Genomic DNA, 288,358 nt, shown 5'->3' on the forward strand with positions numbered 1-288,358 from the left:
CATAAAAAAAAGCTGTTCCTTTGTCATAATATATTAGTGTTACATGGAAATGTCACCTTTTTGTACCTTTGTGTTCCATGTGTTACCCCCTCTACTGTAAGTAACAGTTCCTCTAGATCCCAGTGTTGCCTTTAATGTCCAGTTTTCTTCAACCATCATCAGTCAGTGTTGAAATTAAAGGGCAATCCACACAGAGAGCATTTTTGAAGCCTTGCTGATGTCAGGCTTTCATCCATCTCAGATATGGTTCGATTTAAAAAAGAAAAAAAAAGAATTAATGTTGTAACTTTAAATAGCAGCCCTGAAGTCCTCAGCAAAGCAGCAGCTCCAGCCTCTGTGTTTAGTATGCAAAGCCAACGGAGCCTATTGACAGCTTTTTTTTCTCCTTGGCAAATTACATGTTTCCCCCTTAATTGTTATTGGAGATGTTATCATGAAGCGGATGCAGCCCTCGCTTCTGAACCTGCTAAAGCCTGACAGTGGTGTGAAGGGGCAGAGGAGGAGAGTTATGCAAAATATGGCCTATGTATAATTAATGACCCCCCCCCTCTTCCCCTGCCGCCACCCCCCCAACACACACACAACCTCTCTATCCTCTTTAGGATGGACAGCTGGCGCCGGGGTGTCTTTTTGACCTCTAAGGGCTGCCGTGTTAAATTGAGATACTGAGGGCGAGGAGGGAATGGGAATTGGTAAAGGGCGGATGCTGAAGAGAAGACACACACACACACACACACATACACTGAAATAAAGGGGTAGTACTATAACTACATTTGCAAATTTGGAAATTTAACAACTTAAAATAAGTTGGAGAACAAGATGCATGCATTGCACACTTGTATTAATGAGGACCTTCCATTTAGTACCATTCTTTTATTCCCTAATCTCCAAAGGGGTGCTGGGTAGCAGCAATGATGTGTGATGTGAATCATGTTATAGTAGTTATATAATAGTTACCTTTTACAAAATCAGCTAATTTTACCTTTCTTTGGCCCAGTGACAGTGGTGTTTTTAGTACGAAGCAAAGCAAAGTTCACTTGTTTTCTATGTAAAATGTCACACACTGGCAGCATCTTGACACATGTCAACTCTGCAGAAGAGCAGCAGTTGTACTACTTTCCTTCCTCTGATCAACACAAATGTACCTCGACTACTGCTTCTGTCTGTATGGTGTGTTTGGTGTGTGATATGGGCGTCGTTACATGACATGACGCTGTGATGTGTTTGACTGCCAGTCTCAAGAGTATCAGAGAGGAGGGAATGGGTTGAGGAAGAAAAATTGCAAAAAAGACAAACACTTATTGTAGTCCAGCAGACAGAAAAAATGATAAGGGCTGAACCAAGAGCACTGTGGTCATTATGAAATCTTACCAATTGTACTCATTTGACATATTTTCCCCTCTGACTGTCACCAATAAACCAAACTCTTGACCTGAAACTAGCCATATGTACAAGTAAAGACTGACAAGGTGACATCACTGTCGCAGAATTTGCACATCTCTCCATCTTTGTGAGGACATTTATTGCTATAGAAGTACTACAACACACACCACATACCCACATGCGCACAGCTGACTTTTGCACGCCCTCGTCAGTTTACTTACTGTACTCCCTATCTCTCCATTAATTGATCTAAACAGGCTCAGATTATCTCGGCTCTTATGCAAAAAAGCCAGAGTCACTGCCAACTCTTTCAAGATAGCAGAAGGCGAGACAGACAGAACTTTGGCTGAAACTCCTCCTGTGCCTTAATTCCTGACGGGGAACACGTTAATATCCCACCAACACCCCCCCTCCGCCACTCACACCCCCCCTTATCTCCACCCTGAGCCTCTTTTGATGTCCCAGCTCTAATCAACTCGTCCGGGCCGACGGAAGGCGGCTGACATGGGACAATCGTCGGAATCTAAATCGTTACATCTCCCCTGACATTACCGTGGCATTTTTGTCGTGGCAGAGGTAAGGAGAGTGAGGATCGGTTCATGGGGACCATAATTCTTTCCATTGGGAGGTGGGAGTGAGGGGGGTGGAGCGGGTGGCATATTCATATTAGTGTGGAATTAGGCCCTTTTTAGATGTGCAGGAAATCCAGTGTTGGCGAGGAGAGCGCTGGAGTCCACACGCGTCCTTATCAGGGACGGCGTAGGCCCTATTCATACCGACTGCTATCGGCATAATTCTTTTTGACATTTCAGATAAGCATCTTAACGGAAGGCTCCCAACTAGGCAGATGGGGGAGTTGTCAAATAATGAAGGAATCCTACATGTTTACTACTAAAATATCAGCTTTTTAAATAGGTGTCTGGATTTGACTGTTATCGGGTGATCTGTGAACCCTCGTCCTACTGCTTCCTGTATCTCTGTGAGGGACAGTGTGTGTGTGTGTGTGTGTGTGTGTGTGTGTGTGTGTTTCTGCTGATGATTTGCATCAACACATGCAGACAGTGTCTGTGTGTCTCCACTGTATCAGAACATGCCATAGCACCGTACATTAATCCTATCCGCTCCTAATCTGCTAATATTTCCTGGAGAATTATCTGAGGACACTGTTTCATATGCAAATATGTTTGGAAACGGGGTAAACACAGCGCTGACTGTCCAGTACGGTAACAACATCCAGTGTGCCCAGTGCTGGTTGGACAGATTAGGCATCTGCCGCATTGCATTGATGTTTATGTTAGGTTGAGACAGGGAGTAAACACAAACAAATTATCCTTGGATTATGGATCAAACTCTAATCATCGGTCAGCAAGGACAAAGGCCTCATACTTTGGATTAGTTGGTTCTTTTTGGTTATTTAGTCAAAGAAGTTTATTTATGGTAGAAGTCAATGTAGAAGAGCAATTAAATGGAACAAATTAGCATCTTTCAAAGTGTATTATATAATATGGACAGCTGCTCAGTCAGGGGGAAATGAACACATAGTTTTTATTTAACCAAGCTGATAACAATACTTTCAAACATGGACACCTTTGCAATTTTGCTGGAAGATTTACCTGAGGGTCAACTCGTGGTTCAAGACTGCTTTGTATTCTCAAAATATTCCATGTTGTTTATATTTTTTTTATTATATACAGATTTGCAGCGACACATACACACACTCCGTTCAGTGTCACATCAGCACAAGCAGGTAGAGCACAAATGCCCACCGAGCTCACATGAGGAAAACTATTTAAAGAAATAGTTAGTTAAAGCTATCTGACATGTTTTTTTAAAAAATACAAATAATTTTAAAATATTTGTAAGAAATAAATATTCATACAAACCCACTATTTGTGCTTTGCCGAATAACGTAATCAGATTGGACTCCACCCCTTGTCTCAAGGTAAAATGTATTTATTCTCTCTGAGCACAGAAAGAAAGAAAGAAAGAAAAGAAGACTGACTGAAGGAGAATGCCACTAATAGGACAGAAATAATCAACAGCAGCGCCTGAAGAAAGCCGCCGTACATGCATGTTCATATGTTAGAGGGCTGTGGCCAGTCAGCCACATAATAGAACAATCACTCTGTCACTCATCCTCTGCTATTCCTGTGGCTGCTACTCTGTTTAAAAATTACAAAAAAAAATCCTGTGTTTTATCCTCTTTTGTCCTTTGTCTCCTCCTGTCATTTTCCTCTTCCTCTTCTGTCCTGCTCTTTGTTTCCTCTGTTCCTCTTTCAGATCTGTCCTTGGTCACCGTCTCCCATTATTCCTTCATCATGATGCATTGTATGTCTTTGGCAACCAACTATTTTAACGCGTCTTCGTCACTCCCAAGCACATTTTGTCCTGTGAACACCTAGATGAAAAGAAACTGCTTTGATATGTCAAAATAAATCGCATTGGCAGGGATGAAACAGATCAACTATTGTGTCTTTGTGAAATTATTTCAGTAGATATGAGCAGGTTTGGAGGCTATGGGGGCATGAAACTTTTCATGCATGTAAAGAACCGTGTCAAATTTCAGTTCAGGATTTGAGAAAAGGAAAAAAAAAATCTGCAATTAGACAGCAGTGATGAGTGAGCTGGGAGGCCGCTGCAGCCGGCTGGTGCTCTGTGGACAGAAACAAAGCAGTGGTTTCACTATTATTCACACATGCACAGAGACATCCAACCTTTCCATCTGATTATGCTGGAAAAAAACAGGAAGATACTAAACAATGTGAACAGCTACAATTTTCAACTCTTTTTAGATTTACTCCTCAATTTTTTTTTAAAATCATATTTAGTCAACTTCTTTCTTAATTTAGTCAAATTTTTGATCTAGATTTTGATCTAGTTTTTTAAAAAAAATATTAGTCATCAATAAATTAGTTGGAAAAAAACCTGAAAAAATGATGAGGTGTAATGTGAAAGGCATCACTGGTAATGACATTAACTCTGCTGTCGAGCCTTTTAGCATCTTTCAGCTCATTGTTTTGGTGTTGATGGTTTTGCTTCACTCGCTGCTCTCATCAGTGTCTCCGGACGCAGTGGATATTTTTCTCCGGAGTAGATGGAGACTAACACAGTGCTAAAGTGACTTGCACATTATGCAGTATTGGACCTGCACATTCATTGGGCTGTCAGAAACATGACACTAAATGAATGCTAATGTTGTTCCTTGTCTGCACGTGTAAATAGTGCCACATCATCTTTATATATCACTGATGTGTTTTGAAATGATTGCCAACAGAGGCCATACTGCTTTAGTCTTAAAGAGCTGTGTTAAAAATTGTTCACAAAATGTAAGTGCATCTAGACATGCAGAATGTTCTGATTAGTACATTTATATCAGGTAATACCAACATACAGTATGAATAGGAAAGGCTACTAAGATCTAAGAAAGCATTACAAATAAGTAGAAATAGTCTCACACCTGAAACTACACTATTCAAACAAGTGCAGCCATCAGATGAAGTGAACAGTACAAGTGCAACAAGATCTAAAGACTTTAACAATCAGCAGTTTTCTGGAGGTGATTTTTTTTAAAGCACTAACAACTTAATAGTTTTTTTTCTCCCTGCAAACTGCATTTAGTGTTACTGAATAAAATGATGATGTAACTGAGAGGATGACCCAGGCATGCTGGGAGAGAAGTCACACATTAATATGTTTATGATTGTGTCTCCTCTTCGATCTTCAACAAAAATATACAGAGATTCTGTTAAAGTCTGTGTTTTGAAATTCCTTTTTTTCAACTCTGTATTTGTCAGTAATGTTATTAAGTGTATTTAAAGTGTGCTTTGTCTTGTCAATGTTTCATTTTTGTCATTAACAGTCATTAACAAATATATTCAGTCACACTTGTGATTATATTACACCCAGTATCACCTGCATAACAGGAACATACTGTACAAAAAAAACACCTTATTTCCCTTCATGTTGTGATCTCAGTGAATGCAAAGTGGCCTGCACAGAGCATCCAACCGGGTAGTTGAAAAAAAAAAAAAAAAAAGCTCCCTTTTGTTTTATGCATTCCTGTATTTTTTCCATAAGTATACCTCCTTACTCTGGTGGCATATTTTCAATCATTATTAGAATGCCGGCAGCTCAAGGCTCACAGGCTTTAACCTCTGGTATGTTTGGTGTGTGATAAAAGGTGAAAGCACATCAATCTTTATTGTCTGGCCCGCACACTGTAATTGCATTCAATAGTCCACTGATTCTCTTGTCTGTGCTAATGTTGGGGAGCAGAGAGGAGCCAGATGCTCTGACTGCATCACACATACACATGCAGATAGACACACAGGTGTGTAAACATACAGTTCGAGCTTTTATACTAAAAAAAAAAAACCCCACACAAGAGTGCTCATACTGGAAAATTCACCAGGAATATGCACAGAAACACACACACACACACACATATGACACACACATAGCCAGCGCCACTTGGCCTCTCGTTGATAAATTGTTGACAGTATAGATTGTGAGCAGCTGTGCGTCCGGAGTGTATATAAAAGAAGATTCATCCTCCAGTCAGATTGTTTATGTGTAGGTGAATGTACAGTGTATATGTGTGAATGTGTGTATGTGTGTGCCGGTGATGTCACCGCTAGGCCAGGTCATGTATTATTCAAATTTAAGCAAGCCAAAGGAGGGAAGAGAGGAGGGGCGGAAGGGCTGGAGGAGTGCCAAACACTCGATTGGATCTCAATGAATAGTAAAGAGGCTGACGGAGGAAAGAAGAGAGAGAGACAGAGAGAGAGAGAGAGAGAGAGAGCAGGGGGTGGAGGAACCAGGAGAGTGTGGGGAGAGAGACAATCAGCATGAGTGAGGAGGCAAGAAAGCGAGAGAGAGAGAGAGAGAGAGAGAGTGGAGGAAAGAGAGAAAAAAAAAGACGTATATAACAGAGAAGAAGGACTTATTTGGATAGCCTCTTGTAATACTTCATCCGCACTCTTAATGAAATCCAACTGCTGCCTTTCCTTTTGTTATTGTACATAAGCTGGCGGAGTTTACCAGAGTCTGAAGTGTGTTTGTGAGCTTTTGTTTGTGCATATGCCTGCGTGTGACGTGCGTGCGCGAGTGGTTTGATTCCATATTACCCATCCTCGCAGAGCACCTTTAAGTCAGGTGGCGGTGAATATTGCAGCGCCTCACACTGTGGGCAGCCTCGATAAGATACCTGTAGACACGCCGAGCTCCAGGTAATAGACTTAGGCTTCTTGTCATATCCACACAGAGCGCACAAAGCCTCCAACCCCGAGGATCAAGCCAGATGAAAAGCTGGCCTTTGATATTGGTTATGCCAAGACCACTCTTACATTATTTTGTTGAATTGGAATGGCACATATATATATATATTTATATACACATGATTGTTGTCCTGTCTCTCCTGGCGATCTGGCAGGATTTGTGGAAGGAAATTCACAACTGTGGGTTACATGTTTGAGGTTGTTTTGTTTTTTTTGCAGTTACAATGCACTCGTGGGTTATATATGCTGTTAATTAATGCTTTCAGTGGTGCTGTTTTTGTTGCACTTTTAAGTGGGCCAAGGCTAACAGGCTAACTAGCATCAAATCCCTGTTGGATTGGATGTAACTGAGGCTCGGGTTCGTCCTCCAACCTGCTGCAGTCATACATTAGAGGTTGATTATCTTTTAGCCGGCGAGGCGAACAGTCTTGGCACAGATCTTCTGGATTTATCATAAGATCATGATCACGCAGCGCTACGTCCACTCTTTATAATGTTGTTTACAGCCATGACTTCTTTGTTTGACTGTTTGTGTGTGCATACATTTGCATGTTGCATATATACACACACATGCATACACTTTCACACATACACTCAGAGCCAGTGGGGCATGCAGCTTGCACACTACATACAGTAATACATTGCTGAATATCAAAGGAAATTACCCTTCACCTCGGTGCATGGATCTTAGCGAGTTCCTTAACCAGAGGAATGGGCTTTGAACCAGGCAGATTCCCCCAGGGCCCTTATCCCGGCCCCTCCCCAGAACGCCGCGCCGGATAAGGGCCGTAATTCCCACTTTTAGGTTTCCATTAATCTGATCCTGACACAGGGGAGACGGGCTGCTTTGCATATCGCCTTCCCAAGATGGAGGGCTATTTACATGATCGCCTCCAGATTGAATATGATCAGTAGCCCACCTCCTCCGCCGTCCTCTGCTGCTGAGACGGAAAAATGCAGATTTTTCAGCGAGTATTTGCTGCATTATCATGGATGAAATATTATTCACTCAGGTATATTCACTATAGCGTTTCAATACGTCTCAAGTTAGACTTGATGGATACGTGTTGCGGATATTACAGCTGGGCGCTTGATTCCCTTGACGAAGGCCAAATTTCTTTTATGAATGTGACAGCAGAGATGGATAGATCGACCCATTTATCATCGCTCACTGATAGTGCTAATGTGAAGAGAACTACCTCCCCCCCCCCCCGCCCCCCTTTAACAAATGTGAGGAACACCAGTGAACAGTGCTCCATTTGAAACCATGAAGGCAAACCCCCATGTAAATGTATCTGTAATGAACGGCGCGTACAGGAGGTGCATTATTCTCTTTCTGCTACATTTATTTCTGAATATCAAATGAATATGATAAATGTGGAGCGAGGGGGCGGCGGCGGGGGAAGCAAAGTAAGCCGAGGATATGAGATGAGTGATATTGTTATTACACCACCGACGATGAGCAGCAGAAGTTGAGACAGTGTGAGACTGTAGCGTAGGGGGCAAACACATACACACACACACACTCCACCCCGATCTCTTTCCCCCCTTCTCTTACACACACTCTTTCTCGCTCTTTCCCATGCAAACACGCCGTCTCCTTGTCTGTCCGTCATTACCCATCCCTTGAACTACCTTCATTGTGTTTTTTTTTTTTTTTTTTCTATTTCCAGCACATCAAGCCGAGACACAATTCCACACTCATGTGAGTCCCAGTTGTGAGCTGATACGCAGCGAGACGACAACAATGAGATGTGAAAAAATAGAGTATGACCGTACAAACACCACCGCTGTTTAGTGTGATGAAAGAGCAAATCCTCACTCGCGTGGCGTAGGTGAAATATTGTGCATGTTCCTGTCTGTTACTTCAAAGTATTTCCACTCGGCCATCTGGGCAGGAAACTAGTAGGTGGCTGTAATCAAACCAAAGGTGCTGCAGTTATTTGTCTGATTAGGTTGTTTTTTTTTTTTTCTCTTTTCCAGTGATATTATTGCAACCTCACTTCTGTTGTGGATAACATGCGACTTGTGAACCGCCGTCCAACTCCATAATCACCCACCCAGAATTTGCACGTGGTGCTAATTGTCAGTTCGACACACACTTCATGTAAACAGTGTGATAGAAACCCATCATACGTCCTCCGTCACTTTGTCTCAGGCTGTTCGGGCGCAGGGAAAACATTCGAGCCTCCCCTAAGTGCATTTCATGCTTTTAATTGACACCATTGCATGTTAATTCGAAGCATGTCACGGATGTGTCACACCAGTAAGCCGCCAGTGTCCAACCTCATGTAATGTCGAATTACATTCCTGCTGCTCATCGCCGTGACAATAGATAAGCTTCTCCTAGGCAACGCCAAGCGGTTCAAACAGTCATGTGTAGCCGAGGTGTTTTTTTTTTTTTTGTTCTTGCTCGCTGTCCTCCTCACTTAGGAGATGGCCAACGAACCGGCTGCATATTGTTGTTGTTTTTAAATCAATTTTCCTGCCTGTGATCACTTTCTATGTCTGTGTGTGAGTCAGATTTTTTCCTCTCTAGTGCTACGTCATGTATATGGTTGACTTAGACCTTGGAATAAAAGACCTTAAAATTACATCTGCCAAGGCAAACTTCTGTGCCTACACTCTTAAAAAAAAGGTTCTTTATAGTACCAGAAAGTTGTACTCTTAAAAGTTGCACTCTTAAAGGTGCCCCGTGAAGTTTTTGACCATTCATAGCATTATGGAGCTATGTTTTTACTTGTGGGCCCCAGTTTTGTTTGTATGTGCCATCTATCACGTTATTCCTTTCAGCTAAAGGTGGTGGTAATGTGCCAAAAAAACACAGCAATACACCAGCAAAGGCAGAGAAGAAGACTTCTATCAAGTAAGAAATGCTTTCAACATGTGTGTTAGGACTCAAGGATGCACACAATGAGTTTGAATTGAGTAACACTTCATATAAATATAACTTGTCTTTGTTTATAAGACAACTCCACTGGGCATCTTTAACCCCTTTTGGGGCTTTGCAACACAATTCAGACGTGTTACCTACGGCATCGAGATTCTTAAATGCGTTTACATGACCTTTACCTCAGCAGAACCATTCAAGATAATTGAAGTCATGGGCATGCATAGATACTTTCAGAAAAATGGGTGAAAAAAATTGGCTCTGAAAAAGCATGGAAGGCATGAAAATGTGTGAAAAATATTCTGGAATTCCTTATTATTTTCTGTTAGGGCTCTCGGAGCAGAGCAAGCCAATGCAAGGTCCATGGCAGACTGGGCACTCGGGGGGAGAGTACAGCAGCATACATCTGTCACAACGGTGTTTCTTGTCCGCACACAGACACAGGCAGTGTGAGGACAAGAAAAAAAAAAAATTTGATGTGCCATTTAAAAAGGGCACCCAAGACAAAGCTGAGCATGCCACTGGTTCAAATGCTGCAACCAGCAGAATTAAAATAGCCTTTAAGAACAAACTGAGTTAATTATTAGGGCTTACCTATTTAGTTTTATTTAAAGAAATATAAAGTTTTATTAAGCCACTTCTTTATGAACTACTAATGCTACCCTGACAACAGCTGAGTCAGTCTGTGTGGTGGAGCAGAGCTTTTGCACACAGAGTGTACGCTGACGTGTTAGCATACAGTGATGACAGGACCTTGCATACAGTATGAGGAGACACAAAGATGCATTTGCTACATTCCAGACATGAAGGTGCAGCTCTAAAACAGTCTAAGTTAAGCTCAAATGACACTCTCTGTGTCCATGATGTAAAATTTGTCATTTACATGTACTATACACACTGACACACGTGTGAAGATGTCCACCTATACAGACACCTGTGTAGTATAAACAGAAACCACATGCATGTCCGCCACACTGTCCATGTCCATGCAGTGAGTCTGTCCCTTCAAGAGTCATTTCAGCTTGGTATTACACAGAACCATCACACAACATTACCATCTACATATTTACATGTTTAAAAGGCCACTCCAGTAATTAAGTCTTGCTCTTTTATAGAGTTGAATGAGGCCAAGATATTCTGACCTCCAGTCCCTAGTAAGGGTCAAACTCCAAAAACACTGGATCCTACACTTCCCATGATGCAGCTCACTTGATTGTTTTTTTTAGAACCAATATATGTAAACTCCCAGGTTTTTAAACTCCACAACCCCAGGTAGTAACACAACCTTTACAAACTGTTACAAATTTGAAGTCTACATGCCCAATCCAAGATAACTCTGATGACATCATCAGGGTCATTTTCTCAGACTTGACTAAGCTCCTGCTGAGCTACAGAAACATTATATAACTCTTTTAGTAAATCGACTTTGACATGTAAAATCAGTGGAGTGACCCTTCATGTTTGAGGTTCAGCTTTGTATGAACTCACATTTATCAGAACACGTGTGGCAAAGGGTTAAACATTTGAAATGTAAAGTCAAACTTTATGTTGATATTACTCAGTTCTAGCTAACTAGCTAACATCGCTAGATATGGTAGGCTATGTATATACTGTATGTTTCTCACTGGTTTTACTGGATCATTAATAAATGAAGAGAGAAGATGACATTGCATGCTGTGAATCCTCATTTTAAACAATGTATGATAGATTTCACTCTGTACATTTACATTCACTATGGATTTATGACAAATTAAGGAATATTTGAAGAGATGTGTGGACAAAGAAATAATTGTATAAATGATAATCTACACGTTGAAAAAAGATGATTACAGAGTTATGATTTGAAGATGATACAAACAGACGAGGAGGAGGATAAACATTAGCTACACATTCCCAACATGAAAACATCTGATGGATGCATAATAATAAACTACAAGATTGCTTGTTCGTGAAGGCGCTACTACCTGTTGATCAGTAAGCTCTTTCAAATCTGCTGAAAATTAGCAGTGGATATACTTTTTAGAAAAACACTTCCATCTGACTGTTTGATACTGCCACTTGTTATCAAGGTCACACAATATGCTGTCTTGATCTCATTTGCACCATTTTACAGTCCCAAGTGGATCAAGACACATTAAATATGGCCGCTGCAAAATGGCTGCAAGATGGGAGCTGTGAAAGCGGATGATTGGCTTCGACGCCTCGTGGCCTGTGTGTCTCACACTGCTGTATCCAGTCGAAGAGCAATAGCACTGGCCCCAAGAATAGCTCCAAATTATTCATAGCGAGGTATGACAAGCTCTGGTGAAAAATATGACTGTGTCTGAGTCCATTGCTGCAGGCCTGGGGAAGAGATTAAATATAAAGCTGTTAGCCAGTAATACACTATTAAAGGATGGAAACCTCTTGCTGGTCAGCAACTCTGTGACACAGGGACAACATCTTAGGAATTTTAAATGTATGGCCATTGCACACCTTTATTATAATATAACATTAGAATAAGATGGAGAGAGATACTAAAGAAATGCCTGTAAGCCACACTGTGTAACTCCAAACAAGAAGTAATCAAAGAGACACTTTAAAACTCAAAATTAAGACATGTACTTAAAAGAAAGCTCAAATGGCATTATGAGCAAAGAAATACAAAACTCCTTAACATTCTGTGTCATACACTATCTGATTTTTGTGCTTTTTATTTGTAATTTCTTGATAAGTGAGAATATTTTAGAAATAAGTAGAACCTAACTGATAGTGGAATTTTAAAGCTATTAACAGTTTAAAAAGTCTTAAAATGATATACAAGCTAACATTTGGTTTTTTTTTTCTAAAGCTGCACTTCATTATTTTTTGTATTAACAGTGAATCAAATCACTATGTATAATATGAAAGGTATTGCTCATAGTAATGAACACACAGAAAATTATTACCAACTCTGCAGTTCCCTTTTAACCACTTTTAGCTAATTGTTTTGGTTTTCCGTACACTACCTGCCCAGCACCAAACAGCAGACAAAGTTAGCAACTAGCTGTTAACTTAGTGGAGCATTTAGCATTTAAAGAGACAGATATTTTTCTCAGGAATTTGTGGAAACCAAAAGGTCATCAGATGGCCAGACTCCAAAAGAATAATGTTGCATCATGTCTGCTGGATGTGTAAATAGGGAGCTGTTTGCTAACACGTTAGCCATAACAACTGAATAATGTTCAGTCTTCAGCTTGTTCTGCTTCCCTCAGGTGGCAAAAAATTATAATGCAGCTTTAACATAAACACATAACACACTATACAGAAAAACATGTAATAAGGATCCCTGAAATTCCGTTTTAAAGACTTGTTACCAAGTTATGTATTGAGCAATTGAGCAACATATATTTATATATACAATACATGGTAAATGGTAAATGGACTGTACTTGTATAGCGCCTTTCTAGTCTTCCAACCACTCAAAGCGCTTTTTACACTACGAATCACATTCACCCATTCACACACATTCATATGCTGAATGGGTACAGGGGCTACCATGCAAGGTCCCAACCTGCCCATCAGAGGAGGCTAAGCATTCACACACATTCATACACTGATGGCACAGCCATCAGGAGCAATTTTGGGGTTAAGTATCTTGCCCAAGGACACATCGGCATGTGGACTGGAGGAGCCGGGAATCGAACCGCCGATCTTCCAATTAGTGGACGACCCGCTCTACCTCCTGAGCCACAGCCGCCCATACAATATACATACAATATATACAATGAAAAGCTTTGAAAAGCTAAGTAAATAAAAATTTTAAAATACACTATTAATTTTAGTTGGGCTCTAGAAATAAGTTAAGTTTAACTAATTTCCAGACAGCTACAACTAGTTGGAGCCTAGTGTCTGGCTCAAGGCAGATATAAACCTACCAGGTACCCACTACTGTGTTTCCCATCATTCTGCACCCTGCTCCATACGGTACGTGGTATTATACAGTGTTGTGGTGATGAACTTGCTTCATTGGCCATGATGACTGAGCGATGTGATTGATAAATGTGCCTTTTTGTGCTACACATACTGTACACATTTTAGTGTCTGATCTTTTTGAGTTATGGAAGCTGCATGTCTACACTGAGAAAAAAGTCACTATTTAGCAGTGGTGGAAAAGGTATACAGAGCCTTTACTTATGCAAAAGTAATAATATACCAATGTCAAAATAAATTCTTATGTACAGTACCAGTCAAAGGTTCTCACACACCTTTCCATTCTCTTGAATGAGAAAGTGTGTCCAAACTTTTGACTGCTAGTATTAGTAAAAGTACAGGAGTATTATAAGAACAATTAAAGTACTATAGAGCAGACCATAGTCTTATAGTCATAGTCTTATATATAAATTACATTTGGATCATTGTTACTGATGTACTAATGTGTTAGTAGCATTTTACCATTGCAACCAGTCAAGCTGGAGCTAATCATAACTACTTGATGTACTGTTGGGCAGTTCAATCCCTAACAGTGCCAAACTCATAATCTTATAATTTATGATTGAAGCTATAACCGTAGTTTCTTAAAACAAATGAATATATGTGTGTGATAAAACTATTTCAGTTTAATTTAAATAAACCTGTCTTGTTTGTATTGTTTGCATCTTGAAGCAAGATGCACTAGCATTGTGAAAAATGAAGCTTGATTTTAGAAAATATTGAACCAAACTGATTTGCACTGAAAACAGTTTGGATTCTTACTGCACTGTTAGACTTTTTCTCGTTTAATTACAGGCAACAAGGACTTAATAAGATGGAATTTTGCAATGAACAAATGCATCCCATTTCAGAAGGTAATCTTATGTTTTGTATGAAAAATATTATAACAACTAAAGCTCCAAATGTAGTGGAATATTTCTATTTGAAATGCATTGGAGTAAAAGTATAAAGTAGTAAAAATTATAAATATTCAAGTAAAGAACCTCAAAATTGAAGTTAAATACAACACTTGAGTAAATGTACTTAGTTACATTCCAACACTGGTATATAGGACCCTGGCTTCCTGGTGGAAAAGCAACACTGCAAGTATTATATTATTGCAAGAAAGAACATAAGCAGGTAAGGAGACAGACTTAATAAATGTCACCACAAATGACTAGAAACTGCAAACGAGAAGGTCAAAGGTCAGAGCCAAAGTAACCAGGGAGAGAACTACAACGACAGACAGAAGCAAGCTTTTTTTAAAATCACCCTGCATCCTTTTTTTCTGGCACCTTGTTGTTGTTGTTGACACTGCTACGATCTATCAACTATCGAGTAGATTTGTGAGCAAAGTGGCAGCTTGTTATAAAGGCTGGACGGGGGGGAAAGAGCTACGATTCATCAGGCATTATGATTCTAAAGGAATTATGGTTGTGCACAAATCACCCACTTTATTTAAGCAGGGTATTTAGGAGCTTGTTTACTTCTTACTCATAAGCTTTTACCACTGTGCTACTTAAACACTGGCAGCGTGAAACTTGGGAGCATACACACACGCGGTGAGGAAGGTGCAACACAACGGCCTCGGACTCACACACACACACGCACACATACACACAGTCTTACTCTCTCATACTTGCCCACACACACGGCTCACTTTTAGCCCTCAGGCGTCGCATTTGAGAGTTTAATTTACTTGATTAAATCATATTTGCATATGGAAATTGTTTGAAAATGATATTAATTTGTTATATTCAAAGGAGAATTACTTCCTCATATTAAAGCTAAATCAGACAAAGGCTGCGAGAGTGACAGGTGATGATATTGAACTTTTGCTCAGTGGGGGCCCGTCGGTGTAACCACGCCGCTCTCTCTCTCTCTCACACACACACACACACACACATGCAGGAACTGTACAAATTGCATGTGATCTTTCTAGGACCACGCATGTAAATCCTCCTCTTCTTCCTCCATTTCAATAAAGACGAAGGTCATTTTTACTCAGCAGCGAGCGACAGGATTTTCCTCCACCTCGTGTGTTGTGTCCAGGTGTGTGTGACTGATGTAGCTCGGTGAGGCGCCACCGTGGGACAGATCTCCTCCTGAGCCAACTTAACTTATCAGGAACACGGACCAAAAAAATCAGGCTAATTAATTAAGAACAGTATTAGAAGTAATGGGATATTATAATATAAATTGCTACATTCTGGAACCAATTTAATCCAATTACTGGAACCCCTCATGAATATAATACCTCCAAAATCACTCCGTCAGAGTCCAAAGGGAGATGTGTCTGACTACTAAGACTGAAAGAAAAGAAAAAGGAAAAAAATCTGCTCTCTTTTAACAGCGAACAGCAGTGAAGATTTAAATGGTTGAGAGGAACTGTTAATTTGAGTAATAAAACCTAATGATGATTTTTTTTCTAATTGACATTTCGACCATTTACAACCTGAGTAGGTTTTTGTTTGAGCTCCCTTGTGTTTGATAAAGAAGAATGACTGTAAAGGCTGATTGGTGCTTTTTCTCTTAATGGCCTCTACCCAGCTTTTTTTTTTTTTTTTTTTTTTTTTTTTAAGAATGTCTTAAAAGAGACAAAAGAATACAATTCACCACTAGTTAAGCGGAGTGCATTTTGGAGGAGTGGATGGGATGAATTGACATTAATAATCACAGCAACTTTAGAGGCTCAGAAATCATTTGATGAGGGACAAATCCACATTACAGCATATAAAATGATACGTGAGTGCTTTAGAGAAGATTTAGAGTTAGGTGGAAAGACTGCACCTTATGAATGGGAACAAATTGCAAAGCAGTTTAAAAGTAGAATTCCTTGTCCTCTCCCAGAACATCAAAATTTCCTTCAGTGTTTGTGATTGCCTAGAAGTGGTGAAAGAAAAGAGTAGCAATGCCACAATGTAAAAATACTACAAATACTAAAATATTACAAGAAAGAATTTTATGAAACTAGTGTATATGTTATATAAAATTTACTTAAATTATTAAGTAAAAGTACTCATATTACAAGTACATTTACATAAGGAATGTACTTAAGTAAAGTTCTGAGGTACTTGCACTTTACTTGTATGGTATTTTAGACTTTTACTCCACAACATTGAAGGAAAAGAGGAGAAAAGGGAAATGTTGTACTTTTTACTTCACAAATGTATTTGTTTAGCTATAATTACTAGTTATGTAGCAAATTAAGATTGGATGATCCTCCTATGGGCGCTCTGGTTTTCTCCCACAGTCCAAAGATATTCAGGGCATGTGAAGAGGAGAGTGTATGTGCCAGCTGGTGTAAATGTAAGTGAGACTTGAGGACTGCAGACAAGCGGAGTGACCGCCTACATGGTAGTCTGCCTACATGTGTTAGCCCTGTGATAGACCTGTCAGTGTATTATAGACTCAGTATCAACTAGATACTAACTGACTTTCAACAGCAGGTATGAAGTAGCTCAAAATTAAAATAGTCAAATTGTACTATATTCTCCTTATTGTCAATAAATCCCATGTTAAGAACAAAACCATCAATGTGTTAATCTCTAAATACTTTGACTTCTCTACTCTGTCTGGAGCACTCAGCCACAAGCCCATTCATTCCCTCTGAAGATGTAAATCTTTAAAAATAACTCATTTATATAAAGTACATTGTGCAATTAAATAAAAGCTTAAATAATTTCAACAGCAGGGCACTGTAGTTTTTAGCAAATACTCAGAGATAAAAAGTGCATTTGTTGGGGACTATTTCCAGCTTCACATCAATGCACATTTGGTGCTCCAGTGAGTGTTTCCAGCAGCAGGATGGTGTTTGTGGGATTAAATCCAAATTAACTACTGCCCAGTTGTCCAGCGCAACAGTTTGGGTCACTTTATTGTTATTGTTTGTGCTCTATGGTACACATGAATATAATATATCTACCTTTGGACACACAGTTCACTAACAAAGACCATGCCATTTGAACGGTATAAAAAGTAGTTTTATTTGGATTGTAGAGAGGGTTCAGGATTGGATGAGGAGTGTATGGTGGGCTGGATGGGGATCGTGGAGAGGGATGAAGGGGGTCGATTGCTGAGGATGAATGGGAGCTGAAGGTTGGTCAGGGTCGTGTACGGTTGGATGATGGGGCCGAGGAGAGGGATGAAGGGGGTCGATGGCGTGGGGATGACAGGGACCAAATGGAATCACAAAGAGGCTGGAGCGTCTAGGAACCCGGGGATTGAGACTCAGGGTGGGGGACATGTCTCGATGAGCTTTCTGCTTTGTCATCCCCCTGATCTAGAATAGGACAAGAAGAATTACTTATGCAGAAGTATTTACCCTAACGAGCATGTCTTTGATGGTGGGAGGAAACCGGAGTACCTGGCGGAAACCCACACGAACACGGGGAGAACATGCAAACTCCACACAGAAAGGACCTGGGACGGCCAGTGTTCGAACTCAGGACCTTCTTGCTGTGAGGCATAAGTGCTAACCACTGTGAACCACCGTGACGCCCATTGAGAGGGGAGAGAGGAGAAAAATGGGGTTGGGGGGGGGGAGGGCCGTGAGAACTGAGACAAACGGGAGAGAAGGGGGTTAGACACACTTCTGTAGGTATGCACGGATGATTGAATTAGTGAGGCACAGGTGATTGAATTTAATGAGAGAGGGGCGTGGTCTGAGAGAAAAGACGAAAAACACGACAGATCAGACAGGGAGGGGGCCGGCACAGCGGAAGATACGACCTGGCCCTGCTAGAGGGCTGAAGCAGTTGGCTGCGACGTGACGTCATCAACGTGCGACGTACAGGTGTCGCTGGCGGGGAAGCCGGAAGTAAACGGTGTGACGGCCCGGCGGCGGAAAGTAAATCGGGAGAGCGGGAGGATCTGACCTGCTGGAGAGAGGGTCGATGGAAGTAGAGTCTGCATAGAGTTGGAAAGTTTGTCTTTATCATCGTTTCGTAGGAGTGAGACGACCGTGTCCTTGAGAGCTCGCCGGAGGTTAGCAAACATCCGGTTGAAGATGCTAATCGCTTGGAAAAGAGCCACGTCCGAGTGGCCATGGCGTGGATACCTGTGGAGCGTCTGGATCCCATCTGATCAGAAGCACGGCGTCTGGAGGAGAAGGGTTCCATGTGGATGTGGTGGTGAAGGAGATATCTCGTTGGTACTGCTGGATCTAGTCGTGGGCGATATGTTGCCGAGGAACGTGGATCACGGAGCACGGGCGGGAGGTAAGCGTTTACGATGCAAGCATGTCGTAGGTCGCGTGAGAACTGAGACGAACGGGAGAGAAAGGGGTTAGACACACTTATATAGGTATGCACGGATGATTTAATTAGTAAGGCGCAGGTGATTTAATTTAGTGAGAGAGAGGGGCGTATATTAAATATTGAGTATCATCAACCTTATCCTCTAAGTACAGTTCTTGAATACACATAAGAATTGACTTAACTAGTTCCTCTCCAAAACTGTTGCTTATGTTCCTACATGTATTATCCCACTCACACCAACACTGTGACGGTGGCCTAACTCAATGCACATCAGGTGACTCACCATCGTGACCCTCTTCCTCACCTGGGTTGAAGGTGCGGTGGACGCTGCCCGGCTTTTGGTAACCAGGCACCTTTTTTGGAATGGAAACTTAATGATGATACTGACATAAACATACAATATAGGACGTCTAGGGGGGGCTTTGTGTGAGCTGAGCTGCTGCTAACGTTTGCTTAGCTTGTTTCTCTGATAACTTGAGATCCATCCGATGACTAAAATCCTTCATCCGGTTAAAACATATACTTGAAAAACACCAAGATCTAAAAAGTTTATCATAAAAATGTGACTTAAACTGAATAAAATTCAATTTATGACAGTTTCTGGTGGACAACCAGAATGCCGACGCGTGCACTCTTTGGTAGAGGGGGTATGACGCCACTGACAGGCAACCAAAAGAAACGGACCGTTACCTTGATTAAAATTACAGATTTCTCTGGGTTTGAAAATTTGGTTGTTCAATGTACCCATGTTCAGTAAATCTAAGGGATATTACTGACTTTTTTGTAAAGTATCTTGTTATTTATGTTCTTAAATGCGTGTGTATGTGTATGCTGATGCACGTGTGTAGCCCAAAAACCATTAGAAGCACTGATGCTGTCACTTATACTTTAATTTGACCCTATTGTGTCAGGAGACAATTAAACAATTTTTAGAAATCCAGATATTAACTTCTACATGCTGGGAACAAAGTGAATTCAAAACTTTTCAAAGAAGAAATGAATTTATTTCACAAAGAAAAAATAAAAACTCAGTTGCTGTTTTAATCAGCGACAAATTCAACCATGCCTTATTGCACATTCAGTTACATCATCTTTCCCCTCTTTTGTGATCAAAACGTGAGGGAAGATCTTAAACTGACACGTATGGATGTTAGTGTCAAATATTGAAAAGTATATGAAAGAGGAGCCTTGTATTCTCCGGTGGATCCTGCAGACCATGGGTGTAGATTTGGGTATGGACGGTGAGGACATGTCCCTCCCAATAGAAATGTAATGCTGGATTGTCCCTAACAATGTATGCCAATCTCAAACAATAACTTTAACTCCATGTAATGTTAACAGTAAGATCTCTGCAGAGTTTCCAGGTTTGTTTTTTCTGCAAAACCTCGACCTGATGATCTGGCAACCCTCAACTTCAAGCTGTACACATTGTTGACCAGCAGCAGCAGCAGCAGCAGCAGTAGTGGAGTCAGTGAGGTGGAGAATCTGAAGCGGTTAATATTTATAGTTTAAACCTTCCAAATGTAGCAGAATTGAAAACAACTTCACTGAACAAAACTAAGATTATTTGATATTATATTTAATTTCAGGTGTTAGACCTGCTGTTAATTAAACAACTTACTGTTGTACATATTACTGTTGGTGAAAATTCCTCCCAAAATCAAATTAACACATCTGGTCCTTTTTAAAGAAGAAGCAAAATGTCAGTAACAGTTGAGCTTAATTAATGAGAACGTTCTGTAATCAATCCAAACATTCATCTTTGACATTAGTGGCAGAAATATTCTCTCCTTTTTTCCATGAATGGCTCAGCAGCAGAGTTATTATTGCATATGTGTCATTAAGACATGAACATTATTTATAAGTTAAATTAGCCAAAGCTTGTCCGACTGATCTGTTTGTGACTGTCAGGCATCATTTTATTATGAAAATCCTGTCACACAGACAGGTGAGCTCTGATGTCATAATGAAAGATCTCACTCAAGTTTTTGAGATGATGTAAAGAGGTTTGAGCATCACTGTGTTGTGTCGCCCAAATCCACAAACTGCAAGAACAAGAATCTCAGGTGAGGTTTGAAAAACCTTCCAGCAGTGAGTTACAGGGCAGCACATTACCTACAGGCTTCCATACATTTATTTTATAGACATTTATTGTGACAGTCAGTGATATGTTATTTTTAAATAGTAAGTAGTCTGTCAATAAAATAAAATGTAAAAATCAGAGAAAAATCATGATAAAAGTCCAGTTTCAGGCAAGTCAGCAAATGCATATTCAGTAAAGTAAACATTTTGCAGTCAGGCTCTTTATGTGCGTATGTGTGCACATGTGCCTATGAAAGAGAAAGGAGTGATAGAGAGCAAATACACATACACAGTTATTTTGGCCATCCAACAAAAAAATGTCCTACCAAAGTTAAAACCAAACCTACAGCCTTGCTGTAGACGATCACACCAAAGACTGGAGCAGAATGAATTAGGTGCTTGTTGTTGTTGTTGTTGTTGTTGTTGTTGCTGCTGTTGAGCAAGAAAATCCTCAGCTCACCAGTAAAGCTATTATCTCATACTACTGAATACAATAAAATTTGAGTCAATTCAGTTTTATTGATACTCTCGCGAGCAATTTGGCAGCGTTGGTAGTCAGAGCAACGTCTCATCCCACCTTATTCACATCAACAAACAACAGATAATGCAATAACACACAATGTAATTGTAATGGTAGATGCAATGTAGAAACACTATACAGCAGTGCTGCTTTAGACATGGTTAATGTCTATATAATTGCATCTGAAATGCCTTGTCTGTCCAGTAGATTGAGTCACGTCTGCCAAAAAAAGGGTGATACACACACACTTTAGTTAGGCTTGTGGTTCTAACTGAATGACTTCATGATCTGGATGTCTGATTTAAGTTCAGACAAAAAACTAAACGTCTGACACTGTGACACTTAAAATAAATAGATAAATTCCTAAATATTTAAGGGGTTCTGGTTCCAGACCTCTGAATCGCTTCGCACATTATTTTGTAGGCAATTCAAATAGGTCTGGCGCTGCGCTCATCACCAAATCTGCATCATATTCCATATGCATATAAATGAGAATAGCTTTATTAAATAGCTTTATTTTAATTTAAGGAATTTAGCTGCATTGTTATCATCATCATCGTCATCTTCAAAACTTTCGCTTCCTAGATTTTACAGAAGCAACAAGTCATCATGACTGATACTGATTATGGCAAAAACCTCTGCAGCACCTAATGACCACAGGGTAGTGACATGAATATTGGACCAGCGTCTAAGTTTGTAGGGAGGGGATGAAGATAAATAAAGGACTCAGTCAGTATAAAAACTGTAAATAAAATGATACAACCTGAGCTGGCATTTTTAACAGAAAAAAGCCAACCGTCTGCAGGTGTAATGAAGCAGTTTCACAGCAGGCCTATACAACCCAGCAGATAAACATACTGTTAAAACCAATAACAGACATAACTTAAACCAAAGTGAAGTGCTTTCACTTCTATATTATCTCCTTATATACAAATAAAATTGTTTATCACACTATCAGTACGTAACTAGAGCTGTTATGCTGTTATGCACATTAACACCATTATGACACAGTGCAAAAGTACTCAATTAGCAAAATAAAATAAATGAGCTGCATTTTACATCTCATTATTTTCATTCAGAGTAAACACCACAGAAATTTCCCTTAAACGTAGGTTCAACACTGTAATATCTCACAGCAGTAAAATGTAATAGATGTAGCTCAGACATTTCTGCACAGAACGTACTCCCTCTCCCTGCAGTACCACATGTCCACTGTCTTATGCTGACTACAGGAGTTAGCTACGTTAGCTTAGCTGAACGTTACGAAAGACTAGTTAACCCACAGCACACAGGTCCCTGGATTGGTCACTCGGTCACTCTGTTTGTCTGCTGTCCTCAAGTCTCAGTTTTACACATTTATTAACTTTTTACACTAATATACACACAGAGTTTCTCACTCAGTCTCATCGATTTTTTCGTCACCGCGTAGCGTGGGGAGGGGCGGTACTTAATTTATTTCCTCCAACTTTTGCTACGCTATCTAACCAATGATAAACTGACAGGCAGATGAGTTAACCTAAAATATAGGATAAAAGTGCTATATAAAATATAGCTATTTAGCCATTTAAGGGGGCCCCCTGTCTGTGAAAAACAACAACAACAACAAATTAAAAAAGAACACAGACGCCCCCTGGTGGTTAGGGGGGCCATTGCAGTCGCTTATAATGCGAATAAGCAAAAACGTCCATAAACCAACCATGAAGACTGAAGTGAAACAAATCTCCGTCCCTTTCTGTCTCTGTTTCATGTTGTACATAGAAGCATGCAGGTACACACATAAACACACACACATGCAAAATCACAGTCAGCCTGCTCACACACACCCAGTAATGGTTCAGTGATAAACAGGTCAGTGTTATTTAGATTTTGTTGAAAATAATCACGATAAAGAGTATTGTCGGGGAGGTCAGGGGACTTTTTCCATGGAAATTATGTAAACGAGACAGGTCTCCATCAGAGTTATTAATAATTCCTGTTAGCTTAAACCTTGGCTTATCTCTGACCTGTCTGTCACCCCCACCCCTCCCACCCCTCCCACCCCCTTCATCATCCTGTGTTTTAGTTACATAGTCACACACTCCTGTCATACTCTTGGAAATAACTAATTGTGGGACCACTGAAGTATTTCTCTACTGTTTTTTTTTGGGGGGGGGGGGGGCTTGCCATCATTCTATCATCTTCCACCATTTAACAGATGAGTCTGCCCATCTCTGTGGTTATTTCCTAACTTCTGTAACATAAGCTGCTGAAAAAAGTTAAAATGGAGTTACTGGAACCTGACTAATCTGGGCAAACTGACTCCAGCAGACACGCTACAGTATTTGTCAAATCTTAGAAAATTACTCAAGTGGGCTCGGAGACGATACATGTTTGACAAAAAGCCTGTGTTACTAATAAGACAAGTGGAATTTGAAAGACATGAGTGTTGAACAGTTGCAGAGGGTCTCATGAAAGAAGCTTTTAAATTGCATTATGGGACGTGTAGGATCCAGTGTTTTTTGAAGCTTTACTTCTACAAGAGACTGAAAGTCAGGATACCTCGGCCTGTGCCGCTTCATTTTTCACCATTCTTTTTTTAATCTGTCTCTCGCAAGTCCCCTAACTTTATGGAAGTGGGGATACTTAATCGCTGGAGTGCCACTTTAAGGCTTCAAACAACCCATAATGTAACACTCTTAGGCGCTCTCTGCAACACAAGAACCTGTATTCGCTCAAGTCAAACTGAACATCTGCTGATGTAAGTATGTAAATGTCTAGTCCTTGAATATTGTACACATATATAAATGTAATATTCATTGAAAAATATCTCATGGTTTAAAAACGCTACATAAATTCAGAATGGTGGAGTTGAAGAACTGTGTTTAGTTGAAACTGAGATCCAGTGAAACCAGTTTGCACTCCTTTTATCATCAGTAATCCTACTCCTAACTGACCTAAATGTTCAAACTAGCCATATAAATCTGTTGTAATCAGGAGGGTAGTTATCTAATATTCAAAAATAATTAATTTCATAGTTGTGAACAAGTACATTCTTTGATTCTATGTTAACTGATGTTACTTTTGTTTCCAGTGAAGTTTGCCCAAACTTACACTTTGAGAGACGGCGGTTCATTTGGCTCCATGTGAGAAACTCTTGACTTAAACTCTCCTGTTTGTGATTAAAGTCATTTTTAGTGCAGGGCTTTGGCAGGAGGCAGAGAGGTGAATCTCTCTTTCAGCCGCACGCCTTTTTAATCACATCAATGCAAGCCTTTTGTTAGCGCGTACTCGTGTGAAAGGTGTACGGGTCTGTTTGTGTGTCGAATGATTACTCATGTTCACGCATAAGCTGACTCTATATATGTAGCTTCACTGACAATAGCATGGGTGACTGTATGTGTACATGTGTAGCTGTGTGTTTTTTAATGATGTTTTATATACGTGTGTGTGTGGGAGTGGATTTGGCCCTCTCTCTTTTGTGCTTGTGACTTTATTAAAGGTGTTTGTTCTGTCGCATGGCAGAGACACAGAGGAAGCTAAAATGGAAAGCACATAATCTGCATATTATACACATCATGTGTCAAAATATAGAAGAGTGATTTATGTGACAATCCCAATCCATGACATTTTGCTGCTTTATGGTATCAGAATGTAATGATAAATATCATTTATTATAAGCACAGCATAAAATTACCATGAGCTAGTAGCCAAATGCTGCTGAATGGTGGATTTGGTTTGTTTATCTATCAGTTCTTTCATCCCAAGGAACATTGTAAAAATATCCAATGAGACATTTAAGCTAATATTAAGTCTTAAAAATATTTATTTCCTTTATTAAAAGAAGTGTTAAAACCTGTTAATGATGGAGGTAGCCGCTTCAAATGGAAGTATTTCAAAGGTTTTTAGTAAAATATTCAGTAAAAGTCTAAAATTAGTGAAACCACAGTTAGCAGCAAGATATTTCACAAACTATTAAACTGTTGTAACGTCTCTAAACTGGCAGGTTAATGATGCACTTTCCTATTGCAGCTCTACAGTATGTGTCTCTCCTGATTATAATGTTCGTCACAAGTATGAACATCCTATTTTTGATGAGGACTTTAGTGCACAAACTGTAAATCAACTCATATCAATCAACTCACTTGTTGAAAAAAAAGAAAAGAGAGAGATACTCATTTTCAAAATACAGGAATTCTTTGCAGGAATTTGCAAGACAGAAAAAAATGCAATTACAATGAGTCATTTTGTAGTTTTATACATACATGGAGTATAATTATGTCTATGTTGAGCTTTACTTGTACACTAGTGGGGCATTGGTTAGTGTTACAGGGAATTAGTCCTCCAAAATGAACAACAAAGTACAGTACAGTTTGTAACAACACAACGCAGCAGGACAACACTGTGGTGAAGGTCTGGTTAGGTTTAGGCACAAACAGGACTTGGTTAGGGTTGTGGAAGGAGCATGGCCTGACCTGTCCATCCACCCGACCTCCCTTTGCGGACTTTGTGGCTCCATAATACTGTCACCTGACTGTCTTTTTCTCCCTATATAAAGAATCACTACGCCTGCAAGAAAGTTTTGTCTTGAACATTAACATGTGTTGTTTTCGGATATTTGCTGAAATGACTGATCGTGTCTGCTTTTTTCTTTGGAGGACAGAATCAGCCGAGAGTCGTCAGCAGTCATCTGTCTTCAGAACCAGCTGTCCTGTCAAGCAGCACAGCTCCTCTTCACCGGACTGAGTAACGTCAGAAAATCAACGGACAAAAATCATTTTCAGGTGAGCTCCATGAGACGTATATATGTTTTTTATTATTGATTCATTTATTTTATTATCCCTGCCCACCATAACTCCACGTGGCAACCTTGAAGCCAGAAAGCTCATATTAAACCGGGGGCCTTGATCAATCAATAAACATATAGCTAACAAGTTAACAACATATTCAGCAGACAGTGGGATCTTTGAACAGCTTCCTATGGAGATCATGCTACTACAATAAGCATGCTAGAGAAAAAAAAAAAACACCCAAACACTCAAGTCTTGATGTGCAACTATTGGAGTCAGTGAGGATGGATACATTAGTTAAAATGGAAGCAGATCTGTTATGTCAAAAATACTTGCTGCTGGTGTGGACTGCCCTCTGAGGCGGATGTATTTCATAGAGTCTGCAAAATTCTCACAACTTCACAGTCCTACACTGTGTTCCTGTGTCGACTGTAATCTGCAAACAGCAGCTTGTAGACAAATGGTCAACTCTTCCTTAGACAGCGAAAACATCACTTTCCTCCAAAGATGCTGAACCAGTTTGAAGATTGAACTTGAAGGTTAAGCAGGAAGTTTAGATAGATGTACATTTTCATCTATCAACTCTCTGAGTTGTTATAAGTGAACTGAAACAAGTATTTGTTTATTTCTTTCCCAGCTTGTTTTTTTTTCTCATTTTTAGAACTATTATCTTACAGTATCTTAAACTAATCACACACCTGAGTGAAATTATGCCCACCCCAGCATTTACCCTGCTTTTTTTTTTTTTTTACACCCTCTTGTCTGCGGTTATCTCAGGGCCTCATGCCATACACCTCACATGCTGGACGCCCAGAAATGATGGCATGTAATTGAGCCGCTGTAATTTGTAGTGATTGACCCAGAGGGCTGGCTATTAGCAATTGTCAGCTGTAATGATAGATCCCTTTAACATTACAGAGTCACGGCCGTCCCCGGTGTCCGCACCCGCTTAACTTGTTATTTATAGATCATGTCAGGCCTGTAATAAACATAAAGCATAAAACTGCAGCTAATGTGCTGCTAATGAAATCTGGACATGAGCAACTTTATGAATTGAAATAATTCACAGGACTGTTTCAGTAGCTCTGGGTGCCTCTAACTCAGAGAAGGGTTAGTGTGTGTGTGTGTGTGTGTGTGTGTGTGTGTGTGTGTGTGTGTGTGTGAAGAGTGTAGAGCTACCTTGCTCATTTGCAAGGTGTAAATGTATAGCAGAACAACCACAATGCAGTCAAAGGGAATGGAGTGTGCTGTGCTGAACTGTTACACTGCCTTTAAGTGTTTGAATAAACTATATTCAGTCCTGTTTTTTTTTTTTTTTTTCAAGCAAAAGTATGACCTCCATACACTTCACTTGTGTGAGGAGTGTATTATCAGGAGCTATGTTGGATCCTTGAAACCTTCTTTTCAGATTGCCATGGCTTTTCCGCTGTAAAGAGCTTTTTCACAGTGATAATGCTTAGAACTTGATGGCTGTACAGTATAGGCGCTATGTGTTCTAGAAAACGTATTAAGCAAATAACGGGTGAAAATAAAATATTCATCTCTCACCTTCAAAAACATAAAATACACAAAAAAAAAAAAACTTGTTGCAGCCCTGCTTACTTGTTTATTTAAATATAATCCTCCATTCTAGTGTGCATTTCCATGTGTTAACCTTAGCGCGTTTGACTGTGTGGAAGGACATTCAGTATCAGTGTTAATAGATTCAAAAGAGCAGAAACACAACACAAGAGATTTCTGCCAGCATCTCTTGGAGTGGTGTTCAAAATAACGACTGTTTAAAATGAAGGAATCTATGACATGCCTCTGTTATTTGAACAACTTGTTTTGTCACTTAAAGTTAACTTTAACACGAGAGGAAAGCGGGAAGAGTCCATATTTGAGCTCTTTAAAGACCTCGCTAAGGTTTTTTTTTTTGGCTGATTCTATCAATAATATATCTAATGATTGTTTTTAGCACCTGTAGCCACAAAAAGCAGGGACACTTACATTACATCTGCAGTTTTTTTGATGCTCAGTATATGCGCAATATAATGCAGAACTTGCACAGCATTCATCCATCCATCCATTCTCTATACTGCTTATCCTCCAGACGGTCGTGGGGGAGCTGGAGCCCATCTCAGCTGACATCGGGCGAGAGGCGGAGTACACCCTGGACAGGTCATTTCCATAGAAATCCTTAAAATACATCCACTCATTCTGCCTCACTGAAAAATCCACAATCTGTGAATATGTAAATATTTTGCTTGTCACAGTGTCTCCTACTTCACTGTAAAGTCTATTCTCAGTGTTTGTGCACTGGAGGCTTCAAGCTTCAATATCACACTTGTGTAAGTCGCACACTGGACCACGATTGGCTCCAAACTAGTTGTGATGTCAGGAATCATGCTTGTAAGTACAACGTGTTACGCTCAGATTTAAAGTGAGAGAAAATTTCCCTCATCAACATATTTGAAAACAGCCTTCTAGTGTCAAACTGCACATTCATCATTCTGCACAGTGTGTTTCTTTACTCGAGCAGTAAAGAAACACATTTTTGAGTGGAGGAGGACTTTAAATCTTCCAACTGTAACTGACTCTCTGTACTACTATACACACTTATCAGCTGTTCCACATCAAAATAAGCATGTGGTTTGTTATGATAAAATACTATGCTTCTCTCATTGTATTTACAGTAGTGCTATAAAATTTTTTTTAAAAATGTGTAGTTTTATCAAATAAGTTTGTGTCTACACTGACTAGCTATATACTCACAGGAGTTTCAGTTTCTCCTGAAATGTAAATTCAACATAATTTGCCCTTTGGGATGCTGGGTAATAAAAGTGGGATGCTATATATCAATATTTGAAGTTCAGAGTGATATTTAGATATTAATATACTGCTAATGTACTGCTGTATATTAATCTGGAGAGAAAAAAAAAAGTTTTTTTTCTAGAAAGCCAGCTTGGACTCTTCTCTCATTAAACTGTCTGCTGCTTTTCAAAAGTTAAAAATGAGAGAAGTTGATGTGATGTTGAGTCAATTATTGGAGGTCACCCCAACTCCAGCTGCAACATTTTGAGCAGTATTTTTCTTTTTATCATTTTAGATACTTCCTACATATTTCTGCTTGATGCCAAAACAGGAAAATGCCTTTTTTTTTTTACCAATAGTTATGTTGTTTTGGTTACACAATTACACAATTTAGTAATAAACTAGTTAAGATATGTTTTGTCATATCAGTCTAAACACACAAAATAATGCCACAGAGTAAAACCAATGCTTTCTAATAATTTTGAGGTTGATAAAAAAATAATACAAAACAGTATTCCATGAACTTCCCTCAAGGTAAGCGTGGTGTTGAGTGGCTTGTGTATTTGTGTGTGTATTTTTCAGCGTGTGTTGTAAAAGCTGCTTGTTTGAGCTGCTGTCCGTGCTGTCTTGTATTTACTCTGTGTGTACGTGCGGCCATGTTTTCTGCACACATGCATACAATTGTGTGTCCATGCAGTGTGTGTGTGTGAATGTGAGTGTAAATCTCCCGCTGCCTTCCCCCCCCCCGTCTTATTACTTTCTTGAGCTTCTCGGGGAGAAATCCTCTTGATTCGCCCAGTCCCCGAGGCTAGAGCCCCATACACAGCAGATGTTCCACTGAAAAGGCCATGAATGTTTAATCATTTGTGTTATTGATGCTGCCTTTTTGTTTGTTAGCAAGTGTGAGCGACGGCTAGGGTCTTATGTGTCTATTTTTGCATGTTATGCATCCATCTGTGCGTGCGTGTGTGTGTGTGTGTGTGTGGCAAAGAGGGATCTTAGTAAATTCTCAAACATCAGTCTTTTTCATTTCTGTTTGATTTTACCTCACATGCCCTGCAATGCATGAATAATGAAGCCTATTAAAAATGTTATTCAGGATCATGATTGAGTGTGCTGTGTCAAATATCACGTCAATGCACTCTCACAAAACAAGACAATCTGTTGTGGTTTTTTTTTTGTCAAACATAAAGTTAAACCCTACTTTCCGTGATCATGGATGAACAAACTGGCTCTGTATCTAAACTGTGATTTGTTGGACTTAAAGCTGCTGTTTTAGTATTTGAGCTGACAGCCAGATTTGATCATAATTAGACAGCATGCCGTGGGCTTTGATTGGCACGGTAATTGGATTGTCATTGGGGCTGAAAAGCTATTATCTTTGGATCATGCCCCATGAAATTTGTTGGAAAAACTTCTGTGGCCGTCATTAAGTCGGCCATCTTGGGGGCCTTTGCAAATGAGCTTTTTTTTTTTTTTTGGTGAAGGAAGAGAGAGCGAAAAGAAGGGAGGGGGGGAAAAAAGAGAAAAGGTACCTGTGCACCGCTGGGACCCTTAGATCCGCCGAATCGCGGCGAAGACAATCTGGGCTGGGTTATTGCCCATCGCTCTCGCCCACTCACCAGTAACGGGGGTGGCAGTGGGGCTGGGGGGGGTATGTGTGTGTGTAGGGGGGGGTGGGGGGGGGGGGCTGCGAGTGAAGGAATGGGATAATGAGTGAGAGGTGAGCATGGAAGGAAAGCGAGGGAGGGGGGCGATAGGAGGAAAAGGGGAAACTGCAGGGTAGCTTTTCATTTGCAATTGTTTATGTAAAGCATCAGGTGCGATGCCCATTTTAGGGGAATAAGCAGCGATACAGAGTAATGAAAATGAGAATTGAGATATGAGATGTGAAATAGGTGGCATTCCTCAAAGCCATTGGACAATTCAGTCAACTTGCAGACCTTTGAAAAGTGAAAACATCCACAAAGATATTCTACTTTCAGCCTTTCTCTTTCTCCGTTAGTTTCCCTGCACTTTATTACACTGACAGGGCTGTAGACAGGATTTTAGAAATACTGAGGTTATGAGTTTAAGTCCCCCTCACCCCCTCACCCTATCCCATAGAACCTTCAGGCCTTCACGTCTGAAACAACAATCATAAATCAGTGACAAAATGTACTATATATTGCTGGAGAAATTAGAAAACAAATGAAATAATCCACCTTGCTTTCCTTTACTGGCTGCTCCGTGGCCAAGTTAGCACACTTAAACAACTTAAACAGCTGAACAACCTTTATAACCTTTATATACTGTGCAACGAAAGACGTTTGGCTTCTAGATAAGTGAGGTGTAACATATGAGTTATGATCTGACAAAATATCAAACCACTTGAGGTTGCCCAAACAAAAGGAAGTTGACATAGCTGTGGATCAAGCTAACGTTAGCTAAGAGCTACTGTTAAATAGTTAACTTTGCATAAAATCTAATTGGATGGAAAAAAAAAAACATGATGTCAATGAGCTCTAGGCACAGTGTGGTAGAGTTCTTTCTATCCAGATTTGTTAGCCTAAATGTTGTCCATCTGCTGGGTCAGCGTTAGTTATCTGTCATTGTTGCGTGGTCAGTTGTATAACACTGCCATTGTCCCTAATAGGGATGTGCAGAGGGCCCAGTATTTGTATTTGTATCTGTATTTGTTGAGGCAGCAAAATTATTCGTATTTGTGTTTGAATAAAAGTGGAGAGAGGTTTAAAAATCCTGTGTTTGTTTTTATTACGCTTTTAGTTTTAGAAAATTAAAGTGTTACAATAAGTATTCATGAAATGATCCCTTGGGAGCACTTCATTTATGTCTTTAGTTCAGCTTTATCTCTGGGGAACACCCCCAACTCCAGGAGTGATGTCAAAATTAGGAAATGTGCGTCATGTAGCAGGTGGATGTGACTCCCCTCGTTGAGACCTGCTGATAGACATAACAGTGGAACAGAGGAGAAAGACTGAGATAGCGATATAACAGACCTGTGCGCTGGTATTTAACATGTTTTTTTCTTCCCGAAAACAAATAATTTTTAAAATATTTGTATGAAACAAATATTCGTAAAAAAACCCACTATTTGTGCTTTGCCGAATAACGCATTTGTATTCGGGCACACCTATAGTCCCTAATGTTATAATGACTTGTTTAGTAATCAAACACTTCAAGACTTGGGCTTGACTGGGGACTTGCTGGTCTTATCTTTGAACTCTCCTGTCTTCATTTAGGACTAGATTCAGAACTAGTGTCAGTAAAGCCTTGAGACTTTCGGGACTTGCAAAGCAATAGCTATGACCCACATCTGTTTGTAGCTGTCAAAGAAAATCCCATTGTTGCTGGCTGGATCTGATCTAAATTGAATAATACCACCTTTATATTTCAGTGTTTATGAGTGTGTGTACGTGTGTGTGTACACCTCTGTCTCCATGCCTCAGGCAAATGGCTCCCAAATTGACATTCGCACCCTTCAAGGCCAATTCCACTGCTGTAAACCCTCCTGGGGCCAAGAGGTGACAACACGGCAGCACCACACACTGTTCGCACACAGAAAAATGATGACATTAATATACTTGAATACAACACTGTGTCATGCATTAGGGAGCATTATGTTATGCCCTTTCTTACATAAAACTCAGGGTGTGTGTGTGTGTGTGTGTGTGTTGCAAATGTAGTACCTCTGGCTTATGATACAGGATTTCTGCACACATACCAGCATATTTTGCATATATGGATGCATGGCGTATGCAAGATAATGAATGTGGCTTTACATCATATCTGAAAGGTGTAATATAGCTGTGTAGCCGGGAAATGTTTTGTCCTGCTGATAGCAGCTCCCTCTGTGTTTCTCTCTCTCTTTCATTGTGTCTGTGGGTGAAAGTTTCCATGCAGGCACTGTTGATCATGGCCTATCAAGTGTCATCTGATTTGCATTCAGTGGACGCGTCATTATTCACAACATTTGATGTCCACAAAAACACATTAGACCTCTCTGTTTCGGTGCCGAGTGGCGTTGGCCACGACCGCCCAGACATCATTTGCGCGCCCAAATAGTCCAAATGTAAATTGATATGTAAGAAAATGCCCCATTAACTTTTTCATTAATGGTTATAATGCATTCTGAGTGTCATCCGCGGGGCGGTGCGCTTCCCTGAGCATGGCCACGCACACATGTGCAACACGCGCACACACACGCACACACACACACACACACACACACACACATACACAACACAGAGCCACAAAGACGCACACACACACGCGCAAATACGCAAATGCACCCTGATAAATCATACAGGAAATACTGAAACAGTGAAAGAAAGTAATCCACACACACATTTATCTGTACATATTGAGTACAATTTCAAATGAAAAAACATTTCTATCTGTTTCCTTTTAATGCCGTTTTACTTTAATTGGACCATTATTGAACCTTTACCAATTCATACCGCCAGATGTGTTCACAGCTGTTTGAATAGACATCATGGGGCTCATGTTGGCTTTATTTTCCACCACTTTTCACTGATGTTGAAAACATGCGGCTCTGAGTGTGAAGTGACTCAACCTTAATGCACACTGTACGTACTGTCAGGTGTTCACAGGGCCGGCGTACATGTCAATGTGGAGATGATTCACTTGTGTTCCGGGCTGTGTGCAGTGTCTGTCCTAATGCACTTCACACAAGCTGTAAGTATCTGCTGCTCAGGTCAGCAGCAGCTCTGCGGACCGCCTTGTATCAATATTTGCTCTCTTGATCGCTCTCATTTTCTCTCTCCATCTCTGTTAGGACGTCTTTCTCTTTTGTCTTGTTCTTCATGTCTTACTGACTCCCAGAACCCTGTCAGTGTGGTGCAGAGTGCTGCAATAGAAACAGGGCTGTACCATTCAGACACAAAGGTCATGCCCTCTGTATTGTCGAGGGTTTTACACAACCTGAAGAGGGGTTTACTTTATACAGTTACGCGCAAATTACACATTTGTTTTATATTTATTATTTCCACTTCTATACAATATCTTTAAAGCTGCATTTATTGAATTTTTGGCAACTTTTGGGAGTAGAGCAAGCTGAAAACACAACATCTGACATATTATCACCTCGTAAATGGCAAATTATAATAAATATGGCAAACTAGTTAGCAAACAGTTGCCTATTTACATATCTACTGCAACTAATATGGAGCAACATAAACTTTCATTTGGAGTCATGTTTGTGTCCACCTGACATATTTAAGTCCAACATTCACTCTCCTTTAAGCTCAGTTTTTGGTCTCCACCAACTCCTGAGAAAAATCTATTTCTCTTCAGCTGCCAAATGCTCCACTATGTTCACTAGCAAGTCACTAACTTTTGTCGAAGTATGTACAGCGGGTTTATCAGAACTTTTTAGTTGAAGCAGATGGCTGTTGCTGCTGGAACCAAGATTGATGACAGTGGAGTTTGGAGTTGCTACTTTGTTGTATTTTCCCTTTGGTTCAGTTTGGTTTCACATGGCAAAATTTCAAGCAAACCAAAATGTATCAACAAAAGCCATGTGGGATCTGTCACTCATTGGTCATTTTTTCTGTTGGGTTAGCTACCCAAAATGGACCATCATCAGCAGAACTGGCATTTCTTCATAATTGCGGTCATTGTTTGGGCCATATACCAAGCCAAAATATGCAAGCAGAATGGCACATTTGAATGCACTCCAAGGCAACATCTAGAGAACAATGTGTTGCTTCACTTTTCGCAAAGAAGACGTGCTGCCTTCAGTCGGCTGAAGAGGAGAAGGGAGCACATATTGAGCAAATACTTGTCCATAATAATGTGACAATAATAACATAATGCACAGCACAGCTGGCTACGGGAGTTGGTTTAATCCAAAAAATGTGCAATGCTTCCTGCAGTTGGGTTGGATAGAGGTCATGTTCATATCATAAATGAACCAGGAACAAGGTCTCGGTCCACACCCGAGTGAGATTGCTGTGTTCACACCTGCCCAAACAAACCGCATAAAGGTGGTAAACGTTCCAGGGTTCGATTCAACTGAACTAAACAAGGCAGGTGTGAAAACGCCCTCAGACCCCAGAACTCAGTATTTCCAAAATCCTGGGCATGACCCTCAATAGAATAATTTATATTTCCAGATCACTAAAAATGACATTGAAGTCAAAGGAATTTGGTGAGTTAGCAATATGTTTCCCTCTTTCATCTCCTTCAACCTCAAATACCTACCACCTGTGCTTCCCTTGTTTTATTCATCCCCTCCCCCCCAAACACACACACACACACAAACACACCCACACCCCCACCAGCAGTCACTGCAAGAGTTAATACGTCTATTGTTCAGCCAGCACGTCAAGCACTTATCCCTGAGTGTTTGCAGGCTGCTGAAGGGAAAGAATTAAAGGTGAGTGTGTAAAGCACACATACACACACACACACATACACATACACACACACGCAGATTGCTAGGCTGCAAAACCATGGCAACATTTACGGGATCAAGCCTGAGTGGCAACTGTGAGAGCTGAGTTTACTCTGGTGTTTGTGTATGAACATGTTGAAGCATGGAGACTGTAGATAACTTAGCACAATAACTAAGTTGGCCACGGAGCAGAGGAAAACAATAGTGCAGATAATACAGAGGAGCCCGCCACACACTTAGATCCATGAATGCTTCACGTGTTGCACCAAGTCACAATCCACTCAGACTGTTATGCTGAGCATCATGGGAAAATGCTGTGGTGAATAAGAAAACAAAACAAAAAGATTTAATAAGTTTTGTCTTTCAGTTGCCTCAGAACTGTCAAAGTTTGACAATGATTTTCCTCCTGTTTTGTTCTTGTTAAATGATGATACCAGTGTTGTAGTCGAGTCAGGACGAAAATCAGGACTTGACTCGGACTTGAGACTGAGTCCTGGACTACTAGAGTACTACAACACTGGATGATTCAGCTGTTGCTCTGCATTGTGTCATATGATGGAGTCTTACTGAGACTTTTGGAAAATAATGTCAAACTATTTTAAGTTGTAAGAAAAAAACAGTATAAAAATCTTGTATTATTCGCTTTCTCGAAACATTACAACTTAAATCTCAAAATACTTCAACTTTATTTTCACAAATTTTTTTTTTGCACAGTGTGAAATGAATACACTCCCTCAATATGTTACAATGACGTTATACCCTACTGGACATCCTAAGTTTTGAGAGCTCCATCGTTAGAATAAATTATGCAAAAAAAAATCATATTAACCTCCTTAGACAACGCCAAAGACATCCTACAAGGTATTGTAATATTAATTATGCTGACATATTTTTAAAGGTGGTTTTTAAGATGTGTATATTTATGTGTAAGCGTGTGTGTCTGCTTTGTATGTATTAATAAAAGTTGATCACGACACGTTTTGTGGGAAGGAGAGACAGTGATTTTCTCTTGATTCAGCCTTGAAAATATGAAAATCAAGAGGATTCAACAACAATAACAACACGCTAATGAGTGATGATTGTCTGTCAGCTATCAGTCAGTGTATGTGAACCTCAGCAGGTGTGGCACTCATTACAGAAACAAACAGCTGTTTTCAGTTGTTTTTTCCTGTTTCCTGTTTTTTTTTTCCTCATGACATCTAGGACTGATGAATGAAAAATGACAAGCCTTCCATGTTTTCTTGCTTTTTTGTCCGCCCACTCCCCCTTTACCCTGCCTATTAGATTTACTGTTGAAGAGTGAAGACATTAGCAGAAAAATGCAACAGATAATGTGGACGTTTCATGCATAAGCTGCGATATGAGCGATGTATTAATGGGGGGAAATTATTGTGCATTCAATTACGGCACAATGCCTTCCAGAGATGTTTGTGTGATTTGGCCGCGGCCTGCCACGGCGGGGGTCCCCCTCCCTGACTGATGAGCGCCCTAATCTGCTAATCTCACCAACTGGGGTGGATGGGTAGGAGAGCCGTTCCGAGCCAAACGCCTCGACTCGCCGCCCGCTAACGGTGGCCAATAAAATTAAAGAGCTGGTGCGTGTCTGGGCGCAGAGGAAGACGAGAGAGGAAATCAGAGATAGATAAACAAATAGAATCATAAAAAAGCAGGGCGCTGGCGAAGTGGTAATTCAGTGGGAGTTCATTAGGGGAGAGATGGAAGAATGAGGAGTGGAGGGCTAAACTGTGGATGACATTACCTCTAATGTGGCTCCCCTGCCGAGTTTGTGATAGGGTGGCCGTTCCCGGCGAAAATAGGGTTTTTAGCATGACGCCACGCTCACAAAGACAAACTCCTCGCTAAATAGGATTTTTTTAAAGCATTGTACTATTTTAGTGCGGAAAACATCTCCAAATGGGGTTTTCAAATGTGTTCAGGCATACAGCCAAGTTGAGACAACACGGACAAATGAGTTTTGTGGTGTGGCAAATTTGCAAACCGCTTCAATGTCTTGAGCAGTAAGCCTAAAGCAACCCTTTTCTCTGAAAAAGACCAGACCACCCATCAGTTACATTCCATCAATTATAGTGTCTAATATGAAACAGAAATAGTTTCACTCATGTGGACAGAGTGAAATTGTTGTCTATAATACAAAGCTGCTTTCATTCAGTGACTATTTAACCTGTCAACACTTTCTGATGGTGTTGAAACGTTCTTTTTTAAGTTGGAGAACATAATTTAATCCTTTACAAGGTCACTTCACCCAAATTGTAAAAATACATTTTCCAACTTCTAATAGTATCTAGTCATACAAATAGTTTTGGTTTTATTTGTCCAGGTGTTGAGATATCTGTCTCTGAGATTTTTGCCTAGACCTCAATACAATGGAGGTGAATGGGGTTTTGTGAATTTTCTTCCATTAGCAGAGGATACCATCTCTGTCTCCCTGTCTCTCCCTTCAGTTTCACAATCCCTGTGTTCCTCTATAGGTCCTGCATTTTCATTCTCTCAAGAGCCCTGCCATTCTCCATCTCTCCACCAGATGCCCTCAGACTTTCCCGTCTTTTACAGGTGACCTGATCTCCACACCTACCTGCACACCTGCTACTTATTTCCTCATCAGCTCCCCTTCCATTAATACTGAACTATGAGCCTGTTACAGCCTGTCAGTTAAGTCACTTAATTGAACCTGCTCTGCTTCAATTTCTTTATTAGGTCCTCATCCCTGTTGCTGATACCTGAACTGTAGCATTCACAGTCAGTATTTCTTCACTAGAAAGTAGTTTTAATGAAAAGTGTTCACAGTGGGTTTAACCATGACATTGTTTCTGGAACACAACTTTGCTTTATATATTTTTATTGTGATCTTTAAAAAAGTTTTAAGCACCACAAACTAAATTCCATTTGGGGCCATTGTATTGGAGTGGAGCCAGATATCCAGGACAAGCCAAAATATATCTGCATGACTAAATTCCACTAGAGCACTAAAAATGTTTTTCTTTGCAAATAACCCCATAATTTTCCACCTGGCTTATATGTTTGTACATTAAATCATTCATTTTAATGCATATACTACAATCATTTTTTGTATATTAACAATGGATCAAATGATGTGTAACATGAAAGGAGTCACTCATGGTGATGAAGCCATACAGAATCATATGACTCAAAGTTCTACAGAGCTTTTTAGCATTTTTTCAGTTCATTGTTTTGGTTTTCAGTCCTGAACTTTAGGACGGCTGAAAAAGCGACGTGTTTTACATGGATGTGTAAAGAGAACTGGATACAGTGTCTGAGGCGGGACCCCATTCATTAATATGAAAGTTGCTCAGTGGCACCTGAAGCCAAAAAAGCAACTTCCTGAACTTTGAAATGTGATTGGACTGAATGGATCTAAGTCATTTTGCAGGGGTCTCTTTCACAATGTATAACATGTCTATGGGAAAAAGTATTTTCTGGGCCAAATAGCATCACATGACGTTGTAATTCCACAGTTTGGCCACTAACTCAAATTGGCTTCACAGCCTGGTGCTGTTCCTGGGGGCTCAGGTATTTCCGTCAGGAGTTGTTGGAAACCAAAACAGAGCTAAAAGGAGAGTGAATACTAATGTTGCTCTGTGTCTGTTGGATATTTAAACAAGCAACTATTTGCTAAGACGTTTGCCATATCATAGTCATAAGGTGTTATATTTACAGCTTGTTGCACAAGTGGCCAAAAAAAAGAGAAAAGAAACAATTAATAGGTCTCTTACACAGCAAACATGTTGACAAGTAGGAAAAGCACAGGTGTTAATAACATTAAGAATGTCTCAGCTAAACAGCTAAATGGAATTCAGCCAGCATTCATTTTATAATTTATACCTGTGTTTTTCCTACTGTGAGATGTAAAAATGTCCTCTATGAGAAAAGCATATGCAGATGTAAGGCCTACAGAAGCATAGATGCAGTGGAGGGTAGATCCACTAAAATACAGTTTGTCCATGTTTTTAACAAATTGTAGCATAAACCTTTTGACATGCATATACAGGATACATGTATGTATGTATTATATGTAAAATGTATGTATGTATTATATTATTCATAATAATGATTGTTGGCCTTGTAATGATCATGAAATGGAAACTGCAGTATGTTAGCTGTTTTATTTAACCCTGCATTACTTATTACACATGATCTAAAGCTATAAAAAAAACAAGTGAGTACACATGTAAGTCAAGATGCAGGATGAATTTGTATTTTGATATCTTCTTCAAAATCTTATCTGCTGATAGAGAAGAAAGTATAGTGCCCAGTCCCTCTCATTCCTTATAGCCATTGGCCCAAACCTGGGTGTAGAAGTACGTAAATCTGAGCAGTCACTATAAGATTTAAGGGACAAGACTGAAAAAAATGTCTATTACATAACATTTTAAGTTAAGCTGTTTCAAACTTTTGCTTTTTTCTTGGCCTTGGTTGAGCAACTCACAACTCATGTTCACACTAAGGCCATAACCTGTGATGAGACAGGCAGACATTGCTTCATTTTTAGGGTCACAAGCCCAGGAATAACATGATTATATAAAGGAGCAGCAACTTCAAAGGTTACATAAAAGATAAAGCACACTGTGTCAGATTAGGGATATCAGTTAAAACGCAGTGCCTCCCAGTGCAGTAAAAAGATCTTTGCATCCTGTTTCTTAGTGTATAAATAGTCATCAAAGGGATTACAAGTGAAAAGAGTGTTCCTAACAGTACCAGTATTATCTGCCGCCGTTGTCTGCTGTCTACCTTCGGACGTCTTTTGTGAGACGTCAGTTCGTCTGTAAACAAATTTGTGTTGCTCTTAGCGTTCTGGCGGATTTGTTGTCTGGTTGAGCGTATTTAGCAGATGAAACGTGTTGTTGTGACAAGCATGATAGAACACATATGTCGCCGAGGGCTATCCTCCCTGCCTCCCCTGTTGTGGCTACATAAGCAACTGATTGTGTTTCACTTTTCAGAGTGAATGTGCGGCGACGAATGTGGCGGCTGTTGTTTTTTTGCGTGTGAGCTTCTGGTATCTCATGACGCTTTAATGTTGCCTGGAGCTGTAAGTGTGTGTGTGTGTGTGTGAGAGAGAGTGTGTGTGTGAAAGAGTGAATTACAAGAGTTGCTTATTCCTCTCTTTCTCTCCATTACTGTATTCTTATTCTTCACGCTGGCTTTCTCTGCTCTCCCTTTTCTCCTCTCCTCTCCTCTCCTCTCCTCTCCTCTCCCTGACTGTTATCCAGCACTTTAGAGTAGATGTAATTGCTCAGACAGAGCAGGCGTTCAGAGCACTGTCGATGTAAATGCTGCTCCATGGCGGTGGCTGACTTAATGAACAGCAGGGCTCGCAGCCCTCTGGCAGCACTTAAACTTTAAAACATCTATTATTGAGGCGTGAGAAAAAAACAGAGTGGCCAGCGCTGACCCCTCTCTCATCCCTCTCTTTTTATATCTCTAGTCATGGGGGTGGAAGGGTTGGTGTTGTTGGAAGGTAAAGGTGCTGCATGTACAGTAGTGTTTTTTTAAACTTTAGTGTATCATTGTCAAATTAAGTTGTGATAACTTGGTTTGAATTGCAACAAATCCATCTACATCGAATCTACTTTTTGCCTCTATGTCGTCCTAATTTGGCTCTAACATTGAGCTTTCTGTTTTCCTTCCAGCCATCTTTGCTTTAACTTTAGTAAAGTCATTTTGAAAATAACTCTACTTCCACCACCCTCGAACCTGAACAACAAAACTGATGGCTTGCCATTGCTTTCTGAAATTACACATTAGTTTCTCATGATCTGCCACCTTAATGGTTGTGGTTTGATTAAGTTTTGGCACTGGTTGGTAAGGTAAGGTTAGTAAGGTTGAGGAACATTGTACTCATGATTAAAAGAAATCAGCGCTGACTGTTGGTAGAAGACAGACAACAAATCGTAGCATCTGGATGCTCTGAATGTCTAACTATATCCACATCAACCTCCTCCCTAAGAGGTTTATGACAATGTCATGCTACTTTCACCATTGCTTCGCCATTATTCGTACTGCAACAAAATGTTACTTGTCAGGAAAATGTAAAGAGTCGTTTGCATTGTTTGAACAAACTAGCAATGCTTCCATTTTTCTGGCAAAGACATTGTCAAAATGCAGTGTGGACGATCTGAACACCACCTATTGGTTTCTGATGCCAACACTGTATGAATGGCTGCTGTCACATTATTATGTATTTAAACTTAATGAGAAACACAAAGAGCAGAAGCAAGGTTTAGTTGGCTAAACCCAAATATAGCCTGATCTTTATGTAACCTGTTCTTTAGGAAACCCAATAAACCCAATAAATGACTGCATGTCATACTCAAAATGACTGTAACTTTAGGTGCACTTAAAGAAGCAGGTCCATGTGATGTTCTTGGTGAAAAGTTTATTGACTTGATACTATGAGGTTGAATCTGGATGGAGGTTAGAACGTGACACATGAATACATTTTTCTTCTTCTCTTGTCAGCTGCCACAACATTTGCCATCGCCACTTGATTCCCATCCATTCCCCAAGACTAGGTTTCTCTTTCCATCCCTGATGGCACTATGTCATGGTCCTCATGACCCACAGGAATCCCACAGGACCCATGAGACCAGCTGGATTCAGGATATGGGACATCAGCCACTAGTCAAGGTCTCCTGAATTGTAAATTTGATTTACAATTAATTTTTCTGAAGCTAGCACTAGAGAACTTTACACTTTCTGCCTCATGTACCATCAGAACCATCCTGGCTTCTAAATGTCGCCACAGTTTATCTTATTTGTTCATGCTCATTCTTCCAAAGTCTCAAAATGAATGAGTTAATGATGTTAAAATGCTACACATAGCACCCGCAAAAGGAAATATATTAATATAATAAGTGCAGTACCCACTTCAAACCATTGCCATTCTTTGGTTAGCTTGGATGTAAATACAATATCTAAGTGCAGATGAAGTCAGAGTTAGCTTAATGCTAACCTCTCTCTTTTCCTCTATCTCTTTTTCTCTGGGAATACAAATTTAAAAGGCCATTATACTCCATCACCTCCACCATGCACAGTGTCACTGCAATCACTGCAGTGTCAAGTGTCTTATTTCTGTATTAGAGGGGGAGAGATAAGTGTGAGTGTGTATGTGTGTGAGCAAACTTATGCTTAATGCGCTACTCGCTGTGTGTGTGTGTGTGTGTGTGAGTGAAAATATACTGTACGAGAGGTTAGCTGTGAGTGTGAGTGGGCCTTGCTCCGCTCTGGACGCACTTATCTCTCCTGCTGTGTAATGGATCCTACTGGATATTTGCATAAGGTATGGAGGTGATGTCATTTGGTCCTCAGAGATGCATTTCAATGATGGTTCACTGTTAGCAAAGTGGACATACTCACAACGAACTGCACCACTTCAGTTCCTTCTGTTCAAACTTTGATCAAACTTTTACCTGGAACTACAACTCTGATTGAAATTGTAACTGTAAATTTTTCAGTTTTATTACAATTTCAGTCTTATATTTGTGGAAATCATTCCTGCTTTGTTCCTAAGCAACATTGTCAGCAAGTCAATTGGTGATCTGGGAATTTAGTGTTATGACCTGGCTCCAGAGGCCTCAACAAAGATGAGACACACCGAGCTAAAGAGTTAACAAAAGATAATTTATTAAATCAAATTGAACAAATTAAAGACTTAACAGAGTACATAAGGCATGGGGTGTGAATATCAGTAGCATCAGTGTTGTGTGGTGTGCTGTAAGGTGCAAGAAAATAAAGCATAACAAAACTAAAGCAACATAACTAAATCAAAAAAGGTGTCTGTGGGGAAGAGGGGAGAGCTGGAGCAGCAGCCAAGTGCCAGAGAGTCAGCCAGAGACTGAGCTGTGCTGTAGCCCGGAGTTAAATAACCTGGGAACACCTGAGGGTGTTGTGCTGACGATCACCTGCAAAGAACAACCAAATGAACTGCACAGCAAACACGACAAACAAAAGATAACATCGCAGGGTCATCTTTTCAAACTAGCCTGTGTACCTTCCAAATTTTCCCATGCCAATTCACAATTGAACACCTGGCTAACGACTGGACTGGGACAAAGTGGAGCAGGCTCAACAACCTGACTCAGTTTCCCAGTGAGCTGGTACATACAGCACATCTTGACATATTTGGGCACATCATGCTTTAACCGAGGCCAAGAGAAATAGCACAGGACACGGTCATAAGTTTTCTTTATCCTCAAATGTCCACAACCATCATGCACAGTTTGCAACACCACATCACGCAAGTTGCTCGGCAACAACCTGAAAAATTACTTCACCAACAAAGTCGCCATCACAGGGCTCCCACTTCCTCACCAGCAAATCCTCCTGGACAGAGTAACCATGAGCAACGTCTCTTATTTTTTCAACCGGCAAAGCCTCATCCCACAAATCAGACAGAGATGAATCAAACCTCTGGCCCTTCACCCAATCCTCCCTTGAAACAGCTGGAGGAAGATCAGGCAGTGAAACCACATGTTCTGCAGACACCATACCTTTACTACACCCCGAAACAGGCGGGTCTGGATAAGACACATCGCAGCTGTGCGCGCACGTCACAGCACAGGCCGAGCAAACACCTGGATCAGGCGGGTCTGGAGCAGACATGTTAGGGCTCTTTGCATGCGTCACAGCGCAGGCTGGAAAAACCCCTGGATCACTCAAACCACTCTCATCTGGCTCCAAAGATGCTAGTGGCTAGGAGTATACTCTTCATACAGCAGTCATTCGATCAATTGTTTGGATAAAACTACTGATAAGTGCAGCTTTAAGTAAAGGTGAAAAAAAAATAAATCTTTGTATCTTTTGTGATATCATCTGGCATAGAAAAACATCCCTGCTTTTGATTGACCAAAATGCATTCTTCAGTTTTTTCAGTTTCATGACCAAAAGAAAATAACTTACAGAGGAACCCTACAAACCTAAAATGACCAACAATGAAAAGAGTTTAAAAAATAGCAGCAATTTAGAAAATATAAATCATGTAAGATACATAGAGGTCCACATTCCCCCTCTTTTCCTTTATGTGCAAGAGAAGGCTGGGTCAGATACCCCCCTCATGTTTCCTAAGACTTTGCGGTTTGCAGTGTCAGTGCTGAGGCTGTTCAAATGTCAAGCATGGTGTGGAGAGAAACTTTCATGAACATGTTAAATAGTTCAGTCCACACAAAGGTCACATCATATCAATTTAATTGCACTTATAGTATTTGGAGCTTACAAGATCTTCCCTGGCGGATGCTGAGCTTCCTCTCTGTGCCTCGACAACCCCCCCCCCCCCCTCTCTAATAGCCGTTGTCTTAATGCCAAAGTTGGGTATTTTTCAGGTTAAATTTGGGGTGTCAACGCTGGGCGGCAATATTAATCTCGCTTGCGACGTCGCTGCGGTGGTAATGAAGGATGCCCGGCGTTATTTGTATCCTTGTGTGTCGAGTGTTTTGTCAAAAGTAGGCGAGTTTTGCTTGCCTGGTAGATTTGTGTTCTCCCCTGGGAGCCGTGGCCCAGTAAGAGACAGCAGTTGCTCGACATAATTAGACCGGGAAGGTCCTTGTAAACTCATTAATATCTCGCCCAGGCTGAAATGGCTTGTGGTTCCTTGGCGAAGAACATGGACAGATTTTTGTGGAGAAAGGACGATATGGAGTAAAACTAAAAAAGATAAACAGTGGGTTTGAAGAAAACAAGTTGAGGTATTGGTCATGAAGGGCTAAAGGGTGTCTCAGTTCAATAATGAGCTGCAGAGATGGTTTGCAAGGTAATTTAACAGATGGCATTACACAGCCTTTAAAGAGGAACACTGCTCATTTGTAGTATTGGTTTCTTGTATTTATCTAACCTGATATAGTCCAGTCAGCAGTTGTGACCAAGAATACTGTTCCAAAAGTAAGTATTCAGTGAACACAGCACTTTGACAGACTGCCCACATTTGATTTTTGTTTGTTGTAGTATTAGTATGAATCTAAAGTATGGTATTTACAGTTAATCGAGAATGATTAATGCTTTGAAATCAATCTTTGTAGTTGGTCAAAATGGAGCTACCTGCATGTTTATGTTGTTGGGCTACAGTAAAATGTTTTCCATCCATACCTGTTGGCAGTGATGATCTGTAAATGTAACAAGTTCTTTGTGTGTGTGTGTGTGTGTGTGTGTGTGTGTGTGTGTGTGTGTGTGTGTGTGTCTTTGAGATATTCAGCATGATTTATTCTGGATTGCAGTTGTTAGGGCCCTTTTTAGGCATGGGTGGTTGCCTAGGGCACCGGGGATGACAAAGAAGAAGAAGTCTTTTGTAATTAATTCCAGGTGCAAATTGTACTTGCCATTCAATGAATGCATTACATTGTAAATAAAAAACACTGCTCACTCTGCACTGCGCCTGATGCAGGCAGACTGTGGAGGGTTTCTACTGGCCCATACTGTTAAATGAAACTTTTGGCTGTTGATTATTTTGTGACCCCACGGTTCATTTGCTTACAGCGCTGTGTAGGAATCACGTATGAAAAATACTTATGTTCCATGCAAACATCATGATATGATCCACACCGGCTAAGACTTTTAACTGGGATACTGTGTACAAGTGCATCCTCATCTAGTAGTCAGTAAGTCAGTAGGTTTAACAAAAGGATTACAATCTGTTATTAGAATGAATATGGATGATACAAGCATTTTGATAAATAGGCTATATATCCAGGAATGACAAAACACCCATTATGGTCTGTTAAAACACTGAATACACAGCACTGTAAAAGAGTGACCAGTAGAGCACAGTATACAGTAATTTGAGTTAATGATATGACAGCAGCAGCAGTGAGCGATACGGTCATTTTGCATCTATTTCACTGACATACTGTAGAAAATACTATGGACACTATACAAAATATCCTGAGAAACTAGCAGGTTGTATTGTCTTAATGCAGAGCTATGAAACATATCTAAACTGCTCCTCTATTTTTGATAAAATGTGTACTGTAAGTTCTATAATGAAAGAGAAATCAAAAATAGTAATACACTAAACACTGGATCATAAATCTTGGTCAGGACAACCTTACATGAAAGTCTCACACTGACAATATTTGCATTCCAGTATATACATGACAGAAACTGTGATGTGCAAGCATCAGATAGTCCTCCACAAATGATCAGTATCCTGATAATGTTAGAATCATACTGGGATATAAATAACCAGGTTTCTAATGTTCCATATCATATCCTGAACAAGACTCATGATGGGGACTAGTGTGCATGTAAAGGTACTAACTGAGTTGAATAGGTGAAACTGAATAAAGTTCAATTAACAGTAAAATAGTAAAATATTCTAAAACGATTCTGCCATTCAATATGAAAAATGAAAAGATCAATCCAGAAACTGGTGTCAGTGATGTAGAGGATGATGTTTTAGAGTCAGAGGACCACAGTGTTGATGAAGAGTTCCATATCCTGTTCTACATTTGATAAAAACTGAATGTGGTTCCCATTCACAACCCACAAGGGAAATCTGAAGATGGAGGTATTGAATGGTCACCATCACCACAACAAAGCTACAGCAGGCTGTCAGCTTCCAATGTAATATGTAGTCAAGGCCTTCAGGGTTTACCAGGGCACGAGCCCTTGATATGACATGACAAGCTCTCCATATCACAACCTTAGACAACATTACAGTTTGCACTAACATGTGTCAACCTGCCAATGTCCCAACCAGTGTTGGCAGATTGGTAGTCAGGTAAGCAAACGCTTGGCAAACTATTCACTGAACCGTAGGATCACTGAAACCAGAATCCAATCTGCTGGGCAAACTGGGAGACTTCAGCTAAGATGTAAAGCAGGAAATGAAAAGCAACACCACCACCATGTAAAATACGGAAAATACATCTTCAGAGAGCACATAGTTATTGTACAGTCTGTCCATCAACAGAGGAGTTGTTTAGTTTTAAAGAGCAGTTGGTACTGTCTTAGACACAGGTCAAATTCCTGAATAAGAGTGAACACAGTCATTAAAAAAACAATTGAATGTGAAGTGTTATGTTTGGAATTCAAGAGATTTTAAGTTGAAGTGTTGAAGGTCTAGACAAGAAAATTATTCATTGTTTTTTCGAAATCTGACTTTTTAAAGTGAATATACTGTTCTGGCTCAATTTGACTTCCATATAATGAACATATTTTTTTCTCTTAACACAATACAAGGTTTAGTAAAAAGCTTCTCACTTCAGTAGGATTTTCTGTTATAAGAGCAACTAAATAAATGCAGTCCATTTAGTAACTACTGCTACTCTCTCTGTAAGAAAGGTATATATTTACAACTTCACTAAACATTGTCATCTCAGTAGATACACACAACACTCCAGACTCCAATGTTTTTGTTGTATAATATGTTATATGAACACTGGCATTGTGTTAGAGCAACACATTCTCACTCCCAATTCGTCACATATGGAAGCTTGGTCAGGACCCTTTGGCGTCACTTTTTAATGCACGGGGTACCACTTTAGTGTCGTTTTTCAATGCGCGGTATCACGGTAGTTAAAAAATAATTATATTTTATGGTGTTACAATGCCGTGGTTAAGGTCTGGTTAGGTTTAGGCACAAAACCACTTGGTTAGAGTTAGGGAATGATCATGGTTTGAGTTAAAATAAAAAAAAAAATAAAAACAGTGGTTAAGGTGGTCTCGAACCGTGCTCTGTGCTGATTTCCAACTTTCTGCAACAACATTACAAGCCATCCACCAACCCCTCCACCTCCTAATAAGAAAGTCATCTTATATAGATATCATGTGAAGTATGTCACTTCAGAAATGTCGATATGATATGTATTGTTGAAATGTTAATATGCTCTGTATTACAGTTGTTGAAATGTACATATTCAACGTATCTGTGGTTTGCAGAAACATACAATGCCAACGTTTTATTCTGGCGACCAGGCTGATATTTGTCACCTTATTTAGACGTCATCGGTCTCATAGCGTCTATTTCAGACGTTGTGGGAGCTCAGCAGAAGTCTATCGGACTACCCTGCACATTAAAAAATGACGTTAAAAGGGTGCCCAGTACGTTAAAAAGGGGCACCCTGACCAAGCGTCGATATGTGACGAGTTGGGAGTCATAACGGGCTGGTTAGAGATAGTTACAACATTTACCTTAAACAATCAGTACATTATTCACTGTTAATGACTTGATTTTTCAGTGATGTTTTGTTGTTGTGTTCAAAACTGTTGATTGATCATGGAGCTGATATGATTTTGGGCATCAAAATCAGCAGTGTTAAATTAGTTTGGCTGTGATATATTCTGCTAGGAATACTTCATCTTAACAAATCATTTATTTTCATTTTCTTTGAAACAGCTGAAAACTTTGGCCACTGGGGAGAAAAAAAGTTCCCTTTTGCAGATGCAGGTTAATTTCAAGCCAGACACAGAAAAATCAAAAGATCCAGAATCTAAATTCTGAATAGAAGAAATTCCTCAAACAACCATGTTTGCTTTAGACAGTGATTCCCAAATTAACCATCGAGACCTACCACAGGCTCCCAGGATACATCTGAGGGCTTGCCAGATGATTAAAGGAATGAGCAAGAAAAACATACTTTTGTTACATAAAATGTTTGTTTTTTCTGACTTTTCTCATTATTCTTGCTTTTTTCTTGGGGACTACTGGATGCCTTTACCTACTCAGGCCTCTAAAAATGCTTCAAATGAAACTATCGGAAGGTTGAACGGCTTGCTTTAAAAACAGGCAATAGGTGTAAATATCTTTGTATTTATATTGTATTTAAAAGCAGAGATTTTAACAGAAGACCATCAAACCACCATAGCCAGCTAAATTTAATGTTAGAGCTCTGTATGATAGCTTGTGTCTGATATAGTTTCTCCACAAACAAATTACCTCTTTTAAACCCTTAAAATGACACCCGCTCCTTCTCCTGGAGTAGGTGGAATCTATCTAACATTAAAATATTTTTAATTTCAAAAGTTTAACCTGCTGGACACAAGATATCTCCTACTTCACTGTAAAGTCTATTCTCAGTGTTTGTGCACTGGAGGCTTCAAGTTTCCACATCACACTTGTACAAGCTGCATACTGGACCAAGATCGGCTCCAAACTAGTTGTAATGTCTCAAATCATGCTCGTATGTCATTCCTTAAACTCTGATTTAAGGAGAACTCGGTGAAACTTTCCACTTTCAGCAGATGAATGTGAAAACAGCCTTCTAGTGTCAAACTCTGCACATACATCATTCTGCACGGTGAAGCTCAAACATTCAACCGAAAGTAACAAGAAGAAAACCACATGTTTGTGTAGAGGGGGACTTAAAGTTAATAACTATGGAGTTATTTCAGCTGATACAATCAGTTCGGTGCATTCAATCAACGATCTTAGCTGTGCTTTCATTCACTCCTGTAACTCTAAAGAGCATTTATCAGTCCACAGATGGTAAACAGAGCTAGTTGCGAAATGCAGATGAACACATCATCACAAAAGAAGATAGTTCAGACAGTGAGCAAACAGAAAAAGCCTCATTTTAAATGAATAAATGAATATAAGCGGTGAGTGCACAGCAGCTTATCATTATCTGACCAATCAGAAACCAGTACAGATTAAAAGCCATTCCTCAATACCCAATCCTAGTAGACATTGCTTCATTTTTGTTGGATAACAAGCCAAAACGGTTGTGACCCATTGGCTTGGGAAATGCATACAGGTAATGTACTACACTGCCATTCCACAATGACTCAGTATTAGATTAAATGACATGTTATACTAGCGTTTGCTTGCATTGCATGGCTTCAGTCACTGGGATAGTAAACACTGTAATAGTCATAGAATAGTTTCAATATAAAGTGCATTGTGCAACCTTTCAGTGAAGGAAATAGTTATGATATCAAAGCACTGCGTGACACTTCTCATATGACCTAGATGCACGCAGGTTGCACAATTAACACATCTCACTATCACACTTTTACTATCTCTCCTGCACACACGCACATAGCGATCTGTGACATGACATACCCCTGCCACATGGCTTTGAAAGAATATTTCGGGGGTTTAAAATCAAACTACTGGTGCAGGCTGTCCGGGCAAGAGAGGGCAGCAGAGGAAAAGGCCAGTCCATAGATCGTCCCGGAATGCCCCGCCGTTCCTCTCCACACACAGTTAAGTCCCACGGGTACACCTACACACTTTGTGACCTCTCTGCTCAGTGGACATCATCAGGCAGATTAAAATCAGTTAATGCACTTGGGGCTAGTTGACTCTCACAGGCACACACACACACACACACACACACACACATATAACCATCAACCATTTCTCACTCCGCTTTTTAAAATTAATACCCATTGTTTTTGCTAAGCAGAGGATGTCCTGGAGGCTGCCTCACGGGTTTGCGTGTGTGTGTGTGTGGGGGGGGCATGCGAGTGTGTGTGTGTGTGTGTGTGTGTGTGCATGGGCTGCACATTAGAGTCAGTGAGGAGCAGGTTTCAGTGGATTACAACGGCCCCAAAGTGCTGTGCCCTTTCATTAACCTTGCCTCTTAGTCGTCTCATTTAATACAAAACAAATTTCTAATCTGCAGCCTGCTAAACAGTTCTGCAGCTTGCTCTGCGGCTGTGTGTGAGTGTGTGTGAGTGTGTGTGTGTGTGTTACTGTTACTCTTATTGCCTTGGGTTCCCTCTGCCTAGCCCCCTAATTACTCCCCGAAACAGGCGACCAGGCTCCTCCTATGTGTTATCATCATTTTAAATTTATTTTGATTGATTTGTGTCAGCTTTAACTATGCTTTGGGCCGAGGTCGATAAATAAAGATCAATACTTTAATGTTTTCCTCTGAACCTTTATTAAAAAATAGATTGGCTATAAAGAGGGCTGAATTATGAGGAGGAGTGCCTACTTCCAATGCATGTCAACTGGAATCTAATTGAACAACATTGAACTGGCGGAGATTAGTCCAGGGAATGTGAGCTGCAGGAGGCCCGCAGTGTTAGAGAGGCAGGAGAGAAGAGGAATGAGGAATTGATGCTGGGAGGCTGAATGAGAGAGAAAATAAAAGTTGGAGAGTTGTTTGGACCAGCTGAAAATAGTTGGTGATGTCGTTCTGCTTAGGTAAAGGTATATATATTTTAATTAAAAGACAGTGCGGTGTGAGCAGTGGTCATTAATCCACTGATTCATAATAAGAGACTTACTTCTGTGCTTGAAAACGGCAAGATCGCTCACATTTTCTATATATTTTTCTGCTGCACTTTGTAGGTCTGTAGTCGAGTTGTGTGTGTGTCTCTCTCTCTGTGTGCGTTCTCCAGCTGTGGCCTCTTTATGTCCAGCACTCAAGCACATAGGAATCAGAGTGTTGCCCACCCCCCCCCCCCCCCCCACCCCCGCCTACAGGCCTTGTCCTCAGCACCTTTTAAAAGGGACAGTTTGACCCAGGCCAGAGCTACGCTTTTGATGTGTGGCCATGTGTGCTATGTGTGGTCATGTCACCCACTCAATAAAAGAGAGCAGGCACAATTTCATTGTTGTTGACATGCAGTTTGAGGGGGGGTCACGACGGTTGATTAATTGGCTGAATGATCATGGATCTCACTCTTGGACAGTCGGTTGGATTTCTGGCAGGTCAGAAATTTTTTGGTCAGTTGTCCAACATGGCAGGTGTTAAAAGATGTTTATTAGTGCAGTATAGTGTGCTTGCTGAAATATTATTGGTGTAACCGCAAGCACATATTGTGGCTAAAACTGTAGTCTTGACTGAGACTTCTGTGAATTTTGCAGCAGAATAGATAAAGCATATTGTCTATGTCTGTCTGGCAGCGCTGGCTCCATATTTTTGGTTCATAGTAGAACTGCACAAAGCAATGCTGCCTCCATGTTTTTGTCATCATTAAGGATGCCGTTGTCTTGTTTGAGTAAACTTTATTGGAATTGTCACTGGACAAAACTGAGTGAGGGTTCTGTGTTTTTGTTCAGTGTGATGTCATGACTGGTCAATTGATCCATACAGTGTGAACATAAAAGTTGCCAATTGTGGCCGTGCAGAAAGGCTGAGCATAAAAGCAGGAAGTGTTTAGTGCCACCCACCAACCTTTAACTCCTGAAAATCATGGCAAGTATGGTAAGTAAGAACCAAGAAAGCCAATGATTAACTTGAGAAACTAAGGACTCAATCAGTAAACAGGAACTGAACTTAAAAAGTTCTTGTCTGTATTTATATTTTACCAGAAAACAGCCTTCATGGGGCTCTCACTGCCTAAGACCAGTGAAAAGAGTCCGAAATGAACTCCAGCTCCCAGTAGGCTTAGCAAGCTCGCACCTACGTGTGACGTCCAGCTGGCTCAAACTCTTGTCTCCCATTGGACAAGACCCACCGATAGCCCACAAAGGATCCTGTGACGTCACTGAGGATATAAAATTGAGAACCGAGCAGAAATCAATGCTTTTCCATGCCCGACAGGTAACCCGTAAAAATGGTGTGTAACAGGGAAAAAATACAATTTTTTATGAATTCACAGGTGCATAAAAATGAACAAAAATGAACTAAATGCAGGTGAGAAGCAGGTGAGAACAATGAAAAATGAAATGAAAATGATTTGCAGCATTTTTAACATCTAAATCAGCTCATATTATCAAGTCTAATCAGCTGCCAGGTTTTTTTTATTGTAAGTGAAGTGGAGCCTGTCAGTGAATAACTATGAAACTTCAGATTATGTTGCACTGTTATAAGGCATACAAGTGAGTAGTCATCATAACATTAGTATGCAATCATTGTTAAGTGTGTGTGTGTGAGAGAGAAAGCGCTGCGATATCTGCGACGGCGTATCTGTGTGTGTGTGCACCGGCATGTGTGAATGTCAGTGAATGTGCAGTCCTGCCCTTCTTGCAGAGAGAAAGATTATGATTGTGCAACAAGTGAAAATAAAGCACTTTAAAGTGAGTGACTGTGTAGCTTGTGTGTTTTAATCAGGGGTCGGGTCACCGGTCTTATGTTTACAGGTCCCTGCAGGTCTGGACTTGATATGGAGGTAACTGGAGGGTAAAGGTACTGAGCTTTGCAGGTGCAGGTTTGCAAAACTGGACCCCTGCTTGCTCAGTGACACCAAAGCAGGGAAAATTCTTTTAAGGGTAGTCCCAGTAGTCACTAGTTATCCATATTGCGCAATAAATGCATGAATATATTATGTAGTATCCAAAATGGAAAGAGTTAATTATTTGTGAAGGCCTGACTGACAAACCAGCATCTCTGAATCAAAAAAAAAACAAAAAACCTCAAATATTTAATAATATGCAGGAAAAGGCCCAACAGGGTAAAGTGTGAGGGCAGGGCAGGAGGCATGGTGAGGTTGGATTAAAATGCTCTTGCTGTTATTTGTGTCACTGCCATTGTCAGAGAAACAGAACACACTGTCCTCTGGAGCACCAACTCTTTCCAATCCACACTGTGATTAACCTTTTGTACAGGGCACAGATTATGGCCTAAATGTGGTGTGCTAACACACATACTGTGCACACACTTATGGACGCTACAGTTGTGCACAATGTGGTTTGGCTGGAGTGTTGTCTAGTCAGTGTTGTCAGGGAACACTTAAAGTGCATTGCATTAGGAGGGGAAAATAAAGCTATCATTAGCCTAGCTTTTTATTGTAATATCACATTATCAACATCCAATTCATTATCAACCTGCTGCTATGTATTCAACTCTACATTTTTGCCTTTTTGCAATTATCAGAGTTATTAGAATATGCTTGATATCATTGTGTACCATTTTATTTACAGTGTGTTTCCTTTATGCTGTTGTGTGTATATCTCAAAGAAGTTTTAAATTACTAATGGATTACATGACTATGCGTAATATGAAAAGGCTTATTCTTGGTGATGAACCTTCAGACAGTTATATCCAACTCTGCACTTCCCCTCAGCTCTACAAAATTCATTGTTTTGGTTTTACAGCCACAACTTCACTGTTTTGGTTCAGTCTTACAGCTCTCATCTACTTTCTTTTCAGTAGCAGCAGACTACTGTTTTCTACAAAAAAAAAGCTTTGATTAACCCATTGTACACTACCTTGCCAGCACCTACTAACAAAATTGACGACTAGGTGGTGAACATAGCGGAGCATTTAGCCGCTATTCCGGATATTTTCTCAGGAGCTGAAGACAAAAGCAGAGCTAAAAGAGTGAATATTGGACTTAAATTCATCACGTGGTCAGAAACACAAATCCATGAATGCTAATGTTGCTCCGTAACTGCTGGATGTGTAAATATGCAACTATTTGCTAACATGTTTGCCAGATAACCTTTATAAAGTTATAATCTGTCAATGTCATGTTGTACACAGCTTCCCTCAATTGGCCAAAAAAAATCACTTAAAGTAGCTTATATCAATATTTGTATTACATCTGTTCCAATCTGTTCCAACTGCTGAGATCTTGACATTTGGCAGCTTGTTATTAGTTATTATTGTCTTTTCATCTAATGCCTTATTTATTTCTTCATTGGTTCGTATTGTCTGTGCCGAATAAGATACTGGATGCCCCATATTTCTGTATGTGTGTGTGTGTAAGTATCTATCAAAAATGAGCCATCAGACAGGTTGTGAGGAAGAAATGTACCATGAATGTGTACTGAAATGCTGAGTCATTGTAAGGTCAAGATGACTTATATGTTAACAGTCATGTAACCTCTGTCACACATAGTTGGGGCCAGACAGAAGGATAAGATGTGGCCTTGTAGGGGCTCATCTCTTATTAGTGTGTGTAGCAATGGCTGGCTCCAGCTAGAGATAACTTGTTTTTGTCATTTTATGACCTTGTTGTTCTCTGTGCTGGGGTATAAGACATTGTTTTCTGCTGTTGATCTTGAAGCTTTTGTATCTGCAGCATTGTGTGTGCTGCATTCTGTGGCTGTACAATTGCTTCTTGGGCTCAGCAAGTACTTTCATAAAGACCACGGAGACTTACCAGAGAACTTTGTTTCATTTATTATCCATCAGGTTGTAAACACATCGCCAGGTTATCCAGACTTATTCGGAATAAAAAAACAATGGTTGATCAGTAAAATAATTCAGCCAAATGACTCAGTAGATTGAGGACCAGTGGATCTTTAAGTTGGACCTTGTTTGTTCAGATGTACACAGTATGAGTTTGCAAGAAACAATAATACATTTACAGTCATTTTGAACCTTTCAACAAGGAAACCCTGCTGAGAAGAAATTATCTTTCACTCAGGACTGCTCTCCAGTGTTTGGCACATAGCGAAAAACCGCACTCAAACCTGGAGGAACGGAAGGTTTAAAAAACGCTGAAATGACGGCCTGACATTTTAATGTTCATCCTGTTTATTCCACATTTCCTAACCAGCTCGCAAAGCTTCTTTTTTTTTTTATTAACTAATGTTCATGTTTCCGCAAGGACGGAAACATTTTCATCACATCGACCCAAACTTTTTCCTGATTTCATTTTGACAAGCGAAGATAAAGAGGGAAAAAAAAAAATCCAAAATATCAAAGAGACGGAATTATAGAGCGATAAAGAAAAGTGTTTAACAGAAGGTGGAATCACTGCAGCACTCAAGATCCTATATTTCACGATTCTGTCACTTTTATTTGAATACCTGATGTATTAAAGCCTAGTTAAATGCAAGGGATTAAACACAATATAAACTTGATCCCTTTCAGTAACTGGCTCTTAATCTGTCTTTGTCTCTGTCTCAGGTCGAAGAATACTGATGTGTTGCCTCCCAGCTCTACGCTGCTGCCTGTCTCTGATCTGCCTCCATTCGGGTATGTGATTGGAGCTCACACATAAAATGGTGTGTGTGTGTAAGTGTGTGTGTGTGTGTGTGTGTGTGTGTGCTTGGGGATAGACTAAATAGCTGCATCATGCCAGCGCTTCTAAGTTTCGCTGGTCAACAGTCCAGAGAGAGGTGAAATCCTGCCTGGGAAAAGATGTTGAAGTAAGACCTTGAGTTGTGTCCATCTCACACCACACACACACACACACACACAGGCACAGTGGCCAGTGAAGATTGGTAGGAAGGGAGGGGGGGGGGGGGGTGTTAAGCTGGTGAGAGTGTCAGAGGGTACGTGCGGCTGGCTATAGTGCATTTTGTTGTAATGGCGTCCCAGTTGTCTTGTCAGAAATCAATGGGAACCAGGAGTCTCTGCAAGCACAGGGAGGTCAAGGCTTCGTCTGCCTAAATATTTAATTCTGGGAACACGTCTGGAGCTTTTAAAGATGAGCGCACTGCTCTCTTTACTCCTGCCACGAGTGCATGAGGACACAAATACACACACTGCATTTTTTTTTTTTTTTTTTGGAGGGGGGGCGGGCGTTACTGTAAATGCACCGCTCACACGCATGTGGAAACACAAACCACGCGGGCACAAATGCAAGTTAAAACACACACACACACACACACACAAACACAAACGCATGCTTTGACGGCACCGCCTGTCCATCCCGGCTCAGGTCAGAGCTGGGTTAAAATCAATTCTAATCAATTATTAAGAGCTTGGGTATCTCTGCAATGCTAAAAAGGGAGCTAGCTGGTTGAGCTGATGGATAGAGTCCACTCCTTCCTTTCCTGCCTTCCCTTGGACAGCTCTAAATCCCCCCTGAAAAATCTGGAGGAAAAAAAGTCTGAGAGGGCAAAAGTAGAAGGAACATGGAGATATCTGATTTGGCCGCGTGAGGTGAGCTTGTATTGTTATGACTTTTTCTCCTGGATGACAGGCCTTTGACATGATTTAGTCGGAGTTGGGGAGAAAGGACGAAAGGAACGAGTGAAGGCAGTGAGAGACCTTGTGAAAAAGGATGGAGAGAAAGTAGAGGACTGACAATTAAAAGTGGGATTACACAGAAAATGAATGGTTTGCTTTGCTTTTACTTCTGTTGGAGCAATACTGTCTTTTTCGATTCTACCAGTCAGTTAAAGGTTTTTCCTCAACTTAGCAAGGTGTTCAAATATTACTATGCATGATTGGTTCTGTTCTTTTATTTATGTAAAATTAGCATGATGTAAAATAGTTTGTTGCAAGTTAAAGTTTGCAAGTTTGCCTTACATTTGAATTTTTTATAAAGCTGCTCTGGATGGAAATACTAACATTAAAGCTGCACTCACTGCATCAGTATCTTTACATTAACATCAAATGACTACAGTATATATAAGGCGTAAGGGATGGCTCACAACGACAGAGAATTATCACCTGACTCTGCACTTCCCTTCAGCTCATTTCACCTCAGCTTTCATCAAACCCGTTTCCAGCAGCCACCTGTCTAATGCTAAACTGCATATAGACAAAGTTAGTGACTAGCTGGTGGGAGCACTCAGTGGCTATGACACATACATTTTCCTTCGAGGTTGGTGGAGACCAAAACAGAGTTACATCATCAGGTGGACAGAAACATGACTCTAGATGATATTATTCACTGTTGCTCCATGTTTGCTGGATGTGTCAAATAGCCAAATGTATGCTAACACATTAGCCATAACAATTTCATAAGGCGATAATGTGTTAACAGATTGTCGTGCTGCACACAAGTGGCCCAAAATCAATGAATTGTTCACGCAAAATTGTCATGCAAAAAAAAGTATTTTAGCACACCTACACATACTGGGACTGGACAGCATCCTCGCTAATCTATGTTCCATTACTATATACTTCTACATTCCAAAGAGTGAATCAATATTTCACCCAACATGATGAAAGCATCAATCTATTTTCATCATGATTGCCTATTTTCTCTGCTATGATGTACAGAATGTGTCCCAGCACTTTCTTAATTTAACCCCTCTACACCAAACAGAGCTGCACTTCCAAACATGATACAGTAGTCATCCTGGCTTATATCCAATGTTACTCAATAGTTGTAAACTCACAACTAGCTAGGGAAAAATAGCGACTGTATAGCGCACACACACTCTTCCTTTACTCCGAATGAAAGCTCCTGTTAGCTTTGTCAATTGCATTTTAACATTTTGTCTGATGTGTGCCGTGGCTGGAGCATGAAGTTCACTGCCCACCACTAGCCACGTCCTTTCCCCCAACAGAGGACATGTCAGGGTGGGGCCAGGGTGACCCATATGGGCCTAACTCCAATCAATGCCGGCTCGTCTTAAGTGTGATCACTAAAGACAGACAAACACATAAACACACACACACACACACACACATAAACACACACAGGACGGCCATGGTCGATGGGCCCCTGGGCTGGTCTGAAAAGGCGTCACATCTGAGAAGCATGTCGTTCCAGCCTGATGAGCAATCTGCCTCATCAAAAGACCTTTATCCCAATCAATAAGGCTTTCGGCAAGGGAACCCTGCACCGCCTGGCCACAGTCCCCACCGCACAGCGCTCTGTCTGTGACTGCGTCTCCGTGTGTGCGCTCAACAGGGGATGTGTTGGTGTGTGTGTACGTTGTGCATGTCAGATGCAAGGCTGTACACTAATAAGAGGAGTAGATGGGTTTATTTTAGGTGCGGTGTTGATCTGTGTGTATATGCATCTGGCATATGTCACTCCAAGTTCAAGTGTGCATGGGTTTTGACGTCAAAAGTGTGTTTTTGGTTTGTTTCACTAGAGGCCTTTGACCAGATTAAAAGTGCTACAGTCACTTATGGATGTAAAGAGGAAAAATAAAATGCACTTTATATACCAGAGGCCAGATGCATAAAACTCTTTGTTTTGTGTATGCATAGTTCTATGCATGTGTACATAAATGGATGTACCTGATTCACCGCTAAATGAATAGAACCACAAAGAAGTGTGTTTTTACTGATTGTGTCACATCAGCAAGGATCCATAATAATACAAGAGCAACAGTCATCACACACTGCTGTGGCTGTGTACCTATAAACCATCATCAGGGCTGAGCAACATTATTAAAGTCTCCCTCCGCTCAAAAATATGTTTTTCTTCTTGTTCCTACAGTTGAATGTTTGAGCTTCACTGTGCAGAATGATGTGTGTGCTGTTTACACATTGAGTTGAGTTTAAGGCGTGTATCTACAAGCGTGATTTGTGACATCATGATATTGGAGCCAATGTGGTCCAGTATGCAACTTACACAAGTTACAAGTGTGATGTGGAAACTTGAAGCCTCCAGTGCACCAACACTGATAATGGACTTATTCATGGACAGTGAAGATATCTAGATAAACTTTTTAAATGAAAAATATTTGTGCATTCATAGATATTTTTTTAATGAGGGATAAGGAGATGTAATTTTAAGGAATTTAAAGAAAGTAATTGAATTTTTTATTTTTTTTTTTAGTGGAAAAACAACCCCGACACAAATTATTTACTAAAGTAGATTATTTTTGTCTTAAAACTGTCTGGAGGGAATCTTTAAACATCAGAGGTGATTAGTGATTTAATTTATAGTGAGTTTACAAGGTGCATCACAATAAAGCATGATATGAAAATGTCATAAATACATAAATGACATAAAATGATCAATGTGTAAATAAAATGATTGGCAACTTAAATAATGTTTTATTAGTAGATTTCATCTTATTTTTCATGTAAACTCTGTCATATCACCCTTAGATCGCTTTAGAAAACAAAGTATGTGCACATTCTGTTTTATATGCTTACATTTATACACCTGGTCACTCTAACTCTCCTCTTCAATTTCACAAGAATTCCATTTATTTAAATGGGATATTCCAGAGATTTGGTATAAATAAATAAAATAAATGGGAATTTACCCAATTTACCCCTGTTTGTAACAGGCTGTCTGTCATGAAACTGTAGTCTCCCAGCCCAAACTTGGATAGCCCTGATGACATCACCATGACATCATCAGGGTTATTTTCTCAGACTTTTCTCAGATGATACACAACTATTTTCACAGTAAACTGATCTTTATATGTAAAGTTAGTGGAATACTTTTAATTTTCTCTCTTACATAAAAAAAATACAGTTGTCAGTACGTGTGGTTGTGTCTGTATAATGTGTCAGCGTATGATATGATACTTTATGATTACAAATCACCATTCTCTGAGTGTCTTTAGCCTGTTGGCCATTACAGGAGAACTCAGAATTCATCTCTTATCTCTCTCATCCTGCAACTCCCACAGGGGGCCGGCTAATTAACCTAATAAAAACCCTAACCATTTTCCTAAGGTAAATTGAATTGACTTGTCAATGGTGTACGTCAATACACATAAGGAGCATTAGTACTTAGCGGGAAGAACGTTAAAGGTGGCTGGGTGGGTGTACAAAGAGAGCCTTGTAGGGAAATTGGTTTACTAGCGATCTTTCCTGGTGATCTGACCGCTCTATTTCCTGTGTGAATGTGGTGTAAAATGATTTCAAATTCAAAGTACATGCAGTGTGTAGACAAGTTCAGGGCATGAGGTTTATTATGCTCATGCTGAGTAACTTAAAGTCTAAAGTAAAGAACGAATGCTGTGCTGTGTATTGTGGTCAAATGTTTATGGCAATAGGAGTTAATGTATTTGGTTATTTTTGGTGTTTTGGTGGACTGCTTCCTTTCTGATTGTTCTGTTTGAGTAACAGAGTGATCTCTGGGAAATGAAGTACAAAAACATAGCAGCGGTGAACCTGTAGCTTCGAAGGTAAAGATAAAAAAGAAACAAAACAAAACCAGAGCTAGAACTGAGTGCCACTTAAAGTTTTTACATTCAGATTTGATTTTCTCTTTCATCCTTCTTTGTCTGGCTATTTTCTTCCTTCCGTCTTTGTTTCTCCATCTCTTCCCCTATTACAGCCTCCCACTGTCTGCCTTCCTGCCTCATCCTGTTAATGTTAATAGTGCCGGCTGATGTTTTAATAAATTAAGCTTGATTAAGAAGATTGTCGCCCTTTTGATTCTAATGGGGTCTTAAACAAACTCTGCCGTGATAGAATAATCATAAAAAAAAAAAACACGTGAGGGGAGAGGAGGGGGGGTGTTTCTCGGTAATGTGTGTGTGTGTGTGTATCTTACTGCCTCTGCTCGTGTGCTGAGAAGTGAGATCTAGGTTGGAAAGTGTGTGTGTGTGTGTGTGTGCGGAAGCTCCCATTCATACTGTGTCTTCACTGGGTGTGTGTCAGCCTCACAGCGAGTGTGTGTGTGTGCAAGGGTTTACGAGTGCGCTTCTCCCTCGACCATTAAGCTCCTTCCTCTGGTCTCTCCCTGTGGTGGTGTAATGACCTGCAATCAGCTCTGAGTGTATCTCCATTAAAAGGCCTTTTTCCTTCCCACCCTGCACCGAGGCAAACGGCTCCAAACACACAGGAGGCCTGACTGCCTCTCTAGTTATTACAGATCTATAGTTCCTCTTACCACCGCTGCCCGCCATGATTGTTATTGTTTGGTTGTTTCGTGAACTGTAATTGTTCTTTTTTATTTTCAGAAAAGATTCTATTTCATGGATAGGAATTTTTTTTTTTTTTCCACAGTGGAATTTTACACTTGTCTTTGAGAGTTGATTATCCTTTGTGATACAGTATTTTCTCTGTTTTACACCATTTGGCAGCCAAGAGATAAACATACTTTTGTACTGTAGCTGGGAACATCATCACAGTTTACACTTAACAGACTCCATTTGTTTTATTGTGAAAATATGACTTCAATTTTGGTACATGTGAGAAAAATGTCATAGAAAATGTCTTGTTAAATTCTACAAAAGTATTCCTCATATTCAGTCAGAAACAGGGATGTGATTCAAATAAGAATCTCAATTCTTGTCTTCTGTGATTCTGAATTGATTCAAACTTCAAAATAAGGCAAGTGTTTGGGCGCATTCTGAATTTAATGACTTTAACCTTTTGAGACAAGGTGAAGTATCATGTGAATACTGAACAGATGCACATATTCTGTTTGTCACAAAAAAAAAATATTGAACTGGTGAATGTTGATGATTAAATGACACTTGGTGACACATGATTTCATTATTCTCATACAGGGAGAAGATGCTTCAGAATGAACGCAGTGAACTTTTTTTTAAATCGTAAGGCTGCGTACTCACACATACGCTTTCCTCTGCTGTTTTCTGTTTGTCAGACGGTGACCTTCGTTAATGCCGTTTAGCTTAACAGCCTGTTATGTTTCATATCGCAGTTCAGTGAACAAAGGAGACGAGTCAATGGTTTGGCACACAGTCAACTGGAGTAAAGAACCTAAATATAGCAGCTCCCTCTTCTATTAAATCAAGAATCTATTCTGAATCCAGGATTGATTATGAATCAAATGGTTTATTTGGATCCCTATTAGTTGTTACCAAGGCAACAGCTATTCTTCCTAGGGTCCACATTGAGAAGATAAATGTACACATATGCTTTCACATACATCCATATATTAATACAATTACAAAAACCAAATACTGTACAACAAAACCATGTAAAACTCTCTCTATACATCTCTGTCTATATGTATACACACACACACATACACACTTATCTACACATACACACATATACGCGCATCTATGACCATGCTTACCAAATGCTTTCAACTACAAATTTCACAAAACCAAAGAGAGCAAAAGTTACTGATTAGATGTTTGCAGGCCTTTATACCCGAGAATAACCTCTTTAGTTGCTTTTCAAAACTTTCTTTACTTGTTGCTGGAGTAATTAAGTATTCCAATGAGAAACGGCTCTATAAATAACAGCTTTTTTCATTGCATCGGTTCTAGGTTGAAGTTGGAATCGTAGCATGACCCCTCCTCACCTGTCTTGTTTAATTAAAGACAGGAGGCAGGAGAAAATAGTGAACACATTGGTTGTATCTCTACCTCTGTCTTTATTTAACAAACTGAAATGTAAAAGTACATGATTTTAGGTGGAGTTATGCTGGACTTATTTCCTGATGAACAGTTTATCCGTCTGCCCTCCGCGTCTCTGCAGTGTCTCCGGCTATAGCACTTGTTGCCAGATACAGTCAGTGAGCACAGGTTTTGGTTGTGGAACAGTGGTACCAAACCTGGCAACCTCACTGTGACCAGCTACGTCAGCTGTTGCCAAGAAGTAGTTCCAGCACGTAACTCCCCCTAAAACATTTTTTTTGTTTGTTTTTACATTTCTGTTTGTGCACTGATTAAACAAACCAGTTATGTGATTATTAATCACCTTCCAGTCTTTTTTTTGTAAACTGAACCAGCTATGTCCTGTCTCCTGGTATCGAGAGAGTATTCCCCAAAATGTTGATGAATCTCATCCCTTTTTATAGGCCTCCTTTATTCACTCACATTCTTGTAACTTGTATTTTTGTTCAAGCAAAATACTACAAAACAGGACTGTAGTTTACTGCACTGTGATAAATTTACAACAGACTACCGTGATTTTGGCAACAGCCTTGGGCTCAAGGTGATTGGCAGTGCTTTGCTCTCTCTCTGTTAACCTCCTAACCTCCTCTTCAGTGTGGTTTCATACAGTACTGGAGGAGTTTCAAGCAATTTGTCAACAATACATTAAATAATAATTCCAAGGGCAACGACACACATACCAGTATATCCCCACTACTCCTCAGAAAGAACAGTGCCTATTTGAAGTGAAGTGTTGTCCTTTTAAAAATGAGAACGCCCAAATACAGGCTAATATATTTCAGCCGCTGCGTGTTACACTAATCCTGTTGTTCAAACGCAGGATCCCCCACCACTGCTTATTAGCAATGTACACGGACATCTCCCAGAAATTAATGACATCTATTTATGAGAAATGTTAGCTAATAATTAAATGCCATGTGGGCAGCAGCCAGCCTGATTAAATTATAATTATAACTTTATTCCTATGGAGCTTAGGCTTCGGAGACTGAAAGAGAATGAAAGTGTGGAGTTTTACTTTTATGCTATTTTTTCTGCTTCTGTTTCCTCACACTATGTATACTGTAATATGTACAGTTCTTACTCCATAGCTAATGTGCAGAGACTGAAATACTACAGGACACCAAGTCAAAGGGGTCTGGAACCTATCCCAGCATGTACTGGGTGAGATGCAAGGTACACCAGTCTACCTCTCACACAAACATGTTTACATCTATTGATAATTTAGAATTTGCCTGACTGGACTATGGAAGAAAACCAGAAATCCCAAAGGAAACCCATGCAGGCACTGGTAATGGCAATGACGGTCTGTCAGCCGGTCCACTGCTTTTGTCCAGACTGAAATATCTCAACAACTACTTGATGCATTGCTATGAATAGCACACATTCATGGTCCCCAGAGGATGAATCCTACTGACTTAACCTCATGGTGGCACTAGTGGAAAATGTCATGTCCCCCTCAGGAAAAAATTACAACAACGTCTGTGATCCCTTGACTACATCTAATGCCATCATCAGTTCAAAATTTCAATTCATCCAATTTGGAAGCAAAGCTAGTTCAGGCAGCCCAACTTGAGTCACCACTCCACCCACATGGCATACTCCCCTCACTGTAACATACTATAGCTCAAAGCACCGCTAGTCTTAAGTGCAGCCTTACAGAGCTGCTAGCATGACTGTAGACTTGTAGTCTTGTTGGTGTTTTAATTATCAAATTCAAGTGATTCCCATTAAAAGAGCTTAGCTTACACACATTTTACCTTCAATCGTAAATGACACATTTACAAAGGCAGATTCAAACCCAGGACCTCTGAGGTAAAAGTGGAGATCATATTTAAACATGCAGCCCACCAACATCCACAAACAAACCAAAAAAAGAAAAAAAAAACTGAACATGATCCACCTAATTGCTTAAGGCTTTCAACCACATCTCAGTTTTTCTCAGCGACTAGAATGTTCTCAGTTTTCATGGAGATAGCTCTTATACAACATACCTATACAACCACCTGTTGTCACATGACCAAAGCCATCAAATCCATCTCTTCATTCAGAATCTAAGTTTGAATTTTATGTTGAAATTCAGTTTAAATTTCCACCAGTTACAATTCTAGTCAAAATATGGTTTAGTCCAGGACTGGCCTGGGTCAGAGCCAAAGCACCAAGTGTGTAAACCAAGTAGGGAATTCTAAAGTGTTTTTCTTAAATTCTAAAGATAGGCTCCAAGGTCAATAAGATAGGATATGACAATATGAAAACTCACAACATACAAAAGCTTCAATACACTGCTTCTTTTGCAAGGCCCCTACTTTTATTATTACCATAGCAACCTCCCCAACTTCAATCTTACTGTCCAGGGCCGCGGTTGGACACTGACGCTGAGCCACCGCTGACCACATGCACGAGAAGAAACGAACACTCATGAGCATGTCACACACACAGTACACACAATCAGGGGATTATGCACATTGTGTGAATGATATGAAATCAGAGTATACAAACATGTTTAAACATACAACGCACATGCTCACGGCACACAAAAAATACTGACCTGAATAAAAAAGACATAAAAAGACAGTGAAGCATATTGCAGCATTTCTGATTCATTTCTGTTACATATACTGCACGGTAGCACAATCCATGCGCAAATATACCATTATGACATTCATGTAGCTGTAATGGAATCTTAATTTATGCTAAAAATGATGAATCAATAATTAAAAAAAGCTTCTTCCAAGACAATGATACTAATTTTGTAATTTAAATGTAGATGCTGAGATGTGTATCAAGTGTTTTGGATGAATTAGTGCATTTTTGGATGCCAGATTAACTGTTGTTCTGAGCTGCGTGATGGCTAAGAGAACTGAAGAGTTTTGAAGATGTGAACTGAAATCCATGTAACTAATTGGAAAGAAAATGTAATAAATTATTAATTTGGTTTATAAAATGTTAGATAATACTGAAGAACATGCACCACAGTGTCCTAAAACTGCTTGTCTTCAAATTACTGCTTTTGTCCAACTAACAGTTCAAAACCCAAAGACATTGAAGGTAAAGGTTTATTTTTGAACTTGTTTGACTGAAACTAAAGGTCCACTTACCAGTATTTTTTTGAGCTTTCAATTAAATTTAACAGTCTTCATCAGCAGATGGTGTTTGCTCACTTACTGAGGAAACTTACTTCATCGGCAAATATTGTGCTCCACAACTGAGCAAACTCCATCAGCTGATGAAGACCATGAGATGTGCTTGAAAGCGGAGTTGACACGGACTAAGCAAACATTTCCTCATGTTTCAGAAATTGAAAAACCAGTGAATGTTTGACCTTTTTTGGCAGATGAATGATTGAAACAATTCAAGGATAGTTGTCTATTAATTTTAGCACTACTCACTACACCCCTACACATCATTCATACTGTAATAATCATGTTTAAAATGGCTGCACAAAGGATGCACACCTTTGTATCAGTGTTTGTACATTCAAGAACGCACATGCTCGCAGTCTCGTCCAGACTAATCTATTGCCTTCAAATAAAATGTTTGTGCATCCGTGTGTGTGTAAATGTCTGCTTACTGGGCGTATTTGCCAACTCATCCATACTAATTTTTCCACTATAATACCACCGGTCAAAACATGGTAAGTCATACACTTCTCTCTGCTGCTGTCACCAAACAGAACGTCCTCATGTGATCGATTTTATTTTTGAGAGCAGCGACACAGAGAAAGGGAGTAAGAAAAGTTCAGGATGTATACACAAAACACTACGTTGTAACACTGGAGCTTTGGGAAAGAAGAATGGGAGAAGGAGGCTTGTGAAGTTGTGAAATTAATGTTGAATTCTTTTTATTGACCAGCAAATACAGCCTTTACTTTAGTATTAAAAATTCCAACAATAAGATTTGTAACTGGACACTCCACCTAAAATCTTTCATTTGAGTATGAATAGGACACATTATTCTTTGTTTAGATTTTTTCTTGAAATATTAATTTAGCAGTATTCTGTTTCAGTGGAAGTTGGATTTAAAAATAATCAGATGCACAATCAGCGGTTCATTTGCATTTTCTCACTTTTTTTTTTCTTCATTTATTATTCTAGAAGAATTTTCTAAGCGGTGCTTGTTGCAACTGAAGCAAAACAGCCAGCAGTAAAGTAAGCGTTCCTTCTATCACTGCCCTTGTAGGAAAAAGGTGTCAACTTTTTTTAGTGGTCAACTTTTGGGTGCATGGGGACCAGTGGCAGCTGGTCAATAAAGGGCGTATCAGCAGCGCCTCAGCAGCTATAAAGCTTACTTCAGAGTCAAGAGTAAGATGAGCAAACAAATTAGCTTTTGCTTTCTAAGCATTTTAAGTTACACAGCATGAAATTAACTGCAAAAATGAATCGTTTTCAGTGTATTTTCTTTCCCCAGCCACGCAATACACACTAATTCAACACTAGCTTCTTCTTGATCCCGCCACCTTCTATTACAAGTAGTACGGTAGCCTCATAGGACACAAACCTACATAAAGCCAGCCCAGCAGATGGTGACACTGCAACAAAAAAGGAGAATTATTACATACATATTGCATATTTGCATTGCTATAGCATCACAGCAGCAGTAAGTTTCCCATTTTTTTAAATGAAAAAGTGGAATTAATGTTCATTCAGCATTAATGTTAAATTTAAATGTTTTGGCCTAAGTCCAAGAACTTTCTGATTGTTGAGAAAAGACCGTTGAGTAGCCAAGCTGTGTGTTTACTTTTCTGATTCAAAATGTAACAACAATCAATAGTCAATAACAATATTAGTGTGAAAGTGGAAGCCCTTAGAACCTGTGTTCCCATCAGGGTAAATAATCTCCAGCTGCCACTGATGGACACATACATTTTTTGTATGACAGTCTTACATTCCTGCAAAAACCAAAGTCAGTGAACCTTCAGTATGAATGGAGACTAAAGACAGTCAGATTAAATTCATAACATCCATGGAGGCCTCTCAGACCTCTTCTGTGGCACAATCCACTCCTTCGCTATCTTTATACTGTTCAGAGCACATATAACAGCCACATTCTTAAGTGTGTACACTATCAGCTCCTTTTAGCCAATTTCTCCCACGTATTCTAGACGAGAGTTTTTCTCTGTATAGATTCTTCACTGACCTGCATATACTCCTGAATTCCAACTCTAACTCTACAAATCTTACACAAATAGAACAAAAGCCAGAGCGCTTACCAAATCAGATTTTCGTGTTTTTAAAGTAAATACAGGTACCTCACATTTTCTACTCCGCAATCGCTTTTTGTATGTTTCTGTGAATTGCTGAGTGAAGGCTGGAATGTGGCACTGAAATGCTTTTGTGAATTTTCTTTGTCACTTTTGAGTCAACTCCTCGGTTCTCAGGTCTCTCTGAGGAGAATGAATGTTGATCTCAGTGAGAGTACCTGATTAAATAAAGGATAAAAAATGACTCGGACTCGCCTTGATCGCCCACGCAGTCTGTCTTGTTTGTTTTTCCTCTCTGCTGTCATTCTTTCTACTTTGTCACCCTGTCAGTTTCTTTGTGTTGCTGTTTGGATTGCCCCCATTGTGAGTGTGTCTGTGCATAACTTTTAAACATGCACATTTGTCTACATCCATAACCTCTATGCGTCTGTGTGCATGTGTCTAAATCTGTGTGTGTGTGTGTGTGTTTGGCATTTTTCCTGCTCTCCTCATTGTCTCATTAGAGAAACAGACTCCAACCATCACGCTCAGCACTGCAGCAGGGACCCATTTACATCAAAATTGCACGCACTCACATTTTATGATCATGTGTATACACACACACACACAAACACACTTTCATACAAGCACACATCACAACAAACACAAAGACACATTCATGCTGTATATTGAGGTGAACACACAAACAGCATGTTGACTGATTACATATTTCCTCAGTTTTCTGTTTGGTGTTCAATAGAAATAAACTATTGAAAAGAATAATAATCAAACTGCACACTTGGAGAAGAAGAAGAAACAAAAAAGCAGCTGTTTTAAAGTAAATTTTCTGTAACTTTTGCATGTATATAATAAAAAGCATCTTTTATTTTTTAGAACAGTATTTTCAATGACCGAGCCGATCGTTACACACTATGACGGTTTAGCTGTGAACATGCTTGCAAACCTGTTTTTAAGTTGTGAGTTAAATTTTACATACAGTAAACATGAGTTTCAGCTTCACTGTCCATATAAACCCACTTCCTTTCTCTCAGGCCCGTTGCGTGCTTCTCGCTTCCCGTAAACACCTGCCGCATGCCTCTCGAAACTTTAGATATGGCAGTCTGCGGCTGCGGCTGCTCCTTGATGTGTGGTACCTCCCATCCAATCCTTCCAAAACATACAACCGCTGTAAAAGTTTAAACAAAGAACCATTATGTTCGGCCTTCCCTGCTTTCTTCCTCTACAGCAGCCTTCCCATGTGTTTGCTGCTGATTAGAGAGAAAGTGGCTTGTGAGAGAATGTACACATTAGTTGTTATGGACTGTGCTTGACTCCCCAACCCTTCTTTGAGCTTGACAGTCCCAACATCCCACAAAGTTTGAGACCCCTTGCCTCTGAAAACCATCTAAAGCCCTTTCCTTCTGCCCTTATTAACTGGTATAATAACTACAGTTAGATATAACTACTGTTATATGAACATTAAATGAACAAATATACAGTATGTTATCTTTCATAGTGGCTTATTTTGTGGGGCGAGTAGACACGAGAGATCAAACTCACTGTTAAACTTCAACCTGTTATGAAAGTCCAATAACAGAAATGCATGTGTGTGTCTTATTATTAACTGTTTTACAGCTAACAGCAACAGAAGTAATGCATCATTTTCTGTGGTGAACTTCTGAAACATGTCTTAAGTTCAAAGTCATGGTTATGAGACAAAGAGGAAAAGCTGCAAGCAGGCAGACCAATGTTAAATGTGTTTGTTTGAGGCCCTGACAGAGCATTCAATCATTCATTCACTAGTATCAACAATTTACAATCAGATCTCATCCAGTAATTCCACATTTTATATATATATATTTGGGGTGTGCCTGAATACAAATACATTATTCGGCAAAGCACAAATAGTGGGTTTTATATGAGTATTTGTTTCATACAAATATTTTAAAATTATTCATTGGGGGTGTTCCCTACAGATAAAGCTGAGCTACTGACACAAGCAAAGTATTCCCAAGGGATTCTCCATAACCTGTTGTTCCCCTTCTCTTTTCCACAAAGTTAGTTTGTAAAAACATAAAAACAAAAACAGGATTTTTAAGCCTCTTTCCACTTTTATTCGAATACAAATACAGATACAAATAATTTTGCTGCCTCAACCAATACAGATACAAATACAAATACTGAGATCTCTCTCTTTTTTTTTCTTTTCATTTATGCCTTTATTGGATAGCACCAGTTGAGAGATGACAGAGAACAAAGGGAGAGAGAGAGAGAGACACGGTAACTAAACATTTAAATCATCTGAGATGAGCAACAAAACGGGAAATGAAATATGTAGGATCATGGTTGGATTAAGAGATCTTACAAAAACGCAAGTTTTTGGCTTAAATTCATAATAAGGGATGTTATGTTGAACATAATGTCATAATACCAGCAGTTAAAAGAAATGTGACTAACAAAGGCTGTGGTGGATTTCTTCAATTGTTTCCCTTTTTCTTTACATTAAAAACATAGTTATACATTCAGACACTTTCTTGTTTCTGCTTTCATCTGCATCCTGTCTGTATTTTCGGGGTGTTTTTCCACCACTCTCCATCAGTCAGTGCATGTATGCCAATGAGTATCTTTATGGAAGTGTTTGTGTGCCTAGATGTGTATTTTTTGCAACTGCCACCTCCCTCCTCCCTCTCACTACCATAAACGCTAGCCCTTCTCCCTCTCCATCTCTCTCTCTCTCTCTCTCTCTCTGATATACATAGCAATGACCCCTGTCTCAGTCATGCTGGCACCATGCTGTGAATTCCATCTAAGCAGAAAAACAAGTGGAGATTGTTATGCAAATGGCTATGTGGTGGGCCTAGTGCAGGAGGAAGAAAAAAAAAAAAATGGCGATGTTTGTATCCGTATGTGTGTGCTGGGAGGCGGCGAGAGAAGGAAGAAAAAAGAGGTAAGAAGATACAGAAACAGAAAAAGCAAGAAGAAAAAAAAAATCAAAAGGGAAAAGGAAGGAAAATGGAGGGGGTAGGAAGCATAATAAAGATGCAGCAAACGCAGACAGGATGGCATGATAAGATGCTGTTTTGAATGTATGTTTACAGGAATAAAATTCACCATAGGCAGGCGGTCCATACCTGCTGGATGTGTTTACCATGTAAGGTATCCTCACTGATCAGCTTGGAAGAATTTCAGTAACTGTGTGTGTGTGGTTTGTGAGTGTGTGTGTGTGTGTGTGTGTGTGTGTGTGTGTGTGTGTGTGCATCATGCAAATAAGCCTTTTTCAGTCATGTGTGTATATTTTTGCATCCTCTATCATATGTATGTCTGTATATGATTCTGGAAATGCTGATTCTTTGTCTTTCTCTTCCTGTCACTGCTTTGCCAACATATTGTACACACACACACACACACACACACACACACACACACACACACACACACACACACACACACATACACATACATACACAGCATGAAGAGCTGGGAGGAAATGAAGGGAAATAGCAGGTCAGTTACTGTTTAATTGCCATTGCACTTCATTGGAAAGACATCAATCCAGTGCTGCTTCACTGAGCAGAAAACAATGGCTTCACACACACACACACACACACACACACATAGACGTGTTAAAATTGGTGAAAAGCTTTACAGCAGAAGATAAAATACATGATCATGTGTAAATACTGTATGTCACCCATGTCGCCTATAAATACGTTTATAATTGGCTTTTCCAAATAGATGTTGTAGGAAGTTGTGTGGATGGTTGGGTGTACTAAACACAGGACTGTGACACTGCGGTTTGCATTTATGTTTGGGTTCAAATACTTGGTCAGGGTTAGGTTTATGCCCTGTCTATGGCTGGCCAAGATGAAATAAAATACATCCATCTTCCCCCCTCGTCCCAAGCAGCCACGGAGACAGATGTGATTATTTACAAGGAATTTTAAAAAAAAAACAAAGATGGAGAGCAAAATCAAAGAAAACTAATTACAACAACTTCACCTCAGGATAAACAGGAGAAATCAAGAAGAACAAACTGGGCTGCCCACCCTTACAAACTTCAAAAAGGATGAAGCCAGCAGAATGACAAGAATCTCACAAATCATACTGAGACAAGAACTGTGGCTGGTTGGAAGGAGAGGATGATGAATTTTGGCCCATGCAGAACCAGTGACATCTTAGCTTACTATGTAGTAGGGATATGCAGAGAGTCCAGTATTTGTATTTGTATCTGTATTTGTTGAGGCAGCAAAATTATTTGTATTTGCATTCGAATAAAAGTGGAAAGAGGCTTGCAAATCCTTTTTTTGCTTTTATTCCGCTTTTAATTTTAGAAAATTTAAGTGTTACAATCAGTGTTTATGAATAAACTACCTTATGAAGGAGGTCCCCAAACTGGGTCTCGAACTGGAGTCTCCCAGATCATAGACGACTGCGCTGACTACTGAGCTAAAACTTTACTCTTCACCTCTTTGCAGACAGACCTCTAACTAACAAATATTTTAAAAAATATTTGTATGAAACAAATATTAGTAAAAAAAAAACACACAAAAAAACACTATTTGTGCTTTGCCGAATAATGTATTTGTATTCGGGCACACCCCTGCTATGTAGTGCACCAATCAGATCAGGATAGAACACACAAGAAAATACAACCAGTCTTAACAGTCAGGCAAAGATGATAGTTTTGGTCAAACATCAGTGTCGACTTTGTCCGTATTCCTCAAGAGGACAGTCATAGGATAGTTAAAGTCCCCCTCCACTCAACAATATATTTTGTTGAACTAACCTATAGATTTTATAGTGAGATAAGAAGATCAATGCCATTGTATCAATCTTCTCATCTCACTCTTGGAAAGAAAGTCAATTACATTTTTCCCAAAATGTTGAAATATCTCTTTAACCATGTGCTTTTAAATTCTTTAAAAAATTGACCCGAAGAATCTTAATCACACTTTATTTAGAATGAATGTTTTAGGGAAAACAAATGAAATGCATTGACAATGAATGTCTCGCAGATACTTTCAGTTTGAACGTATCTGGTTATGTTGATAAAAAAAAAATGTATTCGGTGCAGCATTATGTTTCTTACAAAATGTATTTACTCCTACAAATGAGTTGTATATGAACATAATCTTTAGGACACAGGGTTGAAATATGTGTGTGTGTGTGTGTGTGTGTGTGTGTGTGTGTGTGTGAGACTGTGTGCATCTTTCTGTCTCTGACTCACTATTTTTTTTTTGTCACAGTAAGAAAACTCTGTCAGACACACACACTCATACAGGCTCGCCCTGTCTTCTCCACTTTCACCGTGTTTATCTCTCACACACACAAACACACTCTCATTGTCACTGCCTCTTTCTCAGCCTCTCTCTCTTTCCATCTCTCCTTTGCTTTCCGATGCGCTCACAAAAAAAAAAAAAACACGCGTGCTTGATCGTTATCCAACGGTATCATCAATTATTAGGTCTGCTTTATGAAACCCCGGTGCAACTCGCCACAAAACACTCCATGTGTATTGCTATTCATAGTGGACACTGATCCCACACTTTTTTTTTTTTTTTCTGTTGCTTTGTCTTGAATGAAGGTTGCATCAGTTTACATCAGCAGCAGACACAGTGGCAAGCTGGACACCCCCCCACCCCCTGCTGGGAGGGCAACACCGACGTACAGAGAGCCACGCAAACAGACCACACATCACATCACCCGGAATTTAGTGTCTCTGTACTCTCCATCTCTAAATGGTGGAAGTGATTTGGATAAAAACGGCCTTTTAACCTCATGTGAACCTGACTGCAGCCTGGTCCCCCGACGGCTTCCTGTGAAGACTGGGCTGAGATAAGAGCCAAAATGACATGAATAGAGTTAAGTTAATTTATTATAATAATAATAATAATATCAAAATAACAAATGATATAATTATATGCTTCATACATTCACTGCATTACTTCAGTTTCAGAATAATGTCGATGCAACATCTAAGATGAAGTAATATGGAACAAACAGTCATGAGTCTGATCTGATCTTGATACACAGCAACGTGTTTCACTGATAAAAGGCCAAACTGCCAGAGTTCAGAACAACAAGCATTCAAATATCTCCAAGCACTCTTCTTTCAGTCTGGGTAAATGTTTAAAGGGGAATAAAAATACCTAAATGTGTAGTACACTGAATAAATCCCATGTTTTTATGTATATATATATATCATAGAAATAGCAATGGTGTTTGTAAATTGACAGCATATTCAAAAAAAAGTATTGCCATACCAGCTAAACCAAGATTTTATTCCCCCAGCATAATGTTCTACCAAAAGTGAAAAATTTAGATTTTTGTTCCTTACATTTTAGTTGAATAAAACTAATTTATATAATTTTATCTCGCTACATGATAATCTAAATGCTACTTCAAAGCTTCCTCCACACACTCCCCTTTATTGATGTTTTATCAGCCTTTAAAAAACTGATGTGTAATATGTGTCACAGTGGACATCTACTTTGTCTTCAATGCCCTGTGTAATACTCATACACGTGATTCTTTAACAGCTTAAAGATTTAACATTTGACAGCTAATGTTCATGCCAACAGTACGGACTATACAGTAATAATACAACTACTGATAATGACATCAATTGTTGTTAATTGTTGAAGCGATAAAATATCAAGAAATATAAATTCACAACCGCATGGCACCAGAGTCAAAATAAGAGCATCATGCACAGAGCAGCATAAAAATCCTGAAATTCATGAATGGGATCTGACCATGAAGTCTCTGTCTGTACTGTTCAATAGAACAATAAATATATAATCAGTCAAACCATATTCAACCTATTAGAGGTTGATGGCTCTGACTGGAACGGATTTGATTTACAATGAAAAGCAATTCTGACAAAATACATCATGGCAAAAAGCTCACATGGTCAGACCGGCCTGACCCCAATCACTGCTTGCTCTGTGACTTTTACTGACTCACCTTAATATATGATCTCGTACCCTCCTCTTGACTTTCTTTTTTTTGTTGTTCTTTTGAGAGGTTCTATAAAAATAAATGTTATAATATGAGTGGATAGCATGAGACTGGGTGGATGCCATGCACAACTGATTCAAAGTTGATGTAAGTGTGTAATGTATGGAAATCACAATGCAACACAGTTGAAGAGCATAAGGTCACTGATAGTGTAGCTGCTGTATGTCTGCAAGTGTAGTTGTAGCTATAAAACAGTTTTTCTGGAACATTTATATTAGAACATGAATATATGCTTACTTCTATTGGAAACATTTTTATTTTATAGACTCTCCTTAGGAAACAATGAAAATAATAAATACTAATCACAACACTTACAGCAATGCTACGTCTAGTTCTGCTTATACGACTTAATAAGAAGAAATTAAGAGAATCAGATACATATGTTAGTTATGTTAGCAGACAAAGACAGCTAGCGACAAAGCCAAATAAAATATTTCTGACAATGTCATGAACACAGTAGCTTGTGGGTGACTGCAGGGAGAAAAAAAAAAAAAGTTCTATTTTCATTTTCAACCTCCACCAAATTCTCATCATAATTATGTCAATATCCCTCCAAATGCAAACACTTCCAATCCTGACAGAAAGTAATATGGTGAAAGGCCATTAAAAATGAGCCCCCCCGGCCCCCCATCCACAGACACACACATACACACACACACACACACACACACTCGCACACACATATGCACACCAATCACCTTCCAACTTGCCCCCGCCCTCTATCCAATAAAACTTTTGGCAGGCCTGCGCTGTTGTAATTGGCAGCCGGCTTGCCATGCCGATAGACTCTCCTCAGTCCTACGGGTCAAGAGTAATTTACTGAGCTGCTAAACACCACTAGTTTTCTCTCTTTCTCTCTTTCTATCCAGTCCAATCCCGTCAACCGCTACCCCCCCCCCCTCCTTCTCCCTCTTGCTCTTTTTTTTCCCCCCCATCATCCATATTGGAATTCCCATCCAGGCTGTATTACAAGCCGAGATGATGGCTTAATCCCTTGTTAATTAGGGACAACATCTCCAGCAGCTGAGGCTAAAGCGGAGAGCGGTGGAGGCTCCAGAGACATGAGGGCTCTGGCCAAGCTTGCGGCCCAGTCAGGAGAGCCTGGCTCAGGCTCAGAGAGCTGGCGAGAGATGGGAGTATGGAGGAGGAGGTGGTGGTGGTGGTGGTGGTGGTGGTGGGGCAGGAAGAGGGGGGGGGGGGCCTTGGATGTTGCGCTGGATGAGGATTGAAAGGGGCTGCTGCCTAATCCCCCACTGATGGCTCTTCTAGGCTAATGGAGCCTGGACAACTGGGCAACCGGATGCTCCTGTTGGCTCGGCGCTGGTTCACTCTACTGCACTTCAGCTGGGTCAGGAACAGTGTGGTTTCACTGGGGTTTTTTTTATTTTTTTTATAGGGGACAGCATCATTCCTTTGGCTGGCTATCACCAAACAAAATACCTTTTTACTGGGATTTGTTTGACTATACTCAGATTGCCAGCTTTTCCAAGGTGGCTGTCTGTTTGTATTTATATGAATATTTGCGCATCACCTCATCTGCTTTTCTTGACAGCTATGGATCATATTTCCCATGGTGTACACAAACCAGAGCCTTAGTCGCACGCAGACAGACAAACAAACAAACTTAATCCCAGTCATAACCGTCTCTACATTGTGTTTTCTTGTGTAAAATTGTCTTGTGTAAAACAGTCTGAGGGAGAATTTGCAGGTAAATGGAGGGGGAGGCAGAGGGGGGTGGGGGGGGGGGAGAAGGAAGGGAGGATACGGTTGAGACTCAGCGGCATGAAAAATGAGGGGTAAAAAGGCGGATGAAAAGTGCATCTTCTTACGTTTCCTTTTCAGGTGGCAACAAAAGCCCATTTATTTTGGCTCGCATTTCCACTGGCTAAGTGTTGGAGTGTAGTGTTAGAGTGCATTATAAATACAGCCAGGCTTGTCGCTGTCCCCCCTCCCCCCCCATCACCGCCCCCCCTGAAGGCCCAGACTCCTGGGGAGCTCCAAACACTAGGTAATTATCCAGCACCATACTGCCTGCTGCTTCACTACCTGTGTTTCCAGCACCACTAGAGGGAAGGATGGATGGAAGGGGTGGGGAGAGAGATGAGGAGAGATGGATAGAAATGGAGAGGGATCAAGGTAGGACGGCGTGAATGTGTGTGTGTGTGTGTGTGTGCGTGCATGGGGAGTAAAGCTGAGGAGAAAAGCAAAACATGGAAATGGTGTAAGAGATGACTGAGATGGATAAAAAGGAAATGTTTGATGTCCTATTTAAAGGAGCGGTACGCCTAGTTTTTTGAAAAGATGTGATCTATCAAATCTGTGATATCTGAGTGAGTCAACATATGTACTGTGGGGAAACATACATGCAAAGACACCAGCCTTTCTGGAATATTTAAAATCATATTTTGAACATCAAACTTAAGAAGTAAAATAGGGAAAGAAAAATTCACACATAAATACACTGATGCTCACACTTACCTCATTACAACAAACATTTCATCAATCAGTCGGCAAATTGTTTTAGTACAAAGAACTTATGTGGACATTTTAGTATTTTGTTACTACATTAGTTGCTGTATACAGAACAGGGCCCAAAGTTCATTAAGCCAATACTAGTTTTGTGCTGAAGTTGCCTGTGGCCATTCTAAAATATTCAGTATCTTAGAATTTGACTGTTTTTGTGTACCAAAAAGATAAGTTATTTAGTGTCTTCAGAGAACTTTTAGCCATGCTAGCAGTGTGTCTATATGGCAATGTTGCTATGCTAGTCTGCACTAAAATATCTCAACAAATGGATGATAGTAATGACATTTTCATGGTTACCATATGATGCACTAATAATTTTTTGTAATCCCCTGATATATCATCCAGTATCACCAGCAGGTTGATATTATTGGCCGGGAATCTCTCGACACCTACTGAATGGATTGCCATGAAATTCGGTCCAAACGTTCATGTTCCCCACAGGATGAATCATGATAACTTTTGTGATCCTCTGATGTTTCATGTGGCACCATCATCAGGTCACAGTTCCTATTTGTCCATTACTTTATCATACAAACACAATGAAATAAGATGACAGTCATGGTAAACATTACCTGCTAAACGTCAGTATATTAAAATTGTCATTGTGAATATGTTAGCATGTTATTGAAAAAAAGCACCATTGTACTTAAATGCAGCCCCGGAGCTGCTAGCATGGCTGTAGGCTCATCTTTCTCTTGTTGTTCTTGTGGAAGTGAATAGGTCAGCAGCCAGTCTACCACGGGACACTAAAACACTGCACTGCAAAGATATTTAACAGCACAGGGACATGTATATAACTCCATACTTTTCCTTTTACATCTTGTTTTCAGTCCACACATTGGTTCTCTACGGCACCATACTACTAGTCTCTAAATGGAGGAGTGGGTTTAAATCCTTCCAATGAAAAGCTCTTTTGACACATTATGGACAAAGCATTATAGTGATACACACTGGGGCTTTTTGCGTATGTATTTTTTTCTTTGAATGAAACGGTACCTTTTTTACAAGCTGTGCTGCTCAAACTAAAAACTTACCATGAAAATGAATAGAAAGTGAATGAGGGAGAGAGGCAGGAATAAAGCTTTCTGCCCTTGTGGCTCACCCTGTTAAAGTGTCTTTATTAGGAGTCAGGGACTGATCACACTGCTAAGTGACCTGCCAAGGTCACAGAGAAGGGCAGCCATGGTAATTAGTATGCTCTTTGGTGCAGCAGGGCCGCATTCGGCTTTGGCTACATTAGTATGCTTCACTGTGGGATTAAGGGGTTACGCTAAGCTACACTAGCCATTAGTATGCTCACTTTTCAGTAGAAGATGCTGTGCTACACTGTGTTCATCATTAGTCTGCCCCATCCAGGGATGTAGTGGACAGTGCACACAGCTAAGCCCACTTTACCATGTTTATAGTTGCTGTGTTGAATTTCTTTTCCTTTTAAAGGTTTAGTCTGATTCAAAAAGCAAGTGTGATTAATTAATGCCAGTCAAACCCTATGTAGGGCAGCAACATATCACACAAGTAGTGTAAAGGATCACAATTTGAAATTTAGTACAGTTACTAATACCAGTTAACGCTTCACCACTTATACATTTTGGGGGTAGGCTTGTATGTGGTCTAACCAGGAGTTTGATGTGAGGGTTGACATCAACTCTGTCTGTTCACTGGACAGCTTGTCCGGTATTAAATGCGTTCGCTTGGCGCAGGGTCTTGAGGTGCGGGGACAGACCACTGGTCTCCACCAAAAGAGAACTACAACTTCTGGTAACTAAAGCAGTTGTCTTATATGCATGCTGCATCGTCTTTGCTCCAAGAGTCACCTGGGTTTTGTTCAGAATTGGAAGCTGTGTGAACTTTGCATCTTCACTGTGGGGTCAAGACTTCTGGAGGGCTGCATGCCATCACCCAGGCTAAGGTAGCTGTTGATGGTTGCTAAATACTTCCAAACTTCAAGCTGGTTGCTTATTAAAGCTGCACTTATTAAGTATTTAGCTGCTGAAGAACTAGACAGTTTTCTCAGGAGATGGTGGATACCAAAACAGAGATAATACCAGAATGAATATTAGACTTATACTGGCCACCAAAAACATGTCTCTAAAAGAAAGCTGATGTTGCTCTGTGTCTGCTGGATGAGTATAGGGAAGTTTGCTATAACACATCAACTTAACAAGGCCATAAAATATCAATTAGGTGGTTTTTAGATTGATGTTGAGCTCTGACCCCAGTTGCAGATACAAGATAAATGCAGCTTTAAAGTAAATGTACAGGAATGTAATGTAAAAAGAGTAATCTAACAAGTGACTTTTGCTGCTTAGTAATCAGTAATGTAATTATTTTAAGTATTTGCCCAATACTGATTAAATGACAATAATGTCACCAGGAAAACAAAGCAGAAAGTGCTTTCCTGTTTATAATTTCATACCCGCTGCAGCTGTTTTGGCTGGTGTATGTAAGGTGCAGTGCAGAGCCCTCAGCACCCTCAGTATGCCCTTCCTCTGCAGGGCAAAGCTGGCCTAGTCTCCACTATCCATTAATATGCACCTCGTCAGCAGGCCAGCGCCAGGCTCGGCTACGCTAACCATTGTTCCGCCACAATCAAATTAGCCCTGCTGATGAGGCCTGAGCTCTGTGACCTCCACGGGCTCAGTGGCTTCCCAGCCCCAGAAATGACAAAGAAGATCTGAGAGCTTGGGTCTTCAGGGACAGCGGGGGCTCACATACTGATTTCTGATTATGTCGGCTCTGCTTTTATTTATATATTTAGCCGCTGGAAGTAATTGAGACGAGGTGTTGACTGCGGCATGTGAAACAGATGCCCGCAGCAAGTGACAAGTGAAGTTGGCGTTGATGTCTAGCGAAGACAAAGGACTTGTATGATGTGTGTGTGTGTATATATTTTGGAAGTGTGAGTTACTTTTGTTTAGTCCCTGCAACTAGCGTACAAGTCACGCCTAGACATTGGCAGTCAGCTCATCCCTCCCAGATCCCTCCAGACCATCCCACCCCTCCTCCCCCTCCTCTCCCTTCACCTCTCGTCCACATTTGTCTGATTTAGTGTGATCAGATGTGAGAGCCGACGCCTGCTGCTGTTGTTAATGCACCGTGGGCTCCACATAATAGCAGCTCACACTGCTTATACTCCTACTCTCCTGTGCGGGGACCATGAATCAGGTGGCAACTGGAGGAAAAAAAGAGGTGGGAAATTAGATATGCAGCATACCAATATTTACAGTCCCAGTATACGCTGATGGAAGTAGCCCCTCGCTTAATGTTTCGTATCCTCTAGTCCATTCTTCTAACCAACCTCATCCTGTGTTCCACCAAATCAACTGAAACATATATCAAGCAGATTTGCGAAACAAGACTTTATCACCAGGGAGTTCTCCAAAATCCCGGCTGACCTGCAGATTTGATACGGATCAGCGATGGTTCACTGGGACAGCGGAGCACGGAGGAACATGGTAAAGAAATCACAATCACATCGCACAATTACACTGCGGATGACTGCAGATCGCGTGGCAGCTGAATGGTCCTGGTGAAGAGGGAAGATGAGAGAAAGGGGTGAAGCAGGAAGTTCATGTCCAGTAATTTTCAAACATGTTAAAAGCGATACCTTGACAGTTTGAATGTTTTTTTTTCTTCCTTCACCAGGCAGATATCACATTGTGGAAGGAAAATTGTCGGCACTCATACTTATTGGTACTTAACTGAAAATCAGCTTGTTAGAGTCATTAGGATTCTGACCTTTGTCTCTATAATTTGACAAGTGCCAAATGTAGCAGGGAAAAAAACAGACTAAATTTCATTGTGTCAAGGTATCACCTGAAGACACTGATGATTATCCTAACTGCTCTGTTTGCTCTGCAAAGTTCTGGACAGTTCTGTTGAGCCATTGAAAAACTTCATAAAGTATCCAGGAGTCTCATTACAAAAACAACAAAACATTTTGTATTTTTTTTATAATTACCAGAATGAGCTTCCTAATGCCGAACCATCATCACAATGACATATTATGAAAAAACATTGAGATATGCTTAACTGATGTGGATGCATTTCATACTGGTCACTGAGTTAATAAATATATTACTTCTTTCCTATTAAAGGGATTTCAGGATAGCAGGTTTGGTGATAAACCAGTTCAGATTACAGGGATTCTGGGAAAAAAGACAATTGTTTATCCATTTCACTTTGCCAGCAAAGTAACACAAACATGGCTTAAAGTGATTAAATTGCTTTTGAAAATAATCCACATACAATTTGAGGCCATTGGAAAAATGATTATTTGTTCTTCCTGTAAGAAATCACATCAGCAATTAAAGGCAGAAGACTTCTTGGACACACTGCAGGCCTAGTAGTTGGTGAGTGACTTCCTGTCTGACTTTTATTTAAAGCGGCCACTATAATAGTGTCACCAAGCATTTTGATTTAGTGATTTGCAGTCTTGTTCATGCATAGGTTATATCCAGATTAAATTTGGTTGAAAGGTTTTTAGATGTGTAGGTTACCAGTCAAAAGTTTGGATATATTTTCTCATTCAAGGGAATGGGAAGGTGTGTCCAAACTGGTACTGTCAGTGTTGTTTCATGAGAATTTCAGTGACTTCACTGTGTAATGAGGACCTACTCCACACTATTTCAATTGTCATTGAAATGGTGATAAAATGGTGATAAATATATAAAATCTAGATCTCTAAAACACTTTCACTTTTCACTTAGACAAAAATGCCTTCATGTCTTTGGGCCTGAAAATGAATGCTTTCTGGAGATTGTCTGGTGATAAACCCAACTTTATGGCCCAAACAATTAAATTGTGGAGCAAAATAAGTTCATTTAGACAGAACTGCTGTGATTGGTCAATCAGTGGCAAAATAAATCTACACAAATCTTTTGCATTAAGAGAAACTCTGATGAACACTGACAGATAAATTTATGCCATAAACAGTCTTTACAGTGCTGATCTATGAGGGAATAGAGGGTCCAAAAGAAGGGAAGCCATCAAAGCTTGTTAGCTTTTTTATAAAACATCCACTTTTCCTGCTTTGCTGGAAACAGGGGGGGCTAAGCAAGACTTTCTTTGGGGGCCCTCCTTAAACTGAAATCATACTTTGTGCATCTGCAATTGTTGCAGTTGCTGCAATGGTAACCATATTTTGAGACAGTAGCCATGTTTCCACCTATTTTTACGCACATTTTGAAGTATTGCATTAAAGAAGCTTAATGGAAAATTCGCAAATTTTGCAAAAAAAGTTTTTATGCTTACTTGAGGTGGATTTTTGGAAATGTTGAAGAAGAGTTTATGCACAAAATGGGTAAACGCATTTGTCGAATAAATAATGACGTAGCGAACGTTTAACTCACATGACATGGCTATTTCCACTCTTGCCATCTTCCGGCCCCTCCAGATAGCATGAAGCATAGCCAATACTGGCCGACATGAAACAACAGTGACAACTTGCCCAATTGAAACAAATTCCTGAAGACCTCTCTAAATTTTTCTCTTGTCGAGGCAGTACAACTAGGTATTTGTTTTGTTTCCGGTTGGCAACCTCTACTTCTTCTGCTCTGTTTACTGGCGGATTATTTAAGCCTATAGCGCCATCTGCTGATGAAACTATGTGATGCGTAGCCTAGTTAATTCGCTTCAAACCAGTTGATGGAAGCACACCTAATCTGCATTGTCCTTTTTGCAAAAGTTCACTTAAAATTATCTTGCAAATCTAATGGAAACACGGTGTGTGAGCCACCTCATGCTGGGAGCCCTAAGCAGGCGCTTCGTTGGCTTATGCATTGGAGTTTTTTTTTTTTGACACGTCGGTGTGGTACTGAAAGCTCAATATAAACATTTCTTCAGATATGTATTGTTCTGTTTGTTACATATTTGTTTCAACTTGAGGACAGTGAAACTTTACACTTATTATCTTTAGCAAGTCAATCAATCTTTTAATTTACGATCTAAGATTAGCAAATCTGGGTCGTTCACTTCTCTAATCAGTACAGGACAGCAGTTGTTTCTTTTAGCTTGTACTGTGTTACAGGTTTAGCGAAAATATACCAGCTCCGGTTAGCTGTTAAAATAACATTAGCCTGGAAAAAAAACAAAAACCAACATTTAAGTGTGCTTACCTTCGCATGAATTTCGGGATGACTCATCTGCAAATTTTGCTTCAAGTTCATTGTGTTTTCACCAGTGATCGTCGCTCCACATGGTTTACAAAAGGGTCGTTTTCCTTGACATCAAATGTGAAATTTATCCATATGTCTGATCTCTTCCCAACTCATCTCTCTAACATTTTTGTCTTGTTTTTATTAGTTGACAAAAGCAATAGATTTCGTCATATTTTTTATCATCATAAGTTAGTTTTATCAAGTTATCGTCTCGTTTTCATTCGACGTTGACAAAAACTATGACGAAAATGATTTGTTAACGAAATTAACACTGGTGAGTCTTCTTCAGTTTCAGAATCTGTTTGGAGATACATGGCATGTCATCCATCAGCATTGTTCCAACATATTCTGCTACAGCCTGATGGTGTGCCTCTACCCTCTACCTCTTTTGTCGCTCAGTCTTGCTCTATTCTCCTCCTCTCTGTCTTAGCTCACTTTATCTCTCTTTTCTTCTCAGCAGCTGGCTTGAATACTGATGGAGCTCACTCTGGATCTGATTAAGCCCCCGCTCGGCAGAATCAGACAGTAGACATAAATATCTGGGGGCATCTGAGAGAAAGACGAGTCGGTTAAAGAGGACCGAGTGTAGATCGGGTTTCTACCCCTGATGAAAATCGATGCGACTTGACCGGTCGCAGAGTGACTCAACATGTCAGCCCTAAAGAGACCGGCCATTATATCATTAGAGCTAATTTCATCTTCCTCTACTCGTGTCTCCATTGTTAGTCATTTAGTGGGGATGCGCATGTAAATGATTCACGACTGTCCATTGTCATCATTTTCAACCAGTTTCAAACACCAACGTTGGAGGCTTTGAATTGCCAAAGTGAGTTATTTTCTTTCTGTGTGGAAATTATGATGGTTATAATTTCCATTTATAGATAAAGAAAGCTAGAATTCAAAAGCTGTTGATAGCTTACTGTCCATACAACAGTTAGGATCAATGGAAGATGACTAAAAATGCCACAGGCAAAAAGGGAACCACATTTGCTTTCAGTCAAGCCAAATTACAATGTGGCATCTAGTGATACAGATAGTTTTGGTTCAATTTTCCCAGTGGCTGTATTAACAAAGATTCCTACTTTACCACTTGGAATCCTCCTAAATCGCCAAAAGTTCCTAGCTAAGGGGCTTCCTCTGAAGACCTCTTCACAAAGCTTACAACAACTTCTACTTCGAAGGAGTGAGGTCCTGAGCTAAGAAGGTAGTGGGGTTGACTCCATTAGCCAGGTTTCCATCCAAATGTAGAACAATCTCAAATGGTGGAAAATGTGATGGAAATATGACCTTTATGTTGGTTTTATGTATTAATTTGAGGATCATTAGAGTCTCTTCATTGGCCCATGGAGATCTTATGTTGTATCTGATACTATTTTTTTGTCCCTTCATCTCTCATCTTTATCGATACATCAACCTTTCCACCTTATCCAAGTGTCAAAACGTTTTTTCTGCATCTTGTTTTATGCACAAATTGAAAATGCGCATAAAACAGGTGCATAGATGCACTTCTTGCTTCGGACAATATCGTGTTTCAAAACTCAATCACCATATTTATGTATTTCTTAATATCATTTTAATTTGGGGTATGAAGAATGCATTTTGCTTCCATGAATAATTCTGACAGACGGCTGAGATATTCATCAGTGCTTCAAAGTGCATTTTTCTAGTGTCTTAAGTGGTGGAGAGTTGTGCAAACCATCATCTCAAGTGTTATTGGCTCATTGTGAGCTTACTGAATTGTTAATAACTAATGGAACCAAGTTTTCAGGGGCTTTAATGACTTAAAGACTGTGTCTTCATCTACACAGACTCAGGAGCTGGTTTTACACTAAAATGCCTTGTTAATTCACCCAGGGCAGAGCAAATTGAAGCATTTTATGAATCTGCTTTTAGAGTTAGGACTGGCACTCTCTTTCTTTTAGGAGTTTCATTTGGCGGTGCTCACAGTGTTGAAAAAATGGTATTATTTAAAAAAAAATCAACCAACCTCATTGTGATAACTATTTCTTTGTTTCTTTGGCAGAAGGTAGTTCCAATAAAAACTGTTCAGTGTTTACCTCAGTACATAAAATACAACTATAAAATACATAAAATACAGCCACCCAGATGACTAGATGGCACTAGAAGTAAGTGAGAATTATATTGGCTGAGCCTTTAAGACACGGCAAAGAATAGTAACTATAATGTTTACTGTCTAATTACTGTAACAATAGACGCTTCAGCTGTCTGATGCAGAGCCATAATCACAATGATACACTAACAATACACCTACTGCTGGCTGTAGGAAGCCAGCTAAAAATAGAACATTTCAGAAATGTTTGGCCATTTCTATTACAGTATCATATCTGTATGATTTCTTTACTGAGATATATATAAATCTCACCCTCCACTGATAAAAAAAAGTCCCTGAAGTCATCAATATTCTATAACAACATGTTTCATTAAAACAAGTGGAGTCTTCAGCCGGTTGGGGAGATCATCCCACTGTTTCATGTTGTTGAGTAATTTTAAGATCTGTGGCCAGCTCTCTTCTCTCTGGCACCATGACATGCAAAAGCTCTCTCTCTCTGTTCTAGCAATGCTCAAATATCTCCACTAGAGGCTCCCTGTTGAGTGTGACACACACACACACACACACACACACACACACACTCACTATTCCTGTGGCCACACACACACTTTTCATTCACACCCTCATGCTGTTCCCCTCAAACACACTCCTACAGAGCAGGGACCAGGGTGGATTGCTATTTGGTGTTGCAGGGCATTAGCCGCTGATGTCTTAACACTTGTAAATGAACCCTCGCCCCTCCTAATCTGTCACTTTAATGCACTATAGATTTTATTTCAGCCTCTGTAGTATCACATTCTCAATAATAATCATCAAGCCGACGCTGTTGTCCCCTCCTGCAGAAATTAAATCTCGCCGCTGAGTGCACAACTAATAAAAGATGTTGCCGGAGGAAATAAAAAAATAAATATGATGAATCATAAGCAGCAGGGATTTGTATTCAGATGCAAAAGACAATTACACAAAGAGTTTGAATTTATCAGCCGCTTCGCCTCTCAAAGGCTCAATAACGGGCCACCACCGCCGGGCGCTGGGAGCTGCATGCTCACACACACACACACACACACACACACACACACACACACACTCTATCTCTCTCCCTCTCCACTCTCATGGACATCTGTGCACACAGTGTACAAACAAGCACACTCATGCATATTATGCATTCGGCATTCAGACACATACAGATTCGCTCTTCTGCCCTGTGAAACACAAACACACACACACACACACTCACACATGCAAAAGAGTCCTTTAGTTAAAACTAAAACACTTGATCTTGAATAATATGACATAAAAAATATTCATTTATTTCTTCAGTGCTGCTGATTGGTGATCTTTCCAGAAAACTAAAGCATGAATATCATCAATATTGGATTAATGACATGATGTCAAATGCAAGATATTTCTTACTATACATGTGCTTGTAGGTGGTGTGTTTGCATATGTATCATATTTGTGTCTCTGTAGGTGTGTGTGTGTGTTATAATGTCTATTGTATTAAAGGTTTACCACACATTTTAATTATGCCCATATACAATACATGTATAAATTCATCATCCTGACATACAGGACTGTACAAACAATTTTATTTTTTTATGACCGTTAAGAACTGTACATCAAGTTCCCCTTTTTGACCAAAGGAATCACAGGAAATAACCTTTTCCTTAACTTCAACACTGCAAAATCCACTCTGATAGTTCTTGTGCCATCCTGGGCCAAAGAGCTAACCCTAGAGCAGACTTTTTTGGGAAACAAAATATAACTGTGGAACTAAATTTAGTCTGTGGTTCCCTTTTGTCCAAATACAGTTTCTGGGTTCCTAAAATGGTCCCTGGGCTGCTGGAAAAGTTCCTGTGGTGGAAATGGGCTGAGAGCAAGGTATAAAAACGACAACTTGGTGCTGATCCATTGACATCAAGAGGCTGACTTTTATAAACATACATGATATTTTGAGTCACATGAGTCATTTTCTGGTCCGATTCAGAAACCTGTGCACTGTCAGTAACATTTTGACTCATGCACGACAAGGATTCCCAACCTTTTATCTGCAGACTGATTTTTATTGTGACAGTAACGCCTCACTTAAACGTATTATTCTGCCTTTTTTGCCAAATCATGTAATTTAATCAAAGCCCAGTGGCAACACTGTTTCTCACTTATCTCTGCTAGTATCTAGTCATGCTGATAGTTTTGGTTTTGGTTGGCAAGATTTTTAATTTTTTGCCTCCACCCTAATACGATGGAGGTGAATAAACATGTCCAACAATGTCTCATAATCCACAGAACCATATGGACTGTTTTTTTCAGTAGGAAGTAAATCAGAAAGATGGATGTCTAAAACCCTGGGCTGCCTGGCCAGCAAAAATAACCCAACAACAACCAAAAAAGCCTAACTTAACCTTTAATTAGCTGTTCCAATTGTGTATAAAAAGGCTTAAATCCTGTGTCATTCCAATTTCTAACTAAAATTTCAATCTGATTTGTCACTTGACTTACTTTATTAACATTCTAAGACTTTTAGTTTAGGCGTGTCACATGATGACTGCTGAGGAATCAGCTAGCCACCACGTTCAATTCAAGAATATTGGGCTCAGCACTGTGTTGCAACTGAGGAACATGTGAGCACAGACAATAATTGTGTGTGTATGTTATACCAGACCTCCTCAAAATGAAAGAAGTATATGGAAAATTAATTTAAGTGAACACATTTGGCTGGTTGTCTATGAGGGAGTTTGGTTTCAGGCTGGAGTACTTTCCTGTTAAATGTGTTGATTTGTTTCTTGGAAATTGATGTTAAGACTTTGTTCTTACTCCAACTAGGCAGGGAAAATGGTCAAATTTCCCAGAAAGAGAATTATCTCTTTAAATTAGATGGGGATTCTCACAAAAACTTAGGTTTCAAGTCCTTTGTGTGCTCATTTTACCTTCTGTATCTTTTTCTTTGCCTAGTTCTTTTTGAACATCAGGCAAGTACAGGCAGTGCTGATCACTGTGATGTGAGAACAACCGACTTCCACTCAGCAGAGATGCTTCACACCATAAAGCTGCCGGACAAACATCTCCCCGGATAGCTCACACCTAACCTCTTGTCATCTTCCTCCTCTCCTCACTGGTTCTTCCTCCTCTCTCCTCTTGGCCTCTGTCACCCCTTCTTTCCTCTCCTCCGGCTGGCTAGTTGACAGTTAGAGCCGGTCGGGGTCACCTCCCCCACTTCCCAGGGGTTGGAAGGGTGCAGCTCTGGAGCTGGAAGCCCCACGCCCCAGCGGCTCCCTGACTTGCCCCCAGTGAGGAGGCAGTGAAGTGCGGGGAAGTCCGGGTCGCTCTGCTGGGAGAACGGGCTGCAGGCCTGGAGGTTTGGCCCCGGACCAGCGCTCCTCCTGCAGTGAGACCAGGCCAGACACAGCCTGCCAGGCGCTGACTTGACCTCCTCAAACTGATGTGGCACAAGCTGGCAGAGCGGTCACTGCTGCCACTGAGTTTGGGTGGAAAAACGATCTCTGCCCCCTTTCTCACTTGCTACTTCTTCCTTTGTTCTTATGACATGCATTTTCTTTTTTTACTGTACAGTAAGTCTCTAACCTACACTGCTATGAATAACTCTTAGAATCTACTCCTCATATGGATATTTCACACATACACACAAAAAGATGTATAAAAAAATCAGGCACTAATCCTATCCTGTATCTTATATATTCTGTTATATGTCAACTCTGTCTCCTAGACATTTAAACACTCTCATTTGTTTTGCCAAATACATTTAGAGGGAAACTGCTTAGATTATGTTCAGTGACAATATTTTTTAAGTGAAGGAAGTGCTGCAGTTGTGTACTGCATGCGGGTGGTTGGGGTGGACAGTGGGCGTTCAGAGTGCAGGTTCATATCCTGAGTCCTGTGTGATTAGATTTAGGCAACAAAAGCACTCTGCTTAGAGGAGGATTGTGGTTTTGGTTAAATGTTAATAAAGTAAACACATCAGGTCTTTTGCTTCAAGTCACTTCTGACTATTAATATTTAACCAGGACTCCCATCTATCCCTAACCTTAACCAATCACTGTGAGTGCCTGAACATAATCCTAAAAAACATCATCTTTTAGTTGCACAGAGCCGATGTTGTTAGAGCGGATATCGTAGGGAAAACAGATGAAACATGTTCTGTATAAACATTTTCTAGTTAGTAGTGTAGAATTCGTAGTCAACAAGGTTATGTGTCTTTAAGTCAGTATGACTTTTCTGTAGGAAACCATGATGCAAAAGTATACAGTACCATAGGTATTATATACAGTACATAAAATCAGGAGCAGCTGGCACTGATTGTACATTTTAGGGTTACATTTACATGTGCACAATAATATCACTGCAATGAGAAAAGCAACATGACAAAATGAATCTGCAATAATCCTGCTCAGTAACACAGTTATTGTAGTTATTGGGGGGAAATTGTGCTTTTGGAGATTTCTTTAAAATAAAAAAGTTCGCCTAACTCCAAATAATCTCACTATAATCTTAAATAATGAATGCAGGTACAAACACTGTGTTAGCATAAATTACACACAGTGCATCTCATGTAATCTTACTGCTGTATGAGTGTCGTCCACTGACAAACATGGACGACACTTTGACCTCTGCAATTAGCGTGTGTTCTCTCTGTCTGGTTGTGCAGCCCACAGCACCCTGCTGAACATAATATTTCTACATCAGCAGCCTGCTCTCAAATAGCATTAAACCAATATTTATATGCACACTAACAAAAACATTTAATTTCTATTTCGTTCATATTATGTGCCATGCATTTTCTATCAGATATATGTATATGTAAAACTTACACCACATCACTCTTCATGAATGCATAATGTCGGTTTCAGTTTTTCAATCTGTATGTTTCACATATTTCACCACAAGGCAGTTTTCTAAGAACTGTCATGCGAGCATAAACATCCCCAAAGTGTCTCAGAGGTTGAAACAGAGTGCGACCCGGTCCGGGCTCATTGCTTATTACTCCAAAGAGATTGCAGCGTCCTGCTGATAGCTGGTGATGGCTCCTCTTTTTTTTTTTTTTTTTTTTATTTCTTTTTTCTTCACGATGGTCTGTCAGAGGCAGCATCAAAGGTCTGGGGTCTGGTTGGAATGGCTGCATCCTGGGAACACATTAGCGAGTGCTACTGTTCGTGATCTTTCTCTCTTTCATCACTTTGAAGTTCTTCCTTTCACTCCACCAACCCCTCCACCTCCCACTCCTTCCCTTCTCTGACCCATTTGAGGATGGAGAAGGGAGGGGCAGACCAAATATTAACATGTCTCAGTACTTTGTTTTTTAACCACTGCCCTATACCTTTTTTTTTTTTTTCCAGAATTAGGGTTGCGAGTGTTCAAGTCATAAGTAGGGATGTTTCTACTAATTTGCACTTTTAGATGCAAATCATGAGAGAAAACACTTTCACAGTCAATTTCTGAGGGTTTCCAAATAGCAGAATGAAAATCCTGAGTAACTGTGAGGCAAAACAAGATGAAATTCCACAACAATTATATCCAGTCCCAGCTTGCATTTGAAACCTAAGTTTGAGTCTTCCAAGCTCTGATGAGTTACAATTTGGATTTGAAAAGACCTCAAATTATTCTACGCCAGGTACAAGAATTTAATTTCCTTTGATTACATTTGATGTATCTCAAGAACACATTTCAAGAGATTTTCAAAAAGCGCTTATTAATTCAGCCGTCATTCAAATGATATCCTATACAGGTAACTTGGGTTAATTGAAGCTCCGCTACCTTGAAACTGTCTCTCAAATCTTGCCTCACTCTTTTTTTCTCCCGCAACCTTGTGACATAAATCATCCACAGCTTTGTTAGACTTGAATCAAACTGACACTTTTTCAGACTTATTAAAAGTGCACAAAGTAAAGGAATAAAAAAAAGGGATAAGAGGAAAAAAAAAAGAAACAACAAAGCCAAAATATGGTGCATAATTATGTCTACCCTCTCCTTCGCTCCCTCTTTCTGCCGCCTTTTCTCCGTCCATCTCTAGTTGTCTGTGACAGCTGGCTTTCTGAGTGGCATTGGGAGGATAAATTGGCCTGTTTGAGGCAGGGGAGCGTCTGTGTTTGGTGTCAGATAATGTGCGCTGAGGAGTCCGAGGAGAGTGTGATTAAAGCCAAGCCACTGATAATTACGTCAAACTCCACAGTTGTCCTAAACCTCCTCGGCTAGTTGAAAGAGATTTCTCTCTGATGAGCAAAACAGGAGGAGGAAGAGGGAGAGTGAGGGGGAAAAAAAAAAGTGAAAGTGAGGTGAAGGGGCTTTTTGAAGTGGGTCTTCCCATTACTGTTGTGGCCTCTGCTGCCCCTGCCAATTTAGGGAGAGGTGCTGACTTCCCAATGTACTGGAGACATACTCGGGGGCGGTGCTGTGTTGAAATGCTGGGCCAAGTGGCTGTTAGGTGAGATTTGGTGCCATAACTGTTGGTCCATACTGCAGCCTGGTTAATTAACCCTGAATGTCTTGTCTCGATCAAAGAGACGATTCATCATATTAACCCTTGCAGGTACTTTGGTGTCATTTTGCATCAAATCCACAAAACCACAAAAAGAAGTTATCTCTGTCATGGTCAATTTAAATGACAGACTTGTAATAAGGGTAAAGCCTTTAGTTAGACTACATGGGAGTCCCCACATCCCTTTCTTCAAGCAGGTACTGCAGTACAAACTTATCACTAAGAATGCTGATATTGGTTTTACCTTGAATGTCAATCAAACAAAATTTGGAAAACAAATCAAATAAAAAAAACCTTTACAGTATGGTTAAGTTTAGAGAAAAATCATGGTTACAACCACCACCCTAACCTCTGGAACCTTTATTTCTTCCTCTCTACATTAAAGGCATATTACTTTCTGCATTGGCACTGGACATAAACTGTGAGGTGGCAATTCATCCAACATCGGTGCAATCCTAAAGAGTACTGGGATGTATCTATTTGATAAGTTATTAAAAAAGGACTGCAATACTGTGTCATAAGGTATGTTTCCATCCACTTGCTGCTATGTACATTTTCAAATTTTTTTGTGGAAACGAATAAAAAGGGTGAAGCATTGTGAAAAAGTTTGCTTGTAAATTTCAGAGCTTAAAACATGTGCAACAATTTGATGAAAACACATGAAGATGTTTGACATGTAAGACCAAGCAGCAGTCTTGACTGAATTGGTAATTGATATTATAGTAGAGTAATTATAGTTAATTAAGAGTAAGTGAAATGTTACCTTTTATCTAATAAACTACATAAATTGACTCAGATTCTTTAAGATATAACTTCACTACTGATCATAATCTACTAAGATGAAACAAGTCCAAAAGACAACAATTTAAGGAGAGAAAAGACAGGATTTTTTTCATCCTTTTTATCTCTTTTCTTTTTTCCTTCCTTCTTTCCACTCATATACATCATGCATACTCTGGACTACAGTATTCCAATCATTATGATCAGTCTGAAGTGTATGATTGCAGGACTTGGCAGGGGATGAAATCCCATGCAGAGGTTAAGTCTGTGTGCAATGCTAAATGACAGAGCATATTTTAATATGAAATCCATCCAATTATCACTAATGGAGCTCTCCGGTGTGATACTGTACCCAGTCATTTCAGGTCCATGAGCAGACCCTCAGTAGCTCTATCTCTGAGACCATTTCTTTCTCTTTGTGCTCTGGTCTGTGCCTGTCTCTCTTTGTATTTCCCTGTGAATCATTTATTCTATGACATATATTCTGTGTCAAATTGCCAATTTACTATGGTAGGTGATAATTTTATTAATGATAAGATGTGGATGAACCAAACCTCAACCTTTTGTAAATCATCACATTTAACATAGCTTGGGACTAAAATTTAAAAATTTCTGCTATATTCCAAATGGACAACTGGGGCAACGACTAAATCATGACTAATTCATCATTAGCTGAATCTCTGACTCTTGCACCCATTTTCAATATGTATTAGTTCATGCTTACACCTGTACCGTGGAGAGAACATACAAACTATCAATCAATCACCCACTGAGCTGAATCAGACAGTTCCTGATGGATCTCATCCTGTCAATGGTACAAACTGGGGTTGAGTTAGGATTTTAATCGTTTTCTTTTCTTTTTCTTACAAAATGCAGGAGGACTAAAACATGAATGAAACATCATATTTTTAGGACTGTTGAGAAGAGGCTGTTATCTTCATGCATATTTAAAAGTTCAGGTTGTTTCTTATAGCTTCAACTACGTGGTTCAGCTCCATCTAGGCAGAACACAGACATCCACTTTAATAATCAGTTTTCACAGAGAAGTCCGCTCTTTAATTCACCTGCTCCTACTGTTTGTGTTTCTTGACATTAGCCTGATATCTGCAGACAGCTGCTAGCTAGCGTCAGTTCCCCGGCAGACTGAACAAAGTAGAATCTGCACACCTCTCATGATGATAACGCCTCATCGACACAAACACAGCCCAAAATAGTGTGCAATGTCTTTTTTTTCACTCTGTCATTCTTGTTGATTCACTACAAGATAGCCAGAGCCAGCTAGCCACCTAAACTACAGCAGGTGTGCATACGGTGTAACTTTTATGTCACAGTTTACGGTACTGTTGAGACTCAAGACAGCTAATGTAGCCAGCTATTATACCGTACTTTTTGACTAAAAGTAACCTTTTTGTGCATGGTGTAATACCTCAATTTTCACATTGTGTAAAAACAAAAATTCTAATTAACCAAGAACCAATTAATTCTATATATTGCACAGTATTAGATGACAGTTTAAACAATTGCTTCACTCATTAATTACATGGCCTTTGCTGTGTGATGTAGCTCCACTGCTCATTTTCCCTGAAGCTTAAAAGACCTAATGTTATATTTAATAAAAATGTAAGTATGTTAGTGGAGGTGCTCTTTATTTCAGGCAAGGAGCAGCGCCTCCTCTAAAAAATGCTGCAGGAAACCCAGAGTTTGCTCAACAGCATAATGATAAAAACCACTAGATTAATTTTGCATCAAGATTTGTTTAAGGTGCCATAGTTTGCCTTACTCAAACAATGCCCCTTGTTTTAATATTTAGCATAAATATGGCTTCAATTCCCCAAAGTCATTAAACTTTGAATATTTTTAATTTCCACTACCTTTCTAGGTCAAACAACAGCTGCATCAGAAATAAGTCTGCAGCTTTGATGAGCTGCCTTTCACTCAACAACTGCATGTACTCCTGTGTGCATTGTCTTTTAAGATTGGTCAAATACAAGGCTGTAGGTTTGGATTTCACTTTGGTAGAACGTTTTCATTAGACAGCCAAAATAACTGTGTATGTGTATTTGCTCTCTACCACTCTTTTTTCTTTCATAGGCACATGTGCACACACACATATGCACATAAAAAGCCCGACTCTGCAAAATGTTTACTTTACTGAATATGGATTATTTTTCATTCAACTCGTGAACTTATGGTGAGATCTTTCACTATGACATCAGAGCTCACCTGTCTGTGTTACAGGATTTTCATAATAAAATGATGCCTGACAGTCACAAACAGATCAGTCAGACAAGCTTTGGCTAATTTAACTTATAAATAATGTTCATGTCTTAATGACACGTATGCAATAATAACTCTGCTCATCAAAGATGAATGTTTGGATTGATTACAGAATGTTCTTATTAATTAAGCTCAACTGTTACTGACACTTGTTTCTTCTTTAAAAAGGACCAGATGTCTTCATTTTATTTTGGGAGGAATTTTCACCCACAGTAATAAAGTATTTAATTAACAGCACGTCTAACACCTGAAATTAAATATAATATCACATGATCTTAGTTTTGTTCAGTGAAGTTGTTTTCAATTCTGTTACATTCAGAAGGTTTAAACTATAAATATTAACTGCTTCAGATTCTCCACCTCACTGACTCCACTACTGCTGCTGCTGGTCAACCATACGTTCAGCTTGAAGTTGAGGATTGCCAGATCAGCAGGTCAAGTATCCCCCATATCCTGATCTTTCCCTCTTTATCATAATAGTGCACTTTGGCAGAAAACACACAAACCTGGCAACTCTGCAGAGATCTTACTGTTAACATTACATGGAGTTAAAGTGGCTAGATTGTTTGAGATCTGTAAAAGTATCGATAGGGACAATCCAGCAACACTTTGCTATTGGGAGGGACATGTCCCTACTGTCCATACCCAAATCTACACCCATAGTCAAATGAACTAAAGTCAAACTGTGTCACTTTGCAACTCAGTGGCTTTCTCCTACACTGATCCCTCTCCTCAGGCCTGTAGGTAGCAGTAATGGCTGGCATGGCAGTCTGCAGATTGCACTGTCGGCTACTGTAAAGCACTGATTACAGTTGTTGAGCCCCCCCCGCCCCCCAACCCCATCCCCCCCAACTCACTTGTTTTATTGCCTCCGTAGCGTGTGTCAAGATCTGTTGTGAGAGTGCCACTTAATGAAGCCGTACCTGAATTTATTTGCCGGCGCCTCTGCATAGACTGAGAGAGGAGGTACCAATTAATAGAACGTAAGAGGACCTGGTGATTTATAATTAACAAGCATGCGGGTTATAGTAAACATAACACTCAGTGTAATAGCCCAGGAGAGAGACGGGAAGTAGAGAAAGAACTGAGAAGGAGGAGGAGGAGGAGAAAAAAAAAAAAAAACGAGTGTTGATTTGTCCCTTGGTGGATGAGCGGAGTCCTTGTGGCTGACGGGAGCTGTCTAAAGCGGCTAAATGAATAATCATCTGTGAGTTAGACTGGAGACAAACGCTTAACGAGGATGATGTGAACCTCACTGACATGAGGGGGCTGGAGAGAGAGCGACTGACAGAGAGAAAGACGGTAGCAAGCAAACATACTCGGCTCTGAAATGAATGGCACGCACATTATAATAGCGATGAAGTTGCTTTACTCAACAGGCCGTAGCCAGCCTCCCCTGTAAGGTTGAGTAGTTGTCAGAATTTCTGAAAGGGCAATGAATCCCCCACTCATTTCCAGTGGTTTGTTGCTGGTGCATGACGGGAACAAAAGAGAAACTGCAGAAAGCAAATGTAACACTGACAACACTGACAGTTGAGGAGGAATCTTTTAGCAAGCATTTATAAAACATCTTTACCCCCCAAAGTTTGGCTGATCACATTTACATGGCTCACAAGTCTAAACTTCAATGCCACAAACTCAAACCTGTCTCACGGCTCTTATCACATGTCATCTCCTTCACTTTACTCTGCATACTTCAGCAATAAGCCATGAGAGGCTACACTACAGCGGGTTTTAGAACAATGAAGAGGCTTTGCGAGGCAGTATGAGAAGCTTTGCTGTATCACTGTAAAGCTCAGCGTCAAGTGGCTGATTGCTTTTATGAAACGTCGAGAGAGAGAGAGAGAGAGAAGGCGAAGGTTCAATGAGTCCCGCGTTTTCTAACAGTAACGATTAAATAATCATAAAACTCGCACCTTCCGTGAAACGATGTAGTCGTTTAACAGTAGCTAAACAAGACAGTCTTTATATATTCTCATCTGATTCACCGATGGAATCCAAAGTGCCTCGGAAACATTCTTTATGCATGTTTCACATATTTCACCACAGACTAAGAGACTCAGAATGTTTTAAATACAGTGCTCGCCAGATCGTCAAACAGTGTGTGAAATCAGCTCCCCCGACACCGTTTCAAGGTCAGAATTGGGGAGAGTTGGCGCGAAACTGACAATATGACAATCACGTCGACTTTAGGCATTGATTGGCGAACATTTTTGCTTTTAGAGGTGGTTAAATAATGAAGTGTATGTAAAGAATTTCACCTTTCAACAGCTTTTGTCAAGAAATACATCTACAATAAAAGATTGAGTTAACCTTCTAAACCTTCTAGAGATCGTTTAAACCCTCAAATCACGAAAACTGGCTCGTTTACTTCTGTAATAACCTTAAAAGAAAACCTAGAAAGCAAAATGCACAAGCCTCTGTTTCATATCAGTTCAGCCCCATGAATTGCCCCTGCTCTGTCTAAAATCAGACTTACTGCATACTATGTGTGTCTGAGTCACAAAGAACTCCACTTTTGCAGATTCATATGTCTCAGATGCTTCTCAAAAGTATGAATTTAATCTAAAACTAATAAAGAAAGAAAGAAATCAAGTCTGTTGACTGTTCATCATAAGCTAACAAACTTTGAAAAGTAACGCCAGCTAGGGTTTAATAGCACAATGATTTCACATCCATCTTGTGGACGTCAGACAAAAGAAGTAAGTGAATGTTACTTTTCCAACAAAAGCCTAAGTCGTAAATGATTTCTGAGATGTGTTTTGAGACTCAGTGAATAACGTTCATATACATTCCTTTCTCTAAAGGAGTGATGGGTAGACTGCAACACATAAATCGGTCTATACTAATATTACTTGTATATAATGTGCCTTTGTCCCTTTTGTTTTGTCTCATTGTCCCATTGCATCCTGGGATAGGCTCCAGTATCTTGTGGCCCTGACCACGAATAAGCCCATTTAAGAGAAAAAAAATGGATGGCATGGTTGGATAACATTATTCAAATGATCTGTTGTTCACTGAGAGGCATATGTTTTAGGTGTTGCACAATGGCTTTTTAATGGTTCAACCAGTAAGAGCTAACATACAATAAAGCACAAATGAAGACAGCGCTGTCCTGCAGGGTTCCCACGGTAACATCCAACCTCTTTGAGTGCTGATTGGCCATCTGGTATTGTTTTGTGTCACTTCCTATTAAGCTCATTGATCCTCCCTCCCTGTCTGCGGCATGTGGTTGATCATCGTGGATCAGTGTGTGTGCCTGTAATATGAATATGGTATAATGGTATGATTACAGTACATGATGGTCTCTGTCTGCGTGTTCGCTGATGCGGGCCCTCCAGCTACGCTTATACTGACTGCGGCCGTGATTAGGCTGTTTATGTAGAGTTTGCACTAAAGGAAGAGCAGAAAGGTCTTTAAAAGGAATACATGATGTCACTGGGTCACCGCAAAGGACAGTGGTGCTGAGGCATCTTCCAGGAACATATAGGCTCAGTAATACAGTATATATATATATATATATATATATATACTGTATACCCAAAGAGACTCACTGTATGATGCACACACATATTTCAGTACTACTGTGAGGCTTTCAGGCATATTTTTTATTGAAGTATCAACCATAAACATGGCAAAGGTACTTGTTTTCCCCAATCACTCGCCCAAACTTATATTTCAACATAAAACTGAAATATAGTTCTTTCAGCACAAATGGAGCCAATGTTTTCATGGTTTTTGGCAATGGCAGGTGGTGGAAGGAGTAAAAGATGGAAAAGTCACTTTCACCATTTTATCTTGGCCTCTTAAGGGGCCAGTATACTCTTTTAGGACTGTAATTCGTACGGGCGAATAGCTTTGGAAGCCCCCCTTACTCCACACCTTTCTGATGGCAGATAAGGGGGCCTGTGTACGGCCGTTTCTGTAACTTTCCCAACCCGACAAGCTGACATTTACATCCACTTCACGCTGTGATTGGCCAGTTGTGCGGAGGTGAGAAAGGAGCCAGGGTTTTAACTTCTCTCTAGCTCTTTTTTTTTTTTTCATTCCTCACACAATTATGTCTGTCTATTTTCACATGAGCATGAAAAATGAAACAGTAGGAATGTCTTCCATGAGAGACTGTCTGAAAACATGTGCCATTATCCCGGTATTTAAACAATATCACGTCTCCCTAAAACCCCACTGTGACTGCCAACTTCTCACTCCACCTTCAAGTGTAGCTATTCATTTCTAACACTTCTTAGTAAGTATGACATGTCTTCTTGTTTGTTGTACCTCTGAGGCCAGTCGTAGCGACTAAGTTTTCTTAAGTAATGGTTGAAGAACTACAGGCAGGATTGAGCTAACTTTAAATGTATTTTCTCCAGCTCAGTGTGTGCCGCTGGACATGAGAACCACAGTGTGGATTACGGCTTGCTTCACAAAGTGGCATGGTGAAGTTAATCCGTTGGTCCTCACAAAATAGGTGGAGCTACAAGCTTAGATTCAGTGACTACTCATAGGACTTGCTCCAAAACTATTATTAGCTTGGTTACTGACAGTCAGCAAGCTAACTGGCTCTCTCCTTAACGGGTTCACACACCTTATTCAAGACACATATTTGTATCATTGACTCAGGTCTGCAAGTCACGTCTCTTCTTTACAGCAGTTTATCAGCCGGCAGCTTACTCTGCTCCAGCTCTGCACTCCCTCAAAAATCAACACCTTCAAAAATGTTTTCTATTAGTCAACAGCAGAAATTTGCATGTTCAAAGTTCACCAAAGTTGAATTCAATGCAAAATATCTGCATGGATTTACTTGTACTTACTTGTTTAGCTGTTGTATGTTGCAATAATACAGTAATGTCTGGTGTTTGTAGAAGTCAGGGAAGCAAAAACTCTTTCTGTATGTAGGGTGAGATAAGGAGCATATAAGAGTGTGTTGAGTCCTCACAGTGGGCTTGCCTGAGAGATCACTTGTGCTCCACATACTACATGAAGGCAGAAAGGGGCAGGCTCACTGCAACAGAGCAAGTGAGTCTGTCAGTATGAAAATCAATGAAGTGGTTACAGCATTCTGCACTTGACCACCAGCATAAATGTTCATAGAACTAATGACAACATTTTCCTTCAATCCTAAACTGAAGTCTGAATACATAACTAGTAGGAGATGTCTTCCCCTTTTGGAGAATTTCGCCACCCACCCACCCATCCATGCTGAAAGGTGCTGTAGCCAGTCAGGCCAGCCGTGTGTGTTGCACCGTCAGAGCGAGGAATACGATCCCCCCTCTACCCTCCTGCCCTCACTTCCTCCTCAGTTTCCTACTGGGGCTCATTTATTTACATTAGCGCCAGGCAGAAAGGCATCAGAGGAAGTCTTAAAGTAGAGCCACAATGGCCGATTTAAGCCGCCACCCAAAAGCCAGTTTTTTTTTTTTTTCTGTTGGCTAAGAGGATTTGTGTCTGGTCCATGTATCAGACCTCTCTCTCTCTCTCTCTCTCTCTCTCCCTCTCTCTCTCTCTCTCTCTCTCTCTCTCTCTCTCTCTCTCTCTCTGGGACAAAGTCACCCCTCACACTCGCGCTGAGTAAAAGTAGCGTCTTGCCACTAGCTGCCTGGCTAATGACATTTATCCGTATGGAAATGGAGGAGGAGGAGAAGGCTTTTGATGCAGATTTGGACACACATATACACCTGAGACGGGCAGACGTAAACCGGCTGGCTACTTTCATGGCATGCATGCTCAATGATTCACACATACCCACACACACACACACACACACACAAGTATATGCACACACACACACCCACACACACACACACACCTCCCTTGCAGCGTCTTATCCCCTAACTGGCCACCAGTCAAAATAAGCCTTATTCTCGGGGGTTTATATTTTCTCCTGGCCGGGCTTGGCTAGGCACACTTAGTTAAGATGGCAGCCAAACAATCTCTCCTCTCCTCTCATTTCCACCGTTTCTTCCTTTTTAATGCCTGGATGGATATATCCCCTGTTCCACTGGCATGCAAGGAAGCCAAATTTCTGATTAACTCCTGAGACAAAGTTTCATAGCATCTAGGTCAAAAGCTGCTTCAGAGCGAATTGGGGGGAATGTCAGGCTTTGTTTTCAGACAGATAATTTAACATGTGGCTGAGAGTCAGTCACATCGCGTGTCTTTAAGAAATAAAAATATGTCCAGACCACAAGGTTTGGAGGCTGATCTAAAGAGGAGCACCAAGAGATAGCAGGTAGTTGGTCAAAAACCAAAAGTATTGTGAAACATTAGGAATTTGACCTGATAATGGTTTTAGATGAAATCTGTGGAGATCACTGAAGTAATCGGGGGCCATGAATATCAAAACCATAGTTAAGACATATCAGTCTGAACCCAGAAATTACAACGTGATGGTGGTGGGATGTCTCGTGTGTCATGAAATCACCAGAGTTATTAGGATACATAAGTCTGGAACCATAAATGTCTGTAAAAAAAAAAAAAATTGTGTCAATCCAAAAAGATGTTGAGATATTTTGAGATTTTAGCTGTCAATTCAGTCTGGACCGAAGTGATGGACCAATAGAGGAACTACGTGAAGTATTTTTCCACTATCAGCCTCCAGAAATGCTTTGTCACCAAGTGTGTGGAACTCTACCGGAGGGATGAGCAGCATTCTTCCAGTAGATATTTCCTCATTTGGTGTTTTGGTGGTGAGTGCTGTCTAACATGACGCGACATATCCCTGTGTGTGTGTGTGTGTGTGTTCAGTTCGGTTGAGATCTGTTAACTGTGAAGGCCGTATCGTATGATTCACATCATTTTCATTCTCCATCAAACCATTCCGTTACCCTTCGTGCCCTGTATGGACGCATCTGCATTTGTTATCTTTCTCTACTCATTTATTCAGCTTCTACCAGTAAAGTCACCACATTTCGTAGCATGTTTAGCCTGTATTATTATCAACGGAGTGCTAACGTGGCACGTATTCAAAATGCACGGTTCTAATGGGTGTAATAATGATGTACAGCAAAAATATTTTAGGGTTGTGTGAACCTCAGGCTTTATTTTTCTGCATGAAATGAAAATCATGTGGGGGGAAAAACAAGCATCTGAGACCTGGCTAGCAAAGCTTCGCCTGCAATATTTCCAGGTTTTAGGACAGTTTTACCGCATTTAGACTAATGCACTTCCCATTTCTGAAATTTTTTGAATCCAGCTTGCAACACTTTGAAGCCGGCTGTCATCTTTCCTGCCGTTCTCTTCCACATAGTATTCTTTAAAAATAACATTACAGCTCTTAAAATACTGTCAAAATGTTCAAAAGGCCCCTCTCAACTCTGAAATTTACCTTTAGAGGTTGCACATACACACACTCGTGGTGGAGTGGTGATTGAAAGTCTCTCTTGACGCTCTCGAATTTACCTTTACAGGTCACACACACACACACTCACACTCACACACACTCACACACACACGTACGGTTGTGACTGGCTAGAAGTTTAGCTGGAGTTTGAGAGATTTAATGGGAGGTCGCTGGCATTTCAATAAAACACAGAGATGGTTTATGGTTCACCCTGAGCTCAGTCCGGTCACTTAGGTGCCCTATCTTCTCTGGTTATTAATTCTCCATCCCCAGAATGTGTGTGTGTGTGTGTGTGTACGCCTTCTTGTTGTCTCCCCCCCTCTTCAGCCATGTTGTTGTCTCCTGTACTTGCTCCTCTTCTTCCTCCCTCCTCATGTCTGTCTGAGATGAAGACATACGAGGACACTCCCCGGAGGGTGCAGTGCGGTTGTGGCAGCGCAATAAAGAATCTGGAGGTCAAACGTACACCCCGATATCCTTCACCCCTCTCCCTAGCACTGCACATACACACACAAACACACACACACACACACATGCAGACAGGTCAAATGTACAACGCTAGAGTTGGTTACATAAACCAGATGGCTGCGGCTGGCATGAAGCAGCTACGACATCTAAGAGCTGTGTGTGTGCGTGTGTGTGTGTGTGTGTGCGCGCGTGTGTGTGTGTGTGTGTGTGTTGTAGCCTCTCTCATAGCAAAAACCACTAGGGACCTTGTTTGTTGTCTGCACCCCACAAGGGAAACACTGTCAGCTTTACAACCACACCAGATCACACACACACACACACATATATACACACACACACACGTTAGAGGATACTGTTATAAAAAAGGTCTGTGTCTCAGTGTGTGATGGTGTGTGGATTGAACTTTTCCACCTTCTCTGTGAGTGTGTGTGTGTGTGTGTGTGTCTCAGAGAGTAGTATTATAGGACCTGGGGGGGCTTTCAAAACCTAGCAGATACAACCCAGAACCTGACACTGACTGGCACCATATCACTGATAGGACTCACACACACACACACACACACGTACAGTTATACCACTGGTGCAGCCATCCAAAATGAACCCTTCTGTCCTTTTTTTCTGGGTTATTTCTATTATACTGCATCATTCTAAGATCACAGGAATATTTGTATTATCTATGTGATTAATTGTATAATTTCTACAAAAACACAAAAATAGAATTAAAGGGAGACTCCTTTATTTATCAAGCTGTGTGTTATTCTCATATTTTTGTTGGTCGTGGCATTTGGTCATGATAACATTTTACTAACTACATCTGTTAGATTGAAATTTGGGAAACGCAGAGCCGCATCGCCTTCTAGAGCTTTCCAAAAAAAAAAAAAATCCAACAGAAATATTCTCAAAGCTTGTCTTTTCAGTCTCAACAAAAATAAACACACAAAGCATTTTGTTGGAAAATCCTTCAAATATGAGTAAATATGATTTTGTGCTTGTGGATTGATGCTCAGAAATACTCTCAAAGCCTGTGGTTTTATCACTCTTTGTAAACCTGTAGTAAACACAAGAAATTATACATTTGTAAATGTGTAGAAAAGTTTTGTGGTTGTCAGAAAAAAAAAAAAACAGAAATATCTCACTTGAATATTAAATATTGCTTGATAAAAAAGGACACAGATTAGAAGTAGATAACTTTCAAACTGCCAAAAAGTTACCACTGTGTGACACACGCATTTAAGTGACAGTTAGGAATTATGAAAAAAATTATACTTGTAACTTAAATGTGTGTGCGTATGTGTGTGTGCATGTGTAACTTTAGTGTCATTCACAGTGTGGGACACAGAAGTTCCAGCGTGGGGAGGTTTACACACAGTTCTGCTTTGAATCCACAGTCTGATGCTCACAAAGCACTTCTGTTCCCCCATAGTCTTTGCTGTTCATATCATTTGTGCAGTAACTCATTCTCTATTTTTTTTTTTTTTACTACAATCAAGTTTTATTTCACAGCTTTACAAAGTGTGATATACAATCACAATCTTTGAATAATTTCTCATAATTTCACAGGCTAAAAATCTGATTGACCCCTATTTGATCCCACACAGATCAATTTTCAGGTCAACTTACCTGCTGTGTTCATGCAAACACTCAGGTTTCCACATGCTCTAAAGTGTGAGGTTGCTTCTGATTTGGCTTGTGTCCATGACAGAAATTGTAGCAAACATAATCATTTGTGTTTGCAAGTTTCAGAATTTGCCAAAAATAAAATGACAAGGTACACAATGCGCAGTTTTCATTTACTGCCGCTGTGTGACTCCAGTTGTGGTTAATTCCTCTACAAATAGATCCAAACTCCTTACTTACCCGAAGACTGCAGCTGTTCCTGGAGTTGAGAGACACAGTTCAAGAGCTATGCTGTGCAGTTTGCTACAGATTTCCAGGGACTTTTTAAATGTTTTTTTTTTTTAACTTTTTTTTTTTTTTAGCTCAAGGCAAATGTCTGAGATTATTTCTGTTTTGGTTTTTTTTTTTTTTTTTTTGGAAAGCCTTCCCAGATTAGCATCTCTCCTACTGGAGTGTGCATTTCCCTAAAACTCTACAACAAAATGAGTAAAATGTTATCATGACCAAAAATCACTGGACAAAAAATTGGAAAATAAAATCTGTGTTGACAAATATCTCCTTTAAGACTATGAAGAATATGTCATCTAATCATTGTGTGTAACTATAGCATTTTTTTTCTCTTCTTCTTTTTTTCTCTCCCAGTTTATAGAGACATGCAGACAATGAGCTGGGTCCCGGTAGACCTCATTCTTACAACAGGGGGGACTCCCAAACCTAATATCCACAACACAGAGCCTCCCGCTGTAAAGGTGAGCCTCCATATGAAAACATACACTCTTCAATCATTGCTTTTATAAATATGATACAGGCCAGTCATACGTTAAGCCAGCTGTATATCACATGGAGGGGTCACTGCGTTTTACTGTTGCACTGTAAATCTAGTGCAGCTTTATTTGGGCACTATATTTAGATGAACTGGGGTCAGCTAACATGAGGATGGCATCTGGGATGTCACTGTTTGTGAGGTCAATTTAAACCTACTGTATTTACCGTGTTGTATCTGACCATCATAAAATACTAACTCATTACCATTACAACTGCCTCCTGGCATCATGGTGACCAGTGTGTGTGTGTGCACGTATGTGTGTGTTTGTGTGTACACTAAAGACCTGATGGGTGACGGCATCGTTCAGCATTGCAACATAGCCTCTGGATATGTGTGTGTGCAACCATGAATGTCAAAGATCTTTAAGCCAATCCCCCTCTCCACCCCCCACCCACCATCAGTACACACACACACACACACACACACACACACAGACTCATAAACACCAGGAAGGAGGAATGTCAGTGTGTCAAGCTGAGTGACAGCAACAAGCACATCAATCCGTTTTGACAGGTTGAGCTTATATCACTGCACAGGAAGTGGTACGCACACACCCACCCACACACACACACACACACACATAAACACACAGCAATAAATATATAAAACTTTTCTGTTAATTTTCACTACTACAGTACTGCCCAGTACTATACTATGGAACTACTTGGAATAGTAGTTGTATGGCAACACTATTACTTATAGTGAATTTTGATCATTCTTGTTATCATGAGCATTTGACTACATGTCTGTCATTAAAAATTCATGTATATTACACCATTGATTGCATGCTTGTAATAATATTACATTTGATTCATATTAGTAGACCGCTGGTAGATAAGAGCTGATTACACTGTGGTTAGGTCATTTTTATCTTCCTGCTGAATAGTCTTTTTTTGCAGACTATTCAACATTTTTCCTGACACAAGGTCAGACTGTAGCAGAAGTCTTAATGGGTCCACTCAGTTCCTAGTATTCGAGACCCATGTATCACCATGGGTTTCCGATCCATGAGTCTGTTGCAGGTCCTGGGCAACAGAGCAAGCAACAGATAAAAAAGGTGTTGTGAAACTGAAGAAATGATGAGAGAGAAGTGTTCATGTGTTGCTGTGAAAGCATCACTTTCTGAAAGGTTGTTCTAGGAAAAATGTAAGGGTTTTGGTAGGTTTTCCACAGGTCTGTTTCAGTGAAGAGATCTTCTTCTAGTGGCCACTAGAGCAAAAATAAAAAGGGAGCAATTTAAAGGTGCAACACGTTGCATTTCACCATCAATAAATCAGCACTACATTCATTTTGAGTCATTATTACAACTGTTCTAACAAGCAGTTCACGTTGCTTTTGACACCATCTGCCATCGCTTGTGATTTGGAGGGGATTCTGCAGCAATGCTGGAAAACTTAAAGAGGACGCTGTATTCTCGCATGCAAATGGAGCTAAAAATGGCAGATTGTGGAGAAGTGTAAGACCGAAAATAACATAGAGATAAAGAGTGGGAGGAAACAACATGTGGTCTAATCATGACTTAAAGTGACATCTAAGAGTGCATCTTGCTGTTCAAGCCACAGGATTCCATCAATAGCAGTATTTCTAGGAATAGTGCTTCATTCACAACAGTAACTACCGTGTTTCCACCTTTTTTTTTCGTCCAATCCAGTTTCACTTTCTGTTGTGGCGCCAATTATACATAAACATCTGTATAAAACCAAACTGCTGCCTTCCCATTCCACATCCCTACAGGATGAAGATGAGGAGCTTTTCATAATTGGAAGGATAGCTCTGAACAAGCGCGGCGTTCAATTTATCTTTTTCCCCACTGCTATAGGTTCCTCTGCTCGCTCACCTCGCCTTCTCCTCATCCCTGTCATTTAGGGAACACTAATGTGTTAAATGCGAACAACAAAGACAGGATGTCTTGCCATTTTCTGCTTCCCCACTGTTTCCCACATCGCTGTAGCGGCTAAATTAGACCGAGCCAAACGGAGAAATTAGAGCGCTGAGGCCAGATGTGATATTTGTTTTTCACACTGCGGCGTTAGGTAGATGTTGAAAAGAAAATTAAAAAAAAAGAAATCTAACGAAAATCAAAACTGCTCCCTCATTGGATTTGGGACTCATTTTGATTCACTGACGGTGGCCAGCTAATCATTTGATCCTGTTAGAAGAAGTGAAGTGTTTGTGTGTTTGTGTGTGATTCTGCCAGGAGAGTTAACAGCCGCTGTAAATAGGCCGGGGCTCAGTGTCTTGATTTGTGCACAGTCGCTGCTGTGTGTTGTGTGTGTGTGTGTGTGTGTGTGTGTGTGTGTGTCCTCTCACTAGCCATTTTTTCCCTATAAAAGCAATTTGCCCCATGCTCGGGCTAGGCAATGAGCAGATGCTACCATTGTAAATGATGATGCGAGGGGCCATAATAAAGAGTTGATAAACACAGAATTACTGCTGGGCCGTGAGCACGCAGAGAGGGATGGGGAGGGGGGAGTAAGAAGGAGGAGTGAGCGAGAGGAAAGGAGGGGTGAAAAGAGAAAGATAGATACACACACACACATTCACACTGAGAAGGAATAAACATGTGAAAAGTCAGACGTAAGCTACAATGGTGGTGACACGGGACCTGGTGATACGTTTAACCAGTTTTATGGTTGACACATACAGTATAAACTGGAACTGAATAGAAATGGGTAAGATCTGTTCAATGTCTGCCATTCTCATACACTTTACTGGTCATCAGAACATTGTGTCAAGCAGTATAATCAGTCAGCTCAGTGGATGAAGAAACCAAATGTAGCCTTTCAGACATGATGAAAATGTACCATTTTTGTCTGATTTTTGGATGTGCATGGACATGTGCAACGTGTGTGCTAATGTGTAACAATTGCTATTAAAAAAATCACCATGACCAAACCCACGGTGTAAAAATTGGCTGTTGTGTCCCTACCAATCCCCTACCTTATGCACTGATTATGTATGTTCTCTATCTCCTTCATGTGCCCATTAAAGAACTACTCCACTGATTTTACACATAAGGACCAGCGTACTTGTCATGACGGTGCTACTCAGCCAGTGGAAACCAGTGTAATGTCTTCTGTGGCTCTGGAGGAGCCAAAGAAGAATAGATCTCTGATGATCATCAGGGTTATGTTGGGCTTGAGAAACAGAAAGATGTAGGTGAGGAGCAGGGAGAGTCTAAGAAAGACTGGGACATTGGTTGCATTAGTAGGATCCACAATCTGCACTGAAAGTTAGGATATCTTGGCCTTTTAGAATCTGCATCTTGAGAGTCACCTAACTTTATGGGAGTGCAATACTAAATTGATGGTGTACCCCATGGAGTCCAGTGCACACAGTAGACTTAATGGAAGCTTCATTACAAAATATGCCCAGAGACACAGTGAGCAACCAGTGTTCCTATACTGGAATAATGCTGCCTGGCCCCAAGTTTACCATGAAAGCTTTGGAAACCAATGACAGCCTGTGGCAAAATTCTGACAGTGTCAAAAATTTAGGACCAAATTCTCACAGTGCGACTACTGCAGTGAGCCATGTCGATGAAACAGTCAAGCCATCAGCTGTGACCGCTGTGTCTTGCTGGTAATTCAGCCTTTGCCAGCCTGATATATACAGTAGATTTGCAACATACATATGAGCTCATACTGGCCGTTTATTCTAAATGTCAGTGGTCTACCTCCAACATGATGGAAGTAAAACCATTTGTATGATTACATTATAATGAATAATACTTACTTCTACAGTGAATTTCACATAAAGATGGATTATTGAAACGTTTTGTTAGTGTCATACTTGTACAATTTATACACACCATGAAAAGACACAACAGGAAGAGCATACTCTTGAGTTTTAAAATGGTCGAATACCACATAGTTGCACATATTAGTCACAGTATATTGGCTATCAGCAGCTTTAATTCAAATGTATTGGATCTAATACGCATTATTGGCCTTGATAATCCAACTCTTCTTCCTATCACATGTCTGTCCCAGTCTTTCCTGTTTTTTTTCTTTTTTTCCCGTGGCTAGAGGACTGTTTTGATGCCACTGTGCACCAAGTGCCTTATAAATGCTGTGACCCCTGACTCATAGGGGACCTATAAGTGTGTGTGTGAGAGCGAAGCTATGTCCCCGGGATGTTAGTCAAAGGGCTGCGATGTGAGCCCTTTGAAGAGCCTGTTCACCATGTAGTGTATTTTTCTTCTCCCATCGCCAAAACATCTCCCATTCCACCCGGCGTTTGATGTTTGTTGGACATTTTGCTCAACAAAAAAACAACAGCACACACGCACGCTTTCAACAAACACACACACACACTGAAAGTGCGAGCGCTTTTGCGGACACACACATGCATTCTTGAAAACCTCCTTAGAGAGGAGTAAGAAAAAGACTGAGAGAAGAGAGAAGAGAGGGAAGGCGAGGGGAGGAAGAGAGAATGAAAGATGAGGACAGAGAGCAAATGCGATGAAGATTAGGAGGGAGAGAGAAAGACGGATAGCTAGAGAGAGAAAGAGAGAGAGAGAGAGAGAGAGAATCTCCTCCCTTCGGCAGCAGTGCTGGTGTCTCTTTCATGTCTTCCATGCTTGGATCTGAGGCTGTGTCTCCCAGCTGGGCCTGGTGTGCATGTGTGCAGCTAAGTGCTGGCTAATTTCCCCTCGGATCTCCCAGCCGTAGCCTCTGATTTCCCCCAACCACCCCACCAACACCACTACCTCCATTCCCTCTGTCTTTGTGAAGGGGGGCTTGGCAGAGGGGAGTTGGGGCAGTGATGGCCAGTGAGGAACAGAGTCTACACAATAGTACTCTACAATGAGATAAAGACTGTGTTATGTTACCAGAAAGCCAAAAAAAGAACCACACCACCAACCTCCTGCTGGACCTGCTGCAGTTACATTTAATATTTGTGGTAATTACACGATGCTTATGTAAGGAGTTATTGATCAGGAATCAATATGACAGGAACTCAAAAGTGTGATAAAAACATAAGATTTAAGAATTCTAAACTAAACCTTAAATGTATTTTTCAAATCACAGCAACTAAATTTGATATTTTTCTCAGAATGCGTAACAAGGCACTGTGTCCTTCAAACAGCAGGTGGCGCCAAAGTGCAACTGCATGTGTGGATTTTTAAGTTGAAGAACTCATTGCGGGTGGAACTTTGTTGTGGCGCTTTTCTATTGCTCAGTTCAAAGATTTGTCAATCCCTTCCAGTCAGCTTCTTCTGAGAGTGCACATAAGAAGAGAGCCACAGTAATTGCTTTTTCATTTGTGACCCTAAATATCTTTTGCATTTTAAATCAACAAACTTTCAACCATAGGAACTCTCTTCCAATATAACTTTCAACAGAATCCCTCATTGTACAGATGGTGAACTGTTTCTGACTAACAACTTGTTGATGGTTTGCACTGAAACTATCGCAAACGCCAGGAAGAACATTAACTGTTTCATGCTACTACTAATAAAGGTAACTGATTCTGGTATTATTACAATTTATTGTATTATTATTATTTATGCCTGAGAGATGCACATGAACTAGCTTAAACATAAATGTGGTGTAAAATAACCTATAGCACTTACAAGTGTTGAAAGATTTAATGAAAAAGGTGTAGTGTGGTGGCGTTAGAAGCAAACCCCCAAAATGGTGAAGTCTGCAGTTCTGACTTTGCACACACTTTATATAGATTTGACTACGTGTAACCACTGGTAGGGACAAACCCTCAGAATGACTACTCGACTCTGCAGTTCCCCTCAGCTCTACACAGCTTTTTGACAGTCTTTTAGAGTCAGCTCACTGTTTTGCTTTCATCACCCGCAGCTATCGTTTTGGTTCAGTCAAGTGAACATAATGGAGCAGCTAAAGAGCCAGATATTTCTCTTAGGAATTGGTTTGAACCAAAACAGAGCTAAAGGAAGAGCGAGTATTGGACTCAAATGTATCAGGTGGACACAAACACGACTCCATGAATACTAATGATGCTAATGTTGCTCTGTGTCTACTGGATTTGTAAATAGGCAACTGTTTGCCATGCCAAGAACTTTATGGTTAGGTTTACATTCCACTGCCCCCAAGTGCCAAAAAACAAGACAAGGTTCAAACCTAGTATATGGCTGGACCGTGTATGGTCAATGTGCGAAATTGTGGCCAATTTGTTACAAGGATAGTCAGTGATTGTGTCTATAATGAGAATTCTTGGATATTAAATGTTCATCTGCAATTTTCTGCAGTGGTCCCAGTAGAATTTGTTGTTAAAGTGTACTGAAGTAGCATATCACGTGACATGGTTAAGCTACAGTTGGGTAAAAAAAAAAAGGGTGCAAATGCAGCTGCAAGTTACAATACTTTCCTCTCATATCTTGGGATGTGTAGGAATATTACTACTTTTAATTAAAATAACCTCATCTGGGCACCACCTCCTTAAGGATTATGTCCAGAGTAAACATTAAACCCTGATTTCGGTTCTCAGTTTGATAAATTGATCAGTCTTATAACCATAAGCTCTTTTCAAAGCAGTGACCTCTATTTTTCTTTGTTCAAAGAAATCACAACGACAACTTCTTAGGATACATGAAGATATTTATTAATAGCTAAACATCTTGAGGATACATGATAAAGCACAAGATCATTTAAAAAAGAATAACAATGCCTTTAAATGTTAATGAAAGTAAAATAAAGAAAATTGTTGTGAAATAGTGGCTCGAAGTGTGTGACTCAAGGCTAACATATTTAAACAGGAAATGCTAAAGGGATTGTCTCTAAAGAAATGATTTGACATCAACCCTTGATCACAAAGCCATGTTAGGCCTTATGGGTGGTGAAGATTCGTCGTAGTTGATGTCATCTCAGCAGGTCCGCCGTTGTTTGGCTTGAGCGGTAGTTAGCAGGGGTGTAGAGTCACCAGTGATGTTTGGTAGTTGCACAGCCCGGATTGAATCTTGGGCTGTGGGCTGTGCCTCTTTGTGGAGGCAGTGGTGTTGCCACTGGTGAAGAGGAGTCAAGCCTTGTTTCAGGCTGCTGTGAAAGAGTCTCTGTTGGCTTAACTCCTGGTTGGCTGACTGCAAGCATGCCGAGATCCAGTTTTAAGTGCTGCTTTCTTCTTCAGAGCGATGTTTCAGTTTGAGATTAGGGTTCAGGCTTTGGCTGGCTTTTTCTAATCTTAATTTTATGCTGAATAAAGTTTCCTGACTATACTCAAATCTTTATTCGGTAGCGATGTAAACTTCAAAAATGAAATACTATACATGGAAACACAAGACTTAATGTTACAAATAAAATAAAAACAACTGAACTTGTTTCAATAAAAGGTATATAGTCAAAAAACTAAGAAAAGAGGCGTCTTAATAGAAGAATTATGTGTTGGCTCATGAGTTTCTGGAGACCAGCTCAACTGAGCTCAGTCAAAACTTTGTATTTATAATTCTGGGTATGTTTTGGATGTTTTTGTGCCAAATTAGTGATGAATATTCAATTTCTTTGTTCTGGGGAACTCCTAAGGTGTGGCAGACTTTGACTTGAGATAGTAAATTATGTATGGATTGTCTGGATACTTCATGTCACATTGTAAATGTCTATTGTAAAACTATTCAGAAAAACAGTTCAGCATTGTACATTAATTTCACAATAATTCAATCCTCCCTACCAACATACCAAACATTAACATTCATATTAAAGCTTCTCATGATGTTTAGACATTCAACCATCATTCGACCTCTCAAACCATCTACACATCTCAAACCACCTACACTGAAATAAAAGTTTAACACTATGGTGAATGAAATAAAGTTAAAGCAACAATTACGTGACTAGATAAACTTTCAGAAACATTATTTCAAATATAAATTCAACATGACTATTACTTAATAATATAAAAACATTCAAATATGACTATTGTTTCCTAAGAAGAGAAAACATTCAACCTGAAATTCTTCACACATTATATTTTACATATAATTTCTATTACTTCAGTAACTTCATTCTTTCAATACAACTGCTTACCTAATTTAACTATTAAAATGTGATTGTCTATAATTATAAGGTTAATAAAAGCCAGCAAGTTAAAAAAAAAGTTAAACACTTAGGTGACTTTAAAAATACCATTGCATAGTTACGATATAAACATTCATTAACTTTTAAAAGGAGAAAATTCTATTTGAAGTTCTAATCTTATCACTAGAGGGCAGTATTGTCACATGTAGTAAAAATGTAATAAAATCAAAATTAATATCTCCTCAACAGATTGCCACGCAGCTACCAAAGTTCTACCAGTCTTCATGTATTTCTATAACAAACAACTTTACATGGTTTACATAATGATTAGATATTTGATTCACACAAATTCAGATTTGGCTCAGATTTGTAATGAGGCTCAATGAACATCCGACAGGAATGTTAGAGTTTTATGACCCCAAAGGTCATTTATGCTTTTAGTTCAGGCCATAATTTAGTTATTGGTCAGAAATGGTCTCTCAGGAGGTCTGTTCAATCTCCATTTTGTCACAGTGTTTGAATTTGGTCAGTGTCATGTTGTCAGACCCCCCACTTGACAAAGAGGTTAGTTCAGGGGTCCAGGGTGAGGCACTTAGCCATGTCTCTGTGCACTTCACTCACCTCCTCAATTTGAAATTAAAGAAAGGTTGTTTATCCCATGAAATTAAGGACAATGCCCCAATGTGTCCTACAGATGTTTGATTTGAAAGAGAACTTCTTTTAATTATAATTATAACTATTCTAATTATCTGTTAACTCCCCCTGCTCTTTCGTCTGTTCATCTGCGATGTCTGTAAACATATGGTCTCATCCATACCAGTGGTGGCTGGTGACTCAAAAAATTGGGGAGAATAGGAGGAAAACCAACACATAGCATCATGTTATTTTACACTCATTGGCTACTTATCACTACTTTCTTATGTTCAAGTTACGTTTTGTTCTTATGTTCAAATGCAGGGCTGTGCAGAGACCTTTAGAGGGGCAGGTGCTCAAAGTTAAAAAGGGGCACATGGAACAAGATTTTAGAACACCATACACCAACATAATTTTTGCATAACCTGTTGATTTATAGTAACCCATATTCAAACAGAATGTAACATGGAATCTTACAACAAACTGTGTCAAACTGGGGGGCAATTCTACATGCCATTCACTGAATGGGGTATAAAACAATTCGCTTTCAGAAACAAAAATCCCTGAGTGGTGACATTTAGCATTTATTGTTTCTAAACAAAGAAGCGCTCATTAAAACCCTTGAATAGTTCAGAATGAGTCATTTTACCAACAAAGTTAAACAAAGCTTACTTCAAGATTAATGTTCTCATTAAAAACAGACAACATATCACATGATTTACATGTGTTTCTTATATATTTCCTTAGTATACAGAAATAAAGTACCATGAAGCTTATAATCTGATACAGGTATAGATCAGTGCCGAATACTAATCACGCTAAAAGCATTCACAGATCTAAAAGTGTAGGTTCACATCAAAAAGTATTAATGCATGTATCAAATACATGAGTTACACACTCTTATCTATGTGCATGATATACAAAAAACCAACATTTTAACACTGTTGTTCTTCTAGTAACTTTTAGTATTTAAAAAGTCTTAAAAAGTTTATTACTCAATACATGGCTCAGCTTAAAAACGAACAAGAATGAAAAAATACTCACAACAAGCAGCCAGACCTCCTGCACACTCATTCACAAATCACACGACATCAACAGGTGACTGAACATCCACTCAATAAAAAACTGGATAAATTCCAAATGAATCAGATTCTTTCCATGTGAATCCAGACAGCTCACTGTAACTCTTCAACAGCCTCAGAGAGGCTGTCAGTTAGTGAGTCAGTCGGTGAGTCAGTGACAGACAGACATTCAGGGTTATAGGGCTGGTCCGTGGCTGGTCCAGCCAAAAAAAATAAAGGCCGCTTTAAATATTATAGGAGGCTAACTTCTGCTGAAATGCTAGCTAGCTGAAATATAGCAACATTACATGGGACATTTTGGGTCTGGAATCCTTTTGGCTTGTCATGTTCTCAAGGGCCCCAGCGTTTCAAAAGCTTTTACAGTTCCTAACAAGGAAACTGCACAGAATGACAGAATATGTCATTTTCCAGTCCTGTAAACCAGAGTTGCTCCACCTTTATTTCTAACCCATGGTGCCTCTGGTAGGTTTCCAAATTGTCTTGACCAAAGAAATTAAGAGGATCCATTCTCTCTCAAAGAGAGACACATTTAATGTGTTGAAATTGATATTAAGACTATGATAACTATAATATATAAGAGTACATTTTTTGCTACCTCACATAACTCCAAGTTGACAATTTGAGCTGTAACCTGTGTGGACACTCTGGAGTCAGGAGGGCTGAAAAGCCAGTCAGTGCTTATTCTTATGTGTGTGTGTCATTTATAGATACATCTGTGGTTCAAATGTATCATATATATATATTTTTATAATAAAAATTCCCCCTCTCACCCCCCCCCAAGCTCGGGTCCTCTACCAGAGGCCTGGGAGTTTGTATATATATATATATATATAGATATGCAGGTCTTGTATTAGTTTGCAGTGTAATTTATATAGATGCTCATATTTTATATTTTATTCTCCATTATTACACAGCTTTGTTGAATACTCGATTCTGATTGGTCGGGGGTTCATTTCACAATAATGACCCGCTTGCTGTACATTATCCCTTACTTGGCATATTATTATACACATTAGTAGACTCTCAACTAGATGTTACAGATTGCTTTATTCATTCCTTGCACATCAAACAGAAATGACACACAGTCATGTTGTGGGAAGATGACAAGGAGAGAGAGGAAAGACAAAGAGTGGGAGGGTGGAAGAAATAATAAAAGAGAGACAACAAATCTGAATGATGCTTCTAGCTAAGGCTGAGTTTAGAAGCAGAACACATTCCAATGCAAATAACAAAATGGCCGCCTTTCATCAATGCTTTCTTCATTTTGAAAGGAAAAAGGAGAAGAAAGTGATGAGACATACCGTATGTCTAAATCTGCGCTTGCAGCGAGCCTTTTGATATGGCAGGAAATGTCCTGGGGTTGGATGATAGACAATGTGTGCGATACGCTATGCATTCTCAAATCTGACTCTTCTGCCTGTTTGTTTTATTTTTATCTCAGTTTTTAGTCACAATACAACTTAAGGACATTTTTCCACACAAACAAAATGATGTGTAAAATGCATCATTTCTGCACACGTCCTTTTATGCAAAATATGGAAAGCATGTTGAATGGTGAAATTAAGCACAAAAATCAGATTGACTGCAGCTACTGTATACTAAGACACTACTGATGAGCATAGGCAGACAATTAATGCATGTATGCAAAACTGCTGCCACGAGTTCTGAATATAGAAATTGAATAGATTTGATGAATGCATTCATCCAGTGTACATTTTCTCAGACAGTACATCCTGTGTATACAGTAAATAGCATTCTGTAGAGCTGCTAGTGTGGAAACAATGCACAAGACCTGAACTTTATCTGATCCAAGCCCTTGTGTGTGTGATTGTTTTTAGAATTAGTGTGTATCAATGAACTGCTGAACATTTGAAACTTGGCTGTCAACTACCAAACAGCCGATCATTCACATACTGTGTAATCAGAAAATCAAACCCAGAAATTAAACATTGACCAAACTCAGTTATTAAAAAGATGATGATCATTGTTGAGTTATGTGCACTTAAAAAGGCAGCAGTTTGTCAGGAAGTGGTTCCAACAGCACATACAGACATCAAATCAAAGCAAATGCTATTATTATTACTATTATCATTATTATCATCACTAGTAGTCTTAACAGAAAGGGCCTACAATACATCAGATTTTGTGAATTCTATTCATTGATATTATTAAAATAAAATCTAAATGTTTCCAAGTCTAAATGAACCTTCCCAACTCCACTTCAATGTGGTCTACAATGGAAAAAGTCAAACATTATCAGGATGTAATATTAATGGGTTTCTGGGTGAAAAAATGTCAGGTATTTCAGCTTTAGTTTTTTGTAAGCTGGTGTTTGTACTTGAGGTTTTGGTAGCGATGCTGGAATGAGTTTTGAAGTGGAGGGACATCCAGCTTTGCATAATCCTGACATAGTCATGATTGGACCAATGCTATTTCAGCCATAAGTCCAATGTAGCCTATCTCATCTTGTAAATGGTCATATAGTTTAGTAATTAATGTTACACAACAGTGTTTGCATTGCAGTGTGTCTCAAGAATAAAACATGAGACGCTACTTGAAAAGAAATTTGGAAAAGAGTCTATAATGAGCCCTGGTAACCCAACATGTCATTCATAAAAAGGTAGAATATTGAGTTATAACTGACCAATCTGATGTGTGTAGAGGTGTGTGTGGTTATTCTGCAAAACCTGGTGTCATTTTCAGCCAATTTAATGAAGCTAAAGATGGTGAACAGCTGTGCGTAATGACACTGCGCTCTGGTCTAGCACTTCTCAGCGGCTGTGGATTTATCAACATATCAGTCCTGCTGCCTTCAGATACTGCAGAGATTTAATGAACTAAAGGAGAAGCTTTTCATATAGTATAAAGCAGCTGTTGACAACAGATACTGTAAGAATCACACACATTCATTTATAAATCAATACAGATGCTTTAACCACATTAAACATTATTTTCTGTGCTGATTTTGGTTGGAGAGTGTTTAATTAAAATAACATTTATATTTCATGCATTAATCCGTTATTGCAGCATGTTTTACAGCAAATATTTAGCTTGCTCTTGTTGATAAAATCACCAAGTGGCAGCGGAGTGACTTTGCTCCAGAAACAGATGCAGATCTGAGACGTCTAAGACCCAATTTCCATAAAAACACAACTTGTTTTGTGCTGCCTATTTGCATGTCTCCTCCTGGCAGCTCACCATGCAAAGGCAAAAGCAAAGGTCAAGCTCAGGAAAATACCAAACTGTCCGTGTGCTGCTTGTGCCGATTGTTGCACTATCACAAAAAATAGGGTCCAGTGTTGTATTTAGTGGTCAAATTATTTAAACTAGTCTGAACTGGCAGCCATAATTGGTTACTCACAGTCCTTTGTGTTTTGATTATGATTGGATTTAAAGGTCCAACATCGCAGAGTAGGCTTAGAGATTATGGCTGTGACCATATTACCTGGCTTAGTTACCACTTTATTATCATAAAACCTGAAAGTGGGGGGACAGAAAGTCTCCTTGTCCTCCCTATTCAAGTGCCAGTGGGTTGGCTAGCTTTGTGGATGGCTCCATTCATAGCCACAAATAGTGTTTGGGTCTTTTGTTAAAAGGAGGGGAACACATAGAGGACCTTAAGCTGCCAATATGCTTCATCACAGATGCTCTTCGGATGTCCGACAATCTGACGTTCACACTCACTTCACACAGTGATTGGCTAGCTGTGCAGAGGTGAGCAATTAAGCAGGGTATACTTTACTGACATATTTTGTCAATTTTGATGTGTACGAAAGAATACAACACTATGGAGGCCTTCCAGCAAACGCAGTATGAAAGTGTGCACCTGTATTTACATGATTATCACGTCATTGTCCCCTCTCTGACAGCCATCTTTTCATCCTTTGAGTGTGGCCTTGAAGAACAGCTATAAACACATTTGCTTTTCGACGTGGTTTGACAAGGCGTTGTACTAACTAGTTCTTCTCTACCATAACTCAACCCTCAGTCCACACACAGGGTCCATTAGCAGACTGGCCAGCTGTCGGTGAATATGTGTTTTGTCTGCCTCTCCAGTTGCAGCCAATCACCAAGTCCTGTTTAATGCAATTAAGGAAGACGTCAATACTGTGCCGTGATTGGTTGAGAAGAACAGCAAGAGAGCACAGAAAAAGCATTCAACCTATAGAGACAGTAATTTGCACATGCTGGTCATTAGTACATTCACAGACCTATAGACACACACAGTTTCACACACACACAACCACTGCGCACACACACAAGGATGGGCGAGCTGCCATCTGAAGGCTGCTTGTATTAGCCATACAGTTCAGCTGATGTCATATAAAGCAGTGATAACACATTCAAAATAGTCCCACCAGCTACTCTCTGTATTATGGAGTGATGCACAAGTGTGTGTGTGTGTGTATGTGTGTATTGTAGATTTATTAAAATGACTTCTAAGCACGGCCCATCTCTGTGAGGGTCCCATGAAGAGGTCCTGCAGTGAGCCTTTTAATGAAGGATCAGAGCAGGCCCTTCTAAGATGCCAAACAAACACACAGACATGCGTGTGCATGCACACTTACACACACAGGCATGTGCCATGAACCACCCCCTCCCCAATAATCCCTCTCACTTCTAATGGTAGCCATTTGCCATTCATTAAGATCAAAATGCTGTTTTCTACCAGGACAAATTGCAAAGCTATTCCATTCACAGCTTGAGAAAGGCCTGAGACTCTGCTGGGTTTCTTTGGGCTGTTTGAGCGCCCAAGCAGGGCTAGCTAATGTGGCTAACAGGCTCTGAATTGTGTGGTGTAGTAAAGTGGTGGGGAGAAGGGGAGCCGGAGGGAGGCAAGCAGGAGCATTTTTTAATGTTTCCTGCGTGTTATTTTATTACAGGAATTCAAGTTTTTTCTTTCTTTTTGTGGCTTATGTTTTAAAATTTTTAATACTTTTAAAATATTGTGAAGACAGTTAATAACATGCCATGGAGAGGACTTTAAAAGTGCAATGGAAATTACAAAAAGTGCTTGACTAAAGAAATCAACTCTATTCTCATGTCTTATCCCATTATTTTGTAGAAATTACTGTAATGTAATGTGCACAGAGAGGGACACTTTAGTGGTTAGACAGTAAAGTGTGAGATGATACTCTCTGGCTCGTGACACTTTTTTAAAAATAACTCACACATTTTAAAGTGCACAGTGGCTCTGAAATGAGGTGCAAACGCCTAGGCATATCTACTCTTGAATGTCTGAACAAGTCTTAGGAAAAGTCTTCTCATACGCAGTTCACCATGTAGAGTGAAATGTGGAGAAGAAAAAAAAATTTATAATGATAACTTTGATGACAAGAAAATCTGTTCTGGTCAGTATACAAATCAGAGGTCAGAAAAAGCTCAGATAGCTTGTCTTAAATCCGTTTACTGCAAAAGTTCCTGTACACAATTTGTTGGCAATATGATATGGTATGATATTATGGCGAACTGCACTACAATATACTTATCTGAGAGTAGTGCAGTGAGCGCTAAAGGGCAGCGCATGATGTGTATCAAAACACCTGTTCCCACTCGTAATTACAATAACTGCAACACACATATGCAACACAGCAACAGTGTAAAAAAACATGAACATTATAAGCTTCATGAAATGGGATATATAATTTATTATTGGCTATGGTATCTGATTGATTGGTAAACAAAGTCAGTCAGTGAACATAATAAAAGCTAAAATCTGATCACATGTATATAGGAATTCAGGAATTTATTAAGAAATATAAATGATAAAATATAATTTATTTTACCAAAATATGGAAAGAAGAGGTTTTCAGTCAGGGGCTTCTTCAGTGTCTGCAGCAGCCTTCATGTTCTCTTGCACTGTCATTTTACCATTGTTCCTGTGTGTGTGTGTGTGATTGTATCCATTTAAGTGTGATCATACATCTGTAACGGTGTATGTATCCATGTGCACCCTGTGCCAGTGTGTATCCAAGGTTTGTGTGTGTGTGTGTGTGTGTGTGTGTGTGTGTGTGTGTGTGTAATGCAGGTGGGTGAGGGGGTGGTAATTAACAATGACATCTCCCGAGCCAGGTCTAATCAGTGCTCTCTTCTCCTCATATGCTATATTTATCTCTCCTCTCCATCCTTCTATCATAGTTATTATCACTTCATCTCTGTCTTTATTTACCTCCTCTACCCTACTCTCTCCCTTGCCATCCCTTATTTCTTTTTTTTCTCATTTTTTTCTCTGGAAAGATATGATTAGGAAGAGATAATAGATCAACAAAGGCTACAGATGTTTCCACTTACAGTAGCTTGCATAGAAATATACTTATTCTATTATTCCTCAGAGAGGGGATGATATATGAGATTGATGGTTTAATTGAGTTGTGGAAAGCTTTGTTAATTGGAAAAATTATGTTATAACAGTCAGTGACAGGGTATATATTTATATATATCTTATATGTGTGAGTGCTCCAGGTTAATTAGCATTTTGCCCTTATTTTGCAATGGTGTGAATATTGCATCCTGCCTCATGTCACAGATAGGCATGTATGTACAGCTAAAGGTGGCTTTTTTTAATTGCAGAGTTCAGTAAGCGGCAGCTTCACACAGTTTTCAGACAAAGAGACTCACTAATCAGGTGCTGAGATACTTCAAGCATTAGTTTGATGTGTATGAAAATATGTGCACAATCCCTGTCAATTGTAATGGGAGTGTCTCACACCATTCAAGGTGTTTATAGGCCATAGACTGTAAGAAAAAAAAAAATGGATGTAGTCACCGTGACGTCACCCATTGGTTTGTGAACTGCTGATTTGAAGCCTCGAGTTTAGCGATTTGACCATCACCATCTTGGATTTGACCATCGCCATCTCTGTTTTTGGGAGGCTAGAAGTGATTATATAACTATATATCATATAACTTGGTTAGCAAGGTGCATTTACAGTCTATGGTTAACTGTGCTAATGCTATTTTTCGCTAGCAAAAAACAGGCTTAAAACCATTCAAACAAAATGTACTTACCAGAAAAACTGAACATCTTACTCCTTAGAGGGTTTTTTAATACAACCAAACACTGGACGAGACTTTTGTAGGCGATCAAAATGTTACAATTAACTTTCATGAACTTGAAACACGCTGTGAAATAGCAGTAGCTACACCTATAGTCTGTGAATCTGGGGTTACACCATGGTTATGTTTCGTAATCAACATTGTTGCCGTGGTAGCAACTTGTCAATCATGACGTAGCCACACCCTAAAGCATACCCTGCTTTATCGTCTATTTCACTCTAAATGGAACCATAATTTACAAAATGACTTCCATACAAACGGACTTGCAACCAGTGGAGTTACCCCCTGCTGGCCCTTAAAAAGAATGGAAGTTTAAGGCACTTCCACATTGGCTTCACTTTTTAGACTGGGAACTACTCGCTTGGTATAGGCACACAATATTGACAGGGCCAGATTTAAGACTTTTCAAAACCTTACTGATGCAACCTGTACTAAAACTGACATTTTATAGCTGCTGCTTCTTTGCACCTGTTGTTTGGCACTAACTACCTACAACCACCAAACACAAAGTGTTCAACGACAAACTGCTCACTGATTTTGATTTTGCTGTGATATATCTCACCCTTAGTTGATGGATTGCCACAAATTTGGTATAGACATTCATGGTTCCAAGACAATGTATTCTAATGACTTTTCTGCTAGCGCTATCATGATGTTGTCCCCGGAGGATGAATTGTAACTTTGATCTCTGGACTTTTCATCTTTCACCATCATCAGGTCAAAATTTCATTTTGCCCAATACTTTGATTAATGATCAAATACCTGAAAAAATCATGACATTCCCATCATTCTCAGCTGTACTTTGTGTTTAGTTCCAACTAGCAAGTCTTTGCATGCTAACACGCTAAACCAACAAGGTAAACATTTTACCTGGTCAACGGTAACAAGCTAGCATTATCATTGTGAGCATATTAGCATGCCAATGATGGTGAGCATTAACTCAAGTACAGCCTCACAGAGCAGCTCACATGGCTGAAGACTCTTAGTCCTGTTTGAAGCTACGTCACCATTTTCTACCACGTATGAGAGGCTTCTGTAGTCATAATTACAGTAGTTTACTTAAGTTTAAGCTGGAGACTTCAGTTTAAACTGGAAAAGCACAGCCAGAGCTTCATCTGGTTCTTAATAAACATCTGTCTAAACACTGATATGCAGACCTAACAATGTAATAAAATATAAGCTACCTTTGGGAAGCTTATAATGATCAGGTGACTATCTCTGAGACTCAGAGAAATGTTGATTCACTCCTTTTCCAGGTGGATGTTTATGGCATGTTTGTGGTTTGCCTTAGGGTGTTTATTTGCACACCATGTGTAGATGATGAGGAGGCGACAGGAAGCCTTACTTGATTTTACGAGAAGTAATGTTTTTACACTGATGATTGCTGAATTACATCACAGACATGTTGCATGATTTAACAGGATACACTTTAACAATTTTCCTTGACGATTATTCTTATTCTAGAGTAACACTTTGCAAGAACAGATAATCAGGGCTCAAGTCAGACCCATTTTTTCATGTACACATTAAAGATTTTGAAAAAAAAAAACATTATGACATTAGAAATCTATGGGGCCTCACAACAGGAAGATCCCAGGCTGAATCTCATACATTCTCCCAGATTCTGCCTGAGTTTCATGCAGGTTTGGTCAAGTGGAAACTCTAAGGTGTGAATGTGTTTGCCTGTGTATGTGTTAACCCTGTGATGAACTGGCGACCCCCCTCACCCAATACATGCTGGGATAGCCTCACGCCTTTCCTCCTCCCTGCACAGGATAAATGGTTTGAACAGATGAATAAACGTAGAATTTAAAATGTATATTGGTTCCCTGAAAAACAAAAACTTTTTCTGTCAATTTTTAAAACCAATCCATCGTTTTCACAGCTATATTTTACAAATCTATTAAGCCCTTAATGTATTTTTTTTTTCCAAAATTATTATACTTATATGAATGTTATGGAAGGTGAAAACACAAAGAAAAAAATGCATGATACTGCTACTACTCATAATAAAATTAATATGGCATTCAAACTGCAGGGAACTGGACTTCAGACGATGATAATGGTTGAGTAAATTATTAAATTATAGTTACTGTGTAGTGTTAACTGATAACATGAATAAACAGGAGGTCATGACTTTGTTTTTAATTATATCGGGCATACTTGTAATAAGATGATAATAACAGCATTTGAATTGAACTGAAGCTCTGTATCCCAAAAATGTTTCCCACTGGCCGATGTCTTCTCTGATTGTAGATGTGTGTGTGTGACCTCTAGTTCTGCTTATTGGCCAGCAGAAGGCAGGGTTGTAGCATACTTTGTATCTAATACCCCCCACACACACCCCTTTACACACACACACACACACACATACAAACACACATACACACAGCCCTCCAACCCGCAATGCTCCAAAGTGTACGTGTGTAAGAGGAAAGGGGTGGGAGGGCAAAATGAAAGAGTGTGTGCATATGCACACGTGTGTGTGCATTTGTGTGCGTGTCTGGCAGTGATGGGGGAACATGATAACCTTGTCTTCGTGCAGGTCTAGGGGGTTGAGCAGAGTGGAGCATGAAGTTTCGGTCCTGCCAAATCCTGCTTTTTAACTGGCCTCTGAAACACACACACACACACACACACACACACACACACACACACACACACACACACACACACACACACACACACACACACACACACACACACACACACAAAAGGCCCCAGACACTGAGAAGCATGCAGCCAGGTCCAAATGTGCATATGGGCATTGGGCCAATGTGTGTTTCTGTGTGTGTGCTTTGGTGGAAAGCCAAGAAGGGATAGGTATAGAGGTTACAGAGGTAAACAAAGAGAAAGAAAATCTTTAAGAGAGGAAGAGTGCAGGAGGTTGCTTATAGGGTCAGTTTTTACATTTTCACAAAAATCGCAAAAAGGAGGTCAATCGAGGCTAAGCTAAAACGAAGATAGAGAGAAAAAGAGGTAAAGGTGGAGTGTGTGCAAGACAGAGACAAGAGTGATGAGGAAGGAGAGAAGAAAATATATGAGACTGTAAAAGAAAAATAAGAGAAAGAAACAAGTCAAGAAGATGAGATCGGTGTGTGTGTGTGTGTGAACCTAAGAAAGAGAGTGTGTGTGACATTAAGGAGGAGGAGAGGAGAGGGAGACGGTAAGTGAGCAGTGAGAAAGAGAGAGCAAGATCACACAAGATGAAGAGGGGGAGAAGAATGTGAGACAGTGTAAAAAGACAGGGAAGAAGAGAGGTAAAGTGAGAGGAAGAATATGTGTGTGTGAGATTGTGTAAATGAAAGAGAGAGAGAGAGAGAGAGAGGGAGAAAGAGAGAGGGGAGGTGCAAGTACAGGAAAGCCTTCCCCAGCGCCCACCTGTCTAGCTGTAAAGGGAGCCAAATGTTGAAAGGCCTGGAAGTTTCATCTCTGGCTTCCAGCAGTCAGGAGAGTCCGAGCGATGGGATCCTGGACTCCAAATAACTTCTGCTTACCATAGATTACATTTCCACTTCCTACTCACTCCCACAGGCTCAGGTCAGCTAATATTCAGGACTTCTTGTATTGTCTGTATAGATGAGTTTGCCATTGCCACACAATTGACAATGCATAGGCAACCACAGAGCAGAAAACACACTGCGCTGGTACTTTGTCATATCTTAACTCTTCAAAAGAGACTCCAACGATTTAACACTGCACTGCTATAATGTTGTTGGACTCATGTTGGATGATTTATTTTTTTTAAAAAAGGATAAAAATTGAAGCAGAGAAACCAACGATATCTTCTTTTTTTATTTGCATGCATTTTTCTTCTTTGTCAAAACCTGGCACCTACATTGCCCATGATGCAACTCAAACACAGACAGTTCGGTCGGAGATGGGGTTGTATGCTAGTAGCGGCTAATGTAGCCTGGAGCTGCTAGCCTCCAGCAGAGATGAGGAGCTGGCTACAGAGGCCTGGTATCTTACTTCTTTCTAACTCCAAACTCCCAGATTTTTGTTTATATTATTTTTTTCACATATGTGGTAGAATTTCCCGAAACCTGGAGTGAAGAGGTCAATGTTTTTTTAGGTTAACACCCAAAAGATACATCCAACAAGTGCTTCCCTTGAATGATCATCCAGTGTGTACCTCCCTCCAGACATGTTTAAGACACAAAAATACTAATGCTTTGAATAATAATTTGTGTCTGATACAAATGATTCCCTCTCCCTCACTGGAAAATCCAGAATCTATGCCTTAAACTCAGATTTAAGGTGAACATAGAGGAACTTTCCATTTTCAGCTGATGAACTGGCCATTCAATTTCTCCTTTTGTCCCCAAGACGACCCCTTGACCTTCTTTCCAATCGTTTCCTTTTTGTAATAAGTTGGGATTCTTCTAAAGGCACCTATATTTTTGTTCCAACACTGGTAAATCAATATGTTGTTTGTCTGTCCAAGATTTTCATATTGTGGAATGCAATTATCTTTTCAGCCTTGTAGAGGAAACAGAAACGTGTTGAAGACATTTAAAAAACGAATTCAGCTGCACCTTTTTGTGTGAAATTGTATCAGAACTGTCTACATTCTCCGACTGCTGAGTGTCAGTCAGCTCCCTTTTGTGGTGATCCACAAGTGGTTGACTAGTGATGACTTGTACTGTATATTAAACTATTTTAAAACTGTGTCTTGTTTCTGTACTAATAAGCATAATTCATGCAGCACTGATATATTATTGTTTCTTTTCTGAGTTTGCTGATCTTGGATACATTCCACTACTGAACTACTGAACTCAGTCCTGGTCGCTGATTGTGTAATTTACAGCTGTTTGACTAAATCAGACACTACATACAGAACATGCAGATTGTGAAATGCAGTAAAAGAGACAGTGCATATTTGTACATCAGACAACATTGTTCTGATTTCAATTAAGCCTGATAATATGATGCAAAACAATGCACTGTCATCATCTTTTCATTACATTACTGTATCTCCACACCACAGGTTAGAATGATAAATGAAATGAAATTTGCTCTGCACAAAGATGTTCACCCCAAAGTTTTCCCACTAGACTTAATTTCATTTTCTTTTCAAGTCTCATTTTGATTTTGTGCTGATTTAATCTTTAGTCTTTTTTGTATAATAAAGCAATTATTCATTTTCTATTTTTTCATAATTCATACATTTATAGTGACTCTAATACAAAGTATTTCTATTGTGGATCCTCTCAACACTTTACTTATGCCTCATTCCTTCATGCATTTACATCCAGATTCTTACTGTATTTTTTGTTGCTTGACTTGCAGCTGTATTCAAACATGTAGTACATCTATGTACTAACATGCTTCAGAGAGTGGTGTAGATGGGGGATCAGATGTAACTTCTCCAGCAGCTGTGGGCTTCTGCAAATATTTCCTGAGTGCATCTGAACAGTTATAGTTATATATATATATCAGCCTATAACAAGCAAACATGTAGCTGCAGAGTATGACAAACAACTGCTGCAGCCTGTTGCACCAGCTGTGTGTAAGTTCAAACTTAGTCATAACATAAATTATTACTAAGTTGTGATTTATGCAATAATAAAAATAAAAGCAGTTGCACCAAGGAGATAAGATACAACATAACTCTAAGTAACAACTAAATAATGACACACATGTCCCTAGCATAGGTGTAAATCATAAAATATCGCAAAATTATACTGACTAATGATGAAACAGCAGTTTTTCTACCACACAGCATCATTTTTTCATTAATTGCTGCCATTTTTCAACACAGTAATCCAGAATAGACCTAATTTATTGATATGATAATTCAGTATCCATCCAGCTTACTGCGATGTGCTACGATGCCAAGTGGCTCATGCTAGCCAGAAAGCTAACGTGCACGGTAACCATGACAATGGAACTCTATCTTTGATCGTTGACTGGCCACTTGCCTTAGTTATGACTTTACATCCAAACTTGTAGTTAGGTTATGCCCCAAATAATCGTGGTTCAACCAATCTTTGTAGCTTATTTAGTTACAAACTAACTGGTAGTTACTAAGCCTCTAGTGTTGACTTTACACCCTAACTTACACATAGCTGGTGCAACCCTGTGCAGAAATCTATGTTTTTATGGATATAGCGTTAGCCATTATCACTGATATTGGTCAGCAAAATTTCAGCACAATGCTGTACGTTGTAGGAAGGAGCAGTTATCCAGATAGCTAGCTATGGTTTGCCATTCAGATTTATATCCTTCAATCTGTATCTGAGTCTAGCAGCTATTGCAGCATCATTATCTAGCATTAGCTTTATTGCACCTTAGCTAGCTACTACAAATGAAACATCTACACACAAAATGACATTTTAATGTTATCACAAAACAGCATGTCTCCATATTGGTCTTTCTTTTGCTCTTCCTCTATTCTCCATTTTCTTCCTTGCTCACCTAAAGGCTTGGACTTTGTCATTATGAAATAAAATGTGAAAATAGATATCTGCCTCTTGACATCAGTCCATCAGTCAGTTTAGCAACATATGGCACTTCTTCTTATTCATGTGTTACCTCAACACAGAAAATGAGGATGGGTGCCCATTTGCAAATTTTTATTTTTTTATGTTTTATTTTTAATTTTTCCTTTGAGGGTGACCAGTGCCCACCAGAAAGTGGCACTCTGGGTGATTGCCTATATGGACCATGCCTTTAGCAGGCCCTGCTTTATACCATATCCAACCAGTGCACTTTCACAAACTCTCTGGAGTACAGTGATGAAATCTAGAAAAAACAGTTGTTGTAGTTTGAAGATAACTTCACTTGACTGAAGGTAATTCTATATTTTTAGCAGGGAGTGCTGTACCTCACCTCATCTTGAACTAAGAAACATCACATCTGTGCTGAACTTTGCAAGACCGCCTTCAAATTATTTTTATTACAAGTGCTGTCCCCCCCCCTCCGCAACTTCCCCCCTGCTCTAAACCCACTGCCATTTGATCATGACATGCATAAGAGACTGTCCCACTGCAAATGATCAGACACTCTTATCAGTAATTGAGTATTCAAAGCATAAAAAAACGGAGTCATAAAAACTAGATATGATATTTATTTGATATGGAAATGTTTATACATATGCATCGCAGCCTATTAATTATTCATATTGTCTTGTTTTTTTCTGCTTGTCTGTGATATACATTATGTATTCTCTTCTTCCGACAGACAGATCTTTGAAATGGGAAGAAGAAAGAGGTAAAAAGAAAAAAGGAAGGATCAGTTGGTGTCTCTCACTTTGACTACAAAAGAGTGAAAGAGGAAAAACTTCATTATATGGGCGTGTGACAGAAAATGTGAAACACGATGACAGAGACAGAGAGAGAATGAGGACCTTTCCCCCTCCTACCTCTGTTTCATGTCTGTGTCGCTGCAAAACAAAGAAGCCATCTCTGTGGACCATACTATCCATAACTCACACACACACATACACACACACACACACACTGACCCCATATCTCATAAACAATGCCACCAACCATCAACTGTCATTTTTATTCAGTGTCTTACGTGCTCCGTAATCACCAGCACAGACAGTGTGCTGCCATCGTGCTGCTGCACAGCCATAAGCACAGAAACAGCAAGTTAATGCTGGTGTCATTGTTCTCTCTATATTTTACACACATTATTAAAACTGACACTTTATTAATTAAACATTTGTGAATAAATAATCATAAAAATGATCTCCTTCTAAATAAATAAAGGTACATGTTTTCAGATACAGTCACAAGTATTATTTCATGTTCATAAGACAATGTATGACTTTTTAACGACCAATGAATGCACCCATATACTCTTTATCAATGATGATGACAAGGGTGGCAAAACATCAAGAACAAAGTGACAAGTTATATAATCGTATTAATACTACTACTACTCATCATTTTAAAAAGCTGTACGTTGTAGAGGTTCTCAAATAAGGTATTTTACTGCATTAATAGTACTTTACTTTTGATACTTAAAGTACAATAACAAAGGTCACAAAACCTTTAAATGCAGGAGCTTAATGGAGTCTTTATATATTATGATATTGCTACTTTCAATGTGCTTTTTTGATCTGAATACATCTTCCACTGTTGGCATGGTGTGAAATTCACAATTAAAGAAAGCTCAAGCAAAAACCCAAGCAAAATCTACAGAGATGAAATACATCAGTGCTTTTTATTAACTATTACTTTTGTTCATTTTAATATATAATCCTAATTGATGTACAATTAAATGTATCAGTATTCATTTATACATTTATAACAGAACAGGACCAGTGTTCTCTCTTGGATAATTTGGTGACAAATAATTTATAACATTTACTAACACAATAAAAGCAACAACCATCATTTGTGGATCCATTTTATCCCACAGTATGAATCTCTGTTCAGAGACAATACAAAGCCAATTTAGATTTTGCTTTATTCTTGCTAGATTTGTCAGTTTTTACCAAGAAATATGTTTATATGTTTGACAACTTACCACACATCCTTTCCTTTGTTTCCCCCTAAATGTCTCCTCTCTTGCTCCTGTGTCTGTACATTAATGACACAGAGTCAGACAACTTGTGATAACTTTTTAGACAAGGCCTATAAAATCAATGGTCTTGGGTTTTGGGGCTAAGGTTATAGGTATAAATGGTGTTATATAGTGTCATGCTCAACAGACCCTAGCCTTTATAAAAGATTTTGTAGTTTTTATTGCTTGAATAGAGAGCAAAGATCAAATAAAGATCGCATATAAACCTGGAAGCATTCAGGATCCTTCGTTTTGGAGATGAGAGCAGCTCACAATTCATTCATTCATTCATCATCATTTTGTGCTCAGAAATCTAATATATAGGGGGTTTGGAAAATTTTGAATTGATGCATATCTGAATACAAATGTAGTCAGTGAAAAGTGAAGCACGCCAGGATCTCAGTGAGGACTAGTTCTGTCAGGTGTGAGAGCTGCATCATCACTGCTCGTACTGTAGCTGCTTTGCATATTTTAGCCACTGAATATATCTTTTTATTTTGCATCTGTCAACGAGGATCAATAACACTCAGTCAGTTTTCTCTCATGCCTGTGTTCTCCTTGTTTCTGCTGTAATGTAAATTGTCAGTTAAGGTAGTGTGTTCTCCCAGCTGTTTTCTGCATAAACGCACCGTGCACTATCTCTCGCTGTGGTTTACTAGTTGAGGTCAGTGCGGGGTTATGTGTGTGGGGGTTGTTTTGACTGGCCACTGTCTTTTGTGTTTTTTTTTTTTTTTCCTACAGTTTTGATGGTAGGCTGCCATGCTGGTGTTATCAGGTCCCATTGGGAAATGTTTTCAACATCAGTCACTGTGCATGTTGTGTGTTTCTGGATGTGTATTTGTGTGTTTTTGTTTCTGTATGTGGGAATGCGTGTGTGTGTGTGTGTGTGTGTACCAACAGCACAGTAATCTGTAGGCGGGTCATCATTCTTAATGCAGCCTGTGTCATCAGTTCCCGTGACAACAGGGGGAATGATGCGACCGATACATATGAAACAGGGTGCCATGCATAAACATGGAGGCTGCAGGAGGAGGAGGAGGAGGGTGAGGGCAGCGTGGGGGCGAGGTTATATGGGGGATGTTTGTGTGTGTAGGTGTGCATGCGTGTGTGTGTATGTGTGTGTGTGTATGTGTGCTACCGTACCTGGACCTCTCTGTATTCCTGTTTATTATTCATGAGCCCCCCCACAGCATGTTGTCACTAGCCCCTCCCCCTGACATGTGAGTGTGTGTGTGTGTGTGTGTGTGTGTGTGATGGATGATGACAACGTCAACGGATGGGAGTTCGGGATTAAGATCAAATACAGCTCAACGTCACACACTGTCAGGTTCACTGGACACATTCGGCCACACGCGGCCTCACGCACACACACACACACGCATGCTCTTACATATATACAAGTTTCTCATATTTTGTAAAGGCACAATATGTGATCTGTCTCCTTACTTCCAAAAATACAAATAAAAGTAATTAAAAAATGTAAATAGTAAATTAAATTTAAAAAAATGTAAAAGTAGTGATACACAATGAAAAAATATTCTTTTATGTCTATTACTGTAAAAGTCCATTTAAAATGTCACCTGAGTAAAACTACAGCAAAATGCTGAATAATCAAAAGTAAAGGTTTCATTATGCAAAATGGCTTTTAAAAGTTTTAAGCAGCATTGTAATGTTGCAGCTGGTCTGGTTGGTACTGCTAATTACTACTTTATATATTCTTTGTCATTTAATTCACAACAATTCATCATATTTTAAGATGGTAATATGTAAAGTTTTAATTTGCACTTGCTGTCAGACAAATGTAGTGAAGAAAAGAGTACAATGTCTCCTCTGAGATGTAGCAGATAAAGTTACACAAAATGTAAATACTCATTTAAAGTACTGTGCAAGCTTAAGTACAGTGCTTGAATAAATGAAGCTACATTCCACAAAAAAATTAAAACTTTTTAATGATGATGTGACAATAAGCCAGTGATATTTATGGCCATGAATATACAGATTGGACTTTTAGGAGTAGTCTTGAGTTGCATGTATCGATTCACTAGCCCATCCTCCCAAAAAAGAAGACAGTATAGGTTGTAAATTCAGTAGCCAAAAACAACATATAGTTATGATTGAGTGACAGATGCCATCTAGTGGCCGTAGTAATTATGACCCGAAGAAGTGACGCAGTTCAGATGACGTCTATATGAGGTGACAAATTTCCATATTCAGAGGTGGACTGGAAAAGTGGACTGCAGAAAATCACTGTTCACTTCCCGTTTCCAACCACTAGTTTTTTTAAAAAAAAACCATAACTACGATTATCATGGTGTTTATTGACGACATGACGACAAATGTTGCCTAACTTTAAGGAAGAGCAACGTTAACCCACACAACATTTCAAGTGATCATTTCAACTCGAACTGTAATCTTTCCCTAATCCTAACCAGCCAAGTGGGTTTTGTGCCTAAACTTAACCTAACCACAACGTTACACCATAAAACATCATTATTTTTTAACAGTGATTTATAACGGTTTGGGAAAGCTAGCGATAGAGGCGGCATAATAGAAAACACTCTTATGGGTCGTTCTGGTACGATCAACCTATTTGGTGGTTTAATTATGAGGATGTATTGCAATTTACACATCACTTGTCACATAAAGATGACTTTTTGTACAGGAACCAAATCCCTTCATTATATAAAAAATAAGTATAATTTATGAACAAATGTGTAATTTCATAGGAAAGAAAGTCCTCACTGAATTCTATCTAAACTGTGTCCTCTTTACTGCCCACCTATTATCATTTTCATGAGCTTTATGTTAGTGAACTTTTTTGCCCTGCTTTTCTCCTCTCAGGCTATTCAGGCTGCCCTAAACCTCTGAGGGACCATGTGCAGCCTGAAAGAGGATGTGTCACTACTCAGAGCTGAAATGGCCATTGTAACTCCTTCAAAATAAAATAATCTAATCAATACAGATTTACATGTTAAACATTTTACTCAGAAACTTACCACCTCAAAAGGATCCTTTTTTTTCTTTTGTCATGGCTTTTCTTTTTCTGTTAGACTACTGGAAAAGAAAGCATGACAAGAAATTTCACTATAATGCATTAATTACCAGACTGATATAGCTCCAATTTTTCAGGTTTTTGTTTTTTCATTGCATGTTTGGTCAGTATTTACAGGTAGGTTGTAGAGGGGGGAGACTGAGTCTTTATTTGTTCAGAGACCGGACACACACACACACGCACACACACACACACTAAGGAGAGGCAGTGAAGGCAGCTATGGCCTCCTCTCTCCACACACAGCATTCCAAAGGGAGATGTTTTCAATTCACTCATTATAGAGGGGTCGCACAGGGTCAAGTTCAATGCCAGGGAAAAAGAGCGGCTACACTGAGGGGAGCGCCACCCACTCACCCACACACACACACATACATGCACATACACATACACACTCCCATGCAGCGAGCACAGCACGAGTAGAATTACCGCCAGCAGAGCTCGGGATTTTGGGTAAATACACCAAAATTAGCCTCATTGTGTTGTTTGCATTTCAGCAGAAGAGGAAAAAAAAAAGGACAAGAAAGAGAGATGGTGGAAATAAAAGGATCAAAGCAAATGGATGGATGGAGAGATGGCAGAGGTCGGGTGGGCCGTTGGTTTGGTAAACTAGCTGGGCAGTAAACATTTGGGGGGTGGGGGTAAAGTGTAATGATGTCATTAGTATGCATCACAGCCTCTGTGTCTTACATTCTCTCTTTCCATTTGTCACTCTATCTCTTCTTGTCTGTTTTTTCTCTGCCTTTTTCTCTCCCTCTGAGAGTTGTAGACTTTATCCAGAGAGAGAGAGACTCTGCTGGGAGTGGGACGTGTGTAGGGAGGGGACGTAAATCTGTTTTCACAGTCATGTTATGGGGACTCGCCTCCCCTACGGAGACCAAAAGCAAGTCCCCTTAACTTAAATCATTAATTTTTGGGTGAAGACTTGATTTAAAGTTAAGGTTAGTTTAAGTTTATGCTAAGGTTAGGGTTAGGGTTAGGGTTAGGGTTAGAGTTAGGCATGTGGTGGTTATGGGCAAGGTTAGGACTAGTCTCCAGGAAATGAATGTAAGTCAATGTAATGTCCTCTGAAGTGATGGAAACCTGACTGTGTGTGTGTGTGTGTGTGTGTGTGTGTGTGTGTGTGTGTGTGTGTGTGTGTGTGTGTGTGTGTGTGTGTGTGTGTGTTAGGGGCTCAGCAATAGTGCAGGATCGGGAGAAAATGCACATCAGCAAATGGAACATGACTGTTGTGTCTGATGTCAGTGACATGGGGAAGGTAATCTAAGCGGTTGTTTCAAAACTGAGAGAGAGCAACGAGGAGGAAGAGTAGAAGCACCTCCTCTCTGAGAAGTATTGTTGTAAGGACTGAGAGAAAGACAGAAGAGGAAGAACTGAATGGTTTCGACAATGATAGATCAATTTTGCTGTTGTGTTGATTTAGTTAAGTTATACAGGTTAAAGGTATGAAGGGTCTCTTCTCAGAGACTGTCATGACAAAATATCTCTGCTCTTATTCTTTTTTATTGTCCAATTAATCAAATTGATTCCCTGGCTTTGTCAACTCCATCCAGCAGTAAATCTTGAAGGGCTAAAGTCTTCAGGTAAAACACGTTCTTTTTCCTTCTTCTCACCTGTACTATACACATTCAAACTGGACTTTTTGTGGAAATTTCCCATAATAAGTCATATGTCCCTCCTCCTTCAAAGAGAATAAGAAAAAAGGTGGCAAACTGTGTGTAAACGTAAAGACTACTGCAGCTAAATCAGTCTGGTATTTCAAAGTTCTTTGACAGCAGAGAGGCCAAGAGACCACAAGAGGACATTTCAGTCGTGTGGGTACAATATGATCTATGAATCAATAATCCACAGGCGTACAGTATGATACAATATGATTCTCTGCAGATCCTCTCTATGTCCTCTGGTCACAGAAGACCTTTAAGGGTCCATCCATTTTTAATTATCCTCATGACTGAAAATCAGGTGACACCTCCACAAGAAATATTTGAAACATAGTCACAGTTGCACACATACTGTACTCGTGACAGCTGCACATTGATAGGATTCAATTTGTGTCATAATAATTGAACAAAATCTCCCAACAATTAAACCAAAAAAACAAAAAAAAATGGATAAAAATGAATTGAAACCCCAAAATTGACCTCATACAAAAGTGCTACATTTGATTACAATATTCTCATTTTTCTTTCACTGATCATGGTTTCTCTTTTCAGTTTTACTGCTGAATTTTTCTGTTCTGGTTCTGACACAAAGCTCTCATGTGGGCAGGTGTTTCAGGGCTGCAACCCCCCTTGACCTCTTACTTTTGGAGGGACTGGTCAGTGGTCCGAAGTGCAACAAGTTTCCCCCACCAACTCAGTTTCTCACAACTGGTAATCCTCTTTTCTTAGGTTATTATAAGTATTTATAAACAACCATATACTGTAGATAAATTGGCCACTGTATATATATATATATATATATATATATATATATATATATATATGCATTTAAAGAATGTGATACTGTAATGTCATGTTTGTTGTTAAAGCAAGTTAAAGCTATTGTACTATTAAGCCAGCATTCCTGAAAGACTAATTAAAATCTAGTTAACGTTATTGTTAGCTTAGAATGTCAGCGCTGCTGATGTATCTATTGCTTTAGCTTCCCCAGGACAACGTGACGTCACGTGACCGGACACGGGATGATTAAGGCCAAAACAAACATAACGTTATTATGTCACATTCTTTAAATTCATATATATTCTGCAGCCAATGTAGCAGTATGGTTATTCAAGAAACAGAGCAAGTTGGTGGGGAGAAAAAATTTAAGTCGTACCATTTGTTGCACTTTCGGACCATTGACCTATCTCTCCAAAAATAAGTGGACGAAAGGGACGTGAACTGAAACAGAAAAATTCACCAGCAAACTGAAAAAATTGATCACAAAAAAGAAATCCTGATCAGTGAGGAGAGTGATAATATTGTAATCAAATGTAGAAGTTTGGCCTTTAAGGTAATTTTTTCTGATCTGATTTTTGTTCAGTTATTAAGACAAAAATTGAATCCCATACACTTTGAGATGATAAAGTTGAATCAAAAAACACTCACCCTGGTTTGAGCTCTTATTCTGCCGTCGGCTGAATTTTACAATTTCATTGTCTTTGGGGCGGCTGGAATGTTGTCTTGTTTCTTCTCTCCGTCCAGTAATAACAGGTTAGCTGCCTCAAATGGTCAGTTTTAGCAGCCAGCTGGTGGTCAGCAGAACGGCCAGCCAGCAGCCCGGCAGCAGCAGTCATTCTGCTGCTCTCTGACAAACCATTGTTGGTTTTGAAACCTCATTATGGTGACAAAGTTAACCGCAGATTTGTGGGAAGTTCTTGGATGACCACTTGCATGTATAGAAAAACGGCTTTCTGTTTTCTTGACAGCTGTGATGAATCTCCTAACCACAGTTGCTTTCAAGTAGCAGCTATTGAGAATCTTTGTTGTGGCATTTTTGTGGAATTCGACATGCAAGCAGGTTTCTATTAAACGAGATTCACAAATAAAGGTGAAACACAGTGCTTAAGCTCTCAAAAGTGCCCTAACAATAAAGATTTATGCACGAGTCCACTGCTGCACAGTGAGTCAAACTGTGCTTTACTCAGCCTCTGTCTGCTTTTCCAGATAGTTAACGGTCCATTTCCCTGCACACTGCTGCACCATCTTCATCAGAGACAGAAAAAGACAGAAAAAAAGGAGTAATTAAAATGTCTTAACTTGTAGCTTAATTACGAGCCAGCCAATGAATCTCTTTGTCAATGCAACTCTCTTTCCCTGTTCCCACTTTTGCATAAAACAAAAAAAAAAACCTCTGTTAAAAAATGTAATTTGCTCTTTGTTAAGAATACATTCTGCCTTTTTTTTTTCTTGTCGAAGTTGAAACGTTAACGTGCCCCCCCCCCCCTCTTCTTTTTTTTTTACTTTCGACCACCCTCCCTTCCCCTCCCTGAAATTCCCCAACACTGTAGCCATGGAAATGGGACTTTGGGGATGAAAGGAAACCATAATTTTGTGGCGGGATTAATTTGGAGACATGAGCGATGCCAAATGAAATCCCTGTCAAAACCTCTGCTGATTCTTTTCATCGCCTGCAGATCCCTGAGAAATCTGTTCCCCGTGGCGTTTATGATTTGACAGTCCAGTAGTTTTGGACTTAGTTCCCCCCTGATACCTCTGACATGTTGACATTAAGTGGTTTCCAAGACAGGCAGCACCCATATTTCAATCACCATTAAGCAGAGGATATTTGGTGTTAGTTTGGATGAAAAGAAGCGCCAGTGACAAACAACGGCAGGCAAACAACTGTAATTACATTAGAGGGTGAGCCGCAGCCATTTCCTGACAGTGGAGGAAGGTAAATATAGTCCACATCTGACCCTTAGATCTATCAGAAAAAGTGGGACTGATTGTATACTGGTGTCCTTGTCGAGTGTCCTTTTTTCAAATCAGTCCTGTCAAGTGGAAGAACTTACTTACTTTTTCACTTCTTTTTACCTTGACATGAACTGAAGGCAGAGCACCCCACTACAAGAGAAGAAGGGAATATTGTAATCACACAAAACATCACCTATACACAATGGGTGCATGCAGTATACAGGAACTTCACTCTCAACTTGGAATTTTTTTCAGTTCAATTCATTTTTGAAGTCATTTTTTTAGGGTATCTGCCAGTTTTTTGTTTGTTCCTTTGTTCTATGTAAAAATAAATGCATATATACACTACTGTAAGACACACGCAAGTAATTAAAATCACTTTTACAACACAAACTGAGCTGTTTAAATATTTATGCTGCAGTGAGGTCTCATGACAGTAAAACTTATACAGCTGCAACAGAAATTATATTTAAAATGTAAAGATTTGAAGGGGGCACGCTAAAAAAAAGTTTCTGATAAATGTCACATGACTATTTTTAACATGGTTTGATCTCTGGAGGTTACCTCCATGCTGCAGTAGGTTTTTAAAGTCCCTGCCTGTCTTGTTTGAGGATCATGGATAAGACCTGCTGTGACCATCAGTGACTCACTGACGAGGTAACACAGAATGTGAATAGTAAACAATTGTTTACTGTCAATAATGGATAAATTATGATGTTAAAAATTCATTTATTGATTGTATTTGTTTTCAAAAATGTCGACAGTGGTTACCTATTTTTAATGTAAGTGCATGAAATATTGATATAAATATTAAGTAAGCTTTTGGGATCACTGCTTATTGCCACAATTGTGAAAGGTTTTTAGCACAAATGCTTGTTGAATGAGAGGATTTACTGGTACTACTCTTTATTTCTGTTTTGCAAATTGTGTATCTTTGGGTTTGAAACTCTTAGTTGGACGAGACAAAACAGATGAAGACATTTCCATGGGTCCTGGAAAATTATGATGAGCATTTTCCCCCTTTTATTTTGACATTAACCATGGCATAAACAGGCCTCGTTGAAGAAAAAAAAATTCGAGAATGATGTCTTAATGTTGCCAGAATAAAGTCATGTTTTTGAGAAAAAAAAGTCACAATATTATGAGAATACAGTTATAGCATTTATTGAAATATCACTATTTTTTTCTTTCAACTAATCAAAAAACAATTGAGATATTAAGGAGGATATATTAAGATATTTATGGAACCAAAAGATACCAGCAACTGATCTTAAAAAAACATGATAGTATATTGATATCAACAAAATGTTTTTTTTTTAATGATTGGTTGACACCATGACAAAGTACCTTATGTTGTTATCTTCATATCCACCCACTTTCTGGCTTCTCTCTCTTCTACCAGAAATGTGCAACTCTGCTAAATATGTTGCAAGAAAATGAAATAAATGCAGTTTTTCCAGCTGAGCAATTTTCACTCCACCTCCCTCCCCAAGCCCTCGACGCCCACAAATCACACATTGCATGTCCACCTTCTTGTTTGTGTATGAGAGGGAATTAGCTTGACTCTCCCCTGCTCGCTCCATTCAAATTCACCCTGCATTTGTGCGCACACACACACACACACACACACACACCGACACACACATGCACCCACACGGAGGAAACCCAAACACAGCAGCTCACATCAACTGGGACTTTATGAATCTCATATCTTCCGGATATACCTGCGTACTATACATGGCTCACTGCCTATCCACCTGAAATCCAACCAAACAAAGAATTAAATTCCCTCAGTAGAACTCTCTCTTACCGGAGGCTTTGCAACCACCAGCTGAGCTCTATTTAAGCAAACTTCCAATGTAGGAGCCCACATTCAATTTGAGACCTGGAGAAAACGGATCTAACAGCTAGGCGGGGAAGCCATCGCTGTTAGAACTTTATGTGGTGGTTTTAGTGGGGCGGCTGTGTGTGGATTCTGTTCTGAATATTTCTTCTTTTTTTTTTTTATCCCTTGGGTCTCTGCTGTCTTGTCCAGCTGTGTTTTGCTGCCAGAAGAGAGTTCTTCAGTGAGGTGAAAGTTTCTTCTGTGCAGGGGAGAAAGTTGCATGCTGAAAAACTTCCACGCAGAGTCAGAGAGCTTCCACTGTTGGAGAAAGTAGGACTCGAGAATGAAGGATGGGTGGTGTGGGAGAAGGAGAGGAGGATAAGGTCAGTCGACTTACTCGCCAACTCCTGCATTGGCTGGAAAGTTGCAAGCTTCCAACAAGATCAGAGCAGCATTTCTCTGAAATGCTGCGGCCTTCACTGTTCCCTAAACTGACATCCAGCCCTCCTTTACACACCCTCCTCTTAAACACAGATTAAAGATTTGCCTGTCAAGGCTGCGCCGCCGCCGCCACCAGACAAGCCAACAACTTTCTTCTGATTTAACTTTCATACCTCTTTACAAAACTGCTGTGATACATTATGGATGATCCTGAAGGTCAGGACAAGATCACAAACAAGAAAGCCATTGCCCACAATCTTGTGTCATTCCCCCCCTGAAAAAAAGAAAAAAATAACCTAACACCGCATACTGATGACGGATGGTCCATGTTTTTGATTGCAAGACCCGAGTTTCCAACTGGACTTTTTTTGTTCTGCGAGTGCAACCTGTCCATTGGTATAGAGTTGGTAGGGTGAAGGGGGTTGTCCCTTTGAAATGATAAGCAGAGTCTTCCTACACTGAGGGACTGTCATTGAAGTCTTTGTTTGCCCATCGGTGGCTTGGAGGCGTCTGTGAACTTGAGGGTCGGCGCAGAATAGAAATGACCATGTAACCTACTTCGAGGTCACCTAATGAAGGAAAATGTATTCATATATTTTCCTGGTTGTATTAGTTTGCGCAATATGCTTCCTTTTGAAGCCCAAGGTTGCAGGTTCATTTTTGAAGTGGTTTTCAATCATCCCTTGGCATTGAAGTTTCTTTTGTGCTCAGAAACTGGGCTTCACAGGACTACAGGTCCTGTTAATTCTGAGTATCTACATACGGTCTACAGCCCATGAGGTTCTTTATTGCTCTGTATATCACAGAAGAGTCAGTTTTGAGGAATTTAAACACCCAGACACACAGAAGACCAGTCAGATAAATACCTCACAAACTCCAACAAGTGAATATGTAGGACAGGATGTATCTGAGCAAGTATCTGTCTCTCTTTCTGTCCGACAGTCCATCCCTCGGGCTGCTGTGGTTCGTCCAGACCTGCTGCGACACAGTTGCCTCAAGCAATTTTTCCCCTCCATCATCACCTGTATTAAACACTCTCACACACCCCATCCCCGCTGACATACCACCCCCCGCTACCTCGCCACATCCCGGACCCATTTCCCCACATTTTTGAGGCTCTTCCTAGCTGGACCCCCCGGTCGGATTCACAGCGGGGACCCCTCCAGCCCATCAGAGAAGTAATTCACACTCTACCTCATTTGAGTTATTTACTCTATTACCACCCTGGCTGGCCCATTCCCCATAGCTACCCACTGAGACCTGGAGCTCAGGATGGGTACCCGGGCTTCCAGCAGGACTGGCAATGCCCTCCAACAGCATCCCCCGTCCCCACCCCTCCCGCATTATAGCGGGCGCTGCCACCTCAATCTGCAGCTGGCACAGTATGGGGGGGTGTGGGTGGGGGTTAGGGACGAGATGAGTGTGGAGATTGCTCAGCTAGCTTGGAGTAGAGAGGTGTGGATGGTACATGGGTGTGTGTGCGCGTGCGTTCACGTATGTGTGTGCGTGTCAGGCACGTCCTCTCCCCATTGGTAGTCTTCCGTCAGTCATTATCACACCTAAAGCCTGTGCTTCTCTCAGATGACTTGATAGATTTACATGACTCTGTCTGGGGACCTGTGAAAAAGACAGGATCCAATGGAGAGATGAGAGAGAAGACCGCACCATCATCCTCTCCAAAATAAGAAGAGGGACGGCACAGTCACACCTTAATAAAAAATGTCCTTTTTTGGGGGGTGGATGGCGCTCCTCATACTTCACACAATAGGCACAAGTCTCCATCTCTCCTATTGTAGAATTGAAATAGCCCTTCTCATCAAAGATCCCCTCGAGCTCATCTGCCAGGGTAAGAAATGAGTGATTTCGCCCATCTTCTTCATCTCATTTCAATCTCAAGTCATGTCACTTTCTCTCACATATTACCATTCAGTATTATTCCGGCTTTTATGAATTTACCTGGCTCTAATACATTGTCTTCAGCGGCTCATTTGTGATGCTATTATAGTTCTGTTGCAGATAGCAGGGGGAGCTCGGAGCTGTTGTTTGCCGGGTTAGTCAGCTTTTCACATATCTGGGACAAGAAGTAATTTGAAGCATATGAGTTTAGACACGTTACAACCTTTGTCCAACTAAAAGCATGTATGACACCCTCTTTGTATCAAGATAACTTTCAGATATGCAGAGACCCGGTGGTAGTATCAAACTCAGCATACTTTCCACAAATTCAATAAAATCAACAGCAGTAGATAGAAACAGACCACATTATATCTATCATGTCACTCAGATTATAATCTTATAGCTCTTAACTGACCGGCTGCAGCTCCGTAACACAGAGACAGAAGAATGTAGTGATGTGTAAAGTCAGATCGCTGGCTTGGCCTTGGTGAAACTGACTGTTTCCCCATTTTTTACATTATTTACACATCTGGAGAACAAGTCTCAAATCTGAAACACTAAAAAAAAAAACAGATTGCTGGTGGAATCCTCATCAAAGTTTGAGCAGTCTGACTTCCAGACCAGAGAGTTAAGTGAGACAGGATGGGCCTGTTGGAAGAGCAGTGGTGAGGGTCGAAAAGTAACCATGACTAGAGCTATGTAGAATAACTTAGTAACTAGTTACTTATATCACTCAAATAGTAACTATCCTCTGTACTAGCTTACTCATACAGTAGGTAATGCTCTCAGGTTACCTTCCACCAAACAGGATAAACAGAAACCTGACACAATTCCTTCATTTTAGTCGACAAAACAATCTTACAACAATCTGACAGCGTGCATTTAGTAGCTGTTCTGGAGATGTCAAATCTATCACACACTCAGCAGATGGAGTTTGCTCTGTTGTCATTCAGTTTCCATTTTTCTAAAGACTTTTAAGAAGTTTTCATCCATGTCGGTGTAGAAGTTGGGATTGAACACCCATCCTTGGAAACAGTAGCTGACAAGAACTCACCACAATGTGCAGTCGGTAGCTGTGAACATTATTTAAATTGGTTCAGTAATTCCAGATTTATTTATTTATTTATTCATGTATTTCTGAAGGGATGGTAACAGCTAGCCTGGCTCTGTCCGAAGATATGAAAATCTGCCTACCAGCACCTCTTAAAGCTCGAGCACACTGTGTTATGTGCGAGACTATTTTGTTGTCAATATCAAACTTTTCCTCAACATCTTCAGTTTTCAAAATATGCTGATTTCTCCAGATACTGACCTCCCTGGTCTAAATTAAACATATATATACCTGTACATAAGAAGAATGAAAGATTATATAACTAGTATCAACACCATAAAGTACTGTCACATTTCAGAACACTGTACTACGGGTCAGTAGTGATTATAAAAGACCCAGTCTAACGGATCTGTTTGTCAGTCTTTGTCAGTCAGCCATATTCATGTTTCTCCATTTGAGATCAAGTGGGGGAAAAAACAATCTTTTGTTATGGTACATGTGTGTGTTAGTGTGTGTGTGTGTGTGTGTGTGTGTGTGTGTGTGTACATGTATGTGCTGGGGTGTGTCAGAACAGCTCCAGAGTGTTACAATTGGTGTTTGCCCTCTCGACTCTTCAACTCTCCTTGGTCACAGAAGCAGGTGTTGATGCTGCCTCTATTGAAAGTGTCGCTCACACCATTTAAAAAGTGAGGACACACTCGGCTGTTTTGCATATGTTGGGGTTTCGGGGTCTCGGTGCACTGGAGTCCGTCTGTGTGGGATTCGATCATTGACACATCAAATTGCCTTCCCTGCAGTTTCTCTTGCTCTTTTTTTTTTTTCTTTCCTCGTGCCTCTTTTGCATATTTCCATCTTCAAATTGATCATTAACTTCATCTATTTTATATTCATCTATGTTTTGTTTTTACTGTGATTCTGTCTTATGCCACTTCTTTGCTCTCTTCTGTATTTTTCTCCTTTTTTCCTCTGAACAATATTTTCCATGCATCATTTTCTGCCTCCTCTGTGATAGCTGTGACGAGATGAACTTGTGAAAAAAAACTGTAAATGCATCTTCAAGAAGACACTGAGATAATATGATATATTTCTACAGCTGTTACCTGCATCATTTCAATAAATCAGGGCCTTAATATTTCTTAAGCTTTAGTTCAAAATGAGCTTTTAAAGCTGTTTCAAAGTGATTTATTTATGTTGTAATAATATATTTTAAAAATGAAAAAGCGCTTTTCAGGTATTTTGTTAGTCACCTCTGATAAATTCCTGTCTTCTAAATGCTCACTGAGGTTGGAATTTAATATCTTCTGTTTTTTGACCTTTTTGGTGTTTAACTTATAGTCACTGATGGATCACCACATGAGTTTTGTTCATGTTAATCACTCAGACATTCAGATTAAATGAATTTAGAAAAAATATACCAAAAATAACTTCTCAAACCGGTTTTTATACCTTTCAATGACAGTTAAAAGTGATGAGTTATTTGTTTAAAAGAACAACAATAAATGGTTATTTTCCTGATTGATCCATTTGTCAATTATTTCTCAACTAACCAATTTATCTTCCAAAACCCAAATTTATTATTATTATTTATCATAGAGCAGAAAGACACAAATATTCATATTTAAACAGCTGGAACCAAAGATTAATCAATTATCAAAATTTTTGCTGATTAAATGTATGTCAATGAACTAATTGATTAATTGATGAATGGTTTCAGCTCTAGAAGATGCTGAACTAGCTATATGTGTGTTAGTGTGTGTGTCCCCCCACCCCTCACTCCTCCAGAGGTCTAACCCACCCTTTCATACCTGGCGCCCCGCTCCGTCTCCCTCCCCGTCACTATCCCTCCACCAAAACTCATATGGGACCACCTCTCATCCTTCTCTTCATTATCCATTCTTTCCACTCCTCTTTTTTTTTCTTCTTTCTTGCAGCTCCTCATCTTCTCTCCCTCCCCCTCCACTCGTCTGTCGGTCTGTCTGGCACCTCGAGCGCCGCTAAGCCTTCAACCAGTGTCAAAACGTACGGAGCTGGAACAGTGGCTCTGCTGTGTTTAGGTGGTGGCATTCACACACACTCACACACTCATACAGAAGCAAATACAGCCGTTCGCTCTGAACACACACTTGTTTATACACACATGTACGCTCACACACAAATACACACATGCAAACACAAGTTCAGGCTTGTACAAGGATGATCTGTCACACACACACACACACACACACACACACACACACACTGTACTGTATGTGGATAATAAACAGCAGAGCAGCAGAACATCAGTCACATGTGTTTGCATTATGGCATGGAGACAGATATGACACAAACCAACCCCTTCCCAACAACACATTACACACACACACACACACACACACACACCGTGATACTGTGAGTTATTGAGTCAGACAAGTCAAAGCCTTCCAAAGTTGGTGTGTGTGTGTGTGTGTGTGAGCATGTGTGTGTGTGTGTGTGTAATAATCCATTGGTTCTGTTCTGTGCTGATTCCGGGCGCTAAGCCCTGCCACAATTATTCAAATCCAGGCTTTTAGTTGCAGCACACCTCTCTCCATGGGCCTATGAGCCGGTAATCTTGCCTTTGGCCCTGCATTTCAAATGGCCTTAACTCCCATAAGGAATGCATATGAAGAGGAGCCACTAGTGGCTTAATCCGCCCTGTTTAAGTTGCTGAAACGTACACCTGTCACGCCGTCTCGCACCGGAGCTTGTGGCTACTGATAGCTGGGCTGTAAATCCAAAGGCATGTAGCTTTTTAGCCCTTTTTTTTAAAAAAAAAAAATATTATCGTGCCGTTTGGTGGGGAGGTGTGGGGTGTAGAGGTAGAGAAGACCCCCTCCTGTCCTTACACCATGTCATTTTTTTTTCTTCTTTATTTCCTGGCTCTTTTTAATTTTTAAATATATTTTTTTTTTATCTCTGAGTCTGACTCATTTTATTTCCATCCCTCTCTTCCATGTATCTGTTTGTACCTTTCTCTCTCTTTGATACTGGTGCTATTCTCTTCCTTCTACTCTGTATTTTTATGTTTTTATATATTTTTTAATATGTATTCTGTAACTTCTTGCAGACTTTTCAGTCAACATATCTGTTACATTAAAATAACATCAATACCAAAATCTTTTTTTTTAATTTTATTTTATTAAATGATCTATAGTTTCATAAATTATACATTACATATTTTAAATAAAAATGAATAAATAAAAAAGTCAATATATTGATCCAACCAACAGAAAGTATTGTAAATATCCTTAAGATTTCACCTCTGGTTTATTTAGTGACACCTGTGGCACACTAAGACCCACAGAGCTCCAGTCAACATGTTCGGCCATGAGGAAGATTAGATGACTCCTTTCTATCACTGTTGCGAGCTGGAACTTGTACCAAGGTAAATATGTTTCCTCTTCAAAATGCCAAGGATCAGCTGTTCCTCTCTACCAAATGATGTAATTACATGACATACTATATGTGCATGCAACCTGTGCACATGCATTGTTTTCTGTGAATCAAACACCATTCAAATGAAGTGTAGGAATGTTGGACTCCACCACTGACAATGCAAACTTCTTTATAGAGTGGTAAATATCTATTGAGTGTAAATACATTTAATGGCTAAAAGCTGACGAAAAAAGTATCATAACTTTAAAGATCAATTATTATTTTCATAGTTTTGGTCATATTTCCTATTGGTAATAGCAAACAGTAAAGTTGTTGACCAAACTGTACAGCCATCACACTTTACAGACAGACTTCCTGGTTCAGTTTTGCCCCAGTGTGTTGGTGGTTGTGCACACACAGTTTTCCAGTGCAACAAGGAATTATTACCAACATTTGGGGTGTTTTGGATAATCTGAGTAATCTGAGTATAGTTAATAGCTTTGCATAGACTTGACCATATCACATACATACTATATATGTTACTGATTCTATTTATGTTGGTGATTGAATTAATGACAGATTGATCTGAAACACTGACTAATGCATATATATATATATATATGACAAAACAAAAAAAATCATTACAAACCTTTGTACTACAGTCACTACAAACACATAGCAACAGTGTAGTCAATGTCATCTCTTGCTTCCACAGTCAGCGCCTGACATACACATGTACACAGATCCTAAAACCTTACATAGTGCATTACATTAGCCCTGGACTATTTATTTACTGATTTAACAGAGTGATGACCAAAGGAGTTAAAGAGTCCTCTGTACAGTCTAAATCTTTTATTTGATTGCAAAAGCTGATATTCTCCCAAATGTCAGAAATAACAGAAAACATGATGATATATGAGGAGATGTTCTGCTGTAATATTTGTGGGTCATATGTGTGTTTTTTATAGGTTGATTAAATAATCAACTCTTAAGTCCATTTACTAGTTATTTCCATTGCTTTCCACTGCATCTCATGGTCTTCATCAGAGGATGGAGTTGTTATATAGAGTCAGACATTTTTTTCTTTGATGTGCTAATGTTCATGTAGACTGCAACTGTACAATTGTCTTTGTACTCAAAGTATGTATGCAGGTTGAATCTTGGGGGTTGATGGTCTAACCATACCTGTCACCTCACAGCCTATCAGCTTATTGGTGTACATATATACTGTAGGCATGTGGCATGTTAATCCTTTTTTTTTTATTACCTCAAGAAGACCCAACATGGGATTGCAACTTGTTCTATTTAAATGCATTTGTGGTTTAGAGTCAGTGTGCAGGCTGTGAGTGTTTCATCAGTGAGTTCAGTGTTATCATAACAGATACAGATGAAGGAAAAAACTATGCAAGTAAGACAAAAGAATTTTCTCTAGATAGAAAGATACCAGACATGGTTTGAGGAAACGAAAAGCATCATCTCCACCAGAAGGCCCCAGCTACCTATTACAGCCAAAAAGGAGCAGAATACTCACTGCTTTGTCTACACACAAACACGCACACACACACACACACACACACACACACCCCAGCTCACACAGTGTCTGTGGTAGGGACAGCGATCAGCTCAGGACAGCTGCACAGCAGCCTCAGGTAAGACAGAAACTCGCAGCCTCTTACACAAGGGACCAGCGTGTACTCGACATCTGTCGACACAAACACACACAGACACAAACACGGACACACATACACAGACTTTGAACTTTTTCTTTTTTTTCTTGGCTAACAACAAGCTTTTGTTTGAGCCGGCCACAATATGCTTCGAGTAGACAACTTTGCAACTTGGTACAAATCTCCCAAACTCTCACAAGCGCTGATCAGAGCATGTTGTACCCCCACACACACACACACACGCACATGCACACACACGCACACACATAGTCAGCCTCCCAGCGCTCTTCAGCTGGCATGTGTTAGGCCCAGCGGCTGCTCGCTGCCAGGCGGTCTGGGCCTGGACTTTTACCCAGAAGAGGGGCACTGCCAGTAGGCTGATGCTCTACCCGTGGCCCAGGCCTGAAATAAGGCCTTCAGAGGTTTAGTCCCTCCAGTATGTGTGTGTATGTGTGTGTGTGTTTAATATCACTGTATGTATTGGCAGTGATGTGTTGGCCATCTGGTAATCTGGCCCTTCTAGGACCACACATAGCATTAGTAGTCTTACAGCTGCCACAGCTATTTACAGGCCCACACACTTGCAGGGACACAGGCACACACATACAGTACAACCACAGCAGCTACCCATAGAGATATACACCCATACACACACCCAAACACACACACGCAGCGGCTGAGGAACACACCCGTACACTCAGAAAAATGCATACACAGGCAGAGGCAAACTAAACACACAGGCAGAGGTTTGTAAAATGACTTTTACAAGCATAGTGACGGACACACACACCTTAAAATATGCACACAGAGGTACAAACACACACACACACACTTGCACACAGATGCAGGCATGCTGAGACTCTGACACTCTGCTGCCCCACATTCTGTTCGCTTTGTCCATATTCTTATGTAATTTATAAAAATGCGATGTGCTGTTTGTGCTGCTATGTGATCCATGGCCACCTAATGTTCTCCGCCACCTGCTCGGTGTTTGGAGTCGAGGTCTTAATGCGACGGCGTGGGCGACACTGGACAGACCGAGTGCAGAACAGCCAGTGACTCATCGGGCTTCAAAAAAGCCAATCCAGAGAAATAATTGAAAATAAGAGGCCTTTATGTAAGGTGAATGCGGCTAATGAGCAGTCGGCATGTGTATCTGCAAACCATCTTTTGTTCCACTTCATGGCTTTCTGCTACTGTATTTTTCCTCTTCTTTGTTACTTAAAAGTAATGCTTTGTAGTTTGTTTTTGGGGTGTTGGCAGCAAATGCAGCATTTTGTGTTCTGTAAGATTTGGTTTGGCACTAGACAACAGGGTGGAAGGTTGTATAACTACTGCAACTTTTGACTGACTCCTTTCATTTTGAGTTCTTAGCGTTGCATTGTTTTCCCAAGCTGCGCTTGTTCTTTACCAGGCTATTTGCAGTCATGGATACTCACAGATGGTAACTTGTGATCTTTTAGACTTAAACAGTGTGCACTTCCCTGGATGGAGGGCATCTCACCCAAAAGGGGAATACCATTCAATAAGAATTCCTGTTCTATTTCTGTAGTCTTGGACGTCCACTCAGTATTTTTGAACTTAAAAAAAAAAAAAAAAAAAACAACTCTCCACCAAAGAACTTTAATAACAAAGACTCAGATTTGTCAAGTCATCGGGGATGCATTCCTGACTCATGTGAAAAAAGTCATTTAACAGAGTCATATTAATTCTTATTTTGTTCTTCTTTTTCCATGTGTTTTAACTTCAGTTTGAGTTGGTTTTAAAAGTCCAAGAAAATAGAAATAGTGAGTCCGCACCACTCCACAATCAACATAACAATTTGTGATTTTAGATTTAAAGCTGCATGAAGTGCTTTTGACCACTAGGGGGCTAAAAGACTACAATACAAACTTACTGATATACCATCCACTTATAAAGTTATTATGACTAAAAATTGCATTTATGCATCCAGCAGACACAGAACAACAAGGTCATCTCAATGGAGTTAAGTATTTGGCCACAGGAAGATTACTTTATATTTACTTTTAGCCATGTTTTTGTATGGAAGTGAATTGTATTCATCAAAGAAAAAAATGAAATGGAGATGTTATCTCATAATTATTACATAATATTTCATAATGATTTTGAAGATCTGAGAAGATCTCATAATTACAAGAACATTTTATCATAATTATGAGAAAACAAGTCGTAATTTGTCTTGACAGTTCATTCTAGACACTGGAAATACAAGTTGACAAAATAATCTCCACTGAAAGTCAATTTACTTGCTTGTTATGGATTTTTTTTTTAACATATCACACAGTCATACAGTCTGGAACTGTAAACTGAGACTTAAAATTATTCTGAGCACTTCTAAGACTTGTTCATGTTGGTTTAAAAGTTGAGCTTTCATTCTTGAACATACGAGTAAATGACCTTGATTGGTGGTTTTTTGTCAACTCCTGTTCCAAAGTCTAAAATAAACCATCAATCCACTGGTAGAGTCTCTTTTGACTGGTGTCTTTTGCCTGAATATTGATGGGTCCACAGATGTTGTCCGCAGACAGGAACGCATTAGTAGATCAATTTCACATGCACTTATTCCAGTACTAGCTTACAAAAACAACTATGGTCAGAGATCATTTTTTTCCACACATACACTAAAATTTGGATTGAGATCCCATATTACATTAGATCAATAACCTCTATTACACACTTCAAACAGGCATATAAACACTATCTGATGGAAGGACACACATACAACCACTGATCCAACTCACATACACCATCTTACTCACTCCACTTAAAGGTGCAGTGTGTAGAATTTAGTGGCATCTAGCAGAAAACACTTGGCAGAAATGGAATATAATATTCATAAGTATGTTTTAATTAGTGTATAATCACCTGAAAATAAGAATCGTTGTGTTTTCGTTACCTTAGAATGAGCCCTTTATATCTACATAGAGAGCGGGTCCTCTTCCATGAAGGCTGCCATGTTGCACCGCCATGTATCTACAGAAGCCTAGAATGGACAAACCAAATGCTGGTTCTAGAGAGGGCCTTTCGCATTTTTCGCAAGTTTCATGGCCACCGTAGGTTCTCTCACACACTTGGAAGGGCAGTGAGGGGTATTCAGTTTGTTGCAATCTGCAACCTGACTGCTAGATGCCACTAAATCCTACACACTGGTCCTTTAAGTCCTCACCTCTGTAGTGTCTGTGTAGCTGTTTATGTTTTTTTGTTGTTTTGTTTCTGTTTTTATATTGTAATGTGTTTCTGTCTTTTATGTGCTGCAGAACACAAACCTGCTGTAAACCAGTTTTAACTGAGTCAGGCCAGTTTAAATGTAACACATTTTAACACCTTTAATGTTACTTTTAATCTTTCCCTGTATAATAATAATAAATGAAATGAAATGAAAATGTATGGAATCTGGAAGGTAACATTTAGATGTCCTTGGTTATTGTTATCTGCAGAATGTATTGACCATGTGTGGTTTCCCACATCTTTCTGATGCAATCACTTTCTTGACAGCCTCAAACTACCACCTCCTCCCTCCTCTACCTATAGTACAATCCAGCTGTGAAGGTTGGGAGAATGGCCCGAGGACACTGGCCGCTTTCTCCTGACGTTTCACCTTTGACACTGTCGATCCCTTCATCACTGCACCACCCCAAAGCCTTGAAGTGACAAATCAGTTGATATTTTGAAAAATAGAGGGATCCTGTCTCTGTACTGTCTCTGTCTGTATGCAGTACAGACAGAGACAGTACAGAGACAGTGGTGGTGTAATTTAATTTTCTTGTTTGTATGCGCAACATCTGCATTTTGTGACTGTCCTGCCATTATTAAATCAGGTGAGGATTTACAGAACAGCATTGGAGACACGTTCTTCCTATTTTATCTGTTACATTACATTGAGCAAGGCCACAGATGTCTCTTATTACATACATACAGTGCATTGTGCACACACAATTTCACACAGAAAAAAAATACAGTCAAACCACATGAATGAAGGTGGCATAGCTTCTAGCTGCATGTACAGCTGGAGGTCCTTTTTCTAGTCGTGTTCAGTTACAGTCATCTGCCTGTACAATAATACCCCCATAAAATTAACATTATGATTGAGCTATCACATAATGACTGCACATCCAAGTGACTGGATATTCTCTCTTCCCAGGGAAGAATGTCCATTTGATTAGAGGAGGAATACGGGCTGATCGAGGGGATAATGGCCCGACCAAGGGAATCAGCGCACAAAATGAAACGTCTCACGCTTCTCTGACACACACTGGAAGTAAATGGTGTAAAGCCAAGGGCATATCGATTTTCAGCTATATCATATCCCTACTTTTCTGTATTTTCCTTGCTCCATAGCTGTGAAATGTCTTCCAGTTCCATATACACTGGACACTGGAAACATGCCAGATAGGGAAGTGCTCAGAGAGAGAGAGAAGAAACACTAGTGGCCTTGTCAAAATTCATGAGTCTCAAAAGTTGCTTGGGAAATGGTAGCAGGGTGGCCTTGTGGTTAAAAAGACCATAACTGGAATGTCCCAGTTTCCATCCTACAGTAATCTAATGAAATTAAAGCAGTTTAAGTTAAAGAACAAACACAGCAAGCGAGCCCTAGAGGCTGCTATATTAATTACAACCATCATATATGAACATGTAAAAAAAACAAATAAAACACCATACTGCCAGTTTTGGTCACACTAGACAGTGGCACAGAGAAATTCAACTTGGTGACTGATCACATGCAGCGCTGGCTGGCAAACTACTGTGGCTAACACGCTAGCTAGCCAACATGCTAGCACTAGTCAGTCATAATAGCTCACCTAGCTACCTAGCTTACTAGCTGTCAGTAACTGGACAATAATTGGTTTGCTATTGGTAAATGACACATTCACATGTCAAAGTTCATCAAAGTTGAACTTGACACAAAATATTTTTATGGATTTACTTTGTTTGCATCAGTAAATATGCTGATAGCAGCAGTTCAGTTGAAATCAACTGATTTCACTGCAAAATGTAGTCGTTCTAAATGTTGGTGTTACCAGGCCTTAAAAGATGCACTGTCAAGCTTTCTTGTAAGCATACAAAATTTATGTTTACATTCAATTTACTCAGCAACTCTGTGTGTATCTTTGACATCTAGCAAAATATCAAATCCATTTCTTTCCTCAAAAACATCTGCAAAGGCTGATTTTTCTTAAATCCTGCATTGTTAACCTCCATGTTTAGTAGCTTGCACTCTTCCCTGCCTTTGTTGGCACATTGGTGCATGTCTTGGCGCACATCACCAGCTGTAATTGGGGGAAAAGTGTGAAACCATTGGCAGGAATGTGTATCATGGCACCTGTGTACATGAGTGCAAACCAACAGACAAACAAAATGCAGACCCACTCATAGAAAAAAACTGCTCCATAGCACTACTAACACTAGGGTCAGAGACTCCACAGGGTACCCTTTAATGGGGCAACAAAAAGTTTGTCTTGAACATTCTGCTGGAGGAAAGGTTAAAGGATCAAAAGATGAAATATGTACTTCGGCCTATGAATGTACTCAACAGATTTCATGCAATCTGCCTCTTTTTTATTTTTATTTTTTGATTTTAGGGACTTGTGACCCTACTATTACTAAAAGCCTGGCTATGGCCCTGGCTAAAGGGGAGTTCATGTGCCCAACATAAAAAAATGTTCATCCTCTTGAGAGTATGATTGTCTTGAGAAATGTCATGGCAATCTTTTTTTTTTTTTTTTTTTTTTGTACCATGGCAAACCTTTTTTCCACCCGTTATGGAAGTTGTTAACTGACTCAGCAGTAGGAAACAAATCTGTCCATCCACATAGCTATTGAAGTTTATCATCTATCACGGTATAGATTTTAGATCATATCATCCAGCTCGATTAGAATACATGTTCTGACCAAACACAACAGATCAGAGTATCCCTTCAAAGTAATGACTATGGTCAAATTCATAAAATTAGCAAAGACTATGGTTACATGTGTGCTTTTGTTTGAAAAATTACCACCACCTCCTGCTTTTCCCAATTCGAGAACCAGTAGGATTTGTGCATTTTACTCCTCCCCCACAGCCATCACTACACACACACACAGTGCCACACTTCTATGTCCATACTATTATCCATTTTTCACGTCCAATTGCTCTGTTATGGTAATCGTCGAAGGCTCGCCATGGGCTGATTACTCACAGCTGACTTCAGAAGCTTCTCCCTCCTCTCTCCTGCCGTTCTCCTGCTGGCTCTTAATGCACTATTAACCCATTCCTGCTTATTAATTCCTTCCTAGTCATTGCGAGGCGTCCACTCCATGATATCTGTCATCATTCCATGCCTATTAGCTCCTCGGCCAACAGTTATTCCTAGCACGCCACCACTCTTCCTCGTCCTCTCCCCCTCCCTCCCTCTCCTAACAGTCTGTTTAAGGAAGTGTAATTGCTGTGAGGGGGGCCTCAGTAAGTAGGAATTTAAGATACTGCCACTTTGAGGCCAAGCTGCAATTGTATTCCCGTCGCTCTCGTGTGATTACAGTGTCCGTGATCCTTCATGCTACTCATGCTTTCTGTATTGTGGTTGGCTACAATAATGGTTGTTACAATTAGGTCACAACTGTGATGATTTCTGCAGGGCTGTTGTCTTCGTTCAGTTATTTAATGGACAGTGCTTTGTGGTGTTTTTTTCTCAGTGTGGTGTGCTTGCTGTCTGTGTTGTGGTAAGGCCTGTGTTCAACTGCCTTATCCAAATATGACTAAAACGGTGTGATTATATCAAAAGGATTGTTTTCTGAAGGAGTCCGCAGAACTTGATACACTGACATAATTTTCTAAAATGTTTGACATTTTCATAACTTAGTTTTTGTGCCTGACTGTTTTGATAAAAAACACCGTTGGTAACCAAAGTTTCTGAAAGTTTTGGTCAGGTCAAGTGCTTTTCTTGGTGGACCACTGCTCTCATAAGTCTGTCTGTTTGGGCCTTTTCTGGACAGGGATTCTCTCGGAGTACTTTATGTTCCCCCGCTATAAATCCTAATGGAGCGCTCTTGGATAAAGAACAGGAATATTCCTCACAGTGGATCTTGGCAGTTGGCTCTGGAACTGCCGCTTGTGTCAGGGCCTGTGGTTTTGGACCGTCCCGAAACATATGGAGGAATGCTGGAATCACACAAAGCCCTTTAGCTCGCCGGGCTCAACCGCACATCGTCTCGGGTTTCCTTAAGACCACATTAAAGTGGAGCGGTAGCACAAAGTGTGGTCTTTTTGATGGAACTTTTACTGATTTTTATACAGGCTGGTCACACATGACTCCGCAGCCGTCAATCAATCAAAAGCAGTGTTTATTCTGCTTTTTTTCCACACAAACGTTGGTCCCAAAGCAAACTTGACCACGAGTGGCCCAAAAGTGCCAAAGCAATGAAAAACTAAATTATAAAGACAGCTGTTACTGCAAATGATCTAAGACAATAACGACAGACTGGGTAGAAACCAAGACCTAATGGTTGTGTTGATATTATAGGATCGTGCAGTCTACACAATCCAATTGTGGCTTAAACCAAGAAAACACTATAAGACTAAGATATATCTCAGATAAGTCCAATACAGCTTTATGACTTGGTGAAACATAAAGCTATGGTGTGCATGGTGAAATCTTTTGATGTAAAGTTTTCTCTGAATGTGCTGTAATGTCTGGCAGGCAAAAGAAAACAGTGGCAGAAGGGTTTAGGAGCGGTGCTCACATTGATGAAAAAACCTGTTAGGGGGCCCAGGAGCAAAAATTTTCAGTCAAGCCCCAACTGACCCCTACCTATAAGCCCTAATTCGAAACCTACTGCTGTATGTGCTTTGTGTATGTACCCTGTCTCCTCCAAGTTCCCATTACAGTGCATACTGCACATGTCCACTTAATTTTATTGTCTGTTTATGTTTATTATATTTATTGAGACCTGTAGTCCTTTAGTGGAATAAGACTGACTGGCCCTCAGTTGTCTCCAAGTTGGAGGTAATTTGAATGAACACAACTTTATTTAGAAATATTCACCATTTGAGGACAACGAAAACTAAAATAAGGTTTTTAAAACTAGTTTGGTGTGAAAAAAATACCCTTTACTCAAGGTGTACTTGCTAACTTTCTTTCAATCCACTCACATTTGATGCCAAAGATTATCCTTGAACAAATATGACCCCCCCCCCCCCCCACAGACTTACACACAACTCCCTGTTATTATGTACAATGACGACAATCTCTGTGAGAACTTAGCAAACTCCATCCCTTGATGAAGACCATGACATGCTGCTCAAAAGCTTTGAAAAGACTGTAGTAGGTGGATTTTTTTTTTTTTTTCAAATTAGTAAAACCAAGTCAAAAACGACTTGGTGCTAAAGTTGGAACCAGCCATGGTTCAGTAAGGAAGCAGATGGAGACTCATATTCAGGGGACTCAACCTGTACTATCCCCTTATATTCAGTTCTTTGACTCAGCCAACAGCAGGCAAACATGTAACTAGAGGCCAAGAGCAACTTTTTATATGGACTAAAGACTACACCAGGTGACAAAACAATCTCACAAGGCAATGTATATGTTCAAATTTCCATTTTTTTCTGAGGACTTTAAGGACTTTTGGTCCATGCTGGCTTAAAAGTTAAGACTCAAATTCATTCTTGACCTGGTCACCACGCGAGAAGGTCTGTGGTAAGTACAACTATTGCTACTCTGCTTGAAGCTATCCTAAATCTTCTAGGAATAAAAACCTTACCTTCATGGTAAATGACTTTACTTTGCTACTGACTATACAGAGTTTTAAAAGAGTAAAGTAGATCTGTGCTGTAATTGCTGACAGTATTTAAGCCCCATTACAATGAGACCCAGTCAGCTCTGACACAGCTGAACACCATCCATTGTCTCATCCCTTCCCTCCTCCCACTCCCCTTTTTAACTTTCCATCTTATTCAATACTAACCCTGACGATTTGGCATTCACACCAATTTGCCATTCCCAACTCTGCTAATAACTCCGGCCTTTTATTGCATTAGCGATTCACCGCTCCGCTGTGGAAGTCATCGCCTAGCTGTTCTCTCGCTAACGTGCTAGCCCCCTTTGATTTCCAGTTGCATATATCAACCTGCAATTACAGGACCTGGTCTGGAAACTGTCAAGCATGACTGCAGAGGTATTGGAGTTATTGCAATTACACTCAGGTAATTGAGCTGCCATGGGTGAAGATGTTAAACGCTGTGTCTATAGTGGGAGTCCGTGTCGCCACTGTCTCATTCCATTTCACTCCTTTTCTCTGCGTAACACACTGTGTTAAATGCAACTTTTTTTCTCCAATAAACCAGTCAGACGTACTAAACTGCAAAACAGTGTGAGCTGATATTTCTTTCTACAATGAACTGCTGTTAGATACACTGTGGCAATGCAATGCATTCTGAAAAGCTACTTTGTTCTTTAATTAGCTAGAACAATAGACAGTCAGATCAGCTCACCACTGAGAGATTTGTTTGCTTTTACAATAAACTGAATTGAAGATATTGTTATCCATTGTCAGAAATTTCTGAAGATGTTCTATGAAACTCTCATCTATAGTGTTCAGCTAAAACATTAACACTGACATAAAGATAGATTCGATGCACTTAGAACATCTAGAAATACAAATGTAACATTAAAAGAGCTATATCAGGTTTAACCTACTGTCAGTGTTTGGAAATGTGTTTATTGCCACATTACCTTATATGTCTTAATTTAGGTAAATGTCAGAGATTCATATATCCTTGGAGAGTGTATTCTAAAACCTGAATAAAATACCCTATACCCTAGTGCGGCACACTTTTCAGAATAACCAGTGCTATTTGATGAAGAAACATTCAACGTGAATAGTTGCATTTAAAATTTAGGGTGATTTTTTATAAATGTAGAATTTACCTTCATGTAGGAAAATGAAACTGTTCTCCAAAGAAAAATGACTGGATTGGTTGTTTATGCAAGTGCCCCAATACAACATTACATTCAAGTGACAGAAGCCCTCTACTGGCTGTAGTAATTATGATGGCAGCGAAGGAGGAAATTAGATGTTATGATGTTATTTTAGAGCGACAAACACAGCAACTATGGGCTAACAACAGCATCATCACCAACTGCTACTTTTTGTTCGATTTTACTTTTCATTTTACTCTTTTACTCAAGTCAAATAATGACAGTGACCTATCTGACTTTATTGGCGTCAAAGGTCAACACTAACAACAGGAATGACTAAACCATTATGGCCAAATTATTTACAGTACCAATAGTTAACACTTTTCCTTCACTACCAAACTTGATGCATTCATGTAGCTTGAAACACCTTGCAACTATCATGGTTACAGTGCAAACAGGAACTTCCAGCAGTTAATGCAGCGTAGCTTTTAATGGTGCACATTCACCAAATGTTAATATAGACTTTCCACTATCCATTTATGTAAAGATATGTCAAGTTGTGTGATACCTTTTTCTTTCATTAAAACTGTCCTAGTGCATGTATAGTACCACTGACATGTCAAATGATGAATTCTGAAAGTATCAATATATGACTGTTGATAGGCAAATAGCAGCTCAGAAAATACATTTGCCTGATAAAAGTTTGTTTTGACTTTCATAAAACTTTTACATAATTTTTCACAAATCTACTGTAGAGAAAAAAAATAAATACAAGCCTCTTGTAAATTCCAATGAATACAACCTTGTTACATCTAACACTGTCTCCACATGAAGTGAGGCATTAAATCTACCCTTTTATTTGAATATTGAAATCGAATAAATCTACCAGAAATGACATTTTAATATGTGAATTCTAACACTTTAATTCCCACAACTTAAGCCCATTTCAACATAACAGATTTGTTCTTCATAAACACAAATAGATGGCAGTCTAATAAAAATAGTGTATTGATGCCATTTTATTCAACAGCAACAGTTCTTTCAATCAAGCAGCGATGAAGCAGGCCACTGTTAATTGTGCGTGGATAACCAATAAAGTATGTCTCTAGCCTCAAAGTGCAACACAGAACATATATTTGTGCATGAGTCATTTTTAGGCAAATGACTATTAAAATAATCTGTAACTCTATTTGCCTTCACTTACTGATGCCAGAAATGACATCAGCCCTCAATGTTATAAATCAATTTCACTCTTAAATCAATTAATAGAAATAAACAAAACATACAGGCCTGCCTTTCCACTACGCCAGTCAATGGCCCCCCGATGAAATATCCTGAAAAAACTGGCCCATGGTTGAATCTAACTGCTGACCCTTGATATATTACATACAGTATAAACATAATACAAACAACCAGGGGTTCAAAGAGTTGAACTGTGGGCGGAATGCTAGCATTCTGTAGGACTGATAGAGTTAATATGAGGCAGCCTGTTAAAAGCATTAACACACATTAGATTTTACTGTATTCCACATCTATTTCGGGTGTCCTCACCTGGACCACCAACTTGTACTGTTCCACATCCTCTCACTTGAGCCACAGTGTAGAGAAAAAAGTTGCTTAGCTCAGTACTTTTCCTGTGAAGCTATCACTGCTGTAGAGTCCTCCTACCAGCTGGCTTCTGTCGACTTCTATCTCTCCACTTCTCTCCCTTTCTCACACTCTCTCCGTCTCGCTCTCTTTTTCCCTCCCCACATGAACCTGGCTTTACCTCATCTACGCATCTGTTTTGCTATCTCTCTCTCTCTCTCTCCCTCTCTCTCCCCTTTTCTGTCCTCCTGTGTGTGCCTCTGTCTTTCAGTCTGTCTATATACACTGACCCTGTCCTCATTACCGTCACAACACTGCAGCAGCTGGTTGCCTGAGTCACAGCCGCCATTGTCGATTCCTCACTCGTCCCACTCTCACCCACTTAACGAAGTGAGGTGGAGGAAGAGCGAGTGAGAGAGAGAGGAAAACAGGTGGAGAGAAGAGGGCAGGAGCAAAAAAAAAAAAAGAGTGAAGGTGAGAGAGCTGAAAAGAGGCAAAAGAAGAAAGTGAGTGAAATTCACAGAAATCGGAAGGGCCTTCAAAGGTTTTTACTTATGCTATTGGTTTCATATCAAATCATTTTATGTTTGACATATGAATAAATTATTTTGATATCCTCTGTACTTACACAACAGTTATTTAACATACAGTATAGTCAGGTTTGCTGTTTGTTGTTGTCTAGTAGGTCTTCTGGGAAAAAATCCTGCTTTAAATTTCTGCTTTGAAACAATGATAACCCTCATGACTGAGCAGACAAAAGAAAAGAACGCCACCTACCGAAACTCAAACTTCATTAACAGAATATTTAAGCAAACAGATGCTACCATAGCACCTACACTCTTTGATTGACAGGTGAGCTTGAGCATGTGCAGGGAAAAAAGAGCACAGCAGTGAATGCTTCTCTGAGCACGATCGAGAAAATCTTGAAAAGTGATGAACATAGGAAATCAGCAATTCAGAATTACATTTCAATCATTTGAATTCTGCTGGTTTGGAACAGTTAAATATTCTTTTATGATTCTTTACAGAAAATGTCCAATGGACGTCACACGCCTTTTACTATGGTACTTACCATATTTCAGGGTGAACTGTCGTACATTAAAATCCAGACTTTGGCACAACAGCAACCGAGTTTGCAATGTATATGATTCTGTAACACTGTTCACGATACATTCATGGGTTCACCAAGTTGACTGCAATGGGCTCCGCTTAGCAGGTCAGCTTTCATTATACAGGTCATAGGACACAGGTTACATTATTTTACCATAAACCATTAACCTACCAAACAAATGATTTGACTTACTCTACAGATTTTACCACATTAAAATCAGTATACTCTTTCGCGGCAGACATTTTTTTGCAGGAAAAGTACAATTAATATCACTGATGATGGCTTAATCCCTTTTACTTCAAATTCATGAGCCTAGTATAATAGTACATGATGGTTCACTCTTATGGCTTCCTTGGACACTTGAATGGAACTGAACCATGTTAAAGTTACCAGTTCCACCTGTTCGTCTCCTGCTATGACAAGTAAAAATACCTGCTGTGAAAACCTCTATTCCAGGACCCTGAAACTGAAGCAGCTAAATGGAATGGAATGACGTGTCCCAATGTGCCCCACTGTGAGTGATACTCACACTTTGAAATATAACCTGAGAAAATAACCCTGATGATGTCATCAGGGATTGGCGACTACAACTTTATGACAGAATTGTACAGTTTGGAAGATGTACATCACTAGGCAAGTGGGTGTTATAAAGATGGTTTCACATTGCATTATGGGAAGTGTAGGACATTTGCTGCTTTTGCTTTTTGGACCAATACAAGGGACTAAAAGTTGGGACATCTTGGCCTCTGCTGTTTTATTTGTATTATTTACAATTTTTTTTTTATCTTTCTCTTGTGAACCCCCAACTTGATAGAAGTCCAATACTACAGATAAATCACTGTTGTACCAATACCTATATCTTCCATAACCGAAGGTTCTGAAAAAGAGTCAGACTGTGTGAGGTGACAGTGAGTGGTGACAGTGGCTGATGCGTGAGATCTCAGGGATGCAAATGTATCATTTATGGCAGATCTAATATTGATCAAGTATTGTATACCTGGCAACACTGCGGTGGTGCCACACAACCAACCATCTCGGGGTTACTTATGGCACCAAAGCTGGCCACAAAGCTTACAGAGCCAATTTCGGTACTCAGTAGAATCACCTTTATTAAGAGCGTGGGCTTGAGGCGAGCAGGGGAACAATGTAGATAGAGACAGATAGCAAGGGAGCGGAAGAGATATACTAGGTAAGGCTGCGGCGAAGGAGGGCGAGATAGTGACTGTGTGTGTGTCAGAGAGAGAGAATGGGAGGGGTGGGGGGGTGGGGGAGGTGGGTGTGGGTCGAGCTTAGCCAATCCTGTGCGTGGCACTCTCATCTGAATTAAGCTGTGCAAAACAGGCCCCAGGGCTTGGTTGCTAAGCAGTGAGATGGGCTTGCCGATTTCCACGGAGACCTCAGTGGCGAGAGCCTCTCTGATGGCCTGAACCAGACACCCCATAATAATGAGCAGCGCCACGGCAACAATAGAGACCCCAAATAACGGGGTGCACACTGCTCGTTTGCTGTAACGAGAGGAATTATGCATGTTATGCAGGATAATTCCATTGTACTGCTTTACCCCATGTTGCGATACTGACAGTGACCTCCCAAATATGCCATATGGAGCGTGTTATCTAAGTCTTTAGGCTCTTTATTTTTTAGCCAAAGAAATATCCAGTGAAATGTTTCTTTATGCCAGTGTTGGGTAATCTACTCAGCAAGGGATACCAAGTTCAGTTCCTCTTCCTCTTTGTTTGCCTCTCTAGCTGAGGGGGGCGCATTTCTAGCTATTTTGTAATTTGTAGCCATAGAGACATGTTGGTAAACTTGGTAACCGTGGCAGCAGGGATTCTATTTGTTTCCCTGAGAGCTCTCGAGGTCCGCTCGTAAGGGCATTTTCCTGAGGTCTTGTTTTTTTTTCTTCTTCTTCTTTTGAGGGGGGTACGGCTGGCGGAGGAATTGCGGGTGACCTTTTGGGTTTTAGAGAGTGGAGAAAGCTAAACAAGCCAAAGTCTGTTAGTCTGTCAACAAACACTTAAAGGTCTCAGGAGAAGTTGGGAGCCTCCGGGGGCCAGGGAATGCTATTCATCTGGAGTGTAGGCAAGCACGGTCAAGGATGCTTCAACAGGGCACGTAAACAAGGACAAATGCCTAGCCATTCTCGTAATAATCTGGTACCAATATGCAGACGCTGGCTGGGGCACTGTATGGGACTGCATGTTAAAGGTTAAGTGAAACATATGAATAATTATGTGCTGTCTCACTGATTCCCTTGTTTGGAGGTCCAGAAACATTCGCAAATGTTAGCGGTGGCATTGTAGATGTAGATGTATTTGTAGATGCAACAGCGAAGTCACATGTTACCTTTTTGTGTGTGTGTGTGTGTGTGTGTATGTGTGTGCGTGCATGCGTGAGAGATGGGATGACTGACAGGGTTGCTGTGACATTTTTGGTGTGATTATAATAGTTTTTTTTTCTTCATCTGATTAATATAGATTTAGACATTACTGCCCGGAGGCAAGCTAAAATGTCATAACTGAATCATAACTGGTATTTTTGGATTACTACAATTCATTACGATTCTTGTTTCCTTTTTTCCTGTAAAGATACTACATTTTTATCGGTTCATGTTACATGGAAGATTCCATTTTTTTTTCAAGAAACGTTGACATTTAATTTCACTCATCTCTCGTCTAATTCTTTATCATTACTCACTTTGTTTTTAGGGTTACTTTCATAGATTCATTCATGTATTCAGTGGCTCACTGATGATGCATTAGGAGACACTTTTGCTGGCCTCTCCTGATGCCTCTTATGTTGTAAGCAGCTGCTTTTATACCTTCAACTGCTTTAAAACATGATCATTAGCATAATACTGCATGTTAAAAACTCTCGAGAGCATAGTTCATGCTTTTAAAGTAAAAGTTTGTTGACCTTCATCTGCACCTCTCGCCACTTCTCCAAACAGGAGCATGATCTAGCAGGCACAGTGCACTGACTCCTTTACTATTTACAGTCTACCTTTACAGACATTTTAATTAACCAAATTATAAAATAAACAGCAAAAAAAAGAGAAGAAAAGCACATTTTAAATGACAGTGTTAGTGGTGGCCCGATGTGGCCAGGCAATTAGCTGCTGCCAGGGAAGGCGACTGTGGCGATTTTTCTTGCTTAACTCATTAGAGGGGTCTCCGGCAGTGTGCTCACTCATGTCAGGCCCGCATAATTACTTTAAAACAAGAGGAAAAAAAAAATCAAAGTAGCCACTGTCTGGCATTGTTCGCTGCCCCCTCATCTTGGAATTTAATTAGGCGTTCATTTTAATAAAAGCCCATTTGGGATGAAATGCAGCGTTAATAGTATTCTGGTCCCCTAAAGGCTGTCACGTCTTCATCTGTGGCTTAGATGGACACTGACAGGTGACATCATGGCTTTTTATAACCAGATATCAAAGTGCTTTGATAAGATGGTGGAACAATAATGTACAAACCCAAATGGAGCTAAAACTCACTGGCCATGAAATATTAAAAGCACGTTTAATCATTATGTGACTGAAATGGATTTAATAGGTGAAATCAGTGAGATTGTAGCTTTCATTTCAGTGTATTTCTGGCCCTCGTGGCTCGTACCATATGCACAACATCAGTATGGGTAGTACTTGACAAAATACACAATCATTAAAAAGCTTGATTTGACCATTTCTCACTGTTTGGACAAGGCAGTAATGATGTTTTCTGGTCTGACTAAAGTGTAATTTTTCCAACATTTTGCTGCAGGAAAGTATTCGCTGACTTCAGAATTAGATGCTCAGTGTGTTATTAGTTCCTGATGCTGTGTGTGTGTGCTTCAGGAGGTTCAGCATCATGACACAACTTCCTCTTAATGCCATCGTTGTGTCCTCACACAGGGTCTCGCAGCAACAAAACCCCTGCCACCGCGGGGTCTCCCCAGCCAATCACACTCCTTTATTCACCTTCTTGCCCCGCTTAAATCTCTTATCTAATTGGTCACTGGTGAGTTGCCCTCTTCTCAGGAATGCTGATGACCGTGGGATGGTCCGGTTTTTGTGAACCTCTGCTGATCCGTGAGGAATTCCAAACAACTTCCATTTTAACTCCCCAACCGAATACAGACATAATAAATACACATTATGGAAGAGAAACAGTAGAGTCTGACCTCCATGGTAACCTCTAACCTTTTGTTTTTCTGACTGCTGCAGCCAGGTAAACAGGGGTTGGGGGTTTGATTGCAGAGGTTGGAGAGCTGGGAAGGGGGTTCAGAGACAGCTTTGGCTTCACGTGCAGGGATAGCCTCTGTTAAATCCTCTTTTAGTGTACTATACTGTTATTGTATGTTATTGTTACTATATTGCTGGAGCAAATTCCTGGTGAATGTACATATGAGTTCTGGAAAGAGAAAACTCTTGAGAATGGAGCTAAAAATGACTATATAGGTCCTAGTGTGTGCGTGTTGAAATAAAGGCATTGAACTGCTGATGAAGAAATCTCAAATCATCAAATCTGAATTAACTATTTCTTTGCCCACTTGGGGGCAGCGCAACAAGCTGTAAACACATCATTGACATACACTATAGTATAGGCTGATACCAAACGGTTGCACATCCAGCAGATACAGACAAACATTCAGAGCATCATTCATTCTGAGTCGTTTTTTCTGTTCACCAATATTCACTCTCCTTTTAGCTCTGTTTTGGTCTCCACCAACTCCTGAGAATGCTCTGCTACGTTCACCAGCTAATCGCTAAATTCTTATGTCTCTTATTTGCTGCTGGATAAGTAAGGAACAGTGAGTTTTTAGAGGTGTGATCTGTGAGAATAAACTGAAAGAGTTAGCAAGTGCAGGCTGTAAAAACAAAACAATGAATTAAAACACTAAAATGCTACTTAGAGCTGATTAGAAATACAGTGTCGGGTGATAATTGTCTGTGACTATGTCACTGCCAGCGGGGTGGGGGCTTTTAATGGTAGAGTGCTCAGTGGTCGATGACTGTCAGCCATTGGCGGTGCAACCCTATTTTGCACTTTAATATGACACCGTTGGTGTGCAAACGAGTACGTAGTTCCGCTTACGTAGAGGATGTCAGTTGAGTAGGCGATCCTTCAGTGTGGCCCAGGAAACATTCACGTACACACTGCTTAAAGAATGTGGCCATATGCGGCCCAGACCACCTCCGAATGTGGTCTGAGCGATAGGATCTCAATTCGTCCTCAATGCGTCTTGGGTGCATTCACACCTGTACCGAGACACATCTTAATGCCAGGTGTGAACAGGGCCTTAGTGCCAATATTTAGCATTTAGCTCAACGCACTACCAGCTTTGCCCAAGTACAGCCTCACAGACTCTTTCACTACATAGGGTGAAACACAACTTTCAGCACAATTACTGTAGAGAGCTATGTGCACTCTGATACTAAATAATATACTTCATTAATTTCATCTTCATGTGGTCTCACCTGTCCGAGATATTTTCACTGCATATTAGCAACAATGAGGTGAAACATCTTAAAAACACCGCACAGATGCTTCTTTGTCTTTGTTTGATTTTGAACGTGAAAGATGCTACACTAGAAATGAAATAAACTGGGTAAATAGTTTAACAGTGTTTAAAATCTTTACATGGTTGGATGAGTAGTGAATGATCCTAAATCCTAAAATGCCATTTGAAATGACCATAAGGCTCACTTAGAGGTCCTTCTTTGATCTTGACATCATCTTGGCCATAAAAAAACATTATTTTATCTAAAATTCCATCAATTTGTCTCTTTTCTTATGACTATTTAGAAATGAAGCCTTATTTTACTTTTGTCCTGAGTGTTCATACACCATCATTTTAATCTGTCTTCTGGTAGAGGTGTGAAAGAACTTGACCTGCCATGGAAAGGGGGTTTCATTGTACCTGTGACCTTCGACCCCAGGGATCTTGTGTCTTGTTGCTCTTGGTCTTCACCAGTGCACACGGGTCAGACCAGCACACACCCATCTTCATTCACTACCTTCAGTGGGAAGTGTGTCTGTTTGTAAGCATAAAGCCACACACACAAAGCCATGCATGCACACATACACAAACACACACACAGAAACACACAAACACACAAACACACACACACACACACACACAGTGAATACAAAGAGGGAGGAGTACAATGAGAGTAGCTTCGATCAATTCTGCATTATAAAAGAAGAGTAAAGGCCAGCATGTATGTATACATGGCCTTGCAACTTTAAAGGCCATGAATGTAAACAATTCCAGAACATATAGAGCCAAGCTCTGCATGGACTGTATTTTTCATATGAATCACAGTATTTGCAAAAAAAAAAAAAAAAACACATTTGATTTGTTACAACAGTGTGTAATTTCTGGCAGTGACACATTGTTTATATGTGTAATGGACTTAAAAGAGTGATTGAAAATGCAGAAGGCAGACAGAATAAGTATTCAAATTAAGATGATCCAAAGCAAACAGAAAACAGAGCAGGGAGACATTACAGCTAGGAGCAGACTTACTGATATAACGATTTACTGATGTACTGAGCAGCAGAACAGGAAATCAGCCAGTCGTTGTTGTCTGCCTTTAAAGATCCAATTCAATGGACACTTGAACATCCAAGAAAACATGGAGAAGAGTGCATCTTCATGCAGTCCAAACAACAAAATCTTCACTGACAAATGATTTTTAAAAAATCCTGACTTTCTATCTGTCTTATCAAATCAAACAGCCTTTCTCTCAATATTTAACAGCCGATTGGTTTACAATTAAAACTGATCTGTCCCTGTGCTGTTTCAATCACATTAAAGTGATGATACCATTTCATAGGACCTTTCATGTTGCAATCCTTAAGACTTCACTCCTGGATGTTTTGGCATTACCTGTGGTTACTGGTAGTAACATTATTTTTTAATAGAACAGGTCCCAGAGCTCCTTTTAAAATGATTTCAAAATTAAATTACCATCTGTGCCAATGTTCAGGTTATGTAGAGAGGTGGACATGTGGAGGTCAGGGTTTTGAACGGGTATGTAGCAGACCAGTAGTGGGAGTCAGCAGCAACAAGAAATAAGTAGAAAACTGGAAAATAAACAAATAAATAAATGAAGATAGCACGTTGTTTGTGTCATTAATTGTACTTTTGAAGGTACAAATGATAGATGTACAAAAAAATGCTTGCAGAGGAGCTTGTAGAGAGTACCGACTCGATCTTTTAAACTTGTTGTGTAGAGTCTCTGAATATCTTGAAAGTGCTCTATAAATAAAATGTATTTCTCCACCCTTCCTGGATCAAAAGTGGAAGTTAGCAGCCATAAGAAGGGATGAGTGGACATTGGAAATTGGGAATAAAGGCGAAAAAAGGAAAATAAGCAAATAAATAAATGAAGATTGAGAGCATGAGGCAGCTAATTGTATAGTAGTATGAGTGCTGTTTTTGTGATGCAATTTAATTATCTATTAGCTGAAGATATGATATAGTGTTTTATAGGAAGCCCTTAACTTGAATATATTGTAATATGTACTTTGATCAGATTTCATATATGTATGATGGCAAGTTTCATTACAATGTAAAGAAGATGGTTGTGCATAAGCAAAAATTTTCATGGAAGTCCGCTCAGAATTAGTGACAGGGGTAGAAAGAGGGAAAGCAGAGAGGAAAGGGAGGGCAGGGAAGCTGAGGAGGAGTGAAAAGCTAATTAAAAAGATAAGTGACCAGCAGTCGCGGCCTGTCAGGGTGCAGAGCCACCGCTGAAGTTAACCCGCTCTGTGCTGGATGGCAGCGGCTGACAGGCTCAACAAAGGCTTTGTATGGCCTCACCTGTGATGGAGGCGCCCTCTGTTCGCAGGTGAAGGGCTACACAGGCTGGGGGTTGCACTTAAACACACTAATAGAAGGACACACACACACACTCTTCCTCGCCTTCCTCTTTCACACTACCTCTGTACATCTCTCCCTCCTCTCTCTTTTTCTTCCTCTTTCTCTTCCCAGCCTCTTGTGACAGATCCAGGCGGTGGGTGGTGGCGCTGGCACATTGTTTCCTCCTCTCTCTCTCTCTCTCTCTCTCTCTCGCCTCTCTTTCTCCCTCTTCCTAACACACGCAGACGCACACAGATCTACACCCACACATGGGGTTATAATTAATACTTCTCCAGTATCCATATTTCATACTGTTTGCTTAGAAAAAGCCAGAGAGCTGGGGCTGGGGAGGGCTGAGGGAGAGGGAGGGATGCTAAAAAAGATCTCTAAGATTAATTAACGGTGGAAGAGGGGAAGAAAAGGGATGTGTCCCGGGAAAGCAGCAAGCTCTGCACAATGCGGCACACTTCATTTGAATAACGGAGCGGTGTGTTTTTCTTCTGTGCATGCGTGTGTGTGTGTGTGTGTGTGTCACCGCGACACCACTCTACCTGAAATGAAGGATAACTAGCCCACCGGATTAGAAAACGCACCATCTATCCTCCGTGCCTCCCCTCCCTCCCTGTTTCCCCCTCTTCTCCCCATTATTTGTATTCAAGGTTTTTTGAAATGACATTGCAATCTGATGATGCACCAGCCCATTATATTGTCTAGCAGGACAAATACCCTGGCGTTTTTCTGTGTAGAACTAACAAAATTTTTCCATGTCAGAGCGTATGTGTGTGTGTGTGTGTGTGTGTGAGTGTTGTGTGGGGGGTGCATGGTGGTAATATTCCAACGGTCCAGGGTGGAGGCGAGGCCCTGGGAATGCTGTCATTAATCCTGGAGGAGGGCTGTTGCGCACTCGGATTATTAGAGAAATAAATTTGCATGCTGCATATGAGCCAGGTGAAAAGCACTGAAGGCGCAAATTATATTTCCCTGACAGGCTGAGCGGGAGAGAACGGAGGCTGCCACCGTATCGTTCCAACACACACACACGCATTGACATTCCTGCTGCTACACACAATCGCTCAGGAAAGCTGTACATACTGTATGCACAGATACAGGACACACTCAGGGATTATACATGTACGCACACATTATGGAAAAGAATATGCTAGGATGTACTGTGTAACTATCTCTGTTTTCTATTCAGAGAGAAACACACACACGGCATTTATTTGTGTGTAAGTATAGACAAACCCCTTAGGAAAGAATGCCAAGTGTGGACATACTCTACAGTGTGCATTTTCATTCCCTGCATGTGTGTAAATCTCTTTCTTTTTATATATATGTGTGTGTTTGTGTGTGTGTGTGTGTGTGTGTGTATTCCGCGGGGTCCTCTGGCTCTGGGCTGTCCTCTCACCCTGCCTGTAATGGTCCATGCAGGCCCAGCCTAATGGGGTGGACACTGGTGTCAACTTCATTACTTTACATCTCCCACCAAGATGAAAAGTCTCTCCCAGCTCGCACTTTGACCATGCTTCGTTAGCATCCTCGCCCCCTTTTTCCTTCCCCTAACCTCAAACAGAAATGTGAAACATTTCCAGAAATATATTGATGGAATAGTTTTGTTTAAAGAGGAGGCGAGGGTCGGGGGTTTAGAGTTGTAATCAGTGCAAATGAGGCTACTCAGAGCGTGGATGGGCCTGGTTGTCGTTGACTGTGTTTATTCATTCACCATTTCAGAATGAGTCACTAGCTGCTTTCTAGCCTGGCAGAGTGCTTTTACAGTCTTGAAAACATTGCTCCCAAAAGTCTACGTGATGCTTTTTCAGAGATTTTGATCAAGGTGTAAGTGTTTGATTTAGAATCAAGACCACACCAACTTTCTAAAAAAAAAATTTAAATTAGGTTGATGACTGCATGCATCCAGCTTTGCCAACCAATTTCCATCTGGCGTGTACAAAGCTCAGTACTGCAGCTGACCCATTATCCATAATTGTCTGTAAATCAATTCTGGATCTGGCCCGATCTGTAATCAAATAAATGAATAAAGTAGCCTTAATGGTGCAGTATGTAAGAATTATGTAAGAATTTTAGTTGAAAACATTCAAAAATTAACTAAAACTCTCAACAAAATGTGAAGAAATAATAAAATGAGACCTCCACTGACTTTCTCAGATGCCTGTAACAGCCTGTGGACTGATCTCTATGGGAAGGACTCGGGACGGTTTTGCCGGAAAATCCAAACGATGTGATGTTTTATGCATGCTCTTGAGTGCCTTGCCTCTTTCCCATCACCCTACAGTGCCAACAGGGTGCAACACTAGCTAATATTAACTAAATGGAGTCAGCTAATGTCCATCCCCAAGCTGGCTTTCTTTATTGGACAGGTAAGCTAACATTACTTTAAAGCATGAGAAATATACTGTGGTACTCTGGTTTTGGATGCTGACTGCAGTTCAGTTAACAGCCACTGGTGTCACTAATGAGAAGGAATTTCTGATTCTTACATATTGCACCTTTAACTTGGCTGAACTGATGTTCAGCCAAGCAATGGCACAAAGCTTGTTAGAAAAAAAGGTAGCAGTGTGCTGGGAGTCTCTTAGAGACATTTGAAAATCACAGTACGATGTGAGAATCTCTTCCATTTATAGAATCAGAACATCAAACTAACTTTTCACTCCCTACAGACATTCTTCAATGAATTCTCATACTCATAATATTTCAAGATGTAATAAATGTCTCAAACGCAAGAGCGGCATGCAGGAATCTTTTTTAAATTTATTTATTTTTTTTACAAGATATTGAGCTCTTCTCCCACACAGCTGCGTAAGAAATATTGCATGTGCAAGTTTTTCTACTCTAACAGAACACAGCTGATATTAGACAAACAGTCATGATTGAAAATGTGGACTAACTGTTAATGCCTCAGTATGCCTCAAACGAAGCAGTCTATTCAACCGTGTCTAAAAGGTTGAGTGTTATACCAGGTCTGGACAGCCACACTTCTCTGGCTGCATCCCGCTGCCTCTTGACGCAATGAGTTGTACAAATAACAGCAATAATTCTCACATACTCTCTCCTCACAAGTGTTCGATAGTGTTGCGCTCAGTTGTACACATGAAAAGTGATAGAAGTGTAGTTGTGTGGAGAATAAGAGAAGAGAGATTACTTTCACACTACTCTTGACCAGTTACTGCTTAAAGTGAGCATGATTGTCACATTGCTTGTTTCTGAAAGTTACAAAAATGTGTCAAACGCAGCTCCTCCATTCTGCCATCAGACAGGTGGATTCTGACTTTAGGATTGATTACACTGGTAAAAACAAAATTTATAAAAACTGTAACACCTGGACTTTTTTTTTTAACATTTCTCCATTATTTATATATTCCATCTTTCTGCTTTTTTGTCACTTTCTTCCATTTACTTAATTCGTGGCTCACCAAATCTTATGCATTTTTACACCTCCATGTACCACTAATTAAAGACAATCTACATATTTTTACCTATCACGCAACACTTTTTGCAGGTTACCTGCGAGTTCCCTGCTGTCTGTCCTCTCATTTCCTGTAATCTCTAATGTCACCATCAAAATAAAATAAAATTCATAATAATAATAATAATAATAATGGTGATAAAAATATAGTAATAATGCCTGAAAAAATAGAATTTGCAGCACATTGTAAGGCAATAGTTTAGATTTTAGTAGACATGGAAATCAGCAAGGCCTCTTCACAACACTAGTGTAATTTAGAGGCATCACTAGGGATAGCAGTAAAAATATTTAATGTTTCCCGAGAATGTACAGATGAAGACACATGGTTCTGTATGTCCACTGCAGTGTCTTTGTCAGTCATCTTTCATCTTTTGGCCTGTGCCTATAGGCAGAGAGGGAGCAGCAGGCGGTGTAATTCTGTTCTAAAGCCCCTAGTTAGGCATGCATATATTCCTATTATAGTCAGCGCTCCCGGAACAAGACAACAGAGAGCAAACAGAATGACCTTGAAATATTTATCCCCAGCCTCGCTTCGGAGAATTAAGTTTGGTGTCAGGGGCAACTCGCAGCTATCCAGCTCCACTTTGTGTGGATGCATGCATGGCCGTACACACCCGCGCGCAAACGCACACACACGCTCGTCCTCTTTTAACGGGCTATGTAGTCTGAGACAAACAGCTCATGTACCATCTTGCAGTGTTGAATATTAAAGGCGGTCAGGGAGGCAAGGCTTTGATTGGGACAATAAAGGCTGATGAACAGGATCTTAGAGCATGGGAGAGGAGAGTGTGTGTGTGTCACAGTGCAAGGGATACAGCCAAAACCCTGAAGTGGAAGCCAGAAGCTGCCCGGCACAGAATGCTGTGTGTGTGTGTGTGTGTGTGTGTGTATGTGTGTGTAGAGGGAGAGAGAGTGAGAGAGGGAGGGTGAAGAAGGCTAAAAGTGACCTAGTCCAAGCAAATGTGGGTCAATTTGATGATAAGAATGGTGTAAATGTAAAAAAAAAAAAAAAACTTCTGTACTGTACTTCCTCATGGCTCCAGTTTGTAATGTGCAGTAAGAAATCATTATTTCAGTTTGTTACATTTTGGGTCTTATTTTTGTAGTTTGGGTCATCATTTCCATCAGTTATGATGACCATGTACTCACCAAAGTAATTGCTGACATCTGGGAACATGGTGACACTGGTACAACAAAGAAAAAGAACAAGAAATACAAGCAGTCAGATGATCAGTTTGGAGGCAAAACTCAAAGTCAGTGCAACCAGCATCTTGCCCACATTGAACAGGCAAACTGTGCTCAAAGTTACAGTGAGCACAGTGGGTCAAAATTAAAACAGGGAGTTAGGCTGTAAAATGTGACAGATGTGTACAACAGACAGTTTGGATAGTAGTTTACTGTTGATACTGTTGATTTCATTTTCTAAGGAAAATGAAATCAACAGTTGTTTGTAATTATAATGTAATTATAACAGGAGGTTTGTTTTAAGGGAAATTATGTAACTTTTACCATAAATGACAATTACAGGAAATTTTCATTGCTCATTGCATTGTGTTTGTAATATGATAATACCACAAGTGAAGAAGAGTCATAAAGTCAGCAGACTGACTCAGTGATGTCTGTTATACAATATCTATCTAAATTTTCCAACATTAGCCAACATAAGCTATTGTTCATACCAGACAGAGAGAGGCTGAGTGCACTGTACTGAACAAAACAGTTTTATTGCTTATGAATTCAACTTTTCATTTGTAAAAGGAAAATTGTGTTGATTTGTCTGTCAAAACCCACATAATCGCACTTTAAAATCAGATTCTGATTGTGTTTCTTGTCTAGTTGAAGTTCTTTGAGATGATCTGAGATGTCAGCAAAGAACTTGTCGAGGATTTAAAAAAAAAAAATTTACATGTAGGAACTATGGCCAAAACTAACAATCATGAACATGTTAGCAAAAACTATCGAACATATTAGCAAACACTTACCTATTGAGACATCCAGCAGACACATAGAGAATTTAGTCTTTGTAGCACTCTTTGGGTCTGGCTTGTTAGCAGCTGTTCACCAACTAGTCACTGACTGTTTTTACAGGCTAACATCATCTGCTGTTTGGTGCAGGACAGGTAGTGAACAGTAGGTTTTTCAGAGCTTTTTTTTTTGCTGTAAACAGCTGCATGCTGCTGCTGAAAATAAGTATGAGAACAGAGTTTACTGTTGGAAAACCAAAACAATGAGCTAAAAGAGGGTAAAAGGCTCCATAGACTTGACACAAGCTGCACAGCCAGCTGGTTTAATCATTTGAGCGAAACCAAACACATGGTCACTTGATGAATTATAAACACTGTTTATCCGTGCAGCTTTAAAACAGACATGATGTATATTTTTTTTTTATTGTGTTAAAATATATAGTTTCTGTCCACTAAATTAGGACACACAAAACAATGTCTTTTCAATTCCACTGATAAGCATCCTCTTCACAAACTTAGTTTGAAGTTTCAATCAAACATTATTGTTCTTCCTCATCAGCCAGAGATCAAAAAGAATCACAAACAACTTTTTGATTTATTTGGAGATATTCTAGCTAATGATCCATTACAGAATATCTTAAGGGACGTCTGTATGGGAGACATGATTGAGGCTTCGCCAAAAGCCTCTTTGTTGTACTTATGTAATTGTCATGTTCATAGGGATTTTTTATTGAAACAATAACAAAGCACATGTCCACAAATTAGCTTCACTTTCTCCCATTCAACTTCTCATTGTCTGCAATGCCTGTGAGGGCTTAGAATAATGGATGATTGGAGAGGAGAAAGGAAAAGCAATGGGCTGTGTGTGTTTGTGTGTGTGTGTGTGTGTGTGTGTGTGTGTGTGTGTGTATGTGTGTGTGTGTGTATGAAGGGGAAAGCATGTTGGCAGTGTGGTAAAGAAAAGCCTGCTGGATTGTTGGAGCACAGTGGAAGGATGCCTGCCAGTTTTTACGCCACCGGGACTCTCTGACCTGCGCTTGTGTCTGTTTGTGTGTGTGTGTGTGTGTGTGTGTGTGTGTGTGTTTGATTGCGTGTGCACAACTGAACTCAGCAACAGAAAACCTCCGCCCGTTCTTGCATGTGTTCACACTGTGTACACTTGCTCTTCTACTGTGTGTGAAACTGCGTGTGTGTGTGTGTGTGTGTGCCTCTACCCTGCGCTCAGTGTGTGTGTGTGTGTGTACATGTGCACCTGCGTATGTGTGTGGGAGGCAAGCAGATGAAGACAGTGCTTGCCTCATATTCGATGTGATCTGCAGCCTCACCTCTGTCTTTATATTTAGCATACGATCCAGCTCCATGTTTCATTATGCATTCCCATCTACTGTTCTGTGGTGTGAATCTTACATCTCAATTAGCCTCTCTGTTCTGGACATAAAATACATTATTTGTGGCAAGAAATGGAAGAGCAAAGCAACTCAAACTTGCAACCAAAGTGCACATGAGTGACACATCCTAATTTACTCCAATGCACACACATGCAGCAACAATACAACATACTTTCTTCTGTAAATGATTGACTTTCTTTAACACAAATGGACATATACTGTATGTTGGTGGATGGTGCTGTCTTTCATTTTATATGAAAATAATACAAGAAAAGCTTAAGATCTAAATATTATGTACATGTATCATTTAACAGTTTCATTTACAATCACTTACTCAACAACAACTGGCGTAAATGTGTAAATAATTCCATCTACACTATAGTTAGGACACATGAATGTGACTTGACTTTAGGTTGTTGCTCTCTGTCAGTTAGGAGAAACTTGCACTCTTCAATATATATTCATGAAGCCCTTTTTATTTGCCTCTATTCTGCAGATTAGGCAAACACACTACTTTACTAAGTCTCAGGGTTGTCTTGATCTTGGGGATTTCAAAGCTTGGCCTTAAAATGTTTTGCTCCACTCAGATGGAACAAACTGTGGCATGATGTGAAATCGTTACCACTTGATTTCTTTGGTGGACTTTAAAGTATGGTTTAATGTTTGTCTTTATGCTTTCTGATGCACTTTTGCTTTATTATCCTATAGGTCACCCATAGAAAAGAGTAAATTGCTGTAATGGGACAAAGCTGTATATATAAAAGCTCAATGAATCAATGGGCCTTTGACTGATTTAGGAATCAGAAATCTATCACACTGTCAGCTGTCACTTGTTAAGTCTGTCATCAGGTAATACTAATTTTTAGCCCTATTTGAAATGAATCTTCGGTAAATATTTGTTTGCTAAATAAAATGTGTAAAAGTGTCTGGCAATGTGCAACAGTTTTTGATTTTTGTCCACCTGTCATTAAGACTTTATGGTAGATATGGACGTTTTAACTTGCTGACATGACAACAGGCTGCAAGACAGTTTAAAGGACGGGTTCACAATTTTTGAAATGTATTTAAAAGTTTATCTGAAGCTAATACGAAGCTTCAGCGTCCAAATGAGTCAAATCAAGTAGATATCTTTAACGTTACAGTCTTTTTAGTGCTAAAGTCCCTCTTTTTGTTACTATACTTCCACCATAGCTCAACAGGGAAACACTGTCCGAGGAAACACAAAGAGGGAACCTTATGCTAAAACGTTTAAATATATTTTTGCACAAAATGATTGTGCGGACAGACTGTGGATTTTGGCCCCCATCACTTCAATCATTCTTTTAATAGCCAATATGAACAGAAGGAATGATTACAGCAAGGAAAACCTCGTTGAGTGTTCATATGGGCACCTGACTGTTGTTTTAAGACACACTTGAAAAATTGTGAACCTATCCTTTAAGGGTCAATCCAAAGAACACGCCGTCAGCTGTTTTTATAGAGACTGTTTCTTTGGCAGAAAGTAGTTCCAATGAAAACTGTGACAGATATTTCAAAACCTGAGCCAAAAAAAATTAAATAAAAAATAAAACATAAGCTCTGTACGTGAATAGATACCACAAGTGTAAGTGAGAAAATATGTCTTTTTGGTGTGCGATTTGGGTGAAGCAACTCTTTAAACACAGTCACAGTTACTGCAGTCGAGGTCTGTCGGGACACCGAGCAGCTTCACTGGAACAGCAGGAGGGGATTGACGTCTTGCTCAAGGGCACCTTGACAGTAGTTGTTCAAGGAGGGAACAGCTTTACTTAGTCACACTCCCAGCTTAAAATGCTGCCCACATCATGTCAACGTAATCTTAGATCCTTGCCCAGAGAGTTTCCCTTAATCTTACATTACCATATCTGCTATACAGGGCCATATGAACCTGTGAAATGGAAGTAGAAGCCTAGATATACATACACACATTAAAGGTATACTATGCAGGATTTTCCTAAAAAAAACAATGTTTAGACTCATGCAAAAGTAATCCCTCTCAATCATCACTTATGACCCACTAGAATTGGTGGCGATGTATGTATCTGCAGATACTCTGCCCTCTTCCTTATTATTTTGCTGTGTTCAGGAAACTTCTGGGCGTCAACCTTTGGGCAGTGGGTGTGTAGCCCCCAGCCAATAACAGGGCGCAGGGTGTGAGGTTGGGACTTGTATCGTAGCGACCAGGTTACATCCCTGTCTCCATCTCTCTCCTCTGCTCCGCTCTGCTCTCTGTCTCTGTGTCATGGATGTATAAGGAGCTGCAGGTCTGTGTGTCTGCTTGACCGAGGGTGAGGCTGAGAGGCGAGAGGAAACAGCGGACAGGATGAATCCATGCATTCACACCAAATCCAGCAATGCAGTACCTTCCTGCAGGGTTGTGCGGAGCTGTGGGTGTTTTTATATGTGCTTTAGAACTACTGGGAAACAAGAAGAACATAACATTTTGTTTATCTGATTCCCAGCTTTTGTCTCACCAGCACCACTTGCTCTCTTCATTCACTCTCTAGCTTGCTCAACCACCAATGTTCTCCCTCTCTCTCGTTCTGCTCTCAGCTCACTCTGATCGAGCAGGGCCAACTTTGAATGCTGTGTTAACAAACATCAGCCAACAAATCCTGCATAGTATACCTTTAATGTACATGCATATAAACCCTGCTTTTAACATGGTGGTGTTGTATGTGTCCGGTAAGGCTGGGGAGGTTTGGTTTTGATCATTGTCACACCAATGTCAATGTATCATCTCTGACTGGACTTCCACAATGACCTCTGACCCCTTGCAGACCATCCTCATCAAGTCCTAACACATAGATCATTCCACAAAATGTAAGGCATTATGGGAAAACCAGTGAATTGGTAGCATTTGGTGTTACTGTATGTAGAAAGTTGTACATAAGACTCGTGTGTGTCTGACAGCTCAGCCTCTTGACTAATCTCAGAGCTCACCAGAAATCCAGATTTTTTTCTGGTGTTTTCTTCCAGTTTTCTCCCTTTCCCTCTTGTCTCTGCATGTTGAATTGGCGTCATTAAGTCTCTGCCAAGTGTGAATTTTTTGCTCAAGTTTAAACATTTTCAACTCAAACCATCTCATCTTCACCTCAGTTTATGCTGCCCAGGGCAAATTTGCACACACTTGCATCTTTCTTTTGACTTACTATTCAGTTACTACGGATAAAATGCGCTTGACATTTGGGCTGAACACACCTTAAGAAGATGAGGAAAAACTTCTCAAAAAGAAAGAAACTACTCACTAGAAAAATTACAGCACTGTTAGTTTGTTCCGACAAACTAACAGACAGAAAATGTTAGTGTTTCAATATACCAATACAAAGACTCTGCAACCACTGTGGATTTGACAGCAATGACTGCAGTCTGCATTTCATCTCCTATCAGCAACTTTTTTTAAAATTTTAAGTATGAATGTGATCTTTAGATGCCTAAACTTAAGCAGAAATGAACATAACGTTTTGCAGTTTATAGAAATTCAGATTTTATGTCATTTATTATCCAATAATGGCATTACAACTAGATATGCAAATCTAGAAATCCAGCTCAGTTGGTCTAATAGAAAAATCCAAAATGATGAGTCCAATGCTAGTCCACTCAGGTACAATATTCATAGTCTTAACATTGCTTCAAATCCAGAAGTAAGGCCCCAGTCTGGATTACTCAATCCTCATTGAACGTAACACCTGGTAAGACCCCACAACTCCAAGCCCAGTACCTTATTATCATTCTGACCACTGAACTCCAGTTAATTAGCTTCATTTAGTATTGACAGAGTGGGAGCTTCAGATTGCCCAGTCTCCTCAAAGAACTCTAGTAATCCTGTAGCAAATTTGAGAAGAAAATCATGCTTGAATCATATTTAATTACTTTTTCACAAGTTCCCATAGGAATATTAAGGTAATTCCATAGCACAATAAAAAAGTTCACTAACATAGACACAATTTGGATTACAATAGAAATATGATGGAGGAGAAGAAATTACATCCAGAATAATAAGGTCATCATACTGTATACTTGCTATTGAGCTCCACAGATGCATCATACCTGTTGGAATATTCAATGAATATTATAGTTATTCTTTTTCAGGGGTTAGATGTATATTACTCTTTAGACTGAGTGAGAAACTGGCCATTAGGGGTGGAATGAGAGATCAGTTATTTACTTGCATTGCCTGCACCCTGTCCAATCAAAATCTACCAAAAGCAGATTTGAGCATATAAAAGAGAGAGTGTTGTGTTTTCACCAGGCCAGTGGATTCACAAGCACAACAGAACATGGTGGAAACTTAAAAGTACAATATGTAGGAATCAGAAATCCCTTCTCATTAATGACACCGGTGGCCGTAAAGTGAGCTGCAGTCAGCATCCTGTTTCTTGTGCACATGCTTGCATTCTGTCAGCACGAGCGAGCAGCCGCACTAACATTAGCCAGCTAAAACCACAATATCATAATATATTTCAAAGGCTTTGCAGTAATATTAGCTTATCTGTCCAATAGGAAGAAAGCCAGCTCAGGGTCGGACGTTAGCAGACTCCATTTCTAAGCTAACGTTAGCTAGTGTTGCACCCTGTTGATGCTGTAGGGGGGACGGGAGAGAGGCAAGGCACTCGGGAGCACGCATAAATGTCACATCCTTTGGATTTTTGCTCAATATTGCCTCAAGTGATGTCACTTGAGTCAGCATCAGTTGGGGCTGAATACTACAAGTCTGAAATTAAACAAATATGGGGGTGTGGAGGTTAGCAGACCTCCGTAGCTCGCTCCTCGTCCCTGCTTGAGGCTAGCAGCTCCAGGGTACATTAGCTGCTAATAGCATGATACACCCAAGTCTGTGAAGTCTCTGACCTACTGACAGTGGTCAAGTTGCTCTGTGGATAACGTAGGTGCCAAGTTGGATGATAAATGCATGGATTAGATAAGACAATATCTCTGATTCTCCTGCATCAATGGACTGTGCTTCATGAGTCTGACAGTGTTATAGGAATGCAATGCTAAATTGATTGAATGCTCTTTTAATATCAGTGAGGCAAGTAGTAATGGAGGACAAATCGTTAGATCCAGGCTTTATTGGGACATAGCTGTTGCATATCACCCACACAACAATTGAAGTTGATATCATGTATAGCAGTCAACGGTATGGTAGCCAGAAGGCCTTGGACATTTGATGAAAAGTGAAAAACCGCTGCTTCTCTTGACACTGATGACATTGACACTGGAAAAAAAGACAGTGGCTTACCCTGACATGTCATCACATGTGTTTATACAGTATATGGCTGGTATGTAGGCATGCATACAAAATATAAGCCGTGGGTGTTTTGACATGTGTAATGTACCTACAGTGAATGATGCTGATTGTTTCTTTAAATGCTTTAAAAGAGAAAGCTTGATGGATTCAAGATCGCCATCCTTCCTTTTTGCCAGCCAGCAAAGCACTACCAACGTTACAAGATTTATTTTGATATTCTTTGCAGCAAAAGCACTGGAATCAGACGACATTTCCATGTTTGCAACTTACAAACATGGAAACTTGGAAGTTCTGAGCAGCAAATGAAAGCAGCGTATGTCTCCATTCGCCCTCCCAAGCCTTTGGCTAGTGTTGCTCATTGACCTGTCACATCCAGCCTGGCTCGCCTTCTCCAACAGGGCCGGACAGCTGACACTAGTGCTCCCCTCCCCTTCTCTTCCTAATGTGTTGTGATAAGGAGCTTATGTGAGGTTTCCCTGGCAAAATTACCCCCTCAAGCTATTCTAACAGTCTGGCGTATGTGGGCGTACATTTCACGATCACTTCCATGTAGAGGTGATGCTGGCAAGCAGAGACGTTGACCACAAGGAGGGAAATGTTTACATGTTAACCTGGGCTAAAGACAAAGCTAGGAGAGGCCAAAGCCTGAAGACATGACAGCAGTGATTTCCATTGTTTTTCTGACACACAGGGACATGTAGTAGCCTGTAGCAGCAGCAGGGATCAGCTGTCCTCATACTCTTTGATTGCGTGAGCTTGCCATACGCAGTAGATAATATTGAACTGTGTATACAGCTATTGATTTGAATTGGTCGCATGCCTTTCCAAACAAAAAAAATACCAAAAGCAGATGTGTGGATGCAGAAAAGAGTGATTCCATGTCCATCACACACAATAGGATATTCTAGCATCCTAATCTTTGACAGCATTTCAGCAGAAATCAGTTCCACATGTGAGCCGTGGCACTAATGCAGTGTTTACATCAACTGATTCTGATGGCTTTCTCCTTTGTCTATAGGCTCTGTGCAACCAGCCTCTACATGTCCTTATGCAGAATGTGTTTTGTGTAGATGTGTGTGTGTGTGTGTGTCTTGATGCAGACCCCACATGTGTATGATGCTGCCATGTGCATGTCGATCCCCCGAGCTCAGACTGTAAGATGTCGATAGCCAACCTGTAAATGACAGGCACAGAGGGAGTGTGTTTAGCAGTTTGGCTGGATCTTAAAAAGGTCACACCCATACACACACACACTGACACACACACACATAAAGGAAAGGACATAGAAGCATGACCTCCTTTGTCGCCTCCATCCAGAGCTAAATGCAAGAGCCTTGTTCAGTTATTCAGGTATTTTTTTTTTTTCTGTTGTTACCATTACTTTTAATGCATGTGTATCATTAAAATATCCCTAAAAATATCCCCTTACAGAGAAAAGGACACAACCTCATGCATTTCTGTTGCCACTGTCAAAAATTGCTGCCGTCATGGGAAAAAACTGTACCTCAAATTTTGGTGATTTGACTACAATTGAAGGATTACGCTGTTAGTCTATTGGTGGAGAGAAATCTGTCACCCCTGGGGCTTACGAAAGCCTCTCAAAAGCCACTGGATGAACTCAAAAATGCATAGTTGCTCAAGCTAAAATCAGAAACATAAAACCTGTTTTTTGAAGGACTTTTTTTTTCTTTGGTGTTTTAAGTTCTTTCCAAAAAGTTAACAATTTAAAGCTACAAGTTGGCTGGGGTTGCATATCAAATAGGGCTTCAGGACTGGAGGAGAAGTGTATCAGTAGAGTTGTGGTGCTCTGCTAGATATGATTCCTTGATTTGGCCTATATTTTTGAAGTGTAGGTGTAAACTATGCAATTTAGATACTCAGTGTGCAGACTGATTTTTTATTTGATTTCTTTTCTGCGATAAGATTTATTTTTTAATGAAATTGGAGTATTGCAAAGTTGTGCTTTTGAGTCATGTTAGTGGTCTGGCTCCAGGGATGGAAATGTCAATCATTCGGTCGACGTTTGGTCAGTCCACTTCTGTGATCCAGACTGAACCATCTACAATTATTGGATGTTGAGATTAAATGTTCATTATTGACTTTGTAAGCAATAGTTGGCAAAACTGTCTCCCCATAAGGTCCATTTTGTAGCTTTTATTAAATTAAATTAAATTCCCTCACTGTTCCTCTGTTGGCACCACGAGGGTGACAGTTTTGGTTTTAAGTGAAGTATCTTGACAACTATATTGGATGGGTTGCCATGAAATCTGGACAGATATTCAGTTCCCAGAGGATGAATCCTATTACTTTTGGATCCTTTGGATTTTCATCTAGTGCCATGAACAGGGCATGAACCTTTCACTTATCCAAAAAAATATCCTAACATCTACCAGATGAAATGGCCCAAAATTTTGTAGAGACATGCATAATTCACATATTGTAAATCTTACTGGTACGTGTTCTCCTAACTTTCCTTCAAGCATCCACAAGGTTGATATTTTTGGTTTTGAAATACATGTCTCACCAACTGTTGGATGGATTGTCATGAAATTTTGTACAGACATTCATGTTCCTCATAGGAGGAATTGTAAATGTTAAAAAAAAAAAAAACAACACCTGCAAAATGAATGACATTCCCATCAGCCTCAGCTATACATAATGTTTAATTCTAATTAGCAAATGTTAGCATGCTAACATGCTATGACAGTGAACATGGTAAACATTACCAGCTGAACATATTAGCATTGTCATTATGAGCATATTAGCGTGCTGACGATAGCATTTAGCTCAAAACACAGCTGTGCCTATGAATGCAGCCTCTCAGAGCTTCTAGTGTGGCTGCAGACTCTTAGTCTTGTTTCAAGTCATCTAAATTAAACAACAAAATCCTTTGTTTTAAAATGACCAATATGAGCATTTTCCGATCTGATGCCCCAATTTGAAGGATGACATTGTTTGTTAGTGCGTTCCACAATCTTGCAACTTCTACTGGTTGGTTTAGGTTCCCTTAGAATAATAGAGGTAAAGGAATAAAGCCTTCTTACTATCAGGTGCACTAAATAGAAGCAGCTGGCAGCTATTAGAATGAAATCAGTATCAGTGACAAATGGCATGTCTTATGCCACTGTTTATTGCTCAAACACAAGGATGTGTATGACCACCAGCTGCAATATTAATGTGTGCGTTCACATTTTTTTTGCAGCATACTTTTCCTGCTTGGATGTCCAGCATTGACCAGTGGAAAGAATGAAGGATAACACAACAGATGGAGCCAACACAGAAAAGTGAGTAAGTGAGAAGATTTCATGATCGATATCAATATGAACCAATGTCAAATTATTTCATGTAACAGTGGAGAATGGTTTGGTAGCCCTGCATTCACTTGCGCTCACGGTGTCACCCGCACAGACATATAACATTATAAACCTCATTGGTACCATTTCTCTCTATTTGGCCTCCTTTTGCTTCTGTTTCTTTTTCTCTTTATCTCCCTCTATCCCTTCACCATCCTCCCTCCGTGTCACCGGTGCCAGTACTGAGCTCGGTGGAAGAAAAACAGAAAAAAGAAAGAGTGAGGAAAAAGAGGGAGAAAGAGGGAGATTGGATTTCCATTCCACATTGGATCACTGGAGTGGAGTCTAAAACCACAGAGTGCGCTGGCACTGGACAAAGAGGCTGGATTCAATAAATATGTGGACTAAGCTCTCCTATTCAGACCCCGCAGTATTGAATTCCTTATTTAGGTCATTTAGACTGGGCAAAATTGATACAGTATGCAGCTCAAATCTATAGCTCCGTTTTTTTTTTTCTCTCTGTCTTTGCCCTTCTAAATAAAAAGGAGATGAGAAGGAAGCCAGTGTGTGTGTGTGTGTGTGTGCAACGGCTGCAAGTGAAGAAGTAGCAAAATAGAGGAGTGGATTTTTTTTTTTTTCTTCTTTTCCATGTGAGCCTGTGAATGTTTGTGTATTTTGTCAAGAGAACGTGAATGACAAAGAGAAAGAAGAGGCAAGGAATTAGACAGGGGGCATGGAAAGCAAAAACAAATTGAATGAAAGAGATTGAGAAAGTGAGCGGATGGAGAGAGAAAGTGCGTGTGTATGTGTGTGTGAGGGAGAAAGAGAGAGACAGAGAGAGAGAGAGAGAGAGAGGTGGTATTCTGACATTTTATTAGAGTCTCAATGAGGTCTGCACAAGACAATGCTCTCCTGCCTCCTCGTTTAGCCTGATCTTAATTGGCCATTAGATTGAAAAATAGCCTATACCTCCTCTCCTCCTCCTCCTCTCCTCTTCTCCTCCTCTCTTCTGCAGCTTCAGAGCTGATTAGACCTTTGATTTACTAATAAACACAAAGAAACAGATTAGTGGTTGGGCTGAGGCGGCATCAGACATGCTTAACTGTGTCTGGAATAGGAAAATACCCGCCAAGGCCTTAACACTCACTGAAACCTATCTGATTTTCGTTGAAAGTATTTTATTTTTTTTTTAATTTAAAGGTGCTCTGACACTGAAAATATTGCTGACAAAAGACATGCTTTGTGTGCTTGGATACACTGGTCTTCACACTAAATAAAACCTCACCTCCTGCTTTTTCTGTCCAAGGTTTCTTAACACTGTGAATTATCCACAATGTGACTAAATCAAAGTATTTTAGCAACTGTTAACAGAGTTGTAAGTTCCATTCCATGATGCCAAGCCATCCCGAGCTTAGATTGACCTGCTGGTGTTTATGTTTTGTAGCCCTTATCTTCCCTAGCTGCAGATGACAACACTTCACGCCTGCTCTACATTTTTTTCCCCACAAAACTCAGACTGGGCTCTTATGATAAATAAGACATTACCCACAATGAGAGGAACTCAATCAGTGCTTGTGTTGGCTGAGAGTGAGAAAGACAGGGATAATTACTCACTAAATAGGCAATCACCGAGGTGGCGCCCACACAATCAAGCCTGCATGTGTATTTTGGGGAGCTTCCACAGAAATGCCGGCCAGGAGCCTCGGAAAATGAAGAATCGAGCAATAAATTAGACTAGCGCCGGATCCCGCCGGGCTAATGCTGTAGCAGAGGTCACAGGTAGGGTTTGGAAGTGGTCATTAAAGGGCTGTGTTTCAAACTGAAAATCGCATGTCCATTGCAAAGTGAGAGGACAATCCTGTGTCATGAGAAAAGGAAGAACAGTCAGTGCTCTCACATAATTTATTCTAAGCAGAAATTGAGTTTAGGCTGTATCTGTTGCCTTTTGGGATGTGTTAATTTTCTTCTCTGACACATCCTGTAAATTTTGTTTGCTCATGTGGTTCTGAAGGGATTTCTTTGAATCATAAACTTGACTCATGACCAGACTACTAAACTTAAAAAGAAATAAGTTCACCAAAGAGAGAAAGACATCACAAGCACTGTGCAGGGTTAGTTGTTGCTTAGTCAGAGTTTTGCCATAGCGATTTAGTCTAGTGAAGCATTGTGACAATAACCAGGTAAAAACACATGATACTGAGAAAAAAATGCAATTGGGTAATTTGTGATGTAGTAATAGAATGTAACAAAGGCTTGTACTTAAAGCTACACTATTCACATATCCCAAATTCTGGCCAAGTACTGGTCAAAGCCTTTATTTGCTTCAGCTGCAGTCTTTATTTCAAACAGGCTTATATTAGAGACAGGCCTTTATTCCCAATATTTTTGTATCATTTTTTAGTTTAAAAAAAGAAAGAAAAAAACAGCCTCCCTGTTTTCTGATCTGCTCCCATTTTAATTTGCTGTTGATGGTGTTGGCTGTTACTTCAAACTCCTGTTTTTAATGTTTCTCATTACAAGTCTTCCATTGGCTCAAAGGGCGTAATTCCAAACATCTGCAGAAACACTTTCATTGACAGTAGCTTCACACCGATCATAAAAATGGCAAAGATGAAGCAACTGGAATTAGTAAGTGATGGAAACCAGTATTTTTGTTAAACAAGAAAAAAAATCAGAGTTTAAAGGATGATGAATAGGACATGACTCTGTTTTTATACTGGTGGATTGAATGCAGAGAAAATATATATATGTTATGCTAAATTCAACTTTTGTTTTATGTCATCTTTTACTTGGGACTTTATAGTATGTACATTGGTAAGAAGCATCACCATATATTGAAAACTGTGCACAATTTTGCCCCCCCCCCAAAAAAAAACATTGGATAAACTATATTCAGCATACAGCGAGTCCATCTAGCTAACTACAAATGGTGCTTAATTACTTTGACTAAAATATGAATCTATCAAACACAGACTCAATATCTGCCTTGAACAGATATTTAAGTGCATACAATTTAATGACAGTATCTGAATAGAAAGCATATTTGCATACTGTAATATACATTATTACTTAGCAATTATTAATTGGCATCTCGCCAGAGTAGACAAGCTCTTCAGTGTGGCGGGGGAGTGGATGTAGCTAATTTAAGTCCGTAAGAGACTCATCAAATTTGGCATGAACACATAATTCACTAAATGGTTATTGATTTGGATGAAGCTGTATCAGCAACAAAATACCTTTCAGTTATCAGCGACAATGCCAATAAACTTTTCATTTGGTCTTCCAAGCTGCTGACACAGAAGTTCCTCCGTCTGTGTGTTGAGCAAAGCAGGATGGCAAAAATACATGGATGCCAAAGATGAAATTACAATATTTTTCTTCATTCCTATAAATCTTGCTTTGAAAAACTTGCTCCCAGCAGATACAATACATTTACATACTGAGACTTAGTTTTCTATTCACCATTCATGATATGCAATTCATGTATTTTTCCGTATTTTTCCCCCCATTTTCACTATTTATGTTTGTTATTATAATTTGTAACATGAGGCATGCTGTCAAATTTTCTGGAATGATTTGATATAGCCCTTGGCGAGTACATTTGTACTGCACCACATACTACATCTTTCTCTCACTGTGGGTGTGGGTGTGTGTGTGTGTGTGTGTGTGCTGGAGGCTCCTATAAAGTAGCATCCCAGTTTAGCTTGTCTTATAGGTAGTTAAACAGGTGATTAGCTTCACAAGGCAACACCTTTTAAACTTTGATGACTGGGATATCCTTGGGTTTATATAGAGCACCGGTGTGGCAAATATAACTCATATGTGTGTGTGTGTGTGTGTGTGTGTGTGTGTGTGTGTGTGTGTTAATGTACATGATAGAGTACAGACCTTGCTGTTGACTCATACTTTGTAACACATCTTTAGAGATAAGATTATCGCCACAACAATTTGAGATTCACAGACTCAACACTGTTATGCATGTGCAAAAGCTTAATGTGTGTGTTTTAGAGAGGTATAGTTATTATTGAGGAGATCCTTCCTGAGAAAGAAAGGCCAGACCTCGGAATGGTTTAATCAATAGAGGAATGTTCTCTGTAATGAAGTGTGTCAGCTTCTTAACGGGACTAAAACCTTCATCAAGTCAATGAGGAGAGCGAGTTAAACCTGAAGCCCATCGGAATAATCACGCCGCCTTATTGACTAGCTGCAAGATGATGCGAATGCCAAACACCGGCATGGTCAATCACACACACACAAACAGAGAGACGCATGCAAAAGGTTAGAACTTACATCCTATAATCAAACACACAAATGCAGGTGAATAAGAAATCCAACATATGCAGGACATGCAGTGTGAGACTAGAAAGACAAACCAGACTAAGACAAAACTGAAAATAGATAGTGTGAGGTGGATACTCAGATGGGTTACCTATTAAAGGAAATCCTAACATAACCTTTCTTATGTTGGGCCATCACAAGCCTGCAGAACAGCTTCAGTGCTCTTTGGCAAAGACTCTTCAAGTCCATGGATCTCTGGAGGGATGAACACGGTTCTTCCAAAAGATATTCCCTCATTTGGTGTTTTGATGATGGTGGTGGAGAGCGCCAATCCACAAAGGAGGCATTTTTAGAAACGTTTTTGACATCTGTTACTTGTCCAACTCATGGAACACATACGTTTCCATTTTATCAAATGTATCAAACCACACTGACGATGTCACCCAGGACCCCCGCGTGAGTCTATTTTTTTTCCTCTGACTCGCCTAGTGAAGCATAACCCTCACAGACAGCTGTTTAAATCACACAAATCTCCCGCTCTTTATGTGTTGTGAACTTATGAACCGTATCTGTAATGACTGATCAAGGCTCACAGTGTTGCTATGAGCTTGTGGGTTTGACTATAAGCAGATCCCCCCCCGCCCACCCCGCCCGCTGAGGAGGGCTGGAAAATAAAATAAGTGCATCAATAAATAAAAACAATGCTGATTTCTTCCTGTGGAGCCTACATGAAAATTATTTTGGTTCAGTAAATTTCTGCTGTCAGTTAGTACGGTGAAGACAGTTTAGCTGGCAGCACCTCAAGAGCTGCTGCTGACAAACAGCTGCTTCTGACAAAAGTGACGACCAAACATAGGTTGGAGTCAATGGCGCCATAGTGCACAGGCTTACTGGGGCTTAATCCCCGGGCACCGGGCCTCAGGGGCTTCATGAGACATGAGCTTAAAAAAAACAAAACAAACAAACAAACAAACAAACAAAAAAACAGAGTAAACACGATGTAGGAGCGTAAGCAGCCTGTGATGTGGGGACAGAGGTGATGAGGAGTGAATCATCAACACTCTTGGTTTGAACATGGTGGCGTTGTACCAAGCAGCAGCAAAAGTTTTGATTGTCAAAGTAAAGAGATGGAAAAAGACAACAAAAGTATCACACGGTCTTAGTGGAGGACTTTGTGGCAGAATTGATTCAATTTCAGGAGTTGGTGCACAATGAGGTGAACACATCAGCAGTTGAACTGCTCAAACTCTTGAGGCGAAAAAAACTGCAGATCATATTTCAATACACCTATGTCCCTAATCATGGATGTATTATAACTCTACACCCTTTCCTTACTATTCCAGTCACCAACGCAGACAGAGAGTGATTTTCCTCTAAAAGTTCCTTTGTTAAGAGTGGACTGTGTGAATGCATGACATTCTTCAGGCCGTGGATGTTAAAGACACAATCCAAAAGGTTTGTGGCCCCAGGGCCCAAATTAGTATTTATGCGCCACTGGTTGGAGTTGGTTTGGACTGAACAGACTGAACCCTTTAATCACTCTCACGTGCCGCTCACATTGTGCTTTTAATGTGTGTTCTGTACATCTTCAAAACGTGTTCACACAGGTTGAGATCTGTTAACTATAAAGGCCGTAACATGAGTTTTCATTTTCATCCTAATCGAACCATTCAGTGGTGGAAAAAGTATTTTGATCTTTTACTAACATACATGTAAAAATATCACATGGTAAAAACACTCCATTGCACAAAAAACTTTTCAAAACCATTCAAAAGCTGTACTTATTATTCATATAAAAGTACTGCACTCATTATGAAAAATGCCCACTTGCAGAGTGTTAATGTTATATTATTGGATTATTGATGTATTCATGTGTGAGCAGCCTCTTAATGTTGTAGCTGGTTGAGATAGCCCATTTGAGCTTCTTTATATAATGTTGGGTAGGTTCATTTATAATGATTATTATATTTTATAAGCTGATCACATGTTTTGTGCGTAAAATTTGAATCTACAAAATAAATAGTAACTGTAAATGTCAATTAAATGTGGTGGAGTAAAAAGTACATTATTTGACTATTTGAAATGAATTTCAGCAGAAATATAAAGTAGAATAAAATGGAAATATATACCAAATACCTTGAAACTGTCAGCACCATATTGTATTAACAGGAAATGATGCAAGGTGTGCGTTGACAGCCGTCAATCAAACAGCAAACTACACCGCCAGTTTTCTATTTATTTCCAAGGAGATGCATCTCTCTCTAGTTCCTCCTCTGATGTTATTTTTAAGATGCAACTACAAACCACTATTCATTCTGATACATGAGGTAGTGAGCATCGATTGTACCACACGCTCCAGAACCACCCACAGAAGCGTTTTCTAATACGTTGCTAATCTAGGTTTAGGCACAAAAACCACTTGGTTAGGGTAAGAGAAAGATCATGGTCTGGGTTAAAATGATCACTTGAAACGTGGTGTTGGTTAAAGTTACTACGTCATCATGCATGCATTGTCATGGAAACGATTAACACGAGTAACTGTCCTGGATCGCGGTAGAAGACGCACAGAGCCCCCCTGGGTTCAGCTGAGAAAAAAAAAAGAGCCAATCCATGCACTCCAATGACTTTTTTCCTCAGAGAACAAGGACCTTCATTCATGGAGCATTTTGATGGCGACCGTATCATTCCAATTTATCTAGATTTTATTAATGTACTTGTTACCTGAGCAGACCTGGCAATGATTCCTTTTGATGATTGATTCTTTTTCTCAGTATTAATGTAAAAAGTTAGCACCATATTACACATCTAATTGTTTAAATGTAATGTACAGTAACAACATTAAAGCCAATGTAAGGGCATTTTCACACCTATAATTTGTTTTCTTCAGTGGAAGAGTTGCTACTTTGTTGTATTTTCCCTTTGGTTCAGTTTGGTTTCACATGGCAAAATTTCAAGCAAACCAAAATGTATCAACAAAAGCCACGTGGGAGCTGTCACTCTGTTCATTGGTCAGAAACCTCGTGGGGTTGGTGGGTGGAGAAAGGAGAGATTATTTTTCAGAAACAGCAGATAGACTACAGAATTTATAAAGGAATTGATTTTCCTTCTTGTCTTTGTAAAACAGAAAATAACACTAATATATGAACCGTAGCACTCAGGAATATGAAGGAGTACTTGTTCCACACGGGAGGGTGGATTAGTAAAATTTTCTTTGAACATATTTTCTATCAGCAATAAAGTGTACTGTTATAACTGAAACAAACAGTGTCTCTCTCTCCTCTCTGCTCTCCATGCCTCTGTGGTGCTGAAAGACGCACAGCAGCAGCTACTTTTCAACTATTTTCTTATTCTTATTATTCATATTTTTATTAATATAAATAATGATGAATAAAAACTAAATCGAGTGCTTTATAAATGGTGTATCTGCTGTTTCTGACCATGAAAACTATTTACATTTTTCATTTTTTTTGCCCCTGGGCACTCACCCCATGTGATATATGGATAATCCGGCCCAGTCGTTTGGGTCATATACCAAGCTAAAAGCAGCAGAGTGGTACATTTAAACAAACTTCAAGGCAACATTTAGAGAACAATGTGTTGCTTCATGTTACACAAAGAAGATGTGCTGCCTTCAGTCAGCTGAAGAGGAGAAGGGAGCATAATGCACAGTACAGCTGGCTACGGGAGCTGGTTTAAGCCAAAAAATGTGTAATGCTTCCTGCAATTGGTTCAGATCTAGGTCAGATCACGGTCATATCACAAACGAACCATACCAGAGTTTGTTTGTAACCGGACCAAGACCACCTCTTTAACAAGGTCCTAGTCCGGTTGTTTTGGTCCACACCTGAGTACGATTGTGGTGTTCGCACCTGCCCAAACGAACCAACAACTAAACAAGGCAGGTGTGAAAACGCCCTGATACAAGGCCAATAGACTTGTCATCATGGACTATTATTACATTTTTGGTTGATGTGGACACTTGGTAACAGAAACAGTTAATCTTCAGTAAACTGTTGCAAATACTTTGTGTTTCAGTTCTCTGCAACCATGTTTACCCTAAACTGTACTCATAAGTTCTATATGTCACATTCAACTGAAGGAAAAAGCACGGCATTAGGATTGTATAGAATAAAACTTTATTTTACAAAAGGAGCATGTGAAGGATTACCAAAGATCCTTCACATCCACACCCCAACCCCTGGATGCTTCTCTCTGAAACAACTGAACAAACTGATGCTCCCATCAACACACCAACACAGGTGCCATCACGCTGTCTCTCCTGGCTGGACAGACTGAGAGGATATATTCCATTCATCTAAAGAACGTTGGTGGATGTCTGCAGCTTGTGCTTCAATCCCACATCGAGCTTCACTCTCTTCATGCGTCCCTTGTTGCTGTTGTGGTCTTCATCACTCACTGTGATGAAGCTCTGCCCCTTGCTGCAGGCTGTGGGCCTGTTGATGGACTAATTATTGTTTAGTTATATCACTGGTTATCAACAGCAAGTGTCAAATTGCAAGTAAGTGTCAGGAACTTAATATTTTTTAGGAAGCTGTACTAATCTGGTGAATGTACAACACTGATTGATGTGAATGTTAACACAGTGACTCTGATAACATTAGTCTATTGAGAGCATGACTGACCTTTAGACAGATTGTACTATAGTCATATGTTAAGGCCTAAGATGTAAAATCTACAAATGATCCATATGAGCTGACTGTTGCATCACAAAACTCTATGTGTGTGCATAGTTGTGAGAGTGCATGTGCATGCAATACACATGGCACCTAGTGTCCCAGATTGGGAATCTGGTCACCTACCAGACAATAAGTAAGTAAGTCAGAAATTGGAAAGTCAACATTGTCTTCACCCTGTTTGACACTTCACAACTGGAAAAGCAGTTAATGGAAGATTCTAGTCTAGTGACACAAAGTTTGGCTAACAAGTACGCCTGGGAAGCTAACGTTAACAGCTTCCACGCTAGCCTCAAACTGAAAGGTTGGTTTTGGAGTGAAAATCACATTTAAGTGAGTTGTGAAACGTCCAATGCACAACATAATATAGCATTAAATCTACCCTTAAATCTAGATAAATTGGACTTAGTTGGTGCATGCGGTAGCTGTTGAAATGCTCCATGCATGAGGGTCCTTGTACAGACAGGGTACAATACAGATTTACACATGGCTCTTTTTTTTTCAGCTGACCCCAGGGAGGCTCTGTAGAAATGTGCCACTTGCGGTTGGAAACAGGAAGTGAACAGTGGTCTCTTGCACCCAAGTCCACTTTTTTCCATCTATCTATTTAGCCATCCACCCAAACCACCACCTCTCAATTTGGAAATTTGTCACCTTATATAGACATCATCTGAACTGCGTCACTTATCCGGGTCATAATTACTACAGTTGCTAGCTGGCATCTGTCACTCAAACCTAACTATAGGTCATTTTTGGCAACTGAATTTACGACCTATACTGTAGTTTTTCTTGGGAGGAGGGGTTGGAGCAGATGATAACTATCCCAACACAAAATTAATCAGATATAATGAGGAAAAATGTTCATAACCTAAATTAAATGAAAGAAGTTTGGACATTAACCATTAAATGTTCAATCAGCTCTGCAAAAACAGCCTGCATAAACACAACCTGCCTGCTCAGAAGCCTCCACCACGGCTGCTAGAAAGGTTGTTATTTGACACGAAAGCCTTAATACAGTACTGTATATTCACATAAATAAACATGCACCAAAGCTTGTGAACAGTGAATAATAACACCAACTGATCTGCATATGAAAACAGTGTAATGCATAAGCTCTCACTCTCTCAGCATGCAGCACACACACACACACACACACACACACACTGTTATCCACACATCCAGAAAAGCTGGTCATCACTCCCTCTGTCTTCACTCATCTTTCACCACCCTCCCTCTCTCCTCTCTCTGTCTTTCATTGATCTCTCTCTCATTGGACTCATCACTCTGCATTCTCTGCAGACAAAGAGCAACCGCTGGATGACAATCACATTAGAGCACACAATCTATTTATGGCTTTGCCTCATATTTCAACTCCTTTCTGTCTCTCTCTCTCTCTCTCTCTTTCTCTCTCTCTCACACGCACACACACGCACACTCCTTCCCTCTTTCTCTTTTTCTCATACTCTGTGATAATATAAACGCAGGGATTTTAGTGGTAATGAGTTTTTAATGAAAAATGAATTATTTACAGTGGCTGGAGGACAGAAGATAAAAAAAGAGAGAAGAGCAGGTGATATGAAAGCTGTGAAAATAATGCAATCACAATGCAGTAAAGTTTATTCGAGTTTACTTTAGATATGTAAATGACTGCATAGATTATATGTAGATTATTTAACAAAAACACCTTTTTAATTGTCAAATATTTGGTTGGCTCAGGTTCACCGAATCGTCAGTGAAGTGAACTGCTGAGCAGGTTCTTATAAAATCATGAGGAGAAGAATGATTGTCTTTGACAGCTTCAGAATGTAGTGTGGAGCCTTCTTCAGGAGACATCACAGGTGCCTGTGTGATATGAGGTGCCAGGTGGTTAAATGCCTGTCTCTCCAAAGTGGCAAGACTGTAGCCTTTCATGCAGCCTGGCAGCTTTTTTAGGATAACACAAAACAAAACTTTCTCTTGTCACTTTACCTGCTTAGCATTACATTTAACTGTTAAACTTTTTTTTTTAAAAGATTTTAACAAATATACAACTAACAGAGTTCTGTCATGGAGTTCCATCCTACAAATATGAACTCTGTCAATGCCAAGTGTCAGATGCCAAGTTTCAGCAAAGCACTAAAGGTTTTAGTAGGAAGAAAATATCTGCACCAACCACAGAACAAAATACTTGTTGATGCTGTTAGCTAAAAGAACATCATCATTTAGGTATTTCATGCTCAAGGCTGGAACATTATTCTAACATTCACGTGGTTAATGTGTTATTTTTAATACTCTTCCAGAATTTCTGTATAATATTTATGTGTATTTTTGTCTGTTTCAAATCTGTCCCCCAATAGAGTTGCGATGGGAGGAGCTGATTCTGGTGCCCTAAGTCCCAACATTTTCTCCACAGACTATTGTAAGTGACTTACAGTTGGAGCACTTCTGCAGCTTAGATAGGCATGAAACTGTCCTGAATCGTCAGTATAAAAGATGGATAACTGTTAGAAAATATCTGGTTCTTTGACAAACAGTCAAAGATTTAAGCCTGTGTACATAAGCACTTAAAGCTTGAACTTAGAGCTTAAAATCCAGTACACTGCTAATGACTATGCTGTTGAGAAAACTGAAAACTCACCTGCAGCGTCAATCAGTTCACTTTAGATTCTGTGTCAATTTTGCATGCATGTTGTTGTATTCAGAGTCATCCACCATGCAAAACAAAAAAATGCATTTCTAAGGAACCTAAAAGTTAAAAACTTCTGGCCATAGCATGAACCTAAGATTATTACATTATTGAGGAGAGTCTTGTGTTTCTATGCTAAAGGGACACACACATAAACTACATATGTGAAAAAGTTGTATAAAGCCTTTTGTGACTCCAGAGGGAGCTGTGTGAAATCTAATAAATTGCCTTCAGTGATGTCACTGGAGGCAATCAGTGTGCTTGACACACAGCCAATCAGTGTGCTTGACACACAGCCAATCAGTGTGCTTGACACGCAGGTCCACAGGGGGTGTTGTTAAGGTTTATAACATTACATTTGTGTCTCAATCCTGAGAGTGCAATGAGATATTTTGAGCATAGAAAAAGATTTTTTGCTAGCACATTCTTCTTAAACAACCTAATGACATCCGCTCTTGCTAGAGACAAATGTGACCAGGGGTAAACCACTGGCCACACTGAGTCAGTTTTCTGGCTAAAAATTGCACAGCATCAAACATAACATAACACAAGAGGCTGTATTGGTACATGTTGCTACAGGTACTGTTGAGAAAAAGAAATACAAACCAGATGACAGATGACTTTGGACTTTGGTTTTGAACCAGAATTAACTTTTGCTGGATGACCATGTTGTTTTTACCCTCTCAAAGGTCCTCCTGTGGCAACACACCATTTGGGGAAGACAGTGTTCTCATTGAATAAAATGAGTGCTAACACCAGTGTGAATACAACATTATCGAGACAGTCAGGGGTGTTTAGTTGTGGTTTCATTGTACTTCAATACAAATCCCTTGTGAAGATTTTGCTGCAGACAAAGAAATAGTTAGCCAGTAAAATAAAAGGTCAAGGGCAGAATTTGTACATCTTAAAAAATCCAATTTTTAAAAAAAAAAACTTTGCTTTTTCTTTGCTGATGCTGTGCACAAAAGGTCTTGACTACTGATGCATTTGTTACTGTTAGAGTGAAAAACAAAATGTTCCCCTCACTTTGGCCTTTAGCTTCCAAGACTCGAACTTGCAACCTCACTGCTACATTGGCTCGGCTCTACTAACCTGCAGCCTCTTCTGTGTCAGGGCTCAGCCTTGATCTTTATTCAAGTTCACAGGCTTTGGTTCCTCAGCCTGGAGTTCAAAAGGGAGAACCACCAGGGGAGATGAAGGATGGAGGTGTAGAGGGGACTCACAGTGTGTGGTCCTGAGGTCTGAATGAGGAAGGGGGGGATGAACTTTTTTGGGATTTTAAGCTCAATAGCATGTTCACTCCAATCCAATTTTCCAATCCAACAACAGAGCCCTGGTCTTCAATAGCTCAGTTCAGGTCAGTGCTCCACACCTGGACATCATCAAACTTGATCTCTTTAAGAAAGTTAATTTCCTACAAATTAAATCACTCCATCGCTGACCGGCTATAAAATCACTTCCCACAATCTTACATAATCATCCTCTTGTATGTAAATAATGAAAATTTATATTTACATATTTGTTCTCTGGTGTGAACACAAACAGGTTTTCTTAAGTTTACACTTCCCAAGCTCTTTTAGGAATAATTACAGAATGGAAATTGCATGGTGTTGCATTTCAGAGAAAAATTACGTGGTTGTATAAACAATACTTCTGTGTATATCAGAGGAGGCTCGTCCATAGAGGCAGAGGAGGTTGCCCCTCCTCTATTTTGGAGAGGCAAGAGGGAGATGATCAAAATATAAAAAAGAGTAATTGGTTGAAATAAACCATTACCAAATCTCAGTATCATTTACAAAATAATTTTTCTTTGTTAATCGGAAAAAAATCCATTATTGAAATTCTGATCAAAATGCCTTGAATACAGCATGATGTTCATTTTGTAAATTATGGCCCCATTTAGAGTAAAATAGACAATAAAGCAGCATATGCTTTAGGGCGTGGCTATGTGGTGATTGACAAGTGGCTACCACGGCAACAACGTTGCTTACGTAATGTAACCATTGCATATGGGCATAGCTGCTGCTATTTTCAGTTCACTAAAGTTAATTGTAACATTAACAGCTCCCCAAAAGTGAAGCCAAAACGTCTCTATCGCCCCCTGGTGGCTGGCTGCAGTATAGGTCATAAGTCCCGCCCCCTCCATGTTAGTGGATGGGACATGAGCCAAACTAAAAAATCAAAGTACAAGTCAAATACATTTTTCTCAAATATGGTTTCTGTCATTTCAGGTAGTTCCTATCATGCTGATGTTTATTCAAGTGCTCATTTTTCTCGTAAGTTTGTTTTTAATTACTTATTTGATGATATAGGGGGGGGGGATGGGGGGTCTGATGTCATGATTGACAGCGGTGACAGCCGCTCTTAAACCTCCGTCAGGCAGTGGGACGGCTGAGGGGGCGTGTTCCGCGGACCGTCATGCCACTGCCCGACTCTACTGCGCACACTCTGGCTCTAAATGGCGTCACACAAGCAAGATGGCAGCTTCACTTTTGCGTAGCGGTAGGAAGTGGCGACGCGTCGTCCATATGTATATACAGTCTATGCTGTTAACCACAGATTGTGAATGCATCGTGCTAACCAAGCTAGTAGCTAGCGCTATGGTCAGCTCCACCCTCTCGTCCAAATATGGCCACTTCTGGCTCCAAAAATCAAACATGGCGACAACCAAATCCAAGATGGCGATGATCAAATCGCTACACTCGAGGCCCCCAAACGGCAGTTCGCAAACCAATGGGTGACGTGACTAGCCAACTCCGTTAGCCAACGCAACAGTGGGCTTGTTGTAGCAGCCCCGAAGGACTGTTGAGGACTGCTGTTAAGCTAACGGGACAATGGATTTGGACCGGGCGGCGCAGCAGCAACAGGACGCCGCCGGGGAGCGGAGCGGGACTACGGTGACGTGCTGCGGCCCGACACATTACTGGTCTGAAGTGAACGCCTCTCAACAACAATAGAAAGTTAACAACATAATTTAAATGAAACAACCATGAGCGTTAGCTTGTTTGTCATTGTTGCTAATGATATCAGACTGGTAAACCAGCAGCAACAATGTTCTGTTAACTAACAAACAAGATGACCAACAGCTACAAATGGACATTATGACGTGGATACTTCATCTCCATGAAAGAAAGAAGACATCAGATAACGTGAGTCAGATACAACTTCTCTCTCTCTGTCTCTTTGGTCGCTAATTTAATCTCTGATGGTTAAATGTCTCTCTGTGTGGCTTTTTTTGAATTTATCACCTTAACAAGAATGCAGCAGAAATCATATAATATGCAGTAGGTAACTTAGTTTGCTTGTTGAAGTTACAGTGAGCTGTCTGGACTCACTCATTCATTTGGAATTGATCCAGTTTTTAATTGAGTGGTTGTTCAGTCACCTGTTGATGTTGTGTGATTAGTGAATGAGTGTGCAGGAGGTCTGGTTATTTGCTTGTGACAATTTCTTCAGTTGGCTTTTAAGCTGAGTCGTATATTGAGTAATTAGCTTAAAGTATCAAGAATAACAAGTGTTAACATGTCAGCTTTGTAGACTATAGCCTATTTTGTATATTGTACATAAAGATAAGAGTGTGTAAGTCATGTATTTGATACATGCATTAATACTTTCTGATGTGAACCTACATTTTTAGATCTGTGGATGTTTTTAGTGTTCAGTCTTTCTGGTGTTCAGCACTGATCTGTTGCTGTATCACATTATAAGCTTTGTGGTGCTTTATATATTTCTGTACACTAAGAAAATACATAGGAAACACATGCAAATCACGTGATATGTTTGTTTTTGATGAGAACATAAATCTGTTGTCACAATAGAACAATACTATAGGCTAAATCTGAATTTCACTTTGTTGGTAAAATGACACATTTGATCCACTCCACAGCTAAAATGAGCACTTCTTGGTTTAGAAACAATATGTATATGCTAAATGTATTTAAAGAAGCAGCCTTTTCACCACTCAGGGGTTTTTGTTTTTGAAAGCAAATTGTTTTATTGGCATATAAAATTGCCCCCCACCCCTCCGATTTCATGGGTGTGGGACTATGATGTAGTATGATGCGGTTTGTTGTAAGATTACATGTTGGTTTTCCTCCTGTCATCCCCAATTTTTTGAGTCACCAGCCGCCACTGGTGTATGTATATACATAATATATGTATGCAGTATGTTGGTCTGCATTTTCTTAGGACTATTCTTCTACTTTTTCAAGGCTTACATGGCTTCATTTAATAGAATAAAGCCGGTGATGTTCTATATTTTTCTTATTATCTTTAAATCACATGAAAAGACTAAAACCAACAATGAATGAACTACTAACAAGTATTGTGTGTTTATCCAAAGCCTGATATATCTTAGTCCTCTGTGCCGCAGAGGTTCATTGTTCCACATCAGTGAGACACACTGTTGCACTGGCTGACATGTTCCTTCATTACCATGAACACAATGTAGTTCTATTTGACTCAGTCCCACACACACACCATCCTACTGCTGGACTATCACCAGTTCACCAATTTCGAGCTTGAGGAACCACATGTTAATATTTAATCAATATTTGTATATTAACAATGGGCCAAATGACAATGTGTAATGCAAAAAGTCTCGCTCATAGTGACAAACCCACAGAGAATAACCACCCAACTCAGAAGCTCAGAGTTATGCAGCATTATAGCATCTTTCAGCTCATTGTTTTGGTTTTAGGGTCCACAAATGTACTGTTATGATTCACTCTCACCACTTTTCCAGTCGCAGCAGGTAACTGTTTTCAACAAGGAAGCCCTGACAAACCCTCTGTATACTACCTGCTCAGCACCAAACGGTACACGCACAAAGTTAACAGCTAGCTAGTGAGCATAGTGAAGCACTTAGCAGGTAAAGAGCTCCTTATTTCCATCAGGAGTTGGTGGAGAGCTGAAAGGAGTGTGACTATTTGACTTACATTCTTAAGGTGAAATGAATGCATGTTTGCTACAACAAATTTATGGGATGAAAACATTTCAATGTTGTGTTTATGGCTTGTTCTACTGCCCCCAAGGCCTTTTAAATGTATAATACTGCTATAAAGGTTTAGATCTTCAATAAGAACATAAGGGTTTGCCACTGACAAGGTCGCAAAGTCAGAAAACAGAGAGACAGACTAACATTGTTGGTTTCAGTCTTTTAATGGGATTCATTGATGGTCTTAGTCTTCAACAAAATGTTAGTAGCTCTTACATTGCTTAAAACTCAAAATAATCAAATGATTTACTCTTATTTTCAAAATGTATTCCATATCTTTGTACTTGGTAGCAAATGTATTGAGTTAAATGTTCTCCGTAAATAGATTTCACTTGGCTATGAGGTTGTGTATGTGTGGATGTATGTATGCAATTGTTGGGGGTGGGGGGGGCATCAATTCCCTGCAGAAATGCTGTGCGATGATAGTAATGGTTGGAGCAGAGAGTAATGAAGGAATTGATCTCCACTCGGTAGTAAGTGCTCGACATTTCAACCAAAGCCTTGAGAACCTAACCTCCCCATACAAACCCCCCCCCCCAATCTCCCTGCTTAAATACCTCTCTCCCCTCCTCTTTCTTTCTTCCTTTTACCTGTTAACACTTAAGTTCGCTCCACTTTTCCGTCGCAGTCAACTCTTTCAACACTTTGGCTCGCTGTCATCTCGAACTTTAATCGCCGTCTCTCTCCGTCTGCCTTTATTGTGATAATTTCTTTCTCTCCCGCTCTCTCAACCTGTCACACTTTCAGGCACACTCCCTTCTTTCTGTCTCTCTCTCCATCTTTCTCTGTTTCTCATTCAGTCATACACATGCACACAAACACACACACATATACACCCCAAGCCACTGGTCCCATGGGTCAGCCCATATTAGCTTACTTGTTAATACTTGGACGGCTCGGGATCAATACTTAATCAACAAGTAATGGGATTCCTCAGTCATCCCATATGATCTTTCAATAAAGACTTGAATCTGTCTGGCCTAGACCTCCCCATCCCCCCACCGCCCCCCCACCTCCCTCCCTTCCTACTGGGGCATCACCACCGATGAGGGAGGGTGAGAACGTGAGAGTGAGAGAGTCGGCTCGCTTTCGTTCTCACCAGGCAGGTGGAGGAGGAGCTGGAGGCAGACTGCAGACTGCAGGTCTGCCTCAAATTATCTGAGATGTTCGTGTGTGTAGAAGCATGCTTGTGTATTTATTTAGAAGGTAAAGGCACATACACACTGTGCAGTAAGGCTTATTGCATTGCCATATTGTGCGAGATGGGCCTTATTTGATCTTAGTCACAATTTTAATACAATATCAAAAAAAAGTCAAGCTGAAGAAGGCTGTGAGATTGGTTTGACAGTAGCAGGTTGATCTCAGATTAATGTGTTACCTGTTGCAGCAATGTGATGCATAGGCCTACAATATATCAGTTTATAGGCATGTCAGACTGTCAGGGATGAGTTGAAGTCACTGTCAGTCCAGGAGCTTAAACAGTGCAGAATGGCCTACAAATGTAGGACTGTTGGGAAGAGCAGTGGGAGTAAATCCACTGATATACTCGCTTTTAACTATGTGTTTGCATGCACATCATGGCTACTTTATGTGTCCTGCATTCCTTGGAACATTGCTTGTGCATGTCCTAAGAAATTAACCCTACGTGTCTGCGAGATGCAATTCAACAACATGACTGGTGGGACAGATTTTCAAAATAAAGTCAGCAGCAGCGTCTGGTCCCAACAGCAACAGTGGAAAGTTTTGAAGAGAAACTCATAGAGCTCATCTGCAACAACCCTCATCTATAGGATGTCTTTATGCCAATGTTAGATGTTGCCGCTGCTGAGTTTTCTGCCACAATCTCAACATCAAGAATATTGTAATCTCCTCCAGAGTTGCCATGGTTACTGTTTACGTTGCGCAAAAGAGGAGTTTCAAGGAAGATATTTTGTTGTCGACAGGGAATGATTAGGTCCCAATCTGATACAGTTTTTAATCCTCTATGTATACACAAAGCACGCAAACAAGAATGTGAGCAGTGATGCTAGAATTGCAGCTGTTGTCTACGTGTGCAAGTTGATAAAAAGCAATAACTGCTTAAGTAACCTGTTGCATGTGCACACATAAGCTTTTCATATTTTAATACAGTTTCTAACACGTAGTCATTGCCAGCAGAGAAATGGCTGGAAATTAGGGAAAGAGAGACGAAACAAAGAACCCCAGTCAGACTGAGGTTCATGGTCAGCAGTCTACAGTGTATGGTACTATCTCTTTTTTGGATTAATTGGATAAATTATTGGGCAGTTAAGATGCAACAAAAACTTATAGCAACACTATGAATTTAACACCATTCCAAACAAAAATACATTCAACAGGCCTCTTTGACAAAAGACATTTTTCAGGTTCACAGGTGTAAATAAAGAAATGAATGATAACTGAATTCCATTTAGCTGCTTCAGTTTCAGGGTCCTGGTATTGTGCATGCTGGCTCACTGTCACACTGTCATGGCTTACTGGGACACCTGCTTTCCTACTATGACAAGTCAGAATGTCTGCTGTGAAAAAGACATGCTCTTAATTGGAAGCTGACTAAAAGAAATATTTTTCTTTCTGAATAAAATACTACTAACTACTAACGTTAGCCTCGGCTCTCCATGTGGATCCAACTAGAGCACCGAGCCCCGGTTTGTTATTCAGGTTAAAGTGGGAAGAAGCGCCGGGTCTGACGGGCAGCTTGAGTGAAGTGGAGTCTGCAGAGGAAACCCCGGGACCGTCAGGGAGAAACAGTCTGTCGAGGAGCTGCTAAGTTTGGCTGCACAGATAGGAAACACCTCGACTGACAGGATGTACCACTCTGTTTGGAAAAAAAACTTTTTGGTTTATGACGGCAGTTGGCAACCAGCGTATTAGGTGCATTACCGCCACCTTCTGCTCCGGAGTGTGAACCAGAGATGAAATCCAACACATTAATCCTGTCTGTCTAATAAACTCAAAGAAAACTCTACTGCTCCACCAACTTGGCAATTTCATTCAAGTTTTAAGGCTTCCTAAGTTCTTCCTTCATATATTGTCTTTCTTGATTATACTTAGTACAATCTATGCTTGCATGCATAATAGTCTCCTCAGCCAACTGGAAAAAAATGTGCACATATCGGTATCAGCAATCGGCCACAGTGAGTTGGAAATATCGGCATATCGGATATCGGCAAAAAATCCAATATCGTGCATCCCTAATGTAAGCAGACACCTGCTTTAGTTCTTACCAAAGCATTACAGTTGTCATCAGTGGACATGTGTCTCGTTTTAATCTAGGAACAACGTTTTGAATTAACAATTAGATTTCAGCATGATTCTCTCTGTCAGCTTTTGTCTGGGACAGCCCAAAATTGAACAGTGTATATAGAGAGTGTGTGTCTTTCATAACGTTTTGGCAGTCTCGCTTTCTCTCTCCAACATGCATCTGATTAAGGCTTTAAGGAAGTTAGAAAGACATGGAAAGCACCATCTGACACTCACATCATGTCATGTGAGAAAATTCTGGAGATTCTTTGAGACAATTCTAAAGACAAATTTACACTTCCTACGCCAAGATTCAAATGCAGTTTCACTGTTTTATGAAATTAGGGAAAAGAGTGACAAGTTTGGAAATGAGTGGAATTATCTGGAATACATAGTAGGATAGAATGTATTGTACCTTAATTGCTGTGTGGTCCTGTGGTCAAAAGTACCTTTCTCTTCAGAAAATCATCTCTCAGGATGGCAGATGGTATCAAATGTAGACTTATCACAGCAGACTGAAATATTAAAACAGACCATGTTCAGCTTGTTTGGATTGTGGGAGAGATGATAGATTTGGTTCAAAGTCCTCATGAGAGAGAGACACTAGCTGTGGATGAATGTTTTTCTCTGCCAAAATCACTCATTCTCTGAAAATGATAAACAGACTAGTTAATGCATATCTGCGTTTCTGTCTGATTGCTGTTAGGGGTTATCGAGATGTGCTTCTGAAGATCACTAACAATACTGTGGCCTAAAGGTGTTCTAAAAAGTTACTATTGTCTTTCAGGAAATTCCAAAAACTCTAAAAGACATATTCTTGGCAGCATTTGAACCACAAAGGGACACTTAATTCTCCACTGAAATTCAGACTAATGAAGTAGAAGTTCACCAAGGACTGACTGGCAACAGACTCTTAGACACATCTTGGACTAGCTGGCCCTTCTTCAAAGAATAATAACAAGAACGCCAATTAAAGTTGAACTTTTTTAGTGAAAGAAGCAGGTGATTAAAAAAAGAGAAGGTAATCTGTCAACTTCACCAAGCCTCTCAACTTAGTTCTATCTGGGGTTGGTCATGTGCTTCTTCATTCCATGATGGTGAGGTGAAGGGGTAACATGTTCTGACTTCCCACAAGGGCAAATCCAAAGTGCACTCCACCGGTTTCACACAATATCAGTCAGTATCCATAAGAAATATATCTATATTTGATGATTCTGCTTCTCACAATTTACATTCAGTGCCAGTGAAGAAGTATAGGAGTGTGTCCTCTATACTGTATAGTGGAAGTGGAGAGGTCAGAGTGGTGGATGGAGGAATGAAGTTAGTGTCCCATCTCAGACCTGCAGTTAACATTTGCCTTTTTATCAGCTGTAACCATGATTTTTCTCTAACCGTAGCTATACTGCAGTTGCCACGTGCAGATGCTCTAATAAGTGAGAAATGTATTTGTCATCGGACATAAAAACATGTTGTAATTGAACAATATCCAGTTTTTTTTTTTAAATCGTCCAATATCAACATTCTTGTGAGGCTGTGAGAGTTGAGATCAGTTTACTACTCACCCTGTGAAAACAGTTGTATAATGTCACCTGTCATCACCACTATCAAGTCATCTGGAAGAGCTTTGTCAAGTATGAGAAACTAATCATATTGAACAGAAAGTCTGTGTTATAAATGAGTGAAGCTGGAAAAGTTTTCATCCCGTGTTAATGTGTTAGTGTTAATAAAAATATTTATGTGGTTGCATTATGGGAAGTGTAGGATCCTGTGTTTTTGGAGCTTGACCCGCACCAGCCTCTACAGATTGGATTTCAACTAATCTTTTCTGTCTGTCTTTTGTGAGTCCTGCAGCTTTATGGGAGTGCAGTTCTAAATCACTATAGAGACTCTTTGAATTGAATCTTAGACCCTACTTTGAGCTTCCCATTGAAAAACAATGGAATGTCAACTTGGTTCTGTACTTATATAGCACTTTTGTTCAGGGCTAATTACAAAGTGCCTCTCGTTCCCCCATTCACACACACTCACACACTAATGACAGCAAGCTACCATGCAATTATTTGAGTGTCTTGGCCAAGGACACTCCAACATGTGGACAGAACCACCAAACCCCAGATCGGTGTATGCAGCAGATTGAGCAGGTGGTTCTGTTCTTACTCTACAGAAAATAACAAATAGTCTGTATATCAGTTTGTGCTCATTTCAGGGAATCTTATCATATTTATAATCATTCAGTTGTTCAGTCCCTCAGTCTTACGTAATACTTCTGTGGTCATAGAAATATTATAAGACAATCCAACTCTGACCTTTGACCTCTATCCTGGCTGCTTGTGATATTTTAGGATGATCCAGGAGCGTTTTTTTCTAATGTTGCTCTCATTGTAAGTTGCTCTGCATAAGTGCGTCAACTAAATGCCTGGGGGGAAAAAAAATGTAAATGCACTGTACAAAAAGCTGTGTTGCTGTGTTAAGTTGAGCAGCCTCCGACATGGGTGCAGTGTGATAAATCCCAGCAGAGTCGCATGCTAAACAGCTTCAACCTGGCTGCAGCCAGCCAGCTCCCTGTAAACAGGCTTTGTGTCACCATTGTCATATCGCAGCGCCATTAATATACATGAGAGTCTGAGGTCTTTAAGAAGCTTCATAGAGAGAGCTGGCAGCCTCTTTCTCTATCCTTCTCCCTCCTCTCCCCTCACTCTTTTTTTTTCATGTTCTTTCTTTCTCCCCCTATTTCTTTGGCACTCTTACTATCTCTCTTTTTCTTTGAAGCCTCTCACTTGCTTTTTTCTTTCTTCCCTCAACAATTCTTTTTTTTTTGTTCTTTCTCCTGCTTTTCTGTGCCGTTTTTAGTTTTCAGTATTTCTTTTTAGCTAAATGAAATCAATCAAGTCTTTTCTACCCCTCCTCGCTTTTTCTTTCCTCTACTCTTCTCATTCAACCTCTTGGTCTTTTTCCTGCTCTTAGGTTGAATCCAGGGGTTCTGTTTTTGTGTTAGGAGCATTCCAGATGTACTTTTGGTAAATGTGTTGCCAGGCTCATAGGATGCACCTGTGGCACACTCGCATAGGAGGTGAGATCAGATACATTATCGAGGCTGTGACAATCATGGCCGGTCACATTCGCTACTTTCTTCCCCTTTAAACACAGGGCTTTCCCTGTCATGATGCACTGACAGTTTGGGAATCCTTTCCTTAGAGGAAACATATTGCTGTTTGGGAGGTGCACAGTTTGAAATATGACCAGCAGCTAAAATATAATGCTTTTATTGCTGTTCTTTTTTTTCCGTCACACACCATCTCTGATCCATCACGTACTATCTCCTCTTTCTTCTTTGTTTTCCTACAACTCACACACATTTTCATTCAACTGAAATATCTCAAATCTGGAACCTGTGCCTCTCTTCTGCATATTTGTGTGTGTGTATACAATATATATTTGAGTGTGTGTGTGTGTGCCCGCTAAACAAAGACAGAGAATACATTTTCAGTTTGGACGCCCACTGAGGCTCGTCTGTGTTATAGATGCATAAATGCATAAATGTATGTGGCTGTATTTGTTTACAATGACTTCTACCAGCTACAGTATGTTACATAACTCTGAATAATGTTGGAAATAGATACTCTCTATCATTTTATCTACTGCTCTCTCTCTCTCTCTCTCTCTCTCTCTCTCTCTCTCTCTCTCTCTTTCTCACCCGCCCCCACCTTACCATCCTGTCAGATGGAGTGATTTATACAGGGTGTGTTTCCCTCTCCTTATCTCTCATCCCTCCCTCTCTTTCTCTCCTGCCTTCTTTCTATCAGTTGCCTGTTGACACTGTGGTCGCTCTCACTTCCTTCAGTGTGTGTATGTGTGTGTGTGTGTGTGGGTCGAATCAGGAAGTGTGTGAACGGGCAAATAGGAAGCATGGGCAGGTGCAGAAATGGTAGAAGCAAGTTGCTGTTCTGCCAGTGGTTTTCTCTGCCCTGGCCTGTGTTTTGTCAACTTTTGTGTATGTGTGTGTGTGTGTGTGTGTGTGTGTGCGCGTGTGTGTTTGTGTAGGACCTTCATGATCTTACCTGTCATTCTGTCATGATCTCTTCTTTTTAGTGATTTACCGTTACCAACAGTGGGAACGGATGTGTGCTCTAAAACACATATTCTCGCATGCTTGCAAACACACACACACACACACACACACACACACACTCAGACACAGTTTCCTTTTAATGCTGTATCGAACATGCACAATGCCCCACACATAGCCTTTTGCATGGCTCTATAAAACATAGACTATTATGACTAATATTATTATTTTACTACCTCCATACACATAAATATTTAATGCTACTTAAGCATCATTACACACACCTTAAGCATGCTGCAAGCCCATTGAAATATGTGTTTTTGTGTCAGCTCATCACTTGCTGTTATTACGTAGAACCAAAGAAAGTAACAACTCCAAAAACAGCTGATATGTTGGCATAATTAGTCTGGCTGCAATATGGAAATGTTTGAAATATTGTATGTCAAAGAGTCACCATACAGGGAATACATCGTATGAAAGTATTTTCTTGCCTTATTAGCAACAAACTTTGCAATAAGATACAGTATATGTAATCTATCTGGATGCAATGTCCTTGTCTACAGTGTCTAAATGTGCACAAGGAGTTTAGTCATATTCACCTTTATTTTTCTTCTTTTTCTCAGACCTCCAACTCCTGGATGCAAAACTGGATAAACTCTTGCAAGCTGACATTTGTTTCATGATGACTTTAAACCAGACAGTGCTTAAAAATAACGTTTAAAAGTTAGTCATTGGATCAAGTAATAATGTTTAAGGGCTGCAAATTCAATTCATTTTTGAAGAAGAAAAAAATAAGATAATTAAAACTAAATGTTTACAAACTTGTGATGGCTTTGACTTCTTCTACTACTGATGTTAAGAATGACTTTATATAAAACTTTTTTAAACTAAAAAGGATCAAAGTTTATAGTAGAATAGAGTAACAGTAAGTAAAACACACAAATCACTGCAGAATTATAAAATCATAGCAACAGGAAAATAATTAAATAATTCAAAATAGATTCATTAAAACTAGAAGGAAACCTTGAGATAAAAGTGTGCTTTAGGAAATGATGTGAAAGAGGAAAGTGATTTGGTCGTGATGCTCAGGCGGGCTCAAGCTTAAAGGCCTGATGATGTCTGATCAGTGATCACCCCTGCTAATCACTAGGGCTGTAGTCTCCTGGTCGACTGGTTCGATTAGTTGGTCGATATGCTCGATATGTGTTTAGGAATATGCATTGCATAGTATGTTTGCGTAGTGGGTGGGAACGAGCAAGCGGTAGCAAAGTGACGGTGGATGCGAGTGGAGCAGAGGAAAAGGTTAGCAGTAAGTTGTCAAGTCTGGCAGTAAATGTACAGTACAGACTACAGTGTGTCCGTTAATAAATGCTAAAAAGTCACATCTGTTGTTTCCCCAAGTGCTGGAAAAGTGAAGGTGATTAGCTCCAAAGTTAGCAACAATGGGTTAGCCTAACCTGAAGACACTAAACAGAGAAATAGAGAACAGAGGAATGTGTGGCTGCTGAGTTCACTGTCCATCTGCCCCCACCCCCCCCACCCCCCATGCGGCTAATCGATTAGCTGAAGATTATGTGCGAGTTCAGTCGACCAAGGTTTTCTTTGGTTGACTACAGCCCTACTAATCACACATAACAAGGTACTAGAACAACCCGACCCCTTGCATGAGGATCTGAAGGTGCACTGCAGACTGTGAACTGCCCTAAAAGTTATCAGTAAGTTATCAGAAAAATCCTAAAACTCACAGATAGTTTAATATGATGTTATGTACACAGTGTTGATACCGTGTGATGTTATGATAGTATTTATGATTTGAGACAGAGAAATCTCCATGGTGATACCTCCTCATGGTGCTGCCTCTCCATCTGCAAGAGGGATGAAAGTGTGTGTGAATGTACTCCCATGATGTGAAACTTATTCATGTGTATGTGTTTTTCATACATGTGTGCATACATCTTTTTTTTTAACACATCCTCATAATTAAATGACAGTATAGGTCTAAAATTCAGCCGGCAAAAAAATGACCTATAGTTACATTTACGCCATTTAGTGGCCATAGGAATGCATTCCAGAACAACCCATAGAACCATAATATGCTGCTTTCTAAAACTGTTACAAATCTCTGTTAAAGGTCAGCTGTGTAGAATTTAGTTGCATCTATGGAACAAACTTGGCAGAAATAGAATATTATATTTATAAGTATGTTTTAATTAGTGTATAATCCCATGACAACAAGAATCATGTTTTGGTTACCTTAGAATGAGCCCTTTATATCTACCTAGGGAGCGGGCCTCTTCCACGGGGGCCACCATGTTGCACTGCCAGGTTTCTACAGTAGCCTAGAACGGACAAACCAAACACTGGCTCTAGAGAGGGTCGTAAGTGTTTTTCGCGAGTTTCACGGCCGCTTGGAAGGGGAAGGTGGAGGAGGGGGGGGTGTTTAGTTGGTTGCAATCTGCAACTTCACCACTAGATGGCACTAAATTCTACACACTGGTCCTTTAAAACATAATGATGTTTTATGGTGTGACAGCACTGTGATTAAGGTCTGGTTAGGTTTAGGGTTAGACAAAGATCATGGTCTGGGTTAAAATGATCGCTTGGTTTATACTTCCTTAAAGTTACGCAACCTTTGTCATTATGGCAACAGTAAACACCACGACGTTGCGTTTTTTAAGATAATGTCCTGACTCACGGTTGGAAACATGACACTAACGGGAAGCAAACAGCGGTTTCCTGCAGCTAAGTCCACTTTTTTGCCATCTAACTATCCAGCCATCCACCCAACCCGCACCCTCCTAATAAGGCAAAATCATCTTATCAAGTCACCTTATATTGACGTCATCTGAACTGCGTCACTTCCCTGAGTCATAATTACTGGCCGCTGGATGGCATAAACGTATAGGTTGTTTTAGACCTATGCTGTTCTTTTTCTTGTGAGGACGGGCTGTTTTTTCTTCTTAGCATCACTGATAACACACACAATATCTAAATGCCTGAAGGTACTGGGGTTATATGGGGGAAATAAACCACCTCCTGAAGTAAATATAGATGGAAGTGCACATGCATCTTTACATATTAATGTGATCATGTGTATCCTATCTCGTGTGTGTGTGTGTGTGTGTGTGTGTGTGTGTGTGTGTGTGACCTCAGAGCTATTGTTTGATTATAGGGTCTGTTAAAGTGGAGTGAAGATAAACACCACCTGGCACTCATGCAGAAGTTCACGCTCTGAAAAGAAGAATAGACAGTTTGCCCTTGTGAGTGTGTGTGTGTGTTTATACTTGTTCATACATATACGCTATAATATCTCTTTCGGAGTTCAGCCCCCAGCATCCTTCTCATTGTTCATTGATTTACTAAATGCAGGTAGAACAAGAAAGAGAAGAGAAGTGGAGAAAAATAGAGGAATGAAAACTAAGAGGAGGATGGTGAAAGAGAAGAAGTGGTTTGATTCTCTTCACTATTGTGTTTTACCACAGTTTGGTCTCATTTTCATGGTTTCTGCCATCACTTCTAGTTGTTAGAACGCTGTATTACCAATGTACTGTGCAAAGTAAGTGTTGAGATTGAACCAGGTTATCTAAACCTTCTACAGTTAATGCAGTCAGTCAGAGTTGCTCCAGTAGATTCATCAGTAAACTGCTTTGTCTCTTCTCGTCTCGTGTCGTCACCTGTTCCCTGATCTACAGTACAGTAACTTGCTGAGTACAATGTTACTATAACTGAGAGAAATGATGACCAAAAAAAATCATAATAAATCTAGAGTTGTTTAAAAAAAAAAAAAAAAAAGACAAAAAAATGATAAAAGAGCAATTTAGTCCCTTAACTGCTTCCACCCCCATTTAGCCCACGACTACTGATACCCTACCCTCTCTCAGTTCTGACGAATCATTACTCCAGCATCCCTATCTTATCTCCCCAAATCTACGCCAAATGTGAACAGTTGTCTGTCTCACGAGTATCTGACAGACCTCGGTCATCACTTTGCTTTTAGTCAGTACAGCAGTTTGAGTTTTACCTGCGCATAACTGTGAATAAAAGCATCTTTTTTTACCCAGCATGGAAAGTCGTGACAGTGGACTCCGATGTTGCAAATGACCAGACGTACAATCAAAATCCTTGTCACCACTTTCCCTGATAGTCCAGAGTCTTGTTTGTACTTGTGTGTGAGTGAGGGACAGGTAACTACAAGGTTTCTCTGTGTCTGATTCTGATTTTGAGATTAAGGGGTATAATTTAGGGCTGCAGTGGGTTAATGCATGTATAATTCTGCAGTTATCTATGACAATAAATGCCAGAGAATATTCTGACCCTCTACCCATTGATTTGGTGATTTTTACATATAATATCTCATTCTGTCTGTTGCGTGATCCACTGATGCAGTTTGCTTCTGTCTTGTTGAAGCTACACTGTTGTGACAGACTGCAGTTAGTAATATAGACCCATAATTGTACAAGTACTGTAGTTATATATAATTTGTAGAGCCACTCAATCGCCCTCCCTCGCTTCACCTCCATCCCCCTCTCCATCACTCCATCTCCCTCCGTGCCGAAGTCTAATGTTGCTTTAAAGATACACTACATATGCTGAGGTTACAGCCGGAGCGTTGGCACGCGTGTTTCTGCATACATGATGGATGTGTGTGTTTGCATGCATACCAAGTGTTGACAAGAGGACATAGTGCATGTTTTGACAGCCATAAGGGAAAAATGCCCATCTTTACATTTAACTGTGACAATCACATGTTAAAACTGCTGTGGAATAAATCTGCAGGTTTCAGTCGTACATCGCCAGCGTCAGATAAAGATCTCAGTTGTGTTAAAATACAGCAGAAATATAAACATAAAACATCTGTGAAATAAAATAACAAAATAAATAATAAAAAGTGCATATTTAATCTTGATTATATAAGCTTTTGTCACAGATTTATTTGCTTTTTAAAAAGCCGAGACAAGAGCTGTGAGTTTCACTGCAGTATAAATATACATATTAGTATTCATATGCAACTCTCTAACACTGGTTTCTGTTGCAGCAGCCCAGTTTCCCCATTGACTTCTATTCAGTTTCAGTGTATAAAAGTAAATATACATAGAACTTTATGACTGGAAACAGGTGAAGAGTGTAGTTTGCTTTCCCTGTGCGCTTGTGTGTGTGTGTGTGTGTGTGTGTGTGTGTGTGTGTTTCTGCCATGTAATAATCACTCATAGATGTTGCGGAAGCTTTGTGTATCTTAATTGTATAATGTATTTACCATTTAAGGAGGCAAACAGATGAGGTTTTTGTCACATATATATTAGTGGGTTGACTCTGGCTCAGGAGGTAGAGCGGTGAGGTGTGTCCTTGGGTAAGATACTCAACACCAAATTGCTCCTGATGGCTGCACCAGCAGTGTGTGAGTATGTGTGTGTGTGTGAATGTTCATTAGATTAGATTCTGATGAGCAGGTTGGCACATTGCATGGCAGCCTCTGCTACCAGTGTATGAATGTGTGTGTGAACGGGTGAATGTTGACATGTGATTTAAAGTGGTCGGTAGACTAGAAAAGCTCTACATGCAGTCTCTTAACTTTTTCCATTTAAAGAATCATTTGCAGCAAAAGAAGGAATTTCATAACAAATATAATCAAAAATATTTGCATATTATTATAATTATATTATATCATTACTACTGCTTTATTTTTGCTACTGCTACAAACTTTTGACTGGTACTTCATATATATACAAACAAACATGCAGCCAGAAAACATATCCTTTGATGGATGGTTGTTACTTTTCACTGTTAACATTGAAAGTCCTGTGACCTTCTGTGACCCTAAGTGGAATAAGCATAGAGACTACTGAGAAGGTGGAGAATAAATGTATAAAAGCAAGTCCAAGCATGTTGACTGCAGGCTGTTACAGAATATTTTGGGAACCTAAAGCAGAAGTATGTGAAGCAGTTAGACAGCTAATAAAACAAACAATCAAAAAAAAGTACATTTTCTCCTCCAACACATTATAATATTACTGATTATAGAAATTTAACAGTCTGAGCTTGGATTTTTTTCTTTAAATGACTTGTTAAAATGGATAATCTTTCAGTGTTTCAACCTGAAATCATTTCCCTCAGGCAGCAAGTGTAGCTGTGGTTATCAGTTTATGATCCCCGGCCCTAACCCTGCACTCCCCTCTCGGTCTGTTTGTATCATTGTCCTGTATCAGTGCAGTGTGTAGTGTGATGTGTGTCTACCATCTGTTATAATCAGCCATGAATATTGCAGAGGCCTCGGCACTTTAAACGGCTTATATACCCTATGGATGTTGACATGCATGGGAGAAGTCATGTGTGCCAGAGATGCACTCTGTGTGCGTTTACAGTTGGCCCATTGATTTATAATTAACGCTGAGGTTACTGCTCCAGCACACACACAGCTGGCCTGCTCTCTGGGGTCACAGCAGTGTGTGTGTGTGTGTTTTTGCACAAAGTTATTTCAGTGTCCGAGTAGGCCGTATTGTGCACATGTGGAAATGTGTAAAAAAAAAAATGTGTGTGTGTATTCTTGTGAGGGTGTGATGTGTGCTTCCGTACGAGTGTGTGTATATATTTCGCCTGCGCTCAGGAATCAAGCATATGTTCCTCTTTAAATAGGTTTATCTTTGAGTGTTTGTGTGCATAAGTGAGTGTGCGTACAGAGAGTAACCATGGTAACCCATTTAAAAAATCCCTGCAGACCATACTTCAGTGCCATCAAATGTATTGATTACAGTGCTCCATGTGAATTAGATGAACACACACATCCTCCAGTCAGCTGCTTACACCACTAGGCTGCACTCTTGCAACTAGTTGCCTCCAACACACTAAAAGCTACACACAGAATGCATGGATGTGTCTTTTGTAAATCTTGAATACATTTCTTTATCAGTGTTTTATGACAGCGAGGGCCACTGTTCATATTGTCACACAAGAATGAATGACGGCAGAAGTTTCCAAGGCCTCCGTTTGTTTTTATGACAACTTTTTTTCAGACTGGTTTAGCGAGTTGTTTTTGAAAAGATATGTTGCTGCAGCTCTGTTTATTTCACATTCTTCTCATTAACTGACATGAATGTGGTATATTCATGGAGGGTGAAAACAGTGGCTTTATTCACAGGTTTATGTTCATGTTTGCTCCTGAGTACACTCATGAAAATACAGTCTGTCGCTTCCACTTTCTGACATCAGGATTAGAGAAACTTTTGCTTGAGTGAACCTGGTAGATATTTAAAGTTATCCTATGAACTTCAAGATGACTTGAAAATGTTTCGGTTTGCCAGTTTCAAAAGCTTGAAGATCCTAACCATAATCACTAAAGGCCTAACCTTTATTTATAAGGTCAAATCCTATCAATCCCTGAAGGGAGATTAAACCTACAAAGTTTAATTTAGTGTTGCTTTTTCTCCAAAAATGCTGAATCCTTCACTTCCTATATTGCTGTCTGGGTTTTTTCATTAATCTTCTTTGTTAATTGCCCATTTCTTTTAAAAGGTTCAGTGATTCAATTAATTTATTTTTATGGGTATTACCCATTCCCAATTCCATTTCCATACAATGAAAAACTTTACAACTCCGCCCCCCAGTCTTTCTGTTAGACATTTGTAGAAACTGAGTAGTACCCACAGTCAGATGAACCTGCTGGGGGTTCTTGGGCCAACATGAAGTGCTGTAGGGCCCCTATTATCCCCCTTTACTAAATACAAATGCATTGACTAATATTCACAATGTAAGGCCAGTATCAGCTAGAACAATAAAGGTCTTAAAACTAGATTTTGACTCAGGGCCCTTCTTCGTCACAGGGCCTAAAGATGAAGTAAAATAGCAGAATACATGTCCCTTATAATGTCATGCTAGTGTTGTGCTTCAGTATTGCATATTCCTAAGCAAAGTTACTATAAACTGAAGTAACACAAAGGAATTTATCACCAACTGGAGCCCCATGACCAGACACCTGCTTTCACCAGTGTTTCATCCAGGCTTGGTAGTACTGCCCATGCTAAGTAAACTGATTTTAATGTGTAAAAAGGTGGAGTTTCCCTTTAAAACTCAATAAACTTGACAATATAGTTTCAAAACATCAGTAAGCCAGGAGGAAATTAGGAGACATGATTGGATACTAACTTTTAAAGCAAATCTTTATAAGATCTGAGGTCCCTCATCCTAAAATAAAGCTTGTAGAAATGAGTTTTGTCCTGATAAGAGTATAAAACACAAACACACACATGAAGGACTACATTTCAAGGACTATGGAAATTTTGAAATAAGTTGACAAAAACCTGTCATGTAAACACAATTTCAAACTGAATTTATGGATTCCATATGTGTGTTCATGTTTTTATATTTGTTCCATTTCTGTTGTTACTGATGTTGCTGTTACTGTATGAACTGTATACACAGAAACACAGTGTTGTGGACACTATAGCATATCCTGTAGTTCAGGGTTCACTATACTTTTATCACACACTATTCAGAGAAACAATAAGGAACCCGTTCAAAGAAGCCTGAACAGTTCATAAAGTTCTCCAAGGCCATGATGGGTAAAAATCTTGCTTTGTCCACTTTGTTTACAACACAAACACTGTCATATACTGGGGCCCTATGGAAGCCTCTAAGCACAGTCAGAGGAGCTTGAGGAAGTTCCACAGTCTAAGGAATAGTTAGATTTTAACTGTGTATGAGAACAATCACTGTGGCTGTAACGGATCTTTTAAAATAGTATTCCACCCAAAATTTGTGTACAAAACAACCTGTAAAAAGACTGATACGTGCAGATTGCGGAGGCAGTAGATTATGCTCAAGAGTATTAATAATAGTGTTTATGCTTTGAAGAAGTACAGTAGCTCATACATGCTAACAAACTCAATTACATTCAAAGCTACTGTCTTTAAATTGGGGTTGAAGTGGCTTCTGTTATTCACTATAGAAGGTTACTTTGGGATCAGTTTGGTTTTGTGGAAAACGTAGAAGAGGTGCGGCAGGGGTAACATTTTGGTAAGCAATGGTGATGTTTGGGAGTTAAGAGTTTGAGACTGATTGTAGTTAATGGAAGGTTATTGGGACTGTATAAATACAAATCCGTCTTTATGTGTGCCTGTATTTGGTCAGTTCCTGCAGAGTGCATGAACTGTGCTCAGTGACATCAAAATAACCCTATTGTAGTCTCTCTATTACACACACACACACACACACACACACACACACAGAAGCCCGGCATGACCACTTAATCCTTCTCAGTCCCCACTCTCCACACTACATCGCTCTGCACTCACTGTTTGCCCTCTCTGCCCCACTTCTTTCCCTCTCCTAATCTCTCTCTCTTTCTCTGTCCCTCTTTTTTTTTTATTTTATTTTATTATTTTTTTTTACTTCCACCTCCTCCACTTTCTCTGACCTGTCATCTCACCATCTGATCTCATCTGCTCCGTCTTATAAGGTCATCTCTCCACTCTCCACCGCTGTATTTTCTCAGGGAGCCGGGGCAGCGAGAGGCCCTTTTCTCTTTGATTCATCTCTCCGTCGGGAGGTGAAGGGCCTGGGTGTGTGAGGTGACACACTGGATTAGGGGGTTGTATTCAGCCTAGACGCGGGGTCATCCATGGGGGTCCTCGGGGGGCCGCTCTGTGGATTGTTGCCCACTGATCTGTCATGGCCAACCAAAACACATTTTCAAGGCCTTTTTGATCCACCCCAACACTCTCCACAGGCAACACACTGGTGCACACCGCATATGCATGTACGCATTCGTGCAAACTTTTTTTTTTTTTAACAGGGTCACTTGGAGTTCTGGAAGACAATCTCAGGACACCATCAGACAGTCATTAGCATTGTATTATTCTGAAAACTTACTTTCAAAACTGTTCTCATAAGATAAAGAATACCATTGTTTGAGACTTCGGGAGCTCCCGTGTGTAGAAAAGATCTCCTGATAGGGGCTACAACCAGCACAATTTATTGAAGCACAAGTAGATGAGTGGGTACATATCCGTATTGATGTTGAGGATGCAAAAATTAGATAGATTCAAGGGTCCAATCCGACACAGGACCATGAAACATCTACCCAAACCTTAAGTGTATTAATTAATCATGAGGAAAAAAAGAGACCTGATCTGAAAGGTACCCAAGGATAATTAGACCCAATTCCAAATGCAGTCAGCCCGAACAGACCCAAATAGAGCGAGAACATCAACTGGCAGCAGCGTGATGCACCACTAATTAACAAGCAGTCACAGTCGAAAAGGGTAGCAAAATAAGATGCACCACAGGATCCAACAGATAGTTTACTCCATCTATTCTAGGAGTAGACATGTTGATTCACAGACCTGAGACCCCAGGCGGTTATAACTCTATCCCACCCGATTAGACCGAATAGAATTTGAAACCTTGTCCACCTCTGGTCTTGGGTTGGATACTTAAGTGGACCTGTGATGTCTACACCGGGGTCGTAGTGTCCCCGGAGCGTTTTAGTTGTCTGTCAGTCAGATATGAGTTACAGCTATATCTGATCACCGAAGTGATACAGTTACCATCTAGGATCATCCAGCTGTGGCCTCTTTCATCTACCTTACCTCCCCCTTTTCATAGCATCCATGTTCTTTTGCATCATCTATACTTTTCTGTGCTGAATCCAATCTAAAAGAGAGTACAGGACATGTAGAGTGCACTTGAGAGCCTTCGCCTCTTCCCTCCATCCCTCCATCTATATCCCCTCCTCCTATTTCCTATCCTTCGCTGCTCGGGAAGCTTGTGTCCAGGCAAGTGGAGAGAGAAAGAGAGAGAGAGAGCTATTTTTAAAAAAGGTTGAACTTTATATTTGGATCATCAGAAGTGTGCTTACAGTACAGTACAGTATGTAGAGGTGCAAGAGTGTGTGTTTATTTGTGCTCTTGTGCATGTGTCTAAGTGTGTCTAATGTGACATACTGGCCATGTTTTGCAGCCTTCTGGAATATAAAAATTGTGAGTGTGTGTGTGTGTGAATCATTGTCATTGTGTACCTAGAAATGTATGGACCTACACGCAGTGTGCGGTTCTATTTGTTTGTCTACAGTACACAAAGATCAGTATCTAACCCACACAAGAACGCACATAACTGTGTATGTGTGTGGACATGGTGTATGGTGTGTATTTTAAGCTTCCCTGTGTGCGTTTGTGTGTGTGGCTTGTGGCTTAAAAGGGCCCTGGCGTACTTAAAGGTGCATTACAGGTCTCAGGCTAATCCACAGTGATAGCTAAAGTGCTCTGTGTCAACCACAGGAGACTGTATGTGTGTGTGTGTGTGTGTGTGTGTGTGTGTGTGTGTGTGTGTGTGTTTCTGTTTTTTTTTTTTTTTTTTTTTTGGGGGGGGGGGGCAGCACAGCACAGAGAAGACAGCATACGATGTGGCCACCATACACATTATTCAGCATGAATTTTGTATTGGGCCACAACTCTTCTGCTCCTCATATGTACACAGGATGGAGAGATGGAGGCAGGGAAGGAGGGAGCGAGAGTTCATGGGAGGACGGGAGGAAGGAGAAAGAGATGGAGGAAGGGTGGTCAGGCAAAAGATGGACAGATGAGAGACAGAGGAAGGGATTTGAGGAGAGTAGAGGAAGGAAATGAGAGGAAAATGAAAATAAGTAAGGAAGAATTGACAGATAGAGTTTGGAGTATTAGAAGTGGGATAAAGGGCAGAAAAGTTGGAGGTGGAGGATCAGGGAGGCCTTAAAACGTCTCCTGTATTTATTATGCAGATTCTCCTGCTTGTTTCTCTCCCTTCTTCTCCCTTCAGTTCCTATTTATTTTGATGTACTGTGTGTCTTAAGTGCCCATTGTAAACACCGCCATGCCATCTGAGTGCATGCAAGTGCGTCTCTGCACAGATGATGCGTGTATGTATTGTATATTTGCCTGTGACTATGGGCTGTTTACAGTTTGTGCTTGTGTACTGCACAGTGTATTTGTGTGTAGATAGGATGTGTGCTTGCATATCTATATACAGATCCTGTGTGTGTGTGTGTGTGTGTGTGTGTGTGTGTGTGTGTGTGTGTGTGTGTGTGTGTGTGTGTGTGTGTGTGTGTGTGTGTGTGTGTGTGTGTGTGTGTGTATTGTGCATGTACGTTTGTATTTCTCTACTGAACATCCTTGATGAAAACACACTTGCTGGACTTGGACTGTCAGTTTCAGAATAGAATCCATTGATCTGTTATGACCATCATCATCTGTTACGTTTAGAGAAGAAGCTTATTATTGTGTAACAAGGTGATTATTCAAAATTATATAATTGATCAAATATATTATATAGTCATTTCCTGATTATAAATCAACATCTAGACCAACAAAGCAAAAATTTGCTGGTTTAGTATTCTGTGAGGTGAATTATGAAGATTTTTTCACAATGGAAACACTGAGCTGCTGCTGCAACACAAAGTAAGCTAGTTGATCTAATGCTAGTTCAAAGCTAGTTAACGCTGTAGGTAAGTTTGCTCCAAAGATGGACTTTTTAATGATATCTGTGATGGATGTGGTGGTGGTCTCAAAAATCTGTGTTAACAACTTTGAGAAATGTATGGTAGACTGCGTCAACCAATCAGGAAATGAATTCCTGATGAGTGAAAATGAGTGAAAGTTGTCTCCGGATGCCTGGGGAGTGTGTTATGGGGAGTGCACTATTAATACATTAATTATTTTACAATTTGACTATGCTGTCTAGCCTATCAAATATACAATTCTATCAGCAGAAGTGACACATGAATAAAAGAGAGGAGTTTACACACAAAATTTGACCTTTCTGAGTCAGATAAATTCAAAATTAGAAATATATAAAATCTTGAGTGAAACCCAGTGTGTGTGTCTGTCTGGTAGTGTGCATGTCATAGAGTGTTATATGTGCAATATGTGGATGCATGTTTGTCTATTTCTCACATTCATAAAATTGTTTTTGTAATACATTAGTAAAGATGAATTCAGACTGATTTCCATATATTTCTAGTTTTTGTAGCTCTTATTTATTTTTATGGCTTAAGTATAAAACTGTCTGCAGATGCTATTTCAAGTAGGCGCCTAATCATTGTCATTTTAATCTGCAATTAGAGACTAGAGATAATATCAGAGGCTAAAACGTGTTAGCTTTTTTGCGTTTGCCTCCTGGTCAACTGATGACATCTGTTCCTTCTGGCTCTGCGTCCGTCAGCTGGTGAATTCTTTCTGCCATCATGCTGCTGTGTCCATCTGGAGCAGATCCAGAGACCAACACATCTCCAATGACACGGCACTGATGTGCACGTCAGCTGTTTGCAGGTCTCCCTGTGTGGCCTTGATGCCACTGTGGTTGGCTGCTGTGCACTTTTTTACTAAACTGTTTTAAATCAAACCTACTACAGTGTTCACAGTTAAGATTCAACAAACTTCACTTGCTCTGTGACCTCCTCATTCTACGTTTTTTTTTTTTTTGTTGTCAGAATGTTTTTCAGTGTTTTTGGTGCAGTTTGGTCTAGAATGTATTACTGTTGGTGTTCTCTGTTGCCTAATACAGCATGCATAGGTGATGCCATTATGTTAATTTTTGATAATTAGCATCAGCTGAACACACTTCCCATTTAGAAGTGATTGGAATTCATCAACTTACACTCAAGGATGTGAATGGAAACACACTGATAATTATGGTATCACAAATTAATATTTCCTGAATGAAAAATAATGTGTACATTTGTATATCCGTGTAGAAAGTCTCCATGTACTGTATGTGCATACATATGTCCTGTAAATGTGTAAACACTCAGATTATGTGCAATATGTAGTTTTGTCCATGTGAAAGTACATATAGAGATACTGTGTGTGTGTGTGTGTGTGTGTGTATAGGGACTGGGCTGTGGAGGTTAGCTCGGGTGGTGCAGACCTATTTTAATTCTTAACTAGATGTCCATGATTTATTAATCTACGTTTGAAATAACAATTACCGTGTCAGAAGGGATCAGGCCAAAGCCTTAATTGCAATGGAAAACACACTTAATATGGAACTTGGTCCAACCAAAGCACACGCATGGCATCCCCAACAGGCCCGAGAAGATGTGTCTCTTTCTGCATATGTGACTGTGCATTATACAGTATGCATGTAAATCTGAGCATGAATGTCAATGCCGTTTCTGCACTAACTCTTGTGACTAAGTCATATGTTTCCACATGTGCATTATTCAGCAGCAGTCTCAACCAAATATGAGCCTTCATCCTGCTCTTTGGTTTAAACATGTGACATGTAGCATCTTTACCCTTCAGTATAGGCTACTTGTTACACAATGTCATACTTTGCTATACTTACTAAACGAGACCATAGCGTAACCGCTGGTGTTAGTGATCATCAAATACCACATTTCCCATAAACCCCAGTGCCTCTTCCACCCTTCCTCTTGTTTTCTATCAGTGTTTCAGTCTAAAACCAGCCCAGTATCCTGGGAATTATATTCATGGATGATTCCGCAGGTCCCACTTTACTCCCAGTGCCAACGTTCAGTAGTGTGTAGGAGGTCAAGGTGGTGGATGGGCATGTAGACTTTTATGTGAGAGACCAGAGTATGTGTTCTGTCACAGACATTAACATACATACATTGTCTACATACATAGATATTTTAGAGAAAAATAACATCTGAGGTATTTCAGAATTGTCCAGGTGATAGAAACCATGAAGCAATCTGTATCTGAACTGTGGGTTGAATGATATTTTGCTTTTTTACAGATAAGTATGCTATAAGCAGTTTGATTGTACACATACCTGCCTGCTTTCTTCATGTGTGTCTGGAGGTTTACTAAGTAGATCCACTATGTGGTATATCATGGTGGAATCATCCCTCGCCAACACTGGAAGATCTCTCTTGAGAACTTCCAATTTTGCACAAGGTAAACATAAATACACCTTGCGACCTTCAAGGAAGTAACGTTGTTGATCACGGTTGAAATCATTTCACTTTCCACCATTGTTGTTGTGATAGTTGCAAGGACACACATCTTACAGACATGTAGCATTGATTAGGGGATGTGCTAAACCGTTACCTATGTGTGGAGTAGCAATTATACTCACAGAAACACATGAAAGCAAGTATATGAGAGGCTTAAGGCTAATGTTCAAAGAGAAGTATGGTTTGCGTGCTTGGTGCATGCCATCCATTAAAAGATAGGTTCACTTATTCTTTCAAGTCTGTCTTAAAACAATACTGACATGCCCATATGTACACCAAGTAATCATTCGTCCTGACTAGGGCTGCACTAACAATTATTTTCATTATCAATTAATCTGCGGATTACTTTCTTGTTTAAGTGATGAATCCATTTGTCAGAAATGTCAGAAAATAATCAAATAGTGAAAAGTGTAAGGCACCTTATCTTAAGTTCTAAAGTTATTATTAGAGTAAGCCAAATCAAGTTATCTTTCAAACTATATTTTTTATTATTTGTAGTACAAAATTCAGCCTTTGTCTTGAACCCCTCATATTCCAGCTCAATAAGGAAACATTGGGCCTCATGCAAGAACAGTTTTGTATTCTTATACTAAAACTCTTACTGGTTACTTACTGGTTCCAGCCCGATGAATGTCACCTGTTCATGAGGAGGTGAGCTTTCAGAAGATCTGATCATGAACGTAGCCTAAGCATCGCCCCTGAATTGCCATATAAGACTACATGTTGTGCTTGGTGTTCCGCTCAAGTTTCATTCACAAAAATGTTACCAAAGAGTAAAAACAAGAATTTCACAGTGTGGAGCCAGAAGTCCAGTCCAATCAGCGGACAAGTTTAGGACCCGAAACAATTAGAAAATAGTAATAGAAGGAGGCAGAGCAGCGGTGTAGTGTGAAAGCAATAAAGACGGAATGCTTAGACGTGAAGTTAGATGCTAAAAAAACATCTTTCTAAAGCAAAGCACCTCATGATGGGAGGCAGTCAAGGGATGTGACAGACAGACATAGGCTATTAGACGAGACAATAATCAGGTGCAACAGAAGACGATACTGGACAGAGACCTGCAGAGAGACAACAAGGAAACTGTCGGAGTGAGAGAAGTTTCCTAGCAACTACTCAAATGTGGAAGTTGCGGCGCCAAAATATACCAATAAAAATCATAAAAATCTAACAAGCTTCTCTGTAAACCAGCAGCCACGATGATGATAGTATGGTGAACATATAATATTACATTTTCATAAGACCTTATTGTGAAGAAAGGCAGAGCTCATGACTCATACAACAGGTCTGGACCAATCATAGATTCCAAGAAAATCACAGGAAGATTGATGAATGTCACAGATCTTAAATCACTTGTACATGTCTCAAGAACAACTCTGTTCATACAAGTGGTTCTTGCATGAAGCTCAATGTCAAGGAAAACACAAAGGGGAATTTTCTGTTAAAAATACTTTTTTTTTTTCCATCCTTTTGAATTTTTCCTTTTTAGCATCTGAGTTCAATGTTATACATGGCACGTCACAGAGGAAACAAGAATACTATACTTGTAAGTCTTCTAACTATACTCATTTATTAAAATGCAAGGGATTTATTGACGTTAACACACAACACATGTCACTTTCTGAAAAACAAAACTCTTCTCCAGCCCCAGTGTAACAGCACAAGTACAAGGATACGTCTCATTTGGCCCATTTCGTTAGCATACATCTTTACGAGGATTACCCACTATCACTTAGCGGCCCTTAAACAACTATTTCCTTGTACAGCCTTGGTGCATGGTTGCTAATGGCATCTGTAATGAGGCTGACCTGCAGGCCTTGTCTAATTTAAAGAGCCTGTTAAGTGACTCAATGATTTTAAAGGTAATCTTTAAAAGCCACGTAAAGCTTGGAGAAAGTTGGTGGGGAGGCGTGTGAGAGCGGGGAGGAGAGCCGCTGAGCTTTTAAAGAGTTGGAGAAGAGCAGCTGCGGAGAGACTTTTCACTGACTTGCTTATGATGTATCATAGGTTTGTATTATCCATATTCTGTTAAAGAGGGTGCAGAGAGGAATGTTTCCACTTTCAAAAAAAAAAGTGTGTGTGTGCACGTCTCTGCTTGCTTTTCTGTCACTTTCTCACGTACTTCACACACACACACACACTCAGAAACACTCAAATATCCCCTTTCCTTTTTCTCATAACTCTCTTTTCTGTCTCTCCTCTGTCTGTACTTCTGAAGGAATTCTCCATCCATCTAATTCCCCTCCTGGTTCTTTTATATTGAGGCTGGGCCCCGCTCGTATTCCATGTCAAAGGCTTTCTCTTTTATTGAACATCAAATCCTCTGTGTCTCGCCTCGCGCTCTCTTCTCCCTGCTCGGCACCATGCATATTCAGGAGCCGGCGGCCACGCTATAAGGCCGGCTAGCCCTCCAAAATCCGCGATTGTGGGCATTAGCGTTGCAATAACACTACATGAATAGCCGGCACGCTCTATATTTAGGTGTTAAGTCGACTGCGCTGTAGCCAAGATTGAGGCTGCCGGATGGAAGTGCATGGGGAGAAGCAGACTTTCTCCTTTCTCGTGGTATTCTCTCTGTGTCTCTTTCTTTTTTTTTATATTCTCTCTCTCTATCTGTTTCAGAGGCCGTCTCTCTTGGCTCTGGAGGCGGTGCTTGGTGTCCAAAAGTTCCAGCAAAGCTCTGGATGTAAGGAGCCGCCCCACTGTGTGACACTTTGCATACTGATTTGAGCTTTACTGCTGACTTGAAGGGGGGAGAAAAAAAAGTGTAAAAACCTGACTGCTGTGAATTGGGATCTAATGCGCTCACTGTGTCAAAACTAAAAGCCGCAGTAGAGATAATGTAAGCATAAACAAGGAGTAAATGGCTTCACTGCATCTTGCTTATTTGCTTTATTCATTTTGTTCATTCATTCAAGTGTTACTGAAATGCAATCAGTCATCATATAATGGTTCTTTTACTATCATTGTTAAAAATCATTCTGTAATGGTTGTGTTGTTATTATTATTTAAACAACAACACTATGCCTTTTGAACCTTATTGGTGCAATTTGCAACCGTCAGTGTCATATAGGAATTTTGGGAAATTAAATGAGAAGATCAATACCACTCTGTACAGTAAATATGAAGCTACCACCAGTGGGTTAGCTTAGCTTAGCAACAAGACTGTAAACAATCTGTCATGACTCTCTACGATATAGATGTGCGTACATGCTAACAAAAGGAGGCTAAAGTAAAGCTTATGTAGTGGGTTAGACTCAGTATTGTGTTGTGTAGAAAGTAAGAATCACAGGAATTTATTCCCAAACAACAGCTGTACATGTGGAGAAACAAGACATTCACAGGGTTTCTCTTGCATTAATGCTCTTGGCACCTGTGTAACATGATGGATAAAATCACTAAATGCCCCATGCTAGCAAATACAGTCTCAACAGTACACTCTAGCGTGGCAAACTACACAGCAGCCCTGCAACACACACAGGCCTCCAAACACTTCTCCCCTAATTAGAAGATTTATGCATGAAAAGAAATAAAATTAAAATGTAACAATGTTAATACCATGACTTCACATGTGTGTTTTAAGTAACTTCACATTTACAAAAACAAAAACAGTGAAAGTACAGAGAATACCCTCCTGGGAAAAGTCCATTACACAAAGATGGAGTAAAGCCGGCAGAAATGAGACAAGTGCAGTTCGTAGATGATCGCTTTACTTCCTGTTATAACCCCTGACATTTGCCTTTATGGAAAGATTCTAATCTTTACATGAAACCAAATGTACTTATTTACACAATTTCATAAGAGCATATCAACAAGTCCTCCACATTAAACAACCACATAGGTCTTTTGTACCTGGACTCCAGAATGATCCATTTAAGCGTAATATGCTGCTTTCCAAAACCCTTACAAATCACAGTTAAAGAATAATGATGTTTTATGATGTGACAACGATGTGGTTAAGGTCTGGTTAGGTGTAGACACAAAAACCACTTGGTTAGGGTTAGGGAAAGATCATGGTTTGTGTTAAAATGTTCACTTGAAACGTGGTTATCACTTCCTTAAAGTTAGGCAACCATTGTCGTCATGGTAACAATAAACACCACGCTACTTTTTTTTTTTTTTTAAAATGTCCCAACTCGCAGTTGGAAATGGGAAGCGAACAATAGTCTCCTGCCATTTAAATAACTATCTAGCCATCCAGCCAACCCACCTCCACCTAGTAAGGAAGTCACCTATCACCCATATGTCATCTGAACTGCGTCACCTCTCTAGATTCGCTAGATGGCATCTGTCACTCAAACGTAAGTATAGGTTGTTTTTGGTGACTGAATTTATGACTTATAGTGTTTTTCTTGGGAGGACAGGCTCAAACATACTGCCAACATATAAACAACAGTTAAGGAACATAGGAAACGTGACAGCGGAAATGTTAATCTGCATCCTTAAGAATAAAATCAAACTATATAGGATTTTACCGGGATGTACAATACCCTGTTCACAACATATCACGACAACATCACACTACCACTCCTACAGCTAACTCCCTGACCCCATGGCAACATGGATATAAAGAGAACAGGATACAATCATTGCCAATATGGCGCCCCATTCATTCCTAAGGAAATTGCTCACTGGGCACATACGCCAAAACCATTTGATGGGTTTTGTCAGGTTTCAGCATACAACTGATACAGCTCCTCTAGACTTTTTCATTTCATTTGACCCGGATCAAATTGTGATGCAACAAAGAGTCATTCTGGGTGTTTGTTACTCCCAGAAAACTTGATTTTTTTTTTTAAATATCTGTTTCTTTTGTTGTAAAATGACCTTGGAATTCCAAATGTTGGCACACAGACGCAACAATCACCTCACTGCCCTGTTATGAAAAAACAAAAAAAAAAACCCAACCTGCATATTTTTCATAAAAAACTGGCCTCAATATGTGTAAAGTAGCACTGACATGCTTGTTTCAGAGTAGCCCAGCTCATCCTAATAATGATACAAGACAAAATAATAATAAAAAGATACATAACAAGTCTAGATAAGACATGCAGTGACTTTAGTGTAAATAAAAGCAGTGAAAACCAAGTGTAGGGTTCACAGAGATCAATTGAATGTCAAATCATGATGTCATTTAGTGATTATAAAAGGACCAGTGTGCATTTATCCAGAATTTGTTTATGCTTTACAGTGCACCGTAATGTCCATCGACCTATTTCCTGTTCTGCATATACATTGTAATATCTACCTCTCCCCCAGGTCTCCGTCTCTTTCCTTTCCTGTTTATTTTACCATCCTTCTGCTTATTCTACGAGTGTGCCTTGTCAAAATATTGTTGCAGTCTCTTCCCACTGTTTTCTGGCCTACCTTCAGGTCCTATCTCGTCTGATGAAAAATACAGAGGGGGACAGAGAGGGAGGGAAGAGACAGAGAGAGAGAGAGGAGCTACAGTACCAAACAAGCAAACTGGGCTGGACTGAGAAGTAGGGGAATCCAGAGATCAGAGGAAGGAAAGAAAGAAAGAAAGAAAGGATAGATGGAGGGGAATGGTGAATTGAATGGAGGGGAAATTACTTGAAATGAGAAGAGAGTTAATACAAGAATCAGGGAAAGCCTGATAAAGAAAATGTGGTGAGAGCGAAGACGAGGAGGAAAAAAGTGAAACAATGATGGATGAATGGAGGAAAGATGAGGTAGTAGTTTAGTGTTTTGGAGGAAATCTAGGAAAAGAAGGAGAACAGGAAGAATGGAAGGGTGCTAAGCAGGGAAAGAAAAGGGGAAGAACCTGAATATCAAGACATTAGGCGGAGAAGAGAAAATGAGGAAAGATGGAAGAGCGGAAGGGAAAGAACGAAAGGAAAGATGGTGAAAAGTGGAGGGATGGAGGGAGGAAGGAACAAACTAAGCGAGAGTGCTTGAGTGAATGGATGTGTATGGGAAAGAAGGAAAGAGAGGGGAGCAATACATATGAGGGAGAAAGAAGTGAAAAAGATAGGTAAGAATGGAAAAAGTGAATGACAATTTACTGAATGGAGGGCAAAAATAGTAAAAAAAACAAATCAGGAAATGAAGTTGGAGGGACATACTAAGGACAGAAGGAAGGAAAGATGGCAGAGCGGATGGAGGCATGCTTAGTGAGGAATGAGGAGGAAAGATGACAAAAGGATGGAAAAAAGGAAATAAAAAAACCCAACAAAGCACAGGAGGAGCTGTATGTAGAGATGCTTATTTTAGTGCCTTTTTCTGTTCAAACTACACTCCTGCTAAATCTGTGTGTGTGTGTGTGTGTGTGTGTGTGTGTGTGTGTGTGTGTGTGTGTGTGTGTGTGTGTGTGTGTGTGTGTGTGTGTCGTGATGTTGTGACGGCATCCAGTACCCTGGCATGCCTTTTTAATTCTACTGAGTAAATAATGCATCCACCACAGTTCATAATTTATGTAAGTGGACATGCAATCAGTTCAGATTAACGTGCACGATGCCGTGTGTGTGTGTGTTTGTGTGTCCGTGTGCATGTGTGTAAAGCAAAGGGATGGCTAAAACATGACAGGTCACTGACTTTCACCTGGTGGAGCTCTTTCCCTCTTTGTCCCTCTTGGTTCGTCTCTCTCTTTGCTCCTGCTTTAATTCCAAGTTAAAGGAGCAATCCACAACAAAATCAACACAGATTAAAAGCCCATTTTGTGTTTTATCTTTTGCACTTATAGTTGATTTGATATTAGAAAGAAGATACTGGTAAGAACAGAATGACAAAATGTAACAGTCCAGAAGTGAGATCAGCTGTCAGATGATCAAGTTATCTCTAGAAATTGCAGTGTAAAAAAACAGCAGCAATGTTGTGAAATCTTTTCAATCTGCTTCTTTTTATAAGGAATTCTATTCTAAAGGAGCAGTTCTGCTTATTTCACATGAGAGATTTCTGCATTTGTGTTTTCATCTGAACGCTCTGAAACATAAATATTGACAGTGAATACGGTGCATCATAAAGCAATTAGGGAGTGATTTTGGACACATTCCAAATCTACGCTTGCTTTCAGTAAAAAACCATTACAACACCCGGATTAGACCATTGTTACTGCAAACTGAAAATAGAAGACAAAGAGAGAAACACTGAAATAGACTATTGTGTTGACCAAGACTGTTTTGGACATGTTACGCTAAATGTTGATGACGTGCAAGGTGTGAGGTGTCATCAAACAAGAGATGAACCCCTGATTTGTCCAATTCATCATGAATGCTTCAAATATGAGCTTCAGCTAAATTCCAACAATGTACAAAAAAAAGAAGATCACATAGTGTCCACAGGAGTCCAGCCAACTTCACGGACTATCACACTTCAAATCACTGAACCAGCTCCAAACCAGCACCAACCGCTCCACACGCTCCACATCTAGTCTTGTTCCCAACACCAGCTCCAACCACACCTCTCCCACAGCTCCTTCCAGGGCCATTCCAGAGATAGCTCTCCACCGGGCATTTGATTTAATCCAGACCAAATGCTAATAGGGCTGTTTGGTTGCTGGCCATCTGCCTGGGCTGCCGGTCAACTATGGCAAGCTGTGCCGAGCTGTGCAGTGCCGGGCCTCTCTGCCAAAGTCTGAGCTGCCCAGAGACCACTTCATAACCAGAGGACACTTCACGGCCAATCGTCCACACTTACTGGGAACAGACTCAGCGGCGAGTAATATGATCAAATTGATCTTTTCATGATTTGGGGGGCAGCTTGTCCATCTCTCACTCCCACGCCATTAAAATCCATATCAGAGGATGCCTTCTAGAAAATTGAGCACTTGGCCGTCACTAATGCCGTTAGCTCTGAACATTTATTTATCCAAGGAAAGTCTACTGAGCACTTCACGCAGTTACACATCTAATCATGGGAGCTGCCCACTACTGTACAACTGTAGGCGGGCACTTTTGGCCACTGAGCAGCTATACTAGGGTCCAGTGTCACGCTCCAGGGCACCTCAGCAGCATTTCTACATTTCTACAAGTGTGCAGAAATGACTCTTTATTAGTGGAGGAAAGTATTCAAGCACTATACTTCAGTTCAATTCTGAGGTAGTCATGCTTTACTTTATACTTCACTCCACTACATTTCAGAGGGAAATATTGCTCTTTATACTCCACTATGTTTATTTGACAGCTATGATCAAGAATTTAAAAACCTATGATGAGCTTATAAATTACGATGTCTTGTTACTGTACATTAAAGTATCTAACAGTATAAAAATGTTTTCTAAACCAGCCACAGCATTGAAATGCTGCTTACACACTGATGAAGCAGTTCCTTTCAGCTCTGTGGAGCATTCTAGCATCTTTTCGCTCATAGTTTTGGTTTTACGGCTCACAACTTTAATGTTGTGGTTGACTCTCGCTGCTCTCATCAACCCCTTTTCCAGCATCAGCAGGCAGCTGTTTTCACTGAAAAAGCAGTGATACACTACCTGCCCAGTACCAAACTGCAGACAAAGTTATCAGCTAGCTGGTGAACATAGTGGAACATTTAGCAGCTAAAGAGCCAGATATGTTTCCTAGGAGTTGGTGGAGACCAAACCAGAGCTAAAAGAACAGAGAATGTCAGACTTACATTTGCCAGGTGGCCAGAAACACAATGCTAATGCTGGTGTGGGTCTGCTGGTGTGTGCTATCCAGTTTGCTGTAACAACTGTATAAGGTGATAATATGTCAGTGTTGTGGTTACAATTTGTTTTGCTGACACCAAATGGCCAAAAAATCAATTAATGGAGGTTTAAGTCTTATTTTTACAATTTACAGATCAACTTCAACTTTGACCTACTCTACTTGCCACAAGTTGTCAGTGGACACCGTTTTCCTTTGAGGGATTATTACAGATGTTAACAATGGGTGAGCCCACTTCTGATTTTAGCAAATAAAGTTTAAAGGTTTAAATAACCTGGTTAAACATTTGCTTATTTAAAATCTTTCTGTTTCTTGTCCTGTCAGACTTTGTTCTAGCAATGTCACCATGTTCTCAGGTCTCAGCAATGGATCCTTTTTTTGACATTATGACTTGTCAAAGCAGGAAAAGCACAGGTGTAAACAATGACATTAATGGTGGATCCACTGCATTGATTGTCCCAATAAGTCATGTCAGCATGCACAATACCAGAGCCCTGTAACGAGCTCACCTGCAAAGCAGCCATCATTAATGTTGTTAATTACACCTATGCTGTTCCTGCTTTGACAAGTCAAAATGTCTGCCAGGAAAAAAGTCTATTAATTTTATTAATAATTGTTTTCCAAGTAAAATCTTTGATGCAAGACTTTTAAGATAGGCAGACACTATATGATTTGTTACGTTAACTCACACTACAAATTAAAATTTTGATCAACCTTAATGCACCGCCAAAACATACCGCTTCCATATTCACACTGTACAGATCGATTGACCAGTCACTTCATGGATGATCACACTCAAAGTAAAGAACCTCCGATCAGTTTTGTCTACTAACAATGAAGTTTTATTCAAAAAAATCGACAAAAATCTTTTGACAGCAGCAATGTGGGTAATTGTATCATGGAACTGCTCAACCAAAGTTTCTGACATTTCTCAGACAGCCCTCAAACTTGAACGTCAAACCAGAGCCATACTTGCAGAAATGTTGCCCTGAAAATTCAAAGTATTTCTTTTAATCTATGCCCAGTTTTACATGTAGTGCAGGATTTTTACATTGTGGTATTGCCACCTTTACTTGCGTAAAAGACCTGAGTACTTCCTCCACCACTGATTTCCATATCTTTATAATTGCATGATTTATACATACATGCATTCTCCAGCTTCATAAAACCTCATATACAGGTGAAACTTTCCAGCTTGTACTGTAAGTGTCCACTCTGTCTGTGCTTTCATTCAGCATCTTTTTTTATTCCAACCAACTCTTACCTTGACCTTGTGGTACAGGCTACAACTACAGCACTGCCAGCCACTCAGCAATGTTAGCTTCAAAAAAAAAAAAAAAGTATGTGTTTTGCACTGAAAATAGATCTCCAACTGATCTTGTTTCATTCAATATGCAGAACACTGAGTCTGTCCTCAGAGAGATGGAGAGCTGTGCATCTTTTGTATTTGTTGTGTTGGGTGGGTGGGGGGTATGTGGATGCAATTCACCAGATTTTCCGTGCTCACATAGCCCCGTCTTTTGTGTATTTTGGTTCTCTCTGTGCTCCGTCTCTCAACCTTGTCCTCATTATCCATTCTCCTCCAGCATAATGGCACAGGGGTTGTTAAACTTCTTCAGCCCGGGAACCAAATTTAGAAAATCCAGTCTTACTCTGGGACCGGGTCTAATGACTACTAGTACTTTACTGTACAAACTCATATTCCTGGCACGCGGGGACTCAGAATCAGGCTCCTTAGCCATTTCAGGTCCCGACCCATGGTATAGATGAAGAAAAAACTCGCTTAAAGACAGATAATCATGATAAAAGAGTGTGGGCATGAAGCCGTTTTTCTATGTTTTCTATGTGTGCATTCCTACATAGGCTCTCCCTGCATGCTTGTGTGGGAGTGGGGCTTTGACATTGTACGTATGGGGGCATCCTCAAGCACAAATAGCTACATTAATTGCTCTGAAGAGAAATCTATGTGAGGACATCATTAACTAAGACCAGGCTTGCATTGATAATTGATATGTATGGTGCCCTTGCAGGCTCTGGCGGCCATACTGCCGCTGGCGTTTCTGTATGAAGATACCTCTGCTTCGCTCAGACGCCCACTCCGACTCCGGCGACCTCTGACACCGAAAAGGGTGAGGACCACAAACACAGGTGTGCTGCAGGGACCGCCGCTCAACACGCTCCGCATCTCTTCTAGGTCAGATGGAATGTGTTATTTTTCCCCTATCAATTGTCTTGTTTTAACTGTATTACCTATTCTGCTAATTAAGAGGCATGCGGTTCAACCTTTGAATGTTAACGGTGGCTGGCTGCTCTCTGACTTCAATATGAATTTTTATAGTTATTATGATTGCATTCTTTCATATGGCTGAAGTAAAGAACTTTCTTTTGTTCGACTTCATGATCAAAAGTGGCTCTTTGCATACCTTCAAAGATTAAGTCAGGAAAATGACAGACAGCCACAGAATAAACAAGCAGGGATAAAGGATGAAGAATATCACCTTGTGTGTGTGTGTGTGTGTGTTACTGTAGCTTTTTCATGGGGGGCTATGACACAAGCCTACCTTTAATACCTCTGCGGAACTCATTACTCCCGACACCTTTGGGAAATTCATTTTCATATATCTACACAATCTCAATTACGCCACTTAATTGATATCTTTATTTGCTTAATTGGTGGCTTTATTCCTGGCTGGGAGAAAGAGAAGCTTTTGCGTAGGAACGCCGCACTTCAAAGGCTGTTTTCTATCATTCTTCCATCGCCTCGTTATTTCCCACATGTCAGGGATGTCACAACACATCCAATGCAATTTTAATGAAGAATGACTTTGACATGTTTCCAGTGCATTTTTTTTTTCTTTTTCTCTTGAATCAGAAAAGGTGAGTTGGAATTTGTTAGCTCCATGACTGAATTATCATAGTCAAGCATAACAAACAATTTTCACAATGAGGGGTTTTTTTCTTATGCAGGAGACATTAAAAATATCATTTTTGTGGCCCGTACTGATGAAAAGCGGTGGTTCTTTGTGAGATCAGAATACAGTTTGCTCTGAGGTCGCGCTGTCGAGCGAACGAGTGGAATCCAAAGTGTTGTAAGTGTGCCTTCGCATTTAACAGGAAATTAAATTAGCATTTCTGATGAATAGGTGGACAAACAGCTGCGTGCCTTCCGCTTCTCTCTGTTGCCGGGCTAGAAAACAGCTTAGCGCAATTAAGCGCTGCGAGGTTTGGCCGTGAAGTGTTGCAGAGTAACCCCTGGACATGTTTCCTTTTCTGCCAGTGCCAGAGCCTCCCCCCTACAATACGCAGCAGCCAAGGCCTACTCCACAGTCTCTTATCCTCAGCGTGTAGTTTCACCCACTCTTATTGATTCTTTATTGACCTAAGGTGTCCTCCAGTGCCACCGCTCCTCATTCTCCCTGCTATCCACCACCACCACCGCTTCACCCCCCTCCCCTCTTCCCTCCCTTCCTTCTCCAAGTGCAAGGTGAAAAGGAAGACCGAGCTTGACATTGATTTCTTCGCCGACTTTTCTCTCCCTCTCCCTCTATTTCTGTCGGGGGCGTCGACCCTGCCTCCCTCCTCGTACGGCCAACCTTTACTGAAAAGGCTGCAGCGCGGTGGACGCCTCGCTGCGGCGAGGGAAGGTGCTGAGGCAGTTTTTTTTTTTTGAATAACAGCTCCTACATATGAAAAGAGATGTAATTCTACCTTTGATCTGCAACTAGAAGCCATAATAGCGCAGGTTCAGAAGTACAAGAAAAGACTTGAGTGCCAAAAATAAAAAAAAATAAAAAAACAGATTTGTCGGCCGGAGGGAACCTTTCAGAAAGAGCAAGTACGTACCAGTTAGAGTTTTGCCATACAGTCAATAATACTGCAGGAGGGGGGGTAGGGGGGGTGGGGGGGTTGGGAGGTGGGGCGGGGGGTGTATTCATGCTTGTGATGTGCAATGCCAAGTCGAAGCGTGAATTAGATTTTGACATTATGATAATAATAATAAAAGAAAAATCAACAATTACTCCCACTGTCAAGCCAATTATAGCTTAGCCTATTTCCTCTATGGAAATTTGGGGAATATAATTACACAAACAAGGACAAACACACACTCTTACACACACAATAATAAGTCAACCCCCTGGAAGGCTACCCCCCCCCCCCCCCCCCCCCCCTCCCCCCAAAACCCCCTTCCTCATCCCGCCCCTTTGGACAACACATGAGAAACCAAATCTCTCAAATGGAGAAATAAACAAAACAAACAAAAATACACCAGATGAAAGAAGAGAGACAATAAAGGAAAAGTGTCCCCCGTGGATTGTTCTATCCCTCCTCTTTGCTGTCTTTTTTTTTTTTTTTTTTTTCTCTTATTATTTTATTTGTTTGTTGCCTGGCCATTCATTACATTTTCTTTTTCTTTCTCTCATTGTTGTTGTTGTTTGTGTCTTCCAGATCTTAGTAATTCTTAAATGTTTTCGACTCTTGCTTTGATCTCATTTAGAAAGTGAAAGAAGCCAAAGCTTTGGAAGTTATTTTGATTAGACTTTTATTAACTTCTGTCTGCATTCCTAATACCGTCTCTGAAGAATTCATTGGAAATCCTGTGATACTAAAGGAGAGACGAGAGAGAACAAACTAATATAGCCATAATTTCCAGGACTGTGCTGTGCACGTGTGCGTGTGTGTGTGTGGAGCACAAATCCAGCCTGATATTGTTGTCTTAGGACTCTGACACTTAACTTTAACCTAAACTTTAATTATGCTGTGCTAAATGAGGACACAGTGTTAGTTTTTACTCACTTTGGAAGTACATGAGTATTTCTATGTCGAGGTATTTTATTTTCAGCGTTACAGACAGTTTTAATAAAGAATGACTGACGTGTTTTCAGTTCACTTCTTAACGTCAGAAAAGTGAGCTTTTGTTCAATTCAAATGTGTTAAATTATCATATTCAATTAGTACCTTGGGTCTTATGCTGGAGACCTTATAAAACATCATTTCTGTGGCCTTTATTCACAAAAAAATGCTTTTCATTGAAGTTGAGAATACACATTTTTAATTAAGGCTCTGACACTTTCACCTAAACTTGAATCATGTGGGGACTAAATGAGGGCACAAGGTTATTTTCTAACAGACTGTTAAAGTACATATCCACTGATCGGCTAAAGAAAAACCAACACATGGCTCTGCTTGAGTATCTATGTTAGCAAGCAGATGATGGAAATGAAACATAAGACTGTTTACGAATGATTTCAACCGTTATTTAGACGCATTTATCCGTATTTATCCGTATTCACCAAAGAACCTCGCTGGGTTTTGTGCACTGCAAGAAAAATGCAGGTTTGTGTTCGCTGTATTTCCAACTTATTCACTATAATGTGAAAAAGCAGCCACAACCCAACAACTGAGAAAACATACAAAAGGCTGCAGCTGTAGGCCTGCCAGCAACAAAAGCTCTGCAAGAATCTCAACCACACTTCAAATAAATCTGCGATTGTCCAATGTTTTATAGCGCTTCTGGGACGTTTGCGTTTCACAAACACGGATGCTCTGATTTCCACATACTGTCATAAAAAGTAAGATTCAACCTAATTTCACAAGTCTGTATTTAGATGGGACTTTTTGGGGAGTAAATAAAACTTGATTTATGACCACAGACTGACCACTGCAGCAGAGGAAACTGCTTCCAAAGTTTTGGGAAAAGCAAGTGTAAAGTGCAGTACTGATAAGACAAGTTTCAGACAATGACAAACCTTCAGTAACAGCAGTAAAGAATAATGTATGAGGTCACTTTACAGGAGCTGTCTGTTCAGCACCACAACCACCTAAACACCAGCAATGCAACACTTAATGTTTACAGTTTTCTTCTTCTACTTACATTTATTATTTTTCCATATTTTTATGGCTCATAGCAGGTCCAATCTAGTGATTGAAGTAGCCAATAACATTTATATAAATAATTTTCATTTCTGTTTCCAGCAATAATCAACTCCAAGAAGATTTAAAGGTTTTACCAAAAACCTCACACTTTCATTTTTCATAACACCGGGAGGTCATTTTTACTGACTGATGTCTTTGTTCAGCTGAAAGCATTTGTTGTTTTTTTTTAATGTAACTGTTTTTAAAGCTCTTAGTCACATATGGCCTTCCATTTGTCAACCAATATTTCAAACGTGGCAGCAGAGAACCTCCATTACTTTCTGGACGTGCACAACACACTGTATGTTAAACAGTGCAGTATCACAGCTGATACAACTGCACTTGATGCAAATCAGATGAACTGAGGCTGGGCTCATATGAATTTTCAGTCTTAATAAATACAAAATGAAAATTTTAGGGGAAGCAAAGCATTTGCACCCATGACAGTAATTTCCGGAATGCTTTACTATATCTGCCACAAAAGGTCATAAAAGTTCCTCACACTTAGAAGAAACCATGTCACTCTTCGAGTGAAATGAAAACATGAATGTCACCAAATATTGAATTAGAAAACATATAAGATGAGACGCAGTAGATGTAACTTCCAGTCCAAGCAAAACTTCTTTCATGCATCCGTATGTGCGGTTAATAACAGCAACAGCGCAGCACAAATACGCCTGGTTTTAAGACGTGATGAGTCTTGGCTCCTCAGTGGATATTTATGAGGGTCTAAATGGCCAGGGCTGCTTATTAAAGCACCTTATTTGAACTAGATAATGTGATTATGATAAGATCGATTAACGCCCAGCGATAACGGCAACTGCGAGCCCATTGTCGTTTTGATGACATTTGCGTTTGGTCTGGTAATGTATGTCCTATGGTGATAATTAAGACGGCGGCTTCAGAGGCAGTCGCACTGAATGGGAGGGAAAGCATTACACCCGGACCTTTTGGCGATTAGCATCTCCGCTCTGTCTCTGCCGCCACCAGCTTCAAGTGGAGCTTTTGAAGAAGACCAAATTGATTCCGCATCCCACCGCCGCGGCCGCCGCCGTGCTTGACAATAATTTCTTGATGTCTTGATGTGTGTAATGTTTACAGAGCATTAGAGAGGGAAAGCCTCGAGCAGCAGACTGCCGTGGAGAGGGTATTCTGTGAATACTTTAAGGTGAACCCTCTGATCAGAAGAGATTTCATATTGTATCAGAATATGGTTCTTTAGGGTTACACCATGGCAGAATGCTACTAAAACTCTAAAGAACCTTTTAAATGTCTTCCTTTCTCTCTGTGTGTCACACTATTACTATTTCCTCCACATCTTATTTTATGAAGCGTTTTGTTTGTCAAATAGGAAGTGATTAATAATCACCACTTCTATTTCTAAAGAGTAATTGAAAGTGTCCTCAAGCAATAATAGAAGAGGGAAGAGGTGAACCAAAAATTCTAATGTGAAACATAATTATATCATTAAAGCATGTTAGAGTTGGATCATGTAGGATACATGTGTCTGATGTTGTGCTGGTGGAGAAATCCAACACTAGACTAGAAATCAAAGCCTACATCATTGAGCATAAATATGGATGAATGATTAGAGGGCTGCACAGGTAATCATAGAACTGGAGCTGATAGCTTGCAGTATATTTTCTTCCATTCACCTTTATCTGACGGCTTTCATTTTCACAGGTGAACTCATGTCATTAGCTAGCTCAATCTCCTCAGCTTATTAAACAGATGCAGATTTTACTGGTCTATTTACACCTGGCATTAAAACACAGTCTGTATCTGGACACAGTGTCACACACTTTATAAGAATGTGTGACAGAAGTCGGCCCAGTATATTGAAAGTTCCACAAGCTCCGCCTCTTCCTGCCAGCTACAGCAAGCCCAACAAAAGCTACAAATGAATGACGTTCATGACAGCAGTTTCCTTGACCTGAGACTCCACCAGCTCCACCCAGCTAATCTGCATATTGAGATATGATCACGATGTGGGCTCACCTGAGAACACGAGAATGCATCTTAACACCAGGTGTGAATGCAAAGACCCACTGATCCAGATACAGGTCACGTGTTAACACCAGGTGTAAGTGGGGCCATTATTTATGAGAGTGTGATTTCAGAAGAAACAACACGTTTCACAATTAGGTTTTTTTCCATCACTCAAAGTTACATTGTTGATGTGTGAGAAGCAGTTGAAACACAGTGATATAACCTGCTTGGTTTTGAAATACTTGAGTCCTTTTCACACACACACACACACACACACACACACACACACACACACACACACACACAGACACGCTGTGGAAGCTGACACAGTGATTAAGTGAGTAACACAGCAGCACAGTCAATCATCTTTACAAAGTGTTGATCAGTATTTACACATCTAGCAGGCGGCCTTGAACCGAGAGATCTTTTAATACAGATGTTGGTCAGCCACAGGTTTACACTTAAAAGAGCTTTTTTGGCAATTCTCTTAACAGAGTTAATTGATTTTCTCTCTTTTTTTTTTTATTTGACATTATTCAGCTTGGGAAATGCAAACAAAAAAAACTAAAAAAAAAAAACTCTTCATATTTTCAGCAGGGACTTGCGCTTGAAGATAAACAAGTTTGAAAATATCCCTGCAAATCAAAGATGCTGCGCGAGTTCAGTTAGATGTCTTCGGCTGTGTAACACCTGTTCCAGCAAACAAGACCAACTTCCTGTGAAAAGCAGCTGTGTGTGTGTGTGTGTGTGTGTGTGTGTGTGTGTGTGTGTGTGTGTGTGTGTGTGTGTGTGGAGTCTAAAGGAAAATGCAGGGGGAAGGGGGGGGGGGGGGGTAGTTGAGGGACAGTTGGGAGCTGTTCACCAGAGAGTGTTGTTGTTTTGACTACAGCACCTTCTGCATTAAGGATTGTTAATTTGTTTTGACAGAGGTACACACTAGACACTACAGCCCAGAAAGAGAATTAAAAGTTAGTCTCCAAGTTCTATTCAGCTCTACCTTTTTCTCCTCCTCACTCCCACATCTTTGACTTGTTTTACCTCCACCAGCATAAAAAGTGCTGTCTGTCATGTCGCTCAATCAGCCTGATCTAATTTACAGTTCTGTCTTCATTGCAATAAGTCTGGCTTGATCTTGATTTAACATTGAAACCCAATCATGACTTTTGCGTGCTGCAAAAAAAAGGTAGACTTTTTCATTCAAGAAAAAGAGATGAGCTGAACTGACAGTGATAAAATGTTGCATTCCTCATACTTAGAACAAGCACCTCACACCCAATTTCTGTCGAAAATTGACAGGAGATCAGGTAACAATCAATATGATTGCTTAAGACTTTGTCCTAGTTTTAACTATGACAGATTCATTCAATTAAACTATAGGGTTGGGCTTTGCTAAGTGTGTCAAAATAATAAAGGCTACTGCTTAGTTCTTGTAGAATGTATCCACAGCTTGCAAGAGCATCAACATCTGCAGCCTCAGTGTGTTTGGAAGCATCTTGAAATAGATTTCAGCCGCCCCTCGTGCACAAACACAACTCATTGTCCATTAACTAATCACTTTGACCACTCCTCATTGTTTTAAGGCTGTGCTCACGGCTAGTAACGCCACATCAGTTGCGTTTTTCATCTCGGGAGAGCGTTGCTGTCGCGCGGCTTCAGTGTCTTCTGCAGCCTTAATGAATATCTGGGAGCATCCTCAGATTGATCTCAGTTGTCCCCAGTGGAGGCTCCATGGGGCAGGTTGAGAGAGAATAGACGCCATGAAGGGAAAAGATAATGATGAGATGAATGGGGGGGGGGGATGAAAAAAAAAAGAAGTTTGATTGACAACCACAGACTGCAATTAGCGTGTTGTGTGGAAGCATCTGTGTATTGGCGGTGGATGTAATGTGTGTTTATTTTTGGTGATGTTTGGTGTGTGCAGTGATCTGGATCCGTGATCCAGCGGTTCTGATCCGACACACAGGGACGAGTAGCACTGGGTGTGAGGCGCCACTGCCAGATGGCATCCTGTATACCCAACCCCTCTCTCACGCGCACTCACACACACACGCACACACACTCACACACACACACACACACACACACATACACACTCATAGCTGACCGCTCCAGCGGTCTGATGGAATGGTCTTGATTCTGTCAACCTGCCAAACTTCACATCAAATACATGCTGTGAAACCAGTGTAAAATTAATTACTCTCTGTTTATTTATGGGCTGTGAAATCATGTTGTTTTTTTTAGTGTTAATAGCTATCCCTTGATTGAGTTCTTCTTTACTTTTGTAATGTGTCTCAGTATGTGTGGAGCTACAAATCAAAGGTTTGATGGAGACTCAAATCACACAATCACAAGCTCCATATATATTCAATGTTATCATCATGTTACACACAGTCTTACATTTAAAAGAAATACTTATATGCATATATATATATATATATATATATATATATATATATACATATAAGAACAGATCAAATGAAACTTCCATCTTGTTTGTTTTTTAGGAAAGCACAAGGTCAGCTCTTTTAGTCTTTACTCTTAATTTCCTGGGAAAACTGTGTCTTTATTAGTTGAGCTGTTGTTGTTGTTGTCATACTTAAGTGTGGTAAGTTGTTTCAAGGCTATGAGACCAGTAATGTGATTGGCTGAGAGCGTGTTTATTAATCACCACACCCTCCAAATCTGTATTCCACTTCATTGTGCACTTTGTGCTGCTGTGAATACATCAACCAAAATAGCAGGTGCACATAGAGACGCCAACACAGACCTTGCGCCCAAGACCTGCTCTTATCATTGTGTTCAAATGAGGCCTTTAGTCTTGTTAGGTTGTAAGACTTTTATTTCTCAGGATTTCTGCTACAGCTGCTATTTCAGCATCAAGATAGATAATAGATAAATAGAGAGTTAATTTCTTTTATTTGTACTGTACTTATCACTTATTCATACCTACATGGCCTGAACCAGTATTATCAGAGGGCATGTCAGAACAAGGTTAAAAGAAAAAATCATGGAAATCCGCGGTTCCCTTGTGTTTCCCTTTAACTCTGAATCACAGTCGAGCATGGATCATACATATGTACAGGACTCCTTACTCCCCAACGCACGCAGCAGGTCCATCGCTGCAAATGAACGCGCCCCTTGATATAATTCTCATCAAGGTTCAATCAATTTTCTCTTCCTTTGCCTGCAGCGGTGTATCAAAAGGGTTCTTCATCAATCTCTTTCCCTCTATTCTCCTCCGCAACAACCTCCCCCCCACACCCCCCACCCCCTCACCCCCGCTGCTCCTCCTCTTCAGATTGAGACGAGGGACTTCAGGGGGGTAGGGGCGGGGGCAGGCATGGAAGTTGGAGATGGTTGTGCGCCGAGGTTGAAAGTTGAAAACGCGGAGAGGTTTCCGTAAGATTCCTTCGGGGGGTGAGGCTCAGCCGACCTGGCGGAAATGGAAGAGGTAGAGGTAATAATGCAGATGCCGCGGTGCGATAGGTGTTAGATTGAGGTGGTTTGTTAATGATGACAGTTTCATGTACGCATCCGCAACCACGCGAAAGGCGGTAGAAGGCTGAGTTATAGCCGTCGGGAAGGCTCTTTGGCTTAAGGTCGGCTGGTGAGTGAAGGGGGCTGCTAACAGGAGAGATCGGCTGGTTTTCAGGGGATAAAAGGTGGATCAGAGGTCACCTTCGCTTGGGTTTCCTCGATTGGGATCACCGCCCCCCACCGTCTCTCACACACACACATATACACACCCTGGTCCAGTACCGTGGGAGGTGATGGTTAAATGTTTTGGCAGCCGGGTCAGGAGACGGTGGTCTGCTGCTCTGCTGGTGAAGGCTGGAGTTATCTGGAACTCTCCCAGTGATGAATGACCACTTATGGTATAGAGCTGCAACCTTGCACCGGCTTGTCGCCTGGGGTCCCACACCAGTGCGCACATACACACACACACACACACACACACACACACACACACACACACACACACACACACACAAATAGCTATACGTAAAAGCACAGAAGGAGCTTATTATTTCCAGTTTTCAATTTTTCAATTTTGTTTTTTAAGTTAAAGAAAATAAAAGTTAAAGATTAAAAATGATTCAAATTGGATTATAAAAATAGTCTTTACCAAACAACCATTTTGTAGTTTCACCATGTATTATTATTTTTTAATCTTTGAAGGTTAACAGGATTTATTTGGAGGGCAATTTTGAGAAAAAAAAGAAAAAAAAAAAAACCACCTCATAATGACTCCCACTCAATGCAGCGATTGGCCAGGTGTGTGAAGGCAGGTTAACAGTCGCCCTCTCAAGCTCAGTTTCATTCTTCACACGACTTCTTATGTCGCTTTTTTTAAGTACAACCAAGTACAACACCATGAATGCCTTCAAGGAGAAACTGTCCAAAAGTTTGCATCCTTATCCACATTTGTATGAATTATTCCATCTCTGCTGCTGTTCTCAGCTCTGGGAGTCACACTGAGTCTGACTGTTGTCGCAATATTTCACTAAGTTTAATGTTACTTGATTATGATACCGGCCTTGTTAGCTAAAGTAGCTAATGTAAGCCAAAGTGTTTCGAGTAAGCTAGCGCTAGCTTGGGTCCGACGTACCGTGGCGTGTTTCGAGATCATGAAAGGCAACGCGCCACGCTTCTTATTTGGAAGGCTCCGAATGGAAAAGAGCTCGCCGGACATAAGCAGCAACTCTGGGCTTCAATCCGGCTCCATTGCAAACCAACGGGTGACACATCACAAATCGCTACATAGGCCTACATCTTTATGAAGTAATCCATATACAATTCATCACATCGAGACTACAAAGACACACGAAAGACATCATAGAGATGGAGAAGGCACTGAGATACAGCCAGGAGACGGCTGTAACAACAGGCTTTTTACCATTTGGAACACATATAAACACTTGAACCTTGAGACATGGTTAGACAACACTTACACATACAAGCTAGTTCATTTGAAGCATGTAGAGCCCTTTAGAGTTGTTCATGTCTCCTGTCTGTATGTACTCTACTACTATCCCATAAAACAGCAAAAAAACACGATGATGCACAGGATCATACAGTACATGTGTATACACTAACACATAAAACACACATCATTCATATAGTACATACATCACATGTGTTCATACACTTATTCAGTCTTATAACCATGCAAATGAATCATCATATGTTTAATGACAGAAGTGTTTTATGTTGTTTTCCTGGTTAATAAATGCAACTAATTTAACATTTACATTGAATATAAAATACACATTAGGTTTATGGTTCATTCTATGATTGAATGCATATAAGAGATTTACAGACACACACTGTACATATACGTCCTGTGTTTATGTTGTATTTAGTCATCTGTGGGCACTGAGACAACCTGCCGCGTTGTAACGTCCCTGCCGTCCCGATCTGTCGGGACCCAGATGGGAATATGAGTCGGACGGTGTTTGTCAGCAAGCCCAGACAGGCTCGCTAACCTCCCGCACCTCCTTCTTCCTTCCTTCCTGTTCTCCCATCACCCCCATCCCACTCACTTGCCCAACCCAAAAAGCAATACCGAACACAGTAATACCTCTGTTGGTCCCCGCTGCGTGTGGTGTTGCCGAGGTTACCCAATCAGAAGCCTCAAACAGAGTCTCAGCGATGGAGATAGAGAGGGTGGGATTGAAAGAAGAGAGAGAAAGAGAATCGGATGGGGAGTCCCAGGGTGATTGTGTTGTGTCCGTCCGCCGACTCCTGACGTGACTTCATTTAGATTTACATCAGCCGCTAAATTAGAATAATCAAGAGCACCGCGGGCTTTACCTCATTTCTTTTTCTCTTTCTGTTTCTTTCTTTCAGAAGCCTTTCTCTTTTTTTCTCTTTTTTTTTCTCTCAATGCCATTTCTCTCAACTTTTCAATCTTTCCATTTGCTCTTCTTAAAGAGTATCTTACTATCTCAATTTTACCTTCCACTCTATCTCCTCATGGCCTTATTCCTGCCATCTACTTTAAACATCAATATCTCTCTTTCCTTGTAAGCTTTATCTTCCTCTGTCAAGGAAACATTACACCACCACAAATTCCTTATTTTTAAATACAGGCTGTGCAAAAAGTCAGTTAATCCACCAACTTGATAAATCTGATAATAATTTTTGTGGAGATTTGTGGGTCATTTATGTATGTTAGCTTTACTTTTGCTGGTAAAGCAGTTGAGTTGCTCTCTTGGAGCAGTTGTAGGGGTTAAATACTCAAGTGCAACTCAAGATTAGTTGTTGAGGAAGAGCACAATGATTGTCCCTACATACATTGTCCAATCAGTTGCATGAAAGAAAATTCATTGACATATAAGTCATTAACCAAGCATAAATCTCAAACATTTGCTGTTTCTAGCATCTAAATGTGAAGATTTTGCTGCTTTTATTTGCTTTATATCTTTGTAAACTGAATATCTTTGTGTTTTGGACTATTGGCTGGATGAAACAAGCATTTTGAAGACTTTTCATATATTTGTTAGTTGCAGGCCACTGACTTCCAACCACATGGCGCTGTCTGTAGGCAGGAATAAACTATTCCTTTACCAAAATGTGCTGGTGTAATGTCTTGTATTGTTCCTCCGAATTTAGTTTTGATTCGCGACCAAACGGCACACAGATTTATAAGTCGTGTTCCACTTAAGAATTCACAGAAAAGCACATGCGCCGTGCACATGAACGCACCATTAACCATTATTTGCACACCACCGATCCTCCACGGACACGGTGCCAGATGTGGTCGCTCAGAGTTTTGCGACAGAGTTGGACAGACCGGATGGGCTCAGGACAAAATGTGGCTTTTTTCCCCCCACTGCGAGGTGACAGCAGGGCAGCCCGATTTAACAACTGGGTCATTCCCAAAAGGAGCCCGGCGGATGTTTGTTTTATGACTTATGAGGTTTGGTTCTTGTGCATGTGCACACATGCGGACACAAGGACAAGAAGGCACAAACGGACACCAGCAATCGCACACACGGACAGACTCGGAAGAACCACACACACACACAATCTTAAATGGAAATACAGTATATAAGCACAAGCAGACACACTTTATTCATAGTCATTGTGAAACATGCATGATCTTAAATAAATATACACTCACGCACACACCTCTGAACACGAAGGCAAACCCACTAACAAACAGAAACATACATAAATGCTTGGTCACACACACAAAAGCACGGACAACCCTCCTTTCTAAGCACTCTCCCCCACTCACACACACACACACACACACACAGAAGAATCCTCAATAGTGCTACTAGTCCTAATAATGCTGGAGTGTTGTGGCAACTAGGCTTTAAGCTACAAATTGACTGCTAGCCGCGGGTGGGCTCATGTAGCGGCTTACTACTGCGACGCCACCACTGTCCATTCAGCCAGAGGAGACTGTTAGACAGATATATGGCCACTTAATTGGCCCATGATGGCAGTGTGGCAGAGTGGTGATCGCCAGCGGAGTGCTAGACACCAGGATGATTAGGGGCCTCTGTGTGTGTGTGTGTGTGTTTTTGTGTGAGAAACTGTGTGTGTGTGTGTGTGTGTGCATGGGATATGAAGCCAAGCTCAGGGTCTGGGTTTTCTTTTTGTGGATGTGTGAGTTTGTATATATATGTGTGTGTGTGTGTGTGTGTGTGTGTGTGTGTATGTATAAAGAGACTGCTCAGCCCAGCAGGACAGCACCAGGCCTGGACTTATTAGTCACTCGTCTCGAGCTGTCAGCCCACACAAAAGGCATCAGACGATTAAAAAAATGAACAGCCGCAAACATATTCTGCACACTGCTAGTCTTCTGCTACATATGTGTCAGGTGTGTGTGTGTGTGTGTGTGTGTGTGTGTGGTTGTCTTTGTGTGTGTGGGGAAATGTGTGCGTGAGAGCGTTTTGATGGAGGCCTATTTTCCCCCTCCGAGTCCACTCTTCCTCTAAGTGGGGAAATCAATGCAAATAAGGGAAGCGGGGAGGACGGGAGGAATGGAAAGAATGACAAGAAAGGGCTGAAAAACTGAAAAACAAACAAAGGCTTGGATTTAAGAAAAAGGAAAAAAAGACAGAGAGAGAAGAAGCGAGGGGGGGAAAATGGGATGAGAATGCCCATTAAGGTGGGAAATTGGAGCCCTTTGCTGTTAAGCATTCTGCTTGTGCCCATATTTCCCTGATGGTGGTGCGAGATTCACCAGGCCCCGAGTTATCCAGATGAGACCAGCAAGAATTAAAACGCCATATGTTCAGGACGGCACCTCGGTGCAAATCAAACGCTCCTGTAATTTCTCTCAATACAAAAGAGGCCCCTAACATTAGGCTCTCTCCGCTTTGCTGGTTTGTTTATTTCCACCCTCTTTTTGTCATGTTGATGTGGTGATTTATTCTAACTTAGTGCCGGCTTCTGCTGCTCTATAAGATTGTGTGTAAGTAGGTGTGTTGACAGCATGTTAGGTTGCAGGTGATGGACATCACTGTACAAATCTCATTGCATTAGATGACTTCAGCAGCCTGAAACCGTTATTCCTTCTCTGTTGTCATTTCACCAAAGAAAAAAGTCTGATGGTTACAGATATACAGATGGTCTTAGATACATTGGACAAATACTTAGTTTGAAGCATCCTAAAGCCTAAAACTCTCAAAATTCAATATTCTAGGAATTCCAATGACAGTGGGCTTTGTGTATTGTCCTACTTTACTGGTTTGCCATAGTTTTGGACTGGGAGTGAGCCTGTGTGACTTTTTGTCAAATAGTGGCAACTGAGCCCACAAGTTTGCTAGCATTAGCTAACATTAGACACCATACTGGTCATACCAGAACAAGTAGGGCCGTAGTGTATTGAATTAAACAAGGGTTTGTTTTATTGTTGTATGTATTCAACCTTTCATTTGGAAGAGGAAGAATATGGCATTTCTAATTTCAAATGTTACATTTAACTTTAAGTAAAGATGAGGGTTGAGCTTGCTAGCTTCATGCTCTGGCATCAGGCTTTTCTTTCCTGTGCAGGCTGAATGCATCTGTACCTAAATTTACATTTTTTCTCAAAGGAGATATTCACACATCTAACTATTTCAGATGCAGGTGGAAAATATCACTATGTCTTGAAAAAGGTAGATCCCGCTCATCATCACAATTTATCAATCATACTAACATTTCAGTCCCTCTGGACCTTCTCCGAGAGTATTTTAAACAATTCCTACAACAGTGATCTTAAATAGATAATGCTCCGCCCATTCTGTGTGCACAGGTGTGGGATAATTATTCTCCTGTGGGAGTGTGTCTCTCAGTAATTTAAAGTGGCATGTGTACAATCTGTTATATTCTAGTCCAAACATAATAAAAACAAAAGAAAAACAGGAACAAGGGAGACACCACAACACATACTTATGTTTATTTTCAAGAATATTTACAGAAATTGCATATCTAATGAATGAAAACATCAGTCTTGCAGCTTTCATAAGTCATTCAAAGTTGTGCAATCATATGAAACATTTATATCTTGAGTGCATCATAAATAGGTCTCTTTTCACTCTTGGTGTAGGGTCTCCCCGGAGTAGAATTTCTCATTGCCAATTTGTCTCATAATTTCTTCCTTGTATTTGCCGTAGCCCTCAACTACTACTGATCCCCCTGGTCTGATGGTTTTAACACTATAGTACGATCTTTCACCAAATCTTCCAATGCTTTCTAACAATGAACTGTGCAAATATCCATTCATTCACCCAAGAAAACACCGACAGAATTCTGTTCTCCCCCTGCCCCAGTCTTACTGAGGACAACCCAGTCTACATAGACAAACTGAAGGTTCAATTCCACAGACTCAAAGAAAAATAGATGCGCCTATAACTACATGGCATAACTGTGACTGTGACTGGTGCAACAAGCGCATTCCTGGGCTAAGGATCTAAGTAGTACCTACTATAGGCAAGAACTGTAAGGCATTCATACAGAGATCGCGTGAAATCTTAAACAAATGTTTGCTTGATCCGATGCTACTGATCATTGAACAAGTGTCATCAGAAATAAAAGAGGTTGACTCTATGATAAAAGAACATGAAAGAGAAATTAGGCCCTGACTTCAGCATAGATGAATCCATCAAACAGTCTGTGGCTTAGTGTAAGGACCTCCTACAGATGATTATTCACAAAACAGAGTGTACTGCTGGGAAGGTCAGAAAAAAGAGGTGCCCCAACCCCAGAGGAGTGCCACACCATATCCAGATGACTCCACTACAGAAAGCAAGTATCATAGTGACAGTAACGCCAGCTACTAACATGGCCAAGCGTGTTTTTTAGCGCAGAGGGGCAGGGACATCCCTCAAAACTGAAAAAACACTGCAGACAGGGTAACGGTCCAACAAGAGACCCAGGCCACAGACCCATAACACGCAACTATAGCAGGAGGATGCAGTAATCAACCTCTCCAAAAAACTATTGACTGACACACACATCTCTGTCCATTTAATGCATTGATGACATCTTTTGTCTGTTTGGGGAGGACACAGATGAATTACAAGAGTTTACAATGGAAAAGATCCCAATGTAAAGTTCACTATAGAATATGCTTTGGATAGAGTTCATTTCCTGGACATGTGGGTTGAGAAGAAGTCTGCTATACTGTGCACTACTCTATACAGAAGAGATACAGATCAAAACAACCACTGCTTGCCAATAGCTAAAATGAGGTCTACCAAGAAGTCAGACGAATTTGTCACATCACAGAGGATTTTATTGACAAATCGTTGGATATGAGACAAAGGGTTTCAGAAACGAGAGTTATGCGATTATGTGGAGCAAGCCTATTATATGGCCTTGCAGAAATCAAGAAATGAATTGTTACAAAAGAATCCCTCGCAGAAAAAGAAATATTCCATCATGCCGTAGACCGGGCTCTATTATTAAAAACACAGAAGCACATATTATCATCAGACACAGCAATGTCCATGAATTTGAAAGAAGCACGATTAATAGTCTATCAAAGAGGACGTAATCTGAGAGATAGCCTTGTTTAAACCTCTTCCAAATGGGTGCTACAAATGCAGAGGATGTGCTCAATGTAATAATATGGTCAAATGTAACTACTTTACTCATCCTCATAAACGATCCACTTCTCATGTCATTCATATGATCAGATGTCCTTGTGGTTTAGCCTATGTTGGGAAGACATCACGTTCATTAATATAGAGAATAAGTGAACACAAGAGCCTTATAAGGAGAAATGATAGAGTTTACCCAATAACAGGACATTTCAATGACTTCAAACATGACATCTCATCTTTCAGGTTCCAGGGCGTTGAAAGGGTGACTCCGCCAGAGAGAGGTGGTAACATTGACGAAATTCTTAATAGAAGAGAAGTATACTTGATATTTAATTTGCAAACGTTTTCCCCCGGAGGACTGAATGATGAGATTCCATGGCATGTCATGCTGTAAGGAGCTTTGGGATCAAAAGAGACCTATTTATGGTGCACTCAAGACACAAGTGTTTCATATGATTGCACAACTTTGGATGACTTATGAAAGCTGCGAGGCCGATGTTTTCATTAGATATGCAATTTCTGTAAATATTCTTGTAAATAGACATAAGTGTGTGTGGTGGGGTCTAACTTGTTCCTGTTTTTTTTTTCTTTTTCTGATATGTGGAGAGATTGTGCTCATGTCAGTTATTGAAAGACACTCCCACAGGAGAATAACTGTCCCACACCTGTGCACACAGAATGGGCGGAGCATTGTTTAAGATCATTGTTGTAAGTATTGTTTAAAATACTCTTGACAAAGGACCAGAGGGAGTGAAATGTTAGTATGATCAATAAACTGTGATGCTGAGCAAGAGCAGTTTGCAGGATCTACCTAAATTTACCTAAAAGACGACACAGTGAAGTTGCTCTATTTCCCTCCTTCACTGACTCTTGCATGCATTCACATTTATTGTAACTCATTCTGTCTAGGTTTAAGGGTAGTCAGATGAATCATAGCTAAACAAGAAACATAGTTTTGCATGTTGGAAGTCTTTGAAGGTCTCAGGGGAAACAAGGACATGGAATATGTAAGAAGATATGTCATGATATACATCTCTAACAGCACCTTTTCAACACACAATCATCCCAAACTTTCTTTCTTTGTGGGGCACAAAAATGTTCACAACTGCGCATGCATGCAGGCATGAGCCCAACAGCGACAGCTCTTAGAGGGCGAAGCCTATACGAAATAGAAAGTCTCTATCTATCACTATCTTTTTTTTTTTTTTTTTTTTTTTTTTAAATGTTGGCCCTGCCTCGCCAGTCCCCATCAGCCCGACTCGCACCAATAATTGTGTGTTTTCAACCTCTGCCGCCTTCAGCTAATTTAACCACAGATTGAAATGGAATGACCCCCCCCACCCCTCCTCCACCCACCACCATGGCTACCACACACACACACATACACACACACACACACACGGTGCAGGCTGGCAAAAGGAGTCTGAATGGACTGTGTTTCCTCGGCAGACACAAGGCTGATTCCAAAGCTAATAGTCATTGTTTGAAGTGACACCGCTGCCCTGGCATTTGCTTAACCTTCTGTCTTATGCACAAGGCAGAGTCAATTCACAATCCCTGCTTAATTAATATCTTCCCTCTCCGCCCACTCCCCCACTCCTCCCTCCACCTCACTTTTTATCCCCGTACAGCCAGACTGAGGAAAAAGAGAGATGGATGGTGTCATTTCCACATTTTAAGGTCTTAAACAGATGTTGATTATGTAACTAAAATATTTCTTTTTTTTTGTGTTTTACAGATCAACAACCAACATTATACTGGGATGTCTTTCAAGTGTTTGTAAGTGGCTTTTGTATCAATATATAACACATCAAACTGAATTTCTGATACCATTTGTTTCCAGCAATAGCCATTCAATGTATTTATGTTCTGTAATTGCCTCTATAAGTGTTGAGAGGGAAACAACCCATTCACATACATGATATGATACTGAAGACAGAAGTCTGTGCTGCGTATTCAAAAGATGATGTGCAGTTGTTAGTCGTCTTTATTAAAACAACATAAACAAAGAATCCTCTATAATCACATACAATTTGCTCTTCTTGACAGACTAGCTGCTCATGGCCAGTGGTCAATAGACATGTAATTTCAAACTGAACTATGAAAACGGAATTGACGTTACTTGAACAAAAAGAGAGATGAAACAACATTAACGCTAACAATAGCTCTGGTTAAGCTTTAGCGACACGCGAACGGAAATTATAATACATACAAATAATTACACAGCAAGAGCAAAAAGAAAGAGAGAAAAGGTGTCATTGAAGATAATTAATTTGCCTTATGATGTCCCCATAAACACTCAGAAAGGTGATTTCAGAGGGCCTCTTTGTTAAATCCACTTTTTTTTTTTTTTCTACAACCGTCGTACTCGAGACTCTGCACTCCTAAATAAGAATCAATGCCTAGTTAAGACTGAAGCCCTGCCAATAAGCCCGAGTATAAAGCAGGAGGTAAACAATGCCACAACTGCTCCAACAAACACTCTGAATCCTAATCCCTCTGCTTTCTTCTGTCTTACTTAATTCTATCCTGTTCTGTTTTTTTGTTTTTTTTTAATTTTCTTGTGATGTTTTATGAATGCTCCATCAGACCAAAGAGCAAATGTAATTTACCCAGTCAGAGGGAGAAAGTGCAAAACTGTGACATGACTAATCAACTAGGGGGGGGGCACAGCTGATGTGAAAGTGCATCATAAACATATAACAAACACATTATTCCTACATTCAAATTAAATCAGTAATTCACATACATTGTAATGTGAATGTGGTATGATTGTGTTTTTTGGGGAAAGCCTAGCAAGCATTCAACCCGTGGAGTTGCTATGCATTGTGTGTTACAACATATTGTGTCTTGTCTTGATTATAAGGATTATAATGCGGCTGTTTTATAATGCTGCTGTGATTAGACAGAAATGGCTTTGTCAAGGCACAGGCGGCAATATTCATAGTTTAGAAGTGACGCTGCTGGTAGCTCATTCTGTGCATTGATAGCATGTGGGGTCTAATGTGCTATTTGAGCTTTTTTTAATGCCATTTTATTCAGTGTTTCTAGCAGAATGACAGAAACAACACACAAGTAAAACATTTCACTCTTAACCACCCTGACCCTTATTGCTCCAATTAGATCATAAAACAATAGATCATTTTGATTGTTGCTCTTACAATGGATTTGGACATAATGTTTAATGATTTATTGCAATGTTGGACTGCCAGATTGTTTTGAAAGTAAGGAGACACTTTCTTTTAAACACACTATGTCACATAGTTTTATGAAATGCTGAAGTGCAATGAATGGGATACATGCACGACACATCTGTTCCAACTGCTTTTTACTGCCTGATTGATCAGGCAAAATCCCAGCACTCATGTGCATACATGTTACCATGGTAACCTAATGATGATTACATCACTTACACTCATCGCTTATTATGTGATGGCTTGCTGACCAGTTTACAATCAGCAGACGGATTTAATAGTAGTTCAGCTTTTTTTTTTTATTCATGCTAAAATTGCATGAATTGTTGTGTTTGCTTCCAGACCACAAGTGAACCGCACTGGAATCCACTTCAAAGTGGACCCAGACCTTTTCAAGCCGCCTCGGTCTGGTAATTTAGTCCACACCAGAGTTTGAGCTTTCATACCAATGCAAATCAACCACACTAAACTGGAAAATGCACCAGAGTTTCTTTCAACCAAACCAAACAAGTTGTGTGTGAAAGCACATTTACTTGTTGTATAGCTGACATTTCCTTATGCAGGGGAAGGGGTTAGGGATGCAAAGGTTGTGCGATTTTGCATCCCTAATTAAAAAAAAAAAAAATTGGAGTGCATGGCTGCAGAGTAGAAATCTCAGTGTTTTATGACACACATATAGACTTTTTGTGTCTCTATCTGGCTTTGTTGTACAGTAGGAGTGGACCCATCTGGACAGAGAGGTCAGTTGTTTGCTCTTCCTGCTGTGTGCCTCTAGTAGTCTCTCTCTCTCTCTCTCTCTATCTCTTGCTCTCTCCGAGGGTGTCCGATGAAGTGGTCAGCAGTTGACAGGTGCCGCCATGGCTGACAGGCCAAACACAGCGTGTGTGTGTGTGTGTGAAAGAGAGAGAGAGAGACGCTGCTTGAGGGCACATCGGCCCTGTGCTGCAGAGCATGGCAGGAACAAAGCCGCAGGGACACAGAGTCAATGACATCTCTCTCTCTTTCTCCCTGTGCCTGTCCCTCTCTCTCTCACCTGCCTTCCTCCAGTCACTCTCCCTAAATTTTCTCCTCACTCCCACAAGAAATAAAAAAAGAGCTGAATAATTGTTTGTTTTTTCTTGTAATAGAACAGAGTATTAGGGGTGTGCTTGGGGTGTAACCTGAGACAGAGAGGGATTATAGTCTGGTGGTGTGAAGACTGAGCTAATAACTCACTGGTTTGACCTGACACTCATGACATGGGAGAGTCTCAAGGGACCGCTAAGTCGTACAAGGTGAGGGTGACAGACAGAGGGAGCCAAAGACATCAGTAACTACTTTTTAGAAGCTTTGCTAGCTTGGTTACGTGTACTTTTAACAGGACTAAGAGTGTCCAGTCATGCTAGCTGCTCTGTGAGACTGATCAGTGGTGTTTTGAGCTAAGCATGCACAGTGACAATTGTGCAATGTTAACATGCTGATGTTTAATAGATAATGTTTACTATGTTCACTTTCTTAGTTAAGGGTGTTAGCATGCTAAATTTAGTTTCTCTGTTTTTTCACCTGTATTTAAGTTTTACATACAGTACAATGTGATTTAGAAGAATCTTCAATGCAATATTTGTAAAAAAAAAACAACAAAAAAACCAATACAGTATGCATTGTCATGAATAGTTACTATCTCTATACACTGTGCATAGAGTATGTGTAATAAATTAGAGAAAAAAATACATGGACTTAAAAGAATGGGTGCATTTTAAAAAAGCAAATGTAATTAATAAAGTAATCATAAAAAGTGGATATGGACATGGGATATGAAATATAGAACAATATGTGACATGAAACTATGGAACACAAAATTGTAGAATAGAATATAGAGGAGAAGTGTTACATAAAATGTAATATAAGAGAGCTCTGAGAATGGTGTAAGGGTCTAAAATGAGTAGTATACTGTATAGTTCAATAAATATCATATATATTATTCTAATCCTATATATGTTTATACAGATGGCTATGTGCAAGTTTTCATCTACATTTTTGATTTTCACAGAATCTTCAGAAACTACTTTTGTTGGCAGCCCTGTTAAAGGACCAGTATGTAAGATTTAGTGGCATCTAGTGGTGAGGTTGCAGATTGCAACCCACAGAGAACCCACAATGGCCGTGAAACTTACGAAAAATGCGAAAGGCCCGCTCTAGACCCAGTGTTTGATTTGTCCATTCTGGGCTGCTGTAGAAACACGGCGGTGCAACATGGTGGGCTCTATTGAAGAGGACCTGCTCTCTATGTAGATATAAAGGGCTCATTCTAAGCTAACGAAAACACAATGAGTCTTATTTTCCTGGTATTATACACTAGTTAAAACATACTTATGAATATTATATTCCATTTCATTAGATGCCACTAAATCTTACACACTGGTCCTCTCAGCTTTCACCAATGCTTTTCAAAATTCCTTGCTAGAGTATGTGACAATGACAGCACAGACATTTGGACTGGACACTACCCATCCTTGCACATGCCTTCAATGCATGTGGTGTGGACTGTTATGTCTTACCTTGACAAAAAGGATTTCATGGCCCAAGAACTATGGTGGATGAGGCACACTGGGACAAATCAGAGAGAGAACAACTCCTCAAACAAGTGAGGCCAACCTTTAATAGAGAGAGAGAGGATGGGATGGGGAGAGAGAGAGATTGATAAATGATTAAGTCCCAAATGATCACACAATCTTAAAATTGAGAAAAAACAGACAAAGTGTCATAGATTGTATACTCACTAAGTCAAAAAAGGCATCTTGGCCCAAGAGGTATGGTGATGAGGCACAGTGGAACAAACAGGAGGGAAAACAACTCATCAAACAAGTGAGTTCAACCTCTAATAGGGAGAGAGGGGAAAGATGGGAAATGTGCATTCTCAGGCCACCTGGGTGAGTGTCAGTGTCGGAAAGAACTTGTATGCCAGACCAAGGATATGGTATGCATCTGTAAGCGTGTTGAACCACGTTAGTATTTGATAGCAGCATAGAGGGCACTCTTTGCCTGAGGCACAGCTTTTGGTAACTATTTCAAACTCTCCTTTGTTGTCCTCTTCTCCACCAGATCCATCCTCCAGTGTCCTTGACTTGTATTCAGCCAGTGGTGACACTTTCAGTCTGCTCCACTGTCCTGCTAAGCTTTTCAGCTCAGACTCTAACTTTTTCACCATGGCCCTGCTGCCAAATCTAAGTAAGCACTTGCTGAGATCTTGGAGGGCATACTGGGGAAGAGCACTGGTCCCGGTCCAGGGGTAGTTCCTGGGGTCAAGATACGCCATGTCGGCATAGAGTGCCAATGGTTGAGAAAGTGTCTGTGGATTGTGATTAGGGGTGCAACGGATCATAGTTGATCTGTGATCCGTACGGATCGCCCCCCATGGTTCGGCACACGTGTGAACTGCGGATTAATTGCAAAATTTAATATCTCATTTAAAAGAAATAAACAAACTGCTGTAAGTACAAGTCATAGACAGACAGCGTGTCGCTAACAGGGATTTTGAAGAGCAACGACCAAACCAGCATTTAACTGGTCCATAGTGACATCTGCAGGTATGTTTACCTGCTGTTTAATGTGCTGCAGCTGAGCAGCTAATTAGCTACGTAGCTGCTAACTGACGTTAGCGGTGCACTTTCCCCCGGTTAATGTTAGTGGCTCGTTCAACAAGCTAAGCTGCAGGACAAGATGTGTGTTCACGTTTGTAAGTTAAGAAGTTTTGATGATGTGGACACAGGCTGTTGTTTCATTCACTACCATGTTTAAAGGAAGAAGGTATCATGCTTCGTATTGCAATTTAACAGTTGAGCTTTGAATATTTTATATATTTTAAGATTTTATTTAAACATTGGACATCTTGAATGTTGTTTTCGTTTAAGACCATGGGCAAAAGTTCCATGCTGTAAGTATTTTACAGAACATATGGAATACAAAGTTTTGTCTCCCCCTTTTTTAATTTTTTTTTTTTTTTATTGCTGAGCCGAAAAATGCTCCGATCCGTGACTCAAATCCATGACACGATCTGAACTGTGAGTTTGTGATCCGTTGCACTCCTAATTGTGATGGCCCTAGGCGTTATGACAGTGTCTGTGTTGGCCTGCCTCTGCTCTCTCCAGATTTTCCCTGATGGTCTGGCCCTTCCCACCTCATTGAGGGATTGGTGTCACCTGCTTGGAGCCTTTAAGCTGGGTGATTTTAAGATGGCTCCCTCTCTCTCACTCCTGGAAGGCTGGTGCTTTTCAAGCACAGAACGGTTGAGCGGAGGTTACGCAGTAAACGGCTGTGGGAATGATTGTAGCTGGGCAGCTGTGCCATTAGTGCTGTCTGGTTAGAGTATTCATTGTGTCCCCCAGATAGGCGGTAGCAGCAGTCATCTCACAAGGAGGAGTTGCTGATTTTTTTGTTTTTTTTTGTGTGTTGTTTGTGTGGTTATAGCAGAATTTGGCTCAGGAGCACCCAGAAGTATTGGCTGGGTCAGTTTGTTTTCCCTTTTACAGAGCGTTCGTAGGTGCATAAGTATCCACCGCCATTATACACATGAAGACTAGGGTGCAGTAAGTCAGTTTGCCTGTGATTTGTATTGTGTGACTCAGACTGCCTTATTTTGTTCTTTTGGATGTGCTTAATGTATTTAACTCTGGCTGTGTAGTCAATCTCATGGTGTTAAACATGGATATGGAGCATAGTAGTACTTTGGCCTCTGAGTTTCTAAAAAGACCCTCTCATAGTACTTAAACTCAATTTACAGAGGCATATTTAGTTGATTTTGCAGCATGTTTGGGCTGGTCAAAAACTGAAACTGAGCTGAGGGGCATTATGGAGGGGCTTGCTGTATCTGCCAGGCTTTTGGAGGTAGTTCAGGCACCAGTGGCTCCAATAGTTTCAGAGCTTTTTTGGTGGGACTTTGCCATTTGAACAGTATATGCAGCTAGAGAAGGAAAAAGCAAAAAATAGAGGAGAGATTAAAGTTTGAGGTGGAGCAGGAGAGAATGAGGGTTGAGGCAGCATTGGAAAGGGAGAGAGTAAAAGCAGAGTAATTGAATTTGGAGCTGATAAAAGAGGGAAAAGCACATGAGTCATTGATGAGCACTGGTAGAGGAGGCGAATCTACAGGTGGCTGGTGGCTTCTGCCTATATTTGATGAAGGAGACCTGGACACATTTTTTTTCCCTTTGTTTTGAGTGTGTGGCAGAGGTTAGAGGATGGCTGGATAGTCATAAAACTTTGATTTTGCAGTGTGTTTCCACGGGCAAATCCCAGAGAGCTTTCTGCCCTTAGTTCTGCTGAAAGTGGTGATTATGCTAAGGTTAAAAGTGCAGTTCTAAAAGCATATGAACTAGTTCCTGAAGCATACAGGCAGAGATTTAGGAACTCGAAGAAAGGGGACAAGCAAACCCATGCTGAATTTGTGTAAGATATCTTGGCTCACTTCACTCGCTGGTGCTCTGCTGCTGAGGTAGACAATTATGAGGATTTGTGTGATTTAATTGTGTTAGAACAGTTTAAAAGTTCATTGCCTGCCCACCTTGCTACTTATATCAAGGAGAGAAAGATGAAGACAGCATCTGCGGCTGCAGTTCTCGCTGATGAATATGTTTTAACACATGCTAGTGGCTCAGTATTTGGTCAAGTCCACAGAGAAAGGCAGCAGAGGGAAAATTTCAGATTTAGGCCTAGTAAGTCTCTAGGGGTCACCCATGAGCCTGCTCATCTTGTGGTGAGGCATGTTCTAGAGACAAATGGAAGGTTTGATCCAGCCAGGACATGTCATGCATGTAAAAACAAGGGACACTGCAAAGGGGAATGTCCAATCAGCTGATTTCAGTGTATATGTGACATACATGAGATGTATGCACCATTTGTCACAGGTTTTGTGTCTAAGGATGGAAAGGACAAGATACTTGTTAAGATTTTGTGAGACACCAGGGCTATGCATAACGATGCATAAGCAGCATTTTATTGTTGTAGCTTCTTGAAGTGGAGCTAGTTTGAATTGCTTTGTGTGGGTTATAAAATAGATCTCGGGGGTGTTGAGATGATAGATTAGGTAGGAAAGAAGAAAAAGCATAGTTCTGCTACATAACATTTAATTTGGATTCAATTAATCTTTGCATTTTTGTGAAATGTACTTAGTTACTTTCCACCACTGCATTTGAGTAACTGAAATCAACAAAAGGCTTTCCAAAGCTGTTTTGCTGTAATAAATGAAACATAATTGTGCATTAAGATCATGCTTTCTAAATTTTGACACCAAGATTTTCATTTTTACTGCAGTAAAAAACCGAATCAGTCGATCCTTAATGAACATCTCGGCTATTTTAAATTATTTTAATTCCACTTGTGTAAATATCTTAGATAGTATTGCTCCTAATGGGCTTAAAAAGCCTAAAATGAGATCTCAGCCCTGGCTTAACAATGAAATCCGTTAAATAAAGAGAACTTGCATTAAAGCAGAATGCAGACGGAGGGCTATAAAACTTTCCAGCCACCATGAAAGGCTGAGAGATCTCATGAAAAGTTTTAACTTGGAGGTTAAAATTGCACATACTAATTATTTTTCAGATCTTATAGCTAAAACATAAACATGACTCCAGACGACTCTTGAATATTATCAGCCATACCACAAACCCTCCCCCACTTTTTATTGAGCCCTCAGTAGATGAATGTGAAGACTTTTTTTTTTTTTATTATTATTATTTTTTTTAAATAAGGTTCAAGCTGTTAGGAATGCAATTATCCCCCCTTCTCAAACTCTCCCTGACATTAATGCTGTAAAACACCTTGCCCCCTGCTAGCATTTAAGTCACTACTAACTAACCATCCAATGTTATTACTAAAATGAAATCATCCTCCTGTTCACTGGACATTTTTCCAACTCATTTCTTTAAAGAAATATTTTATTCTATCTCCCCATTCCCCAAGTATCTGATCATTTTAAATTCGCTATAGATCAACCACTTCTCAAAAGCTATCCCTTGATCCATCCGATTTAAATAACTACCGCCCAATATCTAAACTTCCCTTCCTGGCTAAGGTCTTGGAAAAAATAGTTGCTGGGCAGCTCATCAAACACATGAATGGCAACAGGCTCTTTGATAAATTCCAGTCAGGTTGAAGGACAGGTCGTAGCACTGAGACAGCACTTCTTAGAGTTCTTTATATTCTTTTAGCATCTGACAATGGCCAAACTGGCTGGCTGTTTTATTGCTTTTAGATTTTACTGCAGCTTTTGATACAGTTGACCGTGTGTTTAATTGAAAGTTTTAAGCACTGGGTTGGCATATCAGGTACAGTTTTAGATTAGTTTTATTCTTATCTTTCTAATAGGAAATTCTGTGTGGCCATTGGTGACTTTAAATCCTCCACCTCCCATTTCTCCTGTGGAGTGCCTCAAGGCTCAGTCCTTGAGTCCTTGGCCCTTTACTATCCTCCATTTATATTTTGCCTCTAGGTCAAATCTTTCTTTAGTACAACATCAGCTTCCATTTTTATGCAGACGACTCTGAGATCTATTTCTCATTCAACAACACAACATAACTGGGCAAAATACAATTCTGTCTTACAGATGTTAAAAACTGTCTCTCTCTAACGGTTCTTCAGTTAAACAACGATAAATCAGAAGCCATTATCATAGGTCCAGACCCCTTCAGGGAGCACTTCTCCTCTCACTTAAGTTCTTTATCCTGTTGCATCAAAATCTAGTGCAGAAATCTGGGTCACCAGCAGGTGAAGTAAGTCATTTAGTCATGCTTTCTGCAACTTCGTAATATCTCGAAAATTCTTTTTGATATGCTAAAAATCTGGAAACTGTCATCCACACTTTCATTACATCCTTTACAGAAGTAACTCATTGTATTCCTGTCTCACTCAGTACAACCTCTCCAAACTTAAACCGGTTCAAAATGCTGCAGCAAGACTACTGACAAAACCCAACAGAGGAGTCCACATAACGTCTATTTTAGCGTCTCCACACTGGTTACATGTACATTTTAGAATTGGTTTTAATGTTTACTTTTAAAGCACATTTGGGGTTGGCCCCTGATTATATCAATGACTTATTAATCCCTTACAAGCCTGAATGCAACCTGAGATCCTCCGGCAGAGGTCTATTACTAATTCCTAGATGAAGGCTGAAAACCAGAGGAGACCGAGGCTTGGAGTCAGGGCCCTGCAACTCTGAAACAACCTGCCAGAGGAGATCGGGCTGGCTACCTCTGTTTCTTCTTTTAAATCTCTCTTTAAAATGCACTTTTTCAGAATTGCTTTCCCTTAAATTGGTTATTCTTCCGTTTTTACTTGTTTTTACGGTGTTTTAGTAACTCATACCTCGCTTGTCATTATTACTGTAAAAATTCTACTTTTATTTATTATTTATCCGGAAATTTCTGAAAAGTTTTTACGTCTTTGTAAAGCACTTTGTAATTTGTTTTTGAAAAGTGCTATATGAATAAAGTTATTATTATTATTGTCAAGTTTAAAATTTTCCAGAACCTCTTGACAGCAAATTGACAAAGGACTGTCCAGTGGATGCATTACACTTGACCACTGCAACAAGCCTCTCATTAATAACATCAGTGACATACCTGAGAATTACATAGCACTGGTCCTGAGAGGTGAGGTCCTGCGCTGTGTCCAGCTAAACTGAGAACATTCCAGCTTTCTGGATGGCAGTGGAAATGCTTTCTTAAATTAGATGCCGAATTGTATCTATTACTGAGTTTACTGTAGTTTTTGAGAGTAGGGTGACAAGGGAACCTCTGCCTCTTTTCCCACCAGACTGATGCAATTTTTTGGTCATCTTAATGCAACTACTAAGATGCTCTTTTGAGCAGACATCATACTTTCCCAGTAAGCGTATGAGCTGTAAAGAATTGCCATGATCTATGCTGTTGTGTTCAAGGGTATATGCCACCTGCTTGTAGCTTAGCCCCCTCCATAGAACTTTCACGACATCCACCATACGCTCTAAAACCTCACGTCTTTTCGGACCTGTTCTCTGTGAGCAGACATCTGACTGCCACACAGCATACTGTTTATATCAGCGTTGGAAGACTTAAAGAAGTAAGCTTCAGCACAGTTTCGGTCTGCAATGCTTATTTCATGCTCCTCTGTGCGCTGGTGTACATGCCTCCAATCTGACATTCCAGTTATGTACTGTATATACTACTGTCAGTTTTCTTTCTGAACGCAATGCAGACAAAGCAAAACAACGTGTGACGTTCCTTGCTATGTCAGCCACTTTCTACCGGTGCCGTCTTTACAACAAAACACTTTCTGCACCACTGGGTTTTGGGTCTTTTGTTGAGTGTGGTAATTCAAAAACGACTGAGGGTTAGCAGGTTCAGGACAGGCAAAGTAATCTCTAGTTGGGCTTAGACTGAAACTCTTCTGGCTCTCCCCTGACCCCCTGAGTTGTCCTGGACTTAACCTGAACCTGGCTGGACTGGGCATGCAAAGAGTTTTATATTACATTTATATTACTATTGGGTGAGGGATTAACATGATACATAGTTTTTTGTTTGTTTTGTTTGTTTGTTTGTTTTTAGCTCAATTTCATTAGTAGTGCCAGGAATTTTCACAAAAAAGTGAAATACTGCTGCTTTACATCTCTATGAATTATTTTTTGTTCAAAAACACAATCCTCCCCAACAAGTTAGAGCCATTTATTTAGCCTTATATCCTGTTTTGTAGAATTCCATTAGACATTTACTATTACCAATATACTGAACTCATTTCAGATAGGTTATGTTTGAAGAGTGTGTCATGTACACCTCAATTCTACTTTTGCAATTAAGAAAAACACAAGAGGTTCAAAATAAAACATCCTCAATTTATTTGCTGCACTTGGTAAAAAGTAAAACAAACCGGTTACTGTTACAATTACATCTCGAACCCAATAAACCCCTGAACACAGCCCCTGTGCTCACTTAACTCACACCGAATATTGCTACACTTTAAAAGTAAGTTTTTAAATGCCTGCTATAATATTTTAAAATGGCGTGAGGTTTGTTGAAGGAGCGTGAGTTGCCTGTCTGTGTAATTGGTGCTAGCTGCTAGCTGGCTAACAGCAGCTAACTTGTTAAGTTAGCAGTTTGGTCCACTACTTAGTGCAATTACAGTCACAATCCTTCGTTGGCCTATATACTTATGTTACTGCTTACCACTTCAACAACTCCTACGCTCTCCTTGGCTGGGTCACACAGTCCTGCCCTCCCTTTCGCTCTGCCTCATCGCATACATCTTGTTATGCTGCCGCCAAAGGTGCTATTGCCGTCCCTGCAGCAAATAAATCAGTGAGTTTGGCACATTTGGCGGCCTCCGTCTCAAGAGATCTGCACTTTTTTGCCAGCAACTTCTCAGCACTACTTGGGTGTTGTTTTGGCTTCTCCATGTTTTTTACCGTTTTGTGCAGTGCCTCCTGCTGCTCACCCACAACATGAGCTGGGGGCATGGCATTGAGGAATCATAGTGGGATGTAATTGGGCCAGCCCAGTGCCCGTTGTGTGAAACAAAGAGTGCTGGCTTCTGCAAGACATGAACCATAAGGTGATCTGCCATTGTTGTCACCACGGTTGTTTCTCCTTCTACGTATGTTGCTTAATTAAATGATGTGTTTTTAAATGACAGAAGAATTAGTCACCCTAAAAATTGCACTCTATATAAAGGCCTTAATAGTAGCTCAGATAGCTAGATGGGGCCTCGCGTTTGCCTCGTCACACTCGGCTCCGCTATGGTTTGCCTGGTGGTAGTAGAGGATCCTCATCAGGCTTGACCAAAGGAATGTGTGTGTGAGTGTGTGTGTGTGTGTGTGTGCGCTCCTTCTCCCCCCCATGTTGGTATCTAAATTAAATTGTCTTTATCTCCTCCAGAAAAAAGGAAAGAGGGAGGATGGGAAGGGCTGGGGAGTGGGGGTGAAAATTAATTTGTTAGATCAAAAAAAATATTTAATTTTGCTGCACATCAAACAAACTTTGTCTTCAGACAGGGTGTACTGAGGCGGGCCCGCCTTTTTCTTCTTCTTCCTCTTCTTTTTCTTCATCTGCTTCCTTTTTTTTCTTTAATTAAAAAAGCATTCTATTATTACAGCAGATGAAAAGGAAACATCTATTCAAACAGTACAGTCGTACCGGACTACCACTAATCTTTTGGTAATTATTTTTTAATTGAATCTTTTGAACACAAAAGCCCTGAGCAGATGCTTGCATTACCGCAGTCCCACATCGCGCACCACGCCATGTATACGAGATGATGCCTGTCTCGCCACGAGCAAACGGCAGGACAACACGGGAATGGAAGAGAGAGAAGTTGGGAAGAAGAGGGGAAAAAAAGGATGGAAGGAAAGGGATGGGATTGGATGGAAGGAGGGGGGGGGGAGAGGATTGGACTGGAAGGAAGTCTGCAGAGATGGAAAGTTATGTATAGATGAACAGCTCAGCCGCTCTTTAGATGTCTGCAGCGTGTTTGCACGCACACACATAGAAGAATCCTTTCTGCTGATACACACACTTACATGTAAACCGAGAGGTCAAGCAGCTTTAATCTAAACTGCGCCTTCTTACCTCCGCCACTTTCCCTCGCAATCCCTCCTTCGCCTCTCGTCTGGATGCATCTGAACTTCTTCAGCATCTGCAGCGTGCTGATTCCAAGCACATAATGACCGGTCTTAAGGGGATGGAGGGGGATGTTTTACTTAAAAAAAAAAAAAAAAGCTCCAAAAGATGAACCCAGTCTAAACTTTCAAGCATTTCACCTCCCAGAAAGGACCTTAAAAACACCTTATTACCACAGAGCTCCCCATTTCACTGACATTTGATATGCTTCTACGTCTTGAGTTAGGGATCCTGGATGATGTGTGTGTGTGTGTACAGTTCTCCCTCTGAGATGCTTCAGAAGTGCTTAAAAGACATGTAGAAGGAGATGCAAAGAGGGGCTTAAGGAGCAGGCAAATAGGAGCTGCTCGGAGAAAGAGACATCTGTAGCTTGGCTGTATGCAACAGCATATTGGCTCTTAATCATGTTGAGTACCCGTCAGAGCTCGCTGAAGCAGGTTAAATCACATTACTCGTGCATTGTGCATGTGTGTGTGTGTGTGTGTGACTGCAAGGGAGTGTCTGCCCATGCTCTTACGTGTGTGTGTGTGTGTGTGTGTGTACTGTATGTGTGTGTGTCTGCATAACGCAAAGTGCTGGACAAAGTGAGTGTGTGTGAAGGTGTTAGCCCAAACTGTGGCTATAACCGAAGCTTTCTGGGAACATGTTTATTGAGCATCTCAGAGTAAGAAATTAGTCCTAAAAGCCCAAATGATTCCAAGAGTGACGGCTGTTTGTTCCTACTACTCAACTTTCTTAACATTAGATGTTTTTCCTCTGTGTGTCTGCTGATATTCAGGAGAGCATACAGTATGGAGAGACATACAGGATGATGTTTCGGTACGGTGTGATAACGATGAGCTCGTTAAACGGAGTAAGTTTGGTGACCTGTGCGGGATACAATTGTGCTGTCAAGAATACAGCTTTGCAACAGTGATTATTTGTTTCTGTCACAGTCAATAATTTTGGCAATAATAAATGAAACTTTGATCACTCAAAGATCAATCAGACTACTAATCATTCCTACAGCGCCTCTGATAATGCACTTCCATGTCCCCACTCAGTGTGAAGTCAAATCAAGCTGCATTCATGCAAATAGCTTTATTATTACAAATGACTAATGCTGTGAAATATTAGAGATGTGTTCATATTGTTATAGGCTGAAGTGTGTTTCAGTACCTTGTTTCCCCTCACCTGCATAGAGCACAAAGTTAAAAAGTTTAGCTGGGAGAGGAGTTGATCATTTGCTGAACCTATTCGCCAAACAGTGATTATCCAATCAGAGCTTAGCAACCACGACTAGGCAAAGCAAGCCTCTCACGCTTTAGATTTCTGCAAACGACACCATTTATTAATAAATGTAAGGAAGGGGTTAAACAGTATGATTGTCTGCTCTAGCATAAGTTGTAATTTCCTCTCTGCACCGAGGTGTCCTGGTTGACATCAGCGTTCATGGTGACGTCAGTGACTCTGTCCTGCTCTTTATAAGATTCTGGGAAGTTAACACTCCAGCAACTCCACCCAACGTTACCTGAGAGAGAGAGTCACATTTACCAAACACATCGGCTAGTCTTCATCCTAAAATCTGCTTCTCTCATATAGTGAAAACATACAAACAAATATAAAAGTTAATGAGCAAAACATGCTTCTGTTCTAAAGAAATAACAGTGTAATCTTAGATTTTTCCTTTGTTCCTTTCCGCTGTTTCATTATTTCTATGTCTTCTACATGAATCATTAACTGGTGGGGGGCTGACTTTTTGCCTGGGAGATGCAGCTTTAGCCTAAATCTTTTAGCCAATGTCATGTTTGTTATCATCAAGTGCATATTTAAGGCACATGAAAACATTAAAATGTCAACCAGAGATGACAGTTTTAACCAACTCATGGAGCTGAGGCTAGCTTAATAGCTAGCTAACTCCAACTGATCAAATCTGCTTGTGACTGTGTTTTCAGTTCAGCAGGTAGATCAACGGTTACTGGCTAGAAATGAGAAGCTGCTTTTGTCTACTTTTGTCTGAAATAAAAAAAACAAAACATGTTTAAAAAATGTTAAATCTGCCCCCTTTGATAAACACAGGCCCCGATCTCAGAGACAACACCTAAACAAGCACTGTGTGCACACATAGCAAATGATCTGCTTACTTCCAATATTTCCATTATAAACATAAACTCATCAATATTCTGATTGATCAAGTCTGGCTAATGACAACATGAGGTGAGGAGGCAGATAAACGGGCGAGTGAGGAAGAGAGATGCCGCTGGGATGTGGGATGGCGAGGAACGAGGGGGGGGGGGGGTCGGGCGACGGAGGGGACCGACTCTGAGAACGAGAGATCAACAATGCCATAAATAACCTTGGGAGAAGTCACCTATCCTCCCGCAGGCGACAGCTCGTCAGAGAAATGAATGGGTTGTCACTGTCGTCTTTGTGCCCATGGCTGAGGGCACTGAAGCTGGCACCGCTGCACTCAACACACAGATGGAAAAAAAAAAAAAAAAAAAAAGGTTTTCTTTCTGTTTTTAATGTCTTTGCACCACACACACACACACACACACACACACACACACACACAGGTTCACAAACACTCTTTGAAAGCGTGCATCCACTTAAGCAAAAAAAGACGAAGTGAGGAGGGGGAGTGCACGGGAATGCTGGAGCACACACACACACACGCATGTGCACACACTTACCAACCCACACATTCACTACTCACACACACACACACCTCTCAATCTCTACGTCCGTCTTCCTCTCCATATCTGCGTTCGTCTCTCTCTCTCTCTCTCTCTCTGGACTCCAGGTGTGTTGCTCGGATTTCATCCCCGCAGCATTTGATTCTCATTCGACACAATATTTACCCACAGTTCAATAGGCTCCGACGCCGCGTCCTACAAAACACTGCGAGGGGAACAAAGTGTGTGTGTGTGTGTGTGTGTGTGTGTGTGTGTGTGTGTGTGTGTGTGTGTGTGTGTGTGTGTGTGCGTGCGTGCGTGCTGCGGCTCTTTGTGCATCTCGTGCCATGTGGATGAAACAGATCAACGGCTCGGAGCTACAGTATCTGCACGTTGTTTATCAAATTACAAACACCTTTATTACTCAACAGCTACTCATACCTGAAGAAACCACACATATTGTTAAATTAGCGCAGATGTCATTGTTTTCATGTTTACCTGATATGGTTTATTCATAATTACGAGGGCGTATTTCTGCTGAGGATGGAGAGATGTGTCATATCTTTGCCCACCTATTCATTTACAGTTTTATGCTTTCACTGAAATCTCTCTAAACTGCTAAAATCCAGATGAGAGAAGCTCTGAGTCGATAAAAATCCTGATACGTTCATGTAGTTCACCTTCGATTGTTACCGTGCATGCACAGCAATAAGCTTTGTGGACTTTGTGCCTTGAATTTCACCTCTGAGGCTGCAGGCTGCCCTAACCCGCGTTTAAATTACTCTTTGGCTTTCGGAAGGCAGCGTGGGGGTGATAGGTGATTGGAGATCTTTTTTTTTTTATTTGCAAGATGCATCTACACATAGATATGTACATAGAAAAAAAACACTTGAATTAAACAGCTGATATAAAGCATTACATTAAATGTATTACATATAGTTTCAGGGTCTTAAATTTAACTAAAGTGATAAATGTGGCACAAATCCTGTTTTCTTTGTTTTCAAGTCCACTAAGCTAAACTTGCAAGCTTGAGTGTGTGTGCTTGAGTGTGTGTGTGTGTGTGTGAAATAGCTGCTTTGTCAGTGAACAAGCTGACGTGTCAAAAATACATGACTCCAGCACTATTCCACATATTCACATCTCAAAAGAAAAAGTCACGGGCTCCTTTCATATAGAGAATGGCTTCACAATTCATTTCAATTTCCTGCAGGGCCCGAGTGACTTCAGAGAGCGAGTAATCTGACGAAGAACTCCATTTAGCCTCGCACTTACATCTTAACCCCAAAACCCGATATTTCACAAATATGACTCTATTGCGTGTGAGTATTGCTGCCTGTCGAGTTTATTTAATTTGAGAAAGGCCTGGGCGTAACGTATTACAACCCCTCCCTCTTTGACATCAAAACCTCGCCTAAAGTGGCGCTCCACACAAGTAACAGGACTACTTACATCACAAAATGGACTCTAAATGCAACCAGGCATAACTAGGGACAGCCAAATCATACTCTACCCCCCCCCCCCCCCCCCCCCCCTCCTCATCCCTCCCCTCCCCTTATTCGTATTTTTTTTTTTCTTCATCTGGAAGAGGGTTCGGGGGCCTTTTTTCTTCAAATTTCACACTGTGTAGTATTGTGCTTGGATAAAAATGAAGCGGAGAAATGAGGAGAAAAGGATGGACTGAGGGAGAGGGGATGGAAGAAGAGAGAGAAAAATCAATAGTGAGGACATAGCTGGGGGGTTTCCATATTACATTTTGCATAGACGTCGGCTGTAATTTGCCTTTGATCTCGGTCCCAAGATGACTCACTGAAGCCATCTTCCACAGCCAATTGGGGGTGGTGGGAGGGGAGGAGAGGGGAGAGAGAGAGGAGGAGGAGGAGGAGGAGGAGGAGGAGGGATGGAAGGAGTGGGTGGAGGGTTAAGGATGGAGAGAAGGAGGGGAGGGGAGAGTCGACCACAGAGCTCGGATGCCAGGCCAGGCCTTCGTCTCCGGTTCATACATTCTGCTGAGATGTCTTTTCTGCTGCAGACTGGATGTAATGCAGACTCTCCTGGCTGCACCGAGAGACAGCTGTAAGTCCAGTATGTCCAGTTTGCCCAGACAATCTGATGCACTGGGCCAGACCTTCATCTGTTCAAGGCTTTTTTCACTCACAAATGGAATATGTATGATTAGAAAAAAATGATTTCTTTATGCTACTTTCCTATTAATCACTAGATACGTAGAATATTTGGTTGTGCAACATATAGTGCGTCACAGACTTTTAAAGGTGTAACATATACAAAAATAAAGACGTCAGAAGTAAAGTCCACAATATGACAACATTTGAATGAACTACTCATTATAGTTGGCATATATCTCACATCGGGCTTCCAATGACAACTTGGCACAGTCTAGTTCACCATGCACAACATTCTTTGGCATCATTTGGTTAGTTGCATACTTTACTATGGGCTTGTAGTATGTAGCGGTTAGTAGATAAGTGCAAATATTAATGTGAGGTGTATTTATTTTATTTTAGGCTGCATATGACTCATATACAGGTCAATGTCCAGTCTTACCCAAACTGCTGACAGATGCTAAATGTTGACTTTTTTTTCTTTTTTTAATGGGATCAGAAGAAAACCTACTTTTACACCTTGGATTGCTGTTTAAACAAGTAAAATCAATGTTGTCACTATCTGTAGTTACGTATTGAGATTATTAAAGCAGATATAATCAGCTTTTACAATAACAGTGTATCAATGACAGTGTGTAATGTGAGAGGCATCACTCGTAGTGATGAACCTACAGAGAATTATCAGTGACTCTGCAGCTCCTCTCGGCTTTATGGAGCTTTATAGCCAGATTCAGCTCATTGTTTAGTTGTGTGGCTGCAACTTTAGTGTTTTGGTTCACTCTCAGTGCTCTCATAGTGTTATTTTTGGTCACGGCAGGCAGCTGTTTTCAGAGTAAAAGCTCTAAAAAGCCACTGTACACTACCTGCTCAGCACCAAACGGCAAACAGACACAGTTAGCTGTAGACTAGCTGGTGATCATAGTGGAGCATTTAGCAGCTAAAGAGCCAGATATTTCCCTCAGGAGTTGGTAGAGAGAAAAAAACAGAACTAATAGAGAGTGAATATTGGACTTATATTCACCAGGTGGACAGAAACACGACTCCAAATGAATAATAATGTTGCTAACAAGTTCAACATATCAACTTAAAAGGTGATGATATGTCAGTGTTGTGTTCACAACTTGTATCTGCTGCCCTCAAGTTGCCAAAAAAATCAGTTATTACAGATTTATTACAGATTTATCAGTGCCACAAAGTATCAATGCCACAATGTAAAAGAACCTATCCAAGTCAAGTCAAGTGTTCAAAATTCCACTAAATAAAAATAAATTAAATGTACTTTAAAATTTTATTAGAGCAACATGTGCTCGAAAATAAAAGGACTGTGTTATATATTACATAATAATGCATCAAATTGTATTAGCTTATCATTTGATCATATATGTGACTCTAAAAATTGTGAAAAGTACAGTATCTGTCAGATAAATAAAGGGGGGCAAAAAGTATGTTTTCCTCTGACATGCAGTGCAGTAGACATGGTAAGAAGCATAGAAAGTACCTCAGAAATGTACTAAGCCACAGTACTCAGGTAAATGTATTTAGGTACTTTTAACCACTGATGAGCGTGTACAGTATATTGACCAGATGGGACAAACTTATTGCTGTGAAACACTATCAAACCTCACATGGTGAACTGCATCACCACAGGCGATTAAAAAAATCACTGCGGGTGTTGGAATGGTATGAAATAATAAATGAAGACATAAAAGTAATTAATAGATAGAGCCATCTCAGAGAAAAAAGAGATGAGGATTTGTCATCTCTTCTCTACACAATGCCATTGTTCCCAGCGACATTCACTAGTCACTGTGTTATTAATGAGACCGTCTTGCAGAACATACATTTTTCTCTTTCGGCTCGCTCGCCGTCTCTGGAAACTTTTTTTTTTTTTGGAGCTTTGTGTCCCTCCTCCCCACCGTCACCACCACCACCACCACCACCATCACCATCGCCACCCTTTTTACGTGTGAAATTGTGCATGTACATGCTCTCCAGAGAGCCGTGCAGCCTCAGGAGTACTGATGTGTGAGGAGCAGGGATTTGGCTGAAAGTTTCTTATTCACACACAGAGGAAAAACTGGTAACAATGAAGCTCATATCTATGATGCATTATAAACATAATCAAAAAGTTGTGTCAAATTGGAGTACTACTAATGACTTTATAATGTATTACAACTATGATAATTATAATACACTATGACCCTTGCAAATAAATGTCAGTGAGTGACCAGCAATTATAAAGCAGCAATTATGAATGAAGTATTATGATATTTATACTTTTTAATGTGTTATGATTATAGTTATAAATCATTATGGATATTTATGAGCACATCTAACTATAATTCTACAGTACTATAAGCAGATTATAACACATCACCAGTATGTTTATAATACATTATAGACACGGGCGTCATAGAAAGTGTTACTTGAGTCCTTTCTATGGCTCGGAGTGTTGAATAGTCTATTATAACAGTGTGAGTAAAAAGGATGCTTCCTCTGACGTCTGACATTGATGAAGTTCATGGTGTTGTGCCAACATTTCCATTCAAAACTGGCTTGAGTTTTAGCTTGTTTTACAGAGACGCTAACAAAAAAAAAAAAGAGCTTATTGAAAACTATCTTTTGAGTTTTTGTTTTCTCTTTTTGGCCCTTGACATGTACCCTTAACCTTTCCATTTATGTCAGAAGATAACCCTTACTTTTCAAATAGCAGAGACAGTCAAACAGCTTTTTCAGCACATGCAACCCTTTACAATTACAAGAGTTTTACTTGACATTTGAATGAAACACACTCCACATGAATAGCTCATAATTATGCTATTTGACACTCAGTGCTGTGTCCTGAACATTTTTTTTTTTAAAAAGTCTTTTAAGCTAAGAAAGTGCATTCAAAGTTAAATTGGCAACTCCTGATGCTCCAGTAAGTTTCCACCTATGCTGCATTTCTGTCATAATTTGGCCCCCACTGTCAAGCATACAGGAGGGTGTTATTTATTTACTTTCTTCTCATGCTAGCACCCAGTTTCTTGGTGCGGGTTGCAGAATTTGATATTATTTGAGGCTTATTCCTAATCGTCCAGACGGTAAATATTGCACACTTCTTCTGCGGTGGCCTAATGGGCATGTAACTTTATAGGCAAACATGTGAAGTGGTATTCCTCCAGTGACTGGGAGCTTAGAGAGAGTGCCAGGCACTCCCTGAAGATGAAAGACTTGTCAGATGGCACCGTCTAGCTCTGTTCAGACACTTATGAGAAACAGACCTTCAGGAGAGGCTAAGTGTCCAATCTCCTGTGAGTAAGAACAGCAATAGAGCACAATCGTCAGTAAATGGAGGACTATTTCAAAACCAGAAGAGTTTGCTCTCCTCGTGTTTTGGCGTCGTCCCCCTGTTGAAACGTACACCTTCGCCATCCCTTACCATGGAGTGCACTGCAGATTATTGCTATTATTACCACTTCATAAATCCCCTCTGTTCGCATGATTGATGATTTTCCACTGCACACTTAACACAGTGTGGTGGATCTTTTTTTTTTTTTCTTTTTTTTTTTTTTTTTAACAGAAAAATTTGGTTTCTTTTTTCTAAAGTTTCTCAGCAAAGTCCATTTTTGCTGTCCACTTTCTCCACTGGAGCTGAATTAGCATGCAGCTTCAATAATCTACCCCGTCGTCTCTCATGGCCCAGTCCGCAATCCCTAATGATGAAATGAATTACACCGTCTATTGTCAGAGTGCTTTAATCATATTAGCTTCTGCTAAAATGACAGAGCATTGTTCAGGGCCCCAGACAAAAGAAGACACATCTAAGGTACAATGGACCTCGGATCTCTCTCAGTGAATTACATTAATTCTAAATAACGTCACGTTAAGCTGCCTGTCCGATAGAGGTAGTAAAAGAGGTTTGACTGGAATGGCATTTGCACCTTCATCATTGCTCCTAATGAGACAGTAGAATACTGATAGATGTTCACTGACATGGGGAAGGGGTTTTTTTTTTCCCACTTGGTAATGGATTCATTATATCTGCCTGTCTTATTTCAGGGTTGATTATTGTATCAATTGTGCTATATCTGTTCTAGATGATTTTACAATCAAAATTACAAAAAAAAAGACATAAAAGGAATTAATTAAAAGTGTAATTAAAGTGTGAAAATCTGAGAAGTTTAAAGAGCCAGATTCATCACAACCTACAGTTAAAATCAAATACATTGTACAGTATGGCCAATAATATGTGGACACCTTTGTCCACTTATGTGTGTGTACTTTTGTTCTGGGGCTGTTTTTCATACAGTTAAAGGATAAGGCTGCTGTTATTCTATATTTTTACAATAAGAAAAATATAACAATAATTTTGTAACAGTAATTTTCTTATTGTTTTACAGTCAGAGCCAGTCTGTTGTCCCAAGCCCATTGGTTCAAGCCATGAATTTTCTACCAACTCACAGATATGTAGCTTCAGATTCATTTCATAGAACAGCTGAGCATTTTAGTTTCTTTTTTAAAATAGTTTATTAAAATTTTTTTTAATAAACTATAGTGCATATGGCCCAGTGCAACAGTGTGGCTCACTGATGTGTTTTTAATTGAGTCTGGACAACAACACAGATTGGCACAGAAGAATAAGATATATCAGGCTTTGACTACTTGTTAGTTGGATTAGTTCGTTGGCGGATTTGGTCTTTTTATGGGATTTGTTGACAATAAGGAAAATATACAAGAGTTATCCTTTAAGGTAAATCTTAATGCTTCACAATAGAGATTTTCACAGGTTGAAGATTTTGGACCCCATAAAAAACCTGCTTGAAAAAAAGAAATTAATTAAACAAAAATATGACCCAAGCTGACTGAATATAATCTGAACTTGACCCAAGTTGTGTTCCAGGTCGGGTTAAGAACCTGTGAATGAATCTATACAGCATACAATAGTGTGCTTCCAACTTTGTGGTAAGAGTTTGGTGTAAGCTCTTTCACCAAATTTAAATGCTATAAATACAACCACAGATCCAGTCCAACACACACACACACACACTGAAAGCACTGAGACACACACACACTCATGCATGCAGGCAGGCTGCAGTTATGACTGCTAAACGATTGGCCAAGTCCTTAATTCAATAATTTCTACTGGGTACTAGCCCACCCCCGTCGCTGTTCATTGATGAGGGCGCTTTAAGGAGAGCAATATTTAGCATATCTGACTAAATGGTCCTAACAAGCCCCAGCTTGCACCGTGTTAAAAATTAATAAATAATAAAAGAAGGAGAAAGTGTGATGTTGCCAGGGAAATAATTTGCCTCTCTTGAACCGATGATGGCATGCACTTTATGCAAATTGGTGTCTGGGGACAACAAAATCCCTCTTAATACATATGCAGACTTCATAAAAGGGAGAAAGAGAGAGAGAGAGAGAGAGAGAGAGAGAGAGATCGCGGGGAAAGAGGGGTTAGATGAGATGAGGAAAAAGACACGGAGGGGAAATCGAGGCGAAGATGATAAACAGCAAGTCAGCACAAAATTGGATGTATGTGAATTTTATGTCCATAAAATCAATGTAAAGGTTTAATTCTACTGGTAGTGAGATTAGAGGCTTTGTGTGTGTGTGTGTGTGTGTGTGTGTTTTAGGTAGTATGAAGTGTGTGTAATAATAAATCCAAACCACTAGGAATTCCAATTTATAAGCTTTTAAACAACTTATTAGGTATTCTCATATCTTAATATTATATTTTTCTTGAGGTATATTGTCTTTGTAATTTTGTAATAAAACATACAGATGTTAGAAAATTATATTTATTCCAATCATGCAACAACTACAGTTGAATTCTCATCTAATTCTAATAACTTTAATTTATAATGTGTTTATAATGTGCTTGTGATGTCTCATAATGTCTTATGAACGCCACTACAAGTAAAGTAGAGTATAATGACTGGCATTATCAGACACTATGAATCTGATATGATTGTGTTAACGTATTATTTTTGACACGCAGCCACAAAAAGTGAAACATTTCAAAAACCCCGTGTAGAGAGCTCTTCTGATGAAGAAATCACATGTTTCTGTAGGAAACAACCACAACATGTCTCAACCCTTACAAGAAAAACTGGTGACTGTTGATATTCTAATTTTCCAATAAATGTCAAGAAATCCCATGAAAAACCAAAACAAACAATGAACTGATCCTACTAAGAAGTTCTGTCAAGTATTATCTGTGTAAGCAAAAGTCTGCCTCCACTATGTGTCACAATGGATTCATACAACTTTACATCAGTTAATGACTATCAGATGTTTTTGAGTCATTATCTGTTCAGTAGGATGTGGTGATAGGTGTTTGATAAGTTGTGGTAGGCTGCTGACACGAGGATAAGTCTATTAATAGATTAGATTCTCTCTGTTAAGGAGAAACATCAGTACTTTGAAATCATAGAGAGAAGACGCTCCTTATAACTTGATCTTGCTTCATAATCATATCATTTATGACTTTTCCTCCAGATATTAATACTTGTTTGTATCGTATGTGTAATACTACTCACATGCAAAATGATTCCATTTCTGAATAGACTAACTCGTCCTGAAAAAACCAATATATGTCATGCCTGGATGACACATATAGTAACTATGCCATGAGTCTATAAATGAATGAAATGAAAAACAAGCAGAAAGGATCCTACAAAGGTTCAAAGGGTTAAACCCAAATTTCACTGTGAGCCCTTTCAAGTCTGTTGCACCAAGATCCCAGACGAGTGTAAATAACAACATTATGAAAGCCCCGTACACGAGTAGCAATTTGTAAATGAACGCTCCACCATGAAAACAAAAACCAGTAATTATTTGTGGAATGATGTTGAGGGTATGAGAGTATGCAGATGAAGTGAAATACAATGAAATATTACAATATAAAGATTTCCATAGATGAGCAGTGAAACAGTAAAGAAGCCTGCAGTGTAGGGATGCACACACACACACTCTACATACATAAACATGTACACTTGCTCCATTTCGTTGTCTCCACTCCCCCCCCCCACCCAACCCTCCACCCACCCACCCTCCACCCCCACCGGCTCCCCACCACACCCTGCTCGCTCTCTCTGAGGAAGTTTTGAATCCTGTCATTCCGACTCGGAGTTCAGCACTTCTTTCATGTGTGCCTCGACAGCGGGCCTCCCCTCCTTTTGTATTGTTTTATTATTTATGCATGGGGAGGGGGTGGTGGTGGTGGTGGTGGTGGTGGGATGGGGGGGGGGGGGTGCAGAGCGTCTTAGGCATAAGCAGCAGCAGCATTAGGACAGATGGGGAGGGGGGTGAGAGAGGGACTAATTCATATTCTGTTTCAGCAACATCTTAGTGAGCCAAAGAGTTCAAACATTTTCCAAGCAAATGCAGATAGAGGAGGGGAATGAAAGGGAAGAGGCGAGAAGAGAGGGAGGACAAGACACCAGGGGTAGGTGTGTGTGTGTGTGTGTGTGTGTGTGAGTGAGAGAGAGAGAGTGTGATTTTTGCATGCACTTGTCCATATGCCTGAGTGTGTATATATAGTATATACAGTATGTGTTAGTATTCCAGAACAGATGGAGATAAGAGGAAGTGTGTGTGAAAGAGCGGGCGCAAGAAAGCGAGGGATGAAAAAAGGGAGGAGGAAAAAAAAAAAAGGAAGGAAACAATACACAGAAGAGTGGATGGAGAGTTAACACAAAAGAAGAAAAAAAATAAGTTTCTCTGCACAAAGTCATTAAAAATAGATTTTGCTTTTGGTGTGAAAGAGGCATTAGGGGGTGAAAAGAGAGAGAGAGGTGGGTTCTTGCCTCTACCCCCTGTGTGTGTGTGTGTGTGTGTGTGCGTGTGTGTGTGCACATGCATACAGTATGTCTGCGCATGTGAACGCACGTCGTCTCACAGACAACATGAACACACACATACACACATTTCCTTGTGAAAAGTTTCAGTCAGCCAGAGAAGGAAGTTGTCATTCCCTGTAGATATTCAAGAAATCAGGACAGGATCTATGACAGAGACGCAGTAAATTATGACCACAAAAAAGAACTCACTGACTGCTATTTTTATGCTGTTTTGTTGTTCTGTTTTACCAGCGACTCACACAAATATATTTACAGTTGTAGCTATGAAAATATATATGAATAAAATGTCATAAAAAAGCATTTTTCACAAGTGAAAGCATCCACTTTTACTGTATGTATACTAGATATGATACCTGATAGTGTTGTATGTATAAATCACATGAAATATGTTCTTTGAGAATATTGTAATTAAAAGAGTAGTGAAATGGTTCATTTGCACCAATATGCACATCCAACCAGAACAAACAAAACAACGACTGAATGCATTCATTTATAGTTCCACTCACCTACAGTTGCAAATGTGTGTAAACAAATAAAAAAAAAGATGAAATTTACTTGAGCAACTACTTTCCATTTACAGTGTAAATGTGAAAAGCTGCAGTTTGATCAGCTTTTCTTGAAGAAGTCCTTCTACTTTAAATAAACTTGAAAGCAATTAACTATCTTTACACAACTTTACACACGGAGGGAGATTTCTATGACATTAGCTGGCATGTGCATGTTCTCATTATTTAATGAAGTATAATAATAGTAAAACTGTCATTAGAGTGACTGTTGACAGATTACAGTATGTGCAGTGCTGTCAACATGTTTGATGAGAAGTAATATGGCAGAAACTGAGAGCTCATTAAATATGAGCCTTTCTATCAATAGTCATTCAGAGTGTGAAATAGAAAAAAAATGTTCTAATATTAAAAAAGGGCCCTGTGAAATGCTTTTGTTTTGTAATTACAAGTATGGTGGCCAAGAAAGCTCAAGAAAAAAGAACATCTTCACAACTTTGAAAACACGTACTGTATGTGACATTTAAAAAAATACAAGCACATATAGAAAATCACTGTAACAACTAGTAAAAGACTCATGTTACAAAAACAATAGTTGACAAAGCAATTCCAATTCCATTGTTTGAGCTTGGAAACAGAATTTAACATGACGATCTGCTGATGAAGACTGTGAGATATGATGGAAAACTCTTTGCCAGACATCGACAGAAAGCACGTAAGTGGACCTTGATTTGAGACTGTTTTATCAGCTGCAGATTCCAATAAACCGTCTGTTGTTATCATTATATATCATTATCTGTTGAAAAGTTCACTTCTATGACAGCTGAGAAAGGAGCTGATATGCAGCCTGTGAGGAAACGTATCTGTCTCTACTTTCTGTATTTGCACAGTTTCTTTTTGGCTGGACCGCAACAGACAGTTCAGCCCTATAAATGTGACTGACTGAGTGAGTGAGTGATGAAGTTACACCATTGGTGCCACTTCATGTATCTGTTTCAAATAAAAAAAACCTCGTTTCAAGTTAAAAGCCTTCCAGCACGGTTTCATACACAGTCCAGCCATATACTAGCTTTTGATCTAATATTGTGTTTCTAAATGCAACATACTGTATGTGCTGTGACACTAATGTTTTTTTTTCCTTTCATTAGCTTGTGTTTTGTCTATTTCTTGACTTGCAGTTGTTAAGCTCTCTCAGCTACTGCACAAAAATGTGAAAAAACTACTATAAGTATCATAGTTCATTACTATTTCAGCAAACACCGCCTGTAATTAAATATGAGACATTTCCAGCAGAGTACATTTAGCAGAAATATAACCACATAAATAAATAGAAATCTGGAAGGCGCATGATGTTGCTGCACCCTAACCACGTCACTCCACAGTCATCAGTTAAAACCTTGTCAGTCCTCATACGCTAGCTGTACTCCGGCCAGTTTAGGCTGCACTTAACTAAAGCTGATCCCTGCTGTGGCCTCAGGGTGCCCCTGTCTGTGCCAACCATATCAATAGTCACCACAGCTGGGCTCAGCTCCGACGCCGTGCTGGAGACTATCACACCACCGCCTTAACACCCAAACCATCCAGGCCAATCACAATCAGTGGATGTATGTCTGAGTGTGTGTGTGTGTGTGTGTTTCCCCACTCTTCCTCCACATCTTCAGTACATGCCCTTGAGCATGTGCAAAATGGCTCAGTATCAAAGAGTGATGATTGAACTGAAAACATACTCCACTCGGAGAAAAATAAGCCCTCAGTGTGTCTGTGCGAGTGTGTGTGTGTGTTTAAGTGTGTGAATGTGTTTGTGTGCTATCAGCGTATATATGAATGCGATGTGTGTGTTTGAAATGGCAGATGTGTGCGTTTGATGATCTAACTTCTGTGTGTGTGTGTGTGTGTGTGTGTGACTGTCCACTGTAAAAACAAAGCGAGGCAGAGAGGCAAGGAGACATTTGCTGAGATGTATTGAATTTCAATAAAAACTGCAATGAGGAGTATGAGGCTTGGGCGATTTTTCAATCTCTCATTGCTCTGTCTTAAATTAGTCGTGGTACACTCCATTTTCACCATGCCCAGCTAATCAGATCTCTCTCTGTCCCCTGGGTCTTGCCTCATTTGGTACGTCCCAAGAGTCATGTGCCAATCAAATTGCTCATCAATGTGTGTCTTCTTTCTCTCTTCTTGGTCTCTCTCTCTCTCTCTCTCTGGCTTTAAAGCATTTCATTAAACTGTGCCATGAAAAAAAAAAAAAAAAAAAGTTATTGAAGCTGAGCAGCCGTGTTGTGTTGAATATCATTATGTACGTCTTGATCCTGTTCCTGTTTCATACTACAGTTTAAGGGTTGCATGCTCTTCTGTGGGTTGACCGCATTCTATGACGCAACCCTTTAAAGACACATAGATAAGATCAAATGAAGCTTGTCAGGTTGTAGGTTGTGCACACAGCATTTGGTTGCATGCATTTAGTGCAAATAGTTGTTCTTCAATAATTTGAAATATAAATAGTTATTTTCCTGCACAAATGATCAACATAATTACCTGCCAGACTCTGCAGAGAGCATGCGACGGAGGATTTCAGAAGTTGAAATGTAAGCTGTTTCGGCCGGAGTATGCTTGAAACTAACTAGTTTGTACAAGTTGTCATCCGTCCAAAGGAAAAAGTTTTTATAGGTGTTCCAAATGGCTACACTCATAGGTGCAAGCAGAGGCAAGACACAATAAATTGTAAAACTGGTATAACTGTGCACACATTCTCTCCTTAAAGGCATACATGGTGTTTCACTCATTTATACTCACCAAAGGTGGCTATAGTTGTATGAAGAATGAACAAAGAGAGCTTTGACATTCATATCCTGCCAACCTTCTCAACTCCACACACCTGTCCGTTCACTGCACGAAGTGGGTTTGACTGTCGAAAGTTACAAAAATTGTTGGACACAGTCCCCCCCCAGTCTTGTGTGTGTGTGTGTGTGTGTGTGTGTGTGTGTGTGTGTGTGGAGGGGGGGACGCCTTCCAAATAAACTACGCCACATACTAAACTTCATATGACAGCAGCACATTTTTGCCTCCTCTCATGGCTTAGTTAAGAAGAAAGAAGCCAGGGAACCGTGTCACAAATGATCGTCTCTCGCAAATTGCAGGTCGTTTTGTGAGTCCTGCCACATGCTGGGTCGCAAGGATGGTATTTCTTTTGATTAGTTATACATGTCAAAACTAACGTGAGAGAAAATTATCTCATGTTGCAAGTTACAGCTTGAATGTTGCAAATGTTGCCCATTTAGGGTGGCACAGTGGTTAACACTGTCTTAAGAGGGTTGTGGGTTCTAACCCACCGGCCGGCTGGGGCCCTGCTGTGTGGAGTTTGCATGTTCTCCCCGTGACTGCATGGATTCTCTCTGGGTACTGAAAAAAATATGTTAATTTAGGTTGATCAGTGACTGTAAATTGCTCATGGAATGAATGGTTGTCTGTCTCTATACTATATGTTAGTCATGTGACTGACTGGCAACCTGTCCAGGGTGTACCACGCCTCTTGCCCAATGTCAGCTGAGATTGGCTCCAGCTTCCCTGTGACCCTCTAGAGCATAAGCAGTAAAGAAAATGGATGGATGGATGGATGGATGGATGGCCTGTTTAGTCCGACACTGACCTCTTCACTAAATGCATCTTTGACATGTCTCTGTCATGGTTCAAATGTCCACTGGAAGCATTTAAGAAGTGAAGCATCTTCAAGCAATCTGTAATCCAGCTACAGTTCCAATACTTTCTGCCAACTTTTTTGTATCTAATAAGCATATCTACATACACAGATCCAACTAACTCAATTATTTTCTTGATTAGTCAATTAATCGATTGGTCATTTGGTCAGTAAAATGTCAAAAAATTGTGGTAAATGTTGATCACTGTTTGCCTAAGCCCAAAATGCAAACTCAAATGTCTTGTTTTGTCCTTACCAACAGTCCACAATGCAAATATATTCAGTTTACTATCATAGAGGACTAAAGAAATCAGAAAACATTCACATTTAAGAAACTGGAACAAGAGAATTTTAACATTTTCTGACTCAAAACCATAAATCATTCGTCAAAATAGTTGGCGATTTATTTTCTGATGATCAGCAAATTGATCAATCAACTAATTGTTGCAGCTTTAAATCTACATTCATTAGAAAGTTGCAGTACTGAGTAAGAAATAATGCAGTTGGACAATCAAAGAAATCTCTACCATATACCGAAGTACGTCCCGATGCAAGCACTGTTTTAACAAGGAGCAAGGTTTCCTCATTACTTATGAAATGCTGACATATACGTATAATGTACAGATTTTTAAAAAATGGACCTGAAATGTCATAGTCACTTATTTTTTATTTCATATCATTAGTGCTACCCATCCTGAAATAATTGAGCGGCTATAAGGCAAAACTCAAAAACAATTTTCTTGAAAAGTACAATAATAACTTTTGGGGGCATGATTAAAGTCTCACCTCTCACACTATTCCAATAGTTTCAGATTAATTCCCGGTCTCTTATAATTTCCTCGATAAAGAAAAAAAAAAAGTTCTTTCTCTACAATTATACTGTTGGAGGGAACAATGTCCCATTTGGGATTTTAAGCCATTTACACAGATGATTCCAGTAATGCCATGCAAATAGAATTTAATTCAAAGTTAATTCGCCCGCATTACTTTTTAATAAAGAAATGATAAATTATAATCTCCTCTGCAATTTAATCTATTTATGCTGCCTCCGTCGCTGGAAAGTGTCCACTGCTTGTCTTTCCATTATTTGGGAGAAAGACGAGAAGAAGAGAGAAAGAAAGAAAGAAGGAAAATAAAGGAGGTAGCAGGTAAATTTGTTATCTCAGCGCCGGACTGTGTTTGAGAAAGAAATAAAGGGTGTAATGAATTGATTTCATATTTAGTCTCAGGCGTGTTGATACACATAGATCTCTAGTGGTCTTTCAGTGCCTATAGCCTGCAGTATTTTCTTTCCTTTCATTAAGGTTGAGATTCTGCCCTTTGATAGTGTTATCGATTCTGCCTCTGAACACTGTGGCACCCCTGTGAAGTTGGTCTTCAGGTAGAAAAAAAAAAAAAAGAAGAAGCTATTATCTTTTGTGTTATCCTGTACCAGTGTAGTGGCGATTCACAAAACCGCTTTACTTACCAGTGAACTGTTTTCCTCGCTCTTTGTTCTAACTCACTTTCATTGAATTCAAGAGATAATTACAGATTCTGTAGCTGCCGCTGCTCGGGCCTGCTGTAATTTCAGCAGACTGAAATTTATTGCTTAAATCATTATGATTCTCTCCCCCGTCTCTGTGTTTTAAATTCTATCGCTCCTTCAATCTGTTCCAAATGTGTATGAAGAGGTGCAGAACTTGCACCGTGCTTCAACTTAAGTCCAAATTTGACCTTGTGGTTTTTATCATTATAATGGAGAGCAAATATCAAGTGAACATTGGCTCGCTCTAATCTGATACTTTAGTGACCTACATCTAGTAATTCGTCACCTTCACCAAATAATATCCTCTCTGTCCTCAGTCGTGGCTCCACTTTGTCTTCAGAGGTACGCCGGTGTGGATGTTGAATAAGAGGAGATCCACCGGAGTTATTGGACACCCCTGTCATGGATCCACCTGGCAATCCAACGTCAAGCTATAAAAAGACTCACTGTAAGTAGTGTTTTCAGCTGGTACACACAGTGTCTTGACAGTTAAAAATGCACAATAAGGTCTATTAAGAATAGATCAGTTTCAACCCATAAAAAAGATAAGGACACCAGTTTCTACATCTCTAAGTTTAAATCAAATACACACTAAGTTCATAATGATTTAGGGCCACAAAATGATAAAGGAATTCCATCTAGTACTTAAGAGGTCAGATCAAGACCCTCAAGGGCCCAAAATGCCCCATAGTCATTGTGTGTCAATTGGTTTGTAGTGATTTTTTACACTGATTTAGATGTGTCCTATACTGTTACCAGTCCTTTTATACCTGTCTGCAGTGATGTAATCAGTACTCAGATATTTTACTGAAGTACGGATAAGTAGAAGTAGATTATTTTTAAGTGAAATGTAAAATCAGCAGAAGTCTCACAAATAAAAGTACTATTTATGCACAATGGCCCATTTTATATTGTTATATTATTATTAATGTATTATAGTACTATTTATTATTACTGATGCCCTGACCTGTAAGCAGTATTAGCAGTTGATGGAGCAAATTTTAGAATTTTATGCTGGGAATATTCTATAATATACAGTATTACATACAAAGTAGCATGAACTTATTTACTGAAGTACAGTACTTGAGTAAATGTTACTGTTGCTGTCTTCTAGATCATTCACACGGTCCACAAAGGCCCATCAAAGGGCCAAGCACTAACGTTTGCCCCGGGCCTCCCAGCAGGTTAATCCAGCCATGGGGAAACTATTTTAATATTAGAATGTACTAATATAAAATGTGCCCTCTTCATGTTGCCAGTTTTCATAAATATCAGACATGTTGACCTTTCTTCTTTCTGTGTGAAAAAAAAAGTGTGTAAAACTTCACAGGGACTTTTGAAACATGTAACTTGGCTAACTTACTAAAACAGACACAGGTTGAGAAAATCTTCAAATTTATTGTTGGAAAACAGGAAGCTCCCTGATAGCCTGAGTAACAAGAGACAGAAAAGGTGAATTTTAACATTTTTACTTTGGCATTAATGGGGAGTCTCTACATGTAGCAAATGCATCCCTGCTTCTTTCTGGTCATGTCCTCCTCCTCTCTTTCCATCTCTCGGCTGAATCATATGTTAAGCTGCTAATTAGCACCTGATCCCCGGCAGACATTACTACAGCTAACTAACAGCAGTGAACAGAGCTAAACGACCCTTGTGGACAGCAGTCAGCATCACAATTGGACACATATCACTGAGTTGAGTCCGATTGTACTGGTATTACAAAACCTGCATTCTTTTCTTGCCATTCTATGGCATTTCATCTGTATTGTTCTATGTATAAAACCTTAAAAAAAGAATGAAAATTACTCAAATATAACCTCAGTGACAAAATAAAGAAATATACCATCTGTGCTAATCACAGCAGCAGAGACTACGGAAGAATTTAGACATTTGGCTGATGTATCCACTTAAAAAAAAGAGAAAGAAAAAAATTACACGCAGCAGCCAAACCAAGGACATAAGATCAAACGTGATAATATACCAAAGCTCATTTTCCTCAAAGATCCTAATTGATTGGTTGATTATGCTTTCTCTGTTCCTCCATCTCGGTGGGTCTTCTTTAATAGCTCCATAATGACGCTACTGAACTGGACGTGTAAGCCTCAGCCAATTAGAATAGTAATAGGCTCTAATTAACTAAAAAAAAGGATTTTCAATAAAAAAGGAGGAGATAGCGAATTTGATTACTCATATTCATTAACTTTTTTTTCTGCCTCCCCCCTGCCATCCCTGGAACTTTGCTCCCTTCATTTTTATGAATATTTTATCTTGTGTGAAACATCACAATACACGCTGTCCCTGGCAAAGGCCAGAGACATAACAGCAGAAAAGCCTTTCTTCTGCTCTCATTCAAAGAGCCTTTCTTTGTTTCTGCATAATGAACAAGTCGCTGATGGCTGCAGAATAAATTTTAATTAGAGTTTTTTGGAGGAGACTTGTAAGGATGATAGGTTGTTTTAAATCAAAACTTGACAGTGTGAAGGCTTTTTAGGAATAAACCAAAGTTAGTCGCTGAAGTGTGTTCACATGTGTGTTTTTGTGTGTGTGTGTGACAGGCAGAGACAGAGAGTCATGTTGTGCCAGCAGGTGTCTGTAACGGTGCATCAATAATTTGCAACAATTTTAACCAGCTCCCTCCTCCTCTCTGGCTCTTTCTTCCCTTCGTTCCATCTCTGTCTTTCTTGCCTCGGGTCAAGTTAGCACCACTTAAGGACTACAAACTGTGCCCGATCACAATATGTTTTCTGTGTCTGTGCAGATACGTGTGTGTGTGTGTGTGTGCGTGCATGCAAGTGTATACATACCTGTTTTGCTTGTTCCCCTACCTGATGCCTCCCGTCGCTCGCAGCCAAAGCATGTCAGCTTTTGAGAGACAAAAACAAAAACAGAGGCGAGCAGAGAGGGGACACCAGGTATACCAGCATGCGAGTGTATGTGTGTGTGTGTGTGTGCATGCGTTCATCCTGCGGGCTGATTCGCCATGAGACAGGGCCAGATGGTCACCCCAGGCAAAGCAGGTTGGGCCTGTTTACCTGCTTCACTCTGGGTCATGTCAGCTTCGTTTTCAGCTTAGCCTCAACACGGCTCAAGCCTCGTTGCCAAAAACGCCGCATTTAACTCCCCTTCTCCTCCTCCTCCTCCTCCTCTTCTTTCCTCCTCCACCTCTCTCTAGCTCAGAGTGTTTGAAGGGATAACTTTTGTCCTTCTGCTTCCCTGCAAATGTATTTTTAGTGGTGAAGAATGTGACTCAACACTGGAACAAAAACCTTTTCTGAGGCCAAAATCTGCTTCTGCAAAATCAAAGAGCAAATGGAAATTAAAGCTGCAACTAACTAATATTTTCATTTATTCATTAATTTATTTTCAATCAATTAATTCATCTTTTTTTTTATTAATCCATAAGTAAGCTTAAAAAGTCAGAAGATAATGAATAATGCCCATTACAACTCCTCAGAGCCAAAGGTGACACCTTCAAATTGCTTGTTTTGTTCAACCAGTTGTCCAGAACCCAAAGATGTTTCATTTACACTTATAAAACAGGGAAAAGCAGCAAAGCTGAAATACACATTTTTGCTTTATTAAAAACATATTTAATTGATTAACAAAATTGTTGCTAATTAATTTTCTGTCGACTGATTAATCAATTACTTGATTAATTATTCCAGCTCAAGTGGAGATGATGATGAAAATTAGACCACAGGGGGTAGTAATAAATTACAGTCAGCGTTACTGAGTAGCTTTTATTGAAATGTTACTGTACTCATGCTGAAGTGGTTCAAATAATCAAATAAAATCCTTCAAATAAACAATATAAGAACAGATAAAGGACACTCTCTGTAATGGTAGACATGATGTATTGGTAACCCTTCTTTTTAACAATCCCCTAATTACTAAGTATTTACCTGGTAAATATAGGGTAAATTATAGTATATTATTGGGTAATTACCACTGGTAATAAGTAGGTAATACAGATAAATTACAGCTGAAATGTTAAGAAAAACCTTCACTA

The 288,358-nt window shown here is 40.0% G+C and overlaps 2 long non-coding RNA genes across 5 annotated transcripts; one reads left to right on the top strand and one right to left on the bottom strand.

The window, feature by feature from the left end:
• Positions 1–17,791: 17,791 nt before the first annotated feature.
• LOC122997028 lies at positions 17,792–185,276 on the top strand. Of its 4 annotated transcripts, none has more exons than XR_006407136.1 (7): positions 17,792–18,698; positions 25,979–26,099; positions 41,815–41,982; positions 56,037–56,105; positions 105,668–105,774; positions 184,608–184,689; positions 184,939–185,276. It is a non-coding gene; the product is annotated as an uncharacterized LOC122997028 (long non-coding RNA). The 4 variants fall into 4 exon arrangements; XR_006407133.1 differs by lacking the exon at positions 41,815–41,982 and adding an exon at positions 28,198–28,265 and having other exon boundaries at positions 17,793–18,698; XR_006407135.1 differs by lacking the exon at positions 41,815–41,982 and having other exon boundaries at positions 17,794–18,698.
• Positions 185,277–191,379: 6,103 nt separating this feature from the next.
• On the bottom strand, positions 191,380–211,318 carry LOC122997020. Its single transcript, XR_006407132.1, has 3 exons — positions 211,289–211,318; positions 207,903–207,909; positions 191,380–191,467 (listed from the first exon to the last, which is right to left on the bottom strand). It is a non-coding gene; the product is annotated as an uncharacterized LOC122997020 (long non-coding RNA).
• Positions 211,319–288,358: the final 77,040 nt, after the last annotated feature.

This window comes from Thunnus albacares, chromosome 14, assembly GCF_914725855.1.
Source record: "Thunnus albacares chromosome 14, fThuAlb1.1, whole genome shotgun sequence".
Taxonomy (NCBI): domain Eukaryota; kingdom Metazoa; phylum Chordata; class Actinopteri; order Scombriformes; family Scombridae; genus Thunnus; species Thunnus albacares.